The 288,358-nt window shown below is 45.8% G+C and overlaps 6 protein-coding genes and 1 long non-coding RNA gene across 21 annotated transcripts; 3 read left to right on the forward strand and 4 right to left on the reverse strand.

Annotated features, from left to right (window-relative positions):
- The first annotated feature begins 16,409 nt into the window (after nt 1-16,409).
- Nucleotides 16,410-35,689, forward strand: LOC103306089 (whey acidic protein-like). The gene is made up of 8 exons (XM_065565896.1): nt 16,410-16,579; nt 18,132-18,275; nt 19,471-19,614; nt 25,270-25,419; nt 26,114-26,257; nt 27,001-27,144; nt 33,984-34,130; nt 35,263-35,689. Exons 1-8 carry the CDS (start codon nt 16,477-16,479, stop codon nt 35,265-35,267), a joined length of 981 nt encoding a protein of 326 aa, XP_065421968.1. The 5' UTR covers nt 16,410-16,476; the 3' UTR covers nt 35,268-35,689.
- Nucleotides 35,690-48,205: 12,516 nt separating this feature from the next.
- On the reverse strand, nt 48,206-63,809 carry LOC101952586 (uncharacterized). Of its 2 annotated transcripts, XR_010592254.1 has the most exons (5): nt 63,580-63,809; nt 58,968-62,027; nt 55,575-55,686; nt 53,605-53,999; nt 48,206-53,533 (listed from the first exon to the last, which is right to left on the reverse strand). It is a non-coding gene; the product is annotated as an uncharacterized LOC101952586 (long non-coding RNA). The 2 variants fall into 2 exon arrangements; XR_006176387.2 differs by having other exon boundaries at nt 58,968-63,809.
- A 7,505-nt stretch (nt 63,810-71,314) lies between these two features.
- KCNS1 (potassium voltage-gated channel modifier subfamily S member 1) lies at nt 71,315-96,117 on the forward strand. 3 transcript variants are annotated; one of them, XM_065565900.1, is made up of 4 exons: nt 71,588-71,722; nt 77,934-78,005; nt 78,273-79,265; nt 95,158-96,117. In XM_065565900.1, exons 3-4 carry the CDS (start codon nt 78,300-78,302, stop codon nt 95,611-95,613), a joined length of 1,422 nt encoding a protein of 473 aa, XP_065421972.1. In that variant the 5' UTR covers nt 71,588-71,722; nt 77,934-78,005; nt 78,273-78,299; the 3' UTR covers nt 95,614-96,117. The 3 variants fall into 3 exon arrangements, with proteins under 3 accessions (XP_008166324.2, XP_065421972.1, XP_023960821.2); XM_024105053.3 differs by having other exon boundaries at nt 71,596-71,722; nt 77,906-78,005; XM_008168102.4 differs by lacking the exon at nt 77,934-78,005 and having other exon boundaries at nt 71,315-71,722.
- Nucleotides 96,118-113,982: 17,865 nt separating this feature from the next.
- STK4 (serine/threonine kinase 4) lies at nt 113,983-184,715 on the reverse strand. Of its 4 annotated transcripts, XM_065565898.1 has the most exons (13): nt 184,559-184,704; nt 182,359-182,576; nt 179,777-179,857; nt 176,699-176,827; nt 175,015-175,129; nt 174,277-174,441; nt 173,657-173,824; nt 172,420-172,557; nt 171,269-171,397; nt 167,605-167,791; nt 149,082-149,239; nt 128,343-128,383; nt 113,983-117,504 (listed from the first exon to the last, which is right to left on the reverse strand). In XM_065565898.1, exons 2-13 carry the CDS (start codon nt 182,463-182,465, stop codon nt 117,501-117,503), a joined length of 1,422 nt encoding a protein of 473 aa, XP_065421970.1. In that variant the 5' UTR covers nt 182,466-182,576; nt 184,559-184,704; the 3' UTR covers nt 113,983-117,500. The 4 variants fall into 4 exon arrangements, with proteins under 4 accessions (XP_065421970.1, XP_065421971.1, XP_065421969.1 ...); XM_065565899.1 differs by lacking the exon at nt 182,359-182,576 and having other exon boundaries at nt 184,559-184,715; XM_065565897.1 differs by lacking the exon at nt 128,343-128,383.
- Nucleotides 184,716-189,402: 4,687 nt separating this feature from the next.
- TOMM34 (translocase of outer mitochondrial membrane 34) lies at nt 189,403-199,933 on the forward strand. Its single transcript, XM_005295296.4, has 7 exons — nt 189,403-189,728; nt 191,030-191,129; nt 193,941-194,093; nt 195,372-195,541; nt 196,625-196,772; nt 197,864-197,990; nt 198,810-199,933. The coding sequence occupies exons 1-7, from the start codon at nt 189,605-189,607 to the stop codon at nt 198,912-198,914; spliced, it is 927 nt and encodes a 308-aa protein (XP_005295353.2). The 5' UTR covers nt 189,403-189,604; the 3' UTR covers nt 198,915-199,933.
- On the reverse strand, nt 192,154-231,584 carry PABPC1L (poly(A) binding protein cytoplasmic 1 like). Of its 6 annotated transcripts, none has more exons than XM_065565902.1 (16): nt 231,274-231,558; nt 225,740-225,951; nt 224,524-224,717; nt 223,828-223,943; nt 222,685-222,824; nt 221,227-221,321; nt 220,688-220,825; nt 219,992-220,087; nt 219,044-219,310; nt 217,102-217,192; nt 216,556-216,684; nt 213,838-213,977; nt 211,160-211,253; nt 208,560-208,690; nt 205,356-205,446; nt 193,099-193,221 (listed from the first exon to the last, which is right to left on the reverse strand). In XM_065565902.1, the coding sequence occupies exons 2-15, from the start codon at nt 225,930-225,932 to the stop codon at nt 205,363-205,365; spliced, it is 1,908 nt and encodes a 635-aa protein (XP_065421974.1). In that variant the 5' UTR covers nt 225,933-225,951; nt 231,274-231,558; the 3' UTR covers nt 193,099-193,221; nt 205,356-205,362. The 6 variants fall into 6 exon arrangements, 3 of the variants coding, with proteins under 3 accessions (XP_065421974.1, XP_023960820.1, XP_065421973.1); XM_024105052.3 differs by lacking the exon at nt 193,099-193,221 and adding an exon at nt 203,907-204,371; XM_065565901.1 differs by lacking the exons at nt 193,099-193,221; nt 231,274-231,558 and adding exons at nt 204,234-204,371; nt 226,501-226,590.
- A 7,295-nt stretch (nt 231,585-238,879) lies between these two features.
- YWHAB (tyrosine 3-monooxygenase/tryptophan 5-monooxygenase activation protein beta) lies at nt 238,880-258,671 on the reverse strand. 4 transcript variants are annotated; one of them, XM_005295294.5, is made up of 6 exons: nt 258,517-258,671; nt 248,416-248,717; nt 247,164-247,287; nt 244,192-244,355; nt 241,204-241,299; nt 238,880-240,766 (listed from the first exon to the last, which is right to left on the reverse strand). In XM_005295294.5, the coding sequence occupies exons 2-6, from the start codon at nt 248,707-248,709 to the stop codon at nt 240,710-240,712; spliced, it is 735 nt and encodes a 244-aa protein (XP_005295351.1). In that variant the 5' UTR covers nt 248,710-248,717; nt 258,517-258,671; the 3' UTR covers nt 238,880-240,709. The 4 variants fall into 4 exon arrangements, with proteins under 4 accessions (XP_005295351.1, XP_023960816.1, XP_065421975.1 ...); XM_024105048.3 differs by having other exon boundaries at nt 258,535-258,669; XM_065565903.1 differs by lacking the exon at nt 258,517-258,671 and adding an exon at nt 258,169-258,320.
- Between the last annotated feature and the right edge of the window lie 29,687 nt (nt 258,672-288,358).

Genomic DNA, 288,358 nt, shown 5'->3' on the forward strand with positions numbered 1-288,358 from the left:
AAAGTGAGAAAAGGCGTTTGCATGGCACTTTTGTAGCCGGCATCGGAAGATATTTATGTGCCAGATGTGCTAAAGATTCATATGTCCCTTCATGCTTCAACCACCATTCCAGAAGACATGCATCCATGCTGATGATGGGTTCTGCTCGATAACGATCCAAAGCAGTGCGGATCTACGCATGTTCATTTTCATCATCTGAGTCAGATGCCGCCAACAAAGTTGATTTTCCTTTTTGGTAGTTTGGGTTCTGTAGTTTCCACATCGGACCTTTGCTCTTTTAAGACTTCTGCAAACATGCTCTACACCTCGTCCCGCTCAGATTTTGAAAGGCACTTCAGATACTTAAACCTTGGGTCGAGCGCTGTAGCTACTTTTAGACATCTCACATTGGTACCTTCTTTGCATTTTATCAAATCTGCAGTGAAAGTGTTCTTAAAATGAACAACATGTGCTGGGTTGTCATCCGAGATTGCCATGACGTGAAATGCAGGTAAAACAAAGCAGGAGGCATACAATTTTCCCCCAAGGAATTCAGTCACAAATTCAGTTAATGCATTATTTTTGTAACGAGCATCATCGGCATGGAAGCATGTCCTCTGGAATGGTGGCCAAAGCACGAAGGGGCATCTGAATGTTTAGCGTACCTGGCACGTAAATACCTAGCAATGCCAACTCCCAGATCCTTCTCAGCAGTGCTGCTACCAAGCCAGTTGTCCCCCATTCTGTACTTTTGCGTTTTGTTTTTCTTCCCTACGTGTAACATCTTACATGTGTCTTTGTTGAATCTCATTTTGTTGTCCATTGCCCGGTTTTCTAATGTATAAAGAGCCCTTTGAGCTTTAGCTCTATCCTCCAAAGTGTTTGCAACCCCTTCTAGCTTTGTGTCATCTGCAAATTTGATCAGCATGTCTCTATTCTTACATCCAGGTCATTAATAAAGATGTTAAGTAACGCCAGACCCAGAACAGAACTCTGTGGAATCCCACTTGAGATCTCCCTGCAATCTGACATCATTCCATTAATAGTTACTCTTTGTTTGCAGTTGTCTAACCTATTACGTATCCATTTAATGGTAGTTCTGCTGAGCCCACATTTCCCCAGCTTACTTATCAGAATGCCACATGGGACTGTGTCTATGAACTTAACATCTGTCCCTTTATTTCCACCAATCTCATACGTTGTCTCTCAGGGGGGTTGCCCTACAGACTCAGACCCTGCCCAGGCAGCACAGCGAGGCCATGGAATGGCCTGGTACTCTGGTTCCCCTGAGCCCCACTGGGATGTGGAAATGGGACTTTCCCCTCCTGCTCTCACTGCCTGGGAAGGTGTGGATTGGGGAGAGCAGAATCTTTAGCTGGGGCCAGGTGATCTCTGCTCATTTTGTGCCTGACACCATACAATGAGGTTTAACTAGAGTCTTGCTCAGTTATAAACAAACTTGTTCCTGCAGAAGCACTGTTCTTTCTCTCTTCTTGGCCAACCTTGCAGCTTCCTCAATTGCTTCACTAGCAATGTGTGAGTCTGGGCTCAATGGGGGTTCTCCTTGTTTGACTGTTTGCACAATTGCTGGTGTTTTCTCGGTGGGGCAGATCTGGCAAGGGTTCCTGGATGGTGGAATTTATAAGGCACTCTGTTTCTTCCTGCCAAAACATTTACAACATTTGGGGCTTGGGGGGTTCTGGTGCCAGGGATTGGATTGTGCTTGTCACAAATCTTCTGTTGCGTAGTCTTTTAAAGGAAAAAATCTTTGCTAGAAAGTCTTTTAAATGGCACCAGATGTCCTTGTTGGGAAAGAGGGGGGGGTGAATTACCAGTGGGACTTTCAGATTTCAGGTTCTGTTCTGCAATTTCCTCTTAAGACAAGAGCACACAAAGGGGTCGAGAGCCAGGCAAAGCAAAGGAGAGGAGCATGCAGCTGATGTCTCCGATATCTGCAACTCAGTCAATTAAACCTGGCAGCTAAGCCCAACTCTTCCTAGACAGAAGCCAAAATGATAAAGACAGAGAAGAGTCTAGAAGGGGGTGGAAACTGCCCCAAACAGAGGGACCGTCTGAACCATAAGATCACATCACAACTCAAGAGATGATCAGGACACAGCTATGGGGAGGGTGATATCATTTAGTTCCCGCTCCTCTCCAGAGCAGGTCACAACATCTTCCAGGATGAAGGAGAAAAAAAGGCCCCACGTGGGCTTGTCAATCCCTGGGTCCCAGGACGTGGCAGCCGTGCACAGGATAGCAAGGCTGCGTGACGGGGTGTGTGTGACACTGCCCAAAGCCCCCTGCCACAATGAGTGAACTGCCAAGTGCTCCTGAGAAAAGGACTGACCAAAAGCAGGGGCAACCATTTCTCATCAAAAGTGCCCAATCAAAACATTACCTGCATTAAAGAGGAGCATCTGCTAGTGGCTGGTCTCCCTTAGAGGTGAATGAGCAGACTACAGCTAGTAGGTAAAGGAGATAATCCTTTAGCTCAAGCAGTAAAGGCTCATGCAGACAGTGCAAAATTCAAACCCTGTGGACAGCCAGAGAGATTCCTATTTCCAAATGATTTTCCCAGGGCCACTTCCTTCTCAACGTGGGAAGGCCCTGCTCTGCTGCTCTAACACTTGGGTATCCTCACCAGAAGCCTTAAACGGCCCTGCTCAGCCATTCCATCACTCCACACAAACGCTGCTCCCACCAGTTCTTTAACTCCACTCTGTGGTTCTCTTTTGACCTGTTTCCAAGCTACCATGACATTCCCGCCACCTTTCCCCTCCTTCAAACAATTCAGCCAAGGGGAGAGCTCAACCCAACAGCGCCCAGCTATTCACAGACAAGCAGCAACACAAATGAAACACCGTGAGAAATAACACAGCTCCCTGAGCTTGCCAGAACTACAGGCGTCACAGCTGGCAGCTCCCAGGCTTCAAGCTGTAGAATCGGGTTCAGGTAATTACTCACATACCCCCCCTCCATGAACCATTTCATTCCAATGTATTGTTTAGTGGCATTTTAAGCCAAGGCCCATTGCACAGGCCTCTGGGTGCAAACCCAAATCAGTAACAAACTGCCCCAAACCAACAGCAGCAGAAAATCCGCCGAGCGCTTCTTGGGCACACGGCCCTATTCCAAAGCCCTCAGAAACACTAATCCCAACCCATCACACAGATACAAGAGTGTCCCATACAGCCCTGCCTGGCTAGCCTGATGGGCCTGCGCTGACTGGCAGCAACCTCAGGCAGTGAGAAACTGACAAGGGAAGAAAGTTCCAGTGACCCCGTTGCTCCCGGGTCTGTTCCATCTCCAGCCGTCCCCAGCATCTGGGGCTGCTGCAAGGTTGGCTCTGCCACTGATGGCGTTGCCTCTTGTGCTGGGGGAGTTCCCTATGGAGAGCTTGGCACAAAGGGGCCACTGGGCAACAATGAATTGGGCACACCAGTGCCTGGCTCTCTGCCGGCCATTAAGTGCTCAGCTTTAGTAACTCAGCAAGGAAATACCAGGTTCTGTGTGACACCAAAAAGGAGCCCCGCGCCTAGGGAAAACTGCTGCTTGAAATGCTTCAGGATCATGCGAATGTCAGACTGGCGCACAAAGGGCCGTTCTCTCAGGCTGCTGTGGAGCAATGTAAAAACTCCCCTTGCAGCATGGCAGGGCTTTGGGTGTTTTTATTTTTTTCTTCTCCAGGAATGGTCAGGACAGACACGTGAACCTGACTGTGGAATGAACAAAGAAAGGGCAGGAGGCTGGCAGGCCCCCAAGAACTTCCCCCTCCCCCCACCCCCACTCCTGGGAGAGTTTTAATCCCAGCTGGCTTAGCTCGTGGCATTCAGACCCAGCTCTCCGACAGCACCATAAAGTCAGTGGGCGTCCTCTTCCTCCTCGTGGGGCTCCTCACCCTCTGGACGGAGCTGCCGGCTGCCACTGAGCAGAAGCGAGGTTAGTAGGTAGGGTTACCATACGTCCTCTTTTTCCCGGACATGTCCGGCTTTTCGGCAGTCAAACCCCCATCCCGGGGGAATTGCCAAAAAGCCGAACATGTCCGGGAAAATGGCGGCTCTGCTCCTCCCCGACTCTTCGGTTCTGTTTAAGAGCCGGGCTGCCTGAACGCTACCGGCTTCGGGCAGCCCCGTGCCTCCAGACCCTGCGCCAGAGCCCGGGAGGGGAAGTGCCCGGCTGGGGGCGCAGGGTCTGGAGGCACCGGGGCTGCCCGAAGCCGGTAGCGCTTGGGCAGCCCGGCTCTTAAACAGAGCCGAAGAGTTGGGGAGGAGCAGAGCCGCGGGGGTTGGAGCCTCCAGCCGCTGGGGCTCTGTGTAACTGACACAGTGTCAGTTACACAGAGCCAAAGAGGAGAAAAGCCTCCAGCCCCTGGGGCTCTGTGTAACTGTCACAGTGTCAGTTACACAGAGCCCCAGCCACTGGAGGCTCTGTTTAAGAACTGGGCTGCCTGAGAGCTACCGGCTTCGGGCAGCCCCCTTGCCTCCGGACCCTGCGCCCCCAGCCGGGCACTTCCCCTCCCGGGCTCCGGCGGCGCAGGGTCCGGAGGCATGTGGGCTGCCCGAAGCCGGTAGCGCTGGGGCAGCCCGGCTCTTAAACAGAGCCTAAGAGGAGCAGAGCCTCCAGCTGCGGGGGCTCTGCTCCTCTTCGGCTCTGTGTAACTTATACAGTGTAAGTTACGCAGAGCCGCCGGAGCCCCGGAGGGGAAGTGCCCGGCTGGGGGCACAGGGTCCGGAGGCATAGGGGCTGCCCAAAGCCCGAGCGCTACCGGCTTCATGGTTTGCTGGGCAGCCTCCAGACCCTGCGCCCCCGGCTGGGCGCTTCCCCTCCCGGGCTCCAGCTGCGCTGGGGAAGCGCCGGCTGGGGGCGCAGGGTCTGGGGGCTGCCCGGGAAACCGTGAAGCTGGTAGCACTGGGGCAGCCCTTTCCCCCTGGCTGTGAGTGGGAGGGAGGAGGGGGCGGAGTTAGGGTGGGGAAGGGGCGGGGTTGGGGGCGGGGCTAGGGGTGGGGAAATGGGCGGGCCCATGGCCCGTAACTAATAGGGTTACCATATCTCATAAATAAAAAAAGGGTCCTCTTTTTTTATTTATGAGATATGGTAACCCTATTAGTACGGAGAGTGGCTGTCTCCAGGCCTGGCCCTGGGGCAGAGGGCAGCAGGCTGCATCCCACTGGAAAGCAGAGCAGGGGCTCCCCAGGAGTCCATGTACCGTGACCCTTCCAGGGCAGCAGCTGAAGATGTCCCATTTGGAAACTTACTAGGCAATACTTTGCCTTATTTGCAGCCTTTTTGCCAAAAACATTGAGGCCTGATCTGCCAATCAGGCTTAAGGACAGATTTTAACTCTTTAATGGCTGCACCCAATGTTCTGGCTTCACAATTGTTTTTTAGACCAAGGAAAGAAGCAGCCCCTTGTTTTTGCTCTGACCCCTGGGCCCTGCTCAGTCCACAGGGTAGATATGAAAACTCCCTGTTCTGTGGCATTTAGCCTAAACTGACAGTGGTGGATGGTGTCTAACTAACTCCCCTGGGTAGCAAGGGTCTAGAATTCAATGTGTCCGTTGGCTGACCCACCCCTGCCTGGGCTCATTTCTCTCCCAATCTTGGTTTTCCAGTCCAGAGGGGTAGAAATTAATTTCTTAATTAAAGTTCTCCCAGAAATCTTTCGCCATCTGTCTGTCTCCTCTGTGTCTCTATCGAACAATGCTAAGGTACCATGCGAGAGGCACTATAGAAAATAGGGTGGCAGAATTTGATTTTCTTTTTGTGTAATATTGACAGATAATATGTTTATTGTTAAAGTTTTTTAATTTTTTTTTACATATTTACATTTTCACAGTTCATTATTGGGGGTGGGGGTGTCAACCAATAATTACTTAGTGATAGTAGACATTCAAAAAATTAAAGCTTCATAAACATTAAAACACAAATTGTCAACACCCTATGTAAAAATATCCAAAGTAAATATCCTTAAATCAAACTCTGATCTGCTCTCAAGCTCTCATTTTTCTGACTTTGCCCATCTATAAATCTCAACTATTGATGGAAATATTTTTGTTGGTTTGTGTGAGTACAGTAAAATCAGAGTTTACTGACATTTACCAATAAAATATGAATCCTCCAACCCTTGTGTGAGGCACTATTTAAAAGCTTAAGACAGATACACATTGTGATAGTTATATTGCGCTCCTCACCTTCATATCTGAGCACATAATCAATAGGCATGGCAGAATTCAATTTTCTTTTTGTATAATTTTGACATATAATATTGATGTTTATTTTTAAGTATTATTTTCAATTTGTGTCTATTTATATTTTCACAGCTGTAGAAACGTAAGGGTGGTTCAGCCAATAATTATTTCATGAGAGTAGACGCTGAGACTGAAAACATTAAAGCTTTATAACCATTAAAACACAAATTGTCAACATCACATGTCAAAATATCCAAAGTAATTATCCTTAAATCAAACCGTAATCAGCTCTCAAGCTCTCATTTTTCTGACTTTGCCCATCTGTAAATTTTGATTATTATTGATGAAAATATTTGTGTTGGTTTGTGTGTGTGAGCCGTCAAATTGACGTTTACCAACAAAACAGGAATCCTCCAACCCTGATAATAAACACACCTAAATCCAAATAGACGGTCTACATATAGAGCGAGATGAGTCCTTGGTTTTGTTCTGAGGCCGCAGGGACTGTGGCCATGCATGAGCTCTTGTGGGACGGGACTCAACTGCCATGAGCTGGCGCCCCGCATTTATTCATCTCAGCTTTATTGATGAAAATCATCCCTGAGGATTGATTGCAGCTTGTGCGTTAGCTTTTGGTCATGGAAGGAGAGAGCCCAGTCCATCGAGAGCCTTGAAAATCAAGACCGGGATCTCAGACTAGGTCCAGTGCCTGGTGGACAGCTAGTGCAGTGATTGCAGCTGTGGACAGAGGAGCGCCCACATTCCCGTCTCTGTTCTGCTCCGTCACAAAGGACCTGACTCACAACGGTCCTCCCTGTCACTATTGCAGATTGAAAACAGCAGCAATCAGAGCTAGGCGGCATAGCCCCGTGTCCTGACTTGTAACTTTTGTTCAAGTCTTGAATTCTGATCCTCATAGGACAGTGGAGGACATTGCCTCTAGCCTGCTAGGTCAGTAGTTCTCAACCAGAGGTCCGTGCCCCCTTAGGGGGGCTTGAGCAGGTTTCAGGGGGGCCTCCAAGCCGGACCAGCATTAGACTCACGGGGGGCCAGGGCAGAAAGTCAAAGCCCCATCGCATGGGGCTGAAGCCCAGGTCCCTGAGCCCCACCACCCAGGGCTGAAGCTGAAGCCTGAGCAATGTAGCTTCATGGGGGCCCCTGTGGCATGGGGCCCCAGGCAGTTGCTCTGCTTGCTACCCCCTAATGCCGGCACTGGCTTTTGTATGCAGAAAACCAGTTATTGCAGCACAGGTGGGCCGTGGAGTTTATATAGCATGTTGCGGGAGGGGGCGCAGGGACTCAGAAAGAAAAAGGTTGAGAACCTCGGTGCTAGGTCACACTGCAGGGTGGATTTCAATCAACAATCCCCGCAGCCAATAGTAGGGTGTTCATACTCTGGCTGTTTTCTGTTGCAATGAAAGCTGGGACCTGCCCACCAGATTACGCAATGTGTTATCGGAGAGAAACTGATGAGTGTGCCATGGATTATGACTGCAAAGAGCAGAAGAAGTGCTGTGTTTGCCATTGTGCCATGCGCTGTGTGGAACCAGCAGAAGGTACGGGAGAATGCTCATGTCAACATTTAGGGTCTCGTGCAGGGGAAGTCTCTTCCCCATCCTGATGAGCCAGACTTGTCTGCAGGATATGGAGTGATCTTGTGCAGGCGCCTTTGGGGATTTCAATGGACAGAAAAATCCCTGTGGAGCTCTGAGTAGAAATTCCACCAGGTAACAGCTGGTCCCCCCATCCAGAGTCCTTGGTGAGAACCAGACACTGAGTGAGAGGAGCTGTGTGGGTTGGGTGAGGTTATGAGTCATGAGTGGTGTAGAGCTAAATAATGCCCCCTGGTACCTGAATGCTGGGGTTAAATGTGTGCGCAGAGGGCTGAATCCAGTCGTCCTTGGGCTCATCATTCTCCAGTCCCCTCATCTCCAGGTGGCAGGTCTCCACTCACAAGACCACACAGCTGCCCTATTCTGGGCTTCATCTGAGCTCAGCATAGCTCATCGGATGAGGAGGATGGGGTGGGTCTCTGCCACCTTAGTCCCTCCTGGATTTTAAAGGCAGAGGAGTTGACCCAGCATATGCAAGAGTGGCCCATAAGGAGCCACCTGTCAGCAGCATAGGGTAGCCAAGAATAGCATTCAATTCACCTGTCCCTTCTCCAGCCATACCTAGGCCAGCAGCTGTGAAGAGGGTTGGCATAAAGCCATTCTACTGGCCCTGTACCAGAGGAGATATTGCCCAATGGGGAGAACACTGGGTTCGTGGCCCCCATACACCCACAGACCTGGCCCAGGTGAGGCCAGAACAAAGGCCAGGCTGTTTTATCAGAGACTTACTAAGTAACAAGGAGCATTACTGTGCACAATACTCTATTATGGCAAATACGGCAACCTCTCCTGTGCACCCAGCTGGCAGGACGGAGAGTGCGTGATGGAGAGATACATAAGGCCAGCTAGGTGGCACCACATATTGATGTTCAGTGAATCATGTACACTTTTTATATACCACTAATTTCTTCTGTTGCAGAGACTCCTGGGACTTGTCCAGCCATCACTGTAGTTTGTCCCATGGTTGATCCTCCTAACCGCTGTGAAAAGGACAGCAAGTGTCCAGAAAACAAGAAGTGCTGTGACACCGGCTGTGGGAAAGATTGTGTTTGGCCTCAGAATGGTCCCCATCTCTTCTAACACATCAGTCATATGTATACAGCTCTGCGGTGAGATCACACTCTGCTCCGGCTGGGCCAGGGGAGTGCCTGCCCTTAGGAAGGGACATACAGCTCTGGGCTGCAGACACAGAGCACTGCACTGACCAGAGCTCATGACCAGGGTCAGAACATGCTGCTTTAGCTGTGAGGGACTTGGGTCCTTGGCTTCCCGAGCACTCATCATGCTGGGATGCTGGGGACAAGCTGATGCTAAACTGAACCTGATTAGATTTCAAATCCAATGGCCTCTCAGTCCTCTTAAAGACACACCCTTTGTACTGTCGTGGTCAAAGACACCCACGCAATGATTTTAGTTCAAAGACTCAAGCCTGAGGCCAGTTTATTGACATACATACCAGTGCACTGGGGTGCAGTCCGAAGACTGACACACCGAGGGCCGCTCGCAGGCGGGTTTTTATTTCATTAAACCGCAAGCAAAGTACAAACAATATGTCATGAGTTAAGAAACTGGGGTTGGGGTCAGCCCCCCCCCCCAAACCACAAGTTAAGAAACTAGGGTCGGGGTCAGTCCCTCCCTTAAACCGAGAGTTAAGAAATTAGGGTTGGGGTCAGTTCCCCCTCCCCCTTCCCCCCGGTACCTTCCTCATTAATTTCCAAGAAGTGAGTGTTTATTTGGATAGAGGGGCGCTTGGTGGTTTTCCCCAGGGGTGGAAACTTGGCACCAGTTTGGGTACATTTCTCAAGACACATGTTATTTTCCGGGGTCTTTTGGTTAAAGATTGGGGGGGGGGGGAGGTTCCATGGGACTCCTAAAGACCATTGACCGAGTTTGGCAGGGAATTGTGCAGTCTAGTCTAGTTCAGGCCCTGGCCTGGGCCCTGGCCTGTACTGCTTTGTGTAAGGGTAGTTAGCATAACAGATCTCTGTTGGAGGGTTTATTTTGGGGCCTTCAGATTCACAGCTCTGGCTATTAAAAAGAAGGCCCCCCTGCTCTATTTCCCCACAGTACCCTAACCGCACATAGGGGCCAGCTGGGAGTGCGAGACACAAGGAGAAGGAGACAAGCATGAGAGAGGGGACTGGGGTGCCCTGCCAGGAGGGGAAGGGAGAAGATTCTCTCCCACTGTGAATTCTATAATAGTGGGATGCTGAGGACGCATGCAGCAGACTTGGCTTGTGGGCAGGGCTCATTCATTATAAGCTCAGCTCTCCAGCACATACATAATCAGGTATAGCCAGCCAGACCTCCTGGGCCCAGCGCCTAGGCTGTCACCTACCATGTACATCACAGAGGCTGTCAGGGTATGGCTGCCCCTAATGGGCTGCACTGAGAACGTGCTCATCCCTGGACAAGACACACAGTCCTGTACAGCACAGAGCCTAGGAGAGCCTTGTAACCCAGGCCAGGCCTGTAGCTGGGCCCTCCTGCTTTTCTGCAAAGCCTGGCCAAGGGCAGCTCAGTTTGTACAGCGCAAGATTTTCTCATGGTGCCTCTGATCACTTTTTATTTTTCCAGCATAGCTCCCTGCTTCATGGATAGGCCGAGGGCATCCCGAGGACAGCGCTGACCCAGATCCCTGTGTCCTGGACTCTCCAGACCCCTGCAGGCTGTATACTGGGGCTCAAATGGAGCCTCTGGCACAATTACAAATAAACTTGTTTATGCCTCAGCTTTGCCGTTGGGGATTCCTGAGTCTCATTGTTCAATAGAGAACTGAAGGAGAGACAATCTATGAATAATGAGTTAAGGAATGGCAGGAGCCAGGGTGGGAGGCCAGGAGGTACATCAGGAAGTGAACGTGGTTGATTATTTAAGCTCCGGAGGCAGATATTGTAGAACGGGGCCAAATGATCTCGTTACAGCCAAAGAAAAATTTCCTGACAGATCTTGCAAGGGGTGTGAGGTAGGAGCTTTGCCTGAGATCTAAACATTCCTGCTCAAAACATCTTTTAGTTCCAAAGATACATAAGGCCCCATTCAAAATCTAGGATCCACCGAACACAAAGTCCATTAAACTGAGAGCTGCATCACTTGTCTCATATCTCCAAAAATGAATGCAAAATGAGATACACACACACACACACACACACACGCACACACACAGAGCAAACTCCCTCAGCTGGCAGCTAGAAACCAGCTCCAAGAGGCATCCTGCGATCTCTCACTCTCCTAGGGAACTTCACAGAAGAAGCAGATATTCTTCCTGGAGTACACTGAAGAGTGAAACAACTGGGCTGCTTGGCTGTACTATGAAAGGCGAGTGCCCTCTGGAAGGGAGCTCTACATGCTGACTTTCCCCCCATTTTCAGAACTTTCCCCATTCCAACAGGTTAAACACTGAACTGAGCATAGTCTGCAAAAGTCCAACTCCTGTTGTGCCCAGGGGCCACTCGGAAAATGTGTGGCTAAAACTTACTGTTTTCCTCTCGCCAGTCTGTGCTGGGGAAGTTTCCACTATGGGCAGGCTGCTCGGTGTAGCTGGCTAAACTGGACGCAGCAGAGTGTTGCAAGGCTAGATTTGTCCTAGTTACTCAGCCAGGCTTGTATTAAGCAGAAGGCTTGTCAAGGCTCCTTCCCCACTCTGAACTTTAGGGTACAGATGTGGGGGCCTGCATGAAAACTTCTAAGTTTAACTACCAGCTTAGATCTGGCCCGCTGCCACCACTCCCAATGTGCTAATTCCCTTCCCTGGGTAGCGTTGAGAGACTCTTCACCAATTCCCTGGTGAATACAGATCCAAACCCGTTGGATCTTAAAACAAGGAGAAATTAACCATCGCCCCTCCTCTCTTCCACCAACTCCTGGTGGATCAAGGTCCAACCCCCTTGGATCTAAAAAACAGGGAAAATCAATCAGGTTCTTAAAAAGAAGGCTTTTAATTAAAGAAAAAGGTAAAAATCATCTCTGTAAAATCAGGATGGAAAATAACTTTACAGGGTAATCAAACTTAAAGAGCCCAGAGGACCCCCTTCTAGCCTTAGGTTCAAAGTTACAGCAAACAGAGGTAAACATCCTAGTAAAAGATACATTTACAAGTTGAGAAAACAAAGATAAAACTAACATGCCTTGCCTGGCTGTACTTACAAGTTTGAAATATGAGAGACTTGTTCAGAAAGATTTGGAGAGCACGGATTGATGTCTGGTTCCTCTTAGTCCCAAGAGCGAACAACCACCAAAACAAAGAGCACAAACAAAAGCCTTCCCCCCACCAAGATTTGAAAGTTTCTTGTCCCCTTATTGGTCCTTTGGGTCAGGTGTCAGCAACGATACTTGAGCTTCTTAACCCTTTACAGGTAAAAGGATTTTAGAGTCTCTGGCCAGGAGGGATTTTATAGTATTGTACATAGGAGGGCTGTTACCCTTCCCTTTATAGTTATGACAAGGCTAAAAGGGAGAGGCAGAGAGGAGTCAGGGGGAACAAGGTGAAGTTGAAGCTGTCATGCCAGGGAGGGAGGAATAGAAAACACCTTTGGTTCACACCTCAGGAGCTGGTCAGGATACAGCCAGGGAGATGGCGAGGTCATTTGGCTCCTCCTCCTCAGCTGGTCTGTGGGAGGCACCTTTCAGACTCAGGAGAAAGGAGGCAGTTCATGCCCTGGATCTCAGCCTGATGGTGACACTGGTTGATGTGGAGAGGTTGATGCTACCCAGAGCTGCCCCCTGCTCCCTCTCCTAGGCTGAATAATTTGCAAAGAGTTCCTCCAAAAGAAATGACCAGAAAGCATGGCCACTTTGTCCCACGAAAAGTGCCCAGTCAAAACTATTTTCCAGTAGCCCAGATGTGGCCACGTCCTCTCATCGTGAGAAGAGTCTCCTCTGCTGTTCTAACAATTAGGGAACCTCACCAGATGCCTTGAAAGGCCCTGCTCAGCCATTCTATCATCCACACACACTCCACTCACACCAGTTCTTTAACTGCACTCTGAAGTTTCTTTCCTGACATGCTTATAGGTCACAGTGACACCTTGTCGCCTTTCACCTGCTTTGGACAATTAGAGACTTCAGCCAAGGGGAGACCTCAGCCCAACAGCTCCCAGCTATTCATAAAAACAGCAGCACAAATTAAAGACTGTGAGAAATAAAATGTCACACTGACGCTGGCAACGCTACAAATGTCATGGCTGGGAACCCCTGGGTCTGCGCTTTCCGATGGGGTGTGTAGAGGGACGAATGTGTCTTTAAGCCACCTTGCTGCTCCTCTGATCTTGGGGCTGACACAATCTCTGGCAGAACTGAGAACAGCCAAAGAGTTGCTCTACGTTGTGTCAATTGGAAATCACTCTGCCAACCAAGGATCAGCTGGAGCAGTGTTCTGTTCCCACCCTCTTGCAGCCAGCCCTGAAACTGCCCCACTCTGCCCCCTACGCAGAGGCTGGCGGAGTGGGTGGCAAGGGCTGGCTACACCAGCTGAATGCCCCTCTGGATTCTTCTCCATTGGGGGAAGCCTCAGCTGCCCCTTTAGGACAGCTTTCGGGCTGCTTTGCTCTGCCTCAATAGCTCTAAGTAGCTGGAATAAGGGCCAAGGGTTTCGCTCCCAGTCCTTGAGCTATAGGACTTGCTTAAGCTGATGACTAACACACCCCACGGGAAATCCATTCATTTTCACATACCAGTGTCATCTCTGTTCGCCAGCAAACGCTCAGCTTGATTAAGGTAGTCAAGGGACATACAGCAGGGAAGCACCGAGTAAGGTGTCATCAACAAACCACATAAGTGCTCAGACTCAGAGATGGAATCACTTCTGTTACCATTACACTGCATACCCATGTGTGACGAAGTGGGACTGTTCTTAATGTTTCCTCTGAATACTGTGTGGGTGCCTCAGTTTCCCCTATGCATTTCTTACATCTCCAGTGTGCATAAATGGCCGACACTCTGTCTCCTGGCAACAAATGGCCAGGGCCCTTCCCCCCTGTAAGGGGATAGCTAAAGGTGAACAAAGAGATCAGGTGACCTCCTGGCCCAGGAAAGAGACAAAGGCCAGAAAGGAGGGGCTGGAGGGGGTTTCAGTTTGGAGCTGGCTGGGGACGGGGAGTGAGTGCAGACGGGGTTGTCTGGCTCGCTGGGCCCCAGAATGGACCCGGCTGAGGGGTCCTGTTCTCTGGACCTACAAGCTCTGTTTTAGACCGTGTTCCTGTCATCTAATAAACCTCTGTTTTACTGGCTGGCTAAGAGTCACATCTGACTGCGAAGTGGGAGTGCGTGCAGGACCCTCTGGCTTCCCCAGGACCCCGCCTGGGCAGACTTGCTGTGGGAAGCGCACAGAGGGGCATATGCTGAATGCTCCAAGTCAGACCCAGGAAGGTGAAGCCGTGTGAGCTTCTTGCTCTGAAGACAGTCTGCTCCAAGGGAGAGGAGGCGCCCCAAAGTCCTGACTGGCTTTGTGGGGAGCAGTTCCAGAGCATCGCCCGGGGACTCCGTGACACCATCAACTCGGCTGGTTGAGACAGGTTTCCAGCTGCTACCAGGACGACCTTACTATGTTCATTAAAATATGAACAAGGCAAAGCAGGGTCTAAAAAGGCTGCCTTTTACACCCTATGCCTGCAGGAATTATGTACAGCAATTAAAAGCGTGGTCCTGATTCTTCATGGCATTATATCAGTTTTACACTGCTATGGTTTTGCTCACTTCATTGGAATCACACCAGGGTAACACAGCAGAGAATCAGGCCCAGTAGGTTGTATTGGACCTTGAGAGATCAGTGAAGTAATTCATCATTAAAACATTTGTTCTATCACTGTCCACCTGCATAGGAGTCTGATCTAGCAACTGGCCCCTCAAATTGCACTAACAGGAAGGTGTAGAAGAACATCGATTTTCTTGATGCTCTTTATCAGAGGGAAGCCACATCAGGTCCATTTCCCAATGTATGAGAGTCTGTTTCTTAAAGCTCTCACAGCTTTTCCTTTTAATTTCTCCCTATCTGCCATCTTGATGATAAGCAGGTTGTTCCCTCTCAGGAGAGCATGGCTGGGTTCTTTAGGGAGAGGGAGAGAAGATGTGATGTTGTTCCTTTCTCACAGTTTTTATTTGTATGTTAGTTAATTGGCAACAAGCGGGAGTTTGCAAAGGTGAAAATGTCCCTGGTTCTCTCTGACACTGTTTCCTGTTTAGCAGTTGAGTTGGCATCTTCTGCACAGGAACACAGGGATGTGAGGATTGCCATGCCAAAGGACATCAGTGGTCCACCTATCTCTCGCTGAGGAGGTCTAAGAAATGTCCATGTTGGACAATCGTGGAATAAATGTGACCACTTTGCAGATCTATCTACCTACATACTTATCCTGCCCCATCACCATCTTTATAGTCTGTCTACACTAGGAGCTGGGGGGGTGATTCCACACCTCACACAGACATACTGACACTAGCTCTCATCACGCTCGTAGTGTAGCTGGAGTAGCACAGGCTGGGGCGAGCAGCGGCACAGGATAACTGTGCCAATTATGTACCCATGGATTTCTGGCGGGTTTGGACTCAGCATGGCTAGCTGGTGTCATCATTTGCTGCTGCCTGTGCTACTATGACTACACTATTATTGAGATGAGAGCTTGATGAGAGCTAGCGTGGTACATATACGCAGGCAGGGGAATCAGACCCCTTTAGCACCTGGTGTAGACACATCTTTAATGTATTTGCCCTTGCAACACCCTGTGAGGCAGCAAAGTGCTATTATTCCCATTTTACAGAAGAGGAACTGACGCAGAGAGACTCAGGACTAGATTTTCAGAGGTATTTAGGCAGATGCAGATAGTAGCCTTGGGGTATTTTCAAAAGCACCTGTGCACCCAACTCCCATTGATTCCCTCTGAAGAAGATACCAAATCTGTTGCTGAGCAGGAGACAATGTCAGAGGGAACCCTAAATATTTTTATTTCAATGGGAGCTTGATGCCTAGTTGTTTGAAGAACCCTATTAGTCGCCTATCTGCATCTTCAGTCACCTAAATACCTTTGAAAATCTGACTTTATGTAACTTGCCCAAGGTCAGACAGAAAGAACAAGATAGAATTGAATCCAGGTCTCCCATGTCTTGAGCGTACATCCTGATCTAAGGGAAGCCACTGTTTCTGCCCATTCAGTGGCTCCCATCAGGTTTTGCATGAAGATATGTCAAGGCAATTATCACAGCTCCTCTGGGGGAATGCTGAACTCAAAAGTCTTAGAGTGAATTGCTGTTGATCATCTGTAATTCACATGGTTTGTGAACCAACTTGCAAAAGAGCAGAGTGTGGTCTCTGCAGGCTGGATAGACCAGGTCGCAAGTCTGTCAGCACATTTCTGGGTTAAACCTATTGCTTTAAACTCCTTGAATACGTGTGCCTTTGGGAGCAGAGGGGAGGTGGCGTGCTGACAGGTGGAGGCCATTGTCCCAGGCTGCTGATGAGTAATATGGTGAACTCCCTATTTCTGCCAGGGGCAAAACCTCTCAGAAACTAGGCAGCTACTTTGTTCTTGCCCAAGAAGGGGTGAGGCAGACACGTGCACCGGCTCATGAAATGGAAGGGGAGGAAGGTCAGGATGTTGAAAGGAACCCAAATGCCTCCTCTCCTTCCCAGCCCCACCCATCTGAGAGCTTAAATCCCAGCCTGGCTCAGCTATGGGCATTCACACCTGTCTCCCAACAGCATCATGAAATCAGCGGGCATCTTCCTCCTTGTGGGGCTCCTCACCCTCTGGATGGTGCTGCCGTCTTGGTCTGGCACAATCTTACCTGTGCAACAAGTCCCCGGAGGTAAGTGCTCAGAACAGCTTCTGCCAGCTCTACCCAAGGGGCAGCAGGCTCCTATCCCATGGGAGGCCAGAGAGCAGGGGGCTCTTCAGGCTGTAGTGAGTGGTCCCCTCCCCAGACAGCACTAACAGGGCTGCTCTCTATACTGACACTCAGCACCTGACATTCTGGGATCACAACTGCTCCTGCACCAGGGAAAGGCCAGCTCACTAGCAGGCTCTGTTCGGGATTTTATACCGTTCAGATACTGAGCCTGAGAAGGCACAGAGACCACGGAGTGAGGGTCGCTGCAGTAGGTGCGGAAGTTTCAGTTTCTCCCTGTGAATTTCATTAGATTGGTTCGGTCTGAGCCTGCTCGGCCACTGAGGGGTTTCGTTGTGGAAAGGTTCACAGCCAGACACCCCAATGCATTTCCGTGTAGCCTCAGTCAAATCCCCACCTGATGTAAAATGAAGTCGACAGAGTTACACTGGTTTGCCCCAGCTAAGGCGCTGGCCCCACCTTTCCTGAGCAACGCCGCAAACTCCCATTTTGAGTGGTCAGGCCCTGCAGGCTCTGAGGAGTTGCAGCCAGAGCAGCACAGGCCATTCTCATGAGAAACAGCAGCCGAGCCCCCTCCAGGCTGGGAATTAAATGTGTAATTAAACACCACAGCTGGGTAGCAGGGGTCTGGAATTACAGTGTCCAGAGGATTGGCTAGAGACCTGCCTGGGTCCTTTCCCTCCCTAATTCTCATTTCCAGATGATGAGGCTTCAGTCACTCACGCCTCAGCAGCAGGGGGCCTGATTCCCCCTGCCATGCCCCTTTTGTACTCCTGTGCCTCTTCTGTCCATGCTGACATGGCAGCATTTTACACCTGCCTTGCAGAGCTGTGGATGACACATGAGGTGCCTGGCAGGGGAGCAGGGCCGGCTCTGGCTTTTTGGCCGCCCCAAGCAAAAATAAAAACGGGGCGGCCAGAACGGCAAAGCAAAAAAAAAAACCTGCGGCGCGGCTGGAGCATGGGTGCAGGGGGACCGGCTGCGGGGTGGGGGGGGAGGGAGCGGGCAGGAGAGAGAGAGAAGGGGGCGGCCAGGGCTACAGCAGGGGCGCTGCCACGCGGCCCCTCCTGCTGCGCCGCCTCCTGCCGCCTGCCGTGAGGGCTCCGCTCTGGTCAGCAGGGAGGGAAGGAAGAGGACTGCCCCGCAGGGCCCTCTGGTTCTCCACGCCGCCACCCGCTACATGGCGGCCGGAGCGGAACAAACCCCCCCCCCCCAAACCCCCCCCCAAAAAAAGCGGCCGTGCTGCCCTAGGATTGGGCAGAATGCCGCCTCCAACAATCTGCCGCCCCAAGCACCAGCTTGCTCAGCTGGTGCCTGGAGCTGGCCATGCAGGGGAGGATTAGGCCCAGGATAATTCAGCAGAGGACTTTCAACAGACAGCAGAATTTCACAGAGGCCAGACTGGTCCCACCACAGTCTGCACTCTGCCTGATAGCAGGTGCCTTTCACTGGAGCTCAGCATGCTGCCCGGCATTACAAGGTGGTGTTTATAACATGCACGTCTTTCTTGCAGTGAAACTTGGGACCTGCCCATTGATTTCTATGAGGTGCAAGATGCTCAATCCCCCTAATCATTGTCAATCAGACAGCCAGTGTGCTGGGGCAGAGAAGTGCTGTGACACCGGCTGTGGATTGGGCTGTGTTCTAACACAAAAAGGTACCTGCCTCATTGTTTATAGCCTGAGGTGAAAGGGGGGTTCCCCAAGGAGCTCTCACCCTGTCCCTGCTAAGTCGGGGACAGTATTTCAGCTTTAGCAAGAACAGATCTTACCTTGTAACATAGGGGTGCGCACGGGGTGTGCCCAGGCACACCCTAATGCAGGGGTGGGCAAATGGCCCCCCTCTCCTGGCACGGCAAGCCGCGGGGTCTGCGCTCCCGGGCCAGAGTGCCTGGATGAGTGCAGCAAGCCGCCGGCCCCTCTCCCGCCTTCCCCCATCCCCTGGAGCCATGTCGCCCCGCGCACAGCGCTCTGGGGGCCGGGGCTGTGTGCTCCCGCAGGGCAGTGTTTGGCTCCGTGGGAAGGCTAGGAGCCTCATCTCATGGTAAGGGGTCCGGGGCCAGGGGGGTTGGATAAGGGGTGGGGGCAATCAGGGGACAGGGAGCAGGGTGGGTTGGATAGGAGGTGGGATCCTGGGGGGTGGTTAGAGGTGGGGGGGGTCTCTGGAGGGGGCAGTCAGGGAGCAGGGGGGTTAGATGGGGCATGGGAGTTCTGGGGTCTGTCAGGGGGTGGGGGGGTTGATGGGGTCAGGGCAGTCAGGGACAGGGAGCAAGGAGGGTCCTGGGGAGGCAGTTAGGGTGGGGGTGGGGTCTCTGGAGAGGGTGATCAGGGGACAAGGAGCTCGGGGGGGTTGGATGTGTCAGGAGTTCTGGGGGGGGCTGTCAGGAGGCAGGGGTGTGGAGAGGGGTTGGGGGAGGCAGGGAGCAGGGGGGGGTTGTATGGGTCGGGAGTTCTGGGGGTCCTGTCAGGGGGCGGGGAGTGGTTGGATAGGCGTGGGAGTCTCGGGGGTCTGTCTGGGGGTGGGGGTGTGGATAAGGGTCGGGGCAGTCAGGGGACAGGTAGGGGGTAAGATCCTAGGGGGGCAGTCAGAGGACAAGGAGCAGGGAGGCTTAGATAGGGAGTGGGGTCCTGGAGGGCAGTTAGAGGCAGGGGTCCCAGGAGGGGGTAGTAAGGGATCAAGGAGCAGGGGGGTTGGGGGTTCTGAGTGGGGAAGTCAGGGGGCGGTAAGTAGGAGGGAGTGGATGGGGGCAGGGTGAGGGCGGGGCTAGGGCAGGGTTCCCTGGGTGCACACCCTAATGAAATGGGCTGTGCACGCCTATGCCTTGTAACACAGGATTTGTTTGTTAATTACAGCGAAACCTGGGACCTGTCCATTGATTGCGAGTACATGTCGCATGTTAAATCCTCCTGATAAGTGTAAGGAAGACATTGACTGCGCTGGCCCCATGAAGTGCTGCATGTCCGTCTGTGGGAAGGAGTGCCTTCAGCCCAACCAAGGTACCACACTGGGCCAATATTACTAATCCTTCTATGATGCTTTGCGGTAAGATCATTGCCTGTTCCAGCCCATCAGGAGGGGGATCTTGTCCAAACAGGCCTCTCATGCATCCCTCACTTCAACGGATGCCAGTCATTTTTAGTCCCAATGTTACCTTCATTCCACACAAATGTGGCATTCCTGGACTTTTATTGTCAAAAGGTATTCGGATCCAAAATGAAGAATGACAATGCTGAGGTTACAAAGAGAATCATTGGCCCTAAGGGGATGAATCCCACAGAACTGTAGCTTTCCTGAAGGAATCAGTGGTTGTGTCCATCATTTGGACCTTGAGTGATCACTGAAGTAATTAATTATCAGAACATTTGTTCTACCACTGCCCACCTTCATAGGATTCTAAATCAAGTCACTGGTCCCTCTTATTGCACAAACAGGGAGGTGTAGAAGGACACCAATTTTCTTGATGCTCTTGATCAGAACAAAGCTATGTCTGGTCCATTTTCCTTTCTATCGGGCTGTTTCTTCAAAGTCTCACAACTTTTCCTTCCCATGTCTCCCCATCTGTCCTCTTGATGTCTAGCAGGGTCTTCTCTCTCAGGAGAGCTTGGCTGGAAGTCTTTAGGGAGAGGAGGTGTTATTTCGTCCCTTGCTCACAGTTTTTATTTGTATGTTAGTCACTTGAAACAAGTGGGAGTTTATAAAGTACAAAATGTTCCAGACCTCCCTCTGGCCTTGTTTCCTGTTCAAAGGATGTAGGAATTACCATGTCAGATGAGATCATCAGTCCATCTATCCAGTATCTTCTCTTTGAGCCTTAAGTGACTCGCCCAAGGTCAGCCAGGGAGAGTGGGGTAGAATTAAACCCAGATCTCTCAAGTCTGTATCCTAATCTCTGGACCAAAGCCAGTGTTTCTGCCCAGTTCAGAGACTCCATCATGTCTTGGATAAGGTTATCTCAAGGTATTTATCATCTTGGGGCAATGTTGAACTCAAAGGTCCCGGAGTAAATGGTTGTTCATCATGTGTGTTTCACTAGCAAAAAGTGAAGCTGAATTCAGGTGAAGTTGAACCAGTGGAACTTTATTCAACCCTGTGAACTGCTCTGTCCATGTGGCTGTGTTGCTTCCAGCCCAACTCCTCACATTCCCAATTTCCCTGTCACCTCAATGACAGTCTCCGCAGAGAACATGGGCTCTCTGATTCCAGTGCCACTGATCCGGATACATCTTCCCTAGTTTACAAACATTTTAATATATACATTAAAAACAAATAATTGACACCCAGACCCCCACCCTATGTCCCTTCAGCCAGCGGTTGCTAGCATATAGCCAAGTTAGAGTCTTATCTTTGCCATAGACTCAGGTGGCTATGTAGTCTTTGAGATAGTTTGGACTCCCCAGCTGGTGACCACACCGGGGGTGACCCATCTCTGTCTCCCTATCACCTGTCTCCAAGTCTAGCAAAATATGTCTCTGTGAAGTCTCCTCCCTCCCTGTGGCGTTGGCCTCCGGGTGGTTCTGTCTTTTCATTCTCTGATGAGCTCTGTATCCCTGTAGGCCCTCTCTAGGTGTTCTATCTGCTAGCTCGTAAGAGCCTCTGGTTCCTTCAGATCACCTCTCCCTCTTGTGCAGTCCAGTCATACAACCTGGATATCACTACACCCCGCACAGATCCTTTAGTCCACTCCTTCTGGTGTCTCTCTAATGGCTGGATCCTCCACAGGAGTATCTGTCATCAGAGCCGGTAGGTCCTTGGCTGACCTGTCGTACTCTGTTACCTGCTTTCTCCAATTGTTGGCCTTTTCTCTTGGCATGTTCCCATCCTTCTGGCTGCAACAGGTCTCCCCTCATTGGTAGCAGGGTTTTGGTCAGTGGCTGCACTGGTACTGTTTTAGCACCCCCTTTGATGGGGTATGCCTGCATGCCAAAAATGCCAACAAAGCGACCGAACTGCAAGAAACTGCCTTGTGTAACAGTCTCTTAGGGCTTGTCTATACTTACGCGCTGGTTCGGCGGCAGGCAATCAAACTTCTGGGTTCGATTTATCGCGTCTTGTCTGGACACGATAAATCGAACCCAGAAGTGCTCCCCGTCGATTTCGGTAATCCTGCTCGGCGCGAGGAGTACGCGGAGTCGACGGGGGAGCCTGCCTGCCGCATCTGGACCACGGTAAGTTTGAACTAAGGTACGTCGACTTCAGCTACGTTAGTTGCGTACCTTAGTTCGAATTGGGGGGTTAGTGTAGACCAGGCCTTAGCTGTTTTCACATCTGACTCCACCTCATCATTAGTCTGTGGAAATGCCGGGGAGTCAAATTCCTAATTTGCATGCAAATTCCTTAAACTTTTCCAAGGCAACTGGAGGTTCGTTTTCAGTGAATACAGTGTCCAGAATGCCATACCTCACAAGGTGGGCTGCCAATTTGCCAATCACTGACTTGTTTCTTGTATCAGGCAGGGCATTGGCCTCCGAACAATTTGAACAATAGTCCACAGCAATCAAGCATTGCTTTTCTTTTAAGGTAAATAAGTCAGTTCCCACCTACGTTGGGTGTGCAGCACATATGGTAAGAGAATCTCTTTCTCCCCCTGCTTATCACATGACTGGCAGCTGTCACACCCTTCTTTCAAGGAGCAGAGTTGTGTATTCATTCCTGGCTAGTCAACACACTCTTGAACTTGTGTAAGACAGCTGTCAATGCCCAGGTCTGAGGCATGACAGCCTCACGTAACTGGGTGAGGACAACAGCTCTCTGCCCACAAAATAGGATTCCATCTGCACACTCAGCTCATCTTTAATTTGCATATATGGTTCTGCTCCTCCCAGTACTTGGCTTTTGTCTGCTAGGATCGCTCTGTTGAGTGTCCTTGTCAATAGCTTCCTTGATTTCCATCAGCTTCACTGTTGAAACTACGAGACAGTGCATCAGATTAATGGGTTCAGTGTCCTGATCCCCTTCTCCCATCTTGCTGATGCTGATGCACCAGGCGTTATCTTGGAGAATATCTGATCTCTACTTGGTAGAGCTGGAGGTGCAGCAACATGTGCTGCCGTCTCTTTGGAGCACTAAGAAGGAGTTTTGCTGTGATTGTCTCTACAAGTTTGTGGCCTGATTGCGCTAGTGGCCATAGGTGCACTGATGGAATCACTCCATTCCAAATACCACAGCCAGAAGCTCTTTTTCCTATTTGGGCGTGTCCCTGTTCTCTCTCAAACAGGGGTCTGCTGGTATAAGCGACCTCCTGCAATAGCAGGGATCTGGGATTACAGAGTCCAGAAGATTTGGCTAGAGACTTGCCTGGGTCCTTTCCCTCCCTAATTCTCATTTCCAGATGGTGAGGCTTCAGTCACTCACCCCTCATCAAAAGGGGACCGATTCCCCCTGCCATACCCCATTTGTAGTCTTGTGCTTCTTTGTCCATGCTGACATGGCAGCATTTTACACCTGCCTTGCAGAGCTGTGAATGACACATGAGGTGCCTGGCAGGGGAGGATTAGGCCCAGGATCATTCAGCAGAGGCCTTTCAACCGACAGCAGAATTTCACAGAGTCCAGACTGGTCCTACCACAGTCTGCACTCTGCCTGATAGCAGGTGCCTCTCACTGGAACTCAGCATGCTGCCCGGCATTACAAGGTGGTGTTTATACCGTGCACGTCTTTCTTGCAGAAAAATCTGGGATCTGCCCAGTGGTTCCTTTCAGGTGCAAGATGCTCAATCCCCCTAATCGTTGTCAATCAGACAGCCAGTGTGCTGGGGCAGAGAAGTGCTGTGACACCGGCTGTGGATTGGGCTGTGTTCTACTCAGCAAGGTACCTGCCTCATTGTTTATAGCCTGGAGTGAAAGTGGGGTTCCCCCCAAGGAGCTCTCACCCTGTCCCTGTTGAGCCGGGGACAGTATTTCAGCTTTAGCAAGAACACATCTTTGTGCCGAAAGCTTAGTTTGTTACCTTGTAACTAGGGCTGACAAGCAATAAAAAAAGTTAATTGCATGATTTAAAAAATTAATTGCAATTAATAGTCCAATTAATCACACTGTTGAACAATAATAGAATACCTTTTATTTAAATATTTTTGGATGCTTTCTACATTTTCAAATATATTAATTTCAATTACAACACAGAATACAAAGTGTACAGTGCTCACTTTATATTTATTTTTAATACAAATATTTGCACTATAAAAAACAAAAGAAATAGTATTTTTCAATTACCCTAATACAAGTACTGTAGTGTAATCTCTTTATAATGAAAGTTGAACTTACAAATGTAGAATTATTTACAAAAAATAACTGCATTCAAAAATAAAACAATGTAAGACTTTAGAACCTACAAGTCCACTCAGTCCTACTTCAACCAATCGCTCAGACAAACAAGTTTGGTTACAATTTGCAGGAAATAATGCTGCCCATGTCTTCTTTACAATGTCACCTGAAAGTGAGAACAGGCATTCGCATGGCACTATTGTAGCCGGCATCATAAGATATTTATGTGCCAGATGTGCTAAAGATTCATGACCTTTCATGCTTGAACCACCATTCCAGAATATATGCATCATTGCTGATGACGGGTTCTGCTTGATAACGATCCAAAGCAGAGCAGACCGATGCATGTTCATTTTCATCATCTGAGTCAGATGCCACAAGCGGAAGGTTGATTTTCGTTTTTGGTGGTTCATGTTCTGTAGTTTCCGCATTGGAGTGTTGCTCTTTTAAGACTTCTGAAAGCACGCTCCACACCTCGTCCCTCTCAGATTTTGGAAGGCACTTCAGATACTTAAACCTTGGGTCGAGTGCTGTATCTATCCTTAGAAATCTCACATTGGTACCTTCTTTGCATTTTATCAAATCTGCTGTGAAAGTGTTCTTAAAACATCATCCGAGACTGCTATGACATGAAATGTATGGCAGAATGTGGGTAAAACAGAACAGGAGACATACAATTCTCCCCCCAGGGAGTTCAGTCACAAATTTAATTAATGCATTATTTTTTTAATGAGCATCATCAGCATGGAAGCATGTCCTCTGGAATGGTGGTTGAAGCATGAAGGGGCATACAGATGTTTAGCATATCTGACATGTAAATACCTTGCAACTTTGGCTACAAAAGTGCCATGTGAATGCCTGTTCTCATTTTCAGGTGACATTGTAAATAAGATACAGGCAGAGGTATCTCCTGTAACTGTAAACAAACTTATTTGTCTTAGCAATTGACTGAAAAAGAAGTAGGACAGAGTGGATTTGTAGGCTCTAAAGTTTTACATTGTTTTGTTTTTGAGTGCAGTTATGTAACAAAAAAATCTACATTTGTAAGTTACACTTTCACAATAAAGAGATTGCACTACAGTACTTGTATGAGGTGAATTAAAAATACTATTTTTTTTGTTTATCGTTTTTAAAGTGCAAATATTTGTAATAAAAAATAATATAAAGTGAGAACTGTACACTTTGTATTCTGTGTTGTAATAGAAATCAATATATTTGAAAATGTAGGAAAACATCCAAAATATTTAATAAATTTCAATTGGTATTCTATTGTTTAACAGTGCAATTAATCGCGATTAATTTTTTTAATCACAGTTAATTTTTTGAGTTAATTGAGTGAGTTAACTGCGATTAATCGACAGCCCTACTTGTAACACAGGATTTGTTTGTTAGTTACAGCGAAACCTGGGACCTGTCCATTGATCGTGAGTACGTGTCGCATGATAAACCCTCCTGATAAGTGTAAGGAAGACCATGACTGCACCGGCCCCATGAAGTGCTGCATGTCCTTCTGTGGGAAGGAGTGCCTTCAGCCCAACCAAGGTACCACACTGGGCCAGTATTTCTAATCCTTCTACCCAGGGCCGTCCCTAGCTATTCTGGGGCCCTACGCAGCCCCCCCGTGGGGGGGGGGCAGGCTTCTGTGGGGGGGCTGGCCCCAGGCCTCTGTGGGGGTGGGGGCGAGGAGCGGGCCCCAGGCCTCTGCACCAGTGAGGGTTGAGGCTGGCTTGGGGGGCGGGGAGGAACCACCCCCCAGCACTCACCGGCGGCGTGGCTGGGGCCAGGTTGCTGCAGAGCTCAGGGGAATGGGGGGCAGAGTGGGAAGAAGCGGGGCTGGGGTGGGGAAGGGGCGGGGCAGAGCAGGGGCGGGGGTCCTTGGGAAGAGCCGGAGCATGGGTTGGAGCAGCACGCAGCTATGCAGAAATTTCCTGGTGCCCTACGCAGCTGCGTACTTTGCGTATGGGTAAGGACGGCCCTGCTTCTACCATGCTTTGTGGTAAGATCATTCCCTGTTCCAGCCCATCGGTGGGGTGGGGTGGGGTGGGGGAACTTGTTCAAGTAGGCCTTTCATGTATCCCTCACTTCAAGGGATGCCAGTTATTTTTAGTCTCAATGTTACCTTCATTCCACACAAATGTGGCATTCCTCTGCCTGATAGCAGGTACCTCTCACTGCAGCTCAGCATGCTCCCTGGCATTACAAGGTGGTGTTTATACCGTGCACGTCTTTCTTGCAGAGAAATCTGGGACCTGCCCAGTGGTTCCCTTCAAGTGCAAGATGCTCAATCCCCCTAATCGTTGTCAATCAGACAGCCAGTGTGTTGGGGAAGAGAAGTGCTGTGACACCGGCTGTGGATTGGGCTGTGTTCTAACTCAAAAAGGTACCTGCCTCATTGTTTATAGTCTGTGGGTCTTGGTTCCCCAGGGAGCTCTCACCCTGTCCCTGCTGAGCCAGGGACAGTATTTCAGCCTTTAGTAGGCAGAGATGTTCGTGCCAGGGGCTTAGTCTGATGCAGTGAAACCTGGACCTGCCCAGTGATCGAGAATACCTGTCTCAGGGTAGTTCCTCCTAATGGGTGTGTGATTAGGATCCTGAGTGCTCCAGCACTACAAAGTGCTGCATGTCCACGTGTACAAAGGCTTGCCTCCCGCCCAACCATGGAACCCCGCAGGGCCAGTATTTCCAAACCTACCACCTTGCTTTGCAGTGAGCTCATCACTCCCTATCCTAACCCAGAGGGGGCAAGGAGGGCAGGAGTGTGCTGTGTGACCCAAGCAGGCCTCTCCCATCTCCTTCACTTTGACAGGCGCCACTCATTTTAGTCCCAGTGGTACCTGCCTGTCACAAACGTGGCATCCCTGCTCCTTGTTGAAAGGTATTTGCAATGAGGAGTGATGGCACTGGGGTTACAGAGAGAGGCACTGGCATTAAGGGGATGAATCCCACAGAACTGCAGCTGTCCTGCAGGAATCATTTGCGTGTGTCCATCCTTTTAGGTCTTGGCAGGGTGAGAGATACAAGGGAAGCAGAGCTGAGCACTCAGCAGGCAGAGATCAGTGCCTGGGGCCTGGCTACTATCCGGTTATAGAAGTTTGTTTATCCTGCCATCTTCCTCTCTTGCAGTGAAATCTGGGACTTGCCCAGTGGTTACTGTCCGGTGTCTTATGATAAATCCTCCCAACCGTTGTAATTATGACCACCAATGTCCAGGGCCAAAGAAATGCTGTGAAACTGGCTGTGGGAGAGCTTGCGTCCTGCTTCAGAGAGGTACTGGTCTCAGTGTAAATGGGTCACCTTTAATCTGATGATAGGAGGCTGCAGCTAAATGTATCTGGGGACCTCAGCCCAGATCTCCAGGTGTTGGGTTTTCAGTCACTGGACCCCAGAGTTCACAGAGCATTTGGGCAGAAGCTTCTCAGATAAGGGAGAACTCTAGTTACCACTAGGTGCCACCACCCACCTGCACTTATTATCCCAGCTTCCAATGCAGAGGGTAGCTTACACTATGATCTTCCTGTGTTACAGAGAAACCTGGCATCTGTCCAGCAGTCAATATAAGGTGTCTCTCATGGTATCCTCCTAATGCAGTGTGTACATGACCGTCAGTGTCCAGAAAATGAGAAGTGCTGTGTCACTGACTGTGGGCTGGACTGTGATTAGCCACAGAAAGATACCCACCTCCACTCACGTTTACATCATAAGTACCCAGCCTCTGCAGTGAGCTCCCGCCCTGCTCCAGCTGAGCCCGGGGGCTGCCCACTGGGGAGGGGTGTACAGCCCTGAGCTGCAGGCACAAATCACTGCACTAACCACAGCTGAAGTCACAATATGCTGCTTTACCAGGGAAGGACCTGGGTACTTGGCATCTTCCCAGCTTCCCCAACACTCGCTACACTGGTGCTGGGCCTGAAACATCCCCCTTCATGCAGGCCCCAGCAGAGAGATCAGTCCAAGGGCCATATCCGGCGGTGCAGGTGAAACCGCGAATGAGTTGCAGAATTGTGGCAGGAAACAAGTGAAAGAAAACACAGGTTTGGTGTCATGCCATGAGATGAAAAGTGCTGGAGCCATGTGGGAAATGGCCAAGATTTTGGAATAGGACCCAGGAGTCCTGGCTCCCAGCACCCAGCTTCCCTTCTGAGATAGAACAGGATTTTCCCCTTAAGCCTTCTGACTGCTTTGCTTTTTTTCCCCTCCAGCATAACTTGCTTCACAATAGATCAAGGCATCCCCAGGAACAGCACTGACACCAGTTCCCTGCAGCCTAACCTCACTGAATTTCCCCCGGTCCAAAGCAGGAAATCACTCCACATAACTCCAGCTCACCTCTCTCTATAAAACATTGGAAAGAATGCCGACTCTAGGTATTTGAGTCAACACAGAAGAACAGAGACTCCCGTCACTTAAATGAGAAGGTGATAAAAGCAATGATGCAATTCCGACAAGAGGGGATTTTTAGCGAAGTTTCTTACCGTTCACCCTGCAGTCCAGCATGAAGATGATATACAGTTGCTCTATTGGTCCAGTCTTGCAGAAAAGTTTACGAAGCAGCATGACACACAGGTGCTGGAACTAGGGTGCTGCTGCAGCCCCTGGTTTGAAGTGGATTCCATTATCTATGGGGTTTACAGTTTGATTCAATGGCTCTCAGCACCCCCACTATAAAAAGCGTTCCAGCACCCCGGTATGACAGTCCACTTATCTTTACAAGGAGCATCCTATATCAAATCTGCATCTTTATCATCCAACTCTATCTGTGAGAACAGGTTGAGAGGGAAAAGAAAAGGGAATTCCAAGTAATCCAACCCCACCACCAAAATTACAACAGAACTTTTCCCTTTTTTTGTCAAGAATGTTCATGTACAAAAGTTTTTTGTAATCTAATACTGTCTGAACGCTCGCAGCTTCTTCCAAACAACTCTAGCTCCAGGCCATTAACACCAGCCATGGGGAGGGTATATTTAGGCACTTTCCACATATTTCTTGTACTGTCACTTGTTACCTCCCTGGGGAAATTCCTTTGCAGGTTCAGACCCTGCCTAGGCACCATAGAGAGACCAGGGTGAGCACAGTTCTGTGATGACCTTGAGATTTTGTATCCATGATGCTATTGTAAATGTTCCTGAAAAGAAACAGACTTTCCTGGGTGTGGATCTCATTGGCTGAGGGCGGGGCCATCTCTTCCAGTCCTGCTGCCAGAACTTGTTGCCAATGAGGTTTAATTAGTACCACTTGGACATGATACAAATAAAGAATTTCTTTCATATCTTATCTTTGTTGTTTGTGATTCCACAGCCTGCACAATCACATCCACCCTGACTTCCACCCCCACAGCCTCTGCCAATGCATTCAGAGCCGGAATCAAAGCATTGCGCCAGGCTCTTTCCCCAGGGTTTGGAACTGAGGGAAGCACACCCCCACTCCAGGTGGGACCTCAAAGAGACTTAACAGCAGGGTGGTGGGGGCGGTAGATGGAGCTGAGAGCAAAAGGGTACCAGCAACTCACTCCATCAGACAACGCCCCTGCCCAGAAGTCAATAGTTTACTGGCTTCTATCCTCTTTGGAGCAAGGTTTCTGTTGTCATCTCCACTTGAGTTTGCCCCCAACTCTACATTGAAACTGTGTATGTAGCTTGCTCTTGAGCAAGGGGAGAATTTCACTCTTCCGAGCAATGGGTCAATCTCATGTTTTTCTTGTGCAAAGAGCTCCATGAAGAAACAAGAACCTGATTGTGAAATGGCACAAGACAAGGGGACAAATATTGGCACCAGGCACCTTGTTCTCTGCTCCCCCCTCCCCTTTCCCCAGGAGTGAGATGTTAAATACCAGCCTGACACAGCTCTGGGCATTCAGACCTGCCTCTTGAGACAACACCATGAAGTCACTGGGTGCCTTCTTCTTCATGGGGCTCCTCACCCTCTGGATGGTGCTGCCGTCTTGGTCTGGCACAATCTTACCTGTGCAACAAATCCCCGGAGGTAAGTGCTCAGAACAGCTTCTGCCAGCTCTACCCAAGGGGCAGCAGGCTCCAGTCCCATGGGAGGGCAGAGAGCAGGGGGCTCTTCAGGCTGTAGTGAGTGGTCCCCTCCCCAGACAGCACTAACAGGACTGCTCTCTATACTGACACTCAGCACCTGACATTCTGGGATCACAACTGCTCCTGCACCAGGGAAAGGCCAGCTCACTAGCAGGCTCTGTTCGGGATTTTATACCGTTCAGATACTGAGCCTGAGAAGGCACAGAGACCACGGAGTGAGGGTCGCTGCAGTAGGTGCCAAAGTTGCAGTTTCTCCCTGTGAATTTCATTAGATTGGTTCGGTCTGAGCCTGCTCGGCCACTGAGGGGTTTCGTTGTGGAAAGGATCACAGCTACCACCCCAATGCATTTCCGTGTAGCTTCAGTCAAATCCCCACCCTGATGTAAAATGAAGTTGACAGAGCGACACTGGTTTGCCCCAGCTAAGGCGCTGGCCCCACCTTTCCTGAGCAACGCAGCAAACTCCCATTTTGAGTGGTCAGGCCCTGCAGGCTCTGAGGAGTTGCAGCCAGAGCAGCACAGGCCATTCTCATGAGAAACAGCAGCCGAGCCCCCTCCAGGCTGGGAATTAAATGTGTAATTAAACACCACAGCTGGGTAGCAGGGGTCTGGAATTACAGTGTCCAGAGGATTGGCTAGAGACCTGCCTGGGTCCTTTCCCTCCCTAATTCTCATTTCCAGATGATGAGGCTTCAGTCACTCACGCCTCAGCAAAGGGGGCCCGATTCCCCCTGCCATGCCCCATTTGTAGTCCTGTGCCTCTTCTGTCCATGCTGACATGGCAGCATTTTACACCTGCCTTGCAGAGCTGTGGATGACACATGAGGTGCTGGGCTCCTCCTCCTGGCAGGGGAGGATTAGGCCCAGGATAATTCAGCAGAGGCCTTTCAACCGACAGCAGAATTTCACAGAGGCCAGACTGGTCCTACCACAGTCTGCACTCTGCCTGATAGCAGGTGCCTCTCACTGGAGCTCAGCATGCTGCCCGGCATTACAAGGTGGTGTTTATACCGTGCACGTCTTTCTTGCACTGAAACCTGGAACCTGCCCAGTGATCACTGTTTGGTGCCAGAGGTTCAATCCCCCTAATCGTTGTCAATCAGACAGCCAGTGTGTTGGGGAAGAGAAGTGCTGTGACACCGGCTGTGGATTGGGCTGTGTTCTAACTCAAAAAGGTACCTGCCTCATTGTTTATAGTCTGTGGGTCTTGGTTCCCCAGGGAGCTCTCACCCTGTCCCTGCTGAGCCAGGGACAGTATTTCAGCCTTTAGTAGGCAGAGATGTTCGTGCCAGGGGCTTAGTCTGATGCAGTGAAACCTGGACCTGCCCAGTGATCGAGAATACCTGTCTCAGGGTAGTTCCTCCTAATGGGTGTGTGATTAGGATCCTGAGTGCTCCAGCACTACAAAGTGCTGCATGTCCACGTGTACAAAGGCTTGCCTCCCGCCCAACCATGGAACCCCGCAGGGCCAGTATTTCCAAACCTACCACCTTGCTTTGCAGTGAGCTCATCACTCCCTGTCCTAGCCCAGTGGGGGCAGGGAGGGCAGGAGTGTGCTGTGTGACCCAAGCAGGCCTCTCCCATCTCCCTCACTTTGACAGGCGCCACTCATTTTAGTCCCAGTGGTACCTGCCTGTCACAAACGTGGCATCCCTGCTCCTTGTTGAAAGTTATTTGCAATGAGGAGTGATGGCACTGGGGTTACAGAGAGAGGCACTGGCATTAAGGGGATGAATCCCACAGAACTGCAGCTGTCCTGCAGGAATCATTTGCGTGTGTCCATCCTTTTAGGTCTTGGCAGGGTGAGAGATACAAGGGAAGCAGAGCTGAGCACTCAGCAGGCAGAGATCAGTGCCTGGGGCCTGGCTATTATCCTGTCATAGAAGGTTGTTTATCCTGCCATCTTCCTCTCTTGCAGTGAAATCTGGGACTTGCCCAGTGGTTACTGTCCGGTGTCGTATGATAAATCCTCCCAACCATTGTAATTCTGACCACCAATGTCCAGGGCCCAAGAAATGCTGTGAAACTAGCTGTGGGAGAGCTTGCGTCCTGCTTCAGAGAGGTACTGGTCTCAGTGTAACTGCGTCACCTTTAATCTGATGATAGGAGGCTGCAGCTAAATGTATCTGGGGACCTCAGCCCTGATCTCCAGGTGTTGGGTTTTCAGTCACTGGACCCCAGAGTTCACAGAGCATTTGGGCAGAAGCTTCTCAGATAACGGCAAACTCTCTGGGACGAGCTGCCGCCAGTGTCTGGTATGACGTCCCCTCTTAGTGATAGGGTGACCATACGTCCTATTTTGGATGGGACAGTCCCTTTTTTAAGCCTGGACGTCCCGACTTTTTTGGCAAAACTTGGCATTTGTCCAGTTTGCTCTTGCCAGCTGATGATCAGTTGGCAAGAGCAAACAGGATAAATGCCCAGTTTTGCCAAAAAAGTCAGGCGTGTGTCCCTGGGAGTGTGTGGAGGAACATTCGTGGCGGGTGGGGGGAGACAGCGATGCCAGGCTCTGGGTGGTGGGCCTCCGGCTCTCAGCCCAAGCCTGCAGGGCTTGGGCCAGGCCTGCATGCGACGGGGGCTGGCATCTCAGGTTAGCCCTGCACGGTGTCCTGTTTTCCCCTTTGGGAAATATGGTCACCGTACTTAGTGACGAACTGGAGGAGTTCAGATTCAGGGAAAAATGACTGACAGGATCGAGGGTTGGCTGAGGGGGAAGAGGTGGAAAGTGCAAAATCCATAGAGCGTGGCTGGGAGATCACTCAGTGAGGATGGGACCTCTCTGCAGATACTCACGGGGTGTGGGCCCCAAGGGAGGAGAGGACACGGTTAGGGTGTCACATGGGATGGGGGGCGGCTAATGGGGTGAGATGAAGATCAGGAAGATTTCAGGTGAACTTTAGAAGAATCTTCCTGGCTGTGGGATGTATCAGGCTGTGATGAGTCTCCCAAGGAGAGGTGGGAAGCCCCAGGGCCAGTCCTAAGGGAGGGAAAACAGGACGGTCATCATAGGTGCCGTACCTAAGTGCCATTCCGCTATTTTTTTGACTCTGCTGATCGGCTGGGGGGGAGGGACTTGTTGTGTGAGCTGGGGGACAGAAAGTGCTGAAAGCATTTTCTGCTCTGGCCAGAAAAATGGCTAGGGCCACTGCTGGGGAGCCCTATTGCTTGGGACAATTAAGCAAGTCTGGACACATCTCTGGTCAATGTAGAGTAAGGAACAATCCTGCCCTGCCCGGGGGTCTGGGTTAGACGGGACCTTACAGGGACTGTCTGTCTCTAGGATTCTGAACTTTCCCTGTAGTAGTAACAGGTAAGTGCTGACAGCTCCTGCCCCAGCCAGCAGCCCAGGGCACCAGACTCACAGAGGACAGAGAGCACTGATGGGCATAGGTAGCTCAGCTGGTTGTAGGGTGGGTCCCAGTTCTTATTGTCCCTCCATGGCAGCAGCCAGAGAGGCCCAAAGGATCCTTTCTTTGGGCTCTGGACTGAGATCACTTCCAGCCCATGAAAGGGCTACTCCCTTTAGTCACCTCCTTGACTTTGTGCTTCCCACAGGGTGGAGCATGACCTGTCAATCAAACTGAAAGGTATTTGTGACAGTATTTAACCCCTTCAAGGTGGCAATCATGTTGGGTTTAGAAAGGAAATGCCCCAGCAGCTGGATCTGGGAGGTTTGGCCCCAGGGCATGCGCCTGGGAAATGCACCTAGACAGCAGAGTGGAAGCAGGGGGTGTTCACAGGTTATACTGCATTTCTCTTCAATGGACAACTTGTCTGTTTCACCTGCACAAGGTGTTAACAAGCCTGTGGAGAATGCAGAGGCAAATACAACTACAGATAGCTGAGGCACAACTACTGCAGCTATGCCCCCCTCACCCGCTACTTGCAGCATAACACACACTGCAGCCTGCAATAACCACGTGGCCTCTGAATTATTATTATTTCAATAGGTATTTTGGGGGACCCTTTGTGCTGGGTGCTGCACAGATTTCATTGTCCCTGTCCCAAGTAGCTTAGAACTGACATTATGCTTTGCTAGATTTCTTTATGTGGTGATCTTCTCTTACAGGGAAACCTGAAACCTGTCCAGACATCATCTTTAAGTGCGCTATGTACAATCCCCCAAATCGCTGCCACTCTGACCGCCAGTGTCCAAGATTCAAGAAGTGCTGTGAGACTTTCTGCGGGAGGGCCTGTGTTTATCCTAAGGGACATGGTAAAGATACCAGCCTGTTCCTCTCTTTGGGCTCTGGACTGAGATCACTTCCTGCTCCAGCTGGGCGGCAGGGCGCCTATGGAAAAGGGCATTTCAACCCATGGCTTCCAGCCGAGATCAGCTCTGATCAGAGCTACCTCCGGAGGCCTCACCATTCTGGCTGACTAGGGAACAGGCTGGGTACTTGGCACCTTCCTACACGCCTTTGTATGAATATGACTTTGTGGTGTCACAAGACAACAAAAATTGGGTCCACCTGGGCAACAGGCAGAGGGGATCTGGAGGGATTCAGTTTGAGAAGCTGCACTGGAAAAACTATGGGATGGTGTGTCTGGGGCCAGAAAAGGGGAAGGCGACATTATTGATTGGGTTTGTGGTCCAATGCCCAGGCTCTCTTTAGATAACACCTCCCCTTGCCCCACCCACAAGCCTCATCCAGGATCTAGAGAGGACAATGATGTTGTGTGTTTTGCTCTTTACAGAAGAGTCACACAATGAATGCACAACATGGGCACAATGAGGACCAATAACTATGTTTGCTAATGACATCCAGTGTGCCAGGCCTAGCTACATACACCCACGGCAGCTCTGGCAGGGTTCTCGGGGCTTCTCAGACATACACGCGACTAAAGGGCTTGCAAACAATTTAAAGGAATACTACCCAATTCCTGTTGACTACAAGTGGAAGAGGCAGGGAGATGATAGCAGGACGCTCCCTTGGGCAGGGAATGGGGGATTAATGCTCTCTCACCCCTGCTCCGTGGAGATAGGAACAGGGTCAGAAGGGTCTGCATGGGGAGATACTAACATGGAGAGCTTCCTCTGCCAAGCAAGTTAGCTCGGGATTCAGTGCCATCCAAAGGGCAGGAAGTTTGATCCCCCCCCCCATCCATAGGGTAACTAGGCTTTGGGGATACTGTGCTCCTTCTTGGGTCCACTGATTTGGCAGGTGGAAATCTCCCCCCCACCCCCCACCCCTCCGTATCCCAGGCTGGAACAAGGCCATGGCAGCTGCAGGGCTGGGCTGGACCAAACTGGGTTGTGTTCATGGGAGCTCGGGCTGAACCAGAGGCTGGGTTTGCACAGCCCACGATTTCCTATTGAACCCGCTGATCATTTTCCCTTTCTCCAGCATAACTTCCTGCGTCCCAAGGGCGTTCCCAGGAGGAGCCAAGACACCAGCTGATGTGCCTGGCCTTGCAGGGGTCCCACAGACCAGCCCTAGGATATCAGCTTGCACAATGCCTGCAAAGCACCTGTACTCTTAATCCATCTCGTCTTTAGCACCAACTATGCCACATTGTTGTCACCTATCGTGGGGCTGCCATGGAATTTCAGATCCTGCCCGCCTAGCACAGAGAGGACGGGGCTGAGGCCTCATCCCGTGAGGGACCTGAGGAGCGTGATTCACAGTCCCCATGCAGCGGCTCTTTCCCTGCAGTCAAGGGGAGGCTTTGAGCAGAGCTGGGGGTCTCTTTCTTCTTGTCCTGACTCTGTATAATTTGGTGTCCCTGGCACCTCGTGCACTGTAACAAATAAAGAAGCTTGTTGTTCACATAGCAGTTTGTAACCTGTGATTCTGGTCACTCCATCTCCTCCTCCACCTGCAGGTTCCTCCCCTCACCGCCTCTGCCCCTCCTGTCTCATTGGTCAGGCACATCCGGACCTGGCCTAAGCTCTTCTCCCCCTGGTTTCTTGATGGAGGCTCAGATGTTTCCTGTCTGTGTGTGTGAGGGCGATTCTACCCCTGATGCCGTTTCTCAGGCCCCTCTTCCCCCTCCAGTGAGCTCGGAGCCAGGACCCTAGTACTGGTCCAGGCTCTTTCCCCAGGGAGCAGCCGCTGTTGGTTTGGGATGTTGAGCCGTCTCTTTCTAAGAAACCCTTTGGGACCTTTAAAACAAGGCAGAGAGGCTCTGAGTGACAGCAGCGTCACGCCGCCCCCCCCTCCCCGAGCGTCTTTCCAACACAGGGCATGGGGAGCTGCCCCTCACAGGGTGGGCTAGAAGCCACTTCGCTAATGAACTGAGTCCCCATCCCAGGGCCTTGAAGCAATGCACTGAGGCTGGGTTTGGCAGATGTGCCACTTAGCTGCCAGGGCTGCCCATCCTGCCCTGCACCGCCATAGTCCTGAATGAGACCTTAAATCCAGCCTGGCTCCTGACCACACCAGGAAGTCAGTGGGTGTCTTCCTCCCTTGGGGGGCTCCTCAGCCTCTGGGCTGAGCTGCTGCTAGTGTCTGGTACAATCTCACTGCTTAGAGCTTGTCTACATGGGAAACTTTGGTTAAACTGATATAGTTATACAGCTGTGGCCCTGTTTATAGCCCGACACCTACCCCACAGTCAGCCACGGTCCGAAGGGGCTGCCTGGGGGAAACACTAGAACATAGCTGTACGTTTGAGCCGTTCCCTCTGGATTTAGTGCCACCCCCAGCGCAGGCTGTTCTCTCCTCTTACAGCGGTTACAGTGCCATCTTTCCCTCCACCCCAGGGTCACTCGGCTTTCGGGGTGCTGCACCCCCTCTTTGGCTTTGGGGATTTGGCAGGTAGAAATCTCCCATCCTGTATCCCAGGTTGGGATGAGGCTGTGGCAGCTGCTGAACCAGCCTGGGGGGCGTTGGTTGGGGCTGTACCAGGGGCTGGGTTTGTACAAAGCAGGATTTCCATTTGGCCCCTCAGATCAATTTCCCTTTCTCTAGCGTAACTTCCTGCTTCACGGATGGGCTAAGGGTGTCCCCAGGAGCAGCCATGACACCAACTCAAGGAGCTCGGCCTTGCGGGGGGTCCACGGGCCAGCCCTCAGAAGTCATCCTGCACAAGGCCAGCTCAGAGACTCACTGATCTAGGCTCCCTAATGGGCATGGGGAGAGGTGCCAGACATTTTGGAGGAGCTGAGGGTGGGGCGGTTCTCTGATCTGCCACCTTGTGGGGGCCATCTCACACTTTCCACCTCCCTCCTTTAGCATCAGTCACACACACTATCTCTCCAGGGTATTATTGCCTGTAGGCTAGGACCCTGCGCAGGCAGCTCAGAGCGAATGGGAAGGCCTCCTGCTGGGCTGCAGTCTGATTCCCAATCCCTTTCCTAGGGCTCAGGGATTAGGGGAACTCTTTAGGTGGTGCTGAGGGAGGGGAGGGGAGTCTCTTTATTTCTTTTCTCTCTCACTCTGTGTAATGGAGCTTGGCTGGGGCATTGGCCATTGTAGCAAATAAAGACACTGGCTCACGCAACAGCTTTGTGGGTCAGGTGACTCCTCTTCCCAGACTCTCTCCCCTTCCACCGCTCCCTCCCACCTTGGGCATCAGGCGGATCCGGACAGCACACTGTCAGCTGGGAACGCCGGGACTGAAAAATCTCCAGTAGATTCCAATTCTCCCTGCTGGGAGCTCTGTTGTCTCCTGGGCAGGAATTCTCCACCTGATGCTGTGTCTCAGCCCCCAGCGAGCTCAGGATCCACAACAGACTATTGTTTGGCGCTCTTTAGCCAGGGTTTCAGCTGGGGCAGGCGAAGAGCAGCCTGCACTGGTTTGGGATTGCTTGGGTGCCCTCTGAAAATTTAGTGAGCAAGTTCAGCCCCCTCCACCGCCTCCCCGGGTGCAACTTTTCACAGGTTCAGCAAGAGCCCAACTCAGAGACGAGCTAGAGAGGCCTGCGTAATGAGCTGAGTCCCTGTCCAGGGCCCCTGAATGCAGCACCGAGGCTGGCAGACGTGCCACTGGGCTGACTACACTGCCCATCCCGCCCTGCCCCACGGCCCTAAGCATTGCCAGCCTCAGAACCTCCTGGGGTAGGAGAAGGTAAGCAGGGTGCTGTCAGAGCACAGAGGGCCAGCGGTGTGCATATATTTAACGTTGAGCCTGAGATGATCAGACACTAGCTGGAGGCGGCCGCATCCCCTCAACAGGGAGTGGAGCAGGTGGCAGACAACTGAAAAAAAGGGATTAATGATTTTTTAAATTAATGATTTATAAGCCACTGGCGATTCTTTGGGGTCTGACCACGGAATGCCTGGGGTTAGCACTGCTATGATAGACGGAGCCCTGTAGACCTGCCACTCGAACGAAAGCAGAGGTTTTCATCTCCCTGGGGCATTATCAGCACTCCCAGCCAGCAGTGGAGTCTGGTGTGTTACTGTGGGAAAGGCCCTTTAATAGAGATGCTGAGAAGGATCCCGGCCAGTGAACAGGAGAGCCTAGGGCTCTTTGGGTTGTTCCATTTGAGGAGCTGCTTTTAGCCACCTGAATAATGCCCCACTGAGAGAGCCAGGAGGCAGCAAGGCACCAAGAGCCAGAGAGGCTAAAGGATCTGATTGCCCTAGAGGTCTCTAGGAGTTATTTGGCTCCTTTCTAAAGGAAACAAAAAAACCCAAAACTGAGCCACCCAGCACTTGGAAAAGGAGACCCCAGGTGCTTTCCCCCAGCTTGCTAAAGACTCCCCACCACACCCAGACTCTTTTTTGCGCAGACTTGTTGCCCAAACTTAGGTCAAATCAAGGAAGAGGTAGTTCCTCAACTCCCCCTACAGCTCCCACAATTTTGCCCCACCCTTTTAGTTCCCAGCTTTTTTCCACCTTCCCCCCATCTCAGAGAACTCAGACAGTTGTAGATGTCCAGGATCCCCTGCTCCCAGGAAGCACAAGCCCTACATTCACTCTCACAACCTGACCCTCACCACATCTTGCTTTTGCTAAGCCCAGGTGCCCCCTTTTAAAGCTCAGGGTCAGCTGACCAGTCACAGCTGCAGCAGCCCTGCTCCCTTTTAAAGGCCCAGTGTCACCCTATAACACCATGGTAGATGCATCTGCGCTCGCTGATGCTTGGCTGTCCCCATCCCATTAGACTCTGCTGTGATCAGTAGCAGCACCACACCATACACTGTAAGCAGTAGTCCAGCAGTGGCAGGGGGATATTGGTGGGCAGGAAACACCACCTGAACCATGGGAGAGGAGGGAATTACCAGGAGGGATCCCCTGCCCAAAACTGCAGCAGGGAGAAGTGAGTGGGGTGGCTGCCCCAGCCGATACTGAGCCTGGGGTTGGGAGACACCCTAAAACCTCCTGAGACAAAGAGCTGGGCTGCGCTGAACTGAGGAGTGGGGATGGCCAGACTCACTGGGTTTGCATGAACCTGCTGTGCTCTGCAGGGGTGAGTTCTCACATTCACAAACCCGAACAGCCTGTGAGCTGAGAGCAGAGGGGTCCCTGCCCCCCTCACCGTCAGACAAAGGCCCATACCCAAAAGTCAATAGTTTACTGGCTTCTATCTTGTCTGGAGCCAGGTTTCTGTTGCGTCTCTCACAGGTCCCCTCCATGTGAGTTTGCCCCACTCCACATTGAAACTGTCTCTGCAGCCGGCTCTTGAGCAAGGGGAGAATTTCACTCTTTCCAGCAATCTCATGTTTTTCTTGTGCAAAGAGTTGCAGGAAGACAATAACTTGGTTGTGAAATAGCACAAGACAAGGGGACAAATATTGGCATCAATCCAGGCATCTCGTTCTCTGTTCCCTTCTCCTCTCTCCCCCGTGGAGTGAATTTTTTAAATACCAGCCTGACTCAGCTCTGGGCATTCAGACCTACCTCCTGAGACAACACCATGAAGCCACTGGGCATCTTCCTCTTTGTGGGGCTCCTCAGCCTTTGGGCCAAGTTGCCACCAGCATCTGGTAGGATGTCCCCTCTTAGTGACAAACTGGAGGAGTTCAGAGAAAAGCAACTGAAATGATCAGGAGGCGGGAGACGGGGTGAGGTGGAAAGTAGGGTGACCAGATGGCCCACTTTTAGAGGGACAGTCCTGATATTTGGGGCTTAGTGTTATATAGGCACCTATTACCCCCCAGCCCCGTCCCGATTTTTCATACTGCTGTGGAAAGTGCTAAATCCATAGAGCACATAGTTCCATCCCCACTGAGCTTCATGCACTACTCTCAGTGTGTGAGCCCAAGGAATGCCAGGGCACAATTAGAGTATCACAGGGGGGAGCTGAGTGGGGTGACATGGAAATTCCAGGGTGAACATTAAGACACTCCTTCTGGCTGTGAGATGTAACAGACTGTGATGAGTCGCCCAAGAAAGGGGGTGAGGACTGTATGATTTGGGACATTTAACACAAGTCTGGACACATCTCTGGTCAATGTAGAGTAAGGAACAATCCTGCCCTGCCCGGGGGGTCTGGGTTAGAAGGGACCTTACAGGGATTTTCTGTCTCTAGGATTCTGAACTTTCCCTGTAGTAGCAACAGGTAAGTGCTGACAGCTCCTGCCCCAGCCAGCAGCCCAGGGCACCAGACTCACAGAGGACAGAGAGCACTGATGGGCACAGGTAGCTCAGCTGGTTGCAGGGTGGGTCCCAGTTCTTATTGTCCCTCCGTGGCAGCAGCCAGAGAGGCCCCACTCAGTGAGCTGCCATGAAAGGGCTGCTCCCTTTAGTCACCTCCTTGACTTTGTGCTTCCCACAGGGTGGAGCATGACCTGTCAATCAAACTGAAAGGTATTTGTGACAGTATTTAACCCCTTCAAGGTGGCAATCATGTTGGGTTTAGAAAGGAAATGCCCCTGGCAGCTGGATCTGGGAGCTCTGGTCCCTGGCATCAGCCTGGGAAATGCACCTAGACAGCAGGGTGGAAGCAGGGGGTGTTCACAGGTTATACTGCATTTCTCTTCAATGGACAACTTGTCTGTTTCACCTGCACAAGGTGTTAACAAGCCTGTGGAGAATGCAGAGGCAAATACAACTACAGATAGCTGAGGCACAACTACTGAAGCTATGCCCCCCGCATCCACTACTTGCAGCTAATACACACAAATAACCACTGGGCTTCTGAATTATTATTTCAATTAGTATTTGGGGGACCCTTTGTGCTGGGTGCTGCACAGACTGCATTAATATTATGTGGTGCTAGAAGATTTGTTTATGCTGCGATCTTCTCTTGCAAGGAAACCTGAAACCTGTCTTGCCTTCATCTTTAAGTGCGCTATGTACAATCCCCCAAATCTCTGCCACTCTGACCGCCAGCGTCCAGGATTGAAAAAGTGCTGTGAGACTTTCTGCGGGAGGAAATGTGCTTACTCTAGGGGACATGAAGGTGCCAACCTAATATACTAGTTATATTTCCTTTCTCGGGGCTCTGTGCTGAGATCACTCCCGCTGAGCTGTAGGGGGGTATGGGAAAGGGCATTTCAAGCCCTGGCTTCCAGCAGAGATCACAGCACTGATCAGACCTGACCTCCAGAGTCCTGTACCAGGGGCTGGGTTTTTACAGGATTTCCTCTTGGCCCTCTGCACACTTTCCCTTTTTCCAGTAACTTCCTGCACACTAGATGGGCCAAGAGTGTTCCCAGGAGCAGCCGTGAGGTGGATTAAGGTTTCCTGGGGCCCTGGACCAGAGCAAGTGCGGGGCCCCGCCCACAGCCCCATCCCTTTCTACCCCTTCCCTGGGCCCTGCCCATTCCACCCAGGGTCCTCCCTACTCCACCCCCCCACTGCAGCCCTGCAAACTCTTTTGCTCCTTTCTGCCCCCCACCCTGCCGCCCCAAGACCAGAGAAGCTCTGTCCCCATGCCACAGCCCTGGGGCACAGCAGGGAGTGAGAGTTTCCTCAAGTCCCAGGGCCACAGCAGGGGTTGGTGTGCTGGGGCTTCTCCCACCTCGCCCGCCCAGCGCTGCTTCTGGGGAGTGGGGTCAGAGTGTGGGGACTTCCCCCACCCAACCTGCCCAGCAGCTGAGGCTCTGGGCTTCTGCCGCCCAGCGGTGGACTTTTTCCAAGACCACCCAGTTGGCTGGGGCCCCTGGGCATGGGCCCCGTAGGCCCAGTGGCTAATCCACCACTGGAGCAGCTCTGACACAAGCTCTAGGACACTGGTGCTTTACAGCGCTGCAACTTTCTCGCTCAGGGGTGTGAAAAAACACCCCCCAGCGCAGCAAGTTACAGCACTGCAAAGCGCCAGTGTAAACAGTGCCCCAATGCTGGGAGCCGCACTCCCAGTGCTGTAAACTAATCCCCTCGTGGAGGTGGAGTACCTGCAGCCCTGGGAGAGCTCTCCCAGCGCTGGCGCGTGACCACACTCGCACTTCAAAGCGCTGCCGCAGCAGCACTTTGAAGTTTCGAGTGTAGCCACGGCCTAGGAAATCATCCATCACAACCCTGCTCAGCGACACAAGGATCCTGGCTTGCAAAGGGGCTGGGGAAGGAGTGTCACGAACACCTTGGGTGTTTGAGAAGGGCTCTTTGATCTGGCACCTTGGGGGAATGTCTGGCAGAAGACTCTATGCTCTGCCCCTTTGTCTCTTGCTTTTCATTACACCCACACCCATCCCTCATCAGGGAAAAATCTCTATATGTCAGTCCCTGCCCGGGCAGTACAGAGGGAGTGGGGAGGCCTCGCCTTTTAATGCTGCTGAGCAGTATGATTCACAGTCCCTCTCTGGTGACTCTCCCTGCCTGGGAATGGGATTAGGGGAAATTAATGGGTGGGGCTGGGAATCTCTTTATTCTTTCACTCTCCCTGTAGTGGGGCTTGGCTGCATCCTACGCATTGTCGCTAATAAAGCAGGGGTGGCCAACCTGTGGTAGGGTTACCATTCGTCCGGATTTACCCGGACATGTCCTCCTTTTGTGTGCTAAAAATAGCGTCCGGGGGGAATTTGTGAAGCACTCACAATGTCCGGGATTTCCCCCTCCCCCGGCTGGGAGGGCTGCAGGAAAGTCCCGGGCTGGACTCCAGAGCAGCTTCCTCCTCCCACCCCCCCCCCTCCCTGCATTCTGAGCCGGCCGGCAACTCCTCCTCCTGCAGCCCGCTCCGGCAACCCTGTGCAGGGCCAGGGACCGGGTTTTGTGTTTTGCAGGGGAGCTCAGCCATGTGTCCGGCTGGCACAGAGCCCAACACCCTGTTCTGAGCAGCAGGGTAAGCGGGGGCAGGAGAAGGGACAGGGAGGTTCTGGGGGGGCTTTTGGAGGGGAGTGGAGAAAGTTTTGGGCAGTCAGGGTACAGGTAGGGGGTAGGGTCCTGGGGGGCAGTTGGGGGGGGGGTCTTAGGAAGGGGCAGTTAGGGGACAAGGAACAGGGAGTCTTAGGTAGGGGGTGGGGTTCTGGAGGGCAGTTAGGAGCAGGGGTCCCAGGAGGGGGCAGTCAGGGGACAAGGAGCGGGGGGTAGGGGGCTGGGAGTTCTGGGGGGGAGCTGTCAGGGGGCAGGAGTGGGGAGAGGGATCGGAGCAGTCAGGGGACAGGGAGCAGAGGGGTTTAGATGGGTTGCGAGTTCTGGGGGGGCTGTCAGGGGGCAGGAGTGGGGAGAGGGATCGGAGCAGTTAGGGGACAGGGAGCAGAGGGGTTTAGATGGGTTGGGAGTTCTGGGGGGGCTGTCAGGGGGCAGGAGTGTGGAGAGGGATCGGAGCAGTCAGGGGACAGGGAGCAGAGGGGTTTAGATGGGTTGGGAGTTCTGGGGGGGAGCTGTCAGGGGGCAGGAGTGGGGAGAGGGATCGGAGCAGTCAGGGGACAGGGAGCAGAGGGGTTTAGATGGGTTGGGAGTTCTGGGGGGGAGCTGTCAGGGGGCAGGAGTGGGGAGAGGGATCGGAGCAGTCAGGGGACAGGGAGCAGAGGGGTTTAGATGGGTTGGGAGTTCTGGGGGGGCTGTCAGGGGGCAGGAGTGTGGAGAGGGATCGGAGCAGTCAGGGGACAGGGAGCAGAGGGGTTTAGATGGGTTGGGAGTTCTGGGGGGGGCTGTCAGGGGGTGGGGAGTGGTTGGATGGGGCGTGGGAGTCCCAGGGGTCTGTCTGGGGGTGGGGGTGTGGATAAGGGTTGGGGCAGTCAGGGGACAAGAGGCAAGGAGGCTTAGATAGGGAGTGGAGTCCCGGGGGGCAGTTAGGGGCAGGGGTCCCAGGAGGGGGCAGTCAGGGGACAAGGAACGGGGGGAGGGTTGGGGGTTCTGGGGGGGCGGGAAGTGGGAGGGGCAGGGGCGGGGCTAGGGCGGGGCTCCTCCCGTCCTCTTTTTTGCTTGCTGAAATATGGTAACCCTAACCTGTGGCCCGGAGCCACATGCGGCTCTTCAGAAGTTAATATGCGGCTCCTTGTAAAGGCACCGACTCCGGGGCTGGAGCTACAGGCACCAGCTTTCCAATGTGCCGGGGAGGTGCTCACTGCTCAACCCCTGGCTCTGCCACAGGCCCTTCCTGCCCCCTCCCCTGAGCCTGCCGTGCCCTCACTTCCCCCACCCCCAGAACCTCCTGCATGCCATGAAACAGCTGATTGGGAGGTGCGGGGAGAGAGCGGGAGGCGCTGATCTGATCGGCCGGGCTACTGGTGGGTGGGAGGCGCTGGGAGTGGGAGCTAATGGAGGGCTGCTGACGTATTACTGTGGCTCTTTAGCAATGTACATGGGTAAATTCTGGCTCCTTCGCAGACTCAGATTGGCCACTCCTGATATAAAGACACTTGTTCATGCAGCAGCTACGTCCTTTGATATTCAGATGACTAGAAAGCGGGCAATTGCTTCACATCCCCGCTTCTCTGTTGCCTTTTGCTGCTGCCAGTGGATGCTGATGTATCTTACTGTGGTACTGGCCCCCAGTAAAGCCTGAGCAATGGTTACATGTCAGTGGAGAGGAGGCTCTGGGGGTCTTTGGATCTTTCCATTAGAGAAGCTGCATTGAAGTGTGTGAAGAATCCTCCCCAGGCGAGAGCTGGTTGTTGGTGCTGGACTGGTAGCCAGAGGGCAGCAGAGCTTTGGCCTGCAGCACTGATGCTTTCTAAGGAAGTAAAAGAAACAGATTCTCTAAACTGCTATTAGATGGGGCCTGGGTTGGTTGCCCCAATGTGTGGGCGAGTGATTGTTTGGCCCCAGTAATAAATCTAGTTGGTTACAATAGCCCTTTTCAATCCAGTGCTGTGATGCACACAGTTTGCCCGACAGAGATGGTATCTTAAGGTGGGCAGAGCCCGTGGAGGGGACATCCCATCCAACTGAAAGGCAAACTGATAAAAGGAAATACTTTTGCATACAATACATAAGCATTGGAGCTCACCATCACAAGGTACCACTGAGGCCAAGAGCTTCGCAGGACTCAGAAAATGACTGGACAACATTTATCTAGGGCCCAGAGCATCCATAGATACATTAGGGTAAAATCTACAGAAGAGATAAAATCTCTCCTGCTCCACGGCAAATAACAAATCTCTAACTGCCTAAAGTTAGTACGAAACTTCCCCTATGGGCGGGTTACTCCTTAGTTACCTACAATTGTTGAAAAATTGGAGAGAGTTCAGAAAAGAACCACAAGATTTATTCAAAAGGATGGAAAAAATGCCCTTTAGTGAGAGACTGAAGTAGCTCAATCTGTTTAGTTATCAAAGAGATCAAGAGGTAATTTGATCACAGTCTATTAAAACCTTCACAGGGAGAAAATACTGGGTACTAAGGGTTCTTTAATCTAGCAGACCAAGAATCAATGGCCTGAAGCTCAACGCAGCCAAACCAAATTAAAATTAGGCTGTTTTTTGTTTTAAATCAGTGACGGTGATTAATCACTGGAACAAAATACGAAGGGAAGTGGTGGATTCTCTGTCTCTTGAGGTCTTCAGATCATGACTAAAGGCCTTTCTGGAAGAGATGCTTTAGCCAACCACAAATGACTGGGCTCAGTACAGGAGTAACTGGGTGAAATTCTCTAGCCTGGCTTATGCAGGAGGACAAACTAGATGTTGTAATGATCCCTTCTGACCTTGGAATCTATGGGCTTTCTCACACCTCCTTCTGGCTGTTCCCCAGGTCTGATCCAGCAGGTCAATTCCTACGATGGTCGAGGGTAGCTAGGTATGATTTGCAAACAGCTGATAACTGTTTATAGATCACAGAGTTCTCTTCTCTCTCAGGAGTAGCTACTAAACTGGCATTTCCATGCTGCTGGTTAATGTGATAGCATTGCAATTTATGCTTTGTTAACAAGATTAAATGACTAAGAGGTTTGATTAAGCACAGAATTCCAGGCCTGGGATGCATCGTTGCTGATAACGCTTTGTGTCACTAGACAATCCAAGATGAATGTTAACATGCTAAGCCAAGCATTTCATTTACATCGCAGGAGATACGCTTATGTCAGCACTGCAGCTAGACTTCCCTCTGGTAAACAGGCACCCCAGGCTGAAAATTGCTGCCTGAGGTCTTGGAATATAGAGACTCCACAGCGCAGGTCTTCAACTGGTGTAAATCAGTTCAAATTGGCTTTAAGGGAGCTATGCTGACTCAGTCTGGAATTTTGCTGGTTTACACCTGTTGAAGAACTGGCCCAAGGTCCTCAGATGAGACATCAGGTCTCTAAATGTTTCCAGGCACAGGGACACATGATCTTGGTCCATGCTGTGGTTTTCAGCCATGGAACGGCTTCCTTTTAAACATGCTCTATCTCAGGATGTGGGGACTGATCTGAACTGCTGGGCAGCTTTCAGCATGGATGGCCCTACCGCCTCAATCGTCCACTCGCCTTCCAGCTGGTGGGTGTGGCCAGTTTAAATGTAGTCACTCCTGGAAGCGGGAAGACACAAAGTGATTTGCACGGTAGCATCAATGGCCAGCCCTGTGATATTAGTACTGAAAGCACCACCCCCTCCAGAGGGCTCCCTCCAGAAGAGGAGGGAGGCCCATTCATGAGATAGTTTGGGAGGGAAGTTTGCACTGCCACTGCCCATGCAACAAAGGCCTTTGGTTTCCTGAGTTCTCAATCCAGCCTCTTTTACCACCAGGGCATTTCCATGAGAAGAACCCAAAAAGCTCCACAACTGCCCGATCAAACCAAGCTCTCCAGAGTAGGAAGCTACAACTGATTTCCAACCAACTGCCTCTGCTGTTCAGGCCCATTGTGGTTTTGTGTGTGAACTATTATCATCTAATAAATGAACTGAGATGACTCATTCACACTAAGTCCTAGGGATGAACTGGACTCATGAGCTTAGAGATAAAAGCCTAACCTGCCCACGTTAGCCACTGGGCCCAACTGATCTGCCTGAGTTAGCCCCTGGGGCCAGCTAAGTGTATTAACAGTGCAATGCCTCCATCTCTTCAGGGAGCTCCATTGCTTGGCATGTTTCAAACTCTGCATGGAACACTAACATGTCGGAGAGGGAACAATCCAGCATTGGCGGTTACAGGATTTATGAGTCTTTTCCATCTCTATTTTCTATGATCCTCTGAGGCATGATTTGGAAATGGCCTTAGTAATTCGCCTGGGAGCCATTTCTGATTCATGATAGTATCCCTACATTTCCTGTCTCCTCACTCTGATCTGCCATTTCTGGTTTCTTATCATTTTAATGAGAGTTCTGGAAATGGAATCGCTCGAGGTAACACTGAGACCATTTACAATCGTAGCTGTCTTAACGAATCCCACTGCTTCACCTCCCTGGGAGCAGCTTCCTTCCTCGGTCCTCTACCTTTTCAACAGCATCCTGCTACCTCACTGGGTCTGATACTACCATTAGCCAATGGGGAGCCAGCACAGGGCTGGGTAGTTCCTTAACAGCTGTTTATGCTCATTCACACCACGACCTGCAGGTAAAGCTCTCTCTGGCCTTTGCATCTGGTGGGCCAGAGCTGGAGAATCCACTGAAATGAACACACAGAAGATAAAAGAACGAGGAGTATTTGTGGTACCTTAGAGACTAACAAATTTATTTGGGCATAAACTTTCATGGGCTAAAACCCACTTCATCAGATGCATGCAGTGGGAAATAAAGTAGGAAGATATATATACATAGAGAACATGAAAAAATCATACTAGTAAGTGACATTTCAATAGCACTGTTCAACCCAAAGGCCCCCGGATCACCAATGCTCAGAGTAAGGAGAGAATTCCACTATCCCCACTTCCAAACACATGGCATGAATATAGCAGAAAACAAGTCTAGTGGCATCATTAAGACTCAAAGGGCCCATCTACACAGCAAAAAAAGACCCAGGACACCAAGTCTCATAGCCCGGGTCAACTGATTTGGGCTTGTGGGGCTAAAAATAGCACCATAAATGTTTGGACTCAGGCTGAAGCCTGGGCACTGAGACCCAGTGAGGCAGGGAGGGTCTTGGAGTCCAGGCTCCAGTTTGAGCCCTCACCCCATACTGCTATTTTTAGCCCCACAGCGCAAGTCCGAGTCATTGACTTCAGACTCAGACTCTCTGTCACAGGATTGTTGGGTTTTTGCTGTGTAGACGTACCGTGACAAGCCTTCTTCAAACACACATGGTGCAGCTCCAGGGCACAGAAATCCAGATCATTTTTTTTTATCATATTTTTATCATATTATTTAAAAAATCCTTTATTTCTAAAGGCCCTGCCTGGGAGCCTCACAAACAATTCAAAACATCCAGACCAAAGAGATGCAAATATCCATTAACCCTTCACAACATATAATAACTCGCCACAAAGCCAGATATAAACAGTGCTGTGGGAGAGGGATGGACAGTCTGGGATTTGAATATGCCTCAAATGTCTCATCATCTTTCCATTCATCATGACTCAGTAAAGATAAAGTTTGTCTGCACGTCAGCCCCCATCACTGTAGGTAGCCTCCTCTTTGTTCTGATGACAATGTGGAACCTTGACATACATGAATCTATGGACACCACAGGGTCCTGTCAGAATGAACATTCTTTATAGGTATTCCACAGGCACCATCTCTTCCTCCTCCAAACACGGAGCCCCGCAGCAGGCCACATTGGCAAGAGGTCAGGAGCTTGAGGGACACAATGGATTGGAACAGAATGGAGCAGATGTCACCCCATCCATATTATTATGGAAGAGCAGAGACTATGACCCAGATTCTCAAATGTATTTAGGTGCCTGACTCTCACTGGGAGAGAGGGACCTAAATATCTCTGAGGATCTGTGGCTACTGAGTATCTAAGCCCCAAATCCTACCGTTCCCAATGTCACCATTGCCGGGTGGGCCAGGATGTAGCCACAGATCCTCAGAGATATTTAGGTCCCTCCGTCCCAGTCCCATGCAATGGCTACCTGGGTTGCTCAGATCAAATAGACGGCTTGTATGCTGCCATCTGCAGTCTCAGCACAGATTATTAGAGAGAAGAATGGCCACTGTGCTGGCCTCTAAAGGTGAGCCAGGGGAGTCTCGCTAGCCCCACGGAGTTTGGCAGACAATCACTAACACGACTTGGCCCTCCAGCTAAGCCCCAAATCCTACCGTTCCCCATGTCACCATTGCCGGGTGGGCCAGGATGAGGCTGGGGGAGAAAAAGGACACCAGAGAGAATGTAGGAGTAGTGGTATGTCAGCATTTAGCTTTTCATCATCATCATCATGATTGTCATCATTTACACCCAAAGCCCTTAGTCCGATCCCCCCATAAATTCTCTTACCTCTCAGGCAAGTCCATCTTTTCGTAGGGAGGCAGGCCCCAGTCTGTGCCCAACCGTCCCCACACTCAGTACCTTTTTAACAAGGTGATCACCTTGCTCCTGTCTCTTTCCGGAGCTGATTTTCCCCCTCATCATCAGCCTTCCAGTCTTCTTGGGTGTTGTGTTGTCTTGGTTCCTTATCTGTCTTTCTTTCTGCAATGAAGTGGGCCTGGTTTATATATTCCCCAAGTCCCTCCCACTCGCAGAAGCCTCTGAGAGGATTGGTTAATTGGAGTCAACTGCTTGGGGTTTTTTATTCTCCCACATTGTGACAGTTCACTCTGTCACCAAAGGATAATAGAAGGCATGATGGTAAGATATATATATAAGCTATTGAAACAGCCAGTTAGACCAGCAGTAAATCTGGGAGCTGTCCCAACTCCCCTAGTATTTCACTATTACAAGGCCAGGTACTCGGAGGCAGATGGAGAGGTGACACATGTAGCTTAAGGTTGCAACCCAGACCCACATGTGTGTGTTTAGAGTGCAATCTGCGGTAAAAGGTATGTGTTCAGATCAGAGCCTAATCTGTGACAGCATCAGCCAGGCCTTCAGGAGAGGCTGCCAGGTTCCTTTGTTGCTGAGTGTACTATCTCAGGAGTGAGCTGGGTTTGTGATGTGAAATGGCAGCTTGCTTCAAGAAATGAAAATGAAGGAATATATTTGTACAAGGATCAAACATCCCAAAGATAGGATCAGGGCTAATTTGAATTAAAGCAGACACTGGAGTTGGAATAATGGGCCACAAAAACTTTGTTCCTCAATCATTGGCTTGACAGCCGTGCTTGCCGTGTATTGAAAAAACAGGGACATGCAGAGAGAACCAGACTCCGGCTAATTAGACAGCGGCTGAGTAGCGCAGCTTGCAACAAGGTATCACCTTCAGCGGGTTCCCTGGCATTTCTAGCCAACAGGAAAACAGCAGTTCAGGTAGCTTCAGATACCATGATGATGGGTATGGGATAGATAGATAGATAGATAGATAGATAGATAGATAGATAGATAGATAGATAGATAGATCTGTTTAACCCATACGCATATATTTTTAGAACTCATTAACCCTTCATTTGCAGGATATAAAACACTGAGAAAAGCACAGTGAACAGTAGTCATACAAGAATGTGTTCCCCTTTCCCTGACTTCTGTGCGTGATGGCACAAGTGCATAGAGACTAAGAGCCATCCACTCTATCAGCTTTGTGCCACTCCAGATGTGCAGGCTGAGTCAGCCCTGTGGGCGTGTGAGACCTGGAATAGCCTTGTCAGGTGTGTGGTGAGAAAGCACCTGTTCACATACTGCTTCCTGTTTCGAGCTGGCTGAACAAACTCTCGGAGCTAAGGAAACAGGAAAAGGCAAACGTTGTGAAAAAGTAAACCACTTTTCGTTCTCACTTTGAACTGTTGGTAAAGTGAGGAGCAGTTTTTGTTCTTCCCCCACTCCGAGACGGGCAAAGTAACACCTGTTAGCTGGCTTCATGCCCACAAAGGCCCTTGCAGGCCGCAGGTGAACAGCTGGTCGCTGCCTGGAGTGTGTACTGTAAAGACCTTGCTAAATGCAGTGTATTTTATGTGGGGCTTGTTCCTCGCAATGCACCACAGATGTCTCCTCTAGCTCTGCCTCTTCCCAGTCAGCATGAGTGGCTCCTCGTTGTTATGCATTCCTGGGGCCTTTCAAAGGTAACTGTGCAATCTGCTAGCGTGGAGATGAAGCGCTGTCGCTTAATCGGAGACCAATGCACACACTGAGAATGGAAATTGAAAAAGCTTCAAATCCAGCTCTCGAGACGCATTACTCAGCGGCTGCCGCTAGTCATCCTCCTTCATATTTCATTATTTTAATGACCACATAAAACCCTTTGGAATAGCAGCTTTGATAATACACACATAATTGCCTTGGTGGAGCAGAGCTCCTGAATTGTTTCAGCAGATGGGGAGACACAAAAGCAGAAGGGCTGGATCCTCTGTTAGGTTCTCAGGAAATTTAGCACCAAACTCTTGGGGAGTAGCTGCTCTCGTTGCATGTGGCTGCAGAGACGACAGGACATTCTCCAAGTTGAGAGGCAGGGTTCTGGCTTGCAGGGAGCAGAGGGCTGTCATCAACACCGGGCAGTGGTTGCTGTTGTGTTAAAGTTCTGTAATGTTTCACAAAAAATGATCTGAGGGTTCAATACAAGCTCTCCGGGTGCTAAAAAGAACAACACGCCTGAGTGTCAGAAACTCTCCTGTAAAATGGGGGTGCTGATAATCACCCTCTCCTGGCCGTGCTCTCAAGATGGAGCTGTTCATGTCTGTAATGTACTTTCCCGGGTCCAAGTGCTCTTTCAGTGCTGAGCATCATTACCAACCTCATGTGTCACAGGTGGACACAGGAGCCTGCACTCAGGGCTTTGCTGGGAAGGAGGACCCATCCTTATCCATTCCGTGGCATCCCAACTTTCCCTGTGATCTGCAGTGGGTTGGTTTAGTCTTTTTTAATTAGTATTATTTTGCAAAAGCTTTTCAGGTTCATTTTTCACAGACCTGAGGCCATGCAGGAATCTGGCGCCTTTGGAACCTTCTGGTCAGCACTAGATCCAGGCAGTCTCCCAGTTCTCCATCCCTTGGCTGCCCCCTGTTAATCTCTGGTGCCATGAGCGGGTAAGAAGGCAAAGGAAATGAAAGGGCTGCAGCCACAGGTTGACCCTGTCACCCACCCTATTTCCCCAGCTTGGCCGATCTACAAAAAGAGGGAAAAGGGCCAGTTTGCTCCAGCTGATCTGATCCGCTCGCTCTCTGTCTCACATCTCTTCCTTTCCTTTAGCAACATGAAAAAAGGGGCACAAGTCACTTTATTATCAAACTACAAGAAATGCATCAAAGGGACAGCAAGGATTTGGCTTCATCCTACAAAATTAAGGGAATGCAGGGAGAGGCTGCACCCTAAGGCCTAGCTCTCCGGTAGGGCTGGTCGAAAACTTTTTGTCAAAACCATTTGTCAACAGAAAATTGGGTTTTCAACTAAATGACATTTGTCATGAGAAGTGTCTGCTTTCCATGTGACTGCCATGATGCGCCACGAGGGCAGAGCATGGTGCATCGTGGAAGATGTAGTCCAACCTATAGAGGAGAATGGGAGCAAGAAGCACTTGAACTACAACTCCCATGAGGCACTGCAGAAGCATTTCAGAATGGAAATATTCTAAATTTTGATATTTCGATGAAGCTCAAAATTGTCCATGGAGAAAATCCCCATTGTCTAACCAGTTCTATTCATTACTATCTAGATACTGTCGGAGGCTGGCATACCCTTACACTCAAAACCAGAGACGTCTGGGGCAATTATGGACTGAGCCTCTGCGAGCTTAATTCTGAGTTTCCCTGGCCTTGGGAGTTGATCTCTGACCCAGGGCAGTAGTGACATCACATGTAGCACTGTTGATTTCAGTGGAGCGGTGCTGATTTACATCAGTGAAGGTATTTTGCATGGAGAATTGGGCATGCTGTCTCCTAATGCTGGCTTCAGGGTTGTCATCACAGCTGCTAAGAGTTGTGGGGATTTTTTCTTTCATTGCTGGGATCTCAGCTTATGAGGCCCCCTGAGCTATGAGGGAGCTGGTGCCATGTATAGGTAGGACTCTCCATTTCAACAGCTCGCACCATCAACACCAGGATGCTGCCTTACTCTACAGAATTTCCTAAGCTCTCCTCAGGACCCGCCAGCACACATGGGAGAGAGTGTTCCTAGGACTTCAGCCCAATGTGCATATATGACTTACAGCCCACCTGCCAATTGTTTGTCTGACATGTGGTTCTATGTAATGATCGATATATTGATGATTATCAATTTGCTGGCAATGGAGGCAGCATTGGAATGTTTGCTCTGGTCTACACAGGAATAAAATACGTGCAAAAATCATTAGCTCATTTTCTATACGTGTGTACATTCAGCAAGACAGATGCAAAAGCAGCAGCTATTGTCTGCAGACAATAAGCTTTATGGTTTACTTCTAATGTATAGAACAAAGCCTGATAGATACCTGTAGCGGGGCGGCCTGGCTTCCAGGCGCCCCAGGAAGGGACGAGCCCCACCCCGGACCTACTACAATACCCATCTATGTGGAGGAGCAGAAATAACAATAGTAATAATAACAGAGATCAGTATAGTATCTTTCTTCCTGGAGAGTCCTAGCGCATTTTACAGGCTGTCTATATACATAAGGATTACTCAGACATCACTAAAATGCAGCCACCTCTGGATTAGAACAGGGCAACCATTTGCACCAGCATCAGTTTCTAGGCAGGGAAATGAAGAATATCTTCTCTCATTGAAAGAACAGAGAGAAGTTCTGGTTGGCAAGTGGAGCTGGGATTTGACAGCAGAAAGTGTTTGAGGAGTTCACTGTGATCTCTGTTTCTGTATTAGGTTCCTGCACGTAGGTTGCCTGGATGATGCTCTCTTCCGTGTTGTAGTTGTGGCCCAAGAATTCCGAATGCAGCGGGATCCTGCACAGCGACAGAACAATGCACAGTGACTTGCTGGGGGTCAATTCATGTCTTCTTTGCTCTAGTAACCTGCTGCTATTCATCTCCCATGCAAAGCTCAGCCACGTTTCAGATGCACTGCATTACGCGTCACCTCAGTCTAGCACAGAACAGGCTCCAAGTCTCGAGCTTACAGCATACAGTGGCATTGCAGAGAGCCAAGAAATGTTTGAGTTATGTATTTCTAAGCTGAGATTCTTGGCTCTCTACCCCAATTAAACCTACGAAGATCTCCCCGGGATCTGTGTCACGCAGCTTTCCACAGAAGCCAGAACCACATCACCCTCTGCAGAAGCCCTTTGGGTTCTATAAAGTGATGAAGAACAATAGGTTTGCACCTTGCAAAGGGCACTGACGGCATCCAGCTAGCCAGGGACCGTTCATCCCACGCCCATTGTGCTCTTCCAAATCGAAAGCCCAGTGCTGCTGCCAGGATGGAGTGGCAGCCTTGTGCTCTCTCCCTGCTCGGTTGTTTTTGTGGAGGTTATTACGTCACAGCCCGTCTCACACCTTGCTCCCTCATCTTCCAGACAGGCTGGCAAAATAACCCATCATTCATGTCCAATTCTCGCATGTGAGGAATCTTTTCCCCACTGGGTTCATGTGGACGTGATGCTGACCGAAAGCTCAGGATCTGGAGATCTCAGTGGCTGTGATCAGCCAAGTCAACAACTGGTGACCTGCTGCTACAATTGAGAAGCCGCATGGATTTCTTACTGGGGAGGCAGCTGGCTTACCTCCTGAGAGCGTGGTTAGGTAGCAAAGCCACGGACCAAGGCTAGGGAACAGCAACAGCTGAAGAAAAAGAACACTATCCTCAGACCCTCCTCTTCTTCCCCCTGTGCAGGAGTCCCCCCCATTCCCTTACCTCCACAGCCAGCCAAAAGATGCTGGGGAAAAGACACTGTTCCTGCTAGGCTGAAAGGGGCTACATGTCTCCACCCCTTGTCCCTATAATTACACCCTTGCCAGCAGAGTCTGGCCAGTGGCGTTTTCTCCTAATTCCTTCATTCAGTTTCCTTCCTTTGCTAGACGCAGCTGGGATTTTATTATATCATATTTACTGCAAGCCAAGAATAACAGCTCTTAACTTAGTACTGAAGAGATGGAAAGGCACAACAAAGAAAACAATCAGTGCCCTGTAATAGTCTGGATACAGAAATAGCACTTGAAAGTAGAATGAGCACAATATGATCTATTGCGCCCGCCCTGACATGTGACAGGACCCTCAGCCAATGGGGCCAATGGAGCTGGTCCATTTTGTCACTGGCTGTAGATTTTTGTTTTGCAGGGAGCATTGATAAGGGAGCTCATGCTGGGCATTTGTTGAAGGTAACTCTGGCTCAGTAGAAAGCGACACCGAGCCCTTTCTAAACACTTCACAAGCACTTATATTTTTAACGTAGTAAAGTTAAAATGGCAAAGACTGGCACAGACACGTGTGTCCAGGACTGAATACAAATTAGTACATTCAACTTTAATTACCCTCAGGTGGTCTGCATTAGTTTCACAGGTGAGCCTGACTCTCAGCCTTACCTTCTTCGTGTTCTTCTCTCCTCCTCCTGTTGTATCCTTCACTTAGACTGTCAGTGACTTGGGTAGGCAGAACGTATGTGCTTCGTAAAGTACCAGGCACATCTAGGGGGCTCTGTAATTAACAAAAAATAACAATGATGATATCTACACAAGCACAGCAGGAGTCATATCACATGACAAAGGAGAGCTGGTGCCATGTATAGGTAGTCTAACCCTGGGGTCTAACCCTGGCTCTGCCACTAAATGCTGTGCGTTGTTGGGCAAGTCAAGCATAGCTCTTTGCCTCAGTCTCCCCCTATAAAATGGGGAGAGGAGGCCACCACATGGGTGTGTGAAGTTTGATGTGGCAACCCCCTATATGCAGAAGCATTGCAACCTCACCTCCGCATGCAAACAACCACACACAACACAAACCAATATGCACAAGTACCAGCCACTTGTATGCACTCACACTGAACACATATCTATCTGCACAGGGGCTGTACTGGATCACTCACCTACACACAACACAAACCACTAAGCTTAGGCACCTGGGATCCTGCACACCCACACAGCTGTGCATATATGACAGAAGCTATCTGCACCGGGATACAGGCAAATGCACATCTCACATATACACAGGGACATCACATATCAAAAACAAACTGTCATACTGGGGCAAGTCACTTTTTGGAAACGCAGAGTGGTTTTGTAGCAAAGATGGCATGGAAGAGCCCAGAGTCCTCCAGTCATCAAAGATTGTTTTCAATTCACACTGTGTAGTTTCCTTCTGAATGTGGCCTCACACCTCCCCAAGTGCCTGCACCGCCACATAGGGGAAATCCTGTCTTGTCTGACCTCTTTGTGTCAATGTGCCAATGTGTCTGACAGTTATATAGGTTAATAACGTGCCATGTGACTGCAAGAAACAGAAAACTGTGACGCTGTGTCAATATTTAGCTTTTTCACAGCTTTTTATCCTTATTAAAGAGCTATCAGTGATTCCCTTGGAAGATACATGCCTCCTGTTCTTTATTTCCCTCCCATACTGTATGCTCCCAGTTCACATGGGATAAGCATCAATTCATTATTTCTGGAGATCATTGGTTGCAAACAGCATGTCCCAAGATGCTATTCCCAGCCACTGGATGTCAGAAAAAATTAGATTAAATAAGGCTCTGTGAATTATTCATGACACTGGATTTAACATTAATCGGGGAGAAATGGGCAAAAGTTTACTGTACTACAGATGATAACATTATATTCCCAGAAAGACAAAGAGACGTGGCTCATACTTACTGGGAAAGATCAGAGATACGGTGTCAAACAGAGAAATACCCAGGTCCAATGTGATCAGAGCCTGGCTGATGGGATATGAAATGCAGGCAGTGGTCCATCACCCAAATACTTCCTGCATCAGGAGTTCTTGTGACTTGTTCTTATTAATAAGGCCTGGGCAGCTGGCTCTGTGATAATGAACATCTTACGAGATGCACTACTGCTTTTTGTATTGTTTCTCGTCTCCAAAAGCTCACTGGATCAATGCACTACAGCTTGGTATTAAAGTAACTAATTATCAGCCTTATGACCTATGACTAAAAAAATACTTCACTGAAGTGTTTTTATTGGACACATCTCATCTACAGTGTGTGGGGAAAACTGGGCATCTGCCAAGCAGTGACTATAAAACACACAATCCTGTCCCGCAATGCATCAGACTTGCTGTAAAACCTGGGATGATTTTGTAGGCAGTATACACTTCTTCAGTTGTTCCAAAGTCCAAGTCAGAAATATGGAAGGGATCTAACCAGGATGACACACTTGTTACTTCTCTGTGACAGTGGTTTGGAAACTTATTGACTAAACATTTTTTTGCTGAAGTCCCATTGCATCAAAAACAAAACATTGTGAAAACGTATCCTTTTCTATGCAAGTTTTGACAGGATGGTTTCTCAGGTCCAGGGTAGACTCTCGGAGACGGGGAAGTGGAAGAGCTACAGAGAGAGAACAAAACCCTGGCTGTTTTGATCCAAAAACAGACGTTTCGACACTATTTCATTTTGCAAAAACTTTTGAAAGTTCTTGGTTTTGTTCCAATGTGGAATGAAAAAAGAAAAGTCAAAAAACCTCAAAAGTTGTCATGAAGTGGAATTGTCGTTTTTCCAAACAGCTCTGTTCTCCATGCTTGAGTCCCTGTAAAAAGCCAGCCCTTAGCCCCCATTGTGAAGCAAAGCCACTTTAGCGCCCTGCCTGACAATTCCTGCAAAACAAGGTCATCGCCGAATAAGGGTAGCACAGAAATAGTGTAGCAGGCTCTATGCTCCACTTCCAACCCGCATAGGAGGCGTGACTGGGGGACAGAGTGCAGCAGCGCTCCAGTGATCCCTCACTGCTAGGACACCCCTCTGGGTGCTGGGAGCAGATGAGGACAGACAGTCTGGTTCTGTCACACTGGGTCTAGTTTCTGCTCTCTGTCTTGTCTTTATGTCAGCTCCAGCACTCTGTACACTACCCCTCCGCTGGTTAAAACTCAACGCCTCATAAAATACACCTGACAAATAACCAAGCCATTTGTACAGCGGGGGAAGTTCTATATTTGACGTAGCACGTTCCAGATTTAGAAAAGAGCCCGTCAATGAACTCCATTCAGTATGAGGGACAAAAGCTGTTAAACAGCCTTGCTCCAAAATGTCTTGATTCTGCAGCCTTCCACCGTACAGGGGAGTGAGTCAGAGAGACCTGAATGATCGGAGTGTTCATCTTCTTGGCCAGCTCATTCATTTAGCAGGTTGGTCTACAAATGCCAACCCAGTGACTCAACAGTCTAGTCATAGGGTCAACATGCTTTTCTCATTTACTCACACAGTCCGTTTGTTAGCAGGCATCTTTTGCAAAGGCTTCCTGTCAGAAGCCCTCAAGCAATCCCACTTCGCGGACAGGAAGCGGGTCAGAGTTCCAAAGGCAGACATTAGCCAAACCTATGCTGGGCTCACGACTGGCCAGAGCTGTGCTTCTCCCGGTGAATCTGGCTGTGGAATCTTGCTCGAGTCCCATTGTCATCTCAGACAACGAGAGCCGGGTTGAAGGATGAATTTATTGTCAGCACAAAGTGAGCCACTGGAGGGGAAGTGTTTGTGATCTAAAGTGTGGGTCACATTGGGGATCGAGGGCAGCTCTAGTTATAGGGAGGGCCTGAAACAGGGAATATTGTGGTTATTTCTATTAATGTGTACAGGCTCAGATTTTCAAAGGAGCCTAAAGGAGTTAGGTGCCCATCTTTGGTTGAACTTCAGTGTGATCTGGGTGCCTAACTCTTGTAGGGGCCTTTGAAAATCTCAGCCCGATGGCATAGTAAGAGAACAACGGGTAAAAGACATCCAGCCAATAAGAGGGCCCTGCCCCAAAGAGCCCCACCTTTGCAGGACAAGACGAACACCATGGGAGTGGGGAGGGATTCTTCACAGGACCAGTGGGTGATCAGGTGGTTCTGGAAAGAGAAGAGAGAGGTAGGTTTGTCAGTGTGATTGGGAAACTGTTCCAAGTGCAAGGGGTGGAATGAAAGCAGGTGCAGCTGGCATGGAAAAAAACAGGAGGGGGCTGAGAGAGCTGGGTGGTTGTAGCTGGGATAGTCTGGATCTAACAGGCCCTGATGTTTATTTTCTGCTGTGCTTTTTCTCGTGGGAAACAAGTGAACTGAGGAAGATTCCAGGATAGATTCGAACTGACATTTGGTTTAAATTTGGCAATAGTTAAAGAGCAGAGCTGGGTTTCAGCACACAGAGAAAACCTGGAATAATCACCGTTGAAATGTCAATCCCAGGGCAAAGTAATCTTAGCTGTCTTCCCTATATACCACCGCTCAGCAGGGATGTACCATGGGGCAGCCCTGGCCAGCCACCACGCACTGTGGGGTCACACTGCAAAGCCGCACTGTGTGGCTACCACCACATCGCCTGAGATGCAGTGTGGGACTGAGTTTCTGCAGCTCTGCTCCTCCACTGCTGCTTGTGTCTGATTCCCAGCACCATCTCCCTGTCTCCTCCCATTGGGTTGTATTCCCCTCTGCCAAAACCTGCAGCTCTCTCCCCACCACGCCCCTTCCAGGGACAAGTCCCCTGCCGCCCCGCCTGACTCCCTTCCTAGAATCAGAGCCTCTTGCATTCTCCAGGAGAAGCCCCCCGATAGCGGTCTGAAAGAAGGGAAGTGGGGTGTCTATCATCACATGGAAGCAGCAGTTTTGGTAAGACAATGCTTAAAGAGCCAGCTCAATATTTATGTGTCATTGGTTTTTCGGCTGGGCCTGTGACCCCTTGAAGCCCTGCCCCCATACACCCTTTTAAGCACTGCCTGATCCCTCCCCCAATTACCAAACCCTAAAGCAGTGTTTCTCAAATGCGGCCATGGTGGCCACATGTGGCCGCCAGGGGCTTTCCTTGCGGCCACAGTCCCCTGGGCTGTGTATGTGTGTGTGTGTGTGTGTGTGGGGGGGGGGGGGGGGAGTAACAGCGCCTCCCTCTCCCTGTTGCTCCTGGATTCACCCCCTTGGTGCTGGTTGCTGGGACCGCCAGCAGGGGTTGGGCTCTGCCCCCCTCTGGAGACAGCTAGGGCACAACGCTAGAGGAGCAGGCAGACCGTGAGTTCCCCACCTTCCCAAGGGTGACGGGGCTCAGGCTTTGGGGTTCAACCCTGGGGTGGCAGAGTGGCAGGCTCTGCCTGTGGTGCTTCGGGCTCCTGTCCCAGGCTCAGGCTGCACGGTGGCAGGCCCCAGGCTCCAGGGGAGGGGCTTCAGGCTCTAGCCCCCCGCTGCCTCCCCCAGCCCCTCATCCAGGGAATAATTTGTCCTCGGGCTTGGCAGGGCTGAGTAAGTCTACTGTGAAAAGTGATACTTGCAGACTTACTAGCTAGCAATAAATAAATTACAATGATTTGGACGTATATATGTGCATGTTTATTTGTTTTTCCTAAAGCTAATTAAGTATTTTAGGGAAAAGTGTGAGAGCGGCCACCAGCAAGAATTGGTGGCCACACTCTGAGGCCACCAAAAAATGTGTCCTGAAAACCCCTGCCCTAAAGCATGTGTCCATGGCAAGTGCTCTCCCACAACGCCCTTGCCCCAGACCTATCCAACAGCCCCCTAGAAACCAGTCTTTGCTCTGTGTGAGGCCTGAGTGATGAGCAGCCACATGGAGAGGCATCTGGGGCCTGAGACAACTCCCCTGGCAACTGATCAGCCTTCAGAAACACACCATATGCTGCCTGCGAGTACCTGCAGCCTGCTGATAGGCATTTGCAAGATCTCTTCCAGGTGGTTCCTAGCCAGGAGAAGGCTTTTACTGCTGGGCGATGGCAGGACTGTGCGTAGGACACAGATGTTCTCCCACATGTGCGCTGCATTTCCACTTTGCCTGCATCAGAGCTCGTATGCGAGGCCTGTCCGTGCTCTGTGTGATGGAGCAAACCAGTCTTTGCCTTTGGCCCCGCTGGGTCCATTTTGCTGCTCACAGCAGGGGCCTCCCAGCTGTCAGAGGCTCTGCCAAATTGACTCAACCAGGCTTCAGCAAGTTCCCTATTTCCTGCTCGGGTCCTAGTTAGGGAAGTTCTGCAAGCAGGGAGGTAGAACTGACAAGCGATGGGGTTCAAAGCCAATTTCCAGCAGCAGGAGGAGATTATCCTAGCTCTGACACCTAGCAGGGAAGTCAAAGCCCCCCTCTGCCTCCCTGGAGGAGTCTCCCTCCACTGCTGTAACACAAATGCCATAAAGCGAGGTCCCTGCTGGCACACAGGTTCCTTTTCTGGAGCTCTCACCAAACCTTGTTTGGGATTTGTAAACATGAAGCGAGAACTGATCTGTCAGCAGACAAACTAAGATTAGTAAGAGCATGGCCCTTGCCCAGGGCAGTTAACAGCTGACAATCTCACACTGCAAACGGAACTAGCAGCACATGGGGAACATCATTGCTAGCCCTCCATTCACCCCCCGCGTCCTGCAGCTGCTCTGCGGCTTCCTGATGCAGTTTTGCTTATGCAGCCTAACCCAGTAGCCCCTGACCCTTCTCAGCCCTGGGATTCAGACAGAGGATACCGTTACCTGTGGTGCTGGGACCAAGGCTTTGCCGAGAGCTGGGAGGTGATGCTGAGTCCTTCTTATCAAGCTGCCCTGCAGTGTCTCAAGTGCACAAGTACCCACCTCAGGGCAGACTGTTAAGAGGCAGGGTACAAATCCCAAGTTGGCTGTGAGTTTTGTATTTATTTCACCAACCAGTTATCAAGTGGAAACTCCCCAGGCCCTATAACAGCCTTAATATAGAGTCACTGACAATCCCCTTGGGTACTTCCATTCTATCTTGCCACCCAGGTAAACTTACCTTTGTGATAGGTGGTTCTTTACACCAAGAATCACAGCAATATCCCGTCACTTACCCCCGGTCAATTGTATCCTAGATCTCACACCAAAGATAATGCTTGTAGCCAATCCTATAATAAAATGTACACATTTCCTTTTCCTATTTAAGGAATATAAGAGAATTATTTATAATGTTAAAGCACAAATGATACACAGATACACAAATGAGTTACAATCTTAAGTTTCAAAAGGTGATAGAAGCTTCTATAATCAGCAAGCTCTATATGTCCTTTAGGGCTAACCCTGGCTAAGCACTGGGGTTCTCTTACTTATGTCTAGAAAACCTGCCCCCCAGAGTCCAAGCAGCATAGAGATACCGTTCCTTCTTGTGAGGGGTTTTTACTCCCTTCCCCACATGTGCTCTGAGCTGCAAACTCAACTGATGGAAGGAATCCACTTTCATGACTCATCTCCCTGGGGTGGGGGGGAAGAGATGAGCAACAAAGTCTTTTGTCCTCTTTAATGTTCCCCAATGGTACGCCTGGCGTCAATGGGCCTTCCTTGGTGGCCAAGATGTAACACCTTCTGTTGGAGATCAGCACTTAATACTACTTAATGTTTCTCTCCTGTCTGGTGAGTTTGTTACACAGTCACAGAGGCTTACAATACAAATGCTTAAATATTATCTTACAATATGGAATACAGATGCTATAAGTGAGATTAATGCAGGCAGCAACTCACAAGCAACAATAAAGTCTAAACACTAAACACATTATTATAATTCTAATACCTACCTTAACAATAGGTCAGGAAGGAATTTTTCCCCCAGGTCAGGTTGTTGGTTGGGTTTTTTTGGTTGGGTTTTTTTGCCTTGCTCTGCAGCATGGGGCACGGGTCACTTGCAGGTTTAAACTAGTGTAAATGGTGGATTCTCTGTAACTTGAGGCCTTTAAACCATGATTTGAGGGCTTCAGTAACTCAGCCAGAGGTTAGGGGTCTATTTCAGGAGTGGGTGGGCGAGGTTCTCTGGCCTGCAATGTGCAGGAGGTCAGACTAGATTATCATGATGGTCCCTTCTGACCTTAAAGTCTGTGAGTCTATAACGATGCTTGCACCACAGACGGGAGCGGTGCCAGGGTTTTTGCCGCCCTAGGCGGGGGGGTCCTTCCGCGCTCCTGGTCTTCGGGGCACTTTGGCGGCGGGTCCCAGAGTGAGTGAAGGACCCGCCGCAGAATTTCTGTCGAAGACCCGGAGCACAGAAGGACTCCCCCCCCCCCGCAGAATTGCCGCCCCCCAAATCCTGCTGCCCTAGGCAACCGCCTAGGTCGCCTAAATGGAAGCGCCGGCTCTGACCACAGAGGTGAGTCAGACTGGCTCCAGTTATGTATTTGCCAGTGTTCAGTTGAGACCTGGGGACCTGGGCATGAGCTGGCACCTGGTCTGCCAGCGTCCCTGCAGCTGCTTCTCCACTGACAGCTGTCACTTCTGCTGCTTCTTCACAAAGGAAACATGGGGGTGGGGGTCTTTGCTGGGCTCTCATCCTGTCTTCCCCCCTCCCTGCTCTGCTCCCCCTTTGCCTTTTTCATTTTGTGGGCAGCATTAGTGCCAAGGACAAGGACTGAATGGGGCCATGGAGTCTGAATGCCCCTCTCCCCCAGATGGAGGTACATCCCTTGCACTCACTGTGCCTGTGTCATGCAGGTATTTATCCACAAGGGGCGTCTTTCACCAGCTCTGAATCCACTGAAAACTTGCTGTAGGAAGCACAAGTGCGGGATGCATTTGGCAAAATCTATCCAGGGGAAAACAGCTGAGACTTTCCTCTTGGATCTGTGCTCTGGAGCTGCATTAATCTTCAGACTGTAACAGAGTCTGTTTTCAAACATACAGTCAAGCACCAAGTTAATTGGAGGCTGTTCTGGAACAGAAGATACGAGCTTATTGAAAACATAAAACCACTGGGGCACTTCCCACTTGCCAAATATCAGGATCATTGACAACTAATTAGCAATTAATAATTGTAGTTGGAAATATCAGACTGCATCATCACAGATAGATAGGCATCCTCAGGCTGTAGACATGACTAACTGGGTGAGGAGAAGTGAGATTTGCATTGGTTGCACCTGGATAAACTCGGAGTCGTATGAAAATTGCCAGGGGATGTTCGATAGGCCTGTCAATAGAGCTGAGCAAATAACTGATTTTGCAGTTGCAAGGGGAGCTTGCAGGGCCCCTGCAGAGAGAAAACTGGTCACATGAGGTCACATTTTCAAAAGGGCTCAGCAGGTCTCACTTCTGATGAGTTTTTCAAAGGGGCTCAGCATTCAAAAGGGCTAAACTTTTTTTTTAAATCTGGGGTACAATCTTCAAAAGTGTTTAAGTGACTCAGAAACCAGTTCCATTGACTTTCAATGAGACTAGGCTACATTCCCTTTTGAAAATGGAAGTCGGCCTCCTGAGACACTTAAGCGCTTTTGACAATTTGACTCCTACTCCCTTATTTTGGTGCCTATGTGGGAGCCGTGAACTTTCAAAGATACTGGCCATGCTACGGGCTCCCTTCCTTGCCTCCAGCTGCAAGAAAGAACAGATAGGAGAGGGAGACTGAATGAAGAGTAAATGTAGACATTGCAATCTACATATTTTTCAAAAATGATAAAACATTTATTGCACTAAAGACAACCAAAGATACGTGAAATACTTTCCTATTGTTACTGCTGTAGGCAAGGAATTGCGGTAGGTGCCCAGGGAGGTTGTGAATTTGGGACTGGAAGGGGAAGAATACGACATGATCCAGACTTTGGAAAAGTTTAAGGCCCTGTGATCCATGTCATAGCTATCACCAGTTACCAGGTAATGAGTCCAAGCATGTCCCAGGCCCATCACATCTCACTATTTGTATTACAGGATGAGAAATGTCATTGCTGCTAGCAGTCACTCTGCCTCTAAAAGACAACCCCAACGAGAGAGTCTGAATGGATTTATTGATGGCCTCTCCTGTGGTTTCTGGTAATACTCTTATTTCTCTGTGTTAACCGATCTCCTTACAACTGACCACTGAGCACAGTGAGAGCCCATCATCTTCATCATCATCATTACACTGAAGGCACCGCAGATGGCCCGAAGCACTGAGGCAGGCCAGAGAGGAGCCAGCAGGGTTGTGTGGTGAAAGCTCCAGCACTTATTAAGGTTTGTGGCTTCTTCCAGCTTGTTTCCATTTCCTGGCTATTTATGCTTGTGGGATTTCCATTTATTTATGGTAATCAATCCTTGCAGCTTTGACGTTTCAAGGTCACCTTGGAGGCCCTAGTGCACTAGTCCTACTCAAGGCTTAAATTCTCAAAGAATATTTCCCGGAGTTCTCCCGTGGGAGGTTCGGGGGCTCGGGCCCTCAGCCCCACGGGTTTAAAAATATGTATCGGAGCGCCACTCCGGACAGCTCCAGCTGAATTTAAGTCCTGGTCCTGGCCCTATTGAAGTCAATGGGAGTTTTGTCATTGACTTCAGTGGAACCAGGGCTTGACCTTGGCTGGTTTGGAAGCAGGGCCGGCTCTAGGCACCAGCAAACCAAGCACGTGCTTGGGGCAGCACATTTTCAAGGGCAGCATTCTGACCATTTTTTTTTTGTGCTTCGGGCGGCAAAAGCCTAGAGCCGGCCCTGGCAGCAGCAGTGCGTTGTGCGCGGGGGGCGCCCTGGGGCCGCTGCAGTTCACGCCGCAGGGGAGCAGCGCCCACACCTTGTGGCTGGGCCGGGCAGGCTTTGAGCGGGGACACTCAGGCTGGGGGACACCCCACGGGGCACACGGAGCTGCCTGCAGGTGCCGCAGGGCGGCCGCCCCCCAGCGCTGCAGCCGGGGCTGGGCGAAGCAGCCCAAGCCGCCCAGGGACTGTGGCAGGGCAGCCAGAAGCAGCAGCAGCAGCGGGGCCATAGAGGGCGGGGCGCTGTCGGGCGGGGCCCGCGTCCCGCTCTCCGGAGCTCTGCTGCCTCTGGGACTACCCTGCCCCGGCTCCTCAGCCCTCTGCCGGGGCGGTTCCCCGGCTCTGCCCTCCCGGGTCCCGGCCAGTCTTGGAGGCGGGAGCCCTGGATGGAGGGACATGGGCTGAGGCGCAGCCCGGGATCCCCGCTGCTTACCCCGACCCTGCCAGCGCCGGACCGGCTGGATGAGAAGGGGGAGCGGGCACAGTCATCACTGGTGGGGGGGAGCCCAGGGCTGGGGCAGCAAGGGGTGCGGGGTGGGGAAGAGAGAGCCCAGGACTGGGGTGGCAGGAGGTGTTGGTGGGAGGGGGGAAGAGAGAGCCCAGGGCTGGGGTGGCAGGAGGTGTGGGTGGGAGGGGGGAAGAGAGAGCCCAGGGCTGGGGTGGGGGGCAGCCAAATTTTTTTTTTGCTTGGGGCGGCAAAAAACCTAGAGCCGGCCCTGTTTGGAAGGATGGGTGGTTGAGCGGGTAAGCTACTGGACTAAGAGTCAGGAGACCTGGGCTCTACCCCGGGCTCCACCCCAGGCTCCCTATGTGACCGAGGACAAGCCCACCATGCAGCCATTTGCCTCTTCCATGCATTTCTGCTCTTGCAGAAGGGGAATTAAACTCAGGGCCTGAGGAAGGCAGCTTAGCTGTGTATGGCCTGAAATATGCTATCTTCTGCAAGCTGCAGCTTCACAGCCTGGCACACAGGATGCCTCCTGTAGCAACAATCCCAAGAGACAATGAAGTGAGTCTCTAGATGATGGCATGGGGAGAAGCGAGTCTGTCAGCAGGCAGCAGATGGGGGGTGGTGGAGTAGAAGTGCAGAATATCTTTTTTTTCCCAGAGCCACGCCTCATCATTATAGAGTGTGAACAGTCCCTTGTGGAAAAGGCTCACGAGAACACAAGGGGGGCAAACTGGTCTGTTGGTGCAGAGCCCAGCTGTCATGAGCTGAGAAGACTAACAAAAGCCATCTCCACTTCTACCCTAATTTAGTTTTCTTGAACGGAAAGGGATTACTATTATTTTTACACCTAGATGTTAAAAGCCAGTGTGCTAATCGAATGACAGTTTGGCGATGGCTCTCTGCCTCACAAGCTCCTCCTGCATTTTCAGTTAGATACAGGATCCTTCTTCCCTTCCTGTCTTAAACTGCTGGGTTGTGGAGCTACGTGCTGTCAAACGGTGGTGGCTTTTCGCCCCAGGGGTGGCTGCTTTTCCGTGATCCCTGTGTGTACTTGGAAGGTCAGTTTGTTGCTTGGGAAGTGCTTTAGGATCCTTCTGGGCTGAAAGGAGTGATACAGATGCACTAGATTCATGTTTATCCTCTCCCCCGTATTTATTTACTGCTACATTACCATCGGCAATGGAGAGGCAACAAAGCCGACGTAAGCCAAGTGCTTTTTGCAGTGACTCACTGCATTCTTGTGATGGCTGCTTGCTTCAGACTATCCCTACCTCTGTGATTTGCTTCTAAACTGTAGAGAACACACAGGAAAAAGGCTTCTTCTCTCATTTCTGTGCAGGGGATTTGCCATCCCTGGGGATAGCCACACAAACCCAGTGGGCATCGGTGGGAGGAGAGACACCTGTCTGCACAAAGAGAGAAGGGGGCAGGATTGCAAGGAAGAGATGGTAAGGCATTTTCAGTTGACCTGCTTTCATGCCTATTTCCATCTCCACATCATCCCGAGTTAGTTCAGAAAAGTCATGCTCAGTACACATACCCACGCTGCGCTGCTATACACAGTGGCATCTGGAGAACGCAAATAGAGAGCTCACAACAGAGAGGGGGGCCTGATTCTCAGTGACACTGTGGCCCCTGGCTCTGGCAGCATAAGAGGCCTGAAAGTGGGAGTAACTGAGTCCTGCTCACTGCAAGGCCCCTGTGGGGTGGGGTGAAAGGGCCTTGTGGAAAGAAGAGCTCAGACCTTGGTTTGCTAACAGGGGAGAACGTTCTCTCCCACATCTGAGCAGCAAGAGGGAATTTCACCCCAGCAGAAAGTCTGTGTACCACTTAAATCCCAGTTAAGCCCTCAAGTCCCAATTAAGACCTTTGAGGGCTTGTGCTGGCCTTCTTCACGGGGTGACTTTCACCCCAAATGTGCCCTTTCCTCATTGACTTCTCATGGTCAAAGGGTCCACAGGGTAGTTGGCATCAATAGAAAGTATCAAGAAATGCCCAGGGTGCCGGTGGCCCTTCCCAGCTTGAATCCACTGCCCCGTCCCTAGGTAGAAAGATCAAATGAAGGCAAGATGAGTCCCTTGTGGCACTCCAGAGTCCCTGATTTCCGACTGCAAACTCCTCGGGGCAACGATTTGCAGTGAAATCCTGCCCCATGGAAGTTGATGGCAAAACTCCAATTGACTTCTACAGGGCCATGATTTCCCCCCTGACATTTTCCCGTCCCTGCAAAGCCCTGTGGGCACTGATGACTCTCCATAAATAAATAATAAGGGATCTGCCCCTCTCCACAAGAGTCACTGCCTCATCTGTCAGCTGGAGTGTTAGAAAGGGAGTTGTGGGGTGGGGTTCATTCTGGGCAGGGCTTGAAGTTCTGCTTTATGCTGGACTCTTGTCACCACTGGTTATCTTTGCTGGACGGTGGTTTTTACGTAAATGCACCAGAGGCTACTGATGGGCACTGCATATTTTACAGCTAAATACAAGAAAGAAATAATGCGACTCAAAGGGTCATAAAGCGGGGGCCTCAGGGCAAACTTCCTCTCCAATAAAATGGCTGTCTGAAAAATATTTGGAGGAAAAAGAAAATCCAATTTGACTATCATGCAAAAAGGAGACGCTGAGAAAACTGAATTTAAAATACATCCCTGACCCCTCTCTCAGGGCTGGGGAATCGCTAAATCTGCCACCATAATTACGGACACATATTTATTCTGGGATGCTCTATTCAGATGAACTCACATACATTTACTCCCCGGTTTCCAGACTGCTGAGCCATCCCTAATTACCATAAAAAATAAATAACTTTTGCTTCATATCACAGCAGAGAGGAATTTCCCTTTGTCTTTTGAGGCCTCCCTTGAAGACTCCCTCCCCCATGCTGCCTCCTTCCCACGTAAACAAGCGGGTTGAAACACACAGAGACACTGACACATCACACACGGAAACACACAGGTCCTCCAACAGGAACGAGCTTATTCTGCTACACAGAACTATTACACTAGTGACCAACCCACCAGAGTGAAACATGCAAAGCCCAGGCAGGCTCTCACCAAAACTACAATCCAGGACCAGCGGGACACGAAGCACAGTTCAAACACAAAATGGAGAGATGGCACAAAAAATGTGACTCAGAAGACATTGACAGAGATTGACTTTCTGCACAAACTAGATTGTCAGCTCTTTAGAGCAGGGACCGTCTTTTCATTGCACACCTGTACAGCACCTAGCAGTATGGGGCCCTTGTTTAGGGCCCCTAGGCGCTATCACAGAGTGACTACAGAGACTACTACTCCTACTCCTACTCCTACTACTAATAATAATAGTTGTGTCTGAAACACAAGGGAGCAAGAAGCAGAGGTTTCCTCAAACTATCAGGAAGATACAAATACATTTTTTATCAAAAAGCAATAAGAGAAAACTGCATCTAACCTGGAAGAAAGGCGAGAGAGGGCAGCGACCTGCCACCCGACTTGGAACGAAGAGGACATGGGATAAAATCCCAAACTTAGTATGAAGTCTCATTCTGGGCTGATTGTGTAGAGATCACCTGTACAGACTCTCATAGATACCGACACAGCCACGTTGCATTCAAATGTAACCCCCAGCCCTCACCCGACAGAGCGCTAAGATTTTTCCTTTCCTATCACTCCACCCTGGTAACTGACCTCTGATATAATGTGTAGGATTGTAATAGTTTCTGGGCCCGCCTGATTCATAGAGATTGCCCTGGGTGGCAAAGGCAGCCCAGTGAACTGAAATGGGATGACTGCCATGCCTGGGGCTTTTCTGGATTCATTCATCCTACAACAATCTCCTCTTAAAGAGACAGTGGGGTGTCCTCCTAAGCCTCCCCGCCTAGGTGATTCCAAGTCAGTGAAGATGCCTACCAAATGTCCTGTCCTGAGAGCATCTCAAACATGAGGCATAGCCTGGTTTCCCAGATGTGCACAATGCTGCCTCATGGTTCTGCAAGGTTCTAAATGCATTTTGAAGACTGCCCACTGTCTTAACTCTCCTGAGATCACCTTTCCACCAAACACAGAGTTTAGCAATACATGGACAAGAACTGCTGCCAGGGTCACATCCTTGTGCTGGGTGTGCCAGTGAACAATGGTGACCATGCTCCTGGAGCCTGAACACTCCGGGACAGATGCATCCCTGGCATAACTCCACTGATGTCCAGATAGTTTCACCCAGGATAAATTTGCTCACACTAGCAAGAGGGTGCAGAATTCCTCCGCCACCAGTGCTAGACTAGCCCCTGGGTGGTGCTATCCCATCCTGCTCAGAGCAGCCACTCCCAGTGCTGGGAGCTCAGGAGAGCTGCACTGGTGGTAGGAGGTTTTCACAAGCTAGACAAGCTGTAGTGTAGATGGCAGGTCAGTCTGAGCAGGGTTAGATGACAGTGTTAAAATGCCGGGCTACATGGCATCTCTCACTGCTAGTACCACCTGTAGCTGTGCCAAGGGGGAATTGTCTGTCCTAACCTTGTCAAAGGAGGTAAAAGTTTTATATCCTCACTGGAAATAATTAATCCAGACCTTTAACTTTCATTGAAGGGGGGGGGGGGAGGAGCTGTCATTTCCCCTAAAGCCCCTGCGGGTTTGTTCACACATCATACGTGGTTATGCTGCCAGTGCTCCTGGAAGAACACGTTGAATGTTATGCATGTTTATTTTTTCCAAGGACTACTCCACTACATGCATGTCTTATCCCTGTAGGGCCTGATCCAAAGCTCACCGGCACCAATGGGCATTGGTTTGGTGAGCGGTGGATCAGCCCCGTAGTCCCTCTGTCCCTCTCTCCTCATCCTGGGCTCCTTTCGGTCGGTCGTCCCAGCAGATGCCCTGCCTGGTCCAGCCTGGGGAGCTCGCTCCTGGGGCTGACTTTTATGTCTGACACTTACCGGGGGCTGCTTGGAGGCCGCAGCTTCGGGAATCTCTTTCTCTCTCGGATGCACAATAAGAAACAAATGCAGCAGCTGTTGACTGCGAGGGGTTATTCTGCCAGAGACCCTTACGGGGCACTTTCCCGTTCGGACACCACCTGTCCTAATTAATTACCGCCCCCGGGGAGGGGGAAGGGGGTCCAGGCGGCCGCCCCGGCAGCACAGCTGTAATGCAGCAGCGGGCCAGGGCGCCGGCTCCCGAGCAGCCTTGGTTGCTCTCGGGGATTTGCTGCTGAGCTCACAAGGGGAGATCCGCGCTCGGCCGAGAGGGGCAGATGGCAGCTCGGAGCGCGTCAAATGCCCCCTGATCCCTAAGGAGTTTTTCTTGCAATGGATACAGGGGGAACTTCCAGACGGTGCCTAGCGCTGAGCTGTCCGCCAGCCCCTGGCTCCTGGGGCGGACGGGCTGGGCTTTAAAAGGCAGAGGATGGGCGCGGGCAGCCCGCTCCCGGGGAGGCTGGGCAGGTGCCTCGCGCTCACCCAGCGCAGCAGCGGCCGGAGGGAGCCGGGAGCAGGCACCGCGCAGTCCGGGCGCTAGGAGAGCAGGAGCGAGGGCCGGAGCCGGAGCCCTCCCAGCTCCGCTTGCCGGGCGTGCGGGGCGGCCGGGCAGAGGCAGGGTCCCAGCATGGAGGCGCCAGGCTCTGCCTAGGCTCCCCGGAGAGGGCGCAGGGGCTGAGGGGCTGGTCCGGGAGGCGCACACGCACCGCTGCGGCTTGCTGGGCTATCAGGTAAGAGAGGGGCACACGGTGCCCAGCGCCTCGGGGCGGCTTTAGGGGCATCCCCTCCCCTCCCCTGTGCCAGGGTCTCTGCCTCTCCTCCCCTGTGCCAGGGACTCTCCGGTCTCTGCCTCCCTTCCCCTATGCCAGGGTCTCTGCCTCCCCTCCCCGGGTGGGACCCCCACCTCCTGTGCCAGGGACTCTCCCTCTTCACCACTTCTCTGTGCCAGCGTCTCTGCCTCCCCTCCCTGGGTGGCACCTGCCCACCTCCTGTGCCAGGATCTCTGCCTCCCCTTCCCTGGATGGCACCCCCCACACACATACACCCACCCTGTGCCAAGGTCTCTGGTTCCCTGGGTGGCACACCATACACTACCAGACACACCCTGTGCAGGGTCTCTACCTTCCCTCCCCTGGGTGGCACCCCATTCCACCACCCCCTGCAGGGTCCCCTCCCCTGGTCAGCACCCCATGTTCCAGGACACCCTGGCCCATTCCCCAGGCACAGGCGGGCATTAGTGGCAGCCTGTTTTTCCCTCCCCTCTTGCCCAGGAATTTCTGGCTCCCCTGGGCTGTGGCGCTTGAGTCACTCACATGCTTTCCATGCAGAGCCACAGGCTGAAGGAGGAGGGGGCTCCCATTGGCAATTTCTGGCACTGCTGCTTCCCACCTGGAGCAGGGGCTGAGAAGCAGGAGGGAGGTGGCTCTGGGCTGGAGAATCCTGCAGTTGATGCAGGGATTCCCGGGCAGCATCTGGTGTTTCCCATCCCCATTGCAGTGAGGCTGATGCACATTTGCTGCCACAGCCATCTGGATGGGACGCCAGGGAGAGGGGAAGCCTCTTTGAGCTGGGGAGGGAGCAGGGATGGGGATCCTCAGCCCTGGGATTTTGCAGAAAACCTCGAGCTGCTCATCCCCATCTAATGCAGCAGTCTGAGCACCTCTGCCCTGGCCCCTTGAGGCACCTGGCTGAGCCATGGCATCAGCCTCTGGGAGACTGCTTTCTCCATTGGGGTCCAGAGAACCTCCCAGGGCCTGATCCCAACGCCCATTCAAGTCAATGGAAGGCTATGCCCATTAAAATCAATGGGAATCTTTCCAGTGATTTCAGTGCAACAGGCCTCCAAAGAACAAAGCAGGTGCCCAGGAGGGCAAAGGTTGCAACAGAGACCCTGCCCCTCTCCCTTCCCAGGGGAATGCCCATTAAAGGCAAACTGCAGCTGTCCAGGCCAGGCTCCCAATGGGCATCCTTTGACAAACGGAAATCAGTCAGGGGAAGACGCGGGAGGACTCTGCAAAGGCACTTTGCATGTAATAAAATGACTGCTAAGAATTCCATGAGTGCTGCTGGACCAAAGCACATTTCCCCCAAACAGCCCCTGAAGATCTGCTTCCTAGTCTTCACACACTAGAAAACCAGCTTAGATATTTCAGCCATGTGTTTTAATGCAATCCGCACTACCTCCCTCCCCGCACCAAGGGACACTTTACAGGTGACTTTCATACCTGGTGCATCATAATTCACGTACCATGTAAACATTTCTAGGATTTGTCTGCAGCAGTTTGTCAAAAATGCGTTCACAGAATTTGCAGGAGTGAGGATTTAGAAGTGACCTACAATGAAAGGAAGTGTGCCTTAAAACTAAAAAATACCAGCCTTGCTAACTGCTTCTGTTGGGGAAATTTGCTTTTAATCTCAGTCAAAATGGGAAGTATCCATGTGTTGGGCAAAGTTTTGAAAGCTGTTAATCTAAAGCACTCTTTACCCGTCAACAGGGCCTGCGCAAGGAAGTTTCACACCCTAGGCGAAACTTCCACCTTGTGCCCCCCACAGCCCTGCGGCAGCTCCCTGCCCCCCCTCCGCCCTGAGGCGCCCCCCTGCCCCCCCGCGGCAGCTCCCCCCCCCCCCCGCCGGGAGCTGTGTGGCAGCTCCCCACCCCAGCTCACCTCTGCTCCGCCTCTTCCCCGAGCACGCAGCCCCCACTCTAATTCTCCTCCCCTCCCAGGCTTGCAGCGCCAAACAGCTGATTGGAGCTGCAAGCCTGGGAGGCGGGAGAAGTGGAGCCACCACCGCGCGCTCGGGGAGGGGGTGTAGGAACGCTGTAAAAAAAAATTGGGGGCACTGCTTTTTGGTGCCCCCAAATCTTGGCGCCCTAGGCAACCGCTTAGTTTGCCTAAATGGTAGCACTGGCCCTGCCTGTAAAGAAAAATACATATATGCATTTACTTCTGGGCTGAGATTCAAGTTTTAAGCTTCTCAGCAAGTGCATAATACATATTTCATTCTTCCCAATATTTTCAGAGAAAAAAAGGTCTTGGCCATTTTAGAATAAATGTATATACCTTCTATTTGAAAGTTTTATTTGGAAAAAGTGTGTTGTCCAAGGAAACTTAGCATGTTGTATGGATGCACATATATATATATATATATACACACATACACACACACACACACACTGCCTCAGACACCTGCTTCAGAAGGTGAATGTTTTCACAAGATTGTTTTTCATTTAAAAGCACAATGCATTTTTAGCATCCATATATATGAAACTTGTGTAATTCTGATGACTGTCTCCTTAAAACATTTGAAATATATTATGTAAATTTAGCAAGAAGAGACCAGCATTATCCCAATGTATTTTTCCATTAAGGTATACATTTTTGAATAAATACTTTAAACTAATGGGGAAATTTTGCAAATTTACATATAATTCCAGACCGTCTCATTGGTATTCATTGTCCATTGTGCTGTAAAAAAGCCCTCTCAAAATCCAGGAGAAAACAAAAGCTTATTTCTCTAAGTGTAAAACGGCTCCATGTCTTAATACCTGATATTGGAGATAGTGCTAAGGTCTTGGCTCAGGGCTTTGTTTTTTTTTTTTTTAAGTTGAACATTGTCACTAATGTGAATGTGCAAGAAAAAAAACAATGAAACCCCCCCCAGGGAGAGCCATCAAAATACAGTATTATTTATGTTGCATTTCTAGACAGCGGAGTTAAACGTGGGCAGAACTAATGTCACCCATTAGAAAACTAACATCAGAAGAGAGAAGCTGAGATAGTTCGTGACACTCCCCCACCCCAATATTTTCAATGCAGGAATGAGGATTTTCCCTCTAATACAAAAGGCTTGCGACCTCCACAGGCCCATTTTTTCCAAGCTGGGAAATAGGCTGGCCCTGGCTAGCTGATGCTTTAAAGGGTGATGCACACATCTCCTCATATCTGAAGATATTACTACAAGAAGTTATCACATCTAAAAGGAATTCTAAGATGGAGCACAGCATTCAAATGCTTTTGACACCATCATTGACTGCAGATGCAAACCTCTGAGCCTGCACAAGTTGCCTGTTCCCCCGAGGGCCTGATCCAAAGCCCACTGAAGTCAATTGAAGTTTCCATTGTTTTCAGTGACCTCTGGCTCAGGCCCTCCGAGCTGCTGCTTCATGGGGCGTATGCAGATGCTCAGGCATGATGTCGGGATGTGTCTCTTCCCCACAGAAGCTTGAATTCACAAGCATCCTTCTGGAAGGAACCTGGATTAGTCATCACTTTGCCACAGATGGACTGTGAGGAAGTGTTCCATGGAGAAGATTATAGGTCATGGAAATTCCAGTTTCTCCCTTAAAAGTAACATACCCCCACTACCTCCCCATGTTAGTATTTTTTTAAGATGTTGATTTTGAAAGGACTTGAAAGGAAAGAGAGTGATGCAATTAAGCTCTGAGGCTTATCACAGACAATCACTTCCTCCAGACATAGTAAAATGCGAGGGCTTGTTTTATGCATTGATGAGCATGTTTCTTTAAGGAGCTGTGGTTCAGAGAGGCATGCCTTTGCTAGGCTGTTAGTCTCTCTCCCAGACCCTCCATTTCAAACCTGCCTCTGGTTTTTATTCCTATGGACTAGACATGGCCTGGAAAAGGGGAACTTCCAAAGTCCCTTTCAGCCTTTTTTGTGCCTGCATCTCTTTTAACGGTCACTCCGTTACCCACCTAAGATTAAAAGGATCCTTCTGTAGCAAAAGTTGCAGGCTCCCTGCTCAATTCCAGACTCAGGCCATGTCTATACGTGCAGCGGCACAGCTGTATCAATGCAGCTGTGCTGCTGCAGCGCATCTGGTGAAGATACTCACTGATGGGAGAGAGCGTGTCCGTCGGCCTAATAAAACCATCTCCATGAATGTCAGAAGCTCTCCTACCAACATAGCACTGTGCTCACGAACACTTATGTTGGTATAATTTGTCACTTAGAGGGGTGGTTTATTCACACCCCTGAGCGATATAAGTTATGCCAACCTAAGCTGTAGCGTAAACCAGTGGTTCTCAAGCAGGGGTACGCAGAGGTCTTCCAGGGGGTACATCAACTCATCTAGATATTTGCCTAGTTTTACCACAGGCTACATAAAAAGCACTAGCGAAGTCAGCACAAACTAAAATTTCATACAATGACTTGTTTATACTGCTCTATATACACTGTATACTGAAATGTAAATACAATATTTATATTCCAATTGATTTATTTTATAATATATGGTAACAATGAGTCCACAATTTTTCAATAATAGTGTGCTGTGACACTTTTGTATTTTTTAGGTCTGATTTTGTAAGCAAGTAGTTTTTGAGTGAGGAGAAACTTGGGGTTACGCAAGACAAATCAGACTCCTGAAAGGGGTACAGTAGTCTGGAAAGGTTGAGAACCACTGGTGTAGACATAGCCTTAGAAGTGAGAAACATAAGCGATCCCTCCCTGACTGACAAAACAGTCTCACTGGATTTCAGAGACCTGTGGAAGCTACATCCAGCCTCTCCCAGCCTTAGTGTTTTGCCCAGTGACCTATGAACTCATTAGAAATCTAAAAATGTCGAGTTCTCAGTGTTATAAAAAGCACATGCCCTGGGGATGCAGTTGTGTAACGTGTGGTGAGTAAAGCTCGGCAATGTGGCTGAAGATGGAAGTTAATACGCAAGCTCTTCCCTGACAATTGCAAACTCTTTGCTCCTTCCCTGTTGAAAAATGGGCTCCACACTCAGAGGATTAATAATTAACGGATATTACTTGATCTCATTCAATCCATTTCACAGAGAGAAATCACAGGTTGGCAGCACTTACAGGAACCTCAAAGCATCAGCAGCTCCACTTTGAAGCCAGCAAGCTTTGGAATATTACATTGAGATCTTTTGAAAAGAAGTTCAGAGCAGGAAAAATACCTCATCAGCAATATCCCTCTACTATCGTCACTGTGAAGTGCTGTAAGGGAATCACTCTCTGATCAGAGTTCCAACCATTGTGCTGCACAGTAGGGTTCACTATTGTCACTATTACTGCCTGGTCTTTCACAGGATATATGGCCTGTGTGTGTGGTGTGTTTTGTTTTTGTGCAACTTGTGTGCTTGAGAAATTCACTGTGTGACTGTGATGCAGAAGAGCAAAGGGACTTTTTTAACACCAGACTGATCAAAACCGTCAAGGGAAGACCCTGAGAAACTGTCTGTCCATGGAGAAATTTTAATCTCTGAAACTAAGCACCAGTCTAATGTCTGGCAAAGAGGCCAGCACTCCTGTCCATCCCATTCCATCCCACCAAAGGACTACTTTGAGATAGGGTAGTGTGCATCTTGCAATGCAAACCCGTGCATGTGAGCTTGAAAGAATTCTCGTGTTAAATTTTGTGTGCAAATTCTATTCGCCCTAGCGGGCTTTATGGGTGCAGATTCTGATACCTGCAGAATCTTTTAAAGATTCCAGAGGTGTTTGTACCAACAAAAGGCAGGTGCACAGTTTTGAGTTCACAAGCAGAAGCCAGGTAGCCATCCCTCTGAAAGTGTGTCCAGATGACTTTAATATCTTCACTTTCATAATTTCTGATTTTAGTGGCAAATTTTCCACCAAACATTTCATTGAAATAGGCACATTCCCATGAAACATTCTGATTTAACTTTATTTTCTGATGGACGATGACTTTTTTTTCCCAACCAGCTCTAATAAGAAAGTAAAGAGTTCTTAAGGCTGTAAGGCTCTCTGACTGGACAATTGATGAAATGGTGATGCTACAAGAGCTGACAGTATAAACTTTAATCTACGAAGAGGAAGAGGGTTTTTTTAGTCATACTGTTTAAAACTCTTTTCTTGGGGCGGGCGGGGGGGGGAAATAAACCATATATATCATCAATTGTTAATTATCACTTTGAACAGGGGAATCACCTCCATCCTTTCAGTTAAGGTGCTGAAGATCACAGTAAACTCCCTTATGTCTCAATAGCCCTCAACAAAACTGGAGGCTCACATTTTGAAGGTAAAAAAGAAAGAAGGGGGGGAAGGGAGGAGGAACCTCTCCAGGAAGCAGGGGGGGAATCTTTTCAGGCCTTCTGGGTAACGTCATGAAAACCCCTGCAATTTTAAGTCCTTTGCAGATCATCTTTAAAAACATGGGGAAATGAATCCATTGCCACCCAGGATGTATCTAGCCCATGACTTTTAGCTGAACTGCACTTTTTTTTTTAAAGACCACTGCATAGAGACTGTACCTCTTTACTTCAATTGCACTGTGTATTATCTACAGGCTGAACCAGCAGCAGCTCCACTGATCATGGTCAACAAGACCATAAACTACTGGGATCCTGATTTTGAGGACGATGTCATCAACATTAACGTTGGGGGTCTGCGAAGAAGGCTCAGCTCCAGTGCTCTCTCTAAATTCCCCAACACCCGGCTGGGGCGTTTGCTGACCTGCGACTCGGAGGAGTCCATCCTGCAGCTCTGTGATGACTACGATGTGAGCGCCAGGGAGTTCTACTTTGATAGAAATCCAGGCTTCTTCCTATATGTGCTGCACTTCTACCAGACTGGGAAGCTGCATGTCATGGATGAGCTGTGCGTTTTCTCCTTCTGCCAGGAAATAGAGTACTGGGGTATCAATGAGTTCTTCCTGGACTCCTGCTGCAGCTACCGCTACCATGAGCGTAAGCTGGAGAGCCGGCACTACAACTGGGACGAGGAGAGCGAGGTCAGCAGCGTGGACACATCCCCCGACGAGATCTCTGACTTCAACCATGACCTGCTCCGCTACAGCACCCTGTGCTGCGGCAACTTGCGTAAGCGCCTCTGGCTCACCATGGAGAACCCAGGCTACTCCATCCCCAGCAAACTCTTCAGCTTTGTGTCCATCAGCGTGGTGCTCGTTTCCATAGCCACCATGTGCATCCACAGCATGCCTGAGTACCAGGTACTGGATGAGGATGACAACGTGCTAGACGACCCTGTCCTGCACAATCTGGAGTATTTCTGTATCGCCTGGTTCACCTTTGAAGTGTCCTCCCGTCTGCTGCTTGCACCCAACCTGAAGAAGTTCTTCAAGCACCCGCTGAACCTGATTGACATTGTCTCAGTGCTGCCTTTTTACATCACCCTCTTGGTGGATGTGACTCTGGGCAGTGACTCAGAGCTGGGGAACCTGGGCAAGGTGGTGCAGGTGTTCCGGCTCATGAGGATATTCCGGGTGCTGAAGCTGGCTCGGCATTCAACTGGACTGAGGTCGCTAGGGGCCACCTTGAAGGTAAAACGCTGCTCCTTATCTATCACTGTGGTGTTTAGGTGTGAAAGATGTTTGGTATTTCAATAAGATGTAGCTGGTAGAGGTATCTACAGTACTTCCACTGGGGTCCCAGCTCATAGAATCTGGAAGGTTCCTTAGGGTAATGTCACAAACCTTGCAGTATACTAGAAAAATCTGGCATGCTAGGCACTGTGTGCTCCCCTTCGAATACCTGTAGCACCTTACATCCACATACACGGCTCCCAAAGGCACACAGGGATTCACACTTGGATTTGTAGATGTGCTTCAAGGAAAGCTATTGGCCATGTGGTACTCCACCATACAGTACCAGAGTGGTCAGAAAGCACAGGTGTAATAGAGCCAGTGGTGTGAATAGTTCCTGCGTTCATCTGGCCTGTGTGTTTTACGAGCCGCACAGGGCCAAGCTAGTCAGAAGCCACTTAATGTTCTAATAATACGGCATGCACCATGGAGCTCAGCTGTGCGACCTACTCCCCAAACCCAGCTTCTTCAGCTTCATTCTACTTCTGTCTCCAGCATGGCTGGGGGGGGCCTTCCTAGGAGCATGCTGCCAGCTCGCCTGAGGCCAACGCTCAAGCATTGGTGCCCCTCCTTCCAGGAGATGAGGAGATCCTGGGCCAGCTCAGCTCAGTTGCTTGCAATGCTCTAGTGGTCTGAGTGACTGGCTGAGGTGGGCATTGCTTGGAGTGGCAAGCAGGTGCCAAGAGAATGCCAAAAGACTGAAGGTGCATCCAGTATAACAGGGCCTGGGACACAACAATAGGCCCAGATCAAGGCAGAAAACGTAGCTTTTTGACAAAGAGCAGGACTGAATTCTGGGCACTTTCCCTTCTACACAGTCTGTAGTCTCTCAGGCTGCAATTCTGAGGGCTGAGCTGGAGAACACTAGCACCCTGTCCTGAGCAGGCCAGCAGGACACAGGTCCAGACTGGGAGATGCCTGAGACACTTGATCTCTTTGAGGGGACCAGGATTCAGACACAGCAGAAGAGACAGCGGTTAAGCAAGTCTGGCAGGAAGAGGAGGAGTCTACAGACTAGGGGCCCTCTACAGCAGGTATGCAGCTCTTTACTGTGAACTGATGGGGGCTGGGGAAGAGTTTTCAGAGGTCATTACAAATCCTGCGATTAGTGTCCGTATAAGGACCCTCATGAGGCCGAAATCTCCAACCCGAACCCAGTCTCCACTCGCCTCCTGGCCATACCAGTTTCCCCCATGCCATTCTCCATTCACCGCCACATAAAATAGCAGCTGCTGAGCTCTCCAGCCCAGTCAATTCAATCCTGCTGTAATTCCTCAAGGTCCGCTCCCCACTTGCCTGGCTCCCAAGCATTACTGCAATACAAACAATTAATCATAATAATAGCAATCCGCTATAGTCTAAACAGTAGAGACTCTTACTGTAAAAAAAATTCCATATTGGGCACTGTGGCCAAAACCTTTCTTTTGAATCCCGTCAGCCCACATGCCAGACAGAGGCACCTAAGTACCATGCAGCTGTTCTCTTTACCTGCAGACACACTTCATTGTCTTTCTGGTTACTGTTCAGAGAAACAGTCCTACTCCCCTTTTGCCATCTAAACTACCACATCCCAGGAGAGTTGGGGGAATAACTATACTGCCCACCCCACCTACTGTTGGACAGCAAATACATCTTTAGAAAGCTAATGGAGATACCAATTCTTAGCCTGTATATTTCTCCCGTTCTTGGCAGCTATGTCCAAAAAAAAGTCATAAAGCAAAAATCCGTAAAGATTCCTTGCTATCAGAGTGAGGCTATGCATATTTGCTTCCACTCCCACAAACACACATCCTGCTGATCCTCCTATTTCCTCGTCCATGTGACTAGTTCACCAGTGCAAATTTATCAGACTTCCCTCCCCCCGCCCCCCCCCCCTTGTTTTCTCTCATTCCCTCTTGATGGGCCCTCTGCAAAGAGTTGTTTTCAAATGCCTGGTCTCCATTGTTAGTCATACAAAATGACCATCCCATCCACCCCATATTATCTTGTCAGCATCACATACCCTTATGTTCCTAATTTAATCCTTATTTTCTATTGTATGCCCTTTATCGTCTCTAGCCAAGGAGACAGTACCTTCCAAGAAGGTATTAGAATTCAAATCTGAACTGAAATTGTCACTTGGCATGTCTGTATGGCATACAATAGGGCCCTGGCTCATGAGTCGGACTCATAGACCCCCCTGCATACAAATAATAAATCCTGGAATTCCTAGGGGTAGATGGGATATCACTGTGGCTTTTAACTCTTTTCATTTCTTATTTTTCAGTATTGTGGCTACTCCAGCACTGCATACGCCCCAAAACCAGCTTGGGGTCAGGAGGACTGGATTGACTGGTGGAATGGCTGCGAAACCTGAGAAACTGGGAAGACTAATTCTTGGACATGCACAGAGACAAAAATAGTTAGTGCCAGGGTCCCAGGGACCTATATTATGATTCCCATATGTGGTTCTGCAGTATATGGTTGAGAGGCCCCCTACACAGACCAGTACAGTTGAAAAGTAGTGTGATTTTAAAATCACAAACATGTTATAAAGGCCTGAAACACAACACATGTCTTAAGGCCCATGTTTTCAAGTGATTTGTAAGATTTCTGTTTCTAAATAGTTGTTCTTGTTACATAAGTGGATAAAACAATTCCATTTCATTCTGAAAACCTGTCTCAAAAGTGAGCATTTAGCTGAGGAATCTGGCAAAGGATGGCTATAAACATAATGTAAAATTGTTACTTTCTTGGTTGCAGAATTCCAATAAAGCTGTACATGTGGGAAAGTCTCCCTGAACTCTTTCCGTGTTGCAGCTAAGTGTGAATGACAGCGTAACAGAGTGGGGACTGACAGGCTGATTGTACGTTATGCAGGGGTGAAGCCTAGGGAACTAGGATTTTCCTGGGCTTTGACTCAGCCTGAGCTACCAATTGGCTGAAGGATGCTGAGCAAAGTCTCTCTTGAGCTACTTTGGGAGAAATTGAAATCTCACTGAAAACACCAAACCGCTGCGTCAGATTTAAGTTTCTTTTTGCTGGGCATGTAAATTACAAAGTATTGTTAACATATCTTCCTCCCTTCTGCAAGAGCATACAGCATCAGAGGAACGAAAGCCCATTGATAGAAGAGGGAAGTAGGGAGTTGGTATCTTTGGCAAGTGGACTGATTAGCATTAGTGCCACAGAGACATGAGCAGGGAGATTTCTGCTGTTTGTTTATTGTAAAGAAACTCTGGATGTTCATCAAATCACCCGGGGCCTGATCCAAAGCCCATTAAAGTAATGACCCTTCCCATTGCCTTCTGTGGTCTTTGGATCCAGCTCTCGGTTCCGACAAAGCCTCTCCAGGGGACAAAGGTCCACATGAAAGAGGATCTGCTACAAGCCAGACCCAGCCACGCTGCGCCCCTACCTCATTGTCTGCTCCTAGCTATTGTACTTTATTCTGTCCCTCCAGCCTCTTTTATTTTTATTGACTCTTTCTGAACAATTGGCCCTGGCACTCCATGCTGCTAAGAGGCTGCCTGTGTGAAACTGACTTCCAGAAGATGCTGCCAGTGAGGCAGCAAACATCAGAGAACCTCTCTGCTCTAATTAGTCTGTCAGGCTTGGAAGGCCAATTTGTGATATTGGATGCAGCTATCATGCTTCTCAGATACAGGTGAGGTGCCTAACTCTCATTGAAGGTCGGTGGGAGTGCCTAACTTGGGTGTTTTTGTAAATCCCAGCAGGCATCTATCTGTATCTTTAGATCCTAAATATCCTGGGCAAGTACAAAGGGTTAGATTTACAACAGTGTCACAGGAAGCCTATGCCTAAGCCAGGAAGTGCATCCAAGTCTCCCGAGTCTCAGTCCAGTGCTCGATCCAGGAGAACATCCTTCCTCCCCTTAATTCTCACTTGTGCCTGGGCAGGGACCGTGATTCCAGAGTCTTATACCACATGGGCACAACAGAATATGCCAAGGAGAGACTTCCAGTCTTCACACTGCAGTCCCTTTTGTTTATTCATTTGTATCATCACCCTAATGTCCTAAGATGGAAGCTGACCTTGATTTGATTTTCCTTTATTGCATTAGAGAAAATATCTTGTGTGCTTCTTTGAAAAAGCCCTACCCTGACTAGCATAAAGCCCAGTTACCGGCAAACCTCTCTGGCTTTAGGGCTCTGATTTCATCAAAGCCAGTTAGCTTAGCTCCAGTAGTTGCATAGTAGGGAGGCTTCTAAAGCAGCTGGTATTGGGGGTGATTATAGTAATTTCTTCCAAACTGACAGTCTCTCCTGCAAACAGTCACTTACTAGAAGCAGCCGTGTTCTTATGGAGTTACCAATGAGCAATGCATTTTGAAAACCAATGACTGTGCACAGGCAGCAGCCAGTTTCCAAACATGACAATCTCAGATTCCTCCAGCCCCCGTGTTCTAGTCTGGCTGAGTTACAGAATCACATGACTTCTACTTTTCTTGCCCTCCAGTAACACCCAGTGGCTAAACAGATACGCTTTAAAAATGTATAAACAATTTTTCTCTCACTATTGCTGCCAGGCTAGGGCTGTTGGAGGTGCTGCTATGTTCCAGCCTGGAGCAAGTGTTTTATAGCCAGTTGGTAAGTCCCTGAAAATCAGGGGCTGTATTGCACACTCTGACCAAGCTTTCCCCACAGGATGTCACTTTGGCATCCACAGCTGCAGGGGATGGTAGAGGAAGATTAGATTGTTCCTCCTTGGAATTATTGGCAGGAGTGGAGCAGTTTCTGATAGCAATCTAAGCAAAGCCTTGTTTGCATCCTGCTGTGGAATCAGCCTCCTTAGTCTCTTGTCTGGACCATGGAAGTTCTGGGCACCTGAACATCCACATTCTAATTTCCTTCCTCCAGCGGGTGAAAAGCAAGTTGGCAGGTGCCACATCACTGCACACACACACACAAAAATTTAAGTGCAGTCACCAGTTACAATCAGAAAGCTACTGAACTGCATCAGGAACCCTCCCACGTGTGGCATTGGGCACTCTGACTAGCATCAGGTAAGTATACCTCTTAACTCAGCTAGTTCTTAGTCACTTAATGTTTAGCTCTACATTGGTTGGTTTTCCTTTTTCACAGTCTGCACTGATTCATGCCTGTTTTGTCCATCTCTGGGGGTATGTCTTCACTGCAGAGTTAGCTCGGGCTCTTACCCAGGTGTTGCCCATAACCATCCTCCTGTGTGTACACACACACACACACCTTTCACCTGAGTTTGATGGTGCTTTCAACCTTAGGCAAGCTGACCTGGCTGGGGGTTTGGGTTACAGCCCAGGTTCCACTTTCAGGCTGGTAACCTACCCACTTTGCACCAAGAACATAGGCTGACTCATGTGAATGCTGATAATCCTCCAGTGCCTACCCACACTTCCCCAGGGGCCCAGAAGGTCAGACAAGTTCTCCCACTATTCACTGGGAAAGGATCAGAGCAGCTCAGCTTAGTACAGCACAAAGAATCAGGGGATATGTCCCCAAATGTCCTAGCAACACACGGTTGGGGGGTGGAACAGTTACAGTACAGACACAGTAACTCAGGTAGGGCTTTGCAGTGTGGCTGCTCACACCAGGCCCAGGCTAACTTGGGTGCTCAGACTCAGTTGCCAATCACCTAAGTGAACTCTGCCGTGAAGACACCCTTAGTTTTAGCCTCACATTTTGAACACATGGGGTTTTATGAGCAGCACTTTCTCCATAGGCAGTTTGACTTCTACACTGAGTGGGGGGGCAGCTCCAGTCAGGCCAATGAGGCCACATATGAGGAGGCAAATTCCATGCCTGCCCAAAGCTTACAGTTGGGAGGTGGGGGGAAATGCTCCCCCACTCCTCCAAACTATGCCCATGACCTTATCTATAAAATGAACACACACAAAAATACTGTGTGATGCAGTTAGGACTGCTGCACTCAGAACAAGCCCCTGGGCTTTGTCATCTGGCTATCCACCTGCACATACATCGCCGTACTGGCCCACATTGAAAACATGTCCCTTTTAGCAGTTGGGTGAATTTATATAAGCTAAGAAAACAAGTGAAGTTGCTTCCTTTTTTCTGAGTTGTCCTTGCTGTACTGACTGGCTTAGCTCCTTCTCTCAGGGCTAGAAGACAGAGTGGTTCCCAGCTGCCCTGCGTGCACAACTCCCAAGGTGAAATCTTCGTCCTGCTGAAGTTTATGACAAAACTCTTGTCAACTTTAATGGGGGCAGGATTTCTTCCCTCAGTTTCATTTGGTTTTGGAGGTCTTCACTTACTATCCTTTCTGCTTCCAGAATGTCTTCCCTTTCTGACCTGAGCCTTCTGAGTTGTAGTTGTTTTTACACATTCCCAGCAGATGGACAAACCACTTCAGAAGCCATAATTGGCTCAAACCACCAAGCAAAGAAAATCCAGTCCAATGGAGGTTCAACCATCTCGGATTAATCCTCCTTCAGTCCCCCTCCTGGGCTCTTTGGCATTTCCATCCTATAGGAAATTCCAATATTTTAACATGTTTTTGTCCCAAATCAATCTGACTTTCCAATCCTGAAATGTTTTGTGAAATGGAAAATTCTGAAAGATTCAGGAATGTCAATGTTTTGGTATTGTCTTGATTTGACATTAATCTGTGTCCCTCTGAGCTGTCATGGTACCTCATGGGAGTTGTAGGTGGGGTAACTTGTCCCCATTGTCCTCTATAGGCCAAGCTACCTGTCCGGACTATATCTCCCATGATATACTGTGGTCAGGTGTAACTCATGATGTCCTGCAGTGGTCCAGCCAGGGGTGGGAGGAGATGACAGTGCACCATGGGAGATGTAGTCCAACCTTGGCCCACTGAGGAGAATGGGCGGCATGAGGCACGGCAGTAGCTCAAGTTCATGTAGATCAATGTGGAATTGACCAAACATTTCAGTTTGGTTTGACCAACTAAAATGTATCGATTCAGGTCAACCTGCTGCACAACAAAATTCTTCATTTTGATTGTTGCAGTGGAAAGTTGAAATTTTTGGCCAAACAGACATCCCACGGAACATTTCAGTTTTGTGGAAAAAGCAGCTTCTGTTTAACAAACCAAAACATTCAAAAATGTTGACAGAAATATCCTGATCAGCTCTTTCCACCACTGACCCATCCACCCTTTTGGTCACCCTCCCGGCCCCTCCTATCACCCATCATTAGGGCCCTACCAAATTCACAGTCATGAAATGTGTCACGGACCGTGAAATTTGGTTCCCCTGTCTGTGAAATCTGGTCTTTTGTGTGCTTTTGCCCTATATCAGCGGTTCTCAAACTTTAGCAACCCGAGGACCCCCATTTTGATTAAAAAATTTGCCACGGACCTCCAAACTCCCTGCTCAGCCCCAGGCCCTGGCTCCACTCCACCCCTTCTCCCAAGGCCCCACCCCACCTCTTTCCACCCCGCCCCTCCTCTTCCCTGCCTCTTTACACCCTCTCCCCTGAGTATACCCTATCCCCCTTCTCCCAATCCCTCCCAGTGCCTCCTGCACATTTGGGAACAGCTGTTCTGTGGTGTGCAGGAGGGAGTGGGAGGAGTTGATCAGTGGGGCTGGTGGCCCCAGATATGATTCCGCCCGTTCCTCCCCCTCCCTCCCAGCGCTTCCTGCTGCTGCTGATGGTGGCTCTACCTTCAGAGCTGGGCTCCTGGCCAGCAGCCGTCACTCTCCAGCTGCTCAGCTCTGAAGGCAGCGCCGCCGCCAGCAGCAGTGCAGAAGTAAGGGTAGCAGTACCACAACCCCCCCTATAATAACCTTGCGACCCTGCCACAGCTCCTTTGTGGGTCAGGACCCCTACTATTACAACACTGTGAAATTTCAAATTTAAATAGCTGAAATCGTGAAATTTATGATTTTTTAAAATCCTGTGACTGTGAAATTGACCAAAATGGACCATGAATTTGGTAGGGCCCTACCCATCATCATTGATCCATCCTCCTTCAATCACACACTGGCACTCTCTTGCTAACCTAACCTAGGTGTTCAGGCAAGTGACAGCTGCTGAATGCTATCACTTCAGATGGTACAGAGGTTGACTTGGTCAGCTACACTGGGAAGTTACTGTTGTCAGTTTTTCTCCGTGTCTAAGCTGCTGGGTGTCTTGCTTCTCTGTGCTCCAGATCACAAGGAAATACATTTTAAAACTCAGTTGTGTAAAAGCCATTTCCTCCTGCGCTTACCCTCTGAGGACCGAGGTTAGGGTCCTGGGATTCTGCAGCAGCTGATAACTGCCTACGATGCTGTACTTTAGGTACAAGCGAGAAACACAACACCCTGTGGGCCTGAACACTGGTCTGAACAGATCAAAACCCTTCCTCAGCATGAAAACGACAGGGGAAGTCTCACACTTCCACAATCCCCAGCTGGTGTTTCTGCACTGTTGTCTTATCATTGATTTTCTGATTTAAAAAGTCAGAGCATAAAAGGATCCGTTTGAATGAGCAGTTCTGTTGTGCACCCGTGATACTGATGCACACATGAGCGATGCCATCACCTCCAAGGATCTGGAGTGGTGAAATGGCATGGATTCCTCAGCACTGCATGGAAACCCATGCAGAAGTCACACTTCTTTTCCTGTGCCAGAGGCAGAAACAGGGGGAATGGCTGTTGTCTCGCTGGTGGCGGTTCATCCAGTCCTTTACAGTTCTGCGTTAGTTCAGAATCCGATGCACTCTCTTCTCAGTGACAACAGTAAGAGCCGGCATCGCCTCTTCTTTGGTTTGGAGACCTGAGCAAGGCAGAGCCAGTGTCTTTCTTCTCCATCGTCTTTGAATACGGGGCTTGTGTGGGGCAAAGGCCTTAAAACACCTCCCCAGTGCTCAACTCAGGATGATGAGTGGGAAGGGAGGGGAATTTCTTCTGTTTTGGCTACTATCTAGTGCTTTACTGGGGGGGGAGGGGGAGGGTAAACCTCACAGGACAAGGAGCGGCCTGTGAGAGTCTCCCATTAGGAGTGATTCTGTTCTTGTGCTTAAGGCATCAAAGACAGAGTCAAGGAGGGGGGCTGGAACAATTTGTATTGTGGGGGTGCTGAGAGCCATTGAACCAAACTGTAAACCCTGCATATAATGGAAACCACTTCAAGCCACCCCTAGTTCCAGCACCTATGAAGTCAAGTGGCCGTTTAGCTTACTTCCAGGGACATCTGGACAGACTAAGATTCTCTGGCTGGTTTCAGGCCCCGGAACAGCTTGGAGATGACGTTGGTCCGTGTGATGGATGGTCTCATTTGAGTGATGGATGGGAGACAGTTTCCATACTGATAATGCCAGGTCTTTTGAGACCATTGATCGCTAGCTGACGTTGAGCTGTCTGAGTGGTGGATGCTGCTGTGCTGTGGCTGTGAGTGCTGCTCTATGGATAAACCAACTCTTGGGCTGTCAGGTCAGCACCTTTCACTGACACAAAATCAACATAGGAAAGAACAGTACTGAATAAGACTGAGGGGGAGTGACTCCCCAGCCTGCGAGGTGCTTGGAGAGTTGGAGACTCTTTGCAGCGGGGGAGCAGCTGTGATTCAGGGGGAGCAGGAAGAGAAGAAAAGCAAATGGAGATTAATCTCGTTTTGTTTAATATCGTTCTGCTGAAAGGTGTTAATAGAGAGGTGGGCAAACTCCCGCGGGACCGTTCTGCCAGGCCCCTGAGCTCCTGGCCTGGGAGGCTAGCCCCCGGCCCCTCCCCTGCAGCCTCAGCTCACTGCACCGCCGGTGCAACGCTCTGGGCAGCGGGGCTGCAAGTTCCTGGGGTAGCGCAGCACCTGACCCGGTGCTCTGTGCTGCGCGGTGCATGGCTGGGTCCTGTCCTGGTGCAGCCATGCCGCCAGCCACCGGTACTCCAGGCAGCATGGTAAGGGGACAGGGAACGGTGGAGGAGGGTTGGATAGAGGGTAGAGGAGTTCAGGGGGTGGTCAGGGGCCAGGGGTGTGGATGGGGTGGAGGGTCGAATGGGGGCAGGGATTCCGGGGGCGGTCAGGGAGAAGGGGTGGTTGGATAAGGCAGGGGTTGGGGGGCAGTCAGGAAGGAGAGGGGGGGTTGGATGGGGTGGCAGGGTGTAGTTAGGGGCTGGGGTGCGGGGGTGGTCAGGGGACAGACAGCAGGGGGGGTGGATGGGGCAGGGCCCTCTCTTCCACTTAGACCTGGTTATCTGTGATTTCAGCTGTAGTGGTCACTTAACAAAACAAAAGACTATCTATGGAGCCTAATCAGATTGGTCTTTAAACAGTGGAGAGGGGCAGGTCAAAATAGTACTTGTGACTCAGGCAGACCATCAAGCAAAACACCTGTCCCCACCCTCTCTCTTGATGTCCTCAATCAGCACAGGCTAAGTACAGTTCTACTGCCCTTTACTCCTACAATAAGAAGAACAACATTTCATTCCCTCCCCCCCCCCCCCCCCTGCATTCAAGTGATATGTAACCCAACCCCAGCCAAAATCTATCACTTGGGCAACACAGCTCTGTTTGCTGGATACCTAGGTAGATTAGGTGTGACTGTAAATACAATCTAGTCCTGAAGCCTTTCCCCCCAGCCCCAGTTCATCACTAGCTGTCAGGGAGAGCTCATTTAGACTTCGCTTACAAATCATCATCTGGCCAGCATCACCAAAATGAATGCACTGGCCAGCATCACCAAAATGAATGCATCGTCATAAAAACAACAGCTATATAAGGAAGCTCGTCTATGTTCATACTTTTCAAATCTATTATACTTTTTGAGATACACGTATTTTATCATACACTTTATGTACTTTTAAAGTATGTATTAATGTTTCAATTTCAATTCAAATTTCCAATCACTAAATTGGCAACACTGCAGGTAACATTCACAAAACTGGAGGGGGTGTTGGGGAAATTCAGGGGGGGTGTAGGGAAATCCCTGGTTGCAAAGCTTGAATAGGGCTAAGGCCATGCCTACATTACAGGTGCTGCAGCAGCACATGTACGGCACTGTAGCACCATAGTGTAGACGCTTCCTGAAGCGACAAAGGGGTTTTCCCATTGCTGTAGGTAATCCACCTCTGCAAGCAGCAGTACCTAGGTAGACGGAAGAATTCTTCCATCGACCTAGCTATGTCTATATGGGGGGGGGGTTAGATCACCATAGCAACAACTCTGGTGTGAATTTTTCACACCCCTGAGCATCATAGCTATGTCAAGCTAACTTTTAACTGTAGAGCAAGCGTAGGCCATGTGGTCTGGGGGATTGCCCTCAGACTGGTTGCACATGCAGGGGCTCAGGGATTGATAGGCGTGTGTGTGTGTGTGTGTGTGCGTGTGCGCGCACGCCACCAAAGAAAGCAATGTTTCCAGTGTTTAATTACCCTTATTCTTAATAATTTGCACCTTATTTCCAAGCTGAGTTTGCCTATCTTCAACTTCCAGCCATTGGATCATGTTATACCTTTGCTAGACTGAAGAGCACATTATCAAATATTTGTTCCCGTGTGGGTACTTATAGATTGTAATCAAGTCACCCCTTGACCTCTTTGTTAAGCTAAATAGATTGAGCTCCTTGAATTTATCACTATAAAGCAGATTTTCTAATCCTTTAATCATTCTCGTGGCTCTTCTCTGAACCCTCTCCAATTTTTCAGCTTCCTGTTTGAATTGTGGACATCAGAACTGGACACAATTTTCACAGAGCCAAATACCAAGGCAAAATTACCCGGGTTATCCTATTTACCTTTTAAAAATCTTGACACACCATTAGCTTTCTTCCAGATTTCTGGAACTTCCCCAGTATTCCAAGATTTATTGAAAATCAACATTAATGGTCCAGTGAACTCCTCAGCCATCTTATTTAAAACTGTGGGATGTAAGTTATCTGGGTCTGTTGATTTACAAAGGGTTAATTTTAGGAGGATGTTAAACAGCAGCTACTGAGTAGAATGGAAGGAGTTGTCATATGATATGACTACATCATTTGGCCCCCCCCATACAAAAATATTTAGTGAACACTTCTGCCTTTTCTGCATTATTAGTGATAATTCCATCATTTCCATCTAGTAATGGATCAATACCAGTGTTAGGATTCTTTTTGTTCCTAATATACTTGGGGAAAAAAATCATTGTCCTTAACTCTGCTGGCCATAGAGTTCTCCTGGCTAGGAAAGTGCTTTATTTCTGTTCAGTGAAACCTGTTTCCAATCGACTTAAGCTAAACCACTCTTAGGCCTGGTCCACACTAACCCCCCACTTCGAACTAAGGTACGCAAATTCAGCTACGTTAATAATGTAGCTAAATTCAAAGTACCTTAGTTCGAACTTACCGCGGGTCCAGACGCGGCAGGCAGGCTCCCCCGTCGATGCTGCGTACTCCTCTCGCCGAGCTGGAGTACCGGCGTCGACAGCGAGCACTTCCGGGATCGATCCGGGATAGATTTATTGCGTCTCGACAAGACGTGATAAATCGATCCCAGAAGATCGATTGCTTACCGCTGGACCCAGCAGTAAGTGTAGACCTGCCCTTACACTGAAATGAGTGCCCACATGGCCTTTGGGACAGGTTTAACTATCAGTTTCAATTCACACCTTAAGTGATACCAGCGTGACTTCCTTGTGTAAACAAGCCATGTAGAAAACATCCCATCTCTAAAGATTTCCATCTTTTTCCGGTCCTGCCTTGATCTACCATGACTCAGGAAAGGACTCCAGATCAGTACAAGATAACTATCCCTGGGGGCTGGTAAGTGACAACAGATGACATGCTTCTGTCAAAAGCAGCCTGCCCATGTTTAAGGAAGGAGGTTGTTAAAGGGAAGAAGCTGTCACTCTGTCTGTCACCTCCCCTTGGGATCATACAGCAAACATTGCCATGGGAATAGAAATAAATCTCCACCAAAAGCATGAGCTTATTCAAAAAGTTTGAAGATGTTACCAGCCTCGGTGGGTTCATCAGTTCAGTCAGTACAGCTCTCATTAGCCATTTCTCCAACACCCGGTAGGATGGGGTGTTTCTAAAGCAAACAGCCCTTCCCTTGCTAGGGGCAGTCCCCCTCACTCCTATTCCTGCCCAAGAACACAAAGCTTCCTCTCCTGCCAATGCCACAAGAAAATCATTTCAGTGGGGGAGAAACTTCCCATTAGAAGATAGCCAGAGTCCTGCCAAGATAAAAGGAGAATGTGTCCAAGTGTAATCAGAGGACACCATATTAGCAGTGGTGGTGGGGGAAGCCCCTCTATTTAGAAGCTTTGCTGGGAAGAATATTTTTCCCCTCCTCCCCACACTGTAAATTGTTTGTTTGCTCCCCAAAGGCTGAGGAGTAGAAGCTGAAAGTGAAGTAATGATTGCTATAAAATGGTTAGAGCAGAGTATTGATTCAGGAGGCTGCGTCCCATTAGCTCCAGCAGGTGTAAATTACATACACATCCAGAGATTTTATTTCCTGTAACCCCTTCTCTGCTGCATTGACCTCTGGATTCTTGTGCCTTGATTAGTTCCTCCCGTAGCAGCCTCCCCGCACTACCCTCTAGCTCCATGTTGTGTAGGAGGAGATCTGTGTCTCTGAGCTGTCTGCACTGCTCTGTGTTTTGCCTTCCATATGCTGTCACTATGCCACTGTCCCTCCTGATTTGTCACTGAGTCCCTGCCTATAAATAGCAGGCTGCCCGATTGCTCTGGTTCAGCCCACGTGACTGTGCATTCCTCCCCTCTGATGAATCGCACTTGCTCTTCCCCACCTGACATGTGACAGCGCGACATGCAGCGGTGACATTGACGGATTGACACACGACAGACCTGTTGGCATGACAGCAGCTCAGAGTGGCTGGTGCATGTGCAAGGCTCCCTGCCCACTGCAGCCTGTCTTGAGGCTTGCACACGGCAGTTGCCGAGCAGAAGAGTCCTTGTCCTCGGCTCCTCTGTGCCCGAATGTGGCAGCAGTGCCAGGAGCCCTGCCAAACCGTGCTGATGAAACCAAACCCTCAGCCTGGGGAATTAACAGGGCTCCAGCCTTGAACCTTGACCACCCCTTGTGCTTCCCACAGCAGAGACAGCGACCCCAGGCCACAGTGGACCTGGGTCTGACTGGAAGTTGTCAGCTTCCAGCCATCCCTCACTTAAAACTCCAGTGGAGCGGTGGATCCTCATCACCTCTAAAAATCCAGCCACGTACATTGAAGTGCCTACAGCTGCATGTGGGAGCATAAGTTTAGACTCCCGGGTTTGAAAATGCTGGTCAGTGTTATCTGTGCTAAAGAAGTGAAGCCTACAGCATTTAAACCTCCTGTGGCCTTCATTCGCAGCCTACGTCCTACCTCTAAGCCTCAGGGGGCAGGGGAGTCTGGAAGCACTGAGAGTCTTGGCAGTGGTATGGGGTGCACTGTAGGGCTGGACTGAGTGGGTCAGGGGGCAGAACTGAGCTGCTGGTCATGGAAAAGAGGCTCTGGGGCTATTCTGATCTCTGCCTGTGCCCTGCCTGCCTTCACCCCCACAGTTGCACCTGCGCCTCTTTCACCCTCCATCCTCTTTCCAAGCCCATCACAGCTGCCCCGTCCGTCTGCAGTTCCTGCTTCCACTGCGAGTTGCAGTGTTGGACCTTTGGAACAGCAGCAGTGAGCAGATGTTTGTGGGGCTCTAGAGAGCACCAAAGTCACAGAGTCTCCAGCACCGCCCAGTAATCTAGTGTAATGCAGACACAACTCCCCTCCCCCTGGCCCTCCTGGCTTGGGAGTTCTGTGAAGGCAGAATGCTCTGCTCCCGAGGACGGAGAGCGCCTTGCATTGCTCCCCAGCTCCCCAGGAAACTAACGGTCTCTATTTTTCTTCTGCCAGAAGGATGGAGCCATCCCTCATGGGGCCTGGTGGTATGGAGGGCTCCCAGACATGCGTCCCACAAAATGGCTGTGACAAAATGATGAGAGAAAACCACACACCCCTTGCCTGGCTCATGCCCTTCCCTTGAGCTGTATGGCTGCCAGCAGGGCCTTGCTCATTGCCTGGCATCTGGCTCCATGGAGGTGCTTCCTTCCTATTATGAATGCAGGCTTACAAGTGGTGAAAGGGAAGAGAATGACAGATATTGATTTGCTACTGGGAAATCAATTGTGTCCCTGACTTATGCTACAGACCCCAGACAGGTTCGCATCTCAGCTGCATACAAACCAGAGTCTAGTCTAAAGCATCAGTGGACACTCGGGCCATTTGGACTCCAGTAGCTCCGTGCAAAAATTCCATGAGCACTAGGCAGGGGAGTCACTGGTCCCTCCCTGGTTCATTCCTCCTTCACAGTAACCCCACTGGAAATGGCCTGGGCATTGCTGGTTGATCCTGCAATAGGCAGGAATGGGAATTAGCAGCGCAGCTTGAGTCAGACCCAGAGAGGTGCCCCAGCGAGGCCTGGATTTCAGGGAGCCTCATTTGCCCATATATGTAGATCAAACTGGTGCCAGCTCTTGGACAGATGGCAAGTGAACACTCTACTCAGCAGCTGGCTCAAGACTGCCAATTGCAAACAATTAGAATAGCAACGAAGCTCCCCCACCCAACAAGTGCAGAATTCTGTCTCCAGCTTGGCTTCCCAAATTCCCAAAGAAATGCCTTTTCCCCATATGGTGGGAACCTGAAATCCTCTACCTTAGAATCCTCTAAGGTACCACACACCAGGGTGAAGGGAAAGAGACTGCTAGTTCTAATTCAATGGAATAGATTCCTGCCTTCCCGTGTGACACCAAGGCAAAGAGCAAAGTTCCAGGGAATGAACATGAGATGCGAGGCAGGAGAGCCAGTCGGAATATTAGGGAGCGAGAGGGAGGGATGTCGGAAGCAAGCCTGGTTTGTATTCATGCTCATTAGGTCTTGTTTTCTGGCCCCGTAGACAGTGTCAGGGCCTCTGCTGACTCTCCCTTTGCTTTGCCTTTCAGCACAGCTACAGAGAGGTGGGCATCCTGCTGCTCTACCTGGCAGTGGGAGTCTCCGTGTTCTCCGGAGTGGCCTACACAGCGGAAAAGGAAGAGGACGTTGGTTTTGACACAATCCCTGCCTGCTGGTGGTGGGGGACAGTCAGCATGACGACTGTGGGCTACGGCGACGTGGTGCCGGTGACCGTGGCCGGCAAGCTGGCAGCTTCGGGGTGCATTCTGGGCGGGATCCTGGTGGTGGCTCTGCCCATCACCATCATTTTCAACAAGTTCTCCCACTTCTACCGCAGGCAGAAGGCCCTCGAGGCTGCCGTGCGGAACAGCGACAGGAAGGAGCCCAAGGACTCTGAGAATTGTCCCAGCCAGAACCATGACTCAGAGGCTCTGGGTGAAGCCTTCCAGGAGGGAGGCAGAGAGGATTTCCATGACCTGACCAGAGACACCCTTCCGGCTCACTGACCTTACTGAGGCTAGAGAGTACGGTTCCTCTCTGGCACCTTCTGTCCTGGAGACACGTGGCAGCGAGGATCTGGTTTGTATGGAACTGTCCCTTCTCCCCTCTCACTGGACGTGAACAGGAGCGGAGACTGCAGATGCTGCTCATGCGGTGAATTGTCCTTCTGCCAGGATGATGAAGCTACCAGAACTAGAACAAGAGTGACTTTGTGGTACCCAAACTCTCCTAACATCCATCTGGCCTCCTTTAGCACTCCGCACAATGTTGGACTTCATCCTCTGCCGAGCCAGGGCCATTCAGAGCCAAGGGCTCAAAGCAGTATGCCCATCAGGTGCCGGCTGTTTGTCATCTTGAGTGGGGCAGCACACAGCAGCTGTATCCATTTGGGCACTTCTTGAATTACCGTATTTACTGTATTAATGGCAATGCTGTCAGTGCCCCACAAATGACCTATAAGCAGGTGCTGGGAAATTTGGAATTAAACATAATGGACTTAGAAAAGGAAACCAACGGAAGAAACAGGGAGACCTCAATGTATCCAACTAGCTTCCAGGAACGGCTCCCAAAGTCCTTGGTTAGCTAAGGGCAATCATCCTGCAGCCTAACGTTCTGTTGCGGTCCATCATAATGTTAATGCCCAGCCCCCAGTCCCCTTCCCCGCCCTCCCCTAGAGAAGACGTGAAATCCAAATGGCAATAGTGTTCACAACAGAGAAAGTTGCCGGGGGGTGGTGGAATTCAAGGCCTCACAATGTCTTCTCTGCAGCACTGGAGTGTGATGCGTAAGCCCACCTCAGAACTGGCTGGTTGCCTTGTGGGTATGCAGCCAGGGCTGATATAAAGGCTGGGTTCCATCCTCTTTACAGCTTCAGTCTTGGGAAGAACCTAAGCTGGTCATATTCTTTCAGTGAATAAAGCGGAAAAATAAGGGCGATAAAGTTAATGGGGCCTAGATACCATGGTGAGGGGCGTACCAGGAAGAGAGAGTTACATAGGATGTCCTGTTTTACTCCTAGTGCATAGCTGAAGCTGGAATCATCCTCAGATGCCCTTGGAAGGACCCTCATCTCAGTGCATGCGTTTGCCTTCATTAGTGACATGCAGTCACAACACTTGCTGTGTTCAGAGCGTCATCCCCCAAGGTGCAATGTTCTGGGGAGAGGCAGAAGGCTGGGTTTGCCCTGGGCTCTCTGACACCACGTGGGAAGTCCTAGGAGAGATCTCAGTAAGTCTGTGAGACGACTCCATGTTTGCCAGCATTCCCCACATGTTCCCCAGCCTGGCACTGAGCCACATAGCATACCTTGTGTGAAACAGACATGGTGTGCATTGGCCAGACAGCCAGCAAACCCACTGCTCACACCAAATCTGCCCCGAGAGATGTGTAGAGAGTGTGTTTGTTGGCAGAGGTTGCCAGTGCTCTGATAGGAAAGCCCAGGAGAGAGCAGCTTTGCAAGAGATGTGACAGACGTAGCAAGAAGAGACAATGTCCTTGCTGTATGCGTGATGCCCTAAAGCAGAGTGATAAACCATAGCCTGTACCTAGACACATGCTCCATGATCCCTATAGGGGTTTTTGCCTTCGTTCTCACAGCCTCCTACCTCCGGCGAAATTGCCGAGTGCTGCCCATTCCGCTGTGTGCAGTGACTGCTGCAGGCTAGTTACATAGTGAAACAAAACTCCAATGCACTGAGCTGCTGGACAGGGTATTCCGCTGTGTCTGGCCAGGGCTTGTGAAATCTCCACACTTAAGTTTGGTTCCAAATTCAGCCATCTCTTGCTGACCCTCTCCCCTGCTCTCCCCTGCCCTCCTCTGCCTCCTTGGATGTGCACCAGTCCTTTCTCATTCTGTTACCCTGCAAGGCTTTTTCTTGGCCCCTCCAGCACCCACCCCCCTGAAACTCCTCAGTCACATGGTCTTGCTCCGCTCCCCGCCCCACACCTGCATACAGAGAGTGGCTAACGTCCATCCCCAAATCTCTGCCAGGATGCATCTTTGGTTCCAGAGTCACATTTTTAGACGCAGCCAAGGCCTTGTTTTGCCCCTTCCTATCCCTAATTTTTAGAATCTAAGCTGCCCAGCACTTTCTTGCACCATCACTGTCCCCCTCCTGACGCCTGCCCACAAGCACAGGTGCTCGTCCCTTAATGCTCCTGCACCCCCCCATTCCTTACAGCAGAGTTTCTCATTTAGCAGAGGTGAGTTGGGCGCTAGCTCCAGAACAGTGTACACATCCGGTGGATGATCTGACTGACCCCAGATTGAAACAAGATACCATTGACTACCGTGTGTGGCCTCCGATTTACCAGCTCACTAATGGATAGGAAATCGGGGAGGGGAGGAAGGGAAGATTGCTGGCAGTTCCAGCCCTCAGTGAGGCTAAGCCCTGAATGTGGATGGGGAGAGTAAACCATCCCAGAGGCAGTTCCCGTGGGTTAAGGAAGGTTGAGACACGTTGGCAGAAGGAAGAGAGCACTTGATGAGGATGGGGGAAGTTCAGACACTGGTTGTCTGGGCGTTTAGCAGAATTTCAGGCTCTGCCAGGCTGCACCTTTCACAAGTACATTACTTGAGAAAATGCTAACTTGATTGTGCTATTCCAGCCCTGGACTCCCTGCCCCCAGCTCTGCTGATGCCCCTCACTTCTGACCTGTACCCCACTGCTATTCCATTCCTGGGTTCCAGCATGCAGCGCAGCCCATCCTCTGCAATCCGGACCTGGACATACCCACCCCATTGCAGTTCTGCAGTGTCCCTTTCCCAGTTGCCTCCACTTCTCAGGACTGGGATGTGGTGTCAAGGCAACAAAGACATCAGTTCTCTAGCATCCTCTGAAAACTCATCACTAAGACTAAGATTTCATCATGGGTATTTTTAGTCAAAGTTACAGGCTCTGTGAATTTTTATTGCCTGTGACCTGTCTGTGACTTTACTAAAACTAATCGGGGGGCGGCAGGGCTAGGTATGGGGGAGGAATGGAGTCCCATGGGGGGGACTGACAGGCCGAGGCTCCCGCCATGGCGGGAGCACAGCCCCGGCTCCAGAACTGTCTGCAACTGCAGGACAGGGGTGTGTGGCCTGGCAGCCCCCTGCAGAAGCCGCACACAGCCCTGGCTGCAGCCCCCGGCCGAAGCCACAGGGCTGGGGCTGCAGGGTCCTAGTTCCAGCCAGTCCCAGTTGCAGGGCAGGGGCACACAGTCCCGCCTCCACCTCCTGAAGCTGTAGAAGTCATGGAGGCCCAGTAAAGTCACGGAATCCATGACCTCTATGACTAAATCGTAGCCTTACTCATCACTGATCCTTGCCCTGACAGCCAGGAGAAAATGGAAATAAACACAGACAGAAGCAATTAAAAACACTCAGGGACACACACACACACATTGATCCTTGGTGTAACTCTATTGACTTCAGCAGAGTCACACCAGGGAGAGATTTGGCCTGTTGACCCATGTAAGAGATTTTCCGTCCACTCCAACCAACTATAAGGCAGAAGAAATTATTGATAAAACCTCTTAAACAGAATTTCAAAAAAAAGATCAATAACTCTCCAATAAGAGATGCAGTTCTGACACGTCTCATGATATAGGTCAAGACGCAGAAAATGCAGCTCGCCTTTGGACCAAATGGGAAACCAGCCAGTTACAAACTGGTAAGGGACGTTCCCTGCATAAACCAAACAAGCCCACTATTAGTTCTCAAAAATAAATGAAAAAGCAGAGCTGTGTGAAGGAGCTCATTTTAATCTGATCCCTTGTGAGTTCTCTGGGCATTTGAAACATCCAATACTTTGGGTTGTTTTAAGTGTAATGCCTCAGCCAGGATTTATGCACTTGCTTACCTTTGCAGGCTGGGAGTCGTCCAGCTATTTCCCTGGAATAATTCACAGTGCATATAGTTAAGCATGGATAGGACTGGGGGCCTAAGTGTTTGAGTTTGACTAGCCAGGTGTCTTCTGCATAGGGGAAAATCAGGAGCAGAAATGATATACTCTTGGCAACTGATGGTATATCAGTGATAGCTGCCTGTGATAGGGTGTTCACCCCACATCAGCTCTAAGGGCTTAAAATGGGACAGATAGGTCTAATTAACCCTGCAGGCCACACCCGGTGGAGAGTCAGGCTTGATTAAAAATGACTAATGGCTGATGGGGGGGGGGTGACTAAGGTATACAGCTGAGATGTTTGCGATAGAAAGGGGGTGTAGTGTGGAAGGTGGCAGTTAAACTGTGGGTTAAAGAGGACACCTAGAGAGAGATGCCCCAGGATCCTGGCCCTGAGGGTAGGGTTTACCCAGAAGCATGGAGAAGAAAGCTTGTGGGAGGTGTAGTAGGAAGGAGCCCAGGGAAAGAGCAGCTAGGTGAAGGATTGTGCAGACCTTAGCTGCAGATTATAGGGTCCCTGGACTAGAACCCAGAGTAGCAGGTGGGCCTGGGTTCCCCTACCAGCTGCTGGGAAGTGGCACAGGATTGTGGGAGATACCACCTTGCCAGCTGGTCTAGAGGGACTCTGTTGCTATCAAAGGGGAGGACTCTAGTGACCTGCTTGGAGGACTGAGTCACAAAGTGGGAGTAACCTGAGTCCAGAGGCAGAGCCCATGGGGTGAGCAGAGGGGGCATCAGACTGATCAAGAGCTAATCCCCAGATGAGACTCAAGGCGGCATCCCTGTGGTGAGTGTACCCCCATGATACTGACATAGCTGGGCTCTCTACAGCTCTGCCTTGTTTCCTGTGTGGCTTTTGGGTTTCTAGGTCACGTTTCTTGGTAACGTCATCAAAGGGGAAAAAAATAACCAATTTGTCTTTCTAAAAATAAAAGCACTTCCCCTCGAGCCACGTTCCAGTCCCCTGCGCTGGTCACGGTGTCAGACGCTGAGCTGCCTCTTCTGCTCTCCAATAGCATCAGCAGGCTGGGCTTCCTGCTGGGAGCAGTTGGGAAAACAGCCACTCAGACTGACAGGCCACCCAGAGTGATGAGGGTCTGAGACAGCCAGGCTGGCCCAGGGGGTTCTGAAAATGCAGTGCTAATCTCTGTCCCTGTTTGGGGCCTGACCCAGAGCCCGCTGCAGTTGAGGGGAGTCTCTCCATTGGCTTCAGTGGGCTCCAGAGCTGGCCCCCTGAGTGACTGTAATGAATTTCGTGGTGTTCCCCCAATGAAGAGCCTTACACCCAGCAGGTGGGGATTAGCTTGCTCACAAAGGCAAGTGGTGCGCATGTGAAATTGTGCTAAAGGAACCCAGCAGAGTTCAGGCCAGGGGGCCACCAGAGGTGGGAATGCTCCATTGCCCCTGCTCAGGGGCCCTAAGGGCAGGGTAGGAGAGAGAGAACGGGCCTTCTCTGGGCTCAGCGAGAAAGGGTGTGGGGTCCATTTGGACTGTATGGGTCACAGCTGCTTGGAAGCTGCCCCCTTGGAGACAGCACCTGGCAAAGGAACCTAGGCTGGCATGAAGCAGTTAGTCGGTGAGGGAAAGGCTTCTGCGTGGGTGATGGTGTTGAAAGGGTTGCTGGAAAGCCAAACAATAGGCCAAGCCTTCCTTGTGAGCCTAAAGTGAGCTGGGCCGGGCCCAGCCTGGCCTTCGCTGTGCTGGACTAGACCGGGTGCTGTCTGGGATCTGGGCAGAGCAGTGTTCGCTGCACCATGCACTGCAGAGGCCACTGCCAGAGGCGCTCAGCTTTAACCCAGCCCCACTGGCCATGCTTTCTGGAAGCTTCTAGAGTAAATCTAGCCAGAAAAGTCCAAGTGGAAAGACCCTCTCTGCATCTGTAATCCCCCAGAAACTGGAGGTGGCAGGTACTCCCGGCACTGTCCCTTCCTGGAGCACTTAGTCTTTGAAAGCAATTCCTTATGTCCCATTCGACATGGGGCTGGAGCCAGTATAGGGGTGCATTGTACCATGTGTTTAGCTATTAGGGTCTTCAGCATCAAGAGCAGAAAATACAATGATGTGAGTGCCTCTCCCTCCACCGGTCAGCCCCCCTCCCACCCGACGGGCACCACCTGTCCCAAACCAAACCATTAACAAATAGCAGGACTAGCAGCTCTGGGAAGGCCAGGGTAAAGGCCTTCCCAGAGCTGTTCTCTTGTTCATGGCCAGGGTAAAGGTTCATTCTCACCTTGTAGAAGCCAGGCCTCCTTTGTAACATTTAGGGATCCGTAACCTGTGGCAAGGCGTTAACTTGGTTCAGTTTGCTTTATAAATGTTAGCAAAGATTTCCCTTGAGTCTCTTGTTCCATGAGACCCAGGGACAGACCCTCCCAGCTGGCATCAATTTGACACAGCTCCCTTGAGTTCAGAGGAACGTCACTGATTTACATCAACTGAGGCTCTTAGCTATTCTAGAGGTCCTCTGCCCTCCTGTAACCAGAGGGAAATGCTAACTCCCTCTAAATGAATGGGATTTGCTCCCTTCTAATGCTCTGCAAGGGTGTCATGTTTGCACAGGACACGGAGACAATCATCTTTCTAGAGTAGCTTCTAGGCAGCCCAGGTGCCTACAGAGACGGGAGGAATTTGGGAAACCTCCAAAAGATTTAAAAACCAAACACAACCTGATTTTAGGACGTTCCTTGACCTGTATTGCTGCAAAGCAGGAGGCTTTATCACACAAACCACAGCTCAGCATTGCTCAGCTGCTAGGTTAGTTGCCCTATTTCTGTCCAAGGGCAACGAGTATTGTGCAAAGCTTACAAGGTGGAGGTGGGTAGGGATGGAATGACACTGCTGTGCTACTCCACACTAAGTGTAGGAAGATGTGCAGGCTGCTTTTGCTAACAGTTAGCCATCTGCTTGCACATGCAAGGTGTGTGTGTGCGTGTGTGTGTGTGATAACACATCTGTGCAGATTAGGTCATTGGTTGTGCAGGTGACCAGAGCTGGCCATTTGTGTTTGCAGTGACCTGAGTTGCAGGAAATGCCTGTGCCAATCAGGCCTGCAATTGCTTAGCTATAGGCCTTGAAAAATCTGCCCTTAATGTTATAAATGAATTATATGCAAACAGAAATACTTCAATTGCATGCCCTCCACTGGAGCAGACCAATAAGCATCATGTCTGAGCCACTATTGCAGTATGGCCAGGGGACAAGGGGAGGGGCATTGGGAAGGTCAAAGCTCTAAAAATTTTCTTGTAGCCACAGCCAATTTATGTTTCTGTGGCCTCTGCTGAAAAAATTACATTACATTAACCTTCAATATTGACTTCTAGGGCTGATTTAATCACCCTGCAGCCACCCGAGATGCGGAAAAGCGGGTTAGAACTAAAGGGGAAAGCGACAAGACTAGACCTCGGGACGCATTAGAATTAATAAGTGGTAGTGGTGGTTGTTTTAAACTGAGATGTTCTGATTTTAATTTATTACCATCCATCGTGCATGGTCCTGGGCTCCCTGCCAAGGCTCCTTCTAAATCCTGGGACCAATTGCTAGCTGAGCTCTCACCATCTACTTGTGAATGAACCATTGCTGCAGGGGCTCCTTGGCTGTGGAATCTGCTTCCCCCTTTATGGTCCCTGATCACCATAGTATCTGTGCACCTTGATGCTGGGAAGAGGGTGTTTCCCTGGAAACCAAGCAGAGCCCTGTAGAGAGGGGACTCTTCATGTAGAGGCCAAGGATGCTGGGTTTTAATAGGCAGCTTTCTTGCTGCAGAAACAAAGGCTGTAAATATTGAGCTGTATCTTTGGGTCTGACTGAGCTGGGCTCAGTGTGGGACATGAGGAGCTGGGAAAGGTGATTCTGAGCCACCTCTCTGTTCCCCTGATCCCAGGATGGGCTGGGACTGGTCCAGCAGGGACCACTCTGCCAGCTAGAGACTGCTGGAGTGTCACATCCCTTCCAGCTCCTTACAGTGGTAGAGAGGAGGGAGCTCGGAGTAGGTGCCAGAATTCCCCTCTCAGCTACCAGAGAGGGGGACTGAGGACTTGGCCTGTTAAGTTTGAGTTCAGCAGTACAAGGAGCTGCCCTGAGCTCAAGCCTAGAATCACTTTGGGTGCTAGGATGTTACAGATTACTGACCAGACAGGAAATACAGCAAAGGCTGCAGACCGAGGGATCAAATGGACACACAAAGGGGTTTCCTATTAGGGTTGCTGTTAGAAGAGCTCCTGGCTGAGTGTTAATCACATAGATATTTTTCCTATCCCAGGCTCTCTAGTTTGAAACTGAGTATTAGTTGGAATAGTGAAATATATTTAAAAGATTGGTTTTTGGAGGACAATGTGGATGCTCCATCATTTAAAGGTCTAAGAACATAATATGGTCACAAATCCAATGAAGTCCAGGTTATCGTATCTGTGCAGATGAATAACCTAGGTGTATAGTTTCTGCAATGAGATGTCCCGACTGGCCATCTATGCACGCAGCTAGGGTAGTGCATATGGGCACACAGCTGCTAACTAATTCAAAGGAATCGAATGTGCAGGTGCACACTTGTGCCTGTGCATGTGTGAAAATCTGGGCCTAAAACCCCTGCCAACAACACCCGATTTTCATTCAGCTGTGGGGATGGCAGCTCTCAGCAACATGCCAACATAGGAGCAGCTGCTCAGAGAGAAGAGTTAGAAGAGAAACAGCTGTTTAGTCCTTTCAACTCCACTGCAGGAAGGACAACATGGGGTGCATTGTAAACTGGTTCCAAGAGGGATTGAGGGATGAAAGGTAGCTAGACACTGATATTATTCATCGGAGTCTTCCAGTATCAAGAAATCAACATAGCTGTGATCCAAGCCTCACTCCTTCTCTCAGTGAGAAGTGATCACTGAAGAATTACCCTTCTGCTCTGGGAGTCTACCAGCTCCTGCTACACAGTAAAGGAAGGGGTTTCCCTTCACTCCTTAAATATTCCAGTAGCAAAATGTATTTAAATGTGAAAACTGTGTTAATTGAAAGAATTATGCAAATAATCAAAAAGCATGTAAAGTAATTTTATATCTATGCATGGAATGCAAACTGTATATTTTATTAAAGATCTAAGTGACCCACTCTGCAACCTGGTTCTCTTTCTGGGGTAGCTCAGAGCTTTAATGTTATGCAAAATTAAATTGGCTTGTTTGGGCTGGGACCGTTAGGTTGGCTGAAACGTCAATAGCCGGGGGCAAACTTCCTATTTCCACAATCACTTCCGATGGACACAGCAAACCAGCATATTCATGGCAATGCCTTGTTGTTTACCACTTGGTACCCGGGTCTGAATCCTGATTTGCAGAGAGAGGGCCGTTGGAGAGGGCTTGTGATAAGCTCCTTTAAAAGCCACCTTAGGCATTTGTGAGTATTTATAAGGGAACATCAGCGGGCTGGAACTCTGCCTCCCTCAACCCATGAAAAGGCTGTTCTGACTTCACAGGCCTATCAGAAGCTGTTGGAAACAAAGAAGCAATTTGCAGGGTTGTGGTTTAAGAGGCTGCATGCTCCTGAGGAAGAGACAAAGGATCCGTCACACAATGGAGCAGAAGGGCAGCTACTTTCTTTTCTATGCAGGTGTAGCTCATGGAAAATCCCAGTGTGACAGGTTGGATCACAGAAGCCCCCTGGGAGCTGCCACCTGATGTGCCAAGACTACTACTTCCCCTGGCCTTCCCTGCCAGCTCAGGACTCCAGCACCCTGTCTTGCTGAGCCAGACACTCCCGTCTGCTCCAGCAAAGACCCAGGGTCTGAATTACTTGCCCCAAAGCTGCAGGTTTACCTGGAAGCAGCTCACAGTAGCGTGCTTGTCTTTAGAACTCAGATGCCCAACTCCCAATGGGGTCTAAACTCAAATAAATCCATTTTACCCTGTATAAAGCTTATACAGGGTAAACTCATAAATTGTTCGCCCTCTATAACATTGATAAAGAGAGCTGCACAGTTGTTTGCTCCCCCAGGTATTAATACATACTCTGAGTTAATAAGTAAAAAGTGATTTTATTAAATACAGAAAGTAGGATTTAAGTGGTTCCAAGTACTAACAGATAGAACAAAGTAAGTCACCAAGCAAAATAAAATAAAACGTGCAGATCTATGTCTAATCAAACTGAATACAGATAATCTCACCCTCAGAGATGCTTCAGTAAGGTTTCCCACCCCCACCCCCCCCAGACTGGACACCTTCCAGGCCTGGGCACAATTCTTTCCCCTGGTACAGCTCTTGTTCCAGCTCAGGTGGGAGCTAGGGGATTCTTCATGATGGCTCCTCTCTCCTCCTTTTGTTCTGTCCCACCCCTTTATATATCTTTTGCATAAGGTGGGAACCCTTTTCCACCCACCCTGACTGGAAAAGCACCAGGTTAAAGATGGATTCCAGTTCAGGTGACATGATCACATGTCACTGCAAGACTTCATTACCCACTTGCCAGCACACACATATACAGGAAGACTCACAGGTAAAACACAGCCATCTGCAGACAATGGTCCTGGTTAATGGGAGTCATCAAGATTCCAAACCATCATTAATGGCCCCCACTTTGCATAATTACAATAGGCCCTCAGAATTATATTTCATATTTCTAGTTTTAGATACAAGAGTGGTACATTTATACAAATAGGATGATCACACTCAGTAGATTATAAACTTTGTAATGATACCTTACAAGAGACCTTTCACATGAAGCATATCCCAGTTACATTATATTCACTTATTTTATTTTTATAAAACCATATAGACTGCACAACATCACACCCAGGTCCCAGACAGGCTGCTGGGCTGCATGTTGAGCATTGCAAGCCAGGCCCTGTAGCCTCCATGCCAGCATCACCATATCCAAGATGAAAGAGGCTACAAGCCAAGCTGTGTAATGCACAGGCTGCATTTGGTCACCCCTGCTTTTAACAAGAGTCAGAAAACCCAACATGGTCCATCTTGCTTATAGGTCGGGAACAATGACCTTGCACTCAGATAGTGCTTTATACCCTCCGAGAACTGCACAAGCATCAAACAGTTAATCCTCACAGGTCATTGGATGGTGTAGCTATTAGCAACCCCACTTTGTAACTGTGATATAACAATCCACTAAGAATACCCTCCTACTCATGCTTTATAGCGCACGCTTGCCCTCTTTTATAGGAACTTTTCCCCAGCATACCTTTTTGCTGCTGGCATTTTATAGTTGGGAGAATCAATCAGCTGTATCTCTGAAGTAGCCATTGCTGCTTTCCAAAAACCAAAACCCACCCTCTTCTCCTAGGAGACTCTCTGCATTGACATTGACGCCTTGGCCTTGAAATGTTCCAGGCAGACAGCTCAAATGACAAACTCAGCAGGGCTGGAGTGATTCCTGATACTCTGACGGGAAGGAATTGCCATGTATAGGCCTCTCCTGTTTAAAGAGTTATCAAGCTGGTCTTTTTGGCTAGAATTGACCAAATGATTAGCAACAAACTGGGATTTAATTTTCACCTACTTAACAGCTAGAAAAAAAATTATATCTAAAAACACCTTGTTTCAATTCCAGCCCTCTGTGCTCTATGAAATGACAATGCTACCCTATCTTTACCGGAGTTTCTAATGGAAAACCTGTCTGAACCCTAGTTATAGAGCAAAACTAGTAACACCTGGGGCAAATTCTGCAGCCCACAATTGAGCAAAACCACCATTGTCTTCAAAGGGCACTTTGCTCAATTAAGAACCACCGAATGAGATTGAAGATTAGGATGATTTGAGCCTCTCCAGCTCTTTGTGATGATGCAAGGAGTTGTATTACTAAGTAATTACATCAGGATTGGAAGCCTATTGGGAAATCCGAATGGCTAGCACATGAGATAAAACTTGTGGTGCTAGAGTTTGTCAGAGCTGGAAAGAAGTCAGACCATAAAGGTTGGACTGTGTCACTCAAAGAAATAAGTGATTATAGCCCATTGTGTTACCAACCCTGCTTCACTGTGTGAATCCAAGTGCAAAAGAAGTCTGCAAAAAACAGCTCTAGGATTGAAAGCATAATTTGTAAGAACAGTAGCAGACTCACTCGCTTTCATGGGGCCCCTTAAGTGAACATTGACATGATGGTGCAGTCTTCATAATCTTGCTAATCAAATTCCCTAATCACTTTTCATAAGAATGATTGTATTTTCATGTGGTACCGTAGGTAAACCAATTAAACACTTTATCAAGTTGTTGCTACAAAAGCTGCTCTCCAGGCTGAGAAAAAATGATTGATGCTATTTGTTAGTTTGCCTTGAGATGATGATGATGATGAAAAGGTAATCTGATTAAGTGTTTTCTTCAACCTAAAGATTATAAAACTAAGAATAAAAGGAGAGTTAATTTAATTATCTACTTTTATCACTGTATTACCTACCACAAATGTTCAAAAACTATGAGTCGGGCCCCCAAAAAACTCATGAGAGTAAAAACACGCAAATCCCACACATTTGGGGTTATTTGTTTTCTGTTGTTTTTTTTTTTTGAGCCTTTAAATTATTACAGTTGGGTCACAGCACCAGACTTTTCTCTACAGCAATGAGGGTAGAAATTCTTTAATATGAAAGCTGAGATTCTCTTAGTCATGTCTCTCTAAGTCCTAGGGTTTTAAGTAAGACATCAGGTCTCTCCAGCCTCATGATAAAATTATGAATTAGCCACACTAATATAGAAAATTCTGCTAAAGGAAAATATTTTTGCAGTTTATTTGCTTTATGCATTTGATAGCATTTTGTGTGTAGTCTGTCGGATTTCTCTTGTTTTTGTGAGCCTTTCACACAGCCAGGGGGGAGTGCAAACATAAAATAAATAGGAAAATTTTATTGTAAAATCACAACAGATGGTAGGGAGGACTCGGTGCTCTTTACAGCTTGTTTTTGCAATGTGCATATAATGGTAATATCCTAGCGATTCTGGTAGAGCTCATGCAGATAAACAAGTAGCTCTTTGCAGATGAGTGTGTTCTGTAGCTGACTTGATTCATTGTGCATACAGGGGAAGAGTCCATTTTATACCATTGTCCCTAGCTCAGGACTCTTTAATTTTGTAAAAATTGTATCTCAGTTTCTGAACTAGCTCTTCAGTGGTGGTGTGCTGGAGATGGCTGAAATCCAAGCCTGTAACACTGGGGTCTTTTTTCGTTTCCATTGCTGTGCAATACATAAGATTGCATGAGAATATAGACATTTCTTTGAGAAACAGCAATCTTCAGGAAGAATCTCCAAAAGAACATCTTTGGATGCAGAGGAAAAATGTTCAGTTCTCCCACAGTCCATTTGCTGTTTGTATATCTTCCCCCAGTATTTTTGTAGTCTTACACAATTCCATGGTATAGATATTAAATCAGTATGTTGTCTGTATTTTATCTCCAATAGTGGCTTTTTGGACTCCAAAAAGCCATCAGTCAAGAAACAATGTTATACTTTAAATTTTGCATTTATTGCGATATAGTTTTAATACAAATATTCACTCAGTCTTCTAGTGTTAAGGGAATCCTCCCACATGCATGTTTGCATGTCCAGTTTTATATCCATGACATGAGTAATTGCATTATAAGCATTAGTAACAAATTTAATTAAAACCACTCTTAATTTTTTGACTAGATTTAAAGTTCTCTCTTTGAGATTGTTGGATCAACCATAGGATTAAGCTACTAAGGAACTAGCTACTAGGAAGAATTTTGAGCTATTGGGTATAAATTTTCAATACAGAGAAAAAGCACAATGACAATAATACAAATAAGGGAGCAGACAGAGCAGGACACTGCATTCCAACAAACATGCATGCAACCAAATCATGAGTCCATCAAGATGTTAGACATTTCCAAATCATAGAACTGGAAGGGACCTCGAAGTCATCTAGTCCAGTCCCCTGCACTCATGGCAGGACTAATTACACTGCTCTACAGCCAAAATGCTTCTGAAATAAATGTAGTCAAACTTTACTAATTCTGGGTCACTGAGAACGAAAATGATGCTTAAAATTGTTGATTGGCTCTAGTTTTCAAGATATGCTATTGGGTCAGTATATACGACCCTTGACTTGGGAATGGCGGAGGATAAGTGAGTTATAAAGGGAAGGGATCTCAATTTAAACCAGAAATGACTAAAATACAGCTTTGACAGGATCTATGAATAAATCTATGACTGGGTTTGGACAGTACTTGCTTTTTAGGCAAAACAATGAATGATGCAATCTGAAGCTGGTATTGCGTCATACATGATATGAATTGCATCATGTTATTCCTAGAAGACATGGATGATGCAATCATAACAAAGCTTACATCACTCTGCTGAACAAATTGCCCTATATCAGCTCTAGAAATCATACAGTGTCGTGCTCTCTTATTTGTCAGTGTTTGATTTTGCAAAGGGACACATTTCTGTTTAGCCAAAGTGAGCAGAGATGCCTCGTACTTGTGTGAACAGTGCAGATAACTTCTGCTATGTTTGTGGTGAAGTGACTTTTGCATCACAAAAGCGCAGTATAACCACTATGGTTAAGAAAGCCTATCACCTTTATTTTGGCTGCAAAATTGGAGATCAGGACAAGAGGTGGGCCCCACACATATGCTGCAACACTTGTGCAACAAATCTTCACCAGTGGTTGAACAGGAAAAGGAAATCTATGCCTTTTGCAGTGCCAATGATTTGGAGAGAGCCAACAGATCATACCAGCAATTGTTACTTCTGCATGGTGCCTCCAGTTGGGAAAGGTGTGTCAAAGAAGAAAAAGTGGACTGTGCATTATCCAAACATTCCATCAGCTATAAGCCCAGTACCCCACAGAGAAGGACTGCCGGTTCCTGATGCACCAGAATCATTCTCACTTGAGTCAGACGAGGAAGAGGACGAAACTTCTGGTCCTGAAACATCAATGTCACAGGACCCACATTTTCTCCCATCCTCCACCTCTGAACCACACCTCATAACAAAAGGTGAACTGAGTGACCTTGTCAGGGATTTAGAACTACCCAAGAGTAAGGCAGAGCTGTTGGGCTCCAGACTACAGCAGTGGAATCTCCTGGCAGGTGAAATATTATCATGTAAAGCAACCATAAACACATGAAAACACCTAGGTTTACAATTTATGATTAAAACTCTACTATCTACACAATATACATAGACATAAAATGTAAAAACTTAAATATCTTAGAAACAGTAGCCAATCAACTGTTTTAATTGTCATATTTGAATTCAGCACATCAAAATACATAATAAATAGCACATTTTATCTCTGAAGCAGACGACTTCTCAAAAATTGTAGACCAGTGTTATCTAGACCGTTCCTGACAGGTGTTTGTCTAACCGGCTCTTAAAAATCTTCAATGATGGAGATTCCACATCCTCCCTAGGCAATTCATTCCAGTGCTTAACCACCCTGACAGTTAGGAAGTTTTTCCTAATGTCCAACCTAAACCTCCCTTGCTGCAATTTAAGACCATTGCTTCCTGTCCTATCCTCAGGTTAAGAAAAATTGTTTTCCTTCCTCCTCCTTGTAACAAACTTTTACTTATTAATAAAGGGAAAAGTTGGTAAGTCTTTGGCTTATTTGTAGCAGGATCATTCCTATATTCCGTGAATGGTAGCTAAGTGGCTGCGGTGGTGGAACATAAGTAATTCTTATAGTTCAACTTTTTCAGTGATCAGGACATCCCCCACTTTAACACGCCACTTCTTAAAAGGAGGGAGGCTCAGGGTTATGCCATTCAGCTGCATTGACCAATCAAGTAGCCGGCAAAGGATGCTGCAATAAAGGATGGTGATGGGGCTTCTGGTGTCCATGCAGCTGTAGCATATTTATTTTATGGGGAGAGTGGTGAAGTGGAATGGGCAGGGAGTGCAGGGGGAGCCAAATTCCATTCATATTTGAAACAAAAACTGGCTGTCTGCTTGGACTTTAACCACTTAACAGGGATTAAATCACTTTGTGCTTCGAAGTAGCTGACTGGCATTTTGGGAGGTTGAGGATGTTTCTGCTGATCGTGCTTTTTGTGTTTGTTCACCAGAGCAAAGGTGGGTTTTGTTCTCCTTCTGGCACAAAAATAGCTGGATCCAAGAGGAAGATGGAAGCGTTGTCAAACATTGTTTCTATAGCCAGATTCTAGCCTTCAGGCTGGTAAACAAGAGCAAAAGGGATGAAGTGAGACTGGAGGGATGACTGGGAATAGGACCATCCTGTGGACCTTTCCTCCTGTGACACCCAATGAAATGCTGAACTACCCAGGTCAGTATTTGAACCAGGAGACCTGTGCTCTTATCCCTTCACAGAACTCATGTGCAAGACTTCCCAGATCACTATTCGAATGTGGCCTCAGGAACTTATCAAAAGGTTAAAGAAAATGACGGTTTTCCTGTTAGGGCAGCATTAACAGTTCTGGGAGTTTACATTTAATTTACATCTCCAAGTCTCACTAAACTGCTAGGTTGTGCTATTTGTTTTATATGCACAGGAGGGGAAGAGAGGGGGCCCCCTGCAGGTGTTATAACTATCCACCTTGCTAGATATTTCCCATTTACATGGGACAAAGCTCAGGGGCAGATGGTTTAAGTACCAGCCCCTGGCTCATGCAGCTTCTTGTGCACTCTTGAACCTTTGCTAGGTATATACTTTGCCATCCATAGCTATTTTTGCAATGCGCATGATGCTCCTAGATTAACCCTATGCACATGAACTAGTCAGTATTTGAGACACACAACAGTTCAAAGGTGATGTCAGTGCTACAGCAGAAGTTGCACAACTCCTATCTTCATTCTGCCCTTCCAAAATGTGCCAGTAACCTGTGTTCTGAATAGGCCAATGCTATACCCCATTTCCAGGCATTAGTCATTTTGCTGTAATACCTACAGTGTCCCCCACTCTTCTTTAATTCAGGAATTGTGTTTAAATGCTCTGACCTAATTTAATTTCTTCCAGCATGGCTAACCAAAGATTACTCCTCTGCATCCGGCATCAATTCAATTTCTTCTGCTTCACTTTGTCATCCTTCCAGTATAGATTTTCCAACTGCAGCAGCAGTTCAAGGAAATAGTGTAGAATACAGAGTGCACTGGCAGAGAAGCATGGCACTGTTTCTTTAATTTACTGCCAACTCAAATTTCAAGCTCTCAGGAATTATGAGTTAGCTCCCCGTGTTTTTAAATGACCCAATATTCAGATACAACCCTTCCCCTCCCCCCAACAATTATTTCATTCAGCTCTACAGAGATAGAGGACCCACTCGGTTAGTGTGTAGTTTATAAACTCTGTATATCTAACATGTCCATCTTCCATCCCCAGAAACTGTAAAACAAAACTAAGGAGGGCAGACCCAGGTCTTCCGCAGGGGACAAAGTATAAAGCTGGATAAAGAAACTCTTCCCTCGCTCACCAATGGCCCAGAACCACAAAAGAACAAGCACGGGGATGCTGAGCATGGCCATACCCAGGCTTTATGGATTCCATAGAGTTAAGATGCCCAAAAGCTGCGTTTGTGCCTAGGTGCCCTATTCTCCCCCTACCCCCTCCTTCACTGGCGAGCGGTGTCTGAAAAACCCAACATACTTAGCAGGCAGCTGCCTAAATTAACCAGGGGGAGGTGCTGATGAAGTGTATCCTGAACCCTGCCCCTCTCAAGGAGTTAAGCATCTAAATCTGGGCTGGAGGGAGGCACCTAGTTTTGCTTGCAAACCATAGCCATGAATCCTTCTCCTGGAGTCAGGCAGATTAGACATCTAAGGCATTTCAGGCAGTGGTAGTCCCCATGCTGCTTCCGTTATAACTTTACCTGGCTAAAGCATTCCCCTCCTTCTTCCACAGTCTGGGTGAGTGCTCATCTTCACCTGGTTTGAGGATCATGCTGGAGCTACAGCGTGAGAGAGGTGCCCAGATGACTTGAGGGAAGCAATAGTTTGCATGCCCAGAGGCAGAAATTTAGGTGCCTATGGGACTTGTACAGCAAAAATGCAGGTGGAGAGTGTTTAGGTGCCAGATGAGCCAGGGTTTTGTAGCACTGAAAATCTGGGCTTCAAGCACTTAAGTCCCCAGCACCTATGTCTACTTTCACAAAAGGAAAGTAGTTTGAAGAGTGAAGTCCTAGGCACAGAACAAGTACAGCAAGCAGCTGGGACAGTGTAAGGTACCCCTCAGAGTGAACGAGTTCTGTCTCCATACGCACTTGACTTCTGTAGAGACTACTGACAAAAGGTGCTAACTGATTTCTGTAGAAAATGTCCAATAGAAACTGGACTCAACTCCCAATTCCTAGGTCACTGAAGAGTCATCCACTGGTTAATTTATGGACCCACTGCTGAACAGGAATAGATTGGAACCAGTTCTCTAGTGGCAACAGGTTCTACATCTTGTTACCAATTTCTGAAACAACCTGCCCTTAAGAAAACTGATCTGAAAGATCTGAGGATTTTTCAATGTTTCTGGTGCTTATGACTCAAGCAAGAAAATACTGTACTATTAAGACTTAAATTCCCCATAAATAGTCAAGGCATTGTGACTTTCATGTAGGGCAGTTTATTTGTCATTTTGAACAAATAAGGCAAGATATTTGAGCAAGATCATTCAAACAAGATCTCCTGTATCAAACTTTAAGGAAATGCAATAAGTCACTATTTCATACATATACAAACTAATGACAATACTAATATATACAAACAGTCAGCTCTTACAAAATAGCATTTCAAGTCAGCACTTTATGCCAGTGTCACTAATTTGTTACAAAAAGTTAAAGCTACAAACTTCACATTATTAAGTCTCACGTAACTGACATCATCAGCATCTTTGCAGGTTGGAAAGTGAAGATGACAGTTTGTCCAGAACACTTTTCAGTAATGCATATGGACCCATAAAGCAGGTGAATATAATTTTACAATTAAATGAACATATTGCTTAAAAACGTTGCCTGAATTGCCTTCCCTCAGGATATAAGCCTCAGTTGTCACAAGCTGGAGGAATTTAAGGAGTGAGCATAGGAGAGGCTCCTGCAGGGGATCTGAAAAGGGAAATGTTTTCTCTAGTTAAGATTACAAATTCCTGACGGTGAAAAAATTCCCATTTTTGTTCAAACTCAGAGTAGCAAATCTAGTTGTAGGCCTCAACTCTTAAGGGCATTAAAGGCAGATTTAAGAGAAAATTAAACCATTGGACCACTTCTTACTTTCACTGAAATGGTTGGCTATGAAAAAAATCACAGCAAAAGAACCCAAATATTTGAAAGTTATTTCACTAACACTATATTAGGCTGTAAGCACCAATTATAGCAATCAAGTTATGCACTCCGTAAAGTGAAAATTGAAGTCAAGCACCCAACTTCAGTGTTTTAAGTAAAACATGGGCTTCTCGATGTCTTCCTGTTGCTGAAAGAAGTTTTGTCTATCAGTGGTAAATATGGTACAAAGACAAACCATTCCTAACAGAATGGTCTTCTTGACATGTAAGCAATGCACTTAGCTTGCTACCAAGTCACTCATATTGTACATGTGCATCATGCTAGAGGCAAAATCCGTATGTACTAGAAGTAACTAAGCCATGATCCAGTATTTAAAATTAAAAAATTGCATCTTGTTACTGGAAGCTTCATTTAAGTAAGGGAATGTAATGAACACTAGCCCTAAAAAAACATTTGAGCATCTTTAATAAATATTTTTAAGTGAGAAAACACACACATTGGATGAATTTTTAATAAGTACTCCAGATGGTTTGTTTGTGTCCAGCATTATTAGTGTGCTGTATTGTCAACACAGGCGCTTACTAGCCTGCATGGTTCATTTAAATTGCCAGATTCTTATTGCTAAGAGATTGTCATCTACTAACAAAAACAGAGGTTTAAATTATTTAGCTTGTGCTGTGGAAGTGATTTTTAACTCAATTTACTTGGTTTCTTTCAAGATCTTCATGCTAGAAACTTTTGCAATATTAGAGGCTATCAAAGTCATGACTTCCCCACAGCTGGTTAATGTGGGTACACATGGAATATTGTTCCCATGTTGTACCAGAACACATTGCCGACTGCCTCCCTTTCTTTTCAGAGTCTGCCTGACTAGGCTGCTGAGCTCTTGCAGTCAGTTATAATAGCTCTATTTGCAGCTGAGGAATAAACTGAAGATGTTAAAAGCCAGATCCTCAGGGGTGTAAATTGGCATGACTCCTTCTATGCCAACGGAGCTCACTGATTTACAGCAGCTGAGGGTACAATCCCAAGAAACAACGGGTCTAAAACTATAATGCTTCTACCAGCTATGACAGGAACCTCTCTTGTTACTAGACGCATTTGATTTCAGGAGACTGATATTTAATTGTGTGTGTCGTACCAAGGTCTGTTTCAGAAGGATGACATGAAAATAGTCCCTCTATCAGAGAAAGAAAATAATTGACATAGTTGCTCTTTACAAACATTTCATCTTATGTGGAATAACTAGATACAACTACAAGGGGATCCTAAAATCGAATCCAACATTAGCTTTGCTCTACTGCTGCCAATGCACAGCACACTCACTGTTAGGTCTCTGCATCTATAACTGGAGATACCTGGATTACTTTTTCTGTTTTGCTCTTTATCATGTCAGTGTAAGTTTATCAAATCATTTCAAGGTAACTTGACTCACACTGACGGTAAATGCACAGTCTGGTGATTTTCCACAACCCGTTAATACCATGAAAAAGGCAGACTTTACATAGTTATCCCAGACAGAACACACACTATTTATCAGTGTGTTAAGAAAAACTGGAAGAGGTTGATCTTAGCCATATTAAATGCAGAACAGGTTAAGTTGGAACTTCAGTCGCCCAACTCATCTGGCGTCAATATATTGTTGTTTAATCTTTTGCGTAACCTATCTTTATTTTCAGCTTAGCTTTTCTGCTGTACTTGACCTCTAAGTAAAACATTATGCAATTAATTTTTCATCTAAAGATGGAAGCTTGAAATTTTAAACCCCTGTAAATCACCATAATTAGTGAAATATTTTTAAATCCTCTCCTTCGTGGAGCAAAAACTATCTAATTTCCCAAGAGAGGGTTCACACACAACTTTTTAGCACTCCAATGCTAGTAGGAACTAAATGAAGGATATTTCCCAGGATGCAGATGAAGGAGCATCTGCTGTGTTTTACATTGGAACTCTGCTTGGTTTTTGGTTTAAGTCAGTGAGGCTTTTAAACTGCAGAATAGCATTTGATGGAAGCACAGCAACATGCTTAATCTACCAGTATTAATTTATACAGTACACACAAGACAAAGCTACGGGCTCAAAAAACACTTGCTTAAAGCGCACAGGGTAAGGCATGGGGCTTATTACAGGCTTTTTAAAAGTAAAATTTGTTCCTTTCCAAAGGTGGGAATAGTTTCTGCATCTTCTTGTCTACTCTTTTCAGTGACCTCTCCAATTTGCTAACACTTTCCACGGTACCTTAACAGTAGTAAGACACAGTTAAAATGTTTGAAACTGAGCCTGTACAAAAAAAAGAGATGCAGCCGTTAAACACCACAGTACATATTACATTCAAAAGGAAGAAAATGGACTACTGAAAGTTACATTAAGAAAATGAACCAACATTAGCCTTATTTGTATCTGTTCCCCTGCTTTAAAACAAGTTTAATCTAAAAACAGTAACAACTGAAATAATACACTTTCTATTTTAAATATATCCAACATTAAAACATACCATTATCCATCCATCAGGATGTCCCACTTAATGGCATTCCTGAGTTCAGAAAGGTGCTATGGAAAAATAAGTGAGCAGAAGTTTTGCTCCTTACTTTGCTAACACATTTCAATAGAAATCAATCTGCGTAGTAGTCATAAAAGCAAGGTTCTGATTGTTTCAGAGGGTGGACATTTATTCTACCAGTGGCGCTCTCAAAAGTTCTGTTGCCGACGTTTCTTGGCTTCGATGGCATCAAGGATTGGCTGCCGTTTAGACTGATACTTCTGGCGAATCTCTTCAATTTCCTGTTCCATCATGGGATCGAGTGCTGAGAGTCTCTTCTGAAGTTCCTCTACGCCCCAGCTCTTTAACTAGCAGAAAGGAAACAGAATGTGTACCAACGTCAGAGCCTGTGCAGATACTTGACAGAAAAGATCAACACTTCTGCAGGGAATTCTGCTCTGACAGATTATAAACATTCACACAGCATCCTAACAGTATAATGGTTCTGAACTAACCAAGGAAAAAGCAATAAGGGGTTAATTGAGAAACAAAAGGACAAGTGACATGCTTGTAAAATGTATACATGTCAAATATGCCCAAATGTGGATTACTATAGCCCTCTCCATTTACATAACCTGGAAGCAAGCACCTTTTTCTCTTCATAACCAGGATTACTGCCAATCACCCCCCACGCACGTTCCAAAATTAAGCTGCTTCTTGGAGCGAGAGAGTGGGACTCAAGATGCACATCACAACAGGTGGGCCATCTTGACTGGGGCATCAATTAAGTTAAAACTGAATTACACAATTCCTAGGAAAGCAAAGAGTCTGCTTCAAGCTATAATAAACCCTTAGAAAGGAACCTTTCATGATGTGTATGTGGCAAGAATTCCCACCTGATTGTCTAGCTACAAGGAATTAAGAACCAGAGAGAAGTTTAGAAAATGTAAGTTAAAACCAGCTAGGAATAGACCCAAAAAGCCAGAAGTCCCAGAGGTCAAACTTAGTGATACCCTAGAATGTCCAACATATATCTTTCATCCCAAATCAGAAATAGTACATTCATCTCCCTTATGAATCAAGTCAGATTCCAAGGCCAGGAGGGACCATTGTGATAATCTTAGTAACCAGGCTTTTGGTGTTCGGTCAGTACATCTGACTGGAGACTGCCAGGACCCCTTTTTGACCCGACTTTCCACTCAAAAACCAGGCTCCTGGCAACCCTTCATGGCACCTGGACACAGAAGCCAGAAACCAGACTGTCTGGGTAAAATCTGGATGGGTGGCAACCCGATTTATCACTCCTCCAATTTTTGTAATCTGCAAACTTTCTCAGTGATTTTACTAGTGGAATGGAAAGAGTGTTATCAGATATACATCTCTCTCTCTCTATCTGAATAATGTGTCTTGTTCCTCTAGTGTAGCGTCTCATGTATTTGATAAGCCCTGAAAGACGTGAAATGAAAAAGTATGTATGGACCATGTGTCCACCGGATTTAGAGGACCAAAGGGATTTTTTTTTCTTTGTAAAATGATAGGAATTGTATAGCATAAGAAGGGAAAAGATAAGCACCTAATCAGGGTTTAACTTTGAAATATTAGAAGAAATTTCATAAAATGGGGAAACTTCCCATTAGTTTGGGCTAATATTGAAATACAATCCATGAAGCAAATCAAACATAAAAACCCTCCGTCCAAGAGAAGCACTGAAGAAATTTGTTGTACACTGACGCCATCTACTGGATACTGGCAGAAGCAAGAGAGAAACTGCAATCTGAATGTCCAGGTGACCAGTGCCCAACAGAAAGTAAGAGAAGTGCCCTCCTCCAAGAACCTGGAAACAGGGTTTATAAACTTGATGCCACCGCAGGGACTGCAAAGTTTGCTGAAACTCCACAGCCAGCCTCTCTCTTCCTCCAGGGTTACAGGATGAAGCAGAGTTAACTGGACCCACAAGCAAGCTTCAGAAATCAGACCAGCCTTGGACCAGCCTCATGAACAGCACTTCCCTCCTCCAAGATTACACAGGGCTAAGAAGTGCTGAGAGTTTGTTTTAGAAAGTAAAGAACAGAAATAATAATTCCGTATAAATAATCGAAAGTTGTCTTGTTGAGTCTACATTGTTGAGTGAGACCTCAAGTAACCATATTTTGAATTTTAAATAAGTAATGCTACTTGCGTGTTCTCCTTTGTAAGACCAAACAAACTAGCCAAAAAGTGACGTAAGAAATAACTTTAAGCAATTACTTTCGATATTTTAAGTTTGTCCCTTTCACACCAAAGTATTCAACTATCAGGGATCGCACTCTTAAAAGTGTCTGAAGACTAGTACATGCTTTTAATCCTTGGAGTACTGGAAACATGATAAATGTATCCGAGGTACTAAAGAATTGTGATTATGGTAACTGAATGTAATAAGAAATCTTGGTGATTTGCATTGTTCCTTGGTATAACTCCTGTGCCCCAACACTGGTCTACCATGTTGCAAATTGTTCATAAGCTACACACAGACTTGATTTATTATTTAAATCTGTTAAATAAATGGTTTTGGTGATCCTTTCAGCCTGTGGATTGTTCAAAAAATATTTACCAACTCCATCTCCCCAAAACGGCCACACACTTGTGTGCAATTACTTCTATAAATATTTGCACAACGATTGACAACACTCTTGCTGCAGAACTTCTTGTAGGAAGGTATGGAAGAGCAAATAAAATATGCAATAGAATTTGTGGTTTTATGTGAACAAAACTGATTTTTAGAGGTTTAATTAACATTTGAATTAGAGTATTTCTCTTTACTTCTGTTAAATGCAAATGGCACTGCTCCAAATGTTTAATTTTTAATTATGCAGCTACAGTGGTTGTTTTTAGTCATTTACCAACCAATACTACACAGCTAACACAATTATTTCCTATCAGAAGTATAAGGGTACTGTTGGCAAATTATTATTGAATGACAATTGCTGTAATTTCAGAGTCCTCAATGTACTAAAATATTAAAAGAAATCCAGGTAGTTATTTAAGTGCTTAGCAAATGAAGTACTCCTTTGCTAGACTTGTGTAGAGTGAGATTTCCTGGAAGTCACAAGGTTATCTGTTAGTAGATCCAGCAGGACTCAGATTTGGGAATTTCATTAGCGTTTTTGTGCAAGATAAGACATTATTTCCCACCAGGAGCTACTTTAAGATTATTAATACATACATTATAACGATCCTAGCACAAGAAAGCTTTTTAGCAAGGATACAGAGTGATTTTGCTTATCTAGTATAAAAATTGTTCACTAGAAAGACAAGGTGTTTTCTCCAAAAGATATACTTTAAACACATTAATACAACTTTATTAGACAGCAGTCTAAAGCTGATGTAAGGCACCTATTAACTTTTCGTGCTGATTTAACAATTTGTTTTAGAGAAGATAATTATTCAATATTCTCCTCCTTAGGAGTCTGGGGACTATAACGTAGTCAAGTAAAGTCAGACAAAGAGGAAAACCTTGAAATGGGCTGTCATTCCCCACAGACCAGCCAGCATTAATACTACAAAACGAAAGTTTTAGAAATGACATGACACCTCATGGTTCAGGGCTTACGCCAAACTAACTACTAGAGGTTAGGGGGTTTCCCTGAGGAGAGTATGCTCTATCTGCATATTGCAGGGTTTCTTGCACCTTCTCTGAAGCAGCTGATGCTGGTCACTGCCTGAGACAGGATGCTAAAATAGGTGGACCACCATTCAGAATGGCACTTTCTATGTTCCCAACAACACTGTACATGGGAAGTCTCAGTCCTCATCTTCAAGGCTCTTACTGACACTTAAATAACCTCGATCTGGGATGAAGACCACAATTGTCAATTATGCACAAAGCAACTATCTATTGCAAGCATAATACTTGTTTGTGCTGGAGCCAATCTAGGACCAGAACTCTCACTTTCAGAAACCAAGAACACACCTGACCTACCTCCAGCCAAGTGCAGGGTGTGCTTTTGACTTGGCTTTCACAAATGAAAGCACATAGCACTTCATAACAAAATAAAATCCATAGACTATTTCTCCCCTTAGTGAGAGGAGAGACATGGAGAAGGTACCCTATACAGCACATATTGCTTAATGCATCTCTGGAAGATGCTCAGACACCATGCTGATGGGTAGGGTACAAGAACCTGAAAAGAGGTGAAAAATTGGAACAGCAAAGGTGTTGTGGGTCAGTATCGAGAGATGCATTGGTGGAGTGGTGGGAAGGATACAAAAATCACACCTACCCAGAGCTAGGGCTACGAGTCCTTCACTTTCATTTAAAATAAAATATGGAGTTATCAATATAAGCCGCAGATCTTTGCTGAGACCCTATGTGGTTAGTGTAAATCCTTTTCATATATCGGTAATCACAAGTAATTATAATGGATTTCAAATCCACTACAAGTCCTGTAATCTGAAAGGTCATTTTATTAAGGTTGTCCCCTACCCCCAAAGTGTCTCTCTACCAAAATAAACTCTTCTTTTGCCTAAAAAATGGCATGGCCCCTGTTTGGGTAATTGGGGCTCCAATACAAACCATACAGACCATTATTTTCTACAATATATTACATTTTTACCTTCTACATATCTGTCATGGAGCAGTGTCACAAACTTCAGTATCGCACGAATTTATTTTTCTTTAGGAAAAAATGCCAGAGGCAAAATGATAGGAAAGAAAGGAAAAATTGTCTCACAATGCACAGATATTTGGGGGTAGAGGTAGTCTCGTCCAGTCCCCTGTGCTAAGGCAGGACCACATGTATCTTGCCCATCCATGACAGGTGTGTGTCTAACCTGTTCTTAAAACCCCCCAATAACAGGGATTCTACAGCTTCCTTTGGAAGCCTATTCTAGTACTTCACTATCCTTATAGTTAGAAAAACTTTCTAATTTCTAACCTACAGCTCCCTTGCTGCAGACTAAGCTGATTGCGTCTTGTCCTACCTTCACTGGACATGGAGAACAATTGATCACTATTCTTTTTATAACAACCGTTCAAATATTTGAAGACTTATCAGGTCCCTCTCCTCAGTCTTCTTTTCTCAAGACTAAACACGTCCAGGATCTTTTTTAACCTTTATTCATAGGCCAGGTTTTCTAAATCTTTTATCATTTTTGTTGCTCTCTTCTGGACTCTCTCCAATTTGTTCACAATCTTTCCTAAAAGTGTGGTGCCCAGAACTGGACACAGTGCTCCAGCTGAGGCCTCACCAGTGCTGAGCAGAGCAGGACAATTACCTCCCATGTCTTACATATGGCACTTATTAATACACAGCAGAATTATATTAGGCTTTTTCGCAACTGCATCACATTGGCTCACAAATTGAACATGAGCCAACACTAACTCCAGATCTATTTCAGCAGTACTACTACCTAATTACTCCATTTTTCCTTCTTATGTGTAGTACTTTACACTTGTCTTTAGTGAATTAAATCTTGTTGATTTCAGACCAATATTCCAAGGTCATTTTGAATTTTAATCCTGTCCTCTAATGTGCTTGCAACCCCTCCCCACTTGGTGTCATCTACCCATTTTATAAACATACTCTCTACTCCATTATCCAAGTCATTAGTACAAATATTGACTAGGACCCCACTAGATGTATCCTCCAAGTTTAACAGCAAACCATTGATAACTACACTCTGAGTATGGTCATTCAACAAGTTGTGTACACACTTGATAGTAATTTCATCTAGACAACAACATTTCTCTGATTTGTTTATGAGAATGTCATGTGGGACTGTGTCAAAAGCCTTACTGAAAATCTAGACATCACATCTACAGCTTCTCCTCACCCCTTAGCCAGTGACCCTGTCAAAGGAGGAAATGATGTTGGTCTGGCATGATTTGTCCTTGACAAATCCATGCTGACTATTCCTTATAACCCTATTATCCTCTAAGTGCTTACAAACTTTTTAATAATATGTTCCTGTATTGAAGTTAGGCTGACTGGTCTATAAATTCCCCAGGTCTGTTTTACTCCGCTTTTTAAAGAAAGCTACTATATTTGCCTTTCTCCAGTTCTTTGGGAGCTCACCCGTCCTCCATGAGCTCTCAGACAATTAAGGATTCTGAGATTGCTTCAACTAGTTCCTTAAGTACCCTCGGATTAATTTCATCAGGTCCTGCTGACTTGAATACAGCTAATTTATCTAAATATTCTTTAACCCGTTCTTTCCCGATTCTGGCTTGTGTTACCGTCCCCCTTGTTGTTAGTATTAATTATGTTGAGTATCTGGTTTCCATTAACCTTTTACTGAAGGCTGAAGTAAAACAGATTTTAAACCTTGATTTTCTTGATGTCACCTTCTTCCCCGTTATGTAGTAGACCTACACCTTCCTTTGTCTCTCTTTTACTCCTAACATATTTAGGAAACTACATTGCCTTTTACATCCCTTGCTAAGTGCACCTCATTTGTGCCATGTCCCTACATGCTTGTGCTAGTCTTTTATACTCATCCTTAGCAATTTGTCCATGTTTCCATTTTTTATAGGAGTCCTTTTTGATTTTTAGGTCATTAAAGAGCTCTTGATCGAGCCATATTGGCCTCTTACTATTCTTCCTATCTTTCCTTCACATCAGGATAGTTTGCTGTTTTGCCTTTAATATTGTGTCTTTGAAAAATCACCAGCTCTCCTGAACTCCTTTCTTCCTTATATTTTCTTCCTGTGGGAGCTTACCTAGCAGTTCTCTGATCTAGTTTATAACTACTCAAAATTAACAGCTTTATTTTTCCTGCGGATATTTCAAATGACCTTATTATATCACATTGATACACAACAGGAGACAAACCGTCTGATCAGTGATGCAACTGCTCATGAGGAAGTCTCTCCAGCCCAACCAATTGTATATTTATACATTTGTCCTTCAAATTGCAGAATAAAGGTGACTACATTGCCTTTCAAGATCTCTGCATCTCTATATTAAATAAGGTGACGGGCACCTTAGAGATAGATAATTATGCCCACGCCCTCACTTGCTGAAGAAAACCATCCATGGCATCCCTTTGCAGTCAGATCAGGAAGACTTATGGATAACTCTCTACCTGATGCCAATGATGTAATGTTTACACCATCAATCTGCTTCGCTGAGCTACTGTTTTTTCATTTCAATCCTTAAAAAATAGGAAAAAGATTAACAGACTCATTTGTTAGTCAAGTGAGGTGTCACTGCAATGTTTAATTTTATTGAATGTAAAAGATCTTAAACAGAAAAAAAAAGAGAATAAATAATGGATCTAAGCAGACACGTTAGACACAGCCACCGGTTATATATCCAAGGGCAGAGTGCTCTGTAATTTATACCTCCACAATTCTGTCAGCTCCAGAGACAGTCTATAACAGCTACATTCTTTCTAGCCAGACTATGCCAGATTTAAATTGCACAAAAGATTTACCTTAAAAACACAAATTAAGGGTGGAAAATTACCACCCTTCCCCACTGCTCTAAATAAGTAAAAACAGGGAACACTAGAGTGCAAGTATTCCAAGATAAAGGAATCAAATCCAAAGAAAGAAGCAAGCCAGCAGGGGCTGTATTAAATAGCACAGTGAAGTCCTTTTATTATCCAGAGAACAGGTACAGCAGTGATAGTGCAAGCTTTCCCTGGCAATTGACCTTAATCCTGGTCTTCAGGGACCATTTCTAGGAGCAAGGGGAAAGAGTCATGTCTCATTTGTGACAAGAATGCCACTGATGGTGTCAACTGAGTTGTGCTGACATTGCCTACTAGGAGCTGGTCTGAGACCAATTTTATTTTACATGACTTTTGCCAACAGCCCTTTAGCAGCCTGAAGTCACTACGGATCTGGACCAGATCTGAACTAGTGACAGATGTAAAAAGGCTCCATATCTTGTGACTAATTATATATAAATAAATAAAAGTTAGGAATAGGAAAGATGCAACTGCAATTTACCAGCAGCATTCATACATTTCCCCTACAGGCCAGGATTTCTACAAGCCAGTTCTCTGTCTCCAGTGTATGAAATCAGATTCACACCAAACTGCACAAGGAGCCACAGAATGGTCTCTGAGGGCAGCCAAAGCTTCGAATCCCAATTCTTCTTGCAATTCTCGTTATCTGCTAACATTGAACCTCATCCTCCAGTTAGCACAAAGCCCTTTCTTAGCATCTTTGCCATGTCTCATACAGTTTAGGATTTTTTTCTTTTTTTTTTAAATACTCTCTAAAGCCAGCAGGCTGTAAGGAGCTCAGGTATCGGAAGTCAGGTCCAGTGGTTAGAGCTGTAGGCAAATTGAACCAGAGTCAATGGCCAGGAACTGGGGAGCCAGATGAGGTGGCAGGAACCAGAAACAAGGTGGGGGTCTCTTCCCAGCAGCAGGTCAGGGATCTACCTTTTTACATCTATGACTTCCTGGCACTCTCTCCAGGCTTAAATAATAGGTCTGGACCAATCACAGGTTACGGGAGGAGTTGCCAGTCACCTCTACTGTGGGCAGCCCTTCCTGCAGTGACTGGTTTCCCAGGATGTACAGTGTGTTGACAGTGCCTCTGCCAAGGTCGCCTGGTGGAAGTGCTGCCCACCTGGAGCCCCACAGACCCAGGTTCAAGTCCCACAAATCCTTACACAGGCTGGATTGCATTTTCTCCACAAAAGCACAGCCAGTTCTCCATTGCCAATAAGGGCAGGTGGTTCTTTTAGCATCATAGTTCAAATTCACAACAAGCAGACTACTAAGGTTAAAAAACAATCATTCCACACTCCCCACACACATATTTTCAGTAACTGACAATTGCTGAATAATTAGTTTTATAGCAGAAAATAAAAAATGCTTAGTCTTTAGTAGCAAAACAAATTCATGTTTTATTAACTATATTAACCTCTAAACTACAGTGTAAAATTCTTAACTGAGCTGTAAAATTCATTTTAGAAAATAAACTTTCCAGCCTGTCACAAATGAATGGAACATGATAGAGTTTGAAGCAGTTACATCATAACCAACTGTCTTTCATCCTGGCTAAAAGTGATTAATACAGGAATGCTTTATTTCTAGCAGAAAGGACACAGTTTAATTCCTTTCGAAATTGGTTAGAGAGTTTTCATTTGATTACGTAGCTCTGTGCTTTGTCTCCATTGACTAAACAGTTGAGTTTTCAAAATAAGGTGTTATTCACCTCTGAAGTGCATCCTACATACAGTGCATCTCAGCCAAACACAAAGATGAATTGTACACAAATATGATAGAACAGATAGCATTAAGAACAGGAAGCCATAAATAAACAAAATGCTCTTCAAAAAGATAAATTTATTCCTAAAGTCAAGACACTATGAAACCACAGAAAGATTTGTTAGAAATTGTAAGGATTTTGCAGTTTTATTAAACACCCAGCAGGCTGCCACTCTTGTTAACCTGACCATTATTCTTAGGTATCAGAGAGGCAGATTTACAGTTTCTCCATCTGATCTTCAAGCAGCTTAAACCTAGTTTCAAGCAGCGAACCTGTGCTCAAAACACATCCCAAAGTTGCTGTGGGAGGAAAGCGATAGGTAAGATTTAAATAACAAATCCGAAAGGGTGGCAGCCATACAAAACCTCTTGCCAGAAACAGGGCGCTATTAAAATCTCATGCCAGTATCATGAGGTAAGGAAACAGGAAGTTCCCAATAGCATTTACAAAGCCAATCTCAGTAGCCACAGCTAGAACTTAGTTGCTAATAAGATTCATTTTTTTCAGGAAAATACAACAAAACCTAAATGTTGTTAGCAGAAAAAACACAGGATTTTAGTGGGACTTCAGTGAAAAGGTACTTGTACCTAGTGCACAGAGGGGAGTCCCCTTTCCTTCCCCAGTTACTCTTCCATCTTTCCATACACACTTTTTGTTCTCAACTGGTTTTCTCTCTCATGTGCCCAATTCTCATCTACCACCTTTTGCCCACATAGTCTGACTGGCTTTTACTGGGCCTGAGCCTCAGTGTCAAACCTCCATTTCTGTTGTCTGTAGAAAATAGGTTTTGCCAAATAATTTCATCAGGAGGATTGGGAGTTTTCAAGATTAAAATACAAAAGGAATAAAGCTGAAGCTTCATGGGGAAAGAAGCTCCTGATGGTAGAGATACGTCTGAGCCAGACAAGTCAAGCTAACAAAACCACATTTTTTAAGCTTTTATCAAATGTATTTTCCATTTATGCTCAGTTTCACACACCAAATTTAACAACCTTTGAATGCCTGTCAACCATCTAAAATGCCCCAAGGAAATTCAAAACAGCTTAGATTTTTATGGCAGCAGGGTACTAAACTGATTATTTGCTTGTGGGTATTAGACAGGAGAAATTTAGATATGACTTGGGGGAAAAAAAGTTACTCAAGCTATTCTAACTCATTAAATGCCAAAATGTGATATGCTACTAGAGATACAGTATCTTGAAAATGTTATTACAACAGGTTTTAGGACTGATATGGATTTTCAGATTAAGTATTGTTTCCTATATTTGTTCCATTAAAAGCTAACACAATTACACAAAAATGGCATGCTATAAACTAGAATAGGAAGCTAAGATTTGAGACCCATTAGTGATTTTGGCTGCTCCTGTTTTTGGGTGCCTGAGCTGACACACATTAAAGGGTTCCTGATTTTCAGAAAAGTGCTGCGAGTGCATCGGTTGCAAATCAAACCCCTTTAAGGAACTGATCATTGGAATGGACACCCAAAAATTCAGGCACCCAAAATCATTAGTCACTTTTGAAAAAAATCTTGCCTAAGGAGTGTTACACTATAAAGAGGTTACCCAGATGTAGGGTGCAGAAGGGGAAGCAGCAAATAAGAATGGTGTTAAGGGTCACCATCTGCAAAGGCAGATGCTGCATTAATTATTGAAGGGAAACAAATTGGGCACAGAACTCTGAAACCCTAAGAAGGGAAGAGTGATTGATTGTTTCGAAGACAGTGGACAGACTGAGCAGGGTGAGAACTGAGAAGAGATACTTGTACAAGGCCAAGTGCCATTCACCTTAAGTGACATTAGCGAGACTCAGTGGATGGGCAGAAGTTTGGTTGCAGAACAGCCTGAGAAAGGAGAGGAAGTTGAAGTATTAGGAGCAGACAGGATGCTCAAGGAGCTTGGATGTGAAGAGAGATATGACAGTAGCTGGAGAGGCAGGAGGGGTCATAGGATGCAGGTTATAAATAGCATGCATGTACGTTATATAGAAGTCACAACATACCCCAGTTCACACTGTGTCTTCATGGCGAACAGATAAAGAACCTTAAATGTAGATGGACAGACATATGAACACATTCAAAATAAAACTTGGCATACGTTTTAATTGTTACCAAACTATTTGCCTCAAATTTCAGGTCTTAAGAAACTGGATATTTTGCAACAATTTGCAATACCATAAAATAAGTGAATCTCAAAGTATCTGAGCCTCTTGTACATAACAATATAGATCAAGCTGCATAGAGTTGCCACATTTCACTCCAGAAGTGGCTACATTTCAGTGGTGGGTGAAGGGATTCCTATAAATAGTGTGTTAAGTGCTTAGAGATCCTTTGGGATGGAAGGCATTTCATGTAAGAGACTATGTGCACTTGTGTTTCAATGACCTTGGCTCAGAGAGCTAGGTCATCAATACTATCAGGATGTTTTCTCTTTAATGAAACCTAGGTCAATACCTAGAAATTTACTAATCTGTTTTCGATGCTTATCCACCTAAATTTTTGCACTTTTCATTCTTCATTTGTAAACCATTAATTTTATTTCTGGGCCACAATCGCTGATTTGAAGCTATTTGTACACAGGTTATTTGCAACCCAACAAACTGTAACAAGAGTCCAAACGTCAGTGTGTTACGATAGCAGACACTAAGATAGATAATATGTAAAGTCTCAAAAATTCAAGTATAAGACCTGTGACAGACGTAAAAGCCGAGGCCATTCTTGGTACAAGCCTTTTGCAACCTGAAACAATGGTTAAGCATCATGCCAAATATTTTTTAAAAAAAAAGTTCATATAAGAGTCCTTGAGTACAGCAAATTATTAAACAATGCTACCAGCTTGTTTTCTGAGGTCCCAATCAACCAGCAAAAAGTCTGTAATTCTTCTGGCAAAAATAAAGTAAACGCAGAGAGGAATTTCCTATGCTGAACAGTGGTACAGAATTCAGATCTTGAAACTGGCAAGTTTTTGGCTTTGTTAAAAACAACTATTTTTCCTCTCTAGCACTTTCCCTTGAAATGCTGGCTCAACATCACCTGCATATATTAAACACTAACATAAAAATTAAGGACTCATTCTCAACTACATGAAGGCCCATGAAAACAGGCATTAAATATTTTATCACTCTAGAACAAGTTGCCCAATGCAAGTAATTGTTTTAGAAATCACAGAACTAAGACAACTAATAGATTTAATTATAAACATGGTCAAACATCTGCAGTCAATCTTACTCAGCTTGCCTTAAACACCACAGGGCTTGATTGTATGTATATTATTTTAAACATGCTAAATTAAGTCATGAAAAGATATTACAGTTAATAAGCACAAACCATAGTACTCTGCTAAATACTAATTATCTCGATTTTTTTTTTAAGCCTTAGAATGTCAGTGAAGTTTCTCAATAATGTGAAGGCAATGGGTGAATGCAAACACTGTGGGATTTCTTGTAAGATTAAAATACAGATATTAATTTTTCAAAGGATTTGAAAAATAAAAATCTCAACAGCACAAGCTTCTGCTTTTAATGTAACTTAATTATTTAGGTAGTGTTCTGGCTACACACACTGTAGGCTGTAACATGTGGTGTGATTCATAACATCACTTGTGCCAGAATTTCCACGAGGGAGAGAGGGCTGACGCTGAACAGTAGGCATAGACATCTCTACACACAGTTTTCGTATTGCTTTAACTATAGTGGTTTAGAAACTGATTTCCCATCATGGAAATAAGCACTTTTACACCAGCATAACTGTGTCCACACTAGGAGTCATACCAGTTTAACTATATTGGTATAACAATGACACCCCTAACTGAAATAAGTTAGATGAGTCCACCCCCCAAAAAACCTCACCCCAAAACCTGGGTGTAGACCAAACCTTACTGGCTATGAAGGAAAGAAAAGACATAGCTCAGCATACTTGGAATCCTACTCCCAGCTGAATCAAGTGATGGTATTTAAGACAGACTGGTTATGTTACAACAGACCCAGGACACTTGGGACTTGTACATGTATGTCAGTTCTACTCTCCTGTTCATGAATATGGGCTTTTTGCCACTGCAGCTGAATCATCTCACTGTATCAGGGCTACACAACAAAGCATCTAATCTTCCAGGGCCCAAATCCATCATGAAACCTGGGGAATCATCTAAAATTTTCTACCTCTCCACTGTAAGCCAGTGGGCTTCCTCACTGGCTCAGGTACCAAAGAACACTCTCCAGCCACAGGATTCCAACCCCTTTTCTTCAGGGATTCAGTACTATTTCTTCAAATTAAAGCTATTTAACACACATTGAACACAATCATGTCCTTTCACCTTCCAGGGTCTTCTGCAGGGGTCTATCTACTCCCTACAGGTAGCCAGTCCACAGGCCATCTGCCTGGGAGTCTAGGCAACCATCTCTTCTCCCTTTTTCCTAACCTGCTCCCCGTAGATTACATTTTGCAAGCCATCTGCCTGATAATCCTATGTAATTTGGGCTCTTTCCCCTGCTGCATGGTCTCCTGAAGAAGTCTACCAACTCCTGGCATGTCTCCAGCTCAACTGAGCTACTTCAAGTTACCAAGCTTCAAGCTATCACCTGATCCTTTCCCTCACAACTTCAGTGGAAATGCAGTTGCTTAAAGTGAGCTGCGTTCCAGCCCACCTGCGACATGTCTACACTGCAAAGAAAACCCATGGAATCGAGTCTCAGACTCCAGGCTCCAGACCAAGCGGTAACATCTACACTGATATTTTTAGCCCCACAGCCCAAGTCCCGTGAGCTGGAATCAATTGACCTGAGCTCTGAGACTGAGTGCCACAGGTTTTTCTTTGCAGTGTAGATCTATGCTGTAGAGTCAGCCAGCCTATGATATCCATTCTCCAGTGTTTGTGTCTTCCTGTGTTACAAAAAAATTGGAAAGGTCTCTGTTTTTGTTTCACATTGGAATGGAAGGGGGGAGGATCCCTTGTGACCTTGAAATTTTTTCACAAAACTGAATTAGTGTTTTCTAGCCAGCACAACTTTGCAGTGTGGCTGCTCACATCCAAGCTAGGCTAACCAGGTGCTTAGAACTGAAAACCATTTTCTTGGGTTAACTGCAGTGAAGACATGCCCCAAAGCACATCTTCCAGAAAGGCACCCAGTCTTGATCTGAAGACATCAAAAGATGGAGATCCTATGACCTCCCTTGGTAATTTGAACAGTTGGAACAATCACCTTCCACTGTTTAAAATGAAAAAAGCTTTATATTTCTAATCTGAATTTCTCTGGTTTTACTTTCAGCCATTAATCTAGCTGAGAAAGGCGTAACAAGAATCAAAGAGCCCTTTAGCACAAGCTATTTGCCCCTTGTGAAGGTACTCGGACACCACAACCAAGTGACCTCAATCTTCCTTTATATTCACTACATTTTCACCACTTAGCTATCTGACCTTCTGACCCCTTGTTATCTGAAGGGATTAGTAGTATATGCCAGTTTATGTTCAGGCTTCATGTTTTCTGAATCAAGGACAGCAATACCTTTAGCGCTCACCACATTTCTATTGTCCCTCCTATCTATACACACCCATTCTCTCCTTACAGGTCAGCAAGGCCCTTCTCTCCTGGATTATTTTCAGTCATTATGGGAATATTCCAGCCCCTCCCTGTCATTCACTTTAATAATACAGAGGCCCTGCCAGCTGGCAGGGAGGATGGTGGGGAGAAAAATGAGAGGATCAAAAGTCAAAAGCATTTGTAGCTTTATAAACACAATTTCCTTTTCACCTTTGTGACAGCTTTATTTTCTTTGCTTTTCACCAATTGGAAATTGTTCTATTTCCTCTGAAGGGAATGAGAAGCTAAAAGGGCATCTTTGTTGTTGGCAAACAGTCAGAAAATTCCAAATACAGGAAGCAATTACAGACGGATCATAGTGGCCAGTAGTAGAGATCTGTACATTCACGACACAGTTCTTGTGAAGTGACTGTACAGTCATTATGCAAATCAGACACCCACATCCAGATTGTAGGGAACTGCAAACTGAGGAAACACCATGCAGCTCCGCATCAATAACTAGAGCATCACTGACTAGCTCTTATTAGCTGAGAATTCCATTTCAATATTGCTTATAATAATTCCTGAAACGGTTGAGAAAGGAGAGGGTCTACCATCAGTGCTTTCATACAGCTGTTCCATATTGTTACTACTATCAGTAATGTACAGGAGTTACATGACAGGGGAAATTGCCTCCAAAACTCTATTCTCTGCTATGAAATTATCAAAAAGATATTTTTAAACACAGATTTGATCAGTACATTTTAATCATACGAGATCCAGGACCATTTCCTTTTTTAGTCTGAGCAAGTATCAGCGCAAGTAACCTATTTTGTATCTGAAAACACACACCAGACCACTTCATCTAAACAAAGAAAGTGACAAACTCAATAGTTTTGTTTTATAGCACTGAACTTCAAGCATTTTAAAATCTAAGCTCCTTCAGGGACCTAGAAAGTAGCTGACTAATCCTAAAAACCACAAAGAGAAGTTCTCACTATTTTTTTTCAGTAACTGAATTAGAAACCAGGCTAAGGTCATTTTGTCTGGACCAACAGGAGAGCTCAGCCTCTCTTGCTTATCCAGAAGATTTGTTTTCTGGAGACCGCACTAAGAAAAAGTGCTTACACAAGGATAGATTTCTCTTGCAATTTCAGATGTGTTCCCCCTGCAAAGTGATTATGATTTGCCTGATTTCCTTAAATAGAATCCTCTAAGTCTTTTTACACATTAGAACAAATCACAGAAGTTTCTGCTAGCAGTAAAGTTAAACATGGAGTAAAGTTCACGTCATGCCTTCCACACAACACTGCTTGAGAAAAGTACTCGGCAAGCTTTTACTACCGAAGAAGTGTTATAATTAAGTGGTAATGCAACGGTTTGCATTCTGCTGAGATTTACACACAGCTTCCATTAATACTTATTATACCCTGCTGTGAAAATGCTACTGGAAGACAGGCAACATTGGAAAATGTGTTCAAAAGCTCAATGCCTAGCTAGTTAAAGGAAAAAAGGAGAGAACAGAAGTTCACAAACAAGAACTACAAGAGCTGAACCACTTGACCAGCTAAAGTCCACTCCCAATGGACAGATAGATTCTGCAGTTCTCTGACCCACTCTAATTGTGCTGAGCTTCTGATAGGCTTGGAATCAATTCTATTTAGTAAAAGGCGTAAGGCCCAAGGGATAACTTCAATGAATTATGGTCATTTGTCCAAAGATTTGATACACTTTAAAGCTGCAGTACACTGCAATTTCCACAGCATTTTTCCCCCCCCATAAAGACTGACAATTGAGTTAAACAAGGCAGCTTAATGTCTATTAGAGATGGGCCTGAGTTGGATCTGCTTGTGGTTTTTCCAAGCTTACTCTTAAGTGCCGGTAATAGATTAGAGACAATCATTGCAATTTAGATCTCTGTCTCCTATTTGCTCCCTAGACCTGGAGTACTATAGAGGAAGGATTGTACCCATGGGGCCATTTTGTAGTAAAGGGGCAATTCTGGAGTACTGCTGGAAATGCGAGTCTGATGGGTCCCCTATCCACTACAACACTCAGTCAATTTAAGGTAATAAAATGGTTTCATCTGAGTGCAAAAGAGATGAGAGTTGCTTGAAAATCCTGTGAAGGAGCACTGAAAACAAACAGTGTAGAGGGTATTTTCAAAGGAACAGCTTGAGATTGTGGGAATGTGAGAGATGGTGCTCTTCATTGAAATAGGGGCCAAATCTTTGAGATTTCAACCAAAGATTCAGATGACCTTTCAGTGCAATATCACCATGTGAGGCCTCCTAGAAACCTATGTCTAGTTAATGACTATTTTGTCAAGCCAGATTTTCATAATTTTATTTTTGATTCCTAGTAGTCATCCATCTAACTATTTATTATGGCACTGTGGGTATACACAAAACACAAAGGAACTAGACTAGCCACTTGCAAACACTATTTGTTTCGTTAGAGAATGTTAGTTTTCAGGGACTTTAAATACTTCCAACAGTTTTTTACCTCAATAGGTTCTATATGGATCTACATTTTTCTTTCTACTCTAAGGGCATAATAAATCAATTTTTTAAAACAGCTGCTCACTGAGTTCAGTATGAAAGATGACAGGGCAAGCCTTTTAAGGAGCCCACTAGCTGTTTTATTCCACCACTGCTAATTGGAAATATTCAACAACTGTATTAACTCCTCCATAAGTAATATCCTAAAAAACACAGATCTGATGGAAAACTGTTCAATCTTGCAAGACTCAGATCTAAACCAAAGACTCGGGAGACCCTCATCCAACACCGCCTCTTTGCTGATGACACAGCAGTGACAACCCACACAGAGCCCGTCTCCAAAACCTCATGGACAGTTTTTTCAGAGCCTGCCAAGACTTCGGGCTTACCATAAGCCTAAAAAAGACGAACCTAATGTGCCAAGGAGTTGAAGAAGCATCCTCCATCAAGATCAACAACAAGCATCCTCCATCAAGTTCACATACCTGGGGTCCACTATCGCAGTCAACCTCTCACTTGAAACAGAACTCAACATCCGCATTGGAAAAGCCACCACAACAACGTCTAGACTGAGCAAGAGGGTATGGCAAAACAACAAACTGACAGAACACACAAAGATTGGAGTGTATCATGTATGTGTTATCAGCACACTTTTGTACGGGACCAAGACATATGCTTTATAGTCTCATCAGGAAAAGAGGCTCAACAGCTTTCCTACGTGTTGCCTTTGTCAAATCTTTGGAATCTCCTGGAGGGACAGTCACCAACACTGAGGTGCTCAAGTGGGCCAGTATACCCAGCATGCAAACACTCCTCAGAGATGCCTCTGCTGGCTTGGGCATGTGTGCTAAATGAATGATGGGTGCATCCCAAAGGACATTCTCTATGGTGAATTGGTAAGACCCAAAGGACGCCCAAAATTGCGTTTCAAGGATGTGTGCAAGTGAGACCTCAAAAAAAAAAAAAAAAAAAAAAAAAAAAAAAAGGTGTGGACAACTGGGAAGATCACACTCAGGACCGCAGCCTTTGGGAACAAGAATTTAAAGGCCTCTGGAGTTATGAGAGGAAGCCATCCAGCTTAGCAAAGGAGAAAAGAGCTCACAGAAGGCAGAGCCCAAAGGGTCGAAACATCGCCTTTAAATGTGACAGATATGGCAGAGATGGTCTCTCTTGATTGGGTTTCTTCAGCCACAACCATGGCTGCCATAAAACCAACTGAGTAAATTCTTTACCTCTCAGGGGTGCATACCCGTGGTCTCTCAAGACTGAAGGATACCTACTACACTACTACAGATAACAGCATAAATCCTTAGCAAAGGGGCTTTAGAGAGATAAACAGGGAAGACTACTGAATAATTACACATATAGTACAGCAGGGATTCTCAAACTGGGGTCGAGACCCCTTGCGAGGTGATTACATGGGGGGTCGCGAGCTGTCAGCCTCCACCCCAAAGCCCGCTTTGCCTCCAGCATTTATAATGGCGTTAATTATATTTAAGTGTTTTTAATTTATGGGGGGGTGGTCGCACTCAGAGGCTTGCTATGTGAAAGGGATCACCAGTACAAAAGTTTGAGAACCACTGTAATACATCATTGAGAATGAGCACGAGTTAGACTTTTCTATTCATATGTCAAAATTGAAGAAATAAACATATCATGAGGAATCAAACACAAAAGGAAGAAGAGAGGCATTGAAATGAGACTCAAGTACATTTTGACCAGCCTTACACAGAAATTCAGATATTTGTCCAAACTAAACCATGTACTACTTATAGACTGCAGCCAAGAAATGTTTTATAAATATTTTAGACTAAGCTCCTTAGGCAGTGATTGTCTCTTCCTTTGATTTGTACAGCACCAAACACAGTTTTAGCACTTAAATCAAAATAAATTTAAAAAGCACTTGTGCCAACTACCTTCTTCATAGAAAATTCACAAATAGGGCCAAGTGTCCCAAACCCAAAGTCTTCACAACTCCCACCTAGCTACTTATCCCTCATGACTCACAAAAGCCCAAGAGAACAAGTGGACCTTGTATGACCTTAAGGTCAGTAAGTCTGGGCTCTGAGGAAACAAATTCTGCACTAAAGGACCCCTCCCTGAAAATACACTAGCCCAGCCCCTCATGGTTGATCTAAGGAATTTTCAACTTGACCACCACAGCTGATCAACTGTTACAATGTCACATGGGAAAGAGGCATCTCTAAGGTAACCAGGAGCCAATCCATTTATAGCTTTGTAGGTTTAGTCCTGTAAACAACGTTATAGGACGGTGTTAGATTCATAATACTTCCATTTAATAGGGCTGATTATGGCTGTACTGTAGCCTATCTAAAAAGACTTCATTGCAAACCATAACAGCAGCTTATATATTTTACATGCAATTTTTAATTCTCCCAAAGGATACTTTTTAAATTAAGCTATATATCAAGCACAGACTGCTATATATGATACAGCAACAAAAATGTAACTTTGGCAGCAAGTTATAACAGTGAGTGCTCTGCAATCAAATCAATGTCAGTTTGTGCCAAAGTGAAAAAGCATGAATGAATGATGACTCCTATTTTACAAAATGTTTTCCTCCCAATGGGGGGGAAAAAAAGAGCAAAAATGATTATCTTCCATGGCAGATATTAAAAAATATTCAAGCCACTGAACTACTTGACTTTTTCCATTTCAAATGTTGCCACCATAAGGTTTTCAATCCAAAATGTGATGTGTCCTATTTTGTGTTAAAATGGAATTCAGAGCTCAATTTTTTTTTTTTTATAAAGCCTACACACAAGGAGCTAGCTGTAAATCAGATCAGCAATTTGGAGCAACCATGAATTTGTTTATGCGGTTTCCAATGCAGGTTCAAGATGACCTTCCCAGTACAAATGGCCTTGAAACTTTGGTCACATTTAGCAAACAAACAAGAGATTGATTATAAGCAATAATGGAGTTAGGAATCTTTTGAATAGGCAGGAGCAGAAGATATCAACAAAGGATTGAATTAGTGCAGACAGTAGATGCAAACTATTGCAGAATCAATCTGGTAACACTACTGAGTTTTCACATATTTGTAACGAACTGATAGATTTGTGATGGAGATTCAGAACTGTTCACATGTACAGCACTTTGTATTGGCCATTATTGCTCATATGAAAGCATCAATTGGTAACCCCACGCTCTGGGTGTCTCTAAGCCTCTGAGGGTATGTCTACAGTGCAATTAAAATCCCACAGCTGGCCCATGCCAGCTGACTCTGGCTTGTGGGGCTCAATCTAAGGGGCTGTTTAATTGCAGTGTAGACATCTGGGCTCAGGCTGGAGCCCGGGCTCTAAGACCCAGTGAGGTGGGAGGGTCCCAGAGCTTGGGCTGCAGCCAGAGTCTGGTTATCTACACAGCAATTAAACAGCCTCTTAGCCCGAGCCCCTAGCTGCAGATGTCTAATTGCGGTGTAGACATATCCAGTCCTAGCTTCTGGAAGTTAGGGTAACGGATCACATGATATTTGCCCAGTTCCGTTCATTGCCTCTGAAGCATTCGGCACTGGCCACTGTTGGAAGACAGGATACTGGGCTAGATGGACCATTGGTCTGACCCCATATGGTCATTTTTATGTTCTTACGCCAAAGCTCATTTTTAATAGGAGAGCATTTGATTAATAGATAACAAGATATTCAACTTTTAGTAAAAGCATCACTGATTAAAACTACTGCTGGAAAGGATGTGACAAATATGCCAGAAAGGTAGCAGCAGCACTTGCTTAAAAGAATCGTACGCAATGAGCAGGGATAAGGTAAATGGAAATGGCTAATTTTATGAGCCAAGACGTGACATTTAAAACCAATGAATAAAACAGTGCCTCAATAGAAAGAAGTCATCTTATAATCAAACTTTCACACTGAAGATTACATCTAGATCAGCGGTTATCGAACTGTGGGTCAAGACCCTAAAGTAGATTGCAACTCCGTTTTAATGAGGTCGCCAGGGCTGGCATTAGACTTGTTGGGGCCAAAGTTCCATCGCCCGGGGGCCAAAGCCCTGGGGCTTTAGCTCTGGGTGGCAGGACTCAGGTTACAGGACTCCTACCTGGGGCTGAATCCCTTGGGCTTTGCCCTCCCCCCCACCCAGGGCGTCAGGACTCGGGCAGGCTCAGGCTTCAGTCCCCCCCTCCTGGGGTCGTGTAGTAATTTTTCTTGTCAGAAGGGGGTCGCAGTGCAATAAGTTTGAGAACCCCTGATCTAGATAGTATGCTTTACTGAAAGGTCTCCATCGATTAGCAGGAACCCATCAGAGGGGTAGAATTTCAATCTTGGGAATTAATGACAGTTCCTTCCTGCCTCTGCAGTCTTAAGAAACAAGATTTTTTTTTTTTTTAAACTTAAGTCCTCTCCTTCTAAGAAAGGTTGTAGCACTAGTGTTTTCCCATCAAAAGCAGCTTTTGCATTATGGATTCAATACAGTATAATCTGTAGGGTTATTTTTTCCAGCTATGAATAGGGCCGAAGTAATGCATAATCTAGATCAGGGGTCGGCAACCTTTCAGAAGTGGTGTGCCGAGTCTTCATTTATTCACTCTAATTTAAGGTTTCACGTGCCAATAATATATTTTAACATTTTTAGAAGGTCTCTTTCTACAAGTCTATAATATATAACTAAACTATTGTTGTATGTAAAGCAAATAAGGTTTTTAAAATGTTTAAGAAGCTTAATTTAAAAATTAAATTAAAATGCAGAGCCCCCCGGACCGGTGGCCAGGACCCAGGCACTGTGAGTGCCACTGAAAATCATCTCACGTGCCACCTTCGGCACGCGTGCCATAGGTTGCCTATCCCTGATCTAGATAGAAATCTCCATCACTGTTTCCAGACATGACTAGTTAAAACAATGGATACCTTGCCACATAAATTCATTTTATGATCAAAGTATGATTATTTTAAAAGTTAGAGCCTAAACTGTATTTTCTATTCCAGCCTCTGCCAGTGGGAAAGGGGAGTATATGATAGATAGAGAAGAGAAATTTTTGGACAGAGAAATCCCTCTAGATTCACTGAAAGCATTTGGTCTAGTCATAAAACATTCAGTGCAGTTGAAGAAAGCAGTGTTTTAATGGAAGCTTCCTTTTGCCCTATTCAAAAAACTGTAGATATTCAAGTGAATTCTTGAGACAAACAACTTTAATTCATTGCATAAGGCTCTGGGTCAGAAAAAGTACATTTAAAAAAATCAGAGTGAATGTTATTTTAACATATATGCTTTTCACGATTCAATTTAATTTAAGAATACTAAAAGTCATATAAAAGACCTGTAAATATGCAAGATGGATTTTTTGTTCTAGAAGGGATTTTTTGTCCCCCTACCACCAAATTGGATTTTGATACTTCAGCCATCAGCCCAGAATATCCATTCAAGCCATGTCATGGGGAAGAACCAACAAAATAAGACTTCTTTGGGGCCTTCTGTATTTTTCTGTCTCTGGAACCTTGACTTCTATTTTCCAAGCAATTTCATAAACACAAGTGAATTAAAATTCAGAGAGCCATATCAGAGGCAGAAAACTTAAGTGGTAAACAAGCTCAAAAACATCTCACACAATGTCAGAGTGTGTCCCTAGATTGATATAGCAGAAACTCCATATAACAATGTAATTAAAAAAACTTGTCTGTACAATCAGCTCCACAATGCATCCTTGGTGTGTTTTTTCACCATTTGAGATGGCTCTTCAGATCTCCTAAGGCCAGGTCTACACTACAGACCTATATCAGTATAACTACATTGCTCAGGGGTGTGAAAAATCCACACCAAGTGATGTAGTTACACCAATCTAACCTCCCATATAAACAGCGCCATGTCAACGGGAGAGCTTCTCCCATCACAGCAGCTATGGACTCTCAAGGAAGTGGATTAACTACGCCTTACTTCTATCTGTGTAGTAGTGTCTTCACTAAAGCACTAGAGCAGCGCCACTGCACCACTGTACGTGAAGACAAACCCTAAGTAATGAAGCGGAGCCAGTTATCTACTGTCCTCGGGGTGTCAAAGTGTACAAAAAACCCACCTTCCTTCTTTCCTATATTCCCACGCCTTTGATTAGCTCAACTTCCACAAAGTCAGGCAAAAGGCAGGAAAGCCATAAGTGTCAACAAGAAGTTGCTAATAAATTCCATCCAACATCAGTGTTCAGAAAGACAGAAAGCAAACTGAATGTACCAGGTATTGGTAGACACCAATGTGTTCATAAGACAAATTACACCCGCACGAAGCACTATAATGTATCAGACACTCTGGTCATTGTAAAGAAAAGCATGTTTACAATGATCGATAAGCAATAAATCACTTGGCCTCTAACAGGTCCTCTTATAGATCATTTGCAGTGAAATAAATGGATGGTTTCACTATACAACCAGCAGATCATTAACATTCGTCTGCAAGCCATGAAGTTGCCAGTGCATCAGAAAGGAATATGTAATACAGCTTGAAGTTTTAATTAATAAAAATACTCTTAAAACTTGAAATTTATCATTCTATCACTGCAGAAGAAACTGCACTGGGTTGTGAGTGACATGCCACTATGTTAGGATGCCAACAGTAGCTTTTGTGGAGAGACCAGGACTGAATGGGCTATGGGGCCTCAATTCACCCCTCACACCATACACTAATGAGTCAATGTGACTGGACCTTACACTGCCCAGGATGTACCTAACCTAAATAACTAGTGGATTCCAGCCTGCAGATGCTCTCAGTTTCACCAGAACTAAAATACAGTATATTGATTTAGCTTGTTCTGAAAACAAGAAACTTTTCTTCTCCATTCACAATATTATTTGCAGATGTTTCAGTAAGAGTTAAGTTCAGAGCTCGGTATATCATAGAATCAGAATTAATATGTCTAGACAAAGGGGAGGGGAATCCACAGTGGCATTTCATCAACAATTCTGCAGGAGGAAGCTACTACTAATCTTTAAAATGCTTTTCCTTCTCTTTTTCCCTGCTAGTAAAATTACAACTATTCTTTTATGTTTGTTTTGACTTAAAGATCCCAGAAATTAGGGAGATACTAAATACAACAGATCCAAGACTACACTGCTATAAAGGGATACTGACACAGCAAGGGGGAGTGGGGGAAATGCTTTGTTTTTAAAACATGTTGAGATGTTCTCAGTATAACAGCTCAGAAAAAAAAAGTGTTACATTCCTATTCAAGAAAGAAAAAGGGCTCACTTTGGGTTACATTATATTGCAGAAGGGAACTGACCTGGACAATGGCCATTAAAAGCTCTGGACCAGAACTAGCTTACAGACGTGCACAATTACAACAACTTCTATCAGGTACACCTAAATGGAGATGATGGCTTCTAAAACTAACAGAAAATTGTTAATATTGCCCTGTGGAAATAGTCTTGTCTAAATATGCACCCTTTAAAGTAATTTAAATGAGGAAACCGAGATGGCACCATTAATTGCTTTCAGGATACATCTGTTAATTACAGTACTGATACCAACTGCATTTCCAATGCATTTGCAGGGAATTTTTAAGAGACACAACAGATGTGGGTACATTTGTTAAATTAGTTAAAGCAAATATATTTTACAGTAATTTTTCCTTCAACTGTTTGCCAGTTTTTCCTTCATCACTTTGTGAATTATCCGAACAAAGGAAAATCCAGCACATGAATGTGTCTTTCTAAGGCTCACTCATCTGTATTTTTTTGTGACTCTTTCAATTTATGCAGCTTTCTGGTCCAAGTTACAATCCCCGGGGTCGGCCTGACAAAAGCAAAGAGGAAACATGGGCTAAAGAACTGAGCACTTTACTGGGGCTCAGAGACATGGAAGCAAATTCCAGCTCTATCACTGACTTGCTGTGTGATTTTGGGCATGTCTCTTCACCTCTGTGCCTCCATTTCTCCTCCCACCCTTTATCTCATCTATTTAGACTATGAACTCTGAGGCAGGGACTGTTGCTTATTTTGTGTTTGTACAGTATCTAGCACAGTGGGGCCCTGATTTTCGTTAGGGCCTGTAGGTGCTATTGGAATACAAAATAACCATCTAGCCGAAGCAGGCTAGAAGGAGAGTCTGACCCTTTGTCAGCCATGTGGAAGTCAAGCTGTATCTTGGAATTTTTCCACCTCAATGGTGATTAGTGTCTTCTCATGTTACTTCTAGAATTTCTGAAGAGTCCTAATAATTGCAATGCATAAACCCCCCAAGAGACATACAGAAATGAAACATGACAGCCTGAAGTAGAGAGGAGATAGAATCTATGCTGGACTTGCTGAGTCCAACAATTAAACAGGCAAAAATTAATTCTTATCTTCTATGACTGAGACATAGCAGGGGTTTTATTAGCAGCTAATTGCAAAACACGTCTCAGATGGAACTAGATAGAGAACATTTACTATGGAGAACAATATTTTCTCCATAGGAGTGCTACGTGGCTAAAAGTTGTGTCTGTCTAATGCAAAACTGAGTACAGTGAACGTGTGAGCTAGGCATGTAAATATGGGTTAAAAAAGTTAACCTATTAAACGATTAAAATTATTTCATTTAACTGGCTAACCGTTACCTGAGGTAGCTGGGGTCCGGCTGGCGCGGCCAGGGCTGGGGCGCGGCCAGCTGCCTGACTCTGTGTGGCACAGCCGGGGCTGGTGTCTGTCCACCCGGTTAGGCGCAGCATGGCCAGGGTCTGGCTGACCGGCACGGTGTGGCCTTGTTGGCACGACCATTGCTGGGGACCGGCCCAATGTGGGGCTGCTGGGGTTAATAGTTAACTTTGGTTAACCTGTTAACCTTTTACATCCCTAGTGTGAGCAAATGCTGTGTATAGTAGCAGCTTCTTACTGTCCTTGCACAAACATCTCTACAGGAGGCCAAAGGGAGGATTATTAAAAGTCATCTCTGCTGCCTCGCACCATGCATTTATGCTCCAGAGTGATCTACAGCAGTTTTATAACTGACTTGGTTTATGAAAGGAATCACACACACACACACACACACACACACACACACACACACACACACACTTTACAGGAAAACTTGGAGATTATCAAGGAAGACACTCATCATTAGGCTCAAGGGGTGGAGCATGGAATATGACAGGCAGACATTGGCTTTCAGTAATTGCAGGGAAGGGAAAGGGCTTATTCACCAATACCTAGGCATGAACCAAAATCAGACTGTTCCCAAAGAAGGTGGATTATTTGAAAGGAAGAGCCATGAATTTTGTTTCTAAATGGCTGTCTCCTTGCCCCGCCACAGAGCTAAAACTTGCCAATACAGGAATTCCTGCTAGTTTAAGAGAATTTAGAGGATTTTAATGAGGGCTAACAGGCAATGAGTAAAGCTCTCCTGGGATCCCGTGAACAAAAAAGCATACCCATTTTCATCAACTGGATTTCTGCCAGGTATTCACTGGCAGCTCTGGAAATCAGAAGCAACATAAATAGCTAAATACAGCTGGGCAACTAACATAATTCTTAAGAGAAGCACCCCTAACAGGCCTCCAAAAGCACAGATATTGTGCAGGTGGCTTCAAACAAACAAACCCAAAATGCTTATTTGAGACTTTAAGGCATCAGGGGTTGACCCTAGTGCTAATAAATACATTCCGAGAGATACAATTACCTGCGTTAAGTACTGAGACAATCTGCTTCTATCCTAACTTTCTGTAGTAGAAGTGACATAGCTACAGGTGCCTGTAGGGAAACATAAGATGATATCCAAATGCTTTTGCAATAGTGTCCAACACTAAGTATTGGTGAAATTTGACTCACTTCCAAGAAGTTACCTAGAATTTGTGGCCAACCTTTTGATTAGTGAGACAAAGTAGTAATATATTATCTTAAGCAAAAGCTCAGCATTGCTATATAGAGACATTTAGAATTAGACAGAAAATCACATTACAGCAAAAGGACGCAGATTAACTAAAAAAAGTGTGTGTGGGGGAAGTTATTCCCATCTCATTCTCACCACTTTCCCATGGAATCTGGAACAGCTTTCAGTATTGTAATGATGCCAAGAAAGCATGGATCAGGAATTCATTATTGTGTTAACATAAAAAGACAGGTTTTCAGTGATTTAAAAGTTAGATTTTTTAAGTCAGCAGGTCCAGATAACTCTTGGATGCAAGAGTTTTTAAAGAGCTGGCTAAGGAGTTCGCTGGACTGTTAATGTGTATTTTCAGTAAATCTTGGAGCACTGGGGAAGTTCCAGAAGACTGGAAGAAAGCTAATGTTGTCCCAATTTTAAAAAAAGGGTAAACAAGATGACCTGGGTAATTATAGGCCTGTCAGCCTGACACTAATACCGGACAAGACAATGGAGAAGCTGATACAGGACTCGATTAATAAAGAACTAAAGGAGGATAATGTAATAAATGCAAATCAACAAATAGATCCCATCAAACTAAACTGATTTTTTTTTTATGATTACAAGTTTGGATGATAAAGGTAATAATGTTAATGTAATATACTTAGACTTCTGTAAGGCATTTGACTTGGTAAACAAAAACTGGAGGAGTGGTAAATAATGAAGAGAACAGGGCATTGATTCAGAGTGATCTGAATCACCTGATAAACTAGGAGCAAGCAAACAATATGCATTTTAATATGGTTAGGAACAAAGAATACAGGAAATTCTTACAGAATGGGGGACTCCATCCTGGGAAGCAGACACTCTGGAAAAGATTTGGCTATCATGGAGGATTATCAACTGAACATGAGCTCCCATTGTGATACTGTGACTAAAAGAGCTAATGCAACCCTAGGACGCACGAACAGGGGAATCTCGATTAAGAGTAGAGAGTTTATTTTAACTCATATTTGGCACGGGTGCAACCACTACTGGAATACTGTGTCCAGTTCTGTGCCAACAATTCAAGAAGAATGTTGATAAACTAGGGGGTTCAGAGAAGAGACACAAGAAGGATTAAAGGATTAGAAAGCATGCCTTATAGGCAGGGCCGGCTCCAGGCACCAGCCCAGCAAGCGGCCAAGGGGAAGGGGTGGCACATCGGGCTCTTTGGTGGGAATAATGCTCTCAGAGGGAAGGACCTGCTGCCGAATTGCTGCCGAAGAAGAAAGTGGTGCAGTGGAGCTGCTGCCGATCGCGGCTTTTCCCCCCCTCCCAGCCGCTTGGAGTGGCAAAAACCCTGGAGCCGGCCCTGCTTATAGGCACTCAATCTATTTAGTTTAACAAAGAGAAGGTTATAGGGTGACTTGATTACAGTCTATAAGTACCTACACGAGGAACAAATATTTAATAATGGGCTCTTCAATCTAGCCACGATCCAATTGCTGGAAGTTGAAGCTAGACAAATTCCGACTGGAAATAAGGCATATGTTTTTAACAAGGAGAGTAAATTGTTCCAATGGTGAATTATGAAGGGTTGTGGTAGATTCCCAATCATCTGCAATTTTTAAATCAAGATTGGATGTTTTCCTCAAAGATATGTTCTAGAGTCTAGGAATTATTTTGGGGACATTCTGTGGCCTGTCATACACAGGAGGTCAGACAATGATGCCAATGGTCCCTCCTGGCCTTAGAATCTATGAAACAACTCCCAGTAGATCTACAATATACACTGAATAGTCACAGAAGATTCTATCAAAGTGCCCATAGTGGTAGATTTGGTCAGATAGTTGCCATTCTAACTTCATTTTAATCTCTTCAAACTTCTCCCACTTCAGTCACAAATGAGATGAAAACGTTGGTCTACTTAGATAGAGAAAAAAAAACCCAACAAAACCCAAACACTCTTTAAACCAAAGTAAAAAAAAAAGTTATTTTGGTTTTTAAAGAGCAGAACAAGTTTCAAAAGTTGTTTTTGTCTTGGTTTTCATTGAAACGTATGAGGATAAACATTAGCACCAGCATGCAATGACTATGGAAGTAGTGACGGACACTTAAAAATTACAAGGCTAGAAATACAGATGCTTTATGATATCCCAGACCACTGCCATGGCACAGGTAGCATGGTTGACAGCACATTTTGGTGACTGGAGTTCACAGCCTTTTTAAAGCAAGTTTTCCTCCCTTCCCCCAATTTTTCCAGTTCCTTGGGTGACAGGAATGCCTTCATTTTTTGTACAGTGCCTTGCACATTATCAACACTTAACAAGTAACAGGAAGTCTGGATGAAAATAATGGAACCCTAATCCAACATCACATTGCTGTGGTGTATAAATAACTTCATATTTGCCTGCTTCAGAGGCTTCACAGGAACAGTTCTAACCAGGAAAAGGTCAAATGTTTTTCCACAAGGGAAAGGGGAGAAATCTCTTTTGTAATTAAATGTTGCTTGCTTGTAAACCAGGAGTCTCCAGTTTATAGAAGCTATGAGGGAGAAAGCATATAGGACTTATGGTGAGAGAACTGTTAAACTAAACTGTGCTAACAAACCAAACAGTATTTCAAATCACATTTCTTGAGGCTCAGAGAAACCAATATTTATCTCCAAGCTGACTGATCTGGTCTCTACTTGGAACCATAGAAGTTAAGATAAAAAGCATGCTCCTGTCCACCCCCTCTGACAAAGCAGAATTAATCCAGTGCTGGGTTCAGTCTAGGTTGAATGTGCTTGATATTGCTAGTGAAAGTACTCTTACTTCAAGCAGTTTATGACATTGGGGCATTCAATTACTAAGCAGTTTAACAGATGAGTTTTGCCTAAAGCCCATCATTAGGTTAGTCTATTCAATTTTTTTAACCAAACAGGAGAGGTATTCAGCATTAGGTCTTTGATTGGATTACATAACATGTTACTGTTAATAACCCTCATTTAAGGGCTGCAGGGAATACCCTTGTGTCTATTAAACATTAATGTTTGTTGCTTTCAAGTACTTATCCTACATAAAAGAAAATTAACTGGAGAGTCAGCTCAATTATAGAATTAAAAGGCAAGACTGTGGCATATTCATGCACGGCAGGAAAACAGAGCTAAGGAAGTGTACACTGCTTGGAAGTGAGATTTTTACAAATTAATGTAGGAGGGTGACCCAAGCACATTTAAATAATGTTTGATTTATTGCTTTCAAAAGGCTTCCTTTTTGTGTTTTCACCAAACTGGTAATCTATGTAAACAGCAATACTTGAGTAATAACAGAAGGCAGTAAAGAAGGTCGTATAACTGAATCAAAACAGCTACTCATCACAGGTCTAAAAATATTTCTTCTCTGTAAGCTGCAATGTTCTGAGCCTCTGTTTGCCAGAAGCTGGGAATGGGCGACAGGTGATGATTACCTGTTCTGTTCATTCCCTCTGAAGCACCTGGCATTGGCCACTGTCAGAAGACAGGATACCGGGCTAGCTGGACCATTGGTCTGACGCAGTATAATCGTTCTTATGTCACACAACTTTCCCCTTTACCTTGTGCCTTCTACACTGCACACTTCCCTCACTGTGTGCACACTCCCATTGAACTAGATGTGCACTGATCCATAAGAGGACACCCCATTCTATGGTAATAAATTGGTGTCTTCACAGTTTTCAATAAAGTCCCAAAATGTTTATATGAAATTTTTAGATGGATTTTGGTATCAACCTATTAGAATTAAAACAGAAGAAAGCAATTTTTCCTCCACAACTCTTTTCAAAAGGAATGTGTATCCCTTACTACGCTAAAGTGTCTAGCCTCACATCGTTGGGCAATACGAACACCCATTCAATGACAGCATGCACACATGGAGGAGGGAAGTTATGCTGCACCCCTTAAAGTAAGAGGGAGAGAGTTATATTATGTCAGAGGGTAGATGACTCTTTTAAAAGGAGTTGAGCCTAACCCTACCTGTGACTAATTAGCCATCGCCCAGCTGAGGCTGTGAGGCCAGGATTCAGGTGACAGCTTGAAGATCACCTGGTCCTCATAAAAATCAACAAGTAACTCAGGTTAGCTGGAGAGCTGCAGCGAGTAGGAAGGCTCCGGCAGTAGTGCACAGTTCAGGAGAAGAGCCCATTTTTATAAAACTCTCAGGCAGATGGCCTGCAGAGCATAATCTGCAAGGAACAGGCTAGGAAGGAAAAGGGAACAGACAGGCTCGCCCTGACTCCCAGGCAGATGGCCTACAGAGTGTAATCCTGTAGAGAGTAGCTAGGCTCCCGAAGATAACCCTTGGTGAAGTGGAAAAGGACACATTTGATACATTTTCTGTTATTTTGAAGTCCTTGAAGAAAAGGGACTGGGCTCAGGGCTTTAGACCTTGGGGGAGTGCTGGGACTCAGGGCTTCAGCCCTGCAGCTCTGCTCCTAGTTTCAGCCGGGGGGGGGGTGGGGGGAGGGGGAGGAAAGAGGGTGCATGATGGGCTGAAACCGGCGCTCCCCTCATAGTTAAGCCCTAAGCCCCTACGCCCCCTGCAGGTCTGAAGCCAGGAAAGGAGCCACAGGGCTGAAGCCCCAATCCCTGGTGCTCCCAAGAATCAGAAGCCCTGACCACCACTCCCTGCCTGGAGCCCTGACCCTCCTCCCCCTGCAGCCTCAAGCCTCGCCCAAAGCCTAAAGACTAAAGCCCCGAGGCAGTGAAGGGGGTGTGGGTGTGTCCGTCTCCATCTCTGTCCCCCACCACTGCTGCTGCAGGATTACTTCCGGTTCCACAGGGTGGCCAGTTGACCAGTATGTCTGTAACTCTGGTGTTTGTATCTTTGAGGTTCTACTGTACTTTGTCCAAATAAGCAAGCTATTATAGTAAGATTAACAGAAAACCTTTAAAATGGCCATAATACATTTCAAAGTATATACTTACACATTCGTAGTCTCCATCCTGTGGTACCTTCCAATCAGAGGAATTTTTTGTCTGGCCAGATGCATTCTTCCCAAAGCTATTGATCTGATTCTCCTTTTCTTTTTGTTCAAAATATTCCAAGAATGATGGTTTGGCTGGCTGCATCGTTTCATCCCTCCCTGGAAATATTTAAAAAATGGTAAAACAATGGTCACTTCTGTAAAAATCGGAAACTAGAGCATTTTATATTACACCAAACAGAATCTGTCTCAAGCAATTAGAGCACTAATAATAATAATACTTGGTGCTGACAAAGTACTATCTATTTGGAAAGCACTAGACAAAAAGCTAATCCTCACCCCATTTCTGTGAGAGAGGTATTATCCCTATTTGCCTCGGTTTCCCCATCTGTAAGAGAGGTTAAGAGACCACAAAGCAAGTTGCATCAGAGCCAGAATTAGAAGTCCAGAGGTTCTGATTGTTAGACCTGTGCTGAGTCCATCAGACCAAACTGCTAAGTGACTGAGCTATACGTACTAGAAGCCGCATACAAACTTCAGCCAGCTGGATGCCAGCTTATTTATTCATTACAAAATATGAAAAAAGGATATAAATTAAAGTTCAACAACTAATGAGACCAGAACCAAAATTTGTTTTACAAGTGAGAACATGCTACATTTTCCATTTGACTGTAACAGTACAGAAGGTCAGCTGCCACCACACTCCAAGAAAGCCCCTGTAAGTTCCTTTGTATAAAGGTTACATACCTTGTCCTTGGCTGAAGGCATGGGGAGAGACTATTAATTTTCTAAGGTATGCATGGGGCCGGGGAGAAATGGATTTTAAAATCAACACTTATTCTATCAGATTCTTTTGCTAGGAGATTTCCCTTAGTCAAATACAGGTTCTCCTACTGAGTCACACAAGTGCCTCATCTTTTTGTCATCAAATTTTTCATACTTCAAAAAACTAAGTACATGCCATGCACCTCAAACTCTCCATTACTAAGACCCTCTCAGTTCCATTACACATTCTTTAGAGGAATCACAATCTAAGTAAAAGGAAAGGCAGGGACACTGTGGACTTATGGAGGACATGATGCAGTAGGAGTCCAGTTTTGCCAAGGAAAAGACCAGATGGGCTGTTTCGTTAGATTGGATTAGAAATAAGGATGGTAACATGCCCTGCCTTCCTTCAGCCACAATTACATTTGGATTGTGGTTTAATGTGAACTGTGCAGTGGTGCTGGAACTAGAGGTACTGCCGCACCCCTTGGCTTAAAGTATTAACACCACCAGATATATGGTTTCCATCATCAGCACCCCCACTATAAAAATTCTTACAGCACCCCTAGATCCGTGTACATTTAAGCATGAATTCACCCAACCAATCCCCATCACACCTGTTCATCTTATGTCAAAAATGGAAGTGTGTGGCCATACATTCAATTAGGACACTGATGCGGTTTGAAACACAGATGATATTTGAGGTATAGATGAGATGGGATCTAGGAGGAGCCCAGCCTTCCTCAGTTGAAGGATCATTAGGATGCCATATGGGGGGTTATGGATCAGGGGAAAAGAGACAAAGTGAACAGACTGTAGCCTCAAAGCACCCAAAAATCCAGACGATATAAGAACTGTTAGAAGTAACTGAATATTGAAAGTTTCAATGTGGATTCTTGACAGTATAAAAGGATATCACTGTCAAATTTAAGACTTACCTGCTAGTGCAATTGGTGCAGTTTCAGATGTTGTCTAATATGTATTCAAATTTAAATCTAACTTGTCATGCTGGACATAATGCAGATAATACTTAGTATAGAGTCTCAGCAGAAGAATAAAAATATGCTTGTACTGAAGATGTATTGTTGCAGCAAGCTACATCTTAGGATCATGAAAACAAACTGTATTTACAAAGATTACTCACAGCTAAATGCAATATTGCTTTCATTTATGATAAATTGCTGCATATGGTTTTTGTGCACATTACATATGACTTAGTTCTGTAAGGGCAGGCCAACTAACCTATTTTGAATACCGTTTTCAAAAGGGAATGTTATTTCATTGTGATAAAAACACAGTTTTCTACACAATGCAATAAATCTATCATGTCTAAATACATTTTTAGCCATTACAGAGGTCAAGTCTCATATCCATAAAAAACAGCAACTCATAAATTCACTTTCCCACAACAGTTACCCCAGGTCAAGTGCCAGTATAAATGGCACCAAAATTAGCCAAACATAAGCCAGGTCTAGACTGAGTAGTTAAGGGTACACCATCAAGTGCCATACAAGTGAATAAAGTATAATTGCCAAAACTAAAAAAATGGGGCTTAAAATACATAAAATAATCTCAAGTGATTTGCCAAACGTCCATAAGACAATTTCTGGCAAAGAGTTTCACATTTAGGAGATATGCAGACATAAGCTTGTCTAAATTTTCCAAGAGACTGTATGCTATTAATTAGTGCTTTATTTTTGATATCTGGAAATCCATACATGTTTAGTCACAGGATATTATTCTTTAAAGTAAAACTAACATATTATATTGTAGAACTTCATTTCCAGATTTTATCTGATTATTAATAGATATAATGGTTTGAATTCTTGTACCAACTTGATAGTTCAAGGACATCTTGTGTGTTTACAGAAATGTTAAATATAGAGTAAAGTGAACTTCCATAAAGCAATAAGCTATTTTAGCATGATCCTTGGCTTCAGATACTGAAAGAGACAAAGGGGTGGCTGTACAAATAGTATGAAAATATCATTAGAACTCTAGGCATCACTGCATCGGATATCTTGTAGTCTTTCCTGAGCCAGCAAACAGCTGAAGGATGAAAATAAATGCTTACACATCTGCATCATAACAACAGATGTTAAGACAAATTATTTTATTCTACTGCTGGCAATAGTTTCCATTTTTTAAAAGCCTCATTGTACAGAATGAGATCAACAAAGCCACCTTCAGACAGACGGCATGAAGGTCAGAGTCTGGAAACGTGTTTGCAAAGTTAAGAAATACTGTGATATTGGGGATAAATTATTGAAGCAGTATAGAAATCTAATTACCACTGCGGTGACAAAACATTTATTTAGAGAGTGAAGATACTCTATGCATACTCATTCTATGCAACTGTGAGATACTGTTAGAAGCAAGAGGCACATTATAAATATTATAGTCAATGAATATAGAGGAATGTTTTATGCGGTAGAATTTTGTAGAATAGGCATGAACTCATGTTGGACAGTCCAGGATAGTAACCGAAATGAGGCTTAAGGGGCCTAATGTGAGTAATTCCAATTGAGGACAAGTTGAAGGAGGTTGGGTTACACTAGTATGGGCATATCCAGTGGAGACCCAAGAGTTATATCAGTAGGATGGCTCTTGACGAAAGATGGCTAATGGGGAGACCAAAGACTCTGTACACAGACCGGGTATCAGTGGACTCCAGAGAGACCAATCTGCATGACAGCCTAGAAGAAGGCTACAAGAGTCGCCAACCCCGAATAAGGGAAGTGTCAGGAAAGAAGAGGCAGCAGCATGAACTCATCTGTGTATACACACATACACACACACACACACACACACACACTATACTGGGTCATCTGGATCTCTTTTTTTAAAAATCTATATTCTAATGAACAGACAAATTAGTGCTGAGTGGTTTGAAAAAGTCATTTTTAAATGCTCCTTCACATAGAGTACTACTTGATTTTCATGAGCTTATATACTTACTGAAAGATAATTTTGCTTATATGTAGTTGCTGTGCTGCAGGGATTAATTCAGAAAGTAACCTTAAAAAAAAAAAAACATCCCCCTCTTCCCAGAACTGTAAAATTTTATTCTTCACCAACTGTCGCTCACAGTAACATCCGTGGGTAGGTGCAGTCAATCACATCACTAGTTAATTCAGTCATGGAAGGGTCCTTTGGTAACTTCAGTGAAAACAAATTACAAATTTCTAACTAAATTTTCTTTCCACACAGAAGAGCAACATAAGGATACAAATAAAAGGCAAATGACAACAAGCAGCTTCTGGGTTAAATTTTGATAACTCTACAATAGTTAAAAGAAAACATGTACTGTACTTCTCATCCACATTATACCGGACACCAGTAGCCATGAAGTCAGCTTTGTCCTTTGAGGGACACAATAACCTTCAGCCTATAATGGCCACCAATTAAGTACATTTGTACAGGATATATTTTTAACCTTAAATATTGATTTACTGGAATAATTTATTAAACTGATTAAGATGTAGATTTACTAATTGACAAGGAAATGATGAACGGAAAAAGACTGTAAAATGACAAATCTAGCACAGCTCTGGGGATTTTTATAAATTTTAATTGCTACTAGAATTTCAGAGTCAGGTTGCTTATTTAGCAAGATTGACAGAAATGCTCCTTGAGAAGGAAAGACAATACACCAAATCAATGTCATTCTGGCATGCTAGATTTATTTTTATAATCCTGACTTACATCAGTACCAGCTTTGCAGAAAGGTCATCTGCTATTAATTCAATACAAAGTTCACCTGTTTAATTCCGTTTAAGGTTTTGATAGAAACCAAAGAAGAAACTAAAAACTAAGTCTGGTTCTGTAAAGAAGGGTGTCAGATACTGGCCACTGCTGGAGAAAGACACCAGACTAGATGGGTCTGTCAATTTATGCCAAGTAGACATTTCCTAGTATTACAGGGTGGTATCAAAATATTATTGTTTAACAGAAGTAAAAGTGCAGAGAGAGATAGAGAATCACTACTTGTTATACTGTGGGCATTATGCATGTCAGACTGGAATAACTTCTTATGTAAGCATGTACTTATGACCTTTTTAAAAAGAAAAAAAGAAAGCCTCTTATGGAGATGAATCAATATAGCTCCTCTGGATCTGTTAATGTTCCATCATTTAAATATATAGTCATCATTTTAGGAGCCATATTAATTACAAAATGGAACACAACAGCTCTGTTGGAGCCTTCCCAGTCTATTACATGTTTAGGATTTTTATTTAGCACCATAAGTGCTCATAGCACATTATTGTAAAGTGTGCCAAATGAAGAATAAAGATCAGAATCCCTACCCAAAAAGAACTCTGAAAAAAGAAAATGCTCAAATGGGCTGTTGGTATAATTTCTTTGAAAACTGAGAAATATTAATGTTTAAAATCTATTTTGGGACAGATGTTAAAACAGAACAGTGAAATGTCCCTACCCTGGCTGCTCAGGTGAAGGGCAGATCACAAAGCATGTATGGCAAGTACCTCCCCTCACACCCAAAGGTGTGAATTCCAAAGCAGTGCTATACCAAGTACTCCATATTAACATTAATTTCAGAATTACTGTTAAATATAGCCTTGTGTCCGGTAAATAGCCACTGCTTTGAATCTTCATTAGAATTGCCCGATAAACTCTAATAGCATTTGGACTTGATGGATAGGATTTTCCAAAACCAAAAGACTTCAATGGGAGTAGAAATAGGGCAAGGTAGAATGCTTTTGAAAATTCCACCCTATTATTCAAGCAAGTCTGCTGAGTAGTAAAACTATGAACATAACAAGAATGTTTCCCTCCTACTAAAATAAATGGGAAATAGAAACCAATGCAATGGGAAAAAAAAAATCCTTGTTTTACTATTTTCCCCTCTTTATAGTTATTCCCCCCCCCCAATCACCGAAAGCAAGTTCCAGAGCTGTTACTAGCTATAATAGAAGTACACACATTCCTTCAAGACCACATAACCTCTTGCGTTTTCTTTAAATCTGTGTTCTGTTTTAAAGAGACCTATGCCTGAAGCATGTAGATGTTCCTCATTCCAAATCAGATCCGGGGAAACTGCATTGCAAGTACATTAAAATTTTAAAATTAAATGTTTAACCTGCAGCCCTGCCAGTTTGCTAATGAACATGTTCACATGCAGAACCATAATTCTATCTAAAACCATAAAATGTTGGCTTATGAAGTTAGCATTATTATATTAGAGAAGTTAGATATTGAGCATGTGTATATTTTCCTGATAGGAAGACTAAAGTTTATCAAAACAAAAATTTGGTTCTTTCCTCTAAACTTAATAGAAAGGTTTTCAATTAAAAATGTTGAAGATAAAAACTAGCTATTTCGTTTTAAACATTACCATGAAGTGCTGAAAGCCCAAATGCACAAACGTTGCACTAGTGCATAAACTGCCAGGACATGAATTGTTTTTGTTAAGTCAGACAGTATTTTTTGGTGACAAATGATATCACCAGTGGTTAATTAATTAGACTACAAACTTCTATATGAGGAACCTATCAAAATAGGATTATCTTGGAGTTTTCCCACCAACTACACACAGGTAAGTGCTTTGAAATCCTTGGATAAAAGATTGTAAATGCAAAATATTTGTGTTGTACTCTGTCTTTCATCATGACTTAGCCTTGTTGTAACAAACTATTTGATATGCCTATGCACTGCGAATGAGAAAAAGTTTGACAAAATCTGAGTAGCTGGGCACACTTTCTGGAATTACATACTAGAATACTAGGAAAGAACTTGACTGACTTTGTTAGACTTTAGTTTGCTCATGGTCCTAGTAAGCTGCAGTATCTAGACAAGCTACTAGCGGACTACAATTAAGTTCCAGAGAGTGCATGCATTTGTGACAATGGGGTATAGGGTGCATGTAGGAGAAGCATGTACACCAAGGACTCTGGAAATAACATTGTTTTGTAGTAGCATTCAGAGACCCAAAATAAGGATCATGGTGCTACACATCCAGGAATACAGAGTCCCTGTACAGAAAAGCTCCTGAACAAACTTTCAAGGATGTATCAAGTGACGTTAGTTTTAACTTTAAAAATCAGAAAAGCCATTGCTGTCTTTTATAGTTTAACTCAAAGGTCTAAGCTAAGCATTTAACAATATAGTGCCCAATGACTACATACAATAAATGCCTAATATGCAAATTTCAAATGGAATTTGTAGTTCTGTTTGCATCAAGCTTTTCCTCAGAGAACCATAACTGAAGTTTAAAACAACAAGGAGTCCGGTGGCACCTTAAAGACTAACAGATTTATTTGGGCATAAGCTTTCATGGGTAAAAAACCCACTTCTTCAGATGCATGGAGTAAAAATTACAGATGCAGGCATTATTATACTGACACATGAAGAGAAGGGAGTTATCTCACAAATGGAGAACCAGTGTTAACAGGGCCCATTCAATTAAGGTTTGTTTTTGTGGATACAGACTAACCTGGCTACCCCCCAATACCTGAAGTTTAAAAGCCACTTGGGATAATTTGTACAGAAACTAATAAAGATTAACAGAACTGCATCATTTCATATAGCATAGCAGAAAGAGGTAAATTTATTCAACTACAGCAAAAAGTATTCCACCATTAATTAATTTCCTACCCTTTAGTAACATGAACTGGAATTCACCCACATGAAGCACAAGGCACGCATTTCACAACTCCTTAAATTTACACTGATAAGTCTTCCCACGACTATGAAAAACTTTTTCTCAATCCCAAATGAAATCTAAACCATGCCTGGTGTGTCCTGCCACCACTGCAAAGCAACAGAGGACCACTACAATTAATTGAAAGCATCCAAACTAATTTATTTTGTAAACTATTGAGTATCTTATATTCAAAGAAAGAATATTTTATGTGTCATTAAGAATAAAAAGTCTATGGTACATGTTTCTATAAAATGAGAAAAGACTCTGCATTTTCTGTGATGCAAGAAAGCTAGTTAAACTGACAACTACCCTTTTTGACATGTTCTTTTACTATGTTTTATAAAGAACTATGACAATATTGTACTAGCCCACAAGCAAATGAAGGGACAGAGGCTGCTTTCCTCCCCATCCATCACCACAGGATTTTCTGACAGGGAATTCTTCTCTCTCAGCTTGTTTGCTTTAGTCATTGGACTAAATACTTGAAGGTATTGGCATTGGAGACAAAAGCAGAAAAAGGCGAAACAGTGACAAGTTCTGATTGGATAACTCATTCCTAGCCCATATCATAATCTTACCCAGAAGCAACTTTACTTGGATGTGTTGCAATCTCTCATATCCAGGGTCTCGCACACAACAATCTAAGAATTCTGATTGGTATAAAACTGAATGAGAATACAGATGTGTCAACAACTCCATTTTTTAATGTCTCTACTTGTTTGTAGCCATAAAAACTTACCAGTGCTTAAGACGGAAGCTGATATGCATACACCACATTGTTTGCTTTTTTTTGGGAGAAAGAGCCTCAATAGCATAAGTAATTGCTGGTACGAAGAATTCCGATTTAGAAGTGGCACTCTCTTTGATCAAAGAAGTTTTAAGATTTTATTTGAGAAACTATTTGTTCTCAGGAGGAGGACATTTCCTGCACAGTTTATTCTGGTCCTCACAGGAAATAAACTCCTAATTATTCTTATAGGAGACAGGTAGGTCAGAGCTAGCCTGCAGATGAGATTTACTATTTTGGGATAAAGTTGTGTCTCATCATAAATGATTCAACTCTTTCCTCTACATCTTTCAAGATACTGTTGCGGTATATGGCCCACTGTATGCTACTCAGCACTCCATTACTCATGATCAAGATGGGGAGCAAGTCATTGCTCGTGTCCAGAAAACTTCTCCCAGTTTCTATCACTGGCATTCATAGGTACACTAGCACAAGTATACTTTCTTACACAGTACTGTAAAAGCAATAAAGGCACTCAAACGTATACTTCTAAGATTGCTACATTAAACATCTGTATGTCTGCTTCTAATTTCAGAATGCTGGATGGAATTTATGTTCATGTAGTATCGGCTTTATTAATGGTGAGGCCATGTACAAGATTCAGCATGCAAAGAACTGAAAGTGGATAAGTGTGTAGCTCAGACTCTAATTGTAACCCATTTTAAAAAGTGTAATCTGTTGGGTAATGCCTTCAGATTCTCAACGTGTTTTAGAAGACGACATTACCCTACTGTTAAAAAACACACCACTTTCTTGTCAGCACCAAAATGGCAGAATATGTACTCCCACTGCTAGTCTACATGACTGCACTCGCAGCTACATGACATGATATTCCTGTTGCACAGATGGGAAGTAAACAAAAAGCAGTCATCTTCACCAGAAGTACTGCTAAGATGAAGGTGAAAAGCAATACAGAATATAACTAGCACAGGGAAACATGCCCAGTACTGGAAGAAAGTTCTCATTTGTGGACATTTATATTCACCATGCATCAACAGCAGCAGTGTAATGCTACAGAAGAGGAAGGAAGTGTTTAGTCAATTTAGGTATTTATACAATGCTCATCATAGTATCTGAGGACATATTGCTAATAATGCTTTATGTCCCAATTACTTTTAAATGGTCCAATTCATTTTAGATATAAAGCTATACCACTGAAGATGCTGAATAACCTAATACATAAACCTGGAGGTAGTGTTATGGAAAGTCATCTTCTGAAGAATAGCAGAAAAATGCCAATGACATACTTCTGCAATAACCACATCATCCATTTCAATACCAGGCAACTAAACAACTTCAGATACCGACTGTCATTAAACCACCTAGAGCTGCCTCATAAGTATAGATAAATAATGCGTTATTCATTTGCAACAATAACTGAGTGCAACACCTAGTGGATGCCTTCTAAGCCACCCACATTTAATTATGCTGTGCATTTTAAATTACTGTTTTTACAGAGAAAAGTCATTACTTTACATGAAAAATTAGACTTCTAACCAATGAAAGATCTATCGAATGTTGGCACTTAAATGTTTTACTTTAGCTAAAGTTAAAATATCAACATCTTGTACATTTAACACAAGACTAACATGTTCAGATGCCTCTTCTCACCTAAAAAATTGCAGAGCGCGCACACACACACACACACACACACACACTACTTTCACTCATTAATGAAATGCTGCCATCTCTAGGATGGAAGGTGGCTTCTTAACAGAGCACAATCATTTGCCAGCTTAGCAATAGGAAGAGATTTCAAATGTAATTGGAAATTCCAGCTGAATTCATGTAATCATTGGATTTGGAATCTAGCTAAGGCAGGCTCATGCACCTACTCTGTGAGGAGTGCTAGAGGATCTTTAACAATCACAAACGGAGGCATATTTTACATCATATCCAAATGACAAAGGGCATGGTGCTATCAGAGCTGCTAATGCCACGCTGCTGCATTTGTATGCTACAATAAAGAGCCTCACTCATGTGTATACAAAAAAGCCTCATACACAAGACACCCCTTGGGACACTCCAGTTCCATCGTATGTTTTGTTTGGTGCTTACATGCAACAGCGACAGGCCCTTTTAAGAAAGACAGGGCAGGTTTAAGTACTGACCAAGCCAGTTCTTACTTCACTTATGAGATCCGATTATAGCCCAAGGCGGCAGTATAGTTATCTTACCTGCCACATCAGGTATGCTTCTACTCTTTAGTTCTAAAAGATCCAAGGTATCAGTTTTCCTCATCTCAAGTGCTACCCATTCTATGGGCAAGTAATAAAAGCAAGATGTGGATAAGACAAGATTTTCAGTAGTGTCTACCAGCACTATGAATACTAGCAAATAGCAGGAAATATGTCTACTAACAAACATACGCACACAAATAGGTTGGGAGATAAGAGAAGAAATTTTAATAACTAAATACAAACACTTATCAATTGCATGAATATTAGTGACATTTATCTTTAAAGAGGAAATACCAACTTTTTTTCCCCACTAGCAATCCGAGCTCATGGCTGGCTGAAGTGTAGTTTAGTAGATGTTTTAACAAGAAAGGACAATAAAAAGATTTGTTGTGGCTATTCTGAAATAATTATTCTGGTCTCTGAGCAGAACAAGAGTTCCTAATATTACAAATGAGTGCCCTTCCTTAGTGCTTCAGAAGGCTAGCTTTTAAATTTTAATATTAAATGTTTTTCCAAAGCAGTTAAACTCATATCAAGTAAGCGGTTAACAATGGATTTACAACAAAAAAAGATGTGTAGCAGTGCAGTTTAAATAGTTGCAGTTCTCAGAAAAATCAAAGACTCAAGGGTTAGTGCACAACAGACTAGGACAGGGGCAGGCAACCTATGGCACGGGTACCAAAGGCGGCACGCAAGCTGATTTTCAGTGGCACTCACACTGCCTGGGTCCTGGCCACTGGTCCAGGGAGCTCTGCATTTTAATTTAATTTTAAATGAAGCTTCTTAAACATTTTAAAAACCTTATTTACTTTATATACAACAATAGTTTAATTATATATTATAGACTTATAGAAAAAGACCTTCTAAAAATGTTAAAATGTATTACTGGCACGCGAAACCTTTAATTAGAGTGAATAAATGAAGACTCGGTACACCACTTCTGAAAGGTTGCCGACCCCTGGACTAGGATATCTAGTGTTGGGGCAAGTGGGGGAGGTTGCTTTTTGCAAATGTTTGAATATTTTGTTTTGAGTATCTCTTTGGAAAACCAAAACCAAACAATTGTAAAATATTTAAGCAGCCAAAATTAGTACATGATGGATTTTGGTACTTCTGTATATTACATAACAAGTACACTTTAAATCTAGTATATTTAAGTGATCAAATCCTAAAAAAAATCAAACCAATTCATTTAAGAATAGAAGGTATGGCTCTCTGAAAGTTTCATCACATATCGTATGAGTTGCTAGAGGAAACTGTTTCCCAGAACTTCCATAGAAATCCTAGTCTGAAATATGACATTTCAATATTTCATTTAAAAGGCAGGTTTTTTGTTTCTTTTAAATGGTACAAGACAGCAAAAAAAAAAAAAGGGGGGGGGGTGGCGAGAACCAGTTTTGATGCAATTTTGCAGTTACTCAAAAATATAAGCACCCAGGAGTTTCAGGCTCCTGGAAAGATTCTACTCTACCACTGCTGCTATGTAAAAGAATTTAGAACTTTGTACTGTATTCACCTGAACACTCTTTACCATGAATTGCTATGCCAGTTATCATTTGAAAGATAGATCACATAATATATGAATTAATGAAAATTCTCCAATTCCAATGCATTAAAAATACCATTATTTCACCTATTTAAGATTTAAAAAAATCCTTCCTCAAAAGAGTTCTGCTGAGTTCTGCTGCTGGTTTGATGACTTTTTACAGCTCAATCAATTTAACTGAACATCAAGAGACTATTAACATGGAAATAAGTTGAAAAAAAATGGAGCATTTGAGGCAATTCACAGAAAAGTCATTTGCAAACTCCTAAGAGACTGCTGCCTAGCCATCTCCCCAAGAAACAGTTATACAAAGGAATATTAATATGGACAGTGCACTGGGCTGCACTTAGGAATTCAATATTGTTCTATTGGAGGAGTTGGAGAGGAAAGGAAAAGGAGTTTAAGCTAAATTTTAACCTGATATGGTAATTTTCCAAATGATTAAATCAATAAACCAACTGTGTTGAAGACAATTTTTTTTAAGTAGGTACTCCTTTGACAGCAAGAGCAAAAATGTTGAATGAAACCAAGCAGCTCTGGGTCCTCTTGAAATTATGGCATTAAATGTACATGTACATGAAATTAGTGTGCACAAGAGTGACGTTGCCACAGCACTTGCACCGGGAACCTCAAATTCATTCCTCAGACTGAGGAAGTCCTCTGACACTTCCAAGTGTTTGGAAGATGAGCTTCCAATTCAAACAGCATCTGCCAGCAGCCCGTTCTGGAGCTCCCTCTTCTGGTTAGATGCCAAGACATATCCAACAACTGCAGTAGCCATTGTAGGATGTCCCTAACCACAAAATAAATGCTGGTTTTAAAGTTGGGTGTTTCATCTGTAAAAGTAAAATTACCACGTGCATCTTCTATACTGAGAGTAACTGGAAGACAGAACTATTTACTTTCAGTTTGTAAGGACCACAAAGTTTTGAGGAGGCGATGTAAGTGAAAGTAAGTGAACTGAAGGAGGCCAAAAATGAAGGGGTTTAGCATTGTTCAACTTTGTGAGTTAATGTATCAATTACATCAACGAGCAATTCCCTCTCCCATCCAAGTTTAAACAGAATTTTGGTAGCATTCTTCCCTTAGTGTGAAGTTAGTGAATAGTTAAAAAGTGATAGCAGAGGTTTGGGGAAATACTCAAAAGTGAAAGAATGATCATAGGCTTTTTTCTTATAACAAAAACCAAAAACCCTTTAGATTTCTGCTCCCTTTAAAACTTGAGAAGCCATATTACTCAGATTCTTTAAAAGGACAAACTCAATATGTTTTCTGTTTGTAAACAACTGGTATTCTCAACTTAAATAGCCCTTGCCCGCATCCTCTTGGGGCAGCCATTTAAATTATAGTAAACTACTGTACACAGATGCCTGATTTGCCATCTCTCTCCTTGTCACAGATTATTATCCTGTTTCATTCATGCTAACACTGAAATGCAAGTCAGCTTTGATAACTCAGTTTCCTTTCTTCCCATTGTTATAAAAGCAGACTTCCCCCATTACTTATGGCTAATCAATATTTGCCAAAGTTTGAAATTTCAGCAGAAAAGCCAGAGTTTGCAGAGCTCTATATCAATTTGTAATGTGCTCCCTCTACTGTTAGAAAAAACTGTCTTCACCGAGAGAAGATGGTGAGTCTAAAAAGCCATCAAGTGGAAAAGAGTTTTCATTTGACAGAACTAAGGAATTCCTGGGAAAAGTCCTATAAAAATACTTTTCCTAAGTGATTTGTATAATGCTTATACCCAATTATTCTTAGTTGGTCTAATCCAGTGGTCTCCAACCTTTTTACACCCAAGATCACTTTTTGAATTTAAGGGCAATCCAGGATCTACCTGCCCCTTCCCTAAAGCCCCACTCCTTCCCTGAAACCCCGCTCATTCCACCACCCCCTCCTTTGCTCGCCCTCCCCCGTCCTCACTCACTTTCACCTGGCTGGGGCAGAGGAGTTGGGGTTCAGGAAGGAGTGTGGGCTTTGGGCTGGGGCCGAGAGGTTCACAGTGTGGGAAGCGGCTCTGACTGAGCCTGGGGCAGAGGGTTGGGGTGCAGGCTCTGGGAAGCAGTTTGGGTGCAGGAGGGGGATCCGAGCTGGGGCAGAGTTTTGGGATGCATGAGAAGTGTGGCTCTGGGAGGGGGGAGGTCAGGGCTGGGGCAAGGGGATTGGGGTGCTGGTTCCGCAAGGGGGCTCAGGGCTAGGATTTGGCTTCCCGCCAGGCAGCACTTACCTCAGGTGGCTCCTGGGCAGCAGTGCAGCGAGGCTAAGGAAAGCTCCCTGCCTGCCCCAGCCCCATGCCGCTCCCGGAAGGGGCCAGTGCACCCCCTACTAAAGTCACAAATCTTTGTATTGATCGTTTCCATGGGAGTTCAGTAACTGAGAACAAACTCAGATCACCAGTGCAGCTCTTGGAAACAATGCTAAGATGCAAGGAAGGAAGAAAAAACTTACTTTTGAGAAAGGAACAAACCTTCCCTATAAAAAACAAACAATCTAGCCATGACCACGCTGGTAGCACAAATGGGAGAGAGCATTAAGGAGCAAGACAACCATGGAGTCTTAAGATGTTCACTGTAGCCAACTGAAGCATCTATAAAATATTTCCAGTATTGTCAAAACTCCAAGTCTGCAGGAATGGATTTCCATGAGAAAAAGTTCTTAATTGGGGGAGGAAGGAAGTGATTTTTCCCTTTCTTCACACTTTTCTAATTCAGCACTGTCACACTCCCCTGCTTCATCCAAAGTGACCCTTTTCCAGGTCAATCTGTGAGGAGTAGAGAAGCGTATAGCCTCCTGCAGAGTCAAACTTTACCCATCATTTTAAACTCTGCATCCTTCAATGAGATGTAAATGCTGGGTAACTATTTTTGCGTGCACGGCTGTACATCAGGTGTTCAAGAAACTTGCCATTTTCAGATGTTAGACAACAGCAAGGTCATCTTAAGGCAGTGGTCCCCAATGTGGTGCACACGGGTGCCATGGCGCCCGCAGGGGCATTTATGTGCACCCGCCTAGTGCCCAGCAGGGGAGAGAAGCCGCAGCCCCGCGTCTGATGGGAACAAAGAACTCAGGCTGCAGGCGCGGTGTTCTCTATTCCAGGCAGGCGCAGGGCCCACCTAGTGCCCAGCAAGGGAGAGAAGCCAGAGCCCTGCGCCTGCCGGGGACAGAGAACTCCGGGGCTGCAGGCGCTGGTGTTCTCTGTCCTCGCGACTTCTCTGGATTCATATATTATGTAACATTAAATATGATGTTTTTCGTATTATTTAATGTACAAATACAAAATAAGCCTTGAAAAATTGTTGGCGCCCGCCACACTCTTCTGAAAACATGAATGTGCTACTGGCCACAAAAAGGCTGGGGACCACTGTATTAAGGCATCAAAGGATTTTTGGACTAATCCTGCAAACTATTTTTAATTCCCCTCAAACTCTGAAAAATCCTAGCTAGAATGAGACCAGGTTTCTCCTGGAATTCTGGGGGAAATGAACCCAATTTATTCCATGTACCCATCTTTTAAGACTGCAAAATTGCTTAAGCTAACCAAATATAGTCTATGCTATATGAGTATATGAAGGATTTTTACTCACACCTTTTATCCTTGGACAAGCGTTAACACTGTCCCTCTGTTCATCACTGGATTCTCTATACCCTGAGTGATAAGAGCTAGATTATCACTAATACTTGAACAGCCTCCTAAATACTAAAGCATTTAAGCTACGCATGGACTCACTTCCCAGTTTTGGATACATTTTATAGTCTATGTCCCAAGGTCACTGTATCATCTACATTTCTTTCATGCAAATACTCCACGTGTGAACCTTTTCAACTAGGCATCATTTCTAGTATGGCTAGTGCTAATCTTGTCTTAGAGTCTTGTTGTTTCCTGTTTGCTGAGACTAACATTTGATGAAACCAGTAGAAAGAGCACTGCCTGCCACATGTAACACTTCACCTTTCCCAGAGAGGCATTTTAGGCCAGAAATGAAGGGTCAGCTGTTGAAAGGCAAAGGTTGTGTGGTAAGCAGCACATCACCCAGACTAATGAAGCCAATCTATAGCTTAGCTTAAGTGAAGCTGCTGCTAAGAGATACAGTTCTCCAAACAGGTACTTCGTATGCTGACCAAGGTTTTTCCAATTGTGGTGAAATAAGACAGATCAGCTAATGAACCTCTCAAAACTAAACAAATCAGATAGACTCCCAAATTGGTTAAAATGCAGTGTTATAGGTTAAATAGTAGCAGTCAAAATCACTCAAACTAGAGGGAGTAGCTATTGAAGAACAATAAGGAAGGAAGTGCTGGACCGTATGTCCCCGTCACAATTGTTGGAGTTGGAGCTGCACCACCTGTTTCCCCATGCAAGATTACCAGGGCAAACTAAAATTCAGTAAAGTTGACAGTGGGTCCACCACATCATGCCTAATTATTTGTAAAAGTTTCAGCCTCCAGCACCAGCTATGCCACATAGATTATATACACTATAGTTAAATTTTCTACAAAATGTCTGCATCCAGATAACATGCAACAGAGAGAGAAGAGGTAAATTAAGAATGACAACACAACCAGAGGACTGAAGTATAGGTCCTGCAGCAACCAAGTTTATGGTTTGATGCTCCACACTACTGTCTGGATAACAACTGATTCCATAGTAAATAGACCTCCAGCATTTTTAATGGTAAATACACACATTACTGTCATGAATAAGTGACAATGAGTCACAAGACATTTGAGTGTTACAAAGACGATTCCATTTTGAACAACCTCATCACGCCTATTGAAAGAGGAGGCCATTTCACCAGAACACTTGTATCAGTGTTATTTAACTGCAACCCACTGTACCTGCTGCTCACGCAGCATGCAGTAGCCACCTCCTAAGAACTGACTGGTGCAAATATAAGTCACACCAATTAGTCAGATTCCATTATCTAGTTCATTTTTAAAGCCACAAACAGGCTTGGACGTGTTCCTTCAAGGACTGACTTGCCACTCCCCAGAATGTTTACTATGCTTAGCAAGCGTTTTCCAGCCGATGGAGCCCAGGTCTCTACTTGGGTCATGAAAATCCCACAACAGGGAAAACTTTCACAGGTCAGGCTGAGGTTGAATCTCCCCAACTCCTGATTATGCTGAAAGAGGTGCACGTTTGAACCAGCATTTCTCCAAACCATCATGTTTTAAATACAATCATAGAAGAAATTAACCATTAGTCTGTACCCCCATATCAGCTTAAAAGGTAATCCTTAAAAGACTACCACGTCTTACTGCTTTACATCATTAAGATGTAGCCTTTCCTCTCCAATCCCTCAGCTAAATCTCCCCATCCAGATCCACATCTTGCATCTCAATTATTGCAACTACCTCCTTTCCAGCCTAGGTCAATGCAAACTTGGCCCACTTATACCCACAGAAAAAGTCAATGCAAAGGTAGTTTTCCTGGTTTGTTGCTTTTCCTACATCACATATACCTCTTTGCTCCTGTCCACTGGCTCTCCCTGCTGAAACAAGCTACCCATCTTTACTTAAGGCCCTTATGACCTATTCCCATACTACCTGTCATTCCGTACACTATTGAGGTATAGACCCCCACCTCTGCTCTTCCATCAACGCCAACCTTCACTGCTTATTTTTTATATTTAAAATATATATATATATATATTGTTGCACTTTCTCCCATGTCACCTCAATGCCAGGGAGGAACTTCCTGTAAACATCTGCAAAGCCACTGCATTGTCCCTCCTTAAATCTCTCCTCTACCATGATGCCTACAAAAAACACCATCTCACCCCCACCCTCCCAGACAGTGCTAGACAGCTGGTGTGCTGTGACCGCTACTTGTCACAGTGACCTGTTTTGTTGTTACCTTGTGTTCTCCCTGTAAGCTATATACACCGGTTGTCTCATTTTATACTCAGATTGAAAGCTCTTCAGGGCAGGCATCATCTTTTTTGTTCAGTATTAGCACAATGGGTTCTGATTCATGATTGGAAACCCAAGGCATAATCACGATACAAATAGCCAATACTACTTTACTTTTTAGAAGTAAAATCGCTCTAATAAAAATGCTTGCATCTACTGAGTGGAACCATGACAACAGAGAGCATCTAGTAACTTCAGACAGCACATCTCCTTAGAAACAGGAAGTGAGGCAGACATGCCATAATAGAAAAACTATTAACTGAATTCAAAATTAGAAAACCCAGATTGGGGCTTAACTGGTAATTTATAATTATTTTGTATGTTTTGTCAAGGGAAGTTAGAGCAACACTAAGAGTATCTACAATAAATAGTATAGTGAAAGTACATAAATTACCATAAAACTAATATCTTCCATTGGCAGAGCAGCTTGCTGAAAGCTATTACTCACTTTTAATTAAAACATCCTTAGCTGCCATACATAAGACATTTATTGTAATAATCTTAACTTTCCATTACATTTAGCTTTCTCCCTTCTGCTGACATTTCATCCTACTATGGCCTCATTGTACTTTTTGACCACATATATTAATGTGTTTTTCCCCACTTCAATTTTTGTATTTTAATCTCTGTGTGAATTAGGGACTATATAATCATTAAAAAATGAGTTCTTACTCTTCATGGTCCCCTCTTCTTCCTCTTCTTCCGTATTTATTACCATTGTACCCAGCTGGGATTCCAGCGTTCCATCATGTTCTATCATGGTATTGGCTCCATCACTCATTGTACTGGCAGCTCTTATAGTACCAGTCTCATCTCCACTTGTCCGGACCATGGTACCTGAATCTGTTTCATCTTCTTCCTGTAGGAGGATGCAAGACATGCATTTACTGATCAAAGTAATCTTATTAAAAGAGTGGCAACATTCAAAGGGAATTGGTACCAACTTCCAATATTTCTTTGGTATCAGAGTCTTACAAAAATTTTGTAAAGTCAGCAAGATTTAACAAATTATGCCTTTTCTTCTCTCCTTCCTATTCCCAAATGGGTAATGAAAGATCTTCTCCATTCCTTTTCCTCTAGCTTTATCTATTGTTAGAAATATGCTGGGACTGAAGTCTTCCACTTAACTACAGAAGAGAGATATTAGCAATACAAGCATCCCAACACAGCCAACTGGCATCTGAGCCCTGACCCAGTGGCCTATCACTAGGAGTAATTAAGTTGCAATACTCATTCAGCCCTTACTATTTCTAAGGGCAGGTCTACACTATGGGGTTAAGTCGACCTAAGTTACACAACTCCAGCTACATGAACTTAGGTCGACTTATTGTGGTGTCTATACCACGTTGGGTCGATGGGAGAAACTCTCCCATCGACTTACCTTACACTTCTCATTCCGGTGGAGTACCGGAGTCGATGGGGGAGCGATCGGTGGTCAAGTTAGCAGGCCTTCACTAGACCCGCTAAATCGACCCCCGGTGGATTGATTGCCACAGCGTCGATCCACAGTAAGTGGAGACAAGCCCTAAGATTGCCAGATATGATAGTTGAACTAAAACCCCATTCTGAAATGATCTAGAGATCACTGAACAGTTATTAGATGGCAGCAGTATTCAGTCTATAGTGTGTATGTGCATGCTGAAGCTCAAAAGAGAGAATGCCAGAGAATATTTTTTTCCATTTGTTACCACACATTAACATTGTGACAGATATTGCAATCCCATGCAGTATCTTTGGGAGAACATACTGTATGATTGGTCATGTATCATTGTGGGCCAGGGACTGTACACAACTCCAGAGGGAGGGTTGCACAGCTTCATCAGGAACTAAAAATAGTGGGGGGTGATTAAGGTGAATCACTCAGATTGTAAACACTAAAGAGATACCAACCCTGGGGAGGCTTGCACATACTAGTTCAAAAGTGGGCACTCCAGAGGCCAACAGACAAAGAAAGAGCTTTTGGTATAAAAACACTGCATTTAAACTGACTCTTGGCCTTCTCTCTTATCCAGCAAATGGACAGGACCTTCTGAGCAAGGGGGATCCCAAACCTTGTAGAAAGTCTGCAAAGACATGGGGCCCTGCTAAAACAGAAAGACTGATGGGTGACCTCTGGTAAGCTTTGAGCACGTGTATAAACTTCTGTTTTCTCTGTAATGCCTTTACCTTAAGAATAAAGGTAGTTGCTTAGAAAGAGCTGTGTGGTAACTTGCAACTGCTGGCAATATGCTGTTCACAGCCCTCGGAGAGAAAGCAACACTCAGGCACTGGCCTTTAGGCAGGCTGGCTTGCTGGGTATATCACAATATAAGGCCGGGAGCTGTACAGCTTTAAAGCCACTGGTCAGAAGGGAGCACGACAAGGACAAATTGCTTCAATTTTTCCAATAGCAAGGAGGCAGAAGTGGGCATGTAGAGTCTTGTGCTCAGTGTGGCTCGTAGCACATGTTCCAAGCTGTTGTGGTGCCAACTACTGTTCCTTGCATAAAACTGGTCACCAAATCCAGTCCCATCCCTAAACTACTGCTCCAACACAATGCCTGCCAAGTGCTATGAGCTGCACTAAGCAAGAGACAAGTGCATGCAGATGCCCGTGTCTACCTCCCTGCTGTTAGAAAAAATTGCAGCAGTTTGGTGGGGAAGCTGGAGGGGAGGACTCGGCAGCCATGCATATTCTGTGGGGAAAAAAATAAATCAATACTTGACACTGCCATGAATTACATAAAAAAAAATCATCCATGATGTTCACAGGTCATTTGTTATAAGTGGTAAGCCCCCAGTTGCTTTGTATATGTGATTGTGGTCTTTGTGATCTGAGCTAGTGTCACAGGGCTAATGTGCATACTTCTCACAGAGCTACAATACAAGGTCTCACCACTGTCAATATGTGGTAGCGCACCCTGCCCTCCTCTAGTGCCTCCATGTCTGAGGCCTCTGTCCCACTAAGGGTGCCGGTAGTTCACAGCCAAACCCCCTGAACACCAAACCAAGAAGACTGGGGAAAGGATGAACTACAAAAGTTAATGTGGGGGAGGGGGTGTGTGAAGTTTTACTGCAGGTGGGCAATAAACTCCCCCTCCAGCACTGTGAGAAGCTGCAGCAGAAAACCTACAGCGCCATGGAAGCTCTTGGTAACTCTTTCCCTCTAGCAGCAGTAATGTGGCAGGGCAGAGAGGCCACAGGAAAACATTTACACTAGAGGAATCTCTCCACCTCCAACTATCTGGCACCAGCTGTCAGTGATGCGATCACAATTCAGGCATACAAGCAGCTGCACATACCTTAGAGTCAATATCATGGTGACACGGTGCGTAAAGATTACTTCCATCCCAAAGCACAATGCAGCCCTAACGTCACAGTGAGGAAACACTGCATTTAACATGCCTATATTTCACTGCAAATCATGCTATTCAAATCTAGCTTCAGAAGAGGCTTGCCGTCTGTTGTCCATTTTATTCAGTCAGGTTGAAACTGACGGAGCATGCTTCAAGTTGGCTTTTGACATGCTTTTGAAAAAAACACCACTCACACAACACCACTTATTCAAAAGTCAAAAACGTAGCATATGAACAAGCAATTACTTGGTCTGCAACTCTGGAATCTCACTCCCTCAACTGAAAAAAAAGCACAGAACTCAAGCTCACAGCACTACACCATCAAAGAAGTCTAAGCACACATCCCCTCACCTTAAATTTGTGTCTGTTTCTATTGTACAGTATGAAGTTTCTATAAAGGGGTTTCTAAATCAGGAAAATGGTATGAAGAAAACAACATACTTATGTTATATGGCAAAATAGAAAACACCGAAGACTACAAACAAAAGGCCTCTCTACTACAGGAAAAACTTGATCCAGCTAGGAAGATGTATTTGAAGTGTTCTACAAATTTATTACATATCTTTAAAGTATTTTGCTGGGCTAGTAATTGTCCTGTAGTAGGTGTTGTGTCTATGTTCTGCTGACTCACTAAGGCATGTAGCTCACTACGGTTGAATATAAAGGAGGTGGGAGCGGGCTAAGAGAGAGCAGCTACAGGACATGAGTTGAGCAGTCCTAAGCTAGAAACCCCAGGAACAAAATCAACACTGGGATCAGAGACTGAGCTGAACATTATGTAGTATTATTGTTAATTTCTGTATTAAAGCAGCCAGTGGGGTCCTAATCCAAGACTAGGGCTCCTAGGTATTACAATAATACAAACAACGACAATAATCAGGAGGGAGGAATTTTAGACTCTACCAAATATGTGGACTACTTTAGAGTAGTTTGAGAAAGGCACCTATTCGCACATATATCAGCATCAATATTTTAAAGTTATTGTGTCCATTAAACACTCACTGAATTTTCCTCATCATCTTGATCCAATTCACGCTGTTGTGCTTCCTGACGTTTCAGCTTCACATCCATTGCTTCATTAATCAAGTCCCGCAGGATTGACGCTCCTTTGGCACTTTTAACAAATGGATGCTAAAAAAGTAGATATATTTTATAAGCAGCAGATATGAAGACAAAGCAGTAAAATGCTGTTACCCAGAGTTATGCCTATCCCTGCTGAATTACAGTTGGGGTACACAACCAAGTAAAAACTTTATTATAAACTTTTATTTCATAATTTACTTTTAGTGATGGAGAATGAGAGATCCGTATTGAGTCATACTACAGGGGCATTTCTGCATGACCCTGCATTCATACTTTATTTCTGAACTGTCATATCTAGAAATGAAGTAATTCATAACACTTAAGATAACACTATGGTTATCACTTTCCAGTAAGAGGCCATCAGTCTGCCTTTGTTATTTGCCACCTGCTTCTGACATTCTAAGGATTAACTCAAAAGTCAGAGATAATCCCTTGACAATGCTTCAGAACCCAAGATGCACCTCTGTCAGGGAAAGGAAGAGGTACTTTAGAAGAAAGAACTGAGGCTTCTCTAACATGGTGCAGAGGGCAGGTAACCTCCATCAGCTCAAAGACAGCAAAGGGAAGGTTAGTTATTAAAATCCAGAGCGTGCTTTAGAAATTGACTAGCTTTGCTTGTATCTCTGTAAGTAGTAGCCTCTGAGGTCACCGAACAACTAGAGGCAAATTGGGATAGCTAGGAAATGGAGGACTTTGACATTAACATAATCAGATGTGGCTCTTTTCTAAGCATAGGGTCAGTTAAGGGATAAACTGTATGGCTTAATAGTTAAGTGCCAGGATTTCTCTCTCAAAATCTTGAAACACTGACAAAAGCCTGGGGGCACAAAGATTATGGGTGTATGAGTATGGGAACAGAAAGCAGGAGATGTTCTAATTTCTAGGGAAAAAACTAAAGGTTTAAAAACCTCACACAACTTGATCTTACACTGTAGAAGTTGTATAGGGGAAGCATGAAGGGAAACCAACATCTCAAATTGCACAGATACTCATTGCCTGCACCGCAGTTTGTTTAGTTAAGAACTCCCTCTGATACCCTCTGAGAGCACCCCGGGTAACAAATACCAGACCTGGAGAAGCTGTGTGGCAGTGGCTCTTTGTTCAGGACTTTTCACAAGACACTGTTTTACAAAGTCTGTAAAGCTGTCTGACCAGACTTCCGGCTTCCGGAATGTTGGAGGAGGATTTGTAGGAATCATGAAAATTGCCTGATAATAAAAATAAAATAAGTATTGTTCTAGTGTTCATTGATTTTGGAAATCTTTAAGATAAAAACACAGAACAGACAAACATTTGATCAAAGCATAGGGACAGACACTTGCAAAGTTATTGTACCAAAACCCTCTGTGGCTTCTCAAGTCTTTATGCCAATGCTATGTATATTCCCCTCCAAAGAGGGCAAGAGATTTGTACACCGCACCGGCGTTTCCTCCTATGGCAAAGCCACTATCTTGCGTAGAGGGTGATATTTGCCATTTTAAACCCTTAAAAGTCCTTTACTAAAAAGGAAAGAGAAAAACAGGTGCATAATACAGGATACCCACTGTATGGACACATTCCACCACTCAAGAGGTGGAACTCCCAAAACAGCTTTGCCTCTGAAAAATCCCTTACCTAAAATACCACAGTGGAAAGCAATGGAGTAACAAAATGGTGGGAATTACCAATGATCTCTGAGAACCTGGTTCCTTCAGAACATCTCCTTACAGGAACTGACCTCGAACAAAAACACTGGTGTACTCTAAATCTAGTAAAAATTAGGATGGCAAAGACTGGAAACAATATGACCAAGTGAAAGCAGAGGAATGGACCCCCCACACACACACACAGGTGAATGCGGAGACCCTAAGCAAAGACTGGAGCACCGACTGACACAGCACCCTCTAGCAACGTGCTGTACTCCCGAGAAACTATTTGAGATAAGTGATAACACCAGATCTTGGCTGAGATTTTGGACCAATAAGCTATGATGATGACCATGAAAAATAGTGTTTACTGGTGGCTGTAACAAAAAGATTCACTTTGGATCAAACTAAAGACTACCCATTTCCACGCATGCATATTCTGAACAAACCTGGTCATTTCACATGCCTTGACACAAAAGAATCAAGTTGGCAGATTTTCCTTTGAAGATTTTTTTTTTCATTTTACTAAATATTAAAAAGCACAGGTTAAAGAAAAGCTTGCTCATTTTCTCTAGGTTAAAAAGCTAGATAGCATCTTGTAAAATGTTTATTCAGCTAACTGCCAACAGAGGCTACCTGCATTCTGCAAGAGAGTTATATTTGAAGAAGCCTCAGTCCTTACCCTCATTGGATGAATATCTGCATATGGTGGTTTTCCTTCAGCCATTTCTATTGAAGTGATTCCCAGTGACCAGATATCTGCTACACAGTTATACCCTATTTCTTGGATCACTTCTGGAGCCATCCAAAATGGGGTTCCTATAACTGTGTTCCGTTTTGCCATGGTATCCTAAAATGGAAGGGGGAAGGTGGGGGGGAGCAGAAGAACAGACTATTTGGCAAGCAAAAGAAACAAGTTTGCCAGCTATTCATTAATAAATAACACTGTCCCTAAAGTTTATACATAAAAGTTACTCAGTAAGACTGAAATAAGGAATTTTGCACATTAGGATTGAGATGCATTGGCAGAACCATGTGGGGACTCAGTAGAAAACAGTAGGTGTTACTACAGTATATGCTTCTACACACAACTGTTTTAGTGCTTTAGTTCTGTGAACAAGAAAGCCAGAGTGTCAGCCTGCCTGTCCCTCCTCTGGGCCCCATTGTAGTGCATGTGCACTGCATTCATGTAAGTGCCAAACAATTGAATTTAGCATACTCTCTCCAGTAAGTGTTTCACTTGTACCTGCAGGCTGAATGAGAAATTTGTACATACACAACCCAAGTAACAATTTTACTCACTGTAAGTTGGCCTGCTACCCCAAAATCTGCAAGTTTAGCATGCCCTTCTGTATTTAGTAATATATTTCCAGCTTTGATATCTCTGTGTATTTTCCTCATAAAATGCAGATATTCTAGTCCTTTGAGGGTTGCTTGTACTATTGTAGCTATTTCCTCTTCTGTCAACTAAAGAAAAAAAAAAAGCAGTTAGATTGGTATCTCATGCCGAAGACCAACATTTCCTTGAAATACAAATACAAGATTCCCATACCAACTAGCAGAAAATTCTATGTAGTTTCAGTTACCAAGACACAGTATTATCTATACACAGTACAGCTGGTTTACTTTGTCTCCCTTCATGTATTGTGTGTACATGGTCCTTTCACAGGTAACTTGCTATTACACCACCACTGTAACTAGACAAGGTCAGCTATAAAAAGCCCAGCACTGAAAATCAGGATTCTATTTTTTCAGACATACAGATCATTTTAATCAGAAAACTTACTCAAACTGCAATTACATTATCTTGAATGATCAAGTTAGCTACCTAGTTAAACATTGTGGTTTCCAGGAGTTCTGGGTGCTTGCAGCTCACAGGACAGCTAATGAGAGCTCTGGATGCTCTGAAAAAATCAGGCCAAAGAACTATGCAGAGACTACTACAAAGCTACTTAATGTAATATAAAATATGTAATATTTAGACTGGATACTTAAAGCTTGACATTGTATAAATATGGATTGTAAGGGGAAAGGACTTACTGTTTTATTTCGTAATCGAATTATATCAGACACAGATCCAGCTCCACAGTACTCCATGACTATCCACAGGTCCGTGTTCTTAAAATAGCTGCCATAATACTTGACTACATGGGGACTATGGAAAATTAGAGAAAACGAGTCAGATACTGTTGATGAAAGCAATTTTATAAATAGGAGCACAATATAAAGCACAGCCAAAAAAGATGCTAAGAGTTCAGGGTTAGACTTGGGATCCCAGACTTAAGGCTGAATATATTACAAGGTTAAGAGTTTGCAGGAAATGCTCATATCCTCCATTTGGGGATTTCCTCTGAAATACCATAACAACCATTCCTCCCAGTTCTGCAATTTAGTTCTGAGACATAACTCTTATTAGATAAGTAAAATGCATTAAGTCTTTACAGTACAATAGGTCAGTTTATCTTATCTACAGTTGCTGCCTGGCTGCCCAAGAAGCAATAACCTACTCTATATTAATGTATCAGATCATAAGAATGACCCTCTGTCCTTTAGAAAGAAGCTAAAGGCTGTCAAAAATGGACCAGTTATAAAAGGAACAAAAATAAACTCTCTGCTCTATGAATGAATCTCTCTTATGTAAGAATTTAAATTTTGATATCAGAAGAGTTAGTCACCATGTAGGAGTCTCCCAGAATGTTTGCGCAGAGAACAGAGTTCTTCCATGATTCACTATCCCAACTGCTCACGAGTGTCGAGCAGCTGGGCAAAATGGAAGGTCCCATTTTAGGCCTTATACTCTCTTTTAAAAACAAAACACTCAAAGAAGCCTAATGGATTTGGTCAATTAATTCACAGAATACTTTATGAACAGGTTCTAAAAAGGTTACATTTTATTTAGTCAGACAACGATTACCAGAAGGAAGAGGGAATAGCTGTAGACGTGTACTCAGCAGAATTATAAATCATTGTGTCCACGTTTTGGTACTGAAAATCTTATTCATGTTAAGCTTTTTTGCTTGCTTGCCGTTTAAAAAAATAGTTCCTCAGACTAAAGGCTTAACACTAAAACAAATAAGGACTTAGAAATGGTATGTGGCTTTTAAGTATTTATCCAAGGGAAACTTTTGTAGCAGGAGGGCAGTTGTGTATATGATCTCTTCATAAGCTTTTCTGCTCGGACAGTTTTTCCAAAGGAAATGAGTGAAATCAGTGAGAGATACACAGGGCCCGACTTTCATAATTCAACCACCCCACTTGTGCAAGAGTAATTTTGAGTGGCTTCCAACTTAGTCGTGTATTTTAATGCACTAAAATCGGCACATACTAGTGATGGCTCTGCAAATGAGAATTCTGTCACCTTTGCAGACAGCACACTAGCCTGTGCATATGCAAAGTGAAACACACAAGTGGAACTCAGGTGGAGGCACGCTGAGGTAAGGGGCGAGGGGAGAGAGAGAGAAATCATGCATACATCGCCTGCTCTCTTTCGGTTTTCCAAATAGCACTTATTGTAAACAAAGTCTATTAAACTAGACTGAGGAGAGGCCAGCTTAAGAACATTTAAAAAAAAAAACTCAATATAAATCATGTTTCTTTGATAAATGTTGGCTAGTCCACCTCAGACAGTGCAACAGCACAGTGTTTCCTAGATTCAACTGCTAAGCAGATCCCATGCAATACTTTTCTTAAGGGGTTGCACGTGGGATTCATTGCAGGCACTTACCTATCACATTGCTGCATTATGGATATTTCCTTTATGATCTCCTGCAGGTCAGACTCAACAGGAACCTGTTTAATTGCAACAATTTGACCTGTTTCTTTATGAATAGCTTTGAATACGCTGCCATAGGATCTGTAAATCAAAATGTGAAATACTAAATACAAGCAATACAACAGGTTAAAAACTGGCACACTTTTTGGTTTACACTTAGAGGTGCATCATAATCTGGGAAAAAAGGAACATTGTTTAATGACCTCTCCTACTACGAATATCTTAATAGTTGATTTTTTGAACACCACATACAACTTGGACATAATAAAACAGGAGTATTTGCAAAACTTCAGTTAATCTACAGGCTCCTGGTGCTATAGTAACAATGAGAAATACATAGGAAAGATGCTAATCACCACATTCCCAATAACCTTAAAAATACGTTTTTACCCAAACTCCAGCAAACTCATTTCTCTAAACTATTTTCAATATACATTTAACTGAAGTGCAGTAAAAACTGGTCTATATAGGTTTTTATATCATGCTCATCACCATAGTAACTGAACAACATGACTATACATCTGCCACTTGTTTGTTCTCTCATCCTCTCCCCAGAGGGAGAAATATATGCAGTGGAGTGTCTTGTTTTGGTAGATTTTTCTGTCGGTCTGTTCGAATATAAGACATATCTGTTGATATATGTTTATGTTAGAGAAGGCAAAGTGAAAAAATGCGAGCCTTGATGTTGGAACGGACAGTGGTGAGGTTTATGATGGTCCTTAGTGTCTGAGCAAGTTCATTCCAGTGTCTTGGACCAGTGCCTGAGAAAGTTCTATCTCCCACACAACGAACTTTATTCTTATTGTTGAGAGTTTCATTGTGCCAGAGGAGTGAAGCTGTCAACCACAGTCCTCATCCCAAAGCTTTAGACCATCTTGGGCAATACTATATACTTTTATATATAGGCACATGGTATAGAAGCTTCATATTTTGCATGCTTAAAATTATGTTTTCATCCATTTGCAAATAAGGTACAGCAACGATTTCCTATAATGCATACACAATAACTCTTGAGAAACGAATGGATGTCATGGCAATAAGCTTGCAGGTAACAGGGAAGTAAACCAAACCGTCACTTATATCCATCTAATTCATGAAGTATAGTGATGGTGTCCAGATTATCTCAGACTGAAGTAAAGCACTGCAATCGTTTCAAAGATGCAGGAAAAAATAGGGTAACATAGGAGCTTCTCACAAGACACGGTTCTGACCCTAAAGTAGAGAAATCTGCAGGACTTGGTGGAGACGTAGCCAAGAAAGTCTCTGTATTTCACAGCACCACACAATAAACACTGCATAAGCTGTTCCAAGATAAGCAAATTAGAAAGACAAAAAGAAATAAGATGTTTGCCCCTACATTCCAATATTATGTTTTTCTACAAAATCAAGGTATTTGGATAACCCTCTCACCCCCAAAATTAAATCAGTTATTGCTTCAATGAGCAAGAGGATCGGAATAAGAAATTTACTTTGAGACAGAAGGGCTTAGAATAAATAAGTTTTAATTTCTTATAAAATTGTAAATAAATAAAAAGAGCCATAAGAATTAACTTTTCTGAGGCTTTCAATTTTTTATCACCAACTTTTCCGACAGCATTAGTGTTTACTATAACTATTCCTAAATCTTGTCTCAAACACAGTTGTCTGTCTCCACTGGTATACTGTAATTCAAATAGACCAAATATGTTCCAGCTATCTTGATGGAAAAAAATACTTTTCCAGCATAAGTCTGTACATTGTCAGAGGTTTAGAATTCAACATTGTATTCAGTTATTGTAGTTTCAGAATTTCACACAGCACTTAACTGTTTAACTGGATGCCAGTTAGTAAGAATTTACAGTCCATCCATTTTGCCAGAACTAGATATTGTTACTAAGCACAAGTGCAGTGTCAGTTTCATGGGTTCATTTGAAATAGACTACTGAGTTTACAGAAGTTGTCAGTCTCATGATTTGTTCAACATATCTTATTCAGGCACAGTATAGGATTAAAAAGAAGTGCCTGAGTATCAGAATGCAAGCTAACCTCAACTTTTATGTTTCTTCTAGTTAGCATCTTCCTCCTACACCACACTGAACTTCCAACAAGAGGTTCTAAGATGAAAAGGAGAACATTTAATTTCAGTTTTCAATGTTCAGCAATGTTAATACAGTTCTTCAAGTTCTCCACTTAGGAGTAGGGAAGTATGTTTTTTTCCCTCCTACACTTTGTGGGGAAATATGCCTCCCACTCTCGCTATTCTAGCGCTAGATATTTTTTGCTTGCCTCTTTGTCTGGATTTACAATTAATTTCGGCTTTTTATACTTCAGTAAGGAGGTGATGTTTTCTAGCTATAGCCTGTACATTAAAAACCAGGAAAATGAAAGGGTTACAGTGTGTAACGCCCAACAATTGAAATGGTCATTTTTATTCTCAACAATTTAATTCTCCTATTACTTATTTTATGTTCTACATTTTAATATTTGGATTAAGAATTGATAAAAAAGTTAGACAGTTTACAACTACTTACGTTTTCTGATTCCCAATACTTTCAAGTGAGAATGCTGATTCTTTCTGTCTACTTGATTCAAAATGAGGTCACTGCTAAAAAGTATCCTTAAAAATGCAGCTCCAAAGCCAACAGTCCCATTCACTGAATGGAGACACTGAAATAGCAGTAGGTATGTCTATAAAACAGTTTTGATACGGTCTTTATTGTTTTATCTAGTAAAAAGTTTGTTTATATTAGGGCTCTGTCATCAAATGAGACACATTACATTTAAGCTAGAAAAATGTACATTTTATTTCCAGTGTCCATTCAAGCATTTTTAAATGTAAAAGTTCCTCAATTTAAAACTGGTGTTTACACAACTCGGAGCTTAGATGTAGGTGTTCCAATGACAAGCACTATATTCAAAATGCCATCTGCCTCAAAAAAAGTTCTGTTTAAAAAAAAAAAAAAAACACCACAGGTCTTCACAAATAGTCAGCCATTACGTGTATATGTTCTTGGACAAGTTTACATTCTGCACATTGTATAAGACACTCACCCTTCTCCCAGCTTCTCCAGTACATCAAATACTTCTTCTGGCTGCTTAGTCAAACTATCTTCATCTAATTTCTTCAGCTGCCTGTATATATACAGAGATGTAGAAATGAAAGAGTTTAAGATTCTGTAATTTGGTTATTTCTGAGAACAGAGCTTTAAGTAAAACTCATTTTAAACCATGCAACTCTGACAATTTGACAAAAATACATTTTATCTTAATATAAAATTTAGTCTGCTTGAGGAGTAAAATACAGCGGTTAGATCTAGTGTGAAGTAAACTGCATTTAGCACAATCAGCCCACCAGGTACTGCTATTTCTTACTACTACAAAAGTAGTGAGTCTTACAGGAGGGCAGCGTTTTATCAAGCACAAAGATCTACATTTCCTCTCAGTGGCAGGAAACAGTAAGTAGTATCAGAATATATTCAGGATCATTTCCACACCATTTGAACATCATGATGTCTACACTTATTGAACAAATCTTCAACAAGCTCCAAGTCTTGTGGCATAAGATAGTTTAGAAAAAGCTTGTACCAAGAACCCACACAAACATTTTGTTAAATTTATTTTCATGCTTTTTTTTTTTTTTTTTTTGGTGCTTTGGATGCATAAAGAAAAGGTTTGTTTGGGGGAGGTTTTTTTCCTTGCTTATTTTTCACACTTGAAATTCAGATTTTGTACATCTTGGAAGACTATGAATGATTGGAGAACTGGTAGGATAATGGCATAAAAAAACCCCAACAACAATGAAACTGAAATCTCATTAACCGAGATAGAAAGTGATTTTTAGTCAGACTGCTTAAGTCTCCTATAGCTGAAACACTTAGGAGCAAGGTTGCCTTTGTTAAAGATTCCTATGCTTGTTCAATTTGAAGAAAAAAAACAAACAAACTTCTCATTCATCACAAAGCAGCAAGAAAAGCACAAAGCTAGTCTTTGCAGGTTACCTTTAATGTACGTTACATACAATCACTACAAGGTTCTAAACAGTCCTTAAGGACATAAGCTCTCAAAACCTATCCTTTACAATCCACTAAGTGACATATAATGGACACAAGAAAAGATACATTGCCTCCATTTGAACCCAAAAGAGCTCAGTTGTGGATCCAAAAGACAGGCATGATCCCCCACTATCAGTCAATTTTGATTCCCACACTTGAGCCAGGTTAAGATGAAGCACGTGTGTATGCTTACAACTTACAAATAAATATCTGATGGCTTCTAGGGGCTGGAGTTACTAAACATCAAGACAGCAAATACAGATTTTGTATTTGTGATACTAAGGTGGCTCATCAGATGCTATTAAAAAATGTAAAAAGTTTTGATTACGATTTTGTAAACCAGGAATAGAAGCCACGCTGTGCTCATTTTCTGTTATGTTTATATACAAAAGCAATATAGCAGAAGCAGTACACACATGCGTTATGTACAATGGCTTCCTGAAATGAAGAAAATATTACAAACAAGCAGACTCAGGAAATGGCGAAATACTGAAAGTAGTCACTAGCTTCTCTGCAAAGATAAGCATTGAACCAACAGAATGTTACTTGTTTGAAAGAAAAAAAAATCAGTAGATAATCACCATATAAGTCACAATTTCCAAGCAGTGTGAAATGTGGAAATCTAAAGGACAGATACTGTACTAAAAAAAGCATCTAGTATGAGACCCAACCATTAAGTATCGAGATAGAATTTTAGAAAATCCAAGCACTACACAAGTTAATTAGAAACCAACTTAACTTCTGTTTCTACTGACACCACCAGAATATTCAGATTCCGAACAAATTCAGAAATTCAAGTTTTATTTAATCATTAACTAAAAAGCTCTGAATCAATGATGAGTGAGCCGATTCATTTAGAATCGGTGTACATTTTTAGAGAGAGTTGAAGCCATAAAACCAGCATTACTGTATGGACATGAACACTCCAATATGGGTCAAGTATAGTTAAACATTTGCATAAAGAGTTATAAAATAAATGCACACATTTCTACTAGTATAAATGTTACTCCATCATTTAAAAAAACAACTGCTATCTACGCCACAGAACAAAGGAAGCTGCCTCTTCAGTTCATCATTCAAATATACCGTTAGAAGCAGCTGCAAGCTACCGATAGCATTTTGACAAACTGAAACTTCATTCAATTGAAGAGATGCCTCTAAAACATCCCCTATCTCGGGTTGCTCAAGTACAGCCTGCAGTGAAATGATAGGAAGGCAACAGGTTTATTCAAAGGTTTCACTGAAATCCCAAGATATAACTCGTCTTCACACCCAACAGACATTGCTGTACCTGACACAAAGAAGATAAAGAACACTGAGGAACATAAGTAACAGTATACACGGTTCTGTGCATAGCTGTTAAGAATAAACATCTTGTCATGCTAATTAGTTTGCACTACAACTAAACATTTTGACCATTTAATGGAAGAGCCAGGAGTGCAAAGAACTAACATAATTTCACTTTTTGCCAAATATACATGCAATAGTGACCTTTACTGATATATAACTTATTATTAAGAGGAGACGTTAGCAATTAAACATCTGATTTCCCCCCCCCACACACCCAATTAAAAAAGCTACCTGACAGCAGACTTGACATCTCTTAGTACAAAAGGTGGGGGTTTTTGTTTTGTTTTTTGAGTGCAAGACATGTGCTTCCATTTTTCAATAGAAAAGGTTTGAGCCATTTGTTTTTCCACAACTTGACAGGGTTTCCTCAAAGGGTGGAGGCCTGATTATGCTAAAGTTGTTTTTGCAAATTCTCTTCTCTGCAAACCTGATCCCACTGTTAAACTAATCTAGTGGCAAAAAAACAAAAACCAGTTAATGTTTTAATATTCCAGGTTTCTACCCCCTAGGGTTCTCTTTAAAGCAATTTGATGTTCCTCATTCATTCAAAGTGTTGCCATTGGTTGTGTTCTTCTACAGCTAGTCTCTATCTCTCCCCCTCTTTTGTCCAAGGTCCTCAATCTTACAAATGGACATAAGAACACTGAAAAATTCTAAGAATATGTCGACCAAGCAGATCTAACCTAAAAGATAAAGCTGTGTGCAATCTCACAAGAGATGTACATTAATGGAAACAGAAAGTTACCACAACAATCACCCACAATGGCCACCACAAGTGTGGCAGAATTGTTTCTAAGGTATTTTTAAAGTGCCTACCTTCTTGAACTTTAAGTGCTTATTCTTAAAAGGGGCTTATAGAACATGTCTTTGGGTCTCCCACTGTGTTTTTGGTTGTCTATTTAGATTGTAAATGCCTCAGGGCAAGACTACTACCTTCTGAATCTTCTACCGCCCTGAACATGGTCACAATTTTAACATACCCTTTTGATGGTCATAAGACAGATGCCTTATATAGCAGTCCCTAAACCCTGTTTGCCAGAAGCTGGGAATAGGCAACAGGGGATGGATCACTTGAGGATCACCTGTTCTGTTCATTCCCTCTGTAGCACATGGCATTGACCACTGTCAGAAGACAGGATATTGGGCTAGATGGACCCACTATGGCCATTTTTATGTTCTGCTTACCACACTTACATTAAGTAGTTTGCAATTACTCCAGGTTGCATCTTTCTTGTGTAATATTTAACATACTGAAAAGTCTTGAAGTCTCTTAGCTTCATCCTATTCTTAGCTTTCTATGACTTGTGGTTTCACTAAGGTTCCTAAAATAACACAATTACTAGCCTGAACAAATTGCAAATGTGATGGAGCACATGTTTACTCTTGAATTTAATCTAATCCCTCTTTAAGAAAAGGAAATTTGTGAGGGTATTTTATTAAAACACAAGGGCACTGAAGACTGGAAATTGTGATGCCAACATTTTAGCTGCACATCAGTAGTGCTGGTTATTGCCACAACAAAACTTGTAACCATAATGCAATCACACACAGCCTACTTGACAAAACAGACACCTCCCCTTCCACACATATGTAAGGAACAAACTCCTACACCTTGCCCTAGCCACTGCAAACTTTACCTTAGGAGCAAACATAAGAATTTACCACTCCACTATCAAATTCTTTTTCTTCTATCCCTAATGGATGCAAGGTTTATTACCCTGCCATGTATTTAATAACCCCGGTCCTTTATCATTTATTCACATAATTATTATACTTGGGCTCTGTACATATTACATTTATTTCCCTTCAGTTGCTTTTATCCCTTCTTGATGAATTTCTAACACTCCCACTGCAGCAGGGTCCACGCACCAATATTAGTGAAGCTGTAGTGACACATGCTGCCTCAGGGGATTTTTAGCCTGAGGAGAAAAGTCCTGTGATGCTGGTTGCTATGTCACCCATCCCACGGCTCCCTGCTCTCCCTGGGAAAACGTGGTATATCTAAAGGATGAGTCACTTACGAACCTGGGCTGATTTTAGATGATTTAACCTTTCAGTGGGCAGGTGTTTTATTTATATTTCCCACAGCACCACCGCCTTCATCTCCCTCCCCCGCCTCCCACAGACCGACCCACACCTCCCCTCATCCCGACCCAAACCCTTCATCCCCCCCCAGACCGTCCTACCCGCCTCGTCCCCAGCCTCCCACAGACAGACCCATCCCCCTCGTCCCCAGCCTCCCACAGACAGACCCACCCGCCTCGTCCCCAGCCTCCCACAGACAGACCCACCCACCTCGTCCCCAGCCTCCCCCCACAGACCGACCGACCCACCCCCTTGTCCCCGCCGCCTCCCACAGACCGACCGAACCTCCTTCATCCCCCAACCTCCCATGACCCAACCCCTAGTCCCGACACCCCAAGCCCCTCACCGGCGCGGGTTGCGCAGCTGCACGGTCTCCATGGCGCCCTAGAGCAGCAGGGCAGGGGGCGCGCTCATTCTTCCATGACTCCAGTCGCTCACTCCCGGCGCTTTCCCAAGGCCACTTCCGCTTCACTTCCGCCTCCTCTCTACCCACCGGAAACAAGGGGCGGGGTCATCGTCACATGGTCTTATAGAAAGGGAGGCGCTACCCGCCTTCCGCGGCCGTAGGGGCGTGGTCCTTCCACTGGCTCCCCCTCCCCACTCAAGAGGAGATGCGGGCAGTTTTCTTGCTCATCCCTCCGGGCTGGCTCAGAGTCAGCCCCTAGGACAGGGCAGAGTATTGAGGAGCAACAACGTCCCAGTAGCCCCACCGCCGCCACCTATTTTGCATACTAGTTTACATATATTTAAATATTCGATTGGATGGGTATCATCCTGATTCCATTAGGCAGTCACTTTGAGTCCGCAAACTCGGAAGTATGGGTGCCAAAGCTCCTTGGTCTCTGCCCTAGGAACCACCCCCATCCCTCCAGGCTCTGCTCTGGGAGTTGGAAGTAGAGCCCAGCAGCCCTGTTTCCCAGCTCTCTGCTTTCCCACCCAGTCAACCTCATCCAGAATGCGCTCCAACCTATTATGGCTACTGGGGGACAGAGGCAGGGCTGCCCGGGGGGCGCAAGTGGGGCAATTTGCCCCAGGCCAAGAATCGCTTTCCTCACCTGGCAGCGTTCCGAGTCGGCGGTGGCATTTTGGCGGCAGGGGGCCCTTTGGTCGCTCTGGGTCTTTGGCGGCTGGGGGCCCTTCAGTATTGCTGAAGATGTGGAGCGACTGAAGGGTCCCCCCGCTGCACACTCGGAGTGCCACCCAGTGAGTACAAACTCCCCCGCTTTGCCCCAGGCCCCCTGAATCCTCTAGGGTGGCCCTGGAAAGAGGACCTTAGCCTGCCCAAAGCTAATGGCCCTTAACCAGTGGGGAGGGCCCATTGAACCCAAGTAAATTTTGGGGACAGGAGTTATGGTTAAAGGTTAAAAATCAGGGAACTGGAAGGGCAGCCTGAGCAGAGAACTCCCAACAGCACCCCTGCTCCTTAAAGGTGTCTAAGGAGTCAGTGGATGCTGCCCAGAAGACCTCTGCTCGCAGGCATGACACAACAAGGGATCAGAAACAGGCCTCACAGTCGCAGAGCACCCCACCATCCAGCTTCCTCCTTCTGGTGTGATGGATGGCCATCTTAGCCAGCGCTAGGACAAAGTTGGCAAGGAAGTCTCACGACTTTGTGGGCCCATGGATGGGGTGTGTGCATAAATGAGGAGGTGTAGGGAAAAGTGGAGCTAGAACCTCAGTAAGAGGTTCTGGAGAAGCTGGAAGAAGGGCTGTAACCTGAGGCACCCTACATAAATGTGCACCAGGATCTCCCTCTTGCTGCACAAAGGACAGGTGGCAGGGGAGTTTGTGAACTGCACCAGGTACATACTTGGGCTCATGTCCCTATGTAGGAGCCACCAACTCTCCAGCAGGCCATGGAACCAGAGTGGAGTATAGGGGTGAATGTGCTCCAACTGCCACTGGGGAAGATGCTCAATTATTCACACAAGAGAACCAGTGTGTAGTTCATGAACACTAGCTCCAGAGGCTAAAGCTAATTGCAAGAGGAGGAGGAAGGCTCACCATGTCAGCCCAGGAGAAGTGGGAGCTCCCCTCTGTTATTAGTAGAATAGGGAGTCAGAAGAGAGATATTTACTCTCTGTTCTCCCTTCCTTTAATCCTTGATTGGCTCTGATTCTTGCATTACAAAGTTAGCCCCAAGAAATGAATAATACCAAGTTCCTGTTTACGGCATACAGCAGTAACAAAGATTGCTCCTTGCCCCATATTTATATAATCATAGAATCATAGGACTGGAGGGACCTTGAGAGGTCATTTAGTCCAGTCCCCTGTACTCCTGGCAGGACTAAGTATTATCTAGAGTCTAGACCATCCCTGACAGGTGTTCGTCTAACCTGCTCTTTAAAATCTCTGTGATGGAGATTCCACAACCTCCCTAGGCAATTCATTCCAGTGTTTAACCACCCTGACAGAAGTTTTTTGTAATGTCCAACCTAAACCTCCCTTGCTGCAATTTAAGCCGCTTGCTTCTTGTCCTATCCACAGAGGTTAAAGAGAACAATTTTTCTCCATCCTCCCTGTAACAACCTTTTATGTACTTGAAAACTTTTGTTATCATGTCCCCTCTCCGTCTTCTCTTCTCCAGACTAAACAAACCCAATTTTTTCAATCTTCCATTCATAGGTCATGTTTTCTAGACCTTTAATTTTTTTTGTTGCTCTGCTTTGGGCTTTCTCCAATTTGTCCACCTCTTCCCTGAAATGTGGTACCCAGAACTGGACACAATACTCCAGTTTAGGCCTAATCAGCACAGAGTAGAGCAGAAGAATTACTTCCTGTGTCTTGCTTACTGTTGACTCATATTTAGCTTGTGATCCACTATGACCCTCAGATCCCTTTCTGCAGTACTCCTCCCTAGGCAGTCATTTCCAATTATAGTACAATACCAGCTCTGCTATAGATAAAATTAAGATATTTTCATAGATTGTTAAAGCCAAAAGGAATCATTATTATCTAATCTGACCTGCATTACACAAAGAACCTCACCCAATAATTTCTGCATCAAGCCATAACTTCTGTCAGAGCTATAGCATCTCAATTAGAAAAGTAGCCAGTCTTGCTATAAAGACTTCAAGAGATGGAGAATTCACCATATTGTTCAAATTTTATTCACTATTCAAAATCATTCTGCAAATAGTCCTTGGTTTGTAGACTGCAGGGTGGGGGCTGGTGAGTGTTGAGCCTCAGGGGGCTGCAGCAAGGGAACTGGTTGGCACAGGTTGCAGGGGCCACAGAGAGGTGGCACTTCCATTGAATAATAATTACACTTGAGAGTGAGGGGCTCTAGGAGCTGCAGCAAGATAGTTAGTTGGCTTGAAGGGGCTGGTATGAATGAGCTGGTGGGCTTTGAACTCCACAGGGATTTGGCAAGGGGGTTGTTGGCGCTGAGCACCAGGGGGATGCAGTGTGGGGCTAGTGGATGTTGGGCACCCATGGGATGAGGTGAAGGGGCTGCTGGGTGTTGGGCACCAAGGTTTTGTGATGAAGGGGATGGTGGGCATTGGGCTCCCATTGGATGCAGTGAAGGGGCTGGTGGGCATTGGGCACTGGTGGGATGCGGTGAAAGGGCTGGTGAGTGTTGGGCACCACACGGATGTGGCGGGGGGTTAGTGGGTGCTGGGCACCAGGGGAATGCGGCAAAGGGGCTGATGGGTGTCAGGGGGATGACGCGAGGGGCTGGTGGGTGTCGGGCTGTGGAGAGTGTGCAAGTATGTTTTGGAGTCCAAGGGACTACAGTGAGGGGCCAGAGGGTGCTGGGGAGCTGTGGTAAGGGGGTGGGAGGCATGGAGATAGGGGTTCAGGGTGAGGAGTGACAGATATGGAGCTGGAGGCAGGGGCCTCAGGGAAGCTGTAGAGTGAGGAGTGACAGCACGGAGCTGGGGGGTCGGGGAAGCCATGGCGTGAGGGGTGACAGCGCGGAGCTGGGAGGGTGACAGCGCGGAGCTGGGGGGTCGGGGAAGCTGTGGGATGAGGGGTGACAGCGCGGAACTGGGGGCTTGGGGAAGCCGTGGGGTGAGGGGTGACAGCACGAGCTGGGGAGTTGGGGAAGCCGTGGGGTGAGGGGTGATAGCGTGGAGCTGGGGGCTTGGGGAAGCTGTGGGGGTGAGAGTGCGGAGCGAGGGGTCAGGGGAGCTGGGTGGGGTGAGGGGTGACCGCGCAGAGCTGGGGGTCAGGGAAGCTGTGGGGTGAGGGGTGACAGCGCAGATCTGGGGGTCAGGGAAGCTGTGGGGTGAGGGGTGACAGCGTGGAGCTATGGGTCAGGGGAGCTGTGGGGCGAGGGGTGACAGCGCGGAGCTGTGGGGTGACAGGGCGGAGCTGGGGGCTCAGGGAGCTGTGGGGTGAGGGGTGACAGTGCGGAGCTGTGGGGTGACAGCGCGGAGCTGTGGGGTGAGGGGTGACAGCACGGAGCTGGGGCTCAGGGAGCTGTGGGGTGAGGGGTGACAGCACGGAGCTGGGGGTCAGGGTAGCTGTAGGGTGAGGGGTGACAGCGCGGAGCTGTGGGGTGACAGGGCGGAGCTGGGGGCTCAGGGAGCTGTGGGGTGAGGGGTGACAGCGCGGAGCTGGGGCTCAGGGAGCTGTGGGGTGAGGGGTGACAGTGCGGAGCTGTGGGGTGACAGCGCGGAGCTGTGGGGTGAGGGGTGACAGCACGGAGCTGGGGCTCAGGGAGCTGTGGGGTGAGGGGTGGCAGCGCGGAGCTGTGGGGTGACAGGGCGGAGCTGGGGACTCAGGGAGCTGTGGGGTGAGGGGTGACAGCACGGAGCTGGGGCTCAGGGAGCTGTGGGGTGAGGGGTGACAGTGCGGAGCTGTGGGGTGACAGCGCGGAGCTGTGGGGTGAGGGGTGACAGCACGGAGCTGGGGCTCAGGGAGCTGTGGGGTGAGGGGTGGCAGCGCGGAGCTGTGGGGTGACAGGGCGGAGCTGGGGACTCAGGGAGCTGTGGGGTGAGGGGTGACAGTGCGGAGCTGTGGGGTGAGGGGTGACAGCACGGAGCTGGGGCTCAGGGAGCTGTGGGGTGAGGGGTGACAGTGCGGAGCTGTGGGGTGACAGCGCGGAGCTGTGGGGTGAGGGGTGACAGCACGGAGCTGGGGGTCAGGGAGCTGTAGGGTGAGGGGTGACAGCGCGGAGCTGTGGGGTGACATGACAGCACGGTCTCTCTCCCGGTCCCAGCCCCCTCTCTTGAGGCCCGCCCTGTGCCGGGGAAGCGAAGCTCCCAGCAGCGGCAATTCCGGAGCAGAGGCCCGGCGCTCCCAGCGCGGGGGAGGCGCTGGAGGCGGGGAGCAGGCGTGGCCGGGGCGCAGCGGGTCCCGCCCTGTGCCGGCCGGCAGGAAGCCGTAGAAGGCTCTGGAGCGCAGCCCGCGGCGCACGGACGGGGTTGGCTGTTCTCCGTGCTTCATGGCCCCCGCGGCGGCCCGGGTCTCCGAGCTGCGCCGCGCCGGGAACGAGCAGTTCCGCAACGGCCAGTACTGTCAGGCGGCCGCGCTCTACAGCCAGGCGCTGGGGCTGCTGGAGGCGGCAGGTACCGGCCGGCCCGGCCCTGAGCCGCGCACACCAGCAAGCGGGCGGGTCTAGGGCCCGCGCTGGGGCTGGGGAGCGGGGGCGCAGCTGTTCTGCCCGGTGGCGGGGCATGCGGGTGCGGAATTGCCTGCTCCCAAGCTACGCCTCCCCTTGGGGCCCGGGGTATGAATCCGTCTTTGCCCCCAGACTCCTACCTGGGTACTGGTGCAGCGGTATGGGGGCTGAAGCCACCTTTCCCTCCCCTAAAATCACTGCTCTTCCATGGCTGGTGGAGTTGGGGGGTGAAGCTGCCTCTCTCCCCCCCATCCCCTCTTTGCCTGTGGGTGCAGAGCTTTTTCCCCCATTCCTTTGAGGGTTGGCAGCCTGACACTGTCACAAGTGGCACATGGGCCCCATGCCTGTTCCCTGGGGCCTGCCCTCAGGTAGGTAGAGGCCTTGAACCAGATGCAGGGCAAAGGGAGAACATCCCTGTTGTGTGACCCAACAGCTGAGCCCCAGAGCGGGTATTTATATGAGTGGCCACTCAAATACAAATCACCAGGATGCAGCAGGGCTTCATCCACTCAGCCGTCCAGGGTGGTTTAAAAATAGTTTTACATAGTAGACAGCAAATGGATGCCCCTTTAACTGCCTAGGTGACAAAATGCCTACAGGGCACCAGTCTATGCTCCTACTTGGAACAGCTTTATGTACCCATACAGTATGACATTATTGCCATGTGTGTGTACTCTTGGTCTGGTAACAGAGGGTAAAGGACCACAGCTACAGTTCTTTAGGCCCCAAACTTGCCCTGCCATAAAGTTATGAGTGCTTTTTGAAACTCTTCTGCAAGCCAGAGCATTTCAGTAACTCTGGCTACCACTATATGCTGTCACTACCTATTGCACCATTGAAAAGGCCAGAATTACTGAATTATGGACAGGTGAAAGAGAGATGTGGGCTTGGGAACTGTGCAGTTCTGAGCTCCAAGCCTAGATCTGACCCTAACATTGGACTTAATCTTTCTGCTTCCCTCTCCCCATCTGCATTTAGGGATGATAATGCTTGTCTACCTTTCAGCAGGCATGAGGATTAATTTGGAGATGAAAAATGCTGAGTATTATTGCTGGTACTGATAGTGATATCAGCAGTAAACCTCTCTGTTCTCTTTCCCCAGCTGTGACTTCAGTACCTATAATATCCACAGCACATGGAGTCTTGCTTTTTGCAGCAAGTAGAAACTTCAAATAAGGTGGCTTTAAGGTCTATTGAATATACTGTTCCACACTTAATGGTTTGATTGTTTTCTGTCTCTGCTCTTAGGGGAGAGGAATGCTGAGGAAGCGAGTGTCCTCTATTCAAATCGAGCTGCCTGCTACTTGAAGGATGGGAATTGTAGCCTCTGTGTTAAGGACTGTTCAATGTAAGCATCTTCTGTCTAGAGAAAAGCTGTATGTTTGTTTTGAATGATATAGGATTGAATATAGTATCCGCTATATATGTCCCCTGTTACTGGGTGACGATAATCTGTCCTGGCATAAGGATGTTAATCAATCTTTATTGGTCTCTCTTCTACGCTGTTATGAATATTTTTACCATGTTGGGTCAAGTAGGGGCAGATTCTACTCTACGCACAGGTGTAACTGAGAACTAGATTTGGCTCATAATTTATAAAGAGTTAGGCCAGGGACTCTGATCACCTCCCATCCCCAAATGCCTCTTTCCCAAACAGACGTTTGTAACGGAATATGGCATGGTAGAGACTTGCTCCTCAGTAAGCGGAAAATTTAAGACTAAGGCTATGAGATCCTAGACAGGCCTGGAAAAGCCCCCATAGCTCATCTACGGTATGCCTTCAGTGGCCCACAAAAAAAGTGTTCTTAGCTAATTTGGGTTAGCTAATCTGAGATAACTGGTTTAAAATAGCAGTGATTTACACAGCAACTTGACATAACCCTAATCTCCCCCCTCCATCTCTGTAGGAAAACAGTAGCCAGATGCTCTTGCCTTTAGGCAACAGTTTGTCTGTATAGCACCAATAGCGTGCTACATGTACACGCAGCTCTGAAGACAAAGGTTCTGCCTTAAACAGCTTACCACCTTCTACAGCTAGTGCAGTGGGATTCTGTGGTTGCCATGTCAAGATTTCTTTATAAATCTTAGAAATGCAAAGTTTAAAATGTTTGAAGTGATGGTGTAGCCATCTTGATCCCAGGATATTGGAGAGACAAGGTGGGTGAGGTAATATCTTTTACTGGACCAACTTCTGTTGGTGACAGTGATAAGCTTTCAGTTTTAAAAAAATTGTTAAAGCAAATGTTAAAATAATTATATAGTCCATAGGAATAGAATACCAATGCACATTTATTAAATATTTTTGGATTTTTTTTATACATTTTCAAATGTATCAATTTCAATTACAACACAGAATACAAGTTGTACAGTGCTCACTTTATATTTTTTATTACAAATATTTGCACTGTAAAAATGGCAAACAAAAATGGTATTTTTCAATTAATCATACAAGTACTGTAGTGCAATCTCTTCATCATGAAAGTGCAACTTACAAATGTAGTATTTTTTGTTACATAACTGCACTCAAAAACAAAACAATGTACAACTTCAACACCTACAAGTCCCCTCAGTCCTACTTCTTGTTCAGCCAATCGCTAAGAGAAACAAGTTTGTTTATATTTATGGGAGATAATGCTGCCTGCTTCTTGTTTACAGTGTCACCTGAAAGTGAGAACAGGCGTTCACATGACACTGTTGTAGCCGGCGTCACAAGATATTTACATGCCAGATGAGACCATATTCATATGCCTTTTCATGCTTTGGCCATTGTTCCAGAGGACATGGAAATATACCTATCTCCTAGAACTGGAAGGGACCCGAAAGGTCATCAAGTCCAGCCCCCTGCCTTCACTAGCAGGACCAAGTACTGATTTTGCCCCAGATCCCTAAGTGGCCCCCTCAAGGAGTGAACTCACAAACCTGGGTTTAGCAGGCCAATGCTCAAACCACTGAGCTATTCCTTCCCCCTAATGACTCCTGTTAAAAAAAACAATTTGTGACTGAACTCCTTGGGGGAGAATTATATGCCTGTTTTACCCGCATTCTGCCATACATTTCATATTATAGCAGTCTCGGATGATGACCCAGCACATGTTGTTCATTTTAAGAATACTTTCACTGCAGATTTGACAAAATGCAAAGAGGATACCAGTGTGAAATTTCTAAAGATAGCTACAGCACTCGACCCAAGATTTAAGATTCTGAAGTGCTTTCCAGAATCTGAGGGGGATGAGGTGTGGAGCGTGTTTTCAGAAGTCTTAAAAGAGCAATACTCTGATGCGGAAACTATGGAACCCAAACCACCAAAAAAGAAAATAAACCTTCTGCTGGTGGCATCTGACTCAGATGATGAAAATGAACATGCATCGGTCTGCAGTGCTTTGGATTGTTATCGAGCAGAACCCGTCATCTGCATGGACGCATGTCCTCTGGAATGGTGGCTGAAACATGAAGGGACATACGAATCTTTAGCGCATCAGGCATGTAAATATCTTGCAACGCTGACTACAACAGTGCCATGCAAACGCTTGTTCTCACTTTCAGGTGACATTGTAAACAAGAAGCAGACAGCATTATCTTCTCCAAATGTAAACAAACATGTTTGAGCGATTGAGTGAACAAGAAGTAGGACTGATTGGACTTGTAGGCTCTAAAGTTTTACATTGTTTTATTTTTGAATGCAGATTTTTTTTTGTAGATAATTATACATTTGTAAGTTCAACTTTCATGATAGAGATTGCACTACAGTACTTGTATTAGGCGAATTGAAAAATACTATTTTTTTTACAATGCAAGTATTTGTAATCAAAAATAAATATAAATTGAGCACAGTACACTTTGTATTCTGTGTTGTAATTGAAATCAATGTATTTGAAAATGTAGAAATTAGAGATGGAAAAATTCACCAAGTCTCCACTACTGCAGGATTTGTTCCCTACAAAGCAGTATGTGAACACAGTTTGAAATATAGCCACACATTTCAAGACTGTGCCTTTGAAAATTTGGGTCATAGAAGGTTAAGATTGGACAAGTTCCCAGGTGATAATGGTACCCATATGGGAGAATCTGATATTAAAAAAATTGACCTTCTGACTACCTTTCTGATGAATTTAGCTCATGTGGCCCAGTGAACTGTGTTGCTTTCTCCCCACTGATCTAGTGCACTGGACCTGGTCCCTTTTGGAATCAAACCCCTACTGAGGCGGGCAGCAGCCTATGAAGCTCTGGAGAGATACCAGTTGGCCTACGTGGACTACAAGACTGTATTACAGATTGATTGCACTGTACAGGCTGCACATGATGGTGTCAACAGGTAACTCCTAACTCTGTACTGTTCCACAGACCAGAATGAAAGTACAGCAGAGCTCATTCAGCTGCCTCTGCGAATCTCAGCCCCATTTAGCTGGGACGATTGCCTGGGAACAGGTTGGGTGCATTGGAATGCTTCATAAATGGCAATAGATCCGATTGTTATGCAGCCTAGCACCGTTTCTGTGGTGTGAGTTCTTTGGTGATATTTGCTGCCAGTACTACAGATGTCTGTTCCCGTCAAGTTGTTACTTCCCTTTATTATAGCTGGGAAATTATTCCATTTGGCCATGCAAGTTTCCCATATTTTATATAATGCTTATTTTTAGGCAACTAACCAATTACAAGTGGCCACATTCCAACCTGAAGCCTCCTTGGTACCTTTCTGTTCCCAAGAGCAGGTCTATATGAACACAGTGTTCTACTAAACTACTAAGCCTCTGTGCTGCTCCATATATTCTTATGTTTCACAGCACCGGTGAATTCTAGTAAATTCATAGCTCCCATCCTAGCAGATCTTTCTGCTTTTGGTCTTGTCAATACTGAGAAGAGACTCCTTTCATTTAAACCCATTGTGTATGAAGAGCCTAGCTTTGCTTTTCACAAAGGGAGAGAGAAACTTTCCTTAGCACCTGAGCTGACAGAAGTTGGCAAAAGGGGCCCTGGACAAGAAATGTGGAGAATATGTAAAGACTGAAGCATGTTTGAAATGCATTTTAAGTTTGTTGCAAAAGAGTGTATACCATTAAATTAAAAACTGCTGTTTGTGGTAACTGGATAGTCTTTTCTTCTTTTAAGCTTCCTTTCTGAATGGTATTATAGCCACAGACTTCATTTACTTATTGCCCGGAATATCTAGATCTCCTCATGAAGAAGCATGGCCTTGTGGTTCAGACCCAGAACTGAGATTCAGGATGCCTTGGTTCCAGTCCTGGCTCTGCTACTGCCTCACTGTGTGACCTTGGGGACAAGTCCTTTAACCCAAAGGCCTCCATTTTCCCACCTATAAAATGAAAACATGTCTACCATGGGTGTATGTGAGGTTTAAGTCACTAAATATTTGAACTACTCAAATGGCAAGCACTAAAATGAGTTTTTTACCCTAAAGGCACATTTTCCGAGCTACATGCAGTTAGCAGGGTTGCATGCACAGCAGTTACACAGTATTTGCCTGCAGATGCTCAGTTAGGAGCCTGCCTATTGAAATTGAGCACTGTTCTGGAAAGATGGCCTGTTCTGTCAGCAGACTTGATAGCTGCACAGCCTATATCTCTATTTCCAGAATGACAAAAGCCCTGTTGGAGAAGGATGGCCTCGAGTGGCGCCAGAAGCTCCCACCAATCCCTTCAGTTCCTGTTTCTGCTCAGCGAAGATGGGACTTTCCTCCTGCAGGAAGCCAGGCGGCTGCCCCAAGACTCAAAGCAACTGAAACTGCATCTCTAGAAAAACAAGGTGAGCCTTTCCTGTGTTTAGATGGCACATGGAGTTGTGGGACTCAGACGGGACAGTAAAGTACAAGGCATCTGCTAAACTTGGTCTGGTGCTTAAGGCATTGGCCTTGGTCTCAGTTCCTGGCTCTGCCACAGACTCCCTGTGTGATCTTTGCCAAGTCACTGAACTGCTTTGTACCTCAGTTCCCTGTCTCTAACATAATACTTCCTTTCTCCCACCATTTGCCCATAATGGTAAACTCTTTAGGGCAAAAATTGTCTCTTACAATCAGGGCCGGCTCCAGGCACCAGCCCTCCAACCATGTGCTTGGGGTGGCACCTGGAGGGGGGCGGCGCTCACCCGGGGAGAGCGGGGCCCCGGCCGGGCTCGCCGCCCTCCCCCCGGGGCCCCGGCCGGTCGGGGAGAGCGGTGCCCCGGCCGGGCTTGCCGCCCTCCCCCCGGCGCTCCGGCCGGTGGGGGAGAGCGGGGCCCTGGCTGGGCTCGGCGCCCTCCCCTGCCGCGCTCCCCGCCGGATGGCGGGGGGCGGCGGGAGGCTTTTTTGCCTGAGGCGGCAAAAAAGCCAGAGCCAGCCCTGCTTACATTGAGTTTATCCAGTGGGGTGCTATTCTTGCTTGGCACTTGTAGGCTTTACTATAATAGATACTAATAAACCAGTCATTCCATCCTGTCTCATGCTGCGTACAAGCCACCACCTTGGGATTCTTGAACTCTGCTGAACAATGAATGGATGGGATTGCAGTTTAATCTGATTTAAGTACAATTCAGAGAGTAAAACCAGGTGTGTGATTCTCAACCTTATCCTCGATCCCTTCAGGCAAGTCTAGCCATCTCTTATTCTCAGTAAATCTATGGTGTCCAGTGGCAGCACTCAGATATCTAGGTGGGTTTCTGTCCAAAGATAGTCTTTCCACAGTACAGATTTCTCTAGGAGAATTCAGGCTTTTCTGTGGTTGCTTAGGCTTCCATACTTAAAAAAAAAACCTTACTTTTTATTAATTGTATTGATCACTGCCATTAACAAATGTGACTGCTTAGCTCTTTCATTTTTACGTAGCACTATGTTCTCTCAAATACAACTTCCAGTGCCTACTGCTGCTATGATTGAAAGAGCAAAAACTTTGAAGCAAGAAGGAAATGAACTTGTGAAGAAAGGGAACCATAAAAAAGCTATTGAAAAGTACAGCGAGAGTCTAAAACTCAGTAACCAAGAATGTGCAACTTACACCAACAGGTAATGTACAAGCACCTATTATCCTATTTCCCTTTGGGGCACTCTTTAAGTAATTCCAGTAACTCTTATCGAGTTTGGACCCAAGCCTGCTGTCTGATGCCCACACACCGCTCCCACTTAAATGAATGGGAGCCAGGTGCATGCATGAGGGTAGAATTTTGCCTTTAACATCTATTAGTGTTGTTCTTTGATCAGAATACATCGCTTTGTGCATGTGTGGGGGAGATTAGGTGAAGCATTTTCTCTTCATAACAGATGTTTGCTCTGCAAGTGGAGATCCCTTTATTTTCTAAAGTGGCTTCGAGGCACCTGTATGGAAATTCTAAGCTTACATTGTTAGGTTTTTATTCCTGTCAAATCTTTAGTTCTGCTAAGAATGTTCTGTTTTTGATGGTCCTACTCTCCACTACCTGCAAATAATGGTGTAAGGACTTATCCAAAACCTTTACTACTTGTGGTGCATTTGAAGGCAGCTGCAGAGAACCTTCCAGGACAGTATACATAAGAAAATTGCAACCTTAGAAATTCTTAGTGACAGCTGGGGACTGAAAATTATTAATTCTTGCAGATTTGTGGAGCAATTACTTTTTTCTCCCCTTTTAACCAAAACCAGTTTTGAGCTCAGGAAATGAGAAGATCCTTGATTGTTAGTACTTCATTCTAAATTTATAGATTTCAGAGTAGCAGCCGTGTTAGTCTGTATCCGCAAAAAGAAGAACAGGAGTACTTGTGGCACCTTAGAGACTAACAAATTTATTAGAGCATAAGCTTTCGTGGACTACAGCCCACTTCTTCGGATGCATATCATATGCATAAATTTATAGAGGAAGCTTTTTATTAAAGGGCTGTTTGTGACTGGGCAGAGGTTGAGATGAGACCTCCTGTGGGTACACACATGCTGCACAGTGAGATGCTGTCTAGCCTTGTTTTGAAAAACCCTTTTAATCTCTGCCAGTCAGTGCAGGGTTTGTACAGTGACTCTTTCCAAGAAAGAAACTTGGATAAGATTGAATATAGTGCCCGAAAGCAGGGATTGTTGTAGCCCACCACTTGAAGCCTAAAACCTTTAACTACCATTGTCTGTGCTCCAGAGCTCTTTGTTACCTGTCTCTGAAGCAGTACAAGGAAGCAATACAAGACTGCACAGAAGCTCTGAAGCTAGATGCTAAAAATATTAAGGCGTTTTACAGACGTGCTCAAGCATTTAAAGAACTAAAGGTAAGTAACTGCAAACGTGTTTCAGACCCCTTTCAGGACTGGGATAGAGAAGCCATGTTCTCACAAGCATCACTGAATCTTGAATCCACAACTGTAGAGTTTCCACAGGCATTTTATAACTTGCCTCTGTGCAAAACAACTACAAATCTGCTAGCTGAGGTTTGGTACATAGTGAAGGGAGATTCCTAGTCATTTCACTGGCTGACAGCTGCATGGATATGTGTGGATCTTTCTCTTTGGGAGAACAAAGAGACCTGAATCAGGGGGTGTGTCCTTTTATAGCTATCCTACAAGCCAGGTTTTCTGGAAACAATGCTTACAATCATGGTTCTTACTAAGTCATTAGCAGATACCTTCACCTTTATGTGGATTTCTCATCTGCTCACTCAAGGTCTCTTGGTGTCTTGAGTTGCCTGATAAATTCCTGGAAACAGCTAGATCCTGTGTTTGGGGCACTGAAAATGACTATAGAGAGATGTTTTGGCAAACAGCCTAGATCTTAAACTACATCTAATTGTAGGGCTCTGCAGTATTTCATCAATTAAAGCAGGACATGTAATCTAGGTGTAATATTAGAATATCTGTGAGACTGGAGCAGGTTAACGCACGAGCTTCATCTCCTGTATAAACGGGGTGCCTTTCTGGTCCCCAATTTATGTGCATTACAGAACAGCTATGCAGTTGTCAGTCTCTTCTGTGAGAAGCACATGTGAAGTAGAAGGGGCTATGGCAGGTAGTGTTTCAGTGTGTGGGCTTTTAAAGGCCAAGTTGTAAAAATGTTTGCCTTTTCAGTTTTCTAAAAATGCATTTTGCTTCTAGGATTACAAATCAAGCATGACTGACATTAACAGCCTTCTGAAAATTGAACCAAAGAACACAGCTGCACAGAAGCTACTGCAAGAATTGAACAAGAACTTAAAATAAAAGAAATCTGTCTGCTCTTTACTGCAGAAGACAGGCTTTCCTTTTAATACTGATACAGGGGCCAAACACTGTAGGGCCAGCTCTGAAACCTACCGTCCCGATTTGCCGAGTAGTAGCTAGTTCTTGGCTGCTTAATTACACGTACATTAACGTGAACCATCTATATCAAACCTGGTATCTCCCTGTAAGATCTTTAAAAGTTTTAAATGATCCTGTCTTTGAGAAGCATTCAGGTTAATTTCCTTGGTATACGGTAATTTTGTAAACTCATTATTTATTTAAGTTAATCTGTCTGCAAAGATGGGTGTGGGCTGGGGCATGTACTCAAGAGCAGTAAACTGAGTTTATGGTAATATGTACTCAGATTGGAGAGAAGCAGATCTGCTGTGTATACTGCTTCTGCTTGCTTAAACAAGCCACTTACAAAGGCTGCTGCATGAGAAATTAAAGTCAGGGTTTCCCTAGCACAGTTCCAGATCCTTTAAAAGTGCGGTGAGACCTCTACAAGAATAAATGGCTCAGGTGTTCCCTGTCTTAGCTGGTGCCTACTGGCCCAAAGCTGCTTTTGTTTAGAGTAATTGTTCAGAAGCTTGCAGCTGCTTCGACATAGCTCTTATCCCCCACAAAAACAACCACCAAATATTTAATTTAAACCTGCCTTGATTCTGTATTTGTGGGCTATCTTCCATGCACTGCTGAAGTTTGGGTCCTAGCAACTTTGAATTGTCACAATTTCTATCTATCTAACATTTTAGCTTCTGTTTGTGTCTTGATGACCAGCTGCTATTACCACTAGTCCAGGGAAGAGGGTGTACAATAGTATCCCACATGAGGCCTCTGATGTGAAGAACTACCTTCCTCCATCACAGACTTATGAACATGTTATACTATGATTCTTCCCATCTAGGGGTGGCAAAGAGTTATCTTTTAATGCTGAGATCTAAATAGGTAACAGGATGATTTGTTTGGCAAAGCTACTGTATGAACAATGCAACTTTATTAAAAGCCAGCATATGTTACAGCTGTGTGTTTTTATTAGAATTGTGTATTTGACATAAGGGTCTGGGTGTACTATGTTACCATAATTGTTGCTTGGACAGGGACTATTTCAACCGTTCACCATGATAAAATACTATTTTATTTGTCCTTATGGTCAAGGAGCATCCGCTATGCAGTGTCACTGCAGAAGTCTCATTTATGCACTGATAAAAACACAGCTATTTTCTGCACTTCTATCCTGGTGTATGCCTAGGATGTTAGATTGTGGCATGGGCAGAAGAGAAGCCTTGCAGTTTAGCTACAGCGTAAAACAGAAGTGCTGACAAAGCTGCACTGGAGAGGTTTCCAGGACACTTACTACAAGCAGGGATTGATTACTTACATTGAAGTACACTCAATGCAAGTTGAAGGACATGCTATTTTCATTTCCACCCCTAGTCCCTTGTAGGGTTGGTGTGGCATGCCCTTGCTCTCTCACAACAGATCAGTATTTCAGCTTCTATTTACCTCTACCTTAGCTGAATTCAGGAACTGGAAAATGCTCTCACTGTGTAGCATTTACACAGATCATCCATCCTTGCTGTAAAAAACCTTTGGAGAAGGCTGGGACCCTCTGCTGCCTTATCTGGGTCTAGCTGAGGATCTATTCACTCCACAGCCACACAGCTGTGCTGTAACACTTCACCTTTCATTGTAAAATCACTGATTGCCTTTGTAGCTGCAAAGATGTCTACAGCAAGAGTAAAACACTAGGTCTAAGAGGCCCCCTTCATCTCACTCAAGCTGCCATGGAAATTATGCTATAGCTATACTACAGGCTATTCTGTTGAAGACACAAGTATCTACTGTTAGGTATCTCCCTGTGCTGCTGGGTCTGCCTGCAGCTGCCTCTTTGTCTGCAGTCTTTCCCAACAGAGGGAGCTAATTGGATAACAGCACCTTCTCCCTATAGGGGCCCATAGAGCCAGGCAGCAGGTGGTGAGGGAGCCAGTTAAGCAAAGTGTAGGCTGGTTAGCTGGACTGTATCACAGGCCCCAAGGCACTGACCTGCTGAGGCTGGCTATACTCTCCTTTCCTTGGCACATGTTGGTGGGGAAAGAGTCTGTCAGGCACAACTTTGGAAGAGCAGAGGCTGATGCAGTGAAACTTTGCTACTTGGAGAGAAAAGCAAAATCCATCCTTAAAAATAAATGGTCAAGGAGTATTTTCCACTGAGCCACAGCTGGTGTTGGGGAGATAGAAATGAAGGGTAGTACATGGCTGAGTAAGTTATTACCATGCTATTTAGAGGTTGGTGCTATTAAATTTGGTCCCATTGTTGCATATCATACATGATCCTGCCTGTAGGCCAGGGGCTCTCAACCTTTCAAGACTGGTGTACCCCTTTCTGGAGTCTGATTTGTTTTGTATACCTCAAGTTTCACCTCACTTAAAAGCTACGTGCTTACAAAATCAGACAAATAAGCACACTATGCCTGACAAATTGCTTACTTTCTTTGTGATATAATTATAAAATAAATCAACAACTATAAATATTGTACTTACATCTCAGTGTATAGTTATATAGAACAGTACAAACAAGTCATTACCTGTATGAAATTTTAGTTTGTACTGGCTTCACTAGTGCTTTTTATGTAGCCTGTTGTAAAACTAGGCAAATATCTAGATAAGTTGATGTAGCCCCTGGAAGACCTCTGCGTACCCCAGGGCTATGCATACTGCTGGTTGAGAACCACGGCCCTAGGCCATTACTATTTGGTGTACAGGTGCCTGGTACTCATACTGTTCATACCACATTGAACTACACTTTCTTTACCCCAAACTGGAAATGTTTAGATGGGAAGAATCAGGCAATCAAAAAATGAAACAAACAGCTTTCTATTATGGAGCCTAAGCTCCAGGTACTAACTGTGAACACATACATGCTCAGAGCAGGAGGGAGCACAGCACATTCATGTAGAAGCTTTTCATAGAAGGTAGCCAAAGGACATCATCTCCTGTTAGGTCTTGGCCCAGGACAGAATAGGCTATTTCTGCTGAAGCTCAGGAGTGGCTCTACCCAGGAGGTAGCAGTTACACTCACTTTTACAAGTGTGATTGCTGCTTATAGACCTTAGCTTCCCTCACACAGTTTTCCCCATCTCCTCTCCCCCTTCGGTTGTATGCCGTAAGCTGTACATCTTTGCCATCTCTGACTAGGAAGTCCCTGAGGGACATAGTTTAATGTTAAGTGTTTCTGACAGCCAGTTCAGTCCCAGCTCTGACTAGGGTGTCATAAGTGAAAAGGTGCATTATTGATTACTAACATTTCTGCAGGCAAACTGAGTCTTTGCCCAAGAGAGGCCAACAACTGAAACAGCAAAACTAGCTGTGATTGAGAAGGGAGGGTAGGATGAAGAACATGATATTTTCTAGTCAAGATAATGGCATTTCACTGGTGTACAGAGCAATTGATATTATTTTGTTTGTAACCTTTAATACCTTTTGTACCAAAGGATTTTTATGTAAATATAGCAAACTAACCCACTCACTACTATTGGAATCCCTCCCGTTCACAGGAGTTGCCATACTTGATAGACCTAGTAGAGGGGTAGCCATGTTAGTCTGGATCTGTAAAAAGCAACAGAGTCCTGGGGCACCTTTAAGGCTAACAGATGTATTGGAGCATAAACCTTCGCGAGTGAATACCCACTTCATCAGACACATGCGTCTGCCGAAGTGGGTATTCACCCACGAAAGCTGATGCTCCAATACATCTGTTAGTCTTAAAGGTGCCACAGGACTCTCTGTTGCTTTCGATAGACCTAGGCTCTGAGCTAGTCTAGTATTGTGGCTCCTAGGGTGGCCAGCACTAGATGCTTTACTTCATATCTGCTTAGTGTGACATTCTTACATCTTCTGTAATCAGTCCCCCACACTAGCTCTTGATCTCAATGAGTTGCACAATTTGGTTGGATTTCACGGAATGTCCCTTTGTTCCTGTGTTAAGAGGCAGGGAGAACAGAAACTCCCACTCTGCCATCTCTTTAACATTCACTTTTCCATATTTTATATCCCCTCTTATCTCCTTTCTAAGTTTAATGATCCCACTCTTTTCAGTCTCATGTTTTTCCAGTTTCTCCCCCCAGTCATTCTTGGGGCCCTTCTCTCATTTTCCTTTATTTCTGCAATATCCTTTTTGAGATGGAGTGACCAGTACTACACTCAGTATTCCAGATGAGGCTGCACCAGTGATCTCTGTTACATGGGAAATAAATTACACAGAAAGAATGTTAAGGTTGCAGAATCAAGCACTGAAGTTAGGAAATGCCAGAATTAAGGTTGACAGTACAGTCTTACCTTAGCACCCCATGTCATTGTGCATTCATTAGTCTATAATTACATGATCACATTCCCCCCTCACCCAAACAGCATTCAGCAGAGGCAGACCCCCAGCATGGAACCTGCCAAACTATAGCTGTTTGGGCAAAGATACAAGCAACTGAAGGAATGTGTCAGGCAACCTTAATTATAGGCAGCACTACCTACTGTGCCTAGAAGAACCAAGCAAGACAGCGATTTATTTTTTTCCCTCTCCGAGGCACATCACTTTGCATTTATCAACACAGAGCTTCATTTGCCCATTCACCTAGCTTGGTTACATCTCTGAAGTTCCTCACAGTCCTCCCTGGTCTTGACTAACAGACAACTGTGTCATCTACAAATTTTACTGCTTCATGGCTCCCCCCGCTTTCCAAATAATTAATAAGATACATTAAAACACTGGACCTAATACAGAGTCTTGGGGCAGCCTGCTGTTAGCCTTTTGCTAGGATGAAAACTGACCATTCAGTCCTACCCTTTTCTGTCTCCTAGTCAGTTTTCAGGAACATAGGCCTCTGAGCCAACCATCTCTCCTTATTGCTGAAGATCAGCCTTAGGTCTAATCACTTTTACCGCCATTTGTACAGAAGAAACAATTTCTTCTTGAAAGAAAGACAGTGACAAGCACATAGTGAGGGTGGATGTATCAGCTGTTTATGGTGTCAACCACAAGAACAAATAAAACATTACAGAACCAAATAGAACTTACTAAAAATGACAAGCTCTGATGATTTGTTATCTCGTGGAACACTACAACTGAATCAATCGTGTCTCCCTCGCCACTCACAAGGAGAGGTTGTCATTCTACCACGTGCCCCCCTTGTTAACATTTTCACTACCTGCTGTCAGCAGTGAGGATTGCCAGAAGAGAGCTCACATGGACAGTGTTACATAGATGCAGTTCATTTATGGGGAAAAATCATTTTGCAAAGTTTTTGATGCACAAAGAAAAAGTAACGCTGGGCTTTGAATGCAAGTCAGTGTCACTGTCTGTACACAGAAAAAATAAATAAATGTTTCCAATATATGTGGTGATGCATGTCAGGGTTGTAGTTGCTTTATCTTCAGAGCCAAGCATTCTTCACAGTCCCTCCTCTACAACAAATATACACTTTAGACATGTCAGACACAAAAGCTCAGTCTAAGTTAGCCTAGAGTTCACATACCAATACTGAACTTGAATTAAGTGACCAGTGAGAGCAAGCAAACTGCATGACCAAACTTTATCTTACAAAGGGGTGCCTAGAAGTTCTGCACATTTGTTTTCGGTTACCAAACAGGGAGGCTGGACGCTTCTGCTGGAGTTGTACTGGGATGGGGCATGATCACTGCTAATAGATCCAGATTAGAGGCTCTAAGATTCTAAGGAGAATAATAGGTTAAGCCAGCGGTTCTTAAACTGTGGTCAGGACCCCTAAGTGGGCCAAGACCCCATTTTAATGGGGTCACCAGGGTGGCATTCGACTTGCTGGGGCAAAAGCTGAAGCCTGAGCCCCACCGCCCAAGGGCTTCAACCCTGAGTGGTGGGGTTCAAGTTACAGACTCCGGGGCTGAAGCTCTTGGCTGTTGCTTTGTCCCTCTGCCTGAGGTGGTGGGGCTCGGGCAGACACTGGCTTCAGTCCCCCCTCCTGGGGTCGTGTAGTAATTTTTTCTGTCAGAAGTGGGTCACGGAGCAATGAAGTTTGAGAACCACTGGGTTAAGCTATACTGCGATCCCATGTAAAGGCATCAGGAATGATTGCATCAGATTCCATGAGGGCTACAAGAAAAGCCAGATTGCTTTATTTTTCACCTCCAAGTTGCCTCCCCAGATTTACATTGAAATTAACTGCTTAGCATTAATTTTTCTCCGGTACAATCATCAAGTTTTGGAAAATAGCAGGAGGCATTGGTTCATATAAAGGAATTAAGCTTGAAGTAAGGGTCCAAGACAAATAAAACACACCCATTGCTTTCCCAAGTCCAACTTGACTGATCTTGACAAGACTTCTCTGGTGCTAACATTCCAGGCAGAAAGGGACCCTTCTCCATATTATACCCTGCCACGAGACCAGCTTCTGCACAGCCTTCCACACCTACCTGGGTCTCATAGGAGGAATGTTGCAGCACTGCTGTTAAGCGATGATTCGGTAGCCTGGTGTGCTTGGAGCACTGCAACCGCTTCCTCGATCTCACAAAGCAAAGCACAAGGGTGGAGAGAAGTTTAGTTGCTCTGACACCTGGAAGCTTCCTACACAGGTAACAGTCAGGATACTCAAGGCTCCCAACTTGATCTTATTATAGCTGTCCCTTCCAAGAGGCAAATTAGTTACCAGGGCTGCTATGTTTCATCAACATTGTATTTACATTAGATTATTTTTATTTTAAAGTCTGATTCCCCACTGCCTCAAAACCCAGAAGTCACACTCACTCAGACACTAGGTGAGTTCTACTGTAGCCAGTTCCTAGGTCTATGTGGAGTTCTGCCTTCTGTAATAACCTCAGAGGAGTCCCGCAACTATCTCGAGCACGATATGGACAGTCAATGGCAGTTTGGCAGTAGCTATCAGGACATGCGTCCCACATGCTCCTGCTGATCTATTCAGCAGACAACAACCCACCTCCCTTTTCATACAGCTCTGTGCAGTTGGGGCACTTTGATGTCTTCTGAAGTGCCTGGTATTGGCCACTGAGACACTCTTCCTAAGTAGATGAACCAGCAGTCTGATCCTACCTGATAAACCCCATGTTCCTTTTAAAAAGGGGAGGCAGGTGAAAAATATTAATCCTGCCTCCAGCAGCAACAGAATACAGCCAATCCATTCAGGACAGAGGTTTTGGATGGGACCCAATGGCCAAGCATACACCAGATATGCAAGAAAAATATGAAAAATTTCACACAGGGCCAGTATTTTACCAGCTCAAAATTCAGAATAAAGGGGTCACTTCTCAGGGTACGTCTACACTACCCGCTGGATCGGCAGGTAGCGATCGATATATCGGGGATCGATTTATCGCGTGTAGTGTAGATGCGATAAATTGATCCCCGCTCACTCTCCCGTCGACTGCTGAACTCCAGCGGCGCAAGAGGCGGAAGCAAAGTCGACAGGCGAGCCGCGGCCATCGATCCCGCGCCACGAGGACGCGAAGTAAGTGATTTTAATTCCATCTAAGATACGTCAACTTCAGTGTAGACCAGGCCTCAAACTGAACGTGTCAGACAGGATTGGAGTTTGCAGCAGTCTCAGATTTTGCAGATTCATTTTCATGCTATCCAGGTTCCTTTATGGGCTCTCTCTTATGGGAGTGATATTACAGGACTGGAGAAAGCAAAACATGTAGACCTGATGACCTACAGCTTCTAAAAAGTGCTAAAGGAAATAGCTGACAGCAGAATTTGCCTTCTGAGAGCATGTTGCCAATGACTACAAGCAAAGTCGCCAGGATCTTGTATTATTACAGACTGACTGAATGGCTTTTGACACTTCTTAGCACAATATATAATCATAGGATCTCTAGGAACTCAGCTCTGTGTGAACAAAACCCTATAAATCTGCTCTTGTGTCACCTTCACTTTATGATCATGGACCTTGGAATCCAAGATTTAAACCAGCAAGAATGGTCTCATTTTCAGGAGAGGAGGCCTGGAGTTACTTCACTTGTTCAGGGAATATGCAAGCCCATGTATACCCCTCTCTATCTGATTTGTTCTATCCCTTTGCTTTCTGTGCTTTGCCAAGTAGCTGCCAGCCAACTGTCCACAAACAGGTTCCAGACACCCTCCAAATAACTGAGAACTAAGTGGTTCCTTTAAGGTTTTACATGTGAACAAAACAGTCGTACTTAAACTCAGACTAAAATGAATACAATGGAAGCTGCTTCCATCACACGTGCTGGGAAATTGGGGGTTTCAGGTGGAAGCATGTCCATATCATACAGCCAAAGCACAGTTTGGAATGGACACATCCACATCGAAGAGATTCCAAACTGGAATAGCAGGGGATGTTTGCAGGACTGAGATGCCATGGCCAAGCTGTGCGGGGGGCGGGACCTAGTACAGCACCAACACATACTCTATCTGGCTGTAGCCAGTGCTGATATTTCCATAAAGCACTGGATTCACTCAAAAATGCCCCAAACATTTAAGGACTGTGTATACTATACAGAGCCTGACCCCCAAGCCCAGGATGAATTTGACATGGGTTTAGTGAAGGATTAAAAACATAAAAAATATGTTGAATAAGACCACCAAACATTCAGACACAACAAGTCTCTGTCTTTGACTTCTGGATATCCCTATGCTATCTTCACTGTGGGACATCTCTTTGAAGCAAATCGTGTACTGCTCCAAGTCACTTAACTCTCTCCAATCCCTCTGGTCTCAACTCTCCCAGCTTCTGGTTACACCCAGCCAGTATTCCAATCTGACTTTACGAGTCCTCATCTCTCCTACATGCACATTGACTGTTCTCAAGAAGACCTAAGAATCCTGGACTTTCCTTATGGGAAAGAATCAGCCAAGCTATCATCCATTCTTGATCACTGAGTATTTTGTCTCTAACAAGTGGGATTTTTTTAAAAAGTCCTTCAGTTAATTGATTGCCAAACTTCACAGCTTTGTAAAGGCCAGCGTGGCCATTACTCAGAGGGTTCCAAACATTTGTAGCCAAGAACAAACATGGAGCGTGTCCAGGCTAGCCTTGATGTGCTAAGTTCCTAGAGCTAATTGGCAATCAGTTAATGAGAGGTACAAAATGCTCCTGTAGAGAGACACTGAAAGAACGAATCCTTGATTCTGCTTCTGCTGAAATCCTTATTTCTGCCTCTACTTCTGCAATATCTTCCCAATGTTTCTAGAACTCTGCTCTCTAAACTTCCAGGGCATTCAGAATGCTGCAATCTTTACTGTCTTGACCCAGAAAACTCGGACATTCCCTGCCTCAACTCCCACACCCACTGGCTTCCTGGCCATCTCCAAATGGATTTCAAAATTGGTCTCCTAGCTTCCGGACAGCTGCTGCACTCTAGCCTGGCCTCTTCTCCTCCCACAGTTCTGGGGAGTGAGGGGAAGGGGTGGCACTGTCACTTGAGCTGCTGATTTATCTGGAGCTGTATCTGCTTTTCATCTCTCTCCCTAAAACACTGCTGACCCATACCTCCCTGCCTCCATCTTCCCATCCCTGCAGCCCCTCTACACACATACATTTGTTAGCAGCTTTACTCTTTGCAGCACCAGATTCTTTCCCTTTGTGACGTGCATTGCATTGGAAACATTCATTCTTTAGAGCGTTGGCTACTTCCTACCTTGGAGTGGAGGGATTCTGGCGATTCCAGCATAAGCAGCAGCTCCGAGTTATCAATCTCCAGCAGCATTCCTGTGATCTTCCCAGCCAAGGAGGCGTGCATGGCATGGATTAGGGGGTAAAGGCGTTCACCTGGTCACAACATCAAGGATAGCCTTACACATTATGGAAAAATCCAAGGCGACTTCAAACCATTTCGATTCAATATCCTCTCTCCAGCCCTATCCCTCCTGAGTCCCAGCTCTGATCTTCTCTCATCAGGGTAGGAGGGGTACAGATCAAGGAGATCACTGTTCACACACCAATGCTTTGCTGCAGCAGTGTTCGCAGGCACCCAGATACCATGTTCCAAGAAAGCTTCCAAGTCCCGCTGGGGGTGCAAATGCACAATCAGGGACATTACCACTAGTTACATCTTTCTTGACATTGAACCATGGTGAGAGAATCTGCTGCTAAGTTGAGGGGCCAGGAACAAAGACTTATACCAGGCAGGTGCTGCGCAAGCTTCCCCCACACAGCTCTGCCAATACCCCTCAGTGCTGGGCACCACACACAGCTTTGCCAATGCCCCTCAGTCCCGAGCACAGCCATATGCCTCCCTGCAGCTGTTCCATTCCTGGGCCTCTCTTGAGCAGAGAATATGCACAGATTGGGACCTGGATGACTTCAAGACTGACAGTGAGCCCGGTGGGTTTAAGAGAAAGCTGAACTCAAAGCCTGCTGAAGTTAAAGGGCTGATGCCCTGACTCACTGTGCCATTCGGCTTCCCAAGAAAAGAGTCAGACATGGCTGCCAGCCAGTCACATTGTGCAAAATGGAGATGGTGTCAACACACAGCTGCTGAGACCTGTTCTACTTGTATGCTGCACGGGGCTGATTCTGGTTCCCAGCCTCTTGCTGCTTGAACAGGAGAAAAACTGAGTGTAGAAGCATCTCCAGCTGCAGCTCTTCAATCCTGCTGTTTCGCACTAGCCCCCATAAATCTGAAAGCCTTGGATTAAAACGCTTCTAGCTATGACAACAGGGTGATGCTTAGGAGACCTCATAGGGAAAAAAGTTTGGAGGACTCTGGGGATTAACAAGAGGCATAGTTGCTGCTTCCTTTACAGTCTGTCATTGGGACACGCAGGCCAGAACCAGAGCCAGAGCCAGACTGCTAGAAAGGAACTAGGTCAGCTTCTCTATCCTGCAAGAACTGTGGTCCCATCTGCAAATGGAAGTGGGTTTGGAACAAAGTTACTCAGGTGTCATAGTCACTAACTGTGAAGTGCCATCCAGAGCTAAGTAATGTGTGAACAGCAACCAGTTTCACTGGCTCAAGAAAGGGAGAAAGGCAGCTTTACCTAGGTGCAGAGATACTAACCAATTAGTCGAGTGAGGAGCCCTGTGGAGCTCCTCCACGAAGACTGCGTGGAGCACTTGCACTGACTTTATTGGTAGTGTTTCTGGTTGGCATCCTTTCGTCTGTGAGCGATGGCGGGAATTGGTAATGTTTCTAACGCGCTGAAAACAGGCCAAAAAAAAGGTTGCAAAGGCCATGTTTTGGTAGGGTCATGAAAATAACCAGCGTCGCTAGCATTTCTCCGGTGGAACTAGAATTTAGTAATCAAGAAACACAGCATCGCAGCAGATGGCAGCTCAGGGAGAGCTTCCTGGCCCCCAGGGTTCAGGCTAGCAGGCTTTCAGCATGCATGCTGTAGAGAGAACACATGCCAGGGAGCAAGGCTGCTGGCTGAAACGTGTTGCAGCTGGGCTGTATTGAAAGTGCAGCAAGAATGGAGGAAGGGAGAACAGCACATTTCTGACCCACCGTGAAGGGTACTGGGAGAAGGGCGGTATGGAGAGTATTAAGAGTGTCTATTTCTAAGGGAGCTTGCTTGGAGTACCAGTCTAGTGATGGAGGAATGGTCTCTGCTCAATTCTATCTCTGGATGGCCCAAGTACCTTAGGCAAGTGCTCTACCCATGGAATCGACAGCCAGGCAAGTCTCGCTGTAGCTAAGCTCTTTATAGCCTAACAAAGATCCGGATGCAACGTCTCTGCACGGCTTGTGCTCATGCACCGGCACCAGCTGCTCAGTCAGCGGAAAGTGCCAGACTCCATGTGAAATTGAACACTTTGGCAGAGCCTGATCGCCTGCTGGAGACAGCCCCTATGAGGTAAACAGCTGATTGACAGGCCCCCAAACCTTGACAGCAGCAGTGAAGTGTCTCTTTGAAATTCAGGGGAGCCTGAAACATTGTCACCCGGCAGAGCGGGCAGGGTGGAGCTCTCCTTCGTGTTCAGAGCTCACAGGCTTTCCCTTAGCCTGGCCCAGGTTGCAGTGACCCATCGCACCCCTCCCACGGGTTATGGAACAAAGAACTACAAGCAAGAGCACCCCACAACAGCCCAGATTCAACAAGAGTTTGTCTCCAAGGCAACAGAAACAATCGCACAGGTTGTGGAAATCCCACAAGTGCCACATACGGGGCTAGGATGAAACCTTGGGCTTGTTGACATGCAATGCACACACAGTGCAGCAACACAGCCAGCAACAGCTCCAGTAGGTTACTATCCTCCTTCTACCGGGTGTAAAGGAACAGCTTCACCGGCACCTACCTAGCATTTGCTTCTGCTCCTGAGGAGGAGCTGCAGCGAGCATGGATGCAGTCAGAGGCTCCTGCCCATGAATATGAACAGCAGGTTCTCCAGCCTGAACAAAGCACAAGGGATAGAATCACTCAGAACAGCAGGAAGCAGCATCTGGGTTAATCAAGGCGCGCAAGTCATATTTGAGAAGCAAGGATTCGGGGAAGAAGGGCACGTCTATTGGGAGGGCTTGGTAGTTACAGCCCCTTTTCATCTGGGGATCCCAATGATTAGCCTTAACCCCTGTGAGGAAGGCAAGTCAGGGCTGGATTAAGGCAATCCATGGCCTAGGCACATCAGGTGGCCTGGTCTCCACCTAAAATGTTGGTTGACCTAACTATGTCACTCAGGGCTGGAAAAAATTTCACAGCAATGGAAAAAACCCCTTCCACCGATGCAGGAGGCTTTATAGCTGTGCTGCTGTAGCATAGACACGGCCCGTGTCCCTGCCCAGAGAGGCAGGGCAGCAGCATGGGTCCCACTTATCAGCCCCTTCACTAGGAGCGGCAACAGAGGCCTGTTCTCCACACCAAAAGGCAGGAGTGGCAGTGGGGGGAGGCTTGCTTACCCAGCAGCAGTCCGGATGCGTGTGTGGGGGTGAGGGGTTGTGCCTGCTGCCCTCTCCTGCCACACAGCTCTCAGCTGGAGTGGGGCTGGCAGGGCCCCTCAGAGCAGTGGGGTACGCCACTGAAGTGCACTGGGGACTATTCACACCTCTGCGAGCTAGTGTGTAGGGAGCCTAAAGCAATGAGACTTCGCTTGACTCAGGTTTTCAAGCTTTTATTCACAATCATGAGGCTAGAAAGTTAATTTCAGCTTTCATTAAAAAAAATAAAATAAAATAAAAAATAGTGGTATAATCACACAACTCCAGCAGCTGGATCCCTAAGCAGGAACCTGTAGTGCCTAGGCCTTAATCCAGCCCCAAGGCAAGTTACCCCCATTTTGCAGATGAGAAGCCCGAGCTGCGCTGATTGTGAGTTGCCCATGGTCACACACGAATCAATGGCAGAGCCAGAAGTGGCCCCCCAAGAGCCTGGAATCCCAGTTCCCTGCCCTCATCACTAGAGCACAGCTCCGTTAAATCGCTGGCTTCCTTCAGGGCCACCCGCACCCGGGGGCTTCCAGACAGCATCTCTCTAAAAGGCACAAGAGACTTGTTTTTAGCATTGCTGAAAGCCATTTGAGGAGTCCCATTTTCAGTACTAGAGGAAGAGCTTCCCCATTCCCACAGAGGAGGAGATACTCAATTCCAGCTTTGCTACCAGCATTAAGAAACAACTCTTCTAAGTGGCAAGGGCCTGGCAGTTTCCAACCAGGCAGATAAAAGAGAGCGGAGTCAGAATACAAAGAGAATCTTTACGCTTCAGGAGGGAGACTAAACTCCATCTGCTCTCCCCTCCCCACACTGGGGACTCCCAGTATCTGGGCTCGCCAGATTTGGCCCAGCTGATGGTCTCCATGGAGAGTGAGGGATGCACCAACGTATCAAATGGAGCAGACTACAGCACATAGATGAGGCATCCACACAAGGCACTAGACCCAGCATGCAATGCTTTGCATTGATCTGAGTTGTCTGGCTGGTAAAGTCAAGATGCAGCTCTGTATGATTGGGTGCCTGCCTTTCCTATCTACAGGCTGAACAGCCAGATGGCAGTGCTCAGTGGGCAATGCTTTAGCCACCCTGTCCTCTAACAGGACCATGCAAGATAGAGCAACTCCCTAAAGGTTAGGGTTACCAACTGTCTAATCACACAAACACAAACACCCCGGCCTTGCCCCTTCCCTGGGGCTCTGCCCAGGCCCCGCCCCTTCTCAGAGGCCCGTCCCACTCACTCTATCCCTGCTTGCTCTCTCCCACCCTCGCTCACTTTCACCTGGCTGGGGCAGAGGGCTGGGGTGCAGAAGAGGGTGTGGGGTGCAAGCTCTGGCCGGGCAGCGCTTACCTCGGGCGGCTCCCAGTCGGCAGCACAGCAGGGCTAAGGCAGGCTCCCTGCCTGCCCTGGCCCCGCGCCTCTCCCAGAAATGGCCGGCACATCCCTGGGGAGTGGAGGGGGATAGAGGTTGCCACATGCTGCCCCTGCTTGCAGGCACTGCCCCTGCAGCTCCCAATGACCACAGTTCCCGGCCACTGGGAGCTGCAGAGTCTGCGCTCAGGCAGTGCATGGAGACCCCGGCCCATCCTCAGGGGCTGCAGGGATGTGCCAGCTGCTTCCGGGAGCGGTGCGGGGTCAGGGCAGGCAGGAAGCCTGCCTTAGCCTGCTGTGCCGCTGGACTTTTAGGGGCCTAAAATCTTCTGATTTGATTTCAGTATCCTCCAGGAGATAGAGCCCGATTCCGGGATACTCCCGGCGAAACCAGGAGGGTTGGCAGCCCTACTAGAGGTGCGAGTCCATCCTTCCTCCACCCCCACCAGAAACTCTTTAGCAGCAGCAGAGTTCTCATCAAATGCAAATGGGAACACCAAAGGCCTTTCGGAACTTGGCCGCCATCTTTGCACTGCAGGGGCTCAGGAAACACAGGCTAGTTTTGAAATGGCCACAGTTCCGCATTCTATTCCGCTTATCCCTCCCTGTGACTCTCTAGCAGATCGCTGGGTCCTGCCCCTGCTTCAGCATCTCTAGGACAAAATCCTGTGAATGGGTTACCTGTTGTACCAGCATAGGTGCCACGCTTCCCATCGGCTGGATGTTCCTCACTGCTGAGGAGTACTTATACTGTGGCACGCCCCGCGGCAGGGATGGTGAGGTGGGTGCACGCGCACCAAGCGTCTGGGTCCCTATGTTGGCTGGAAGAGACACAGGAACATTAGCAAGGAAGCGACGTGCCAATAAGCGTCTGCACATGATTTAACTCTACACCTGCCAAGAGTGTGAAAGCAGCATGCCAAGCAGGACAGGCAAAATACGCCCCTCACAACTTGAATGGCACCCACATGTTGCTTTGAAGTTCAAAAAGGCTACGTGCTCTCCTAGCGCAGAGTAATCAATCAGGGGAGTGGCGGGATGTCAACGAATGGACCTGTCTTTTTCATTCCCCACCCACAGATTGATGCCTCTCAGCATCAGCAGCTGAAGGGCAGCACCATGCCCCGGTACCAAGGAGCTTGCCCCAGGACTCCTACTGCGAATGCATCAGCGAGGATGGCACGGTGCTCACTCACAGCCGGAGCCACAGACAGCATGCTGCCATTCGTGCAGGAGCAGGAGGCTGCCCTCCTCCTGTTGTCTGCCTGACTCCGCAAAAGGAAAGTATGGAAAAAGGACAAAGAAAACTGAGGAGAAACAACAATGATGGGCCCCTCCAAACCCTCCTCCTCCCGCCTCACCCACATACGTACGTGTGGGCTGTATCCATTTCACATGGATTGTGGGGCCACCAGAACTCCCACTTCACCATTTGGGAGCAGCATTATTGCTTCCTAGTGCACCCTGCTCCAAAAACTCATTGGGGAACCACTTTCATTCCCCTCAGCTACCAGAAGCCCAGAACCCTGCCCAAGAGAATGGACTCAACAAGTGTCTCTGACACCAACTGCTTCACATTGCCTGCTCATTTAAAGAACAGAAAAGACTGAGGGCCAAATACAGGAGCAAGTCTAAGTGCCACAAGGACAAGAGAGAGAGAATGAATTTAGGCCAGTGCAATTTATTCTCTTGCCTGGCACCTCCAGCCAGTAAATTACATATCTTAGACAACCTCAGGCTCGTACCTCTTACCAACACGCAGCTTCTGCCTCACCCCCTTTACACATCACCTAGAATTTGGCCAACTAAGTCCGAGTGTGAGACTGACCTGGTGTAACTCTCACACTAAGGAGCCAGAAATGCAGAGAGTAGCAAGGAAAGCAACTAAGTCCTACATACACATTACCTCCGAATCTGGCCCTCAGATTCTGCTGTTGAACCTGCTCAACTCTCCACCACCACTTCACTTATGCTAGTGAAAAGTGTCTGACAAGCCACTGAGTCTCTCTTATAGGTATCCTTTGACTTGGATACCTAACACAAGAGGCCAAGACAGTCAAACCCCATTCCCCAATCCTGCAGAAGCAAGAGCTGCATGTCAGTAGGTAAGCCCAGAGGGGATGAACTAGATGCAGTCATGGGCAGGCACTCATTGCTCAGAGGAAACCCTGAGAGCAAGAGCTAAGTCAAATCTAAAGGCACAAGATAAGCACGGAGCAGTTTCAGACCATTCATCCCTGTCAGTCTCTACTATAAGCACTGGCAATTTCTATTTTACTTGAAATCTGAAAACCTTTGTTGTTGTTTAACTGGAAACATTAAAAACCACTTCCTTTGTCCAGGGAATCCCTTTAAATCTGTTTTTGCCTGGAGAACACACACTGCCTGAATGTTAAATCTAGAACTGTGGTCATTACTACTGAACTGCACATGGTGGAACCAATCAGGATCAGGGTCCTTTTGTGCTAGGCACCGACCTGAAGACGACAACATTCCCTGAACTACAAACCCATGCACTACTAGTGCTGTCTGAGGCCTTGTCTACACTACGCATGAAAGTCTTTCTAACCTACACAATTTGAGTTACGTGAATAGCGTAACTCAAGTCAACGTAGCTTAGATCTACTTACCGCGGGGTCCACGCTACTACTCCCCTGACTCTTCTCGATCCGGTGGAGTACAGGAGTCAATGGGAGAGCGATCAGTGGTCGATTTAGCGGGTCTTCACTAGACCCGCTAAATCAACTGTCGATCCTCCGGTAAGTTTAGACAAGCCTTAAGTCCCGTGAGTCCATTGGGGACACGGCACACTACACCATTCTACTGCAAGCTTTTGGGGTGAATTTTTACCTACACTCCAACTTCGAAGGGAGAGAAGGCAAGATTTTCAAAATCCTCCTTCCCCACACCACCATTAATAGGCTCAGTAGAATTCAATTTCTATTTCTTTATTTTTATAATGTTGACAGGTAATATCAATGTTTACTGGGAAAGATTTAAATTTCCACAGGTACGGGAAATTATTTAATGACAGTAGATGTTGAGATTCAAAAAGTTAAGTTTTATAAATTACAAATTGTCAACATCACATGTCAAACTAGACAAAGTCATTAGCTGGAAATCAAATTCTAATAAGTTCTCAAGCAGCATTTTTCTAGTTTTGCCTATCTGCAATTTTGATCATTAGTAGTGGAAATATTTCTGTCAGTCTGTGTGTGTACTGTGAAATCGACATTTATCAACAAAAATCAAATCCTCCCAAGCCTACCCATGAACAACTGCACAAGCCAACCCCTCCTCCAAAAGGCAGAGAGAGAGAGAAAGAAACAAGATTGTGGCCAACGCCCTCCTGGACACACATTCACTAGATACTTGTAACCCACTGCCTCCTTGACTTACCCACTCTCTGGGCATGCGGTGGCACTCGGGGCACCTGGGTAGATGCCTGTCTCATGGTGCTGATGTTGGATAGCAGGCGCCTGGGTGGAGCTGCAGCCCTCAGGATTGGGGTAGCCGTGTGGTAGGCGGCTGTAACGATTGAACACATTGTAAATTTCCCGATGAAGACGCGGAAGGAAACGTCTGTGCTGGGATGTGAGCCCGAAAGGCAGTGTTTACCAGTAGGGTGAGAGAACGAAGGGTTTGACACGCAGACAAGAGGGGACGCCTTTTCGCTTACTCTGTGCAATGCAGGCAGCTTTGTTTCCCAAAACTTATTGCCTGCAGGTGACCCACCAGCCAACCGTTTCCCCCTAGCTGCATGGTTTGTGCTGCTTTTAGAGAGCGTTCAGTCCTGAACTACCCCAGCACCAGAAGGAAAAAACCAAAACCACACACCAAGCTGTGCAGAGCAGACACAAAAGCACACAGTCGCTCCCCTCCACCACACACAGACTGCCTGTCACAGGGGGTCAGAGGAGGCACAGCAGATTTAGACTCACTCACAGGGAGGCCTGGAGGGCTGCGCGCTCCACCGAGGGGCAGGACGGACTGGGGCAACTGGGCTAGGACTGTAGAAAGTAGCTCTGGTTTGTGGCTATGAAAGGAGCAGAATACAGAGTCTCTCACTCGCCAGCGTGAGTCAGTTAGTACAACCCTGCAGCAGCAGCAGCAACAGAGACCGTAACTCGGGAACTGCAGACGTGACTGGATGAACGGATCGAAGCAGAGCTCAACAGATCCCTTCATGAAATTGGCAGCAGCATGAGACAAACACTTCCATAAGTGACTGACATGCCTACAGACCCAGGACCCACTAACGCCCAGTCTGGAGGCTAGGGAAATGTTAGTACCCACGTAAGGAGGCCAGTCAGAGCTAGGATATCCTGAAGGACTGGAGTCATTTGTAACTTCTGGCACAACAATAAAGGGGGAAAGCCTCAGATGGCAAGTCTGGTGAAATCTCTAGGGGGAATCATAGCTCTGGGGTTAAAAGCAGAGGATAGGCCTGTGATAATTCAGATATTTAAACACCGAGCGTCTCAGAAATCTCTCTATAATGCCAATCACACCAATGCATTCTAGGCATTTATACCACATGCAGTGCCATGTCCTGAAGTGTTTTACAGGCCCATTTCCTGCTGCTTCCCTTCCTGTTGCCTGTACACCTTCCAAATGTCCCATTCCTCTGCTCCTCCCACTCACCTCTGCACCTTCTATGCCACCCCAACACATCAGCTCACACCCTCTCGTCTAACACACGAGCCCCTTCTCCATGTGCCTTCGCCTGCATCACACTTCTTCTGCCAGGCCTTTCAACCATAATCCACTCGGTATGCCACTCACAGCAAGCTCACTTGAATCTCACTGTCTGTACAAAGTGGCCAAGATTTTTTAAAAATGGGTGCCCAACATGGATCCGGGTGCCACTTTGGGTACCCAATTACATGGCCTGATTTTCAGAAGTGTTGAGAAGGCAGCACTGTGTGTTCCAGCACTTCTGGGGAACACAAATAAACAAACAGTCCATTCATTAAAGGGTCTACACACGGACTTAGGAGCCAGCCTTAGGCAGCCAGTTTTGAATATTTTGCCTATGGTGTTTACACACTGTACTATGTACACCAGTTAGACTGTAAGCTCTTGGGGGGCAGAGACTCTTCGAGGTTGGCAGCGTTGGGTACGCTGACAGTGCTCAACCAACAACAAGCACGCAGGGCAGACTGAGTCAGGTGAAGTGTGGCACATTAGCCCATCTGTCCATCAGGTAAGCAGAGAGATGATCAGGACAGATTCTAAGGGTAACCAATTCTGCATCAGCTTGGTGTGTCGTAGGGTGGAAGGACGGATGGGCTGAGTGGGATTTGATAGCTGCTTTCAACCACCTGAAAGGGGGTTCCAAAGAGGATGGATCTAGACCGTCTCAGTGGTACCAGATGATAGAACAAGGAGTAATGGTCTCAAGTTGCAGTGGGGGAGGTTTAGGTTGGATATTATGAAAAACTTTTTCACTAGGCGGGTGGTGAAGCACTGGAATGGGTTACCTAGGGAAGTGGTGGAATCTCCTTCCTTAGAGGTTTTTAAGGTCAGGCTTGACAAAGCCCTGGCTGGGATGATTTAGTTGGGAATTGGTCCTGCTTTGAGCAGGGGGTTGGACTAGATGACCTCCTGAGGTCCCTTCTAACCCTGATATTCTATGAGTGCTTAGAACAGAGCAGCATTCAGAATGACACCTGTAGCTCTGACATCCTTAGAATTACAATCTTTGGTTTGTCATCTTTAGGGTCCCAAAACAAGCTATTTGGTTCAATTATTCTCAGTGCTGGAGGTGCTGAGGTGCCAAAGAATCAAATACACCGCCCCTCCCACCCCCCCAGACAGGTGAGTCTGGCCCTAGGCAAGCTCCTCAGACTCCATATTAGTCCCAGAGGAGTGGACGGGGCCTCACCTGTGGGATGGCGGGCAAGAAGTACCCCGTGGGTGCCTGGAAGGAGCCAAGGAGAGGGCCAGGGAGGGCCCTCATGGTGGCCAGTCTCTGCATATACTGGTTGGTGAGAATCGCTTTTCTTTCCTCCTTTCTTTGAGCGAGGGCAACATACAAAGGCTTGGTGCTGACGATCCGTCCATTCATTTCCGTCACGGCCTTGGTAGCCTCTTCTGGGGAGGAAAAACATACAAACCCAAACCCTTTGCTGTGTCCACCCTCTGTCATCACCTAAAATTAGATTAGAACACAACAAAGTCCACTGAATGCCAGGCACTCCATCCGCGTATCACACAGAGCTGTCATCACAGGTGGGGACGTGAGCAGGGAGGGAAACAGTGGTCAGCAGCCAGCCTCCAGACTCAGAGGCAACCGACACTGTGGCCTGAGGCTCTAGGGACTGTGTGGGACTGATTTATTTCAAGCAAGGTTGGAGGCAGGAGCCCTGGGTGCAGCCATCATACAGTGCAAGTCACATGTAATAATCAAGGGTGATTTTTTCTAAGTGTCTATTTCAGGCACCTATTCCCAGCTGACTTCAAAACACAACAGCTCTAGTAGCAGTCCAGCATGCTGTCACATGTGGGTGAGGCAGGGGACATAACGGAGCTGGATTCCTGACCTGAGTTCCCCGGGCTAGCAGGGGCTGTGAGCACTGCAGAGGCAGCAGATACTCCCTGCTGCTGTGGGAGACTATAAGTGATTTATTTGCATAATCTGAAAAGCTATAGGCGAAAATGCAAGCCAGTCACAACTCAAGTGCCGGGGACTGAGGCTTACGCAGGCCCAAAGTCTAGGACTTGCTATGTTCAGTACTGGTGCCCCATAAAGCACCGCCACACCGAGATCAGTGACCATTTAGGATCTAATGCTTTGTGAATTAGACTCCCCATGGTAGCCCAGTTCTCTTACCTTTGCACTAGTAATGGTACCATATGGAGAGAACTCCTTCCTCAGCCGCTCATCATCAATACCATCATCCAGGTTCTTCACATATAAATTTACCCCCTAAGAACAGATAGGGCTATAACTAGCTTTCTCCAAAAAGGACAGCAAGCCTCGCACAATTCAGGATGGCTACAGAAGGCCCACAATAACTGTTCCATTAGGAACTTGTTCTGCTGTGTCTAACTGACACCTTCCCAGAAGACCATATTTCCAACCTACTCTATTAATACAAATCCTCCCTTTTTTCTGGGCATGAAAGAATGTGGCAGATACAGTGAAGCCACTTACTTGCCGTGGGGGTTTAGGACCACACTGGTTTTTCCCGCTCCTCACTTGTAGGTGTCGCCTATAAGACACACCCCGGAGGAGTATGTAACACAGGGAACTGGGCTGGCTTCTTTAAGGATCCAGTGCTACAAATGCAGATATATGAAATCCCAGCACGCCGGGCAAGCAAGGAGGCTCATTTCCCCGATAGAGATGCTGGCTGCCGTTGGGATTTTCAACAGCGCTCGCTCAGCAATGGGCATGCCTTTGTATCTGGAAGGTCTGACAGCTTCCCTTTGAGACTAGGAGACTCAGCAGACACATCCCACGCTGTTACTCCATCTGGCGACCATGCCAGAGAGCCAACAGGCACCTCTATTTCTTTCCCATTACCTGGTATCTGCTCACTCTTTCCTGTTTGATCTGTTCAAATTTACGCTTCAGTTCGCTCTGACGCTCCATCCTCTTCTGAGCTCGGCCAACGTACACCACCCGGCCATTGATCTGCTTCCCGTTCATGTCTGCCACAGCCTGCCAGGAGAGGATCCCAAGTCTAAGCACAAAGAGAAGCCACAGCCCCAGAACCCTCCCAACCCCCCTTTGTGTAGGCTTTATTTCTCCCCATTGCTATCAGGGATCTTTCAAAATAAAAGGTATAAAAGCAGATTTGCTTCCAAGTTTGGATTACAGGGCAGATAAGAGCTTCCCTTTGCATAGGATGACTGCCCAGACAGACTCACTGGCCACCCAAACACACGTTGTTAACAAGAAACTACAGGAATTGGAAGTTATGGAATCTTCCACACTAACAGATCGGTTAGTTGCATTTCAGCAGCTGGCACCAGTCTGCCCCTGCTCATGAGAATAAAGGCCCAGCCAGGCTTCTAAATGTCACAGACTCAATTAAATATATAAAGCAAAGACCCTCTTGCCTTCTGGGCTTCTTCGTGCTTCTCAAAGTTGACAAACCCAAACCCTTTCGAGCGACCAGTGTCGTCCATCATAACTCTGACGCTCAGCGTCTTCCCTGCAAACAGAAGAGTGCAGTGCCCTGAGAACAACCTGGAGCAGAACAATACTGTTCACCAAGGTCTCTGCTCACAGCTTGAGGAAATCACCCCTGCCCCTCTCCCCCTCCCCCATCTCCTGCTTTGGTTAACGATCACAAAGACTTTGTTAGAGGTCAGGCCAGTGCTGAGTGATGTGGGGGCAGTGGCAGCAGCACCCCATGTGTTGGGGTGACTCCAAAAATACACTGGTGCAGAATGGGGGCAATGACAAGAGTCTATTGCAGTGTGGACAGTCCCCTGCCAGCTAAGGCATCCCAACTAACAGGAGTGACACAATGCTGGTAGCAGGTAGATACAGGCACTTCAACTCACTAGCTTGGTCTCTCCAAGCCCTCCCCACAGGAACTATACAGCCAGACGAGTCATGACCCAACATATCTACTGGCTGGCACAGCAGACCTGGGTTCTATTCCTGATGCCCAAGGTTACACAGTAAGTCACAAGTTCTGGGGCCTCAGTTTCCTCATCTACAAAACTGAGAAATATCCCCATCTACCTTACTGCGAGGAATCTAGTCACAGAAACTCAGCCTTTGAGAAGCACAGATGAAAAGCACTACAGAAATGTTAGATTATTTAGTATTTCTCAAGCACCAGCAGTGTGCTCAGGGCTCGGCAACAAACAGACCTTGTTCCAAGAACTTAGGAGACAGTCACAACCCACTAGGAGACCGAGAGGAAAAAAGCAAAAGTTATTCTAAATTCAGACTAGTAATTTAAAGGGATTTAAAGGAAATTTACCTTTCTGTAACTGGATTCCATGCTCTGGCACAGCTTTGAGAAGTTCTACTCACTCACTTGCCAGGGGAGGGCAATTGTTTGTGGTTTGTTTTGAAAAGCAAGTAAGCCATCAGTCATCCTCCATCATCATGGTCAAGAGCAGATAATCAATGATTAAATTAATGACAGTTCTGCAAAGCTGCACTAGATGACTGCAGTCATTTGGAATGACTGGCGAGGTCCTCAGCTAGCTTTGTTCTTGGATAAGTGTTACCACTAAAACTATTACACCTCTACCCCGATAATAACGCGACCCGATATAACACAAATTTGGATACAACGCAGTAAAGCAGCGCTCCGGGGGGGCAGGGCTACGCACTCTGGCAGATCAAAGCAAGTTCGATATAATGTGGTTTCACCTATAACGCAGTAAGATTTTTTTGGCTCCCAAGGACAGGGTTATATCAGGGTAGAGGTGTATATAAATAAGAGAAGAGGTCTAACTCCTCACTTAGGCTCTTTCCCTTGTACATACTCCTTGGTCCCACTGCCTCCAATTCACCATCCACTGTGCAGATTTTGCTATAGAAACGCTACTCACCAAACTTGGAGAATATTTCCCGCAGTCGGTCATCATCCATATCATCCCCAAAGTTCTTGATAAAGACATTGGTGAATTCCATTGCCCGTGCCCCAAATTCTGCCTCCCGCTCTCTGCGGGATTTAAAATGGCCGACAAAGCTGCAGAAAGTAAACGGAGGCACATGAATCCTCACCATACATCCATTGGGCAGGGGAAAAAGACATGGGAGCCCACTGGTCAGTGGAGTCGCTCCTAATGGTGACTGTCGCTTTAGCACTGGTAACAACTGTGTATTTTTGCATCTCAGCAACCTGAGCAGATCTGACCTGCACACTCCCCCTATCCCCACAAACACTGGCTATTGTTACATAACATTAATGCTCCAGTAGCATCCAGAGGCCCTAGTCAGTACAGGGCCCCCCTTTGCTGGGGGCTGTACAGACACAGAACAACAGACGATCTCTGCTCCAAGGAGCGCACAATCTAAGAGCCATCCCATACCAGACATTGCTGAGGGGATCTCACCGGATCAAGCAGATCCTAAAGGAATTCAATTCTTTGCCCTCTCTCCCTCCTAGATGGTGTATGGTCTGCCCATCCTCCCTGCAGTGCCAGCTCCACCCTCAGTGGATCCCTGCCCTTGCATCCCAGCTGGGCAGTAGTGGCAATACACAGGCAGCGATCTAGAGCTCACTAGATCCAAGAACGCTGAGGTCTTTCACAGAAGGGGAGGGGAAGGGAGGGCTGGAGAAGGCTAAATCCTCTTTCCTTCACCTTATCTTAAACTGAATTCTTAGGGAGTCAGGGACCAGTACAGAGCTATGGACATCTGCGGTGCTGCATCACCAACATGATGTACGCCTGCTCTTGCCTGGACTAGGGATTTGTTCCCTCCGTGCCAGCAGTTCTCAGCCTCCATACTGCAACCCTACCAGGATCAACAGCATCATGCCAAAGCTCAGTGAAAAAAGGGCAGAAACAGCATAGGCCCTAACAGGGAACATATTTGCCCACTGAGCAATGCTGATTATGCAACACCACACTGAGCAAATACCGATAACCAAGAGTTTAGTTATTATACAAAGACCACATTCAGAGAGGGCTATCGAAGGGAGAAGCAGCACAAAGTGAGGATCCGATCCCCCCCCCCCCCACACTTACACCTTGCGGTCATTGAGCAACATCCCGTTCATGGTGTCAATGGCCCGATTCGCTGCCTCATGAGTCTCAAAGTGAACGAAGCCATAACCGCGGGATCCGTTCTCATCACAAACCACCTGCCAAGAGAGAGGCAGAGTCAGACACAGAAGAGCCTGAAAAAACAGAAGGCAGACCTCCCCACGCCCCACCTGGGGAGACCTCCCTAGCAGCCACCAACGCCAAATCCAAGTCCCATCGCCAAGGAACATTCAGCCTCACTGGCATCTGCTTTTCACCAAGCTACAATACCTAAAGCTCCATGCTCATGACACACTGTCCCGTGGGGGGATAAGAGTACAGGTCACAAGCTCAGCTCCCAGGGTTGACAGAAGCTGGAAACACCATTGAGAAAACGTGCTGAGCTCCCGAGATAGGAAGTGGTCTGCACTGCTCTCAGGAGATCCCTTCTAGCTGAGTCAGAGTGCATCAGCTCTGAAGCGAGTTGCATCCAGCCTCCTTTGCCAGCGGAAATAAAGTAGCAGCGCTCCTCCCCAAAAACCCTTTAAGTCTCCTGTTCACTTAATGGGTAAAAATGTAAAGAAAACCATACAAAGCGATGCAAAGAGAATTCAGATCTCAACCGGTTTGACAACCCTGGTGGTAAAGGGCAGGCAAGTCCTAGGATAAATCTTGTTCTTGCAGCAAAAACATATGTACCTTGCAAGAAAGGATATTCCCAAAGGCTGAGAACGTATCGTACAAGGCTTTGTTGTCAATGGAGTCGTCCAGATTCTTGATAAAGACATTCCCAACCCCTGATTTCCTGAGGCCAGGGTCTCGCTGGGACCACATGATTCGAATGGGCCGACCTTTGATCACTTCAAAATTCATGGTGTCCAAAGCCCTCTCAGCTGGCAGGAAACATGCACATTTATTATGAATAAGTGAAGACAATTACAAGGAGAGAAGAATTGTGACATGGCCTGAAATTCCACCTACTGTAACACTGGCTGTCTGCACAATCAGATTGTTACAAGGAGCAGGGAAGTGTTATTTCCTCATTGTTGGGAAAAAGACCCCATTAAATCACAACCAGAGAGGCAGCCTAGGAGCTATTTTGCAAGCCAGGTTCCAAGCCACAGTAGACACACCAGACAGTCCTCTAGTAACATGTACAACGGAGGAGTCAGGTGATAGGCTCTGTTCATGTAGCCACCCAAAGCTCATCTACAGGAATCAGAGAATCCTTTTGCCCATTAGCACTGAAGAAAACTCCCCATTTGTCATTCACAGTAAACTGGAACAACCTTAAACCTGGCTGCCCACGTTCTTTCTGCTTTGAGCAATAGAGGATTTCAGTCTCCAGTGCTACTGACCTGGCACCCTTCACCCGCTGTAACCTCATTCCAAAAATCAAAGATGTCTTAGAAGTTTTGCCATTTACTTCAGAATCATCTTAGTTAAAATGAGAACAAATCCCTGCCTAGCAGTTCTGATGCTAGAAAATGAGAGTCCCATACAGTTTATCACTGTCATCATGAACACACACATGGCAATACCGCTTTCCCCTGCTCTGCTCCCAGAGGAGGACAATCAAGTCAAATGTACCTTTGAGCGCTTGGAGGAAGGTTATTCATGCATGTTGACTTTTTCACCTGGGTAGAAAACTCAACTGTAGGGTCCCTGGTGTCTCCCCTCCCACCCTCTATCTAGGCACACACATGTGATTAGACACTCAGATACCACACTGACGGGCACCACATAAGAACCCAGCACAGATTTAGACTAGAACCAAGTGAAAACAAAGCATTAAGTCAGTATTTATTTTGAACCTGGTAGCCTTAACATGACCCATGTAATCAGCCCTCACACCCCATCCCAAACCACAGATTTAAAAGACAACTTTCCAGAGGTTACGTTTTATCAGGCTTACCATCAGCGGGCTGCTGAAAATTTATGTAGGCATAACCGAGCGATCGACGTGTGGCAACATCCCGACAAACTCTGATGGACATGATCGGTCCAGCAGGTGAGAACTTCTCATACAGCATGGCTTCGGTCACATCTGGGTGAAGATCTCCCACATACAAAGAAGCTAATGGATATCCAGGGCCACTAGCGTTCATTGTCGACCACAAAGCTTAACTTTAAAGTGAAGCAAGACCTAGTTACTTACTGTGGCACAGAAAATATTTTTGTGCCAAGATATTAGAATATGGACTTTGGTTACATGCAGCAACCACCAATTAAAGTCTCATCCCAAACCCTCAGTTGCCTAGAAAGAAGTTGGCTGCAGTGCAGAGAATAGAATCCAGAATCCATAAGTTCTCTCTAGTAACACATCAGGACTGAACTACCCTCCAGGTATACCACAGACCCAGTATTTTCAATAAGGCTTTGCTCTCACTTATATTGATAATGTAAAGCTTGAATGGTTTATGTATATTACCAGAACCCTGTTCCCCAGCTCGAGCAAGCTATACAGACAATAGGATACTCAGCTGGGGTGTTGTTCGTTATTTTAAGAGATGCCAAATGGAATTTCATTCCACGGTAAGCAAAACAACCCAATGGATTTGTATTATAATCCCTTATACTGTATTAGTTTTCTTCCCCTGTTCTTCAGGCAGAAAAGCAAATCCAAGGACCATGGAGGGCATTTTCAGTAATAGACGTTTCCTATGAAGGTGTTACCATTCGTAGTAGGACATCATAGCTTTCAGTATCACTGTATATTGTACTGTTCCAGGGTGACATCACACTGCAAGATTCAATGTTGCTGAAGCAGAGTGCATTGGGAGCCATTGTGTATGTTTTGTCATAGATCTAGAAGGATATAGGACAGACATACATGCTGTAGAAGTTGGAGGCTGGCAAATGGTCTCTTAAGGAAAGGCTAAATAGTTGGGGGGGGGGAGGAGAATTTGTGGGAGTAGGGTAAAGTGGCAGAGCCTGTACAACCTTGGGCAAGTCACACACTGTACTTCCCCTGCTATACAACAGAGATGACGCTAATAGTCCCCCATCCCGCCCCCCAGAGGGATCCTTAAGGGAAGGACAGTGGGCACAGATATCCTAGCAATCCCTGACAATCCACAATAGTGCCACAGATATCCTAGCAATCCCTGACAACCCAGCCCCTCACTTCAGAGGGCTGAGGCCCAAACAAAACTATTCCATGTTCCACTCGAACACTAGCAAAAATGAAACAAAGGCTTTCAGGCAGAATATCAAAGAAAAATAATGGACTGAAATAAATGGCTGATGATGAGGCACCAACCAGTGTAACCAAGGTTTCTAGGCATGGTACAACCACCATTTGTTCTGGTACCATGGACCAATGCAGTGAGAACAAGATGCCAGGAGAGGTTATCAGTTCCAAGAATCACTGCACCTCCAACCCACCACATGACGTACTCTTATCAAGAATCCTGGAATCGGATGTCTGGGAGAGTATGTCTTTAATTGCACGGTTAACCTGGGCTCTTACGCAGGTTTTAACCTTCACCCCTTACCAGATACACAGAAAAACTTCTAACATGGGTTTTCAAAGTCTTAAGCCCAGGCTAGCTCTGCTTTAACTCTGGCTGGAACACATCTACTTTGCAGTGAGGATGCAGACCCCCCCCACCCCCACAAATCACTGGAATGCTGATAATCCTCCAAACCCCTTCCCACAGTTCTCCCCGAAGAACAGACAAGTTCTCCTTCAATTGGCAACCGACTGGGAAAGAATCAGAGCATCTCAGCACAAAGAACCAGTGGATATATCCCCAGACACACACAGACAAGTGCAGAAACAGTGAGGCTGCAGTAATGCGGCTAGGGCTTTGCAGTGGGGACGCTCATTCCTGGGCTAGGATAACCCAGGCACTGGTCACCTGAGTTGAACTGTGCAGTGAAGTCATACCTCTAGAGCAGGGGTAGTCAGTAGGTGGAGCACGGGCCAAATCCAGACCGTCAGATGCTTTTGAGCAGACTGTGAAATCTTTTTATTTACTTCTTATCATTGTTTTCTTTTTTGTATTATTTTCTCTGAAGTCTGGATCTTGACTATACCCTGATCAAGAAATTTGGACCTTGATAAAAAAAATGACTGATTACCCCTGCTCTAGAGGTAAACCAAGTGCTAGTGGCAGAATTTTCTTGGTAGCACTTCCAGGCCCCTAGGATTCACTCCCTGCCAAAGTACTAACCTAGCCACTTCCAGAGCTGCAAGATACAGGCCTTTGCCCAAGTCTTCCCAACTGATTAAATCCTCACCGGCTGGTAAAGATGCAAGAAGCCGGAAAGAGTCCTGTTGGTTTCTCTCACTGAGATTTTTCAGGTCTCAATTTAAATGTTACAAGGCTCCTTAGACAACACAGTGATGGGTGCCAAATCAGTGTTTGAAATAAATATATATATAGTACAGCACATGATTATTGTATGTTAAATACTTAAAAGTCATCTACCAGCTTTGAGTCACAGCCAAATGCTGATCTCTGGAGAAGTTTGCATCAGCTCCTAAACTCAGTGCCCCGGTGTGACATACCAAGAGATTCTAACTTCTGAAGTAACTGAAAAGCACCTCCCATGGCCCTCATGCAAATATGTTCACCCCCACAAGCACAGGCTCAGGAAGGAGGTGTTAACAACCCTCTACAGCTGGTGAGAAGGCTGCTGTTTTGTAAGGCCTTTAGCCACCACATTTGGGCCAATGGAAGAAGTTTCTTCATTTGTGTGGACAAATCTGGATAAAGCTGGAAACGTGGCATAAGCAAGACTACTAAAACAAATAAATCAATACGCTGGGGGAGGGGGGGAAGAAAAACTAGGCAATGAGAGAGCAAGCTGCCTTTTCAAATCCATCCCATTTTGCCTGAGGATGCTAGTTTTGAGCCATGAAAAGTCACATAGTCAAATGTCATCTTGCCTTACGTGTGCAGCCCGCAATAAAAGTGCAGCCCACCAACAACTAAGCTAAAGATGGTGGAGATGGGGTTTCCACTCCAGCAAATAACAGAGCCCGCATCAAGACCACCCTGAAAGCTCAGGCAATCAGGAAAGAAACTTCAACGGGGAATAGAATAAAACTCAGCCCATGGTATCAGTCAGGTCACAGCAGAAAGAAACCTGGTCCCCATGTGTTCAGAAGTGGCCTTTAGTCCATAGTAAAAGAGAGTAGTCTGAGACTAGAACATGTAAGAATTTTGGAATCCTAGTCTCCAGAAATGGTCCCAGCCCTCACTGCCCCAGGAAGTTGAAGTTCACTCTGGCCTTGCCTATCCACTGACCACTGTAAGTCCCTGGTTGTCCTCTTCCCTCAACTGCCAGTAAGAGACAAATCTTGGAAATATGGTTCTGTCTCCTCTAGCAGGGAGGCAAAAGGAATTTCCCCAGCATTTCTCTGGTTCTTTTGGTCTGTGAATCTCAAAGCACTTTATAAACATTAGTAAAGTCTCACAACACCCTTCTGTGGTGGGGAAGTATTATCACTTGAGGAAAACCTCAGGGAAATGACATGCCACAGAGCAAGTCAGTGGCATAACTGGGAATAGGACCCTTAAGTGCTAATTTCTAGTGCTAATGTTCCAACCACTGAACACTTCCTCTCCGGTGGAGAAACGCCTAACATAAATTGCACTCTCCCTGAAGAGTGGAACACAAAGAGTGAGTCACCAAGGGAAGAGTTCAAAGCCACATTAGCAACTCTGGAGCCTTTCCAGTAGAGAATTGGGCAGAGCCCAGCCAAGGAGCAGTGTGTGGAGGGAAGACTCTAACCCAGAGTGTTCTGCAAAGCTAGGATTTACTTCTGTAAAATGGTCTGCATTGCACTCTCATTCCATGTCTGCCCAGCAAAGGAGATTCGTAGGACTGGGGTTCCCAAAGCCAGTTTGCATAAGTTCTCAACATCAAGGGCCCATCCGAGCCTTTTGTGTTCTCTCTCCTTCAAATCCACTCATTCTTGCAGGAGACTGGCCACTAGCTTTGTGGTTTCATAGCTTAGATACCTGAGTTTACATGTGCCTAGACAACCTCCACTTTGGAGAGAGGGATATCTACCATCTCCGTGTACACTCAAGTCTTCGTTTACTTTAATGTTTGTACCATTTTCTTTAGTGCGACTTCTTTCCAAGGGATTTTCTCCTTTCTGAAGAATCTGCACGCAAACAGATCTAAATGGAAACTTCATCACATTTGATTGTTGATGTGTTGGAGATTTTGGGTTTTCAATATTATAAAGTGAGTTTAAATTTCACGGCTCAAGGGGAAGTCCAAGGAGTGAGAAAATGATGTTGAACCTGGTGTTCTATGATAATACAACCTTGCAAAGACCCTTTCCTTAATACACCAACCCACCACAGGACCCATAAGCATCACAGGATCTGCATGCTTTCAGGTTCAAATTTTACACCACGTGCCTTCAGTGGAATCACACAAGGTATGAATCATCATAGTATGTGGCCCACAGTACTTAAAAGGGGAGACTGTCCAAGTCACAAAGGGCAGATACACAACTTCCATGGACTTTCAGTCACAACTTCCATTTGTGCCTTTGAAAACTTTCCCCTCAAATCCTGTGTTAATTTCAAGGTTTTATTATTTAATACTTGTGATCCAACAGAATTGTCAAGGTGTGTTTCTGATTGCTCAGTAGAGTCAAAAGCCGTTAGCTTGACTGAGAAAAAATATCTCAGATCCCAGGGAAGCAGTAGGGGCTTTTAATAACTTGGTTCCCCACCTGCAGAATTTGCTTTCCATTCCTGTGCTGCTCATTCCCTTAGTCTATCTCAGCATTTATACCAATTAAATCTCCATTTGCTGTTGCTCTCAAAAGCTGGTGAGATTCTGATGCATTTAAATGAGTTTTTCTGCCAAGTGACTTTTCTGGGTAAGGCACAGCAGTAAAACATTTCGGTGTTTGGTAAAAGCCTCTTTTAGGAAAGGAGGGAGGGATACCCCACCCCACCGCTTCTGATGAAAATGCACCACCCATCCAGCAGGTTGGCTGGTTTCAGCATCCAAGATCCCATTAGAACCATGCCTGGAATCAATTCCTCCACCTGCCCACAAAGCCCCCACCCCCTTTCATAGCGCCACAGCCCTGGTCGCCAGCATTTAAGAACTACCCCCAGCCCTAGGGAGTGCGTGAGGGTGGGGGTGTTCTGTAGCTTTGTAACAAGGGGAGGCAGGGGGCTGGAAGCTCTCATCAGACCCCCCCGCTCGCTGAGCCGCATGAGCCCTCTAGGGCAGCGGAGCGGGCTGACCCCCGACCAGCCAGGAGCCCTGGCACACCCCGGAACCGCAGCCCCACCCGCTCGCTGCCTACTTCGCCCACGCACCCAGCCCGCGGCACAGCCCTGCCCACCGCCCCGGACACGCAAGGTTGGGCGGACGCTGAGCGGAGATCGGAGCCGGTGCAGCGGGGCTCATCCCGCCCTGGGCTATGGGGCACCCTCCTCCCGCCGGGGCGCCCACACTCACACGTGGCCGTCACGCTCTCAGACCCAGCCGCTCCGGTGCAGGCGGCGGCTGCCAGAGGCGAGCGAAGCTCTCAGAGCTCCCCGGGCCCCGCCCCTTCCCCTTGCCGGGCAGGCGGGGCCGGCGGCCACTCCCCCACCTGGCAGCGCAGCCAGCTGCAAATGGTACGTGGTGGTGGGCCCGGGGGCTCCAGTCCCCTCTCGCTCTGCGTCCTCCCTGCCCGCTCATTGGCCCTCCTCGGCCCAGGGCCAGGCTAAACCCTGGGCTGTGCCAGCCACCCCCTTCCCATTCAGCTGCTGCGCACGCTCTAACCCACCCCTAGCTCCGGCTAGTCCTCCAATCCTAGTCTGGCCAGGCCGAGCCCCAGGCTGGTTTAAAGCACTTAGAGCAGAAGCGGAGGGGGGTTCGGAGAACCGCTTGGTTGGGAACCAGTGTTCAGGAGGGCTTCTGATACAGTACTATGGTGACAGGCATCGTATATGGCCACAATCGGAGAAGGGTAGGCTTGTTAAGGAAGAGGTTGGGTTCTGCTTCCTCCACTCCCCGGGCCCCGGGAATCCTGCCTGATCTTGGGAAAGGCAGTGAAGAAGAGATCTGTGTAAACTCAAAGGCTTGTCTCTCTCCTCAACAGAAGTTGGTCTAATCAAAGATGTTATCTCACCCACCTTGCCCTTAGGAAAGTCACCTCTCCCTGTAGTGGTTTGGCTCCGGCTCCCCATCTGTAAAACAGGGACTGTACTGCTCTTCTGTCTTACTGAGGTGTGATGGGGCATTTAGATACTATAGTGGTAGGAGTCAAAGAGAAATATAGAGGGAGATGGAACTAAAACAGAGTAAGGTAGGTACCCAGTTGATCTTTTCTCAGTGGCCGTTCAGCATTTCTGTCAGTCGAATGTAGATTACATACTGAGGAGCAGGAGGTGTGTGGAAATGTGCAACTCAACCACAGGGACTGTATTTGTTCCAGCAGAGCCTTAAGTGCCATTCACATTGAACCATCAACTCTACTATGGGAACCAGCTCCTTTGTACCCAAGTTTATCAGAAGGCCCCTGGATGACTAATGATATTTTGAGAAATCAAACAAGGCAGGGCAGAAAATCCACATTTAAATACCACACTTTTATGAAAGATACCAAAACACTCTGATTGAAATGAATGGGAGCGGTAGGGGCTCAAAATCACAGTTTGGGTTACATGGGTTCTCCACTCTTCGGAAAAGCAGGCCCTGTATTTATCTGAGATCATGAAGAAAAGGGGCCAAACTGTGCCAAAAATAAGAATATGTGAATGACAATCCCTGCATCCAAGGAAAGAACACACAGTCTTAATTGTCACCAAAAAGGCATATGGAGAAATGTAGGTTTATTAATACTAGTATTTATTCCCTTAGATTGTAAACTCTTGAGGGCAGAAACTGTCTTTGTTCTAGGCTTGGGCAGCACTTAGCACAATGAGGTCCTGATCCACAGATGGGGCTCCTAGATCCTACCACAATACAATAAATAATAGTAACGCAAAACCTGAAAACCCTAGAATTTACTTCCCCAGGAGTTCACCTTAGATTCAAGGGTATTGTTCTTTAGCTCCAGTCATCTGCCATGATGCTGTGGGGAGAGGAGACTCCCATTAACTGGAGAAACTGCAAGAACATGGCTAGGATGAGTGACGTTTGACAGGGTTTTATTTCATGTGACTTTTTAAAATTATGTATTGCATTCAGCCATCCTGCCTTGGCCTCTGACACTGGTGGAGCTCATAAGCAAAGAAGGTTTAGGCCTGCTGAGTACATGACAAGAAAGCCCACAGGCTGCAAGAGGAGCTCAAGATTTAAAGTGGTGTTCTTCCCCTCTTCAGTCATATACCAATAGAGGTCCAACATGGTTTTAGTGAGCTGTACATTACCTTTTTTAGGTGACACACAAAACTCCTTAGCATTTGGAATTAGATCCTATGGACTTTCTGTAAAGAGTACAGGTGGATTAAAGGCCGCAAGCTGGTTCTAGCCCAAAGTGGGTAATCATATTCTACCTACTTAAATACAATTGCACCTCTATTAATGGTTGGAAAAGTTATTCTTCCCTTCCTAAAAGAAAAGCTGAGACAGGGTGCTGCTGCAGAATGACTGCTGCAGTCCACCCAAGCTCTAGTCACATTGCAGTAATGATAGCAGTAACTAAACCAGCGGTTAGGGGTCTATTATAGGAGTGGATGGGTAAGATTCTGTGGCCTGCAACGTGCAGGAGGTCAGACTAGATGATCATGATGGTCCCTTCTGACCTTAAATTCTATAAGTCTATGAGAGTGCTCAAGATTTGTGGCCAATCTACAATATTTAGTTAAAACTCCTCAAATGCATTTTCTGTAAAAACAGCCACTAAAAATCCAGAGAGGCGGTAGTTAAATCAAGATACGAAACCCTTAACTCACACCTTATCACCTAAATCCAGTGAAACCTCTGCTCCATAACAAACTCCCTTTCAGGCAACTAGCCAGCACGTGAAGAAGTAGATATGTGCAATCTCACAATACATAACCTGAGCTCTGTGTCTAACCTCATACTTTTTCCATGTGTAAATACATTATAGACTTTAGCCCTACTTTTATGCCTACAGGTAATATATCTTAATCCAGCACTGAGGTCAAAATTCATCTTGTGCATTTGAGCTTGGCAATGAGGAACTGGATGTGTGCATTGTGGTTGGTAATATTCTAACTTTGAACAGGAGTCTGCTGTGAAGTTGGGGAGTCTTTGGGTTTTATGTCTGAGTGATAAGGTGCATAAATTAACAATGGCATTAATATTAACGGTAGCTTATCTGGCAACTTCCCAGACTGTTAATTGCAATTAATTGCTGCAGAAATCTTTAGCAGCAGTACAGAGAATGCTTGAAGTGCCAGTCTCTTGGCACAAAGATGCCATTCCTCACAGCAATGCTGCCTCTGCTCTCTCAGTTCACAAGAGGAATGAGCAAAAGCAGGCAGGAGAGGGAGGGATGACAGTGGAGCATTAGCATTTGCCTACATTCTCAACCTAACCGAACTGCATGTGCTCAACAAGAATATTTCCTGTGCTGTGAGCCGTAGCAGCAGAAAAATTGGATTCTCCTTCAACACAGCCCAGTGCTGCCCTAGCGCCTCACACCATCACTACTATTTGAGCACTGCACTCAGACCATAGCCTGGCCTGGTGTATGAGGACCAAAGGATCAGTGGGGCTATGTAACTGGAGAGCCCTCCTGCTATGGCTTAGCACTCAGGGATTTCCCTTTCCAAGCAAGCCCTTGCAGGTATATGGGCTTAAAGTAAGGAAAATAATAATCGCCCCTCTTTTCTCTTCCCATACTTTACCTTCCTGTCCCCCCACATACCTGTTCACTTCCCCATTGCCTCCGCTGACAAGCCTGCCTCCTAGGTTCCCAGGGGCAAGGATGGGAAGGTGTCATTCCTGAGGCAGGCTGATCAGCACCAGCAAACAGCAGTAGCTGGCACTATAAAGCTCTGCGACCTACTTAAAAACAAACAAACAAACAAAACCAGCTACCTTATCAGGGTCAGAGGTAGGAAGTGTACAGTATAAATGCTGTAACAAGAGTTGGGGATTTAAATCCAGATGTGTCTACAAAGGGTGGAGAAACTGGCAAAATAGCGGATAGCTATTAGGGCTGTCGATTAATCCCAGTTAACTCACACAATTAACTAAAAAAAAAAGTAATCGCAATTAATCACTGTTTTAATCACACAGTTAAATTTATTAAATATTTCTGGAGGTTTTTCTACGTTTTCAAATATATCAATTTCAATTACAACACAGAATACAACATCTAAAGTGATCACTTATTTTTTATTACAAATATTTACACTGTAAAAATAGTATTTTTCAATTCACCTTATACAAGTATTGTAGTGTGAGTTTTATGATGAAAGTACAATTTACAAATGTAGATTTCCTGTTACATAACTGCACTCAAAAACAAAAATGTAAAACTTTAGTGCCTACAAGCCCACACAGTCCTACTTCTTGTTCAGCCAATCGCTAAGACAAACAAGTTTGTTTACCTTTATGGGAGATAATGCTGCCCACTTCTTAATTACAATGTCACCTGAAAGTGAGACCAGGCATTCGCATGGCACTCTTGTAGCCGGTGTCGCAAACTATTTACATGCCAGATGCGCTAAACATTCATATGCCTTTTCATGCTTCGGCCATCATTCCAGGGGACGTTTCTATGCTGACGACGCTCGTTAAAAAATAATGGGTTAATTAAATTTGTGACTGAACTCCTTGGGGAAGAATTTTATGTCTCCTGCTCTGTTTTACCTGCATTCTGCCATATATTTCATGTTATAGCAGTCTCGGATGACGACTCAGCACATGCTGTTCATTTTAAGAACACTTTTACTGCAGATTTGACAAAACACAAAGAAGGTACCAATGTGAAATTTCTAAAGATAGCTACAGCACTCAACTCAAGGTTTAAGAATCTGAAGTGCCTTCCAAAATCTGAGAGGGACGAGGCGTAGAGAATCCTTTCAGAAGTTTTAAGAGCGTGACACTCTGATGCGGAAACTACAGAACCCAAACCACCAAAAAAGAAAATCAACCTTCTGTTGGTGGCATCTGACTCAGATGATGAAAATAAACATGCATCGGTCTGCATTGCTTTGGATTGTTATCGAGCAGAACCCGTCATCAGCATGGACGCATGTCCTCTGGAATGGTGGTTGAAGCATGAAAGGACATATGCATCTTTAGCGCATCTGGCACGTAAATATCTTGCAATACCAGCTACAACAGTGCCATGCAAACGCTTGTTCTCACTTTCAGGTGACATTGTAAACAAGAAGCGGGCAGCATTATCTTCTGCAAATGTAAATAAGCTTGTTTGAGTGATTGGCTGAACAAGGAGAACAGATTAGACTGGTAGGATCTAAAGTTTTACATTGTATTCAAAAACAAAACAGATTTTTTGTACATAATTCTACATTTGTAAGTTGCACTTTCATGATAAAGAGATTGCACTACAGATCTTATATTAGGTGAATTAAAAATACTATTTTTTTTACAGTGCAAATATTTGTAATAAAAAATATAAAGTGAGCACTGTACATCTTGTATTCTTGTAATTGAAATATTTGAAAATGTAGAAAACATCCAAAAATATTTAAACAAATGATGTTCTATAATTTAGTAGCGCGTTTAATCACGATTTTTTAAATTACTTGACAGCCCTAATAACTATACATCTAAATGGAGGTTAAATCATTCAATGCAAGATTAGTGGGACAGATTAGTGCTTGAACCCCAACTAGCTAGGTTTTAACCCTATGCTTCTCTAGTAGAGAAGGTAAAGCAGTCGAATGGAGTGGGGAGATATAGGTCGGTACCATTAGTGTGACAAGAAATATTGTTAAATGAGACTGCCTACTACAATGGGCAAGATGCCAAGATGTACAGGACCTCTAAAAGTAAAGAAAATGCATGAGTTCTCTGAATCTTCTCAAACCTCTCCTGATATTCAAGTTGTAGCTACAGCATAGTTACAACTGAATCTACCATATTGAATCCTCAAGGGCATGGAAGAAAAAAGGAACACCATCATAGATAAGAGATTTAGAGTACTTCCCTTGTGGGTTTTTTCCCTTTGGGGATGTGTGTGTGGGTGTGTGTACTTTGAGAAAGGGACCTTCAGAGACTTGAGGGGGAAGTGTCTTACCACAACCCATTTAGCTACAGAATACCATTTAAATGGAGCTGAGGTAACTTGAGTCTGAATAGCTATTGTACTCCCTAATGTTCTACAAATCTGAACAGTACAAATATGTAAACAGGTGGTTTTTATGTGGATGGAATTTATGTGCCAATACTCTTCCAAAGTCGTAAGTGCAGTGCTGCAGGGCAACATCAAAAATCCCTCCCGCACTCAGGCTCTACCTTGCCTTGACAGGCTTGCCAAGAGTAATCCTGCTCTTCATAATTTTGTCAGATGCTCCCCTAGATATCAGATTAGTTCAATCCCTTGTACAGCAAACAGGCCATTACAAGAGTTATAAAGCTACAGTAGGATGGACTGCCTTTTTCATCCCCAGCCAACCTGCTTTCAGGATCATAAAGTAATTTGACTATTACTATTCACTGTGAGCAAATTTTCAGAATGTGGCCTCCATTTGTGTGTTCAACATTACACACTTACACATTTAATTTTCATGCACTACCACCGATACCTGTGTGTAGTGTAAGTTTTATTAGCTGTGCATACAGCTGATAATGTACAAAAACAGCAAACTGACATGCAAATAGGAGCCTGGTTGAGCCCTGTTGGAAAGCAGGCCCTACTTTTACAAGTTTTAGATTATTAGCAAAATAAAGGTGCATAGGTCTGTTAGTAAGCTGTGGGGGAAGTGGGGTGAGGAAGGCCATCCAAGCTTGGATAGTTTTCCAACAAACTACTGAGCCTTAAAATAGGAACTTTTGAATTTATTTCCAGACACTGGTAAAAATGTTCAGAAGTGCCTAAGTAACTTGGGCACAGAGCTTAAGTTTCTTTCACTGAGAAATAGGCGCCTCTAAGCCCCAGTCAACTAGGCACTTTTGAAAAATTTACCTTATTCTATTGATCACACCAGAGGAGATGGGGGGTAAAGAAGAAATGGGGGGAAAAAGACATATTTGTTAAGATCTTTTGTGTGACAATTATAAAATAGGGGGAACCATCTACCTACTACCATTATGAAAAATGCTTAGTCATGTTTATGCATATCCCCAGATACATACAGTTTGAGGCAAAGGATTCAAACTCCATGCACAAACATTTGTCATGAGAGGTCACAGCATTAGGCTAGCTGTCCAGTATAAGTAACTTCACTGCAATGTATCCGACAGAATATGATTTGGGGAAGAATTACATTACACCTAAGCATTTTGGCAAGCTAGCATAGGTGTGAAACGTAAGAAAAAAACCCCACTATTCATTTGTCAGATTAGCTTCCTTATAACCCTCTCTCCACTGACTGATCCCCACCCTTCCAAAACTGTTGAGCTCTATCTTACAGTCAGATGCAGAGCTGTGGCTTTTGTGATGAGAGATTAAATATTATTGAAATTTCCAGGGACTGACTTACAGGTGTACATAGTGCTCTCAGCATCTCCTACGCAAGCACCATTAACAAGTCAGATAGGAACCTTACACTAGTACCCAGGGCAGAATCTTTTGTGTATTAGCAATCAACAGAAGAAGTCACTGCAACAGATGTTGTTCATATACTATGTTTTCGACGCTTACCATACTCAATGACTCTCAGCAAATTAAATAAGGATATTTATAGGTCCATTTCTTCATCTCCCCCCACATGAAAATGTACAGGCATGCACCTACCAGAATGGACATCAAGCAACAGAACCAGTGTCCTCTACTACAAAGTGAGTACTCTAGCAGAGTTTTTTCATTTTCTTAGTGAAAGGAATTATTTAAATATTTGAACCACTTAATTTCATAAGAGTCAACAAGTCACACAGAGTCCAAATTCTGGACATTACTATAATGAGGTGGCGATTCTACTACCACAATTTTCTGTTGCCACAAGTGTGACAAAGATAACAGACCACAAGGAACTGATAAAATTTTTTTTATTATTCACTTTTGAATTCTTTTACACTCTCCTGATTATTTTGTGTAAGGTGAAACTAGAACCGTTTAAAAGACATACACAAATCTAGTACATCAATAACCAGGTATTTCTTTTTTGCTATACTATTCTCACAACCACGTGTGTGCTAGCAATATAACCATCACAGAAGCAAACTTTAGGCAGAATACTGGTCAGTAAAAACAAAGCGAAAAGAGCTACCAGATATACAGACAGGCTCGGTTCCACATTCATCACTACTGCATTTATCAAGCGCCAAGTATTAACTGCACTATTTGTTCAGCTAGTAGAGGGGAGTTTTAAAATCAGTGCATGAAATTCTCTCTCCAGCAGACAGATGGACAGACAAACAGATGGATTCTACAGCTAGGTGAAATGGTAGAGGGATGATACTGTGAGACTGATAGATGAATATTCCTAATCTTTTCCACTGCATTATTCATGCAACTCTTATTAGGTCTTATTTGACTGGACCTGATTGGGAACACAACTAAATGAGGATATTTGGAGTTCTAATATCACAAGTTCCTAACAAGCATTATAAATGTGTAAAATCTGCATTCCAGTAAGAAATAATGGGAAATCTTGAAAATTTTAGGTAATACCAGGAACTGGCTTAAAGTGGCAGACATTAAGAGCTGAAGACTACAGCAGCACTGACAACTCTCAAACATCTGAGTGAGAGACCTGTCCACTAGCACACATCTCTCTCCATCACCCTATTACTTATAATCCACAAATAATGGAACACATGTAGGAGTCCAGAAATGTTTTAATGAAGTTTAAAAGCAGGTGAGAGGGTGAGGATGAACATCAACTCAATGGGAGGAAGATTTCTATAAAGTGAATTCAAAGATGGCAGAGTGGAATATTAGAAATTTTTCCAGATCGAGTTTGGAGTGGGAATACCCAAAGAGATTTTAATTCTCCTAAGTGAAATGCAATCTTTGTATTATTTTACTCTTAACAGTATTATCCAAAAACTAATAAGGCCATTCATACAATATTAGTCTTTTCCTGTTGCAAGTTGACAGCAGTGCACTAAGAAATCTCACTACTAAAGAACAGTCCAAGTTGTAATGAAGTAATTTATTGCAGTGGGAAGGGGTTTTAGTCATGCATGTTGTATGAGCACTGGACCATTTTTCAAAGTCAAACCCCAATTACTTGCCAATGTAGTTTGGAAATCAGGCTGCTAAACTCCCAAAAAACTGAACCTTCAGAAAGGTCAGATTACTTAGAATGAGCTTTTGACTGAAAGCGGTGCACCACACTTGGTTAAAAATGTCTATAGAGTGTGCCTGTTAAAGTAATTCACTGAAGTGTGTAACTGAACTGGAATGCCATACAATGGATTGTTCTCCTTCCATGCCCCAGTGTCACAATATAATTTTTATAACTTTCTGTACAACTTTACAACAGAATTGTACTTCGACTATTTTGGTGCCAGATTAAGCTTTCCAGAGTTACATAATTAATGTCTAGTTTCTACCAGGAAGAGTTTTGTAAAGTCAACTGCAATCACAAAACCCTTAATCACAGTGCTGAGTTAAAAATATAAACACGGTAATCATAACTGCAAATGTTCATAATAAGAAAGTTCAGAATGCAGTTGTAGAACCAATCTCCGTTTTAAGTACACAAAACACCAACCAATTGTTTTTACCCCACAGACAGTTTTTGCTACGTTGAGGTTGTGAAAGTCGATGTACTATTCTTTTTGCTTGTCGCACAAAGGGATATATGTGTAGGATACAGAGTGACATTGAACATATAGTGAAGCGTGACAGCCATTAGTTCTCTCCCTCCCCAGCATCCCCTTCATCTCCCTGGTTTTCCGAGGTCCATAGCTGTAAGAAAATACAAACACATGTTTATGCTGAAAGCATGCAGTTAATTACGTTTGTCAGGAAAGGGGAGATGGGGTAATTAGCTGTAGGTTGTGCAATTTTCTTAATGGAAGAATATTAAATGGTTGAATTTAGTGGCAAAGATAAAGAATAATGAACTAAAAACAGAAGGCTGGATGGAGGCTTAGGAACAGAAAGCAAATGAAGTTTACAGGCAGTATGCACAGGGAGGAAAGTTAGCTTTTGGGAAACTGTCAACAAAAGTGCACCTTTCAATGACAATTGATTGCAGAAAGGCTTACTGACTTGTGCTAGTACAGCAACTGCCATTTTATTTAACATACAAGGGCAATGGCTCTCAGATAGGTCCAATTACAGCCTAACATTTACAACAGTGACAAGTTCAAAGTGTAGTAGTTTGTCCCAATGATACTTACAGTAAGGTTGTCCCTAAGTAGTTGCATGATCAGAGTGCTGTCTTTGTAAGACTCTTCATTCAGTGTGTCCAGCTCAGCTATCGCTTCGTCAAACGCCTGAAATAGGCAAGACAGTTTAACAGAACAAAGACACGATTTTCAAATTCTGTGAATTCAGCTGCATCTACACAATTTTCTTAAAATTTTCCCATATTATATTTAAAATTCAGTGACACCTCCCCCCCCCCCCCCCCGCCAAAACCCAACAACATCATCTAACTGAGTATTTTTTCTTTCCCAAAAAAGTACCAGCCATGCTCAACTGCAACGAAGTGAAGACAAGGCCACTGGCCGACTGGAAGAATTCTATTTTGTTACATGAGTTTTAAGATTAATTCTTGGACCAGCCCTACTTCCCAGGCCAGCACTGAATACTCAAGAAGTGAATGTGCTCACTCCCACAGAATGGACTGCTTCACATAGCTCAAAAGCAATCCGGCCACCCAATTAAAAAGCAACATTGTCAGACAAGTTCCTTAGAGCAGGGGTCGGCAACCTTTCAGAAGTGGTGTGCTGAGCCTTCATTTATTCGCTCCGAGTTAAGGTTTCAGGTGCCAGTAATACATTTTAAGGTTTTTAGAAGGTCTCTTTCTATAAGTCTATAATATATAACTAAACTATTGTTGTATGTAAAGTAAATTAGGTTTTTAAAATGTTTAAGAAGCTTCATTTAAAATTAAATTAAAATGCAGAGCCCCCCAGACCAGTGGCCAGGACCTGGGCAGTGCGAGTGCACTGAAAATCAGCTCACGTGCCACCTTTGGCACGCATGCCATAGGTTGCCTACCCCTGCCTTAGAGTGTCTTCACTAAAAATGGAGGACTCAAAGGATTGAATTAGAGGCAGTGGGCATGTAGAGATAAAGCTGAAAAACAGGAGGTATCTTCAGGGTCATATCTGCTGCACATAGAAAGGCAACTAAAGAAATAGGAAACAGTGTGACAGTTGAAGAAACAATGTACATTCCACTAAAGACTAATACAGTAATTCCTCGCTTAACATTGTATTTATGTTCCTGAAAAATGCAACTTTGAGCAAAACGATGTTAAGCGAATCCAATTTCCCCATAAGAATTAATGCAAATAAGGAGTTTAGGTTCCAGGGAAATTTTTTTCACCAGACAAAAGACATATATATATATATATTTTACACACACACACACGTACACATATAAGTTTTGAACAAACAATTTAATACTGGTACACAGCGATGATGACTGTGACGCTTGATTGAGGTGGTGAAGTTAGAGGGTGGGATATTTCCCAAGGAATGCCTTACTGCTAAATGATGAACTAGCAATCGGCTGGGCCCTCAAGGGTTAAGACATTGTTGTTAATATAGCCTCACACTCTACAAGGCAGCACGAATGGAGGGAGGGGAGACAGCATGGCAGACAGAGTGTGAGTGAGTGAAAGAGATGCGCATTGCCCCTTTAAGTATGCTGACTCCACTCTAAGAACACCGCCTTTTTAAATAGATCAGCAAGTTGAGACAGCAGCTCTCGCCAGCAAGCTCTGTCTGTCCTTATGTTCCCCCTGCTCTTTGGAAATGGGGTAAGCGGGGTGCAGGAACAGGGGGACACCCTGACATCAGCCCCCCTCTCTTCCCCACCCCCCGCACAGCAAGCAGGAGGCTCTGGAGAGCAGCTCATGGCAGTGGGGGGAGGGACAGCTGAACTGCCGGCAATTGATAGCCTGCTGGGCGGCTGCCACACAGGGAATCTTAGGGGAACAGGGAGCTGATAGGTGGGCTGCCAGTCCACCCTGGTTCCAAGCCCCCACCAGCTAGCTCCAACAGGCTGCTCTTCCTGTAAGCAGTGGACAAAGCAGGCGGCTGCCAAATGACTCGTAAGGGAGCATTGCGCAACTTTAAACGAGCATGCTCTCTAATTGATCAGCAACGTAACAATGTCAACCAGGACGACTAAGGGAGGAGTTACTGTATGACTGTAGTTGCCACCAACTTGTTTTATAAAATCTTCCATCAAAGTCCATGCAGCATGTTTGGTTGCTGCCATGAATAAGGCCCCCTTTTCTATTTAAATATATTTCTATCACAAACATAGCCACATTTCTAAAGCAGATTGATTTACAACCCAATAACTTAAAGCAGAACTAACAGTAGTAAGTGCATTGCAAGGGAAAAATCTCTTCTTGCTACAAAATATTAGGCCCCTAAACAAAGTGCACTGTACATATATGCGAAGTAATTCTGAATGCCATCATTATCCAAGCTGTTACTTGACAGTTTTCAGTTGAAGCAAGTAGAGGTGAACTAATAAAAATACCACATGGTGCTATTAGTCTCTCAGAAAGATATTCGGTCTAATCTTAAGGAGAGGTAAAAAGAGAAAAAACTAACTCACTTGTGATCTATTTGGGCACAATTAAACCATCAAATAGTTTGCCATGCCAATCAAACCAAAACGGTTCTGGCCTCTGGAGAGAGATTGCGATGTTACGGGTCATGAATGGAAAGCACTGGTAAAGTCACACTGGAGAAACTGCCACATCAAATTTTTGAAATATGCTCAACTAAAGACAGTGTTATTAGTTTCAGTTTTAGGGGCTTTAGATTAATGCAAACATTTTTAGATTTCCAAAGCAAGTACTTTCTGGGAGAATCCTGTGAAAGTGTGAAGAGGGCAGCTTGTCTTATTCCCCACAGGGTAACTTTCAATAGTCAATTGACTATTATGCTTTTACTAGCTTATGTGACAATATATTAAGATACAGATATTCATGTGAAAGGAGGCCAGCACCTCTGAGGCAGGCATCCTCCCGCTGACAGAGTACTCTTGAAGGAGAATCTAGTTGCTTTTAGAAGAACAGATCACTCAAACCTACCTTCAGAGGTACTAATGTACATCTTTAATAGTTTTTGCCTTCAATAGTTTCCTCCCCCGCCTGTCCCCCCCCAAAAAAATATTGATAAGAGGAGTCTGCTTACCGTCTTTGCCAGACTACAGGCTTTTTCAGGGGAATTTAATATCTCATAATAAAAGACAGAGAAATTGAGAGCCAGACCAAGCCGAATGGGGTGTGTAGGTTGCATCTCTTTCTTGCTAATTTCAAATGCCTCCTGGTAAGCCTGCTGAGAGTTTGATACTGTTGCTGCAAAAAGCGATTTCAGTAAGATTAATGCATGGTAAGTCACTGTGTATTTAAGACAAGGATTATTTAACACCACCTTAGTCTGGGCAATTTAGAAACTTTGGACATCAGGTAACAATTCCAATTCGAAGGTTAATAAATATCCACATGTAAAAAACAAGCACAGAGGGATTTCCTTCAATAATTTTAATGGTAAAACTCTACTGATAAAACTAAGCTACTAATGCAGGAGTGCTCATAAGATTTAAAATGCAACAATTCATACCAAGGTTAAAAAAAACATCAGACATAGTTGTGGCTAGTACTGTTGAACTCCAACTGCATTGTGTTTAAAAGCTAGACGCCAACAGAGGAACAGGAAATAGTTCTGGAAGGTAAACGCTGAAGAAAACTAATGAGCCATTCCCTAATGCTTCTGAGAAGGAAGCGTCCAAGAGGCAACCTCTTGTCCTGAACTCCATAGGTTAAAAATTGGGAGCACTGAGGAACTATGAGTCCCCTTCCCCAGGCTGATGGGTAGCACAACAAGCTCTAGAGGGACTGTCTAAGCCAGGGGTGGGCAAACTATGGCCCGTGGGCTGGATCCAGCCCATCAGGGCTTTGGATCCAGCCTGTGGGATTGCCAGCCCCGTGGCACAGTGAGGCTAAGGCATGCTCCCTGCCTGCCCTGGCCCCGCGCTGCTCCCAGAAGCTCTGCCTGCTGCCCTTGCTTGCAGGCACAGCCCATCGCAGCTCCCATTGGCCGGGAACAGGGAACCACGGCCAATGGGAGCTTCAGGGGAGGTACTCGCAGGCGAGGGCACCGCGTGGAGCCCTCTGCCCCACCTCCCCCAGGGGCTGCAGGGACATGGTGCTGGACGCTTCCAGGAGAGGTGCAGGGCCAGGGCAGGCAGGCAGCCTGCCTTAGCCTCACTGCGTGCCGCTGCCACCCTGAAGCCACTCAAGGTAAGCGGCGCCGGGTCGGAGCCTGCATCCTCCTGCCCCCAGCACTCCAACCCCCTGCCCTGAGCCCCCTCCCACACTCCGCACCCCCTCCTACATCCCAACCCCCTGCCCTGAGACCCCTCCCGCACCCCACCCTGCAACTCAACACCCTTCACTGAGTCCCCTCCTGCACACCACACCCCTTCCCACACCCTCTCCTGCACCCCAACCCCATGCCTCAGCCTTACATTCATGGCCCATCATGCAATTTCCCCACCCAGATGTGGCCCACGGGCCAAAAAGTTTGCCCACCCCTGGTCTAAGCCCTATGATCCTGCTCCACGAACTGCACTGATTGCCCACTGGCTTCCAGGCAGAGTTCAAGGTGTTAGTTTTAACCTAGAGAACTCTAATTGGTTTAGGACCTGGTTACTTGAGAGTCCACCTATCAAAATGTGATACCACACTTGCAACCAGTGAAGTTACTTCCGCTAGATCCCCTGATATAATTAGGAGGGTACTACCAGCAGGGCATTTTCCAGGAGGAAATAATGCATTCCTCCTCTCAGGCTACCAGATCCTGGATTTGCTGAACTTTCAAACAGGTGGCAAAACCTTTTCAGGGATGGGAGACATTTGGGGACAGAGTAGATTGAGGGATGGCAGTTTGTTTGGCTTGATGTTAATTACAGAGGCTCATGTATAATGGGTTTTTTTTTTTGGGAAGGGGGACGGTTTGGTCAGAGCTATGATGCTGGCAGACCACGTGCCAGCTCATGCCAAAGCCCCAGGCCTATTCACTTGTGTATTAGTATAGATCAAAGTGATTGTTAAATGTATAAGAGTATAATTGATGTTTAAACTTCATGAAAACTAACTGGATGTTACTTGCATTGTTTTCACTTATCTGTATCCTTTTATAACGTAGTAGCAACATTTACATTGTGTATACCCTTGTAACTAAATAACCCATCAAATGAGAAAGAAGCGTTATAGAATGCAAATGAAGAACTCTAACAGAAAAAAGTTAATTTTAAAGCAAGTGCTCATTGTGTGAGATGATGAGAGGTCAAAGACTCAAAATGCATTCCTCAGTCTGTCATCAAAGAAAAAAAACACGTGGGTAGTGACACTGTCAGCTTGTTTCCTGTGAGAAGAAGCTATAAGTATGGATTCAAGGAAAGATTCTGCACCTTTGGTCTGCTGGGACTAGTACAGGGAAATGTACTAGATGCAAAGCAAGGATACCCAGGTTGTCCCCGGGGGTCTCGAAAAGACTTTCTGGAAACTGGCAGTTTATTACATCACTGCCACCATTTGGAATTACAAACTGTGACTAATACCTGTTTTAACCTCTCAATAACACATTTCCTTTTCTTAGCTAATAAGCCTTTAGTTAGTTTACTATATAATTGGCTACCAGCATTGTCTTTGGTGTAAGATCTAGAGTACCAACTGATGAGGGGAAGTGACCTGTCTCTCAGGCCTGAGAGCAACCTTATGTGGTGTGATTTTTGGTTTAAGAGACCTTTTCTCACAAAAGTCCAGTTTGTCTGGGTGGTAAGATAGACTGGAGAGTCTAAAGGGAGTATCTGTGACTCCGTGGTAAGACCCTGATAGTGATCCAGGAGTTCACATAGGTCACTGACTTGGTGAAATCTAATTACAGAACACACCACCAGCTTGAGGTGTCTGCCCTGAGGAAGGCACTCCAGACAGCATGACAAGAGCAAGTAGCACAATGCTTGTTTTCAATAGTTAGTGAATGTTGAAGTCTATATAAATACGCCTCACTGAGAACAGAAACATTTCTCTTCATACTGCTTAGTGGCCATTTGACTTCTGATCGGTGTGAGTGTGTGTGTAGATTTTAACTCTACCTACTTTGTTTGCTGTCCCCAGATGCCACCTCTGAAAGATATCTGAAGTAATCGCCTTTCATTTTCAAATAGAAGACCTTGCTTTCTGGCTGTGTGGCATTGACAATAAGGTACTTATCCAAGAGTTCCTGAAAGAGGAAGCATCACAGAATTACACAAATGCTTTTGTCATGAAAGCCACAGGAGTGATAAACAAAACTTTAACCACCATTGTAAGTATTAGCATTTAACATGCTAACGCAACTTCTAAGTGTACACACATGAAGTTTATTATCCACTACAAAAGCTTGGAGAAAAATCCACTGGGGAGCAGGAAACTTTCCCGGTTGAGGACCTATACCATTCATTTTTGCAAAATTTCAGCTCTCAAAAAGTTGATAGCCCTCCTGATTGCGAGGACAGCCTTTCACATGCGAACTGACGCAGTGCTGTGTTCATGAGTCCACAGGTACAACGCTCCAGGGCCTCCACTGCTATTCATAATTTTGCTGCTGTTTGGCAGAGTGAGATTCACAAGAGTCTGATTACTTTCACTGCTGCTGTTTAGAACAGTGGACAGCAATGAAGTGGTCTAAAGCTATGAGTAGCAATGGAGGCTGCACTTGCGTATTCAGAGGAAGAGGAATCAAAAATGGTTGAGAGAGAAGTACCAGGAACTCTCTCCTCTTCACATGCAATAGGGTCTTGACTAGGCAACCACAAAAAGCAGAATCCCTCCACCCCTAACTTCAAAGAAGCCAGGAAACTGGTGTGGGTGAAAACGCTAGCTCCTCTCCTGTCCATAAAATATGGGTAGAGGCTTCAAATTTCAGGTGATTAAAATACATAGGAGTATCTATCACCCACTCCCCCTCACCCCCACCACCGAACAGGAACAGCACCCTAAGAATCCCAGCACTTGAGTGTAAGTGATGGGCTTCTTGCCAGGGCAGTTGGCCACAGATCCTTCTGGTGTCTTACCCCTCTCCCCCAATCATCTTCCATATTAATCGCTGCCTAACAGGTTTTGTGCCTTTGGCTAGTAGATTTTTTTTGTTTTGTTTTTATATTTGATAGGTGATAACACTAAGATAAACTGAATATAGTTACATGAAAGAAACTAGAATACTCAATTCTACACCCAGCCAAGTTCTTTACCCAGAGCCATAAGAAATTATCTTCCTGCCTGGATCTTTAGCATCTCAGTGAGGCTCCTTAAGCCTCCCCGGAAATTGCTGCAATGCTAACTACTGTTATTTTTGCTGCTGGATTATTACCAGAACATCATTGCAGATATCCTGCAATTCAGCCTCAATTTTCTCACGATACTCTCTTCCCATCTGCTGTTTCTTCTCATTCCTCTCTGTTTTCTGTTCAATGCTGGAAATTACACGCCAGGAAGAGCGACGGGCACCAACCACATTCTTATAGGCAACAGAGAGTAGATTCCTTTCTTCATTGGACAGTTCATGTCCTTGCTCAGTGACAGCCTTCATAGCAGCAGCCATGTCATCATAGCGCTCAGCCTGTTCGGCCAGTTTGGCTTTCTGTACCAGCTCGCTTTTATCCATAGTTATTCCTTAAAAGGAGAAAAAATAATTTATCTTGATTGCACAGGTTGTGGAAAACGAATGCTAAAGGTAAAAAGGGATGCGGTATAAGTCATGATCTTTAATAAGTGGGAAGTCTGTCTTCTTCCTGATCAATGTAGTGAGTTACTAGCAGGAGTTTAACTTTGTATTTTGGTTATTTCACTAAGAGCAGCATAGACTCATAGGACTGGAAGAGACCTCGAGAGGTCATCTAGTCCAGTCCCCTGCACTAGACCATCCCTGACAGGTGTTTGTCCAACCTGTTCTTAAAAATCTCCAATAATGGAGATTCCACAACCTCCCTAGGCAATTTATTCAAGTGCTTAACCACCCTGACCATTAGGAAGTTTTTCTTAATGTCCAACCTAAACCTCTCTTGCTGCAATTAAAGCCCGTTGCTTCTTGTCCTGTCCTCAGAGATTAAGAACAATTTTTCTTCCAACTCCTTGTAACAACCTTTTATGAACATGAAAGCTTATCATGTCCCCTCTCAATCTTCTCTTCTCCAGACTAAACAAACCCAATTTTTTCAATCTTCCCTCACAGGTCATGATTTCTAGACCTTTCATCATTTTTGTTGCTCTTCTCTGGACTTTCTCCAATTTGTCCACATCTTTCCTGAAATTTGGCACCCAGAACTGGACACAATACTCCAGCTGAGGCCTAATCAGCATCTTCTGTAACATTTAAGAATCACAACCAATCACACTCCTGGAAGAACGTGAACACTACCTTTTCAAATGTGACATTAATATTGATGTTATATCCAATCATATCAGTCTCCCCCATCCCCCGCCGACAGACTTCTCCAATCCTATCATGATACCATGTCCCCAATCTAATAATACCAGAAGTCTGAGAGAAAAGGCTGCATGTTCAAACACTTGCCAAAAAAGAAAACCAGAACTTTTTCATGTTATTGTATCTTCTAGTACTCTTCCATGACAGGAATAATGTTCTTAGAGCAGGAGTATCTGAAACACTGGACAGCTCCTGCTGTCACTGAACAGCCCTTTTACTTTGATGTAAAATGCAGTGCTTTTGTTGATACTTAAAACAGCAAAATAGAGCTGTAGTGTTTGGTAGCAGAGAAAATGTTTTTATACTGCCCTGCCAGGAATATTATTTCTTATATCTGTGTTTCTCTACACGAGATTTTTGAGACAATCAACCCTGCTATCTTGCAGCATTTTCAGTGTCAACCATATTTTAATACAGAGATTGAGGGAGAAAGGATGTGGCCCACATGACAGTCATGCAATTGTAAAGTAATTGCTTACATGGAAAGAAACATTCATCTTTTTTGAAATGCAATTTAGCAGCTGGAAATAAGGTCAGACATATGCTATGTGACCAGCCAACTCTCCACTGAACACAGTTTAAGAACTTCTGCCTTAGGACAATGGATGCTGAAGTTAGTAAGGAAAATGTGGTTCTCAAACTTTTGTACTGGTGACCCCTTTACATAGCAAGCCTCTGAGTGCGACCACCCTTCTATAAAAACGTGTTTTTAATTTATATTTAACACTATTATAAATGCTTGAGGCAAAGCGGTGTTTGGGGTGGAGGCTGACAGCTCACGACCCCCCATGTAATAGCCTTGTGACCCCCTGAGGGGTCCCGACCCCAGTTTGAGAACCCCTGCACCAGCTTGACAAGGACTAGCACAAGTACGTATATGCGAGCAGGGGAAATCATACCCTTAAGTGCACAGTGTAGACATAGCCTTAATAAATATACTGCCTAGTAAAAATGTAAGTTGAAAAGACAGATCAGTCAAATAGCAACATTTTTTGGTCATTACGACCAGCATGAACCAGTTCAGATGAACTAGTGATGTAGAGATGCAGTGCTCTGTATTCCAAGGCAACAATATTCTACCACCTTCTTGCCACATCCCAAATTGCTAGACTTCTAATTATGAAATGAATTCAATTTACATGCTTAACACAGTAACTAGTTCACAGCTGGGGACCCCCAAACTTTCACAGTTAATTTGAAGATCAAAGTATGTCTATATAAACAGTGTTTTATAGTGTATGAAAGCCAGCCATAAATACTAAAATATCTCACACAACTGTATGACTCCAATTTCCTCAACCTGCACTGCCTCTTGAGACATTTCCATTGTAGTCAGCTCTAGGTTTACCACAAGCAGTTTACACAATACCATTACCATATGATTTGGATTTTTGTTTTGAAAAGTAGTCTGCATGCTGAAATTTAGAGACAAGTATTCTCAGGCAGTTTGCATTTTGTCATTAAAAAAAGTGTGTGTTATATTTTGTCTATACTTTTCCAGCAGCACAGCACAAGTAGTGCTATGGATCGCAAAACAAATTACCTGTGCAGAGTTCAGTTTAGGAACTGTGGAGAGTTTATTAACATGATGCTAATATGATATATTTATCTTTAAATGCAAGTCCCTTCATGGCAGTCAGTGGGTTCACTTAAGGGCACATAAGGAAAACCACAGAGGGAATAGGGAAGGCATAGAAAGTACAGAAGAAAGTCTGACAAAATTGACCGTTCAGCCCAAACACTTGTACAAGACATACAAAACATTATCCATCCTTAGTTATTTGACTGTCTAAATCAGAGGTGGGCAAACTATGGCCCACGGCCCACCAGGGCTTTGGATCCAGCCCGTGGGACTGCCACCCCCATGGCACTGCGGGCACCGCAGCACTCCTGGAAGCGGCCGGCATCACGTCTCTGAAGCCCCTAGAGGGGTGGTGGGGGTAGAGGGCTCCGGACACAGCCGTCGCTTGCGGGCACCGCCCCCGGCAGCTCCCATTGGCCGGGAACGGGGAACCGTGACTAACGGGAGCTTCAGGGGAGGTACCCGCAGGCAAGGGCAGCGTGCGGAGCCCTCTGCCCTCCCTCCCCCAGGGGCCGTAGGGATGTGGTGCCAGAGCGACACGAGGCCAGGGCAGGCAGGGAGCTGATCTTAGCCCCGCTGCGCACCACTGCCACCCCAGAGCCGCTCCAGGTAAGTGGTGCCGGGCCGGAGCCAGAACCCCTCCTGTACTCCACACCCTAACCCCCTGCCTTGAGCCCCCTCCCTCACTCCGCACCCCTCCCTGCCCTGAGCCTCCTGCCGCACCCCTCCTGCACCTCAACCCCCTTCCCTGAGCCCCCTCCCACACTTCACACCCCTCCCTGCACCCCAACCCCCCTCCCCTGAGCCCCCTGCTGCACCCCACTCCCCTACTGCACCCCAACCCCCTGGCCTGAGCCCCCTCCCGTACGCCGCACCCCAACCTCCTGCCCCAGCCCTACATTCATGGCCCTGCAAGCAATTTCCCCACCCAGATGTGGCCCTCGGGCCAAAAAGTTTGCCCACACCTGGTCTAAATTATGTGTACATCTTAAAGAGAGCTCATACTACTTACTAAAAAAGTTTGACTTACTCAATAAGAACTTCATTAATTGTGTATATTTGTACCAGAGTTTGAGATGCCAGTGTTGGAGCCTCAATTTATGCGTTGATTTGACTATTTTAACTTGTCCTAGAATCTTTCATTGTTAGTAGGATTGCTACAAAAGTATGAAGTGCTGTTCAATAAAACAAATTTAACATAAGAATTCAAATACCACGGTGTTTTCTTCCAATAAGAAAGGCATTGCCCCACACCAAAATGTGGATAATCTGGCAGTACACACCTACCATCACTCTCACTCAAGGATTTGCTGTATAAAGGAACACTGTTAGAGTCTTGATTCTCCATTGCTTACCTTGTTAGAAGCTTGGAGAAGGGCTTTGCAGAGCTATGATGGCTTGAGCTCCATAAGAGGGAAGTGTTTGCCAGAAGGAAAAAAAGACACAAGGAAAGGAGTGATGTTTGAAAAAAAACAAAAAAGCCACTATCAGTTATAGCTGGTCCCTCCCATAAAGGAGCTGAAAACTATGTCCTTCCTAATATATTAGTGTGCCACAGCCTGGAACAAGCATCTCTGCGATGCCTGGGCTGGACACGTTCGTAGGCCACAAGTGGAAATCACCAGTGGCCATTACCTGCAACTAAGAGCAGTACATTCAACAACATGTGTAGTGAGAGACTGACAGGAATTGTCTAATGTAGCACTGATACTTTTTGGGGGGGAAGGGTGCTGTTGCAAGTCACAGCCATGGGGAACAGTTCTGAGAACAGGGCTTGTTAGTTCTAAGTAGAAGGTGAGAGACATTAGTGGCAGATTTAAGAGCCTGCCAAATGAGGGCTTAGAACCCCTCCAAAAGGTAATGATTGCACACTATCTCTGATCAAGGACGCCAGTAACCAGTGTTCAAAGCCAGTAAGCACTCAGATACTAGAACTTTGAATCTAACACTCCTACGTATTAGCCACTGAAGCCATCACCCTACTTCCCATTCCTGCGAGCTGAGATAATATCTAGGTCCTGTCTAGCCTAGGTTCCAACACCACAACCAGCTCAAATGATCTTAAAGGTATTGAACTGTGTCTACAAGGGAATTAAAAGGTTTCAACTGAGTTTGCTTGCTCATGTAGACATGGCCTGGATTGGACTTCTTATTAATAACTGTACTGCCAGAGGTAGGTATCTGTAAAAGACACTAGTTCAGGGGTCGGCAACCTATGGGACGTGTGCCAAAGGCGACACACGAGCTGATTTACTGTGGCACGCTGCTGCCCGCCTGGGGTCCCCACTGCCAGCCCCACTCAGCCTGCTGTCGGCCTGGATGGACGGAACCCCGGGCCACTGGCCCGCTCAGCCCGCTGCCAGTCTGGGGTTCCATCCGCCGGTCCCTGTAAATGTAAAATGTATTACTGGCACATGAAACCTTAAATTACAGCGAATAAATGAAGACTTGGCACACCACTTCTGAAAGGTTGCCAACCCCTGCACTAGTTTACAGCTGTCCCTGGCTCCTTTGGGTGAGAGGGGAAGTAAGGAGCGGGAGAAAGGCAGTCATTTTAGAAAGGGCACCCAAGGTCAAAGTAAACCCACAGGACTTGCAAGCAAGGACAAAGGTGGTGAATTTGGGATTTATGTAAATTTTAGTGACAGTTGAGATAAAATGTTTAGACACTCAGCATTCCCCACCAGATTACAAGCCCTCTATGATAAATCATATTTTAGGCCCAAGCTACCTGACAGCGATCATGCCTGCTTTTATAGGCTTTACTGCTTCCAACCTTCAAGAGCTATTCAAGACCAACAGTCAAATCAGATCAGATGCAACTGCATTTAAACACTGTAGAAAACAGATGAAAAACTGGCACTGAAAAATATCTGATTTACATAATATATTGAACTGGCAAAGCAGTACTAATAAGCCTTCATTGTCCTGAAGTTTGCTTTCAAATGACCTGTTCTTTTGATGCTAAATAGGTCATTGATCCTTTTTTATAGTTTTAATGCTTGTTATGTAGAAATAATTAGACAAATATTTCTCCATTAGAAAAGATTTGGGAAAGAAAGGAGTGCAATTATTGGTTTGCCATATACATCAATAAGGAGTCAGACAGAAAAGTTGGTTAATACACTAACCTTTCACTTTTGGAGAAGTTAGTTTAAATCTAGTTGGTCACAAGGGATAAGTTTGGTAGTTTCAGACTCATATGCATTTATTCCCATCACAAAACTGCTATAAAATTTAGTACTGGAAGAGCAGAAGAACAGTATTGGAGATATTTGCAGATTTGCTTACCAAAAGTGAACAGTATCTCAACATATCTTATTTGGTTTTAGCTAGTGACATTAATGTGGCAACTCACCCCAAAATGTAAAATCCATGTCAATTACATAGCATCCCACACTTCAGTTCCATAAGTTTGGAGCCTACATGGGTATTCAAAAGGAGACAATTGCCTCCAAAACAAAGGGAAAGGCTTCCTTCATAATGCAGTCATGTGCATGCTAATGCAAGAACAACTACAGTATTGACAAGAGACAGTTTGGATGATGCAGATGATATCCACCATGCAGCTCACATAACAGGCACCACTGCTGATGGGTATTCTTTAAATCAGTGCATTCCTCAGCTCCCTACAAATTAAATACAAGAAGCCTGTTTGCCTTTTAATACCTTTTATTTTTTTCACTTAGCTAGAGTTGTGTTCTTTATCTTGACCTAGGGATTTAGGAGTGGTGAGGAAGAACACTGGAAACTAAATATAGATTATTCACTGACATCAGCATTTCTCATTAATTTCCTTTCCACAAAGACAAAAATCCATTCATCACTCCAAGCTAATGGAAATAAAGTGCTCCCCCCATGGTATTACGTATTATTAAAAAGTGACATATCGGGAAATTGTACATTCCCAGTAAGATTTTACCCGAACACAGAAAGCTAGGTTTCTCCTTGATCACCATCAGGTTGACCAGTAAAATTAGTAAAATGCACTTTCCATATTCTATGGCTTTAAACAGGTAGCATAATACATGGAATATCCTCTCCGACCTTACGTCATGCAGCCTCACTCTGTTCCAAAACCTTCAACAAAACTCATTTCTTTCAGTTAGCTTTCCAATGTGCCCACCACCTAGGGTGACCAGATAGGAAGTGTGAAAAATCAAGATGGGGGTGGTGGGTAATAGGTGCCTGTATAAGACAAAGCCCCAAATATCAGGTCTGTCCCTATAAAATTGGGACATCTGGTCACCCTTCTGCCACCCCAAACACTGCTCCAAATCTTCATTAAAACTTTGGGAGAAAAAACTGACAATAAGCCAGCCTTATGATCTCTTTCTGCACAATCACCTTCCTATATATACACAACCCTTTTCCGACATCTTTTTGTCACCCCTTGCTATGTTATTTACTTAGGGCTTGTCCTAACAGGGAAGTTACGGTGAAATAAGTTAGGTTGTGAATTTAGAATCATAGAATATCAGGGTTGGAAGGGACCTCAGGAGGTCATCTAGTCCAACCCCCTGTTCAAAGCAGGACCAATCCCCAGACAGATTTTTGCCCCAGATCCCTAAATGGCCCCCTCAAGGATTGAACTCATAACCCTGGGTTTAGCAGGCCAATGTTCAAACCACTGAGCTATCCCCCCCCCCCCCCCCTAAAAAATTGAAAGCCCAATAGCTATTCCACTCTAGCTCTGCACTTTAGGGTACCTTTACACAGCAGTCGGGATGTGTGACAGCAGCAAGCATAGGCATTCCCAAACTAGCTTTGATCTAGCTAGCTAAAAATAGCATCAAAGCCATGGCAGCACAAGCACAGGCTAGCCATTGAGTGCAAGCCCTCTGAGACACTAGATATATATTCAGGTGACAAGCCCATGCCACTGCAGTTTCACTGCTATTTTTAGTGGACTAGCTAGAGCCAGGTATGGCTACAGTCACATCTCCCAATTGCTGTAGAGATATACCCTAAAAGTGTGTCTTTTTGCAGTTTAGTTTAATCCACTTCTAAAGTCGATTAAACTAAACTGGACAAAGGCACCCCTACTACAGAATAAAAGTGTCCATATGTGGAGCTAATGCAGAATAGGTATTGTATATTAGCTAGTCCAGGCTATTTCCCCATGTAGACAAGTCCTTAGATTGGAAACTCCTTGGAGCAGGGACCTGTCATTCTGTCCAAACTATTATGCACATCTATAGTGCTGTATAAATAAAGGACAGTTACAAGTGGAAACAGGAATGTATATAATGTACTTAATCTGGTTAGATTTTTGTTCCAACTACTATAATCATTTTTGGCTAGGGTCCAGATGAAAGTAGTGAGTTTCCCAAAAAACCTCTTCCCTCAGGTGTAAAATTCATGCCAAAATAAATGTGTTCATATTACAGCAAATCACCTTCACTTATATTAAAGTGAAAGTATTTCTATTACAGGATGGGATAAGGCTGAGGCAAAATAAAAAGCCATACCACTACAATGTTTTAGTTTTAATGTAATGTGTATCGGGGTGCTAGCCTTCTTTCTCAAGAACATAGTTCTAAACCTTATTTATGTGACAGTTGTGCCATCCAACTCAGTCTCATCCTAGTCTGTGCACATAACAAAAATTACACACTTAGTCTGCTCTGCTTAAAGGATAGTGAGAACCAGAATAGCAATGATATTGCAAGTCAGAAGATGGTGCACTGACAAAACTGAGTGTGCAAGTCTGCACTAGACCCCATCTGCTTTAATGGTGTTTCACTTTGCCCATATCAAATTAACTCAAAATCTAAATATAGTTACATGGCCAGGACACTTCACTTGCAATCAGCTATTTGCTAGTTGCCCACCACTTTGGGATCTAAGACCCAAAAATAAATAGAGTTTTCCCCCTCTGGAATACAGGGGGGAGAGTTAATTTATACCTTCAAGGTTTGTTTGTTTTTTTTTAAAATGGACTCTGTTCTGGGGAACTATCAAAAAAAGATGCATCCTCCTGCATAAAATGCACTGAGACAGTTCGTGAGATTTCTGATTTCGGTAACCTAACCACTCCTAAAGCTATAAAAGTTTTACAGCCTTATAAATGTTTTCAAGCTACTAATGTTACACGTACAGTATAATTTAGCTTTTAAAGTATTATATATCATTCAATTTGCTTCCTTGTTAGGAACAGTTACCATAATGTCAAAAAGACCAAATGAAATAAATTACTACAGTTTAGTTGGAATCTTCCCTCAGTGACAAAGTCTGCATGGCACGGATACTTTCACTATACAAGATAACATCTGTGGATTATAACCTCATCAGGGCAGTTTATGGGTTTTTCTAAAAAGTCTTACAAGTTGTGCCTGATGCCTGAAACAGTATTCTTTCCCCTAGTGCCTGCCTACATTTAGTTCTGCTTTGTGCCACAGCAGAGGCTAGTAATAAATAATATACCACCTTTATTATTTGTATTACTATAACACCTAGAAGACCTAGTCATGGACCAGGACCCCATTGTGGTAGGCACTGTATTTGTGCTCCTACACCCACGTATTATTTTATAAAGGTGTCAGGGCTGCATCCTTACCTCCTCCCTATTTGTTTGAAACAACACCATGAGTACCTATGTGAAAAGGGTGCTACGAAGTGCTATGGAAATTATTTCCATCTCCTGAACACAGCAAGAGATTTTTATTTAAGGTAGGCAATGCCTGCAGCATAGGAATCTGATTAGTGTGGAGCAGCATGGTGGGGGGGCCCCCAACACAGGCAGTTGGGCATCCTGGCCCACGAGAGAGATCACAGGGAGCCTTTGGAAGGAGAGGTCTAGAATCAGACTGACCCTGGAAGGGAGAGGCTCATTTCCCAGCCGGTAGGAGCCGAAGGGCCTTTGTCAATCACAGCCAAGGGAACAGCCCCTGCCAGCGACGGCTGCTGCACACAGGTGTGCGAGGCCAGGCTAGCCCTCGGGGGAGAAGGTGACTCAGCCTGCGTGGGGCTGGGCTGGGAGCGCCTAGAAAAGGCGGTGCTGCCAGTTCAGGCCCTGCAGCAGCCTGGGGGAGAGGAGTGGGTCACACCGTTACCTGGGCGGCTCCGCTTCCCCGCCCGGCTCCCCGGAGACACGAGCCATTGCAGCCGGGGGGAGGCGCCCCGTAGCGCGCCCTCGGCAGCTCCGCGGCCTGCGAAGGCCTCTGCCCGCCGCGTGCCCCTCCCACCCCGGGCCCTGCCACCCCGAGAGAGGGAGGAGCTGGGCCGGCCGAGGCTGGGGGACCTGCCCCCTCCTACTTCCGCGAGCCCTTGGGCCTGTCGGGCCGCGCAGCACCCCCTCCCCCGCGGGGAGGAGGGAAGGGGCGAGGCCCCGAGACCTCTTCGCGGCTCCCACTCCCCGTACGCTGTCCCCGGAGCTATGGGGATGGGCCCGAGACCCTCACCTGGCGGAGGGCTCACACCTCGGTCCCGGGCGGGTCAGGAGACTCCGAGCGCGGCGGCCGCTTCGCTACCACACACACCCTGCGGCGGCTCCAGCACCCACTTCCGGTGCTACCCCACGCCCCTTCCGGCGCCAAGACACGCCCCATTCTCCCCATTGGTCCAGAGGGGCCGCGGTGCTGGGTGTGTGGGCGGGTGAGGAAACCTCTCGGCAGCTATGGCAACTGGGGCGGTGGAGGTGGAGGTTGGGTGGGTGCGCAAGGAGGGGCTAGTGCAGCTGGGGAGGCTGAGTGGGGATGGGGTAGTAGAGAGGGGTGGGGTCGTGGGGAGGCTGAGAGGGGATGGGGTAGTAGAGAGGGGTGGGGTCGTGGGGAGGCTGAGTGGGGATGGGGTAGTAGAGAGGGGTGGGGTCGTAGAGGGGTGGGGTCGTGGGAAGGCTGAGAGGGGATGGGGTAGTAGAGAGGGGTGGGGTCGTGGGGAGGCTGAGAGGGGATGGGGTAGTAGAGAGGGGTGGGGTCGTAGAGGGGTGGGGTCGTGGGAAGGCTGAGAGGGGATGGGGTAGTAGAGAGGGGTGGGGTCGTGGGGAGGCTGAGTGGGGATGGGGTAGTAGAGAGGGGTGGGGTCGTGGGGAGGCAGAGGGGGGTGGGGTCGTGGGAAGGCTGTGAGGGGGTGGGGTAGTAGAGAGGGGTGGGGTCGTGGGGAGGCTGAGAGGGGATGGGGTAGTAGAGAGGGGTGGGGTCATGGGGAGGCTACCAGGGGATGGGGTAGTTGAAGCAGGATGGGAGGTGAAGGGGAGCTGATCACAACATTATTGATCTCCCAGGCTCAGACCTGCACTCTGTTTTCTAATCTGTCCCCCTTTCCTCCCGCCCATCTAGGCCATATCTGAATATTGCTGCTTTTCCTTAGTGTTTCCAAGCTCCAGCCTTTCCTCTCTGCCTATGCCTGTCCAGGCCTTCATCCTCTCCCATCTCAACTACTGTCTTGGCCTCTTCTCTGGCCTGGCCTTCTGCAGCCTTACTTCTCTCAGCCCCATTCAGAACATTGCTGCCAAACTGTCTTCCTAGCTCAACTATCAGGCGGTAGCCGTGTTAGTCTGTATCTACAAAAACAACAAGGAGTCTGGTGGCACCTTAAAGACTAACAGATTTATTTGGGCATAAGCTTTTGTGGGTAAAAACCTCACTTCTTCAGCTGCATAGAGTGAAAGTTACAGATGCAGGCATTATATACTGACACATGGAGAGAAGGGAGTTACTTCGCAAGTGGCGAACCAGTGTTGACAGGGCCAATTCAATCAGGGTGGATGTAGTCCACTCCCAATGATAGATGAGGAGGTGTCAATTCCAGGAGAGGAAAAGCTGCTTCTGTAATGTGTCAGCCACTCCCAGTCCCTATTCAAGCCCAGATTAATGGTGTTAAATTTGCAAATGAATTTTAGTTCTGCTGTTTCTCTTTGAAGTCTGTTTCTGAAGTTTTTTTGTTCAATGATAGTGACTTTTCAATCTCCCTGGTCATTCTATTACAGATTTAAGTGTTCACTTACTGGCTTTTGTATGTTACCATTCCTGATGTCCGATTTGTGTCCATTTATTCTTTTGCGGAGGGACTGTCCGGTTTGGCCAATGTACATGGCAGAGGGGCATTGCTGGCACATGATGGCATATATAACATTAGTAGATGTGCAGGTGAATGAGCCCTTGATGGTGTGGCTGATGTGGTTGGGTCCTCTGATGGTGTCGCCAGAGTAGATATGGGGACAGAGTAGCTCAACTCTTTTATTGTGTTTCCCTCTCCCCCCCACCCCAATCTTCAAGTCCCTCCATTGGCTCCCCCTTTTTCATCACATCAAACACAAGTTTAAAGTCTGTACCTTCAAGGCTTTTCACAAGTTTGCGCCTCCCTATTTATTATTTTCTGAACTCACTGATTTATAATCGCCCCTTTCACTCCATCGGAGCTAGCAAACTCCGTTAGCTGCCCATCTGCTCTCCCATAAGAGCCTTTAGCCTTCCACATTGCCCTGCATGCATAAAGAGCCTTCTCCAAATCGATTTGTATAGGCATCTTCCTTCAAACCCCTTCTGATGCGACTCCAATGGTAAATTTGCTAATGATAATGGCTAGGCAGGTGGCCTGTTAGCAAATCATTAACATCACATCTCTGGCTATTTCTTTTTAAGTTTTCAAACTGAGCATTTTTCTAGGATGTAACATTATATTTCTATTACTGTTGCCTTTTTCTCCCCCTCCATTGTGTTCTTCATCCACCTGCCCAGTCTTGGCTCTGTTTAGATTGTAAACTCTTTGTCTTTTATGTTTGTACCTCATTCAGCACAAAGGAGCATTGATCATGAGTGGGATTCCTGGCCACTACAGTATTACTAGGAGTAATAGCAAGATGGGATACAGGCTTAGGAAAAGTCGGGGGAGTGTCACTCTCTGAGTGGTAGCAGCAACAGCTCCTCTCAGCCAAGAATGAATTGTCTACATTTTGGTTTTCTTGCCATAATCTTCCCATTATTGTAGTTACTGGCTGAGCTCCATCACTGTGAGCATTAGTGTAGATAATGGCAAATTTATGGCAAAAAGGCCTAATATAAACACAGTTGAAGAGGCAGTAATATTCTTGCATCATGGAATTTTGACAAATCACTGCAAACCACTGTCATCCCATTATGAAATGACTTCATGCTAACTCCGGATGGCATCATGGTACGACACCACTGCGATATTGTGTCATACATCTTGATATGGCATCATTTTGCATCAATATGGCATCCAGAGAGCACTCCATCAAATCATTGTCATGTTGCTTCCAGTCATTGCACTGCGTTGGGTGAGCATATCCTGTTGGGTCAAAATGTAATGTCATTTTGAAACATGTATAACACAAGACACCGTGATGTAGTGTAAGAGTCCTCACATTAAGATGACCTGCCATCATGATGGAAAGCAATGTAACAGTTCTCTGCCTCAAAGTGTTATCATGTGGTATCAAAATGAATTGCAACGGGATGAGCTGTGGGCTCTCATGTGATTTCTGGGATGCATGAATCCCATGAACCCTTCGGGCTGCATGATCATCCTTAGTAAATTCTTATTATTTGTGGTAGTGCCCACTATTTGCTAGGTGATTTACAAACATTTGAGGACAATCCCTGCTTAGCATGATCCCACAAACTCCAAGTTGCAGAACTCCAATTGACTTCAGTTGGGCGAGGTTTTCACCAAAGTTTGGATGCTTGGTCTCAGTCCAAAGCTGAATTATTTTGGAAGGAAGGAAGTTTATTCAGCATTCATGAGTTATGAATTTGAGAAAAAATATATTAAATTGCAAACCTAACTAACTAGATCAACTCACATTTTAGATTTGAAATCATTTGGACAAACAATACTAACTTACCCAAAAATACAGCCTCAACAGATGAGGGGCCAGGTTCTCAGCCTCAGCTAAATTCACTTGGAGCCGCTCCAGCAGCACAAAGGGACTTAAAACTGCTTTAAAGAGGTAGCGGCACATTCCTGTTACAGAGAAATCCCCCAGTGGTGTAAAGCTGTTATTTCCTTCTCCCGTCTTGAGTTGGAGATGTGTCTGGGAGCATGGCTATAGCACACTATTCCGGCAATTCTGAGCTGGCAGAAGCAATGTTCCCTCTAATTTTTTCCATCCATGTGTGGAATGAATTTTGTTATGTGCACCAGTATCGAGGTAATGTGAAGATGTGCACCCCAAGTAGAAACAAATAACCTAGATATAATACATATTTTAATAAGTTACTGTAGGGATAATTACTCCACCCAGGATGGGTTAAGCATTTTAGAACTCACTACTCAAAGAATTAAATTTAAACCTAAGAGAGAAATAAAAATTATGAAATGCATAGACCAGTAAAAAGATTAAAATAACAACACTTTGAAAGAATAAAATTACAGAGACTATATGTGCATTGCAGGAAGCATCAAGAAGTAAAAACAACAATAATACAAGTATGTGTTGGGAGGTGAGTGTGAAAGACAGAGTGTGTGTGTGTGAGAGAGACACACATACACTGTGTGTGTGTGTGAGAGACACCCACACATACACAAACTGTGTGTGTGAGAGAGAGACACACGCTGCCCCTTTAAGTAGATCGGAATTCACCAATCTGAAGCTTGCTTGTTCAGACACAGCAGCAGCCGCCAGCCAGCTCTGTCCCACATCCCACTCCTGAGCCCTGTCTGTTCCCCTGCCCCGCTCTGCGGAGATGGGGTATGGAGGTGGGGGAGGCACCCTGACATCAGTGCCCCTCCTCCCCCCACTCTGCAGAGCAAGCAGGAGGCTCCCGGGAGCAGCTGGCCAGGGGCTCCAAGGCAGAGGGCAGGAGCAGTGCAGCATTGTGGGAGGGGCACCTGAAGTGCACAGCATTTGATACACTGCTGGGTGGCTGCACGGCCACGCAGCTTAGAGGGAATTTAGGGCACAAGGCCCCCCTAGGAGGCCATTCCAGGGAGTATAAATTAGAGCAAACCTGTGATTGCTCTAATTTATGCCTCCAGGGACAAGGGGAAAAAGTTGTTTAACAATAGCAGCAGGACAACACATCACAACCTTTGTCTCACAAGACAAACTCTACTATGCTACTAAACAGAATAAGAGAAATTAAATGGATCTGAGCTTGGATTAGATAGTTCCAAAACCTGTTTGAGGTGCTTTTGACTTTGATAATTTGTAACAGTCAAAAGACACACAAAACAACAAGGATCTTGAGCTTAAACTGCAGTGCAGTACATCTGGAAAGATACTAATCTATAATTTACTTACGGTGTAAATAATATCTGCATATTTATCCAAGTTGAGCGATTCAGCATTGGATACCCATGTACCTGACAATACCTTTGTATTTGTCTACTGCTCCAAGTAACTAGGTACCGTTATCACCTGTATATAATATCAGACCTTTCACACCTTGTGGCGGTCTCCTCAGAAGAGGGTTGAGGCGAGCACCTGTAGGTAGTGTCAATATGTGCATGGAACGGATGTTTGCTCTTTTGTTGCCGATAGCATAACCTGTTTTTGTTAGTCCTCTCCCCAGCACTTAACAATACCAATGATGAAATTAAATGATAATCCTGTAATCAAAGGTAGTTTGCTGTCAAATGTAAAGAGGATGCATAGTGTTTGCAAATGGTTCTGCTGACCCAAGTCATTTCCAGCAGATGGCACAAGTGTCTTAAACATTAATCAAATGTATGCTGACCTTTCTCAGAACAAAAGGCATTTGAGGAAATATACTGTCTTCTGAGGGTATAAAAGATAAGCCTGCAGTTTAGAGCAGAACTCTGTACCTAAACTAGGGATGTAAAAGGTTAACCAGTTAACCAGTAAGCATTAGGCTTACCGGTTAACCAAAGTGAACCATTCACCCGGGCAGCCCACGTTGGGCTGGTGGGAGAGACTCCAACCCCGACTGGGTCGGAGTGGCCCTAGCCCCGGCCGGGCCAGTTGAGCCAGCAGGACCCCAGTCCTGGCCGGAGCGGGCCCCTGGCTGCGTCGGCAGGAGCCCAGCCCTAGCCACGCCATGCCAGCCAGACCTCAGCCCCAGCCGCGCTGTGCTGACTAAGCCAGTGGGACCCCAGTTGCGGACGGAGAGGGCCCCCAACCCTGGCCGTGCCAGTCAGCAAGAGCCCAGCCCTGGCCGGCCAGACCTCAGCCCCCGCTGCACCACATTGGCTGAGCCGGCAGGACCCCAGTCCCAACCAGAGAGGGCCCCCAGCCCTGGCTGCACCACACCGGCTGCAGGAGCCCAGCCCTGGCTGGCCGGACCTGCGCCTAGCCAGGCAGCCGGAACCCAGTCCTGGCGGCACCATGTTGAGCCAGACCCCAGCCCCAGCCGGATTGACCCCAGCCACCATCATGCCAGGCCCCCCCAGCTACCTTGGTTAACCGGTTAAACAAAATAATTTTAATCGTTTACATCCCTAACCTAAACTGGTCACTAATCTTAGACATGCCATCATGATGTGTTTTGTATAGTCAGATATCATGGTGATGAGCATAGTACAAGAATTTAAATAAATAGAATCGTCCATAAGTATATAGAGGATCCTGTTAATCAAAATGAATATTTGTGGAGCACAAGACCTCATAAATAGTGTAACCAGCTACTTGACCTAGCTGAACTGTTCAACTACCTGCTTGGGAGCTAAACTCTTTCCCTTTCACTATATGGCTACCTCCTGTGGAGTGAATGAAGGTCATCCTGTGAAATTTAAAATACATTTCAAGAGAGCCAAACTCTAATCCTACAGCCAAAATTTGTCCTGGTCTTGGTAATCATCTGTTTAGAATCTGCTTCTCTTTGGCCTACCTGATACACCTCTCACTCTCCTCCATTTCATTTAAAACCCCACCATGAAACTCATCTTCCTCTCCTGCTGTTCTGACCATTTCATCCCTTTTTAGTCCCTGCACTGCATCCACTTCTCCTGCACCAAATTCAGGCTCCTCATCTTCACCTTTAAGGCTCTAGGCCAGATTTTTTAAAGTGTTTAGATGTCTAAAGATGCAGATAGACTCTTATTCGGAGTTTCATAAGCAATGAGGGATGGGATCCACCAAGGGCCTTGGGTGTTTCAACACAGAACATTACAGCATCTAACTGTTAGGGGCCTAGAAAATCACAGGAACAAACACTGCAATTCAGATTTAGGCTCCCTATACAATAAATGGGGCAAAAGAGGCACTTTACAATGTGATCCATGGAAGTCAGCATGCTAGGTGGGGAGTCACCTAAGGTAGCCAACGGAAGATGCCAACAAGAAGGGTATGTCCTAAGGCCAACCCCTCTCATGGAGTTAGGCACCTATGTGGACTGCAGGGGAGGACGGGGGGGGGATGCCTGTCTCCTCTATGACTGACTTAAATAGTCATTGGGTCAGAGAGAATGACTCTGTAGGTGAGTGGTTAAGGCACCCACCAGAGAGGTAGGAGACCCTGGCTCCAATCCCCCTTTTCCACTGACTATTTATTTGATCCAAAGTGCAACAGCTCCAACATGAAAGATGGAGGGGACACCACATCACACTATCCCACAGTTCAATGGTTAGAGCACTGTCCTGAGAGATGGCAGAGCCTTGTTTAAATCCTTTTTGCCAAAGAGATGGAAACTAAATCTGAGTCTTCCACATCCCAGGCAAGTGCTCCAACTATGAAAAGTGAAAAGGTGGGTTAGCAGCAGCAGCAGTAGCTCCTCCAACTCCAGCCAGATTTTGAATGGGACCTGATCTGGTAGACAGCCTCTGACCATGCCTACTGGACTGGCCCCACAGGGGACTTAGGCGGCCATATGCCTAGTTTCCCTGGTTTGTGAATTGCTCTAGGGCTTAGCTGGGAGATAAGCATCTGGGCTCTTACAGGGACTGCACATGCCCATAGGTGTTTAGGGAAGTTTTATGGGGAAAATTTAGGAACCAAGTAAGTTAAGGTGTCTACAGAGTTTGGTGGGAATATTATGGATCACAGTGGAGCCAAAATGGATTTAGGTGCCTACATCTGAGATTTAGGTGCCTTTGTGGATCTGGGCCTAAGTGCCTAACTCCCCTTTATGTCAATGGGAGTTAGACACCTAGGTGTTTTGAAAATTCCAGTGGGTGCCTATCTACATTGTTAGGTCCCTAATTACCTTTAAAAACCTGGCCTTCTGTCCCTGTTTTAATCTCATCTGTCTCCATCATGCTCTTGTCCAAGCCCTAAACTCTGCCAAAACGGCTTCCTTTTCTGGCCCATTTGTTTCTCTCTTCTACAACAGCTTCTGTGCTTTCTGCAATGCTGCCCCATGTCTTCAGTGGTCTGTTGTCTTATCCAAATCTCCCAAAAAGCCCACCTTGTCACACAACCTCTTTCCTCATTTAGATTCCCGTTCTAAGCCCACCTCTTTCCACAGTCTCTCCAACAGTGACTCACTCCCCTATGCTATCCTTCTAACTAGCTACCTGTATAATAATTTATTTTCGATATTCCTCCCTCTGGCCTTATGTCAATACTCTGTGCATCATGCCTTGTCCTATTAACCTGGACTGTGAGTGCTTTGGAGCAGAGATTGGGGTCGGGTGACCAGATGTCCCGATTTTATAGGGACAGTCCCAATATTTGGGGCTTTGTCGTATATAGGCGCCTATTACCCCCCACCGCCTGTCCCGATTTTTCACACTTGCTGTCTGGTCATCCTAGATTCGGGCCCAGATCCTCAAAGATATTTAGGCACCTAGTTCTCTTTTTTCCCCTCTGTAAAGTGCCACAGACCCCAACTTGTATCTTGTTCTCAGCTTTATGCAAGTCTGTCAAAATAAATTATTCAAAACAATGTGCATGAGGCACAGGCCAGGCCTCAATCTATTATGAAATAATTGGCTCCTTTGAGGTGCAGTGGCCATTGTCTGGTATTCTCTGCTCGGTGTCCCCCTCTGGATGCTTTGTTTTGGCCCTATGACCTTCATTCTCATCCCTGGTTTCTTATTTTTTGCCCCCTTCCTCTGCCCCCACTCAGTTTTGCTCTGGGTTTTGTAGTTTCTCCCCCTCCGTTGAGGGGATGGGCCTTTCGTTCTGGGTAGGACTAGGCCCGCCAGTCCCAGTACCTGTAATAGGTAAGAAGGGATGAGATTAGGAAGACAGGTACTCAGTTTGGACCCATGTAATAGCCACTCCCCTTCCCATGCCAAGTATATTGAATTGAATACAATGATACATCAGAGGAGAGCTTTGCTTTGACTTTTAACAGACACTTTCTGGGCTCTGCAAAAGGTGCTGACAAGTGTAGAAATGGAGATAGGGAGAGACACAGATTTAATTCCCTGCCAAATAAGTTCCACAAGCTGCTTTGCAAACTTTCTGTAGTTAAATAGATGCTCACAAACAAAGATCAGGAACATGAACAGTTGCACCTGCCAATGTCCTAATGCCCAGGAACTGATTTACACTCTCCTCAGAACTTTAGGACCAATGTATGCCATCCCTCCCTTCCCATGGAAGGGCAGGAGCACTGTGCTGCAAGTCTGTTAACAGAAAGTCCAGGGGGTAGACCGACTGCAACCATCAAAGGATTTGCAAGGGACTATGAAACTGGTAATAATTGCAGGCTAATGGTCTTCATTTAGCAACTGTAAGGCTACGAGTTTGTCACGGAAGTCACGGATTCCGTGATTTTCCATGACCTCCGTGACTTCTGCAGCTGTCGGTGCGCCTGGCATGGGGGCAGCTTAGGCAGCCCCTGCGCCAGTTGCACTGGCTGCTGCTGGGGCAGTCTCAGGCCACCGTGCCCCTCTCCACCAGCAGCAGCAGGAGTTTGGGTGCGGGAGGGGGCAGGGGGCTGGGGCACAGGATGGGGTGAGGTGGCTCTGGGCGGGGCTTACCTCAGGGGGCTCCCCAGAAGTGGTGACATCCCCCTTGCTGCCCACCCCCCAGCACCAGCGAGGGTCCCAGCCGAGCTGGTTGCCGCTGTCCCCCCCACCCAGTACCTGCAGTGCTCGTGGGCTGCCCCCACAAGATTTAGTCAGGGGTATATAGTACAAGTCATGGACAGGTCATGGGCTGTGAATTTTTGTTTACTGCCCGTGGTCTGTCCATGACTTTTACTGAAAATACCCATGACTAAAACGTAGCCTTAGCAATTAGCCACAAGAGATTGTGAGCTGCATAAAAGGAGAGCCTGGGCTTATAAGTGAGGAGTGAGTTATGTGAAAACCTTGTGGTTTTTAAACCGATTTAGTTAAACTAGCGCTAAAGGCTAAGTGGGATATATTTATTATCTGTTAGCTTAAATTGATTAGGAAATGACTTCAGATAACCCAAAATAACTCAGTTTTAATTGGAACAAGAGTGTCCACACAATTGTGTGTGCTAACTACATTGGTTTAAAAAATGATGTTAGTGAAACTGGTGCAACTTTCTCTTGTAAACAGGGCCTTTGCGACACGTCTTTTGGTTGAGATAATAGGGAAGATGCCAGGACTCTGATTATACTGGCATGTCTAGGAGATTGCTGTCTTTGTTGGATTTTCATGTAATCCAAGAACTGTTTGTTTGTGTAGGAAAGGGCAGGGACCATGGGCAGTGGGTAGCAAAGGCATGGGAAGGCTGTGCCTCCCCAAACAACCTGGCATGGCCCCGCCCATGCTCCGCTCCATGCCCCCTTCTGCCTGCTTCCAGTTCCCTTCCCGCTGGGCTGGGGCAGGCAGGCTGGGGCCGGTGCTCATAAGGGCTGGGGCTTGGGCCACGCCATGCTGCCCAGCCCGCGCTGAGGTTGGGGGCGCTCTGGCACCGCCCGCCCGGTGCTGAGGCTGCAGAGGAGGGGGGTGCTCTGGGCTCCGGAGGGGGAGGGGAGCGGAAAGGGAGGGGTGGGGCCTCCCCTAACAGCTCTTTCACTCGCCGCCCATGGCAGAGACCAATGAAGCAAAGCCTTTGCAACTTTGATGTGAGAAATTTTCTTTTGCTTCTCTTGTTGCATGGAACTGTTTCCGTTTGGGTGTGTTACTGCTGTGTTTGGTGAGATAAGTGTGGCAGGCAGTAAAAAGCAGATGAGAATGAAAGTCTGACTGTCATGCTTAAATTTTTACCTAGCTCATGTAGGAAAAATTCTGTTCAGGTGGGATCAAAGTCTTATCCTGTTGTTGCTTCAACCATTATAAATACCACTGTGTTTCTAGCACACCCCTGGTTAGAGATGTATTTCCAAAAACAGAATCTTGATGTGTTGGTGCTTGTTTGAAACACCACCACCACCACCAAAACACAGATGATACAGATACTGAAAGCAGACAATTGATGACTCTATATGCTGTTTATTGTAATTGCAATCTGTTCTCTCCTGCTCCCTAACAATGTTTGAATAGGTAAGGGTGGAAAGGGCTTCACTTTCACAGCCATCAGAAAAATACTGATAAAATTCTATTATTTGGTAGTTTTCTCTTACCTGTATTTTATTTCTTATTCCTGTAATCTTCCCTGAGTACAACACTTCAAACACATGCCCATATGTGTCCTTTCTGCATGTTCTTCTTACTGTGGCCTACAATCTTTTATGCATCTGACGAAGTGGGTATTCACTCACGAAAGCTTGTGCTCCAATACATCTGTTAGTCTATAAGGTGCCACAGGACTCTTTGTCGCTTTTTACAGATCCAGACTAACACGGCTACCCCTCTGATACAATCTCTTAGTTTCCTGAATTCTCTCATTCTGTAGTTTGATCTCACAGATCACTAAATAATGTAATGGAGTTAATTTAATGGCTAATAGCAGTCATTACAGCTACCTTGTGTCCTCTGGGACTGATGAATTAGATGTCCAGCAGACGGCAGGTTAGGTACATTTGGAATATCATTCAACAGTGGAGGTTGGGGTTGTGCAGAGAAGAATGGGCAGGGCACATAATTTGTTCAGACAATTATTGCTGTTAGAAAAAGAGTGTAGCGGGGTGATTACCCGCTCCAGCCCTGACAGGGTAGAAGCCAGCCCTGGGAGAGGGCTAGGAGCTAGGAGAAAAAGCCCAAGCTGATTGGGGAAGGAGCTACACCTGGGCCATGCCCCAATCAGGGCAGCCGGGCCTTATAAGAAGCTGAGCAGAGTCTCTCTCTGCTTTCAGAGAGAGAAGGGCCTGGCTGCTGGGAAGCTCAGGGTGCCTAGAGTGAGGCAGGGCTGGGGAGCTCCAGGCTGGCAACTCCCCAGGCTGCAGGGCCTTATTCAAGGCCCCATAGAGGTACTGGGTTGCAGAGAAAGGCAGCTGGTCCAAAAACCCCTTGCTTGTGATGAGCGGCTTATACTGCAGTCTGCCCCAGGGACTGGGAGCTAGTTGATGACTGGCAGTAGCCTATGACTGAGGTGAGGTGGGGATAGGGTGTGGAGGTTCCCTGGGGAGGGGAGACCCCAAAACTGAGGGGTGTACTGCCAGGGGGCAGCACCCCAGATAAAAGGGCACCAGAGTCCAGGGAGGGGCATGGAGGGGGCAAGTTGCAATGGGATACTGGCCTGCAGAGGGCGCTCCCAGGCTGGCAGAGCGGTGCTGCAGGGGTGAGGCCCATCGCTTACAAAAGCATGGAGGAAACTTTCTAAATTCCACTTCTGTCTCCTATCATCTGTCTACATAGAGACTACTTGTAACATTGCAACTGTTAGTTGTAGAGATAATGTTACAGTCATCAGGGCCGGCTCTAGGATTTTGGCCGCCCAAAGCAAAAACAATTTTGGCCGCCCCCCCCCCCACCCCGTTCTTTAATTACCACACCCCCGGCCCCGCCTCAACTCTGCCTCTTCCCCAAATCCCCAGCCCTGCCTCCTCCCCCCAGGCTCTCAAGCCTAGGAGGGAGGGAGGGGGAGAAGCGGCGCCCGCACCGCGGCCACTCGGAGTCTCCCCCTCTCCCAGGTTTGAGAGCCTGGGAGGGAGGGGGAGCAGCGGCGCGCGAAACGGCCGCTCGGGATCTCCCCCTCCCTCCCAGGTTTGAGAGCCTGGGAGGGAGGGCGAGCAGCGGCGCGCGAATCAGCTGTTTCGCGCGCCGTGGCAGCAGCAGCGGAGGTGAGCTAGGGTGGCCGGGGCACATTTTTAGGGGCGGCATTCTGGCGCCAGCCATGCCGCCCCTAAAAATGTGCCGCCCCAAGCACCAGCTTGTTTTGCTGGTGCCTAGAGCCGGCCCTGACAGTCATACCAGTTAAGATAAAAAGTGTGAAGAATATGGGTACTTTTGCTTCAGGGCATATAGACTGATCACCAGTTGGGATTAGATATTAATTTCCCCCATGGAAGGGTACAGTATTGCATAGTTGCCCAAGTACACTATGTTTTTGTGGGGTTTTTTACCTTTATTTAAAGAGATACTGTTAACATTGTGAGTCACAACGGTCATATTTAAGAGCATGGTCTGGGCAGCAAAATAATAATAGAATAGTTTGTTTGGGCCTCACTCAGTCCAAGTAATGCAAGTCACTCACTTAGTAGTTTCTGTACCAAATACATCTTGGCCTGAAGTAAAACCATCATTTCAATTTGGAGGTGCCTGAAGGTGCCTTCACAGACATAGCTAAAAGCATAATTTAATCAAACAAGGCAACATGATGACAGAAATAAATGTAAGAGTATGGGTTTATATGTGATCCAAATAGTAAAAAATAATATAATGATAGGAAATGGAAATGCTATAGATTTCTTGGGCAGGATAAGAAAGAAGTCAGCTCTTGGAGAGCAATGTTGGTAAGGGAGGGTGTAGGTTTGCAGCCATGCCTCTTTGCTGTCACACACCTGGAATGGCAGTCTGTATAAGGGGAAATTAGCTGTCTCTAGGGCTTAGACCCTCAGGCAGGGTAGAGCAATGAACAGTTCAGGGGCCCAGGTAGGGTGACCAGATGTCCCGATTTTATAGAGACAGTCCTGATTTTTCAGTCTTTTTCTTATATAGGCTCCTATTACCCCCCACCTCCATCCCGATTTTTCACATTTGCTGTCTGGTCACCCTAGGCCCAGGCTCTGGGGCAGGACAGAGCACCAAGCACCATCTAGGGGGCTCTAGCAAAGGGGTGAGTGCCCCAACAAGCGCAGGTCTCCTGACCTATGGAGGGTGGAGTACTGCCACCCAGGGGAGGGTGGGCAGGGGAGATGCGTGCCTATCCAACTCCCCCATGTCCCAGCCCAGGATCCTAACAGCGGCAGAGTGGTCTGCCACTGGGTCATCGGGGATCCTGAATGCACACATTGACCTAATCTCTGGCAGCGCTGCAGCCAGCCTGGGGTCAGCTGCCCCGGGCCACTTCCTATACTCAGCCTCGGGTGTACCTTCCAAGGGTCGTCCTCCATCTCCCCAGGGTACACTGCAAGTGGCAGTCCCAGCAACTCCTCAGCATCCGACGTGTCTGGCCGTACGAGTAGCTTGGGGCCCTCCTTGGGACAGCAGAAGTCTTCTGCGTCTGCAGCAGGGAGAACACATCCGTCTCCTTTGGCAGCTGCCTCCCAACTAAGCTACAGACCCTGTCTTTTATACTTCGTGTTCCTGTCCAATCCCTCTGCTTCCAGCGTGGAGAGCATGGCCTTCCTGGTTCCGCTCATCGTGGCCTTCCTGGCTGCCCCTCACTGTCAATCTCGGGGGGCGGCCACGCCTCTTCACTACAGAGGCTCACAGAAAGGATAGAATATTGATTCTGAGGAAATTCAATTAGCTTTTATCCATGAATCAAAGGAGATTAATCATGTTCAAGTTGGTAAATAGTAGCACTGTGTTTAGAAAACAAAACAACCCCTCAATGTAACAGAAAGATGACTGGCAGCCAATGTGATACCGTAACTTGTATGGTTGTTGACAATGACACAGTCAGTATGTGCACATGATCCAGCGTAATGCTTGGGGAAATTTAAACCATGAAATGAACAAGTGTTTTTCAAAGCTGCTGAGGCAGCAACCTTCCACAAATAATTTTTCAAAGCGCAGGATGCAGAGGAAGCCAGAGGTAACTTCTCAAACCATGTACTTTATTTACTAAAAAACGAATGCCTTCTTATTTTAAGGTCACATGGCAAGAGTTATGTGGAGAGAGACTTCTTATCTATTAAGACGTATCAGTAGCGTTCTGTACACTGATCTCTTTTCTCCTGAGTCTGGATCTCCAATAACAATCTTAACGTAACTACGTAACTCCGAGCTCTTCTGAGACAGTGTGCACACTAAATCTAGGCTGTTTGGAACTTCTTGTGAAAATGGGCTTTGTCTTGCTCACAGAATCATCTGTTGTCCAGGCACCTCTGATGTGCAATTTCAATCAGAAAAGTGGCTATGGAAAAAAAAATACAATCTTCCTCTACAGTTCTTCTCCCTGGGTGTAATAGTGTTTCTGTTTAGTTTTATGGCTAAGTAAGTATTTCACTCCTGGCAGCCTCTTGGGGTGGGTACAGCCTGACTGGGTTATCTTACTGGGGAAGAAATTCAAGGACTCAGGACTCGGAGAAAGATCCAGGATGTTGGCTGGATTGATGCGTTTTTCAGGGGGCCACTAAGCTTTGATGAATCTGGGTCCTATTTGACCTATACCATAGTACTGCAGAGCCACTGAGCTGCAACCCCTCAGTATAAATAAGAGGGAGCTGCTGGCAGGGCATTCTCTGTGAGGGCCCCTGAACTTTGGAACTCATTCTTCCCATGATCCAGAATTGCCTGAATCTGTTCATTTTTAGAGTATGCTGAAAATCCCATCGCTTGTCCTTTGTTTCTGGAGGGGTGGGGTGCGGTGGGGAGGGGGGATTACAGGAGATGGGGAGGATTTTTTTCAGGCATTTCCCCCCTTGGCTGTTTTTGATGACAGGATTTGGATGGAATTGATGAAGGGGTGATAATTAGTGATGAAGTATATGTGATAACTATAGTAACTGTATATGGTGAAGGGCACCTTGAGCTATGGATATGTTCTGTATAATTCAAAATGAAGAAATGAAATGTTCAACCTTCATCCACCTGTGTGCAAAAGCTGACAGGATTATAAACGGGGACCTTAGTGGGGGGACACGACTCCTGCTTCGCATTCTCTCTCAAATCTCAGATTTTTGCATATAATAAATTAACTGTAGAACTGAAAATGACCAATCGCCCTCCCCAGCCTTCCCAAGAACTCTTACAAGCATCCTTTCTTTCTGTGAAAGTGCACGAGCTCTAAAATGGCACTGCCCTAGAGGAATTTCCATTCTCTGGTCTGGCTTGTTGTGATTCAGGATGTCTCCATTCCTCACTGCAATGTTCATTTAGTAGTTTAACAGTTCGCAAAAGATTCCGATAAAAGGCTTCCCAAGAGCAAGAACTGGCGAATAAATCAGAGGATGGCACAGGAGTGATAAGAGGAGAAATAAATCTCAGTAGTGAGAGCTGTGAGCTCCATAGTCCATGTCTTCTATATTCATGCTAGGGATTATTTCTCAGCACTTACCATTATTTCAGCACTGACCATTGCCGCCTCTTCAGAGAAACTTGCTGGAAATTTAGCCTATGGTTCTAGGATAGGATTTCTATAGCTTTCCTGAACAAACTTAGTAGGAAAATTCCTTACTATTTTATGTTTAATCTCTGGTCTTTAAACTCTTGTATTTGAGACCCAATAGCCAGCCATATCTGAATTAAGATAAACCTGCGGTGAAAACAAGACCACCACCATTAAACCATTATAACGGATAGCAGAATCTGGCTCCAGATCTTTGACTGCAGCCTGTCTCTGTTAGTCAGGATTTCTTGGAATTCTTCTTGCTGTTTTTTCTAAGAATGAAAGACTGTTTCTACTCTTGTCACCTGCTGTTTCCCTATTAAAAATCTGTTTTGCTAGAAAGATGGTACAGTTTCTACTTGGGGCTAATTCAGGACAAGTCATTATATTGACCTTTGCAAGATTTCACCAGCAAAACTGCATATGTTAATGGAAATTATACTGCTTTGTCCTAGATCAAGTTAACAAAATCTTGTTAATTAAAAAAATCTCAGGTTTTGCATGTGAGTATTTGCAAAACAAAATGTGTCCCATTTGCACAGTTCTAAGGCAGAGTGGTCCTGGTAAGATGATAAAGAGAATCTCAAGCCAAGATTCAGTTTAGCTTGTGGAGGGAATATTCCGTGGCAAGCCATTAACAATGAGAGAGAATATCATTTTAAAATATATATAATATTTGTATCCCTGGCACAAATGGAAAAAAAACCCCACTTAACTCCCACATTTTCTACTCCCTCTACTAAGAACATAAAAAATGGCCATACTGGGTCAAATCAATGGTCCATTTAGCCCAGCATCCTGTCTTCTGACAATGGCCAGTGTGAGGTGCTTCAAAGGAAATGAACAGAACAGAGCAATTATCGAGTGATCCATCCCCTGTACTCAAGTCCCAGCTTCTTGCACCCAGAGGCTTAGGGACACCCAGAGCACGGGGTTGCATCTCTGACCATCTTGGCTAATATCCTTCTTGAACTTACTAATTCACTGCAAACAGTTCATAGAATCATAGAATATCAGGGTTGGAAGGGACTTTAGGAGGTCATCTAGTCCAACCCCCTGCTCAAAGCAGGACCAATCCTCCTGATGTGAGCAACACAGTGAGGTACGCAAGGTTGCATGAGGTTTGTGAGACAACTTTTTGAAGATTAAACTGACAAATAACAAAATTGGTCTTGGGCTCAGTGACTGATTTTCAGAATGAGCTCTCTCTAATATCTGCTTTTCAATTACATGTAACTTAGTGGGCATTACTTTTCCAAGTTTTTTTAGACCTTACTTACCATCCTAGAGCAGAGAAAGCGATCAGTGGGTGAAGTCCTGGCCCCATTGAAGTCAAGGGGAGTTTTGTCATTGACTTCAATGAGGCCAGGATTTCACCTGGAATCTCTGCTCTCCCATGCTTTACCCTGGTGTTTCATTTAGTTCACTTGCACTCTCTCTGGTTCATATGTAACATGTATGAAAATGAATGGAGCATACTATTTAGATGCACTAGAGTCTAGCAAGTCTGAAGGAAAGCCATTGCAGTGTGCATAAAAATGTACCTTAGCTCACATTCACCAAGAACCATCATTCCTCTCTGGGTTCCTTGATTCTTGGGTCAAGATGGCCTTTTCCCTTTCCCCCCCTGCCCCCTCCGTGTGAGACTTTCCAGGTTCAGAGACGCACTCTTGGAGCACGATTTCTGTTTCAGTTCTGTTTATCAAAGAGTGGGACATGAAGGATCATTCTGCCTTGTAGTTAGAGCAGGAGTCACGCAGCCTGGAATCAGAGTCAGGATCAGAACCAGAGTCAGAGGCCAGATGCCAGAGCCGAAGTTAGGAATAGGAGCTGAGGTCAGAGCTGGGTTACCTGGACTGAGGCAAGGCTGGGAACAAGACAGGAACTATGGCAGCCATGGGCAAATGCTTTGACCAGCCATCATACTTCTTGTTGTATTTTATGACAAAGCAGACTCAATTGCTGAGTCTATGACTGCCAAGCACTGGACACCATAGATAATTCATAATTAAAGTCTTTCAACTTTCCTGTATTCTTAAAGAATTGTAATATTGCTTTTTTTAATAGGGCCCCATTTTCCTGATGTGTTTACTAGGTATTGCAGCAAAATTTTTGATACTTTAAGGCCGCTACATTTTTTATATAAATACCCCCTTTCAATGATACACTCTTTGCATTCCCACAGGAAAGGAGCAACTGTTTCCTGAACCTTGCACATCCCACATAATCCATCTTTGTTTAGACCCCAGTTTAAGAGCCGGTCTGCTGACTCTTCCCACCAATCAGGCAGTGTAGCCACCTCCAGGCAGCCTGCTACAGGCCAGCTGCACTTGTTAGATTGCCCGGAAATTGGTACTGCTGCTCACCCTTATTCCTGACTCTATTTAGGTTCTTGCCTATCTGTGCCCATTACCAAATTGTAAACCAAGGCTAAGATTTTCAAAGGAGCCTTAGTGAGACTAATTCAAATGGGATTTGGGCACCTAACTCCTTTAGGCTCTTTTGAAAATCCAGCCCAAATTTCTTTACACATGTTGAAGCACTTATCCTCATTTACACTGGACTAGGTGTGTAGAACCTATATATGTAGGATGAAATTCTGCCAGCCTTATGCTGAATAATACCTTATTCTTCAAGTAGTTCCATCAATTTCAATGGGATTGCTCACAGAGTAAGGCGCTATTCAAGGTGAGCCAGCATGGCAGAATCAGACCCTCTGGTGTCATTTCACAAGCTAGGTGTTTGCTATGTACAAGTAAATCAATTAAAATGGAGTGGCAGTGATGGAAGCAGGCAGGGCCCAGATGTCAGAACACACAGAGCAGACAGAACCTTGGGGCAGTATGTACGAGTGTGAATGTTTTTACCTTTAGAATTGCCAGTGCATTACCAAATTTTACATGTTAATATGCTTAGAAATACAGGGAGCCACTGCCGAATCAAATATTGTGAATAAATCACAGAACTAGTACAGTGAGAGGTGTCCCCCAAATTAGGTAAGCTTAACATTTAAGGGGTATAAAACCCATCAGTGTATAGGGTCTAGAAATAAGGTAATCTGTGGCTTTATTCTCACTGGCTCAAGGACTGAACTAGTTCAAGCTTTTAATTAGTTTCCTGTCTGATTCCTTGCAGGTGGCATGGCAAGAACTCAAATCAGGTAACTACATGCAAGAACGATCTCAACCACTAGATGTCCCAATACTATAGTCAAATCCTGCAAAGCATTATTCTCAGTATTTAAGCCCAGTGGAAGATAATAAGCAAGAGGAGACCAGGCAGGATGTTGATGTTATCAAGATAATTTGTCACAGATCAGCCATGCAAAATGCTTTGTGTTGATCTACATGAAAAATGCAATGTTCTATAGCTTTGCATTGTACGTGCTTTATCTGTGGATTGGTAGTTTAATTAAGCAAGCTGTTATTATACACTACCTAGCACCTCTTTTATATCTCTGCATCTCTTTGCTCCCGCATTTATGTTTAGCATTTTGATTAGAAAGGCACAGTTGCTTCTAAAGATGAACCTGATTCCATGATACCTCACACAGAAGCCATGTGAAGGTGGGAGAAAAACTCAAAGTGGGGAAAATAACAATGGCTCTGAAGCTAGAGATTTCTTTCACTACAAAATGCTTTGGAAATGGAGCCACCAGTGCTGCATGCCCCACATGAGTGAGAGGGGTGTGATGACAAGTCCGATGCAGACACGTTCATCCCCATCTTGATCAATTTACAATCCTTTTAGGACTCTTTAACACAATTTTCCTCAGCTAACCTGTTCTTTAAACATTCTATTTCAAAACTGTTTTGATGTCCACAAAAATATGTCTACTTTCTTCCACTACTATTCATTATAAAGCCTAAAGGAATATTTAGATGAAAACAGGATTTTTGAACTATATTTTTAATTTAAGCACAAAGCAGATCATCATAAACAAAAACTCATGAACTATAAAAGTCACATGAGTCATGATGCCTGTATGGTAAACAATGAATACAAACTGCCTACATTCATACAAAAAAGGATTGTATTTTTTTTTTAAACTGAATAGCAATTCCATCCTCAGTCCTCTCAAAAACTGGCTTCTACTTTCTCCACTCCAGTTAAACTGCTCTCATCAAGGTTTCTGATTACTAGGTCTGATCACAAAATTTCCAATTTTTAAATTCTTCAATGAAGAAAGGACAGACAATTTGCCAAACATTTTTTGGCCAGCTCTATCAATGACCTCTTCCTGGCCAAAGTCAGGGCCCCATCCCCATCCTCTCTGCTGCTCTAGATACTGTTTCAGAGTAACAGCCGTGTTAGTCTGTATCCGCAAAAAGAACAGGAGTACTTGTGGCACCTTAGAGACTAACAAATTTATTTGAGCATAAGCTTTCGTGGGCTACAGCATCCAAAGACGTGTTGCATCCGAAGAAGTGGGCTGTAGCCCACGAAAGCTTATGCTCTAATAAATGTGTTAGTCTCTAAGGTGCCACAAGTACTCCTGTTCTTTTTGCTCTAGATACTGTTGATCATACCCTCTTTCTTGATATCTGTCCTGCTTTGGCTTGCACAATACAATCCTCTGCTGGTTCTCTCCTCTTCTCCCTTTCCTTAAGCTGATCTCATCTGCTCACATGGCTTCAACTATCTTCTCCATGTTGATGCCTCACAAATGCACATCTTCATCCAGTTCCATATCTCAGGTTGTTTCTCTGGCATCTCCTCCAGGATGTCTTGCTATCAACTTAAATTTTATGTATCCAAAAATCACACTTGTATTTCCTCTCAAGCTCTTCCCATGCATCCCCATTATCTGTTACTGTTGTACACATAGCCATCTTCTGTGTCATTCAGTGAGGCCTGTGACCTTAGTATCATCACGGACTCCTTCCTCTCCCTTGTCCACACATCCAAATCCTGCCACTTCTTCCTCAACACTATCTCTATGATCTGGTTCATTTCTAGCTAGTCAACTACCTAAAACGCTTGTCCAGGCCTTCAGCATCTTAATTACTAGTCCTTCCTCTTCCTTTCCAGCCTCTTAACATTGGCCTCTCCCAGTCCACACCAAATGGATCCTTTAGAATCACAATCATATTAATCTCCTCTCTGACTTCCTCTACTGGCTTCCCCTTCTCCACACATCAAGTTCAATATTCTTGTCTTCCCTTTAACAACTTGCATAACTCCACCTCCTCTCCACCCCACCAAATAATCCACTCTTGTGGGGCAGGGAAGACTAGCTCCTTCCTAATTTCTAGCCCACAAACCATTTGGAGACCTTCTTCTGAGCAGTTTATTTACATCACCTTTACAGACTATGCAGCCTTGTATCAGCAGTACCATAAAGCATTTGGCTCATGAGGGAAAGAGATCTCTCACATCTGAGTTTGCAAGTCCCTCTCTCATGCATCCTTCTTGTGCCTTTTGTACTGTGACACTGCACCCCGTATTATTCACAGTGATATTATTATGATAGGATTATGGCATAATTATGATGCATTTTGTACAAGATAAATCATGTGAGGCGTCATTGAAAAAGTTATGATTTGCTGAATATGATTATCCTATTTGCATGCATGTATCATTTTTGTATCTGAAGTTATGAATATTGACTAGGCATCTTTATTTCAAATGGGCTTACTCTGAAAAACACCCACAGCCAGCCTTTCAGATACAACAATGAAGAAGCCAGCTGGGGCTGATGGTCCAATAGCAAAGACAATGGCCTGTGGAATAGCTTAACCTTCCTGTGGGCATTTTGGCCAGCCTGTAAGCAATGGCTGCTATAATGCTGTGAGGACATGTGACCAGGCCACATGATTCTGGACTCCATCTTGGGATGTCAGTATTTTTCCACAAACCGGTCTGGGAACCAAGTTTTGAAACAAAAGGTTCCTGCCCTATGCTAAAGCTATATAAGGCAGGGAGTGACATCACCTGTGGTTCTTCACTCCCCACACAAGAAGACACCTGGAAACACTTGAGGAACAAAGACTGAACTGGGGTAAGTGCTGGACCCAGGCTAAAGGGATTTCTAGCCTATGTGTGAAGACCTGAGAAACCCAAGCTGTAAAGCTAATGTAGCTTGTGCCTTAAGAATCTACAAGTCTGCCTGTACCCTCAGTTAGGGTGAGAATCTGCTATTCATATCCAATCTATCTAGTATATTAAGCTTAGGTTGCATTTTTGTTTATTTGCTAGGTAATCTGCTTTGATCTGTTTGCTATCACTTATCACTTAAAAGCTATCTTTTGTAGTTAATAAACGTGTTTTATGTGTTAATCCAAACCAGTGAGCTTTGACTGGAGTGCTTGGGGAAAATCTCTGCTTGGTTACCACAAGTGTGCATTGCTCTCTTCACATTGAGGGAGAGGCAGGCCAGGTACTAAACCCATATACTGGCCAGATTTGACCAGGGCAGGATGGTACTGCTATGGGGTCCTACGCTGGGAAGCTGGTGATTAGAGAACCTGCATGTAACTAAAGCTGGGTGTGTCCCTACTTGGGTGAATGCTGGCGGGAGGGCTTTGCAGCTTGTCACAGCAGCACAGTGTGAGAGGGAGCCCAGGCTGGTGGGTCAGGCGGCTCAGTGATACCCCAGTTCCAGGTGGCACCCCGGGGGACACGGTCAGATGTATCCATTGGGCTAATAAGTTAATTGGCCTATTAACTCTCTCCAGCCCATCTCAATCTATCAATTGGGCACAATCATAGGCACGGGAAGTAGGGATGCGGGAGGTGCTGCAGCACCCTCAGGTTTTATGCAGGGTCCTGGCTGTGCACGCGGGATCTCAGCTAATGGCCCTGCTCCGTGCCGGGTCCCAGCTGTCGGCCCCGTTCCTGACCCTGCACGGAGGGTCCAGCATCATGGCTGCTGGCCCTGTGCTTGGGGGTCCCGGCTGCCGGCCCCACTCCTGGCTGCACATGCAGGGTCCCAGCTGCTGGCCCCACACTCAGAGTCTCCACTGCCAGCCCTGCTCCTGGCTGTGCATGTGGGGTTCTGCATCCCAGCTACTGGTCCCATGCCTGGGGGTCCCAGCTGCCAACCCTGCGCCCAGCCCTGCATGTGGGGTCCTGGCTGCCAGTCCCACATGCTCCACTACTGGCCCCACATGTTTCCCCAGCCATGGCCCCAGCCTCGACCCCCTTATCCCTGTCCTTGTCTTCTCTCTCCCCCCCCGGGAGACACGGCCCTGCTCCCGGCCTCAGCTCTGGGGTGGGAGGGGGAACGAGGTAAAATGTTTGGAGATAGTTTTGCTGACTTTCAGCACCCCCACTATAAAGAGCATTCCAGGATCACTGGACACAGTTCATGTAGTCAGGTGTGCTCTGGGGCAACTAATTGGAGTTGCAGTGACCGGAGTGCGACTCAGATGCTGGTGCTATTGGCATCAACCCTTTCCCAACCCTTCCACTCTGTCAACAGCACCATCCTTGATACCCTATTTGTCTACTTCTTCCACAACAATGGTTGTGTTTTCTTCCATACCACCCTGCCCTGGGAAGGCCCAAGAAGGCTCCTTGCTGAACTGGTCTGCACCTCTATTACTCTCTCCTCATTCAAAGCAGTTCACTTCAACCCATGATGACTACAAGAAATTAGCCACCTCATTCAATCGAGGAAAAGAAACGATACCATGACTAATGACCAGTCACAATTAAGCAACTCAGCTACTTTTTAAAAATTCATTCCAGAAAGTAAAAAAATTCAGAAAAGCCTTTTTTGAACAAATTCAGATAATGAATAAAGTGGATGAGGTCGTGATATGCTCACAGAAGAGCAAGCAGAAAGGAGACTACGTTCATCCAGTACACTATTTGATGCAAGTTATTCACTTAGCTCCTCTTCTGGGCGAGGACACAGTGATCCAATAAGCAAGATTTAGATAGAAATGGGTGGGTCAAGGGGCATCTTAAGAGTGAGAGCTGTAAAGGGGACATCTCCTCTTTTTCCTTTCATTAGAGAGTGGAAAGTTTGGTTAGCATCCTTTGTGCCTAGTATTACCTGAGAATGAATGAGCAGAAGAATAATGAACCCATCAGTAAGAAACCATTAATGAATGTTTTCTTTGGCAGGAACATCTATCCTTCCCTTTCTCCTCTGCCTTTCACCTTAACTACAATTCAATCATATTTAGCAACAATTTCTAGCTTCGTCATTCTGTCAGGCCTATGTGATAAATCAATGCCCCGTGAGGGAAATATGCTCAGCAATATTTGTAATAGTTTGGGCTCTCATGGCCCTTGAATTGTGTTTATTCCTATTATATACCCACTGTCAGGAGTCTATAGCCCATCTTGGCAGGGAGATGGACTCTGTGGTCAAGAAAGGCCTTTTCCATCTTTAACTATGCTGATCCCATAGGTCTTGCTATTCCTTCGCAAGCTGTTTATGATCACACTTTTAAATTCTTGTCTACTTAAGGGTATCTTAATATCCACCTCCTCATTTCTTAGAGCTTGTTTTGCTGCTTTGTCAGCCATCTTATTTCCAAGTATTCTGATAGGCGCCGGAATGCATGCTGTTGTTACACAGATACTTACTTGTATTATGTCCATAATTAGGAACATTATTTCACTTACTGTCATTTCTGCTTTCCAGAGTCTCTGTTCTGATTGTCATAAGGCCTGACAAGGAATCAGATAAAATTATAGCTGCAGCCGGTCGCACATCTCTAATCCAGGTTAGTGCCAACATTATCGCTGTTAGTTCAGCTCTCAGAATGGTCACCTAATTTGATAGCCTTTTAGATTTCTGCATTCCAAGCCTAGGAACACAGAATGCTGTTTGTACTCCACTGTGCTTTCATCTTTTGATCTATGTGTAGAGACTTGACAAATCTGGCCCCATTTTTCATAAATAAATTCAGAAATGTCATTGGTCATAATGTGTGGCTTTTTCCTTCCCTCTTTTTTTTCATTAAATTCCAAATCTACAAATGGGGGAATAACTGTCCAGCTGTAATTTGATTTCCCATAACTAAAAATGTTTGGTTCTCTCAAATATATATATATATATATATGTATTTTACATAACTTGTTTAGCCATTTTTTTGACCCTGATACTATGAGGAAGTCTGTAGCAAGTCATATAATTTTCCCTACTAAACTCCTAGCCCAATGATTCTAGAAGCACAAAATCTGCTTCCTGCAGCGAGCTGATGTAGAAACGCAGGTCTCCTGCCATCAATCTCTCATACCCCACACACAGCCTCTGGGGATTTGCAGTACTGCGGGCTGCGCCTGCTATGCATTTTCAGTTGAAAAAATGGAAGAATTTGGCTTTTACAAAAATCATTCAAACCTCCCATGGGGCAGATTTTATTGCTATTAAAATATTTGGGTTCTGCGCTCCAGTTGCCCTTTGCTACAGAGCACATGCTGTGTTGATAAGTAATGAGCAATTGTGCCAACCCTGAGTCAGCCCAATATTATTTGGTTAAGTCGGTAATATTGTGCACTGGGTTATGATAACCTTTGGCATGGAGGATAGCCACACAGAGCTTGTCTCTCCACACCCCGTTTGTACCAGTGCTGTACATTTCCTACTGACTGTTCTTAAGAATAGAGACAAAAAATTGAGACCTTACCTGCCAAATGCAGATTGTATTGAAATGCTTTTTTCTCTAAATTTATTATTCCTCTTTCTTTCATTTTTCACCTTTGTTTCATTTGAATTGCATGTTCACAGAGTTTATTATAAACACGTTTCATATGAGAGAATGTGCACTTGATTTATTTGAGCAGGTGAGCTCAGACCAGTCCTAAAGTTATACCATTCCAATCTTTATATGGCTGTTAATATAAAACAATGCTGTAACATTTTTCTATGCGGCTCACTCCTCCATTACATTGCTGTATCCTTCACAGCCTTGCACAATATAAAATTTTAAAACCCAAACTATTTGTGATGTCATCATTCTTTGATTATTAGTCCCTGTTATTTGTATTGCTAGTTATTTATTGTGCTAGGCTCTGTCCACAAACACAGCCAAAAGATGGTCTTTGCTCCAATAAGGTTATGATCTGAGCATACAGCAGGTGATGCAAAAGCTGGATACAATAAACAGTAACAGTGAGACAATTTTTGATGAGTGTAGTAGACTAGGCCATTAAGAAGAAGCTAAGTGAATTCTTTGCATCAGTCTTCACTGCAGAGGATGTGAGGGAGATTCCTACACCTGAGTTGTTCTTTTTAATGACAAATCTGAGGAATTGTCCCAGATTGAGGTGTCAATAGAGGAAGTTTTACTACAAATTGATAAATCAAACGGTAATAAATCACCAGGACCAAATGGTCTTCACCTGAGTTCTGAAGGAACTCAAATATGAAATTGCAGAACTACTAACTGTGTTATGTAACCTCTCTCTTAAATCAACCTCTGTACCAGGGGACTGGAGGAAAGCTAATCTAACACTGATTTTTAAAAAAGGCTTCATAGATGATTCTGGCAATTACAGGCTGGTAAACCTATCTTGAGTATCAGGCAAACTGGTTGAAACTATAGTAAAGAGCAGAATTATCAGACACACAGATAAACACAATATGTTGGAGAACAGTCAACAGCTTTTGTAAAAGGAAATCATGTCTCATCCATCTATTAGAATTCTTTGAGGGAGTCAACAAGTATGTGGACAAGGGTAATCCAGTGGATATAGTGTATTTGGATTTTCAGATAGTCTTTAACAAGGTCCCACACCAAAGGCACTGAATCAAAGTAACCAGTCATGAGGTAAGAGTGAAGGCCCTCTTATGGATCATAACTTGTTAAAAGGTAGAAAACAAAAGGTAGGAATAAATTATCAATTTTCACAGTGGAGAGAGGTAAATAGCAGGATCCCCCAAGAATCTGTACTGAGACCAGTGCTGTTCAACATATTCATAAATGATCCAGAAAAGTGGGTAAACAGTGAGTTGGCAAAGTTTGCAGATGATACCAAATTACTTAAAATAGTTAAGTCCAAAGCTGACTATAAAGAGTTACAAAGGGATCTTACAAAATTGTGTGACTGAGCAACCAAATGGCAGATGAAATTCATGTTGCTAAGTGAAAAGTAATGCATATTGGAAAACATAATCCCAACGATACGTACAAAATGATCGGGTCTAAATTAGCTGTTACCACTCAAGAAACAGATCTTGGCATCATTGTGGATAGTTCTCTAAAAACATCTGCTCAATGTGCAGTGAGAGTCAAAAACACTACCAGAATGTTAGGAACCATTGGGAAAGGGATAGATAAGATAAAAAATAGCATAATGCCACTGTATGCATCCATGGTACACCCACACCTTGAATACTGCATGCAGTTTTGGTCACCCCATCTCAAAAAAGATATATTAGAATTGGAAAAAGTACAGAGAAGGGCAACAAAAATGAATAGGGGTATGGAACAGCTTCCATAAGAGGAGAGATTAAAAAGACTGGGACTATTCATCTTGGAAAAGAGACAACTAAGGGGGGGATATTATGGAGGTATAAAATCATGAATAGTGTGGAGAAAGTGAATAGGGAAGTGTTATGTGAAGGAGTAAATAACACAAGTACCTGGGGTCACCCAATGAAATTAATAGGCAGCAGGTTTAAAACAAACATAAGGAAGTACTTCTTACACAACGCACAGTCAACCTGTGGAACTCATTGCCAGGGGAAGTTGTGAAGGCCAAAAGTATAACTGGGTTAAAAAAGAATTAGATAAGTTCATGGAGGATAGGGTCATTAATGATTATTAGCCAAGATGGTTAGGGTCATAACCTCATGATCTGGGTGTCCCTGAGCCTCTGACTGCCAGAAGCTGGGACTGGATAACAGGGAATGGATCACTTGATAATTGCCCTGTTCTGGTCATTCCCTCTGAAGCTTCTGGAACCGGCCACTCTTGGAGACAGCAATGGTCCATCTAGCCCAGTATCCTGTGACCCAGTAGGCCTGTTCTTATGTTCACTGCACACCAGCTACCTAGTTATTGCCTTGCTGGCAAATTCCCCCTTTGCCTTGGAAGGAACTAGCCCCCACCAAATAAAGAACAGTCAGTCACCCAGCTGCAAGAAAGCAAAGACAAAGCCTCACGCCCCCAAAGTCCAAGCTATGCCCAGTAATCAACACAAGGAAAGTTAATCAGAAATAAAATGCCAGGTTTACAAAACCAATGCTCTCTTGGGTGGGGTGGGCACTGCTGGCAGGAAATGTGTCCAGATGACTAGGAATGCTTCTGATGTGGCAGTACCTCCGAATCAAACGCACACCATATCCCACTGCACCAACCCTGAGCTGCTCAAGAGAGTGAGGATCTAAGGCCCATAATGAAAGCTAAACCTCACTGGAGTCCATGTGTACTGGATTTAGAAATGCTCCAGACAAACCACACAGTGTCAGTATGAGATAAGGGGACAAAAAAATCTTACAACATAAAGACCACGGTATGATAAAGCCATTTAGCAATTTGCTATAATAACAGAGAGTTAGAATAACCTACCAACAATAATCCATTTCATGTCTATAGTCCCTCTCATTGATTTCAAGTACAATGCAAACCCTAATTAGACCATACAACTCTACAACACCAGGTAGAGATAACGTTACAATCCCCAGTTTGAAGGAGGAACAGAAATGAAACACCCAGAGTCATGCTGAAAGTCAGTGACAGAGCTGGGAATAGAACCCAAGGTCCCTGACTCCCTGTTCCCTGCTCTCATCCTTAGGATAACAGCCCCTAATGGTTATTGTGCAGGCTGCACTTCCCCAAAGTAACAGCAGCCCAATAGTCTCCACACTCCAGCTTTAATATGACACTAAATGAAACCGACGATGAGAATCAGAAAAGATAAATCTGCCCCTTCTGGGGAAACAGCAAATGATTGTTTTGATAATGACACTTCACCCAAAGGGGAAAGTGCCACAGTTGGATCGCCGTATTTAAAACATCAGCCACAGCAAACCACAGAGATACAAGACCCTTGTCTAGTTCCTCAAACTCCTTTTCGGCATCTGAAAGTTGTTATGGTGCTGAATCCCTGTGCTCCTTACAATAATGTGATCAACTCCTTGTATTGTCTGCATGATGGAGCATGTACATTAGCAATATAGGACAAATAGATCAGCAGGCATTGACTCACTACATCTTCTTTAGCTGGTGGTAGTTCTGTGTGGAAAACGTCACCTCCCCTTCTGCCCATCCTAAGATGGATCAGGCAGCTTCACAGTCTATGAAATACTGAAGCTACTGTGGGAATTGCAGAAGGGCAGTAATCTCCCATTGTACTCGCTAGTCAGGATGGGAAGCTGTTAGGCAACGAAAACCATGAGCAGCTGGGTGAGAGAGTCATTTGGGAACCATGTGAGAAATAAGCAGGTCCAACCTAATCTCACTCTCGAAGCATTATCTTTCCAACACGCTAGATTTTGAGACAAGCGACTGCAAGGGCAAGGAGCCAGCGTGGATTATTGCTGCTTGTCACAGGCTTGCCCACTTTTGTGCCTGCACTCTGTGTTTGGGCTAGCCTAATAAAGAGTCTTCCACACCTTCTTTTGCTGGGTCACCCAAGTGTCTTTATTTACAGTGTTTGTGCAGTTCCCAGATCCCCCAACGGTTAGTGCCCCACAGACCCTCCCCAGGGTCTCCTGGTCCTTGAGGCTTCCTTGTTGGTAAGGAGACAGAGATACAGCCCTCCTGTCTTCTCCCAGGCTAGCCTCCCCCACTGAGGTGTGCCCAGGGCTTTTATAGCCCTCTCCTGCCCCAGCCCAGCTGTCACTACTTAGCTCAGCATGGTCCTCTGAGCCAGCCCTCATTAGGGCTTGCAGCTGGGCTCCCTGCTGAGTACCTGCATCGCTACACCTGGCCGGGGAGCAGGCTGCAGCCAGCATT

The sequence above is a fragment of the Chrysemys picta genome, chromosome 13 (genome assembly GCF_011386835.1).
Source record: "Chrysemys picta bellii isolate R12L10 chromosome 13, ASM1138683v2, whole genome shotgun sequence".
Classification (NCBI taxonomy): Eukaryota; Metazoa; Chordata; order Testudines; family Emydidae; genus Chrysemys; species Chrysemys picta.

Excerpts from the sequence above, each read along its gene's own strand:
- LOC103306089 (XM_065565896.1), top strand. The coding sequence starts at position 16,477 with ATGAAATCAGCGGGCATCTTCCTCCTTGTGGGGCTCCTCACCCTCTGG. Across the intron at positions 18,276-19,470 it reads CTGTGTTCTAACACAAAAAG|CGAAACCTGGGACCTGTCCA; the intron begins GTACCTGCCTCA and ends TGTTAATTACAG. Across the intron at positions 19,615-25,269 it reads GTGCCTTCAGCCCAACCAAG|TTACAGCGAAACCTGGGACC; the intron begins GTACCACACTGG and ends TTTGTTTGTTAG.
- PABPC1L (XM_065565902.1), bottom strand. The coding sequence starts at position 225,932 with ATGAACGCTAGTGGCCCTGGATATCCATTAGCTTCTTTGTATGTGGGA. Across the intron at positions 217,193-219,043 it reads TCTTGCCCGCCATCCCACAG|CCACAAACCAGAGCTACTTT; the intron begins GTGAGGCCCCGT and ends CTCCTTTCATAG. Across the intron at positions 205,447-208,559 it reads CAGAATCCCTCCACTCCAAG|ATCGAGGAAGCGGTTGCAGT; the intron begins GTAGGAAGTAGC and ends TTGCTTTGTGAG.
- KCNS1 (XM_008168102.4), top strand. The coding sequence starts at position 78,300 with ATGGTCAACAAGACCATAAACTACTGGGATCCTGATTTTGAGGACGAT. Across the intron at positions 79,266-95,157 it reads CGCTAGGGGCCACCTTGAAG|CACAGCTACAGAGAGGTGGG; the intron begins GTAAAACGCTGC and ends TTTGCCTTTCAG.
- STK4 (XM_065565897.1), bottom strand. The coding sequence starts at position 182,465 with ATGGCTCAAACCTTTTCTATTGAAAAATGGAAGCACATGTCTTGCACT. Across the intron at positions 149,240-167,604 it reads AGAAGAGGGGACCATGAAGA|GGAGGGATGAAACGATGCAG; the intron begins GTAAGAACTCAT and ends AAATATTTCCAG. Across the intron at positions 117,505-149,081 it reads AGGATGGAGACTACGAATGT|TTAAAGAGCTGGGGCGTAGA; the intron begins GTAAGTATATAC and ends CCTTTCTGCTAG.
- YWHAB (XM_005295294.5), bottom strand. The coding sequence starts at position 248,709 with ATGGATAAAAGCGAGCTGGTACAGAAAGCCAAACTGGCCGAACAGGCT. Across the intron at positions 244,356-247,163 it reads ATCTGGGGACAGCAAACAAA|CAACAGTATCAAACTCTCAG; the intron begins GTAGGTAGAGTT and ends CGCTTTTTGCAG. Across the intron at positions 241,300-244,191 it reads CCTGTAGTCTGGCAAAGACG|GCGTTTGACGAAGCGATAGC; the intron begins GTAAGCAGACTC and ends TGCCTATTTCAG.
- TOMM34 (XM_005295296.4), top strand. The coding sequence starts at position 189,605 with ATGGCCCCCGCGGCGGCCCGGGTCTCCGAGCTGCGCCGCGCCGGGAAC. Across the intron at positions 191,130-193,940 it reads TGTGTTAAGGACTGTTCAAT|TGCACTGGACCTGGTCCCTT; the intron begins GTAAGCATCTTC and ends CCACTGATCTAG. Across the intron at positions 197,991-198,809 it reads AAGCATTTAAAGAACTAAAG|GATTACAAATCAAGCATGAC; the intron begins GTAAGTAACTGC and ends TTTTGCTTCTAG.